Genomic DNA, 277,858 nt, shown 5'->3' on the forward strand with positions numbered 1-277,858 from the left:
GTGCGGCTTTAGTGGTACTGTGCGTTTCCCGCATACTAAGGGGTTTAGAGTTTCCAATCTCTTCTCTAGTGTGTGCACCAAACATCTACGCGCGTGAGGTGTGAGTGTAATGTTGCATGTGTCAGTCGTGCATCCTTACTTATACACTCTAAATAAACATTTCAATGTGATCTTTTCTTTGGAAGTACTTTAAGGGAACATGTGAGCTTTGCTAGCTTCAAATAAAATTCTCTCTACCATGTTCAACCAGAAAATATGCGAGTAATGGGATCATGGATTGTTATAACTAAGCTCTGCAATATAACAGGAGTTGAAACAACCTTATCCAATGTAGATACGTGTCGATAAGTAGTCAATATCAGCAAGGTCATCTCTTCATCGTCCTCATTATCAACACCACATGCATCAAGAGCATCGCCTACACAATATCCTCACATATAGGGTGGGATCTCCATGTGCCATGCACATCTAGGGTTTCATGGAGATATTGAGGGGTGACAACGGCTAGCATTTTTGAGAGGTAGATCATATGCGCCGGTAACCTCGATCCTTCTTATATAGACCCTGCTAATGGACTACCACATCGGAAGCCTATTAGAACTCTAATTCCTCTCGAATCAATATCAGCTTAATCCGTGTGTATATGGATCCAATCCAAATTGTTTATAATTGCGTCTTAGGTATACCACCAACCCTACAAGTTAAAACGTACATTGAACAATACTCCCTCCGTTCCAAAATACAAGTTATTCTGGGAATTCTATAACGGATTAACAAGAATATAAAATGATCATATTTGTTTATTACCCATATTTAGCACTACTTGATTCTTGCATGCATATGCACTTTATAAATATAAAGTACAACAAATTATTTTCTGGGATAAATTTTGAATCCTAGAATGATTTGATTTTTAGGATGAAAGGAATACATATTATTACACAGATATACAAATTCCCAAATTCTAATTTGCATTTGGCATAGCGATAGATTATTTAGGTATAACGTTTCATATTGTGTATGATAACTTGCGGAATTAGTCCAAATACAATCAAATTGAATTCATGGGAAAATAGTGATAAATCAACCACTTTTAAACTGATACAACTCGATTGGTTGGTGCGGAAACTTGCAACATTATAAGTAGAATTCAATTCACCATGTACTATACAAATGATGAAGCAGATGTTCGATCAGGATCACTTTGGATGCTCCAAAGTCTAAGCAACAACCTCCAACAGGATGGCTAACCCCACATAGGGATCTTAATTGCAGCCACCTTTTCACCTGTTCCTAGGAGCACAATACTCCATCCCCACCACGCATGCATGGTGAATCACGGTTGAAGTGAGGCGAGCGTTCCTTCCTTCGTTGTCGTCCTCATGAATAAAGCACACAATTTGTTAAAACTTAAATTACTACTAGTAAAAATATCAGCCAGGAGTTAGCGGTTCTTAATTGGAATAGTCCTTGATGCCCGGCCAAATCTTAATATTTTTCTTCTTATTTGTTCCTGTTGAACTCCTAGAAAAAAACAGTGACTTAAGCAAAAGCTACAATGTAAACACCGCAGAAAGCCTATCGTTTACCATGCATTTTTTTTCTTGTCACGAAAGATGCTCCTACTTTAAGCATCGACTTGAATAACCCAATCTCAACAGCTAAGCCTGCGCACCTTTCCTCAAATTTTATCATTTGCATCTTGTTCCTCAAGAAACGATGCAAAAGGATCGATGCTCCTAGATTCTTCCAAAGCAACGTGCTTGAGTTCTCCCTAATCCACACAAAGCTCACTTTAATCCCCCTTAAACTTCGCCACCGTTTACATCTTGTTTCCCAAGAAACAGTATCCCAGTCCTCCTATTCTCGGAAGAGTATACCGATTGGTACACTGCTTGCCTTCATGTGCGCAGACCATGCCGGCGACAAGATCCCATTTTTATTTATAAATTGAGCTGCCAAATGCAGCCATGCATGTGGCCATGTGGGGGTGCCATGCTTCGCCCAGGAAGAAGCAGCTAAGCAAACGCGTATTTGTTTTGGCAAATAAACCAGGGAGGGACTAGCAGTTTCAGAGGTTGCCCAACAAATCCGTGTGTGCTCCAGGTTTGGGAGCCGGCGGATAAAACCCGACGCCGTTCGGCGATCCAGGCCGGCCTGCGAAACCGTGGATTAGTCGCCTCTGATTCCTGGGACTGTGCGCAGGGAAAGCAGTATCGCAGCATTCTCCGTGGCAGAAGATCCAAGGCGGGGAGAAATAAACAAATGGGGGGAGGAAAAAAAAAGGTCCCCGGCGTTTTCAGGCGGACAGGATTGGGCTCCACTCCATGTGGGAATTCGGTAGATCCTGATCTTCTGCGGCCACCTGGTCCGGTTTTAGCATGTCCGTGGCTACTTATACTACAAAGGTGCTTAGACGCCGGACTCAAAAATAACTGGTACACTGGAATGTAGACTTTTCCATTGTTTGCACACCACTAGTATTCATGCTACTTTATGCTCTAATCATTCTGTAGTTGTAGCTAGATCAGGTACACTGTACTCATGAATTAACGTATTGACAGTACATACAAAATGCAAAGAAGTAGCAGCAGCTTATTTCTTCAAACTGGATAGCATAAGCCATCATGGTCCTTTACCAAAAAAAAGGGTTCTGGCCTCAGTAAAGGTGAGCATAGCCAAGGGGCCGGACACCTTGAGGACCACACGGTTGGTATAATTGCCATGTGGATGTGGACATGTCATGCCCGACATTGCATTTTTGATGGGAGACCTCAGATAGATGAGAATTTGCGAAGAGCAAAAATAAGTTGCCGTTTCTAGTCCATAATTCATTTATGCTCATTTGAAGTGGAGGATGAAATGAGATGTACGTAACAAAGATACTTTAAAGGCTAGCGGATCAGTAAACATGGTTATTCATAAGATTTTTTTTCTTTAAGCAAAACCTACGAAAACCTCACTAGCTGTACGCACTGGTGTCACGATCAAGAGGCATGCCATCTTCTGAACACTTTCATGTGCTTTTAGATAATATACTATACTTGTCTTAGCCAAGGGTCCAATGTTAAGCTAGGCCCCATTGCTAAAATTGACTCTTCGGAGATGTTGTGGCCAAGAACCGAGAGAGATAACAGTAACGTATTATTTAGTGACTTGTTCATTAAAGGAACTTGTTACACTATCCACCAACATAAATCAGAGGTCCTGAAGTGTGATATTTTTGGCTCTTTGGAGGAGCATGCACCATGGTTTGATAAGGAAGGAAGTACTACTTTATTTTTTTTACCACAATATACTTACAATTAAGGCCTACAGAATACTATATCAATTATATGAAAAATGTATAAGTAGATTTATATAAAAACATGTTCCTTGCACATATGAAGAATGTGATCTATTTTTTTCCGAACGACTATTTACTATAAAGAAAAGCCTATTCAACTAGAGTAAAGTTAAATTTTGAAAACACAACTTTCTAGAAAAGAAAGTGTAGCAACAAATAGAGTATCAGACACTAACACCAAAACAAACACTCTCAATTTCTCATCTAGTTATTCCTTACATCGAATCAAAAGAAACACTTTTGTCCAGAGTTTATGTTCTTTTACTATTTGCTCTATGCTGCTAAAAATCATGTTAGAGGAAAGAAAAAAAAAGTAAGAGATGATAATATAATGTGCATAAATCATCAAAAAGTAGAATTCTGAAACCACTTTTGATACTGGTTGACGGAGAGAAAAAAAAAACTCTGCAAACCAGATAAAGAATACGGGTTGGATCCCGAGTAGAGATCCGCCTGCAAAAAAGTAGGCGGCCTCACCTTTGCTTCCAACCCACGCAAAAACCCGGATCCGATGAACCACCTCACGGTCACCTCCCAATTATACCTCATCATTCAGCGGTAAGTGAGAAAAAAAATGCTACGGCCACCCGGGTCCATTTGCCGTCATTTTGTCAGAGCCGTGTCCCTTGAAGCATGGAAAGGCTGCCGCCGCGGTGGCTTCTCGTGTGCAAATATGGGGTGCAGATACCAAAATGGCCGCGTCAGAAACCATGGGGTCGTCATACCTTTGGCGGTTTTGAGACCGATGATGTGCCGCCTCTGTTTTTCGTGTACGAAGGTCAGAAGGTGATGGTGATTGGTGGCTAGTTTTGGGACGTTTAAATTTACCGCAGAACTGTTCTCTCACTCCCATCTTGTGTATTAAAAGAATGTATAAGTCTCAGCAACGGAGCTTTTGAGTTTAGACTAAAATTTAGAGTCATAAGCAAAATCTTCTAATCGATGATGCAAGAGCATCATATTTATAACATATGTTTATACAAGATTTCAAATTGTACTTGTCTTGTGCTGGTATTTGTTTCAAATACATTATGTCAGCTTCTTCATAAAGCGCTCTTGTTAACGAATAGTCCAAATTATTAGCGGCTCTAATTTTAATATGCTGAATGCAAAAGTTTAGCCAGAATCATTGCTTACGGATAAACTATAATTTTACAATGCCATAAATTTCAGTTATTTGACACGAATTCATATTCCGAAACCTTTGTTGATGCTCTGGCCAGCAGAAAAACTCTAAAACTCATTTTTAAACAAAAAGCCCGGCATCCGAATCTGTTCAAAGCCTCAGCTTTTTCTCCAAAAAACCCAGCAAAAAAGCCCTCCGCGTACAACCATACTCACTGGTCACTGCTGCTGCTGCACAAAGCCATCCCATCCGCTAATCATATCCTATCATACCCGCCGAGGTAAAGAAATCAATCCACAAACCGGCCTCCTCAAACCAAACCAAATGCACTACCAAAAAATTACCCTCACACCCACCATTTTAATACGAGCAAAGGGACGACGACGGTGGGAGCCGAGGCCCCACCCGCTCCCCTGCAACCCGTGTATAAATAGAGCCCCGGGGGCGGCCTCTCCACTCACCAATCCATTCCACCTCCGTTCACCCCGTCCATTTGATTTGCGTTTAGTGCGTTGCGTTTCTTGGGTTTCTCCTCGTTTGGAAGGAGCACCTCCTTCCTCTGGCACTCCTGTTCTCCTCTCGGAGAAAGGTAATGCGATCGACCTCCAGCAATGGAGGAGCTCCCGCTCTCTCTTGCTCTGTTCAGGCGTGCGTGAAACGTTGCTCTGTTCCGGCGAGCTGCCGCCGGAGTTGTAATGCTCCCCTGTTGATCATGTCCGACTGCGACGGCCGACGGCCGCGCCGTTAGCAAGTAGGAAGTAGGAACGGCACTCTGCTCGGCGTCTTGGACCCCTGATCGATGATCCAGGGGAGGTCATGCCAAAAAATTTTCCTGGGTTCTCTGAACCTGCTGCCACTCTGCAGAGGCAGGGGGAGGTGTTGCCTCTGCATGCAGTTGCTATACTTGCACCGGTAGCCGCCCCCGCCCCCGCCCCACCCCCCCTCCCCCCTCCCCACCAAAAAAAAAGATCGATTTTTACGTTTCTTGCACCAAGGGATAGCGTGAGATCCGGTGAATTATTGGGGGGTTTGAGTTCAACAACCTGGGTCAACTGCCACTTGAGGAGATCGAGTGGAGGGACCATGCTTGTCCCGCAGGAAAGATGGTGGTGCTTCTAGATCTGGGGTTTAGCTAGCATCATGCTCTGGGTTTAAGGTTGCATTATTTTTTCCACAGACCGAAGCTGGTAGAACGCTAGATCCGGCGGTGTTCTATGCTTATTTCTATTTTTTAAAGAATAGTTTTTTTTTGATGATTTTCGTATGATAAGTTGTTGGCTTTATCCGTTCCTCCACCACGCCATGCGCACCTGTCTCGGGAAAAGAGACAGACTGACAGTTCTTGGTTCTTGTGCTAATGGCCATGGTTAGCTTTTACTAATCCTGTCTTAGGAGTAATTACTTCTGTTTATCTTAATCACCTTGCCATGGCCTGCAAGGAACCCCGACCCCACGCTGATCTCGTGCTTAGAAGAGCCTAGAACTAACTGAGGTGCTCTGCCGCGTCACTCTTCGTCCTTGCCTGCTTTGGTTTCAACGGATTTTGGAGCCAGGAGCCATCGGTGCCTTTTCTTCTTGGATTCCATCGACGTGTCTTTGTTGGTTTCTCCCGTGAGATCTGTATAAAAGACGCCTCCCCCCCCCTTCACCATTCCTTGGCCTTCGGAAGCTTTCCTTCTCCTCGATTCTTGTATGACTTCTATGTGTCCTGTTGTGTTGGGTTTCCCTTATTTCTAGGATTTAGTTGAATTTTTTGTTCTTGCACCTGTTTGCGTTTTTTTCCCTTTCTTGAAGTACAAGTAGTTCCGTTGCTTTCTTGCCTAAGAATTTCTTGGTAAAGCTTCGATGATGTGGCAGAACTGGCTGTTGGTGGTTGGGTTTATGACTTCATGGGGTTTTAAGGATAACTTTTCAGTTGCTGGTTCTGAATACTTTTCTCTGTTGACTGAAGTTTTCCGTTCCCTGTGGTGCTGTGCAGGCTTGAGGACCCAAGAAGAGGATAGCAATGGGGGAAGCTGCCGGCGACCGTGTCCTGAGCCGCCTCCACAGCGTCAGGGAGCGCATCGGTGACTCCCTCTCTGCTCACCCCAATGAGCTCGTCGCCGTCTTCACCAGGTCTGCACTGAGTTTCCCTCTTCCTCAGCAAATTACTTTTAATGCACTCCAGTAAAAGAAATACTATCTATTTTTTGTTATTGTTATCGTTTTACGGAATGTGATTTTTAAGATAAACTTCGTCATATATATTGTTAGATCTAGCATGGTGTGCCCCATATGCTGAATCGCATGCATAAGATGCATATAAGATAATCTTCATCATATATATTCATTCCTGACCAAAATGTTGTAGCTATGGTGTTCCTGATAAGATGAATATTTAATTAAATGCATCAATGATTTTGTCGAAACCTAGTACTGAATACGGATACTGATGAGTGATCATACATATTTTGTACTGGTAGGACTGACTTTGAACTGTTATTAGATCTGGCCGCTTGCATATTTTTAGTTTTATATTCAATACAAAATCTGAATGGAATGATTGAAGACTGCACTTATCCAAGTGGCTGTTACTTAGGCTTCCAGAATATGGTATTTTTAATCTGTTTATATGCCTAGATCTGACATGTTCCATGCAGCATAAATGCATAAACATTTGACTAGATCTGATTTGTTGAACATTTTTGCTACGAGTTTGTGCGTGGCTCACATGTGGTCCTATATTAGCCAGTGGCTTCTGAATTCTGATCGAACGTTAAAATGTTATAGGCTGAATTGACATACTGGCATGATCTGATATTACCTGACTATGTTTTCTGTAGGCTGAAAAACCTTGGAAAGGGCATGCTGCAGCCCCACCAGATCATTGCTGAGTACAACAGCGCTATCCCTGAGGCTGAGCGCGAGAAGCTGAAGGATGGTGCCTTTGAGGACGTCCTGAGGGCAGCTCAGGTTTGCATCAGATTCAGATCTCACTAGACAGCATTGTTCCTTTTTGGCGTGTGCTCTAGCTCTGATCATTTATGTTGTGTTATCTTACAGGAAGCTATTGTTATTCCCCCATGGGTTGCACTCGCCATCCGCCCTAGGCCTGGTGTCTGGGAGTATGTGAGGGTCAATGTCAGCGAGCTCGCTGTTGAGGAGCTGAGAGTCCCTGAGTACCTGCAGTTCAAGGAACAGCTTGTGGAAGAAGGGTATAAATTTGCACCTAAACTTGGAATTTGGATATAAACTGATCATGCTTGATTTTTTTTTCAAAAAGTTTCAGATCATATATGATAGTTTATAATTCTTTTTGATTTATATATTTCAGCCCCAACAACAACTTTGTTCTTGAGCTGGACTTTGAGCCATTCAATGCATCCTTCCCCCGTCCTTCTCTGTCCAAGTCCATTGGCAATGGTGTGCAGTTCCTCAACAGGCACCTGTCGTCAAAGCTCTTCCATGACAAGGAGAGCATGTACCCCCTGCTCAACTTCCTTCGCGCCCACAACTACAAGGGGATGGTGAGCCAATATTTCATTTGTTTCCTTAAATTTAATGTTGCATATAGTTAATCAAATAGAATTTGTAAAAAGTACAAGTAAAGTAGAAATTGTGGATCATTAAAGCTGATCTGTGAGACAAGCGCTGTGAAATTGCTGTGATCCTGTGTTCTACTCTTTTTTTTTAGCAATAGGCAATAGACAGACGTCATTCCGGGGCATGCTGAGTTGCTGATGTCTAAAATGCTGATCTGTCAGTTAATAATAACAAACACTGATGATTTAATCTTTTTGAACCACAAGAAAGCCTTAAACTATTTCTTCACATATACTATTTCCTATTGTTGTAGTTGTGAAGTGGCATTGAACTTGCTGTAAATCTGAACTTCTATGATTTCTGCAGACCATGATGTTGAACGACAGAATTCGCAGCCTCAGTGCTCTGCAAGGCGCTCTGAGGAAGGCTGAGGAGCATCTGTCCAGCCTTCCAGCTGATACCCCATACTCCGACTTCCACCACAGGTACTGAATATATTTTGCATGAACACAATTCATTTTCACATACAACCACCGATGTTATGTAGTAGTAATTCCTGTGGTTTAACAACATACTTCTTCTGACTGGATAAACAGGTTCCAGGAGCTTGGTCTGGAGAAGGGTTGGGGTGACTGCTCTAAGCGTGCGCAGGAGACTATCCACCTCCTCTTGGACCTTCTTGAGGCCCCAGATCCGTCCACCCTGGAGAAGTTCCTTGGGACCATCCCCATGGTGTTCAATGTTGTTATCCTCTCACCCCATGGTTACTTCGCTCAAGCTAATGTCTTGGGTTACCCTGACACTGGAGGCCAGGTAAAATTCTTACTCAGTTTTACATGGATACGTAGTTTGAACGCTGAACTTGTTGTCATCAATTTGTCTATTATTACCTACAGGTTGTCTACATTTTGGATCAAGTCCGCGCTATGGAGAATGAAATGCTTCTGAGGATCAAGCAGTGCGGTCTTGACATCACACCAAAGATCCTTATTGTAAGTGTGATGTCTAATGTGCTAAAGCAAAACTTACCGGCCTAATCGATGCAATAACGAGCCTTCTTTGGTTTTTGCACAGGTCACCAGGTTGCTCCCTGATGCAACTGGCACCACCTGTGGCCAGCGTCTCGAGAAGGTCCTTGGCACTGAGCACTGCCACATCCTTCGTGTGCCATTCAGAACTGAGAATGGAATTGTTCGCAAGTGGATCTCGCGTTTTGAAGTCTGGCCATACCTGGAGACTTACACTGATGTAAATACCAAATGTTGACCTCTATATGATCTCTTTTTTGACAAAGATGAACATCTTGCTGACTCTTTCTTTAATTGCTGCCAGGACGTGGCTCACGAGATTGCTGGAGAGCTTCAGGCCAACCCTGACCTGATCATCGGAAACTACAGTGATGGAAACCTTGTTGCATGTTTGCTTGCGCACAAGATGGGTGTTACTCACGTATGACTCTTAACAGCTCTTCTATTGCAAGTATTTTTATTACCGCCTCCTGTTCATTGCTAATGCTGCCTTGTTCCTTGATATGCAGTGCACCATTGCCCACGCTCTTGAGAAAACTAAGTACCCCAACTCTGACCTCTACTGGAAGAAGTTTGAGGACCACTACCACTTCTCGTGCCAGTTCACCACTGACCTGATTGCTATGAACCACGCTGACTTCATCATCACCAGTACATTCCAAGAGATTGCTGGAAAGTAAGTAATAGTGATTGAAGCAAAATTTGCTGGTAAAATTTACCAGTTCCGGTCATGCTATTATAGTTCCATCGTGATCTAATGTCATTTTTTTCTGAATTTTCAGCAAGGACACCGTTGGTCAGTACGAGTCACACATGGCGTTCACAATGCCTGGTCTGTACCGTGTCGTCCATGGTATCGATGTGTTTGACCCTAAGTTCAACATTGTCTCGCCTGGTGCGGACATGTCCATCTACTTCCCTTACACCGAGTCACACAAGAGGCTGACCTCCCTCCACCCTGAGATCGAGGAGCTCCTCTACAGCCAGACCGAGAACAACGAGCACAAGTAAGAATAGGCTCATACCTAGCTTAAGCTGCATTTGTGTAGTAGGACATTTGTTGCTCGTGATCTGACTGTAATTCCTCTGTGCAGGTTCGTGCTGAACGACAGGAACAAGCCCATCATCTTCTCCATGGCTCGTCTTGACCGTGTGAAGAACTTGACTGGTCTGGTCGAGCTCTACGGCCGGAACAAGCGCCTGCAGGAGCTGGTGAACCTTGTGGTCGTCTGCGGTGACCACGGCAACCCGTCCAAGGACAAGGAGGAGCAGGCCGAGTTCAAGAAGATGTTCGACCTCATCGAGCAGTACAACCTGAACGGGCACATCCGCTGGATCTCTGCCCAGATGAACCGTGTCCGCAACGGTGAGCTCTATCGCTACATCTGCGACACCCAGGGCGCCTTCGTGCAGGTACCTAGCTAATTAACACTCTCCAGCAATGTCACGCACGGTGGTGAAAGATCCATGCTTCAGCTGCGAATCCAATTCAATCGGAACTGACCATGCGATGCCTGTTCTCTGATGCAGCCTGCTTTCTACGAGGCCTTCGGTCTGACCGTGGTCGAGGCCATGACCTGCGGCCTGCCCACGTTCGCCACCGCCTACGGTGGCCCGGCTGAGATCATCGTGCACGGCGTGTCCGGCTACCACATCGACCCCTACCAGGGCGACAAGGCATCGGCGCTGCTGGTGGACTTCTTCGAGAAGTGCAAGGAGGACTCGAGCCACTGGGACAAGATCTCGCAGGGCGGGCTCCAGCGCATCGAGGAGAAGTACGCGTCATCTTGCTACTAGCACACTGCTGATCTCTGCCTGTATCCCATCCCACGGCGATGTTTCTGATGCTGCATCACCTGCTGTGCTGATTGATCCAGGTACACCTGGAAGCTCTACTCGGAGAGGCTGATGACCCTGACCGGCGTGTACGGGTTCTGGAAGTACGTGTCGAACCTGGAGAGGCGCGAGACCCGGCGGTACCTGGAGATGCTGTACGCGCTCAAGTACCGCACCATGGCCAGCACGGTGCCGCTGGCCGTGGAGGGAGAGCCCTCCAGCAAGTGAGGCGGCCGGCGGCGCGCGGCCGGGGCCTGAATGAAAGAAGCAGGGAGCACTTGGAGTCGTGTCGTTTTTCCTGGGTTTCCTTCCTCATTTCCTCCCCTGATTCGGGGTTCGGAGGTGAAAAAAAAGGAAGAGAGGAGTTTGCTTTTCCTAGGCGGGCTTTCTTCAAGAATTAAGGTCGATCTTCTTTCCATTGATGTGGGTGCTGCAGCTAGTTTGAGTTGATTCAGTAGTTGGGGTGAGTCCGGTCGGGATGGATGGATGGGGTGTGTCAGTGTGCAGTTGGTCATGGGTGCTCCCTTGTTTCCATGTAGGGTGGATGGATGGATGTTGCTCCTTGAATAAACGCAGCGGCCTTGGCGCCGCTTCTGAAATAAGAGTAGCATGCCGTGCCGCTTGTGTGGTTCAGTTCAGTTGCAGCAGGAATTGCGTCTGCATTTGCCTCGCATTGTTGCGCCTGTACTGGTCATCACTTGTTCGCTTGGGAGGCTACTCCCATTACCAGGACATCAATCAATTCTTGGTGAGTTCCGTTCCATCCGCTGACCTCCTGCAGAGGGTCTATGCTGCTTGCTAGGAGTTCGTCAGGAACATCATATGCGATTGCCTCAGAAAGTAATCGCATAACCCCTCCACCTTCGTCGGTGGTTGCGTCGCCACCAAACTTTTGAACCTTGCAAGTATCATAAGACAAAGGATCTTACGTTTGGACTTCATGCCACAAATGCTAACATGGAGCACGAATCTAGAGAGAGCATTTAAATTTCAATCTTCGCTGCCCTGGATGTTTTGAGCCGTTCATAGCAACAGAGGCACGCGAACTCTAGCAACCAAGAGCGTGTGTGTGGACCACTTCTAGTCGCACTCAAGGATCCTGAACACTCTTTTCCTCACTTGAAGGCATTGCTCAGATGAGCACTACCTTCAGTATCCATCTTAGCTTGTTTCATCATTTAAGATTTTTTTTTGGTGTGAAGGACTCATAGTTTATCTTATCCGTGCCAATATCGGTGGACGATAAGTTGATGGGAAATAATAGAGGAAGTTTGTTATCCGTGCTGCCCTGGATGCGTTCTGACGTTCATATATAGAATAGTACTGATCTCTCACAGTGTTCAGTGTATAGCACTACAAAGCCGTGAATTCAAAAAAAAAGCACCGCAACAACTCAGTGATTCATGAAACAGCACTCCTCACTATTTCCCTTCGTTTCTACATAACTCAAAAGACTGACTTGCCCCTTATATTTCTACCAGACAGCATGTGCATGTAACCTGCCTTGATTGGCTTGAACTCTTAGTTGTATGGATCATGTATCCACCTATGCAGTCATGCATACGACTCCTAGCTTCTTTCATCATCTAGTGACCAATAAGAATAATCCCAGCATCAATTTTACCTAGAAATAGGGACACAAATGCTAGCAGTTGAGCGTGTGGATGTGGTCGGTGGTTTGAGCATGTGTGCCAAAACCCCCTAAAAGGCATGCAAATACATTGAATAATAGTGTTGTTGGAACATCTAGTTTTGCATCTGTAAACAAGACGAGAACTATGGGTATAGATGCCACGATTCTTTATCCTTCACACCATGTTTCGATCCAAGCCACTCAAGGCCCATATATAAGGTTCAAGAGTTTCTTTGATCCAGGCTATTTTCCTGGAAAAAGAAAAGCAGAGTTTGCTCTGAAAAGCAAGCTAAATGAGATAACAAGCTAGGTAAACTTCTAGATGTTTAGGTGAATGGTAAACACTAGTGGCAAACACACAAGAAGCAAGTTCGGCTGTCACACAAAAACAAAACAGTGAACTATAAATGATATGCACAAGAATTCCTTACGGAGTACGAGAATTAATTTCTTGGTTGGTGTATGCATGGATGCTTCAAATTGCACTCATGTTCCGGCCGAAACTTTGTATTTTGACAAAGGAATAATTTAGAAAAATATCCTACAATGAGCCCAGCGACATAATACAAGTAGTTTTTCGTCTCAGCACACACGGTACTTATACGTGACCTGCAGCAGCAAGTACGCACGACCACAATAGACCTCGACAGTGGTGGCAGTTAGTTGTTGACCTCACGGTTGGTAAAGCTGACGACCACCAATCAGCTCCTCCCTAGCTTCCTCTGGCATACAAAATTCCATCGCCAAGCAAACCTGCTCCTCTACTGACTTTCTGGTACCTACCTTGCACTTCATTCATGGCTATCATCTAACATCGCTCGTCTGGTATTCTAGTATCTTTCATGTCTCTGTCCCGTATAGAACCTCGCTTGACCCAGTTTACAATCCAACAAACACCGATACATACACGCCATGCCCACGGCATCTCCGGCGACGACCCTCCGTCTCCTCGCCTTGCTAGCCGCTGCCGCTGCCGTCGCAGTCGTGGCGGCCGCGGACGATGGCATGACCCACCTCCACCTCTACATCCACGAGACCATCGCGGCTGGCGCCGGCGCCAGCACGGCCTTGCTCGGGGGCAACTCCTCGTTCGGCAGCGTCGGCCCGATCGACGACGAGCTCCGCGAGGGGCCGGACCCGGCGTCGCAGTACCTCGGCCGCGCCGAGGGGATGCTCGCGCAGGCTGACCTGGGCAGCCCCGCGGCGTCGTGCACCATCCTGAACCTCGCGTTCACGGAAGGGGACTACGGCGGCAGCACGCTGGTGGTGGACGGCCGCGTCGACCTCGGCGCCGACGGCAAGGCCGTGGTGGAGCTCGCCGTGGTGGGCGGCACGGGGAGGTTCCGGCGGGCGAGGGGGTACAGCCTCATGACCAAGATCGGGAACCCCTCGCCCAGCACCGTTGTCGTCTTCGAGATGGATCTTTACGTCAAGATCAGTGGCTGAATCAGCTCTAGGCAGCTAGTTACCTACTTCGCGTTAGAGACTTGAAAGCAATGTTTTTTTTTAATTTTGTGTTGTAAACAACAGTTGAGAGTGTGAACTAATTCATTTCTGACGCGATCAACTATACGAAACCGTTTACTTTCTTCATGTCTTCGGTTTACAAGTAACTTCTTTCTGTTCCGAACGCTGCTAAGACCTAAATATGTGTTTTTTTTTTGCTAGACCAAATTAGCACTTGTGAAGTCCAAGCCATAGGAAAATTTTAGGAGAAAGGAGAACTACCAAGGGAGAAGAAAGAGGCGGCGATGGACATTGGAGGAGGAAGCAATGGCGCTGTCGTGCTCGGGGAGGAGGAGGCACTGACGTCGTCGTTCTTGGCCTCTTGGGGGAGGAGGCGGCGGCGGCATCATCCAGCTGTGAAAAAAGGAATATGAAAAAAAAAGACATATTCAAAAGTAACAGGCAACACTAATGCCCATCTCCTTTTTGGACTCAAAGGTGACGGGCTGATGGCCACAGCCCATCACGTCTTTTACGGGCCGGCGATGAGCGATGTTGTAGATTCAGGTTGCATCTTGATCCTGAAGAATGGGCGTTGTTATTACGTGTCACTTCTATGGAGATAAATGTCACTACTAATCCGGCATCACCGTTAACCCGTTTTCATATAGTGTAAGTGTCAAATCAATTTTCTTGGTTATTACTGGAGAATATTGCATTGTTGACAAGCAAAACTATCTTTTTTACTGAAGTCAAGCAAACTATTCGCACAGCAACATGCCGGCCTCTTGACAAGATTTATCGATCATTTAGTTTTGCTGTCAAATTTAGCAAGAATATTTTTTCTGGCACCATGAATTATCAAAATTTTATATCGAGATCAGATTTGGTAAATATATTTTGCTTTCATTGAAATTTGTCAAGAGTGCACGACAGCTTATAGTAGGATTACATAAGCTAGGGGCCTAATTGCCCACATGGTAGCAATTAAGCTGACTTACAAGTTAGGGTGTTTCTTGACCGCATGATGAACTTATATAAGCTGGATCAAAAAGCTAAAGTAAGCTGGATTATATAGGTTGGGATGTAAACAAACAAGCCCTGAATGACTCCAATTTTTCCTAGCTACGAAAGTAAAGTCGAAACTAAAGGGCATCACTTTCCTGTTTCACAAAGTCAAGAGCTGGCAGCATCGATACATAACATAGGTTTGGGTTTTTTATATGAGTTTCGTAGACTATCACTCACATGAAAAGTTAAATATATGTAGGAATAATCAATGCATGTCCCACAGCATAAACATCAGGTGTGCCAGCTAAACCACCGAAAGGCACGAGTGCTAGCTCAATCGAGGTTCACGTTTTGGTGCTAGAAAATAAGAAAGAGAAAAGTAGCCACGCGGCCGGCAAGTGATGAGCATGCTAGGCGTAGAGGTACCTGTCCAGAAGTTAGGCCAAGAATAACTGGCGTGGGGAAGTTCCCCCTGTCCGAAGCTTTTGCAAGATTCGACGTCCTCAAATATTCTGCGTGCCGCTATAAGATGTACATCTTCGACACCCTGCTTGGCTCACAGCCGAAGCAAATGGAAAAAAAAATCTAGCTGCATATCTTTCTTTTCTAGCTAGCTAGGCTCCTGGATAGCTCTGACAATGTCCAAGATAAGCAGCGGCGTCGTCTCCGGTCTCGTCAAGTAATTTGAATCATTTCTTCATTAGCACTTCTTCATTAGCCTATATATGTACTAACGGACTAGCAGCAGGATACTATGTTACTTCTACTACTTCTGCTCTTCTAGCAGACTAGATTTTTCTTCTTCTACTATTTCCTTTATTTTCTCGTTCTTGAGTTTATTACTTCCAATAACACCGTAATTAGTTTAATTTTAAGTTGGGTGTGGTGTATATATACGCATTATTTGGCATTAACTTTTGCGTGCTGTGCTTGTATAGGAGGAGCCAGCGAAGCTACGGCGTGTACACGAGAGCGGTGAACGTTCAGGGCTCCGCTGCCGCCGCCGTGGGGAGGGCGCCGACGGACGGCGGCGCGGCGGATGGTGGTGGGAGGGCGACGGGCAACAAGGACGTGTTCTGGATGAGGGACCCCAAGACCGGCTGCTGGATCCCGGAGAACCGGTTCCAGGAGGTCGACGCCGTCGAGCTCCGCAACCGGCTGCTCCACCACGAGTGAACAACAGTGACCGTACCGGTGCGGCATGTCGGCATATACATATCGTATATCATCTCCAAGTATTTTCGAGGCACCTGACGAAACAGAAAATGTTTGTTAGGTGGAGTATATATATACATGTATGCTCATGTAAAACAGAGTCTAGGTATATATAGTGTATTCCGGATGGGACGAGATACGATCCACCATCGTATCCATCCCACTTTGTGTGTGGGTGCGCGAGCGTGTACCATCAAAATATCGTCTTCCCAAGCAATCCAGATCGCAGTATATGCAAGTTGGTCTTAAACAACCGGATGGTATCGAATTTCATATGTTTCACTATAGAGTAAATTCTCTCAGTACTATTAAATATTTATGAAGCATAAATGAAGCATTTTCTTAGGCGGTTAGAAACCAGCAGCTAGTAGAAATTACTCCATTTCTAGTGTTGTTTCCTTATGAAAACCACCACTTGAAATTCATTTCGCAAACCCCATTTCTAGTGGCAGTATATAAGAATGTCCACTTCTAGAAAAGAAAAAACCCTAGTGCCAAAGAAAATCATTTAGTTGTGATTGGTTGGTTGCGCTAGTTCCTAGCCATGCTAGCTCTAATCCAGGCTAATCTTAATCAGGCTAAATCAATGCAAGGTGCTCGTATTTGGATGGATGGTTTAAGATAGCCAAATATGTTCTTTTTACCTTGTGCAGCCTGCATAGTGGGAACGAAACTCATTTGTGTCTCTAGGAAGCCGGGGTAGAGGGCTGCTTTGTCATTCTGGAGCCTGGAGCCTGGCTAAAGAGCTGACCAGACAATCAAACATACCTAATCTGCACTCCACTAGCTAGGGTTTATGCACCCAACCAATCACAACCTTACGTAGTAGTGGTATTTGGCGTACAAGACATCAAGCCGAAGTGAATCTTGGACTATGTATGAGGTATGTATATGATGACGATGACGAGTAGGTATAGGCTCTTGGTTGCGTTGCATGTTTCTATTGTGCATAATTATGTCCACTGCTAACCGGAAGCAGATGTAAATTAGTGATGTGTATGGTGCAGAAAACATGTTTCTTGGCTGATGATGTGCTTGTATGGATGTGACGTGATGGTCAGCGGTAAGACCTGGTGCCCATGTACCAAGGGCCGTGAAGGGCAATAGGCTTTTTACCCAAGGACTGTCCGAGTCCGGGTGAAGCCATGGGTGATCCACATCACTGTCGTGAACAAACTCTCTCTTCCAAACTCATTTTCTTTTTCTTTCCCTCAGATTTCTCAGGATTTTGTGCGGGCTTCAAGAGATAGACACGGTAGGAGTGTGAGTTTTAGAATCGATATCATCCAAGAGTGGGAGGACAAACGGCGGTTTCCAAGTCTTATAGCACGGATCTTCTTTTTGCCTAATCCATGGCCTCATTGCTTTTCAGAAATTCGTGTTCTCGTTTTGCCTGGCAGGAGGTTCGAATGTGCGATCCCGGCGGCGAACTATACGCCGTCGCAAATAATAACCGAAGTTCTTGGCACACTACTTGCACCACCAAATTTCAGTGAGCGGCCCGATAGACATTATAATAGCAGGGTTTATGTATGGGCTAAGTGTACAATATGCCTCGCATAAAAAAGTTCTTACAGAAAAAAGACGGTACGGTACAGACATTTATGACCAAATGTTGGCAGGTCCCGGGGGTATTATATAGCAAGGCAGCTTGGTCGCCGGATTCAGCACGGGAGGACGTAGAAGCCGATGGCGTCGAGGTAATCTCCGGCGCGGGCGAACATGCCGACGACGCTGCCATTGCCGAGCACGGGCAAGCTGTGGTGCGTGCTGTCCACCGCGTGGCCGAAGGGCCCGTAGGTGCCGACGTTGGTGACGAGCTTGATCGAGGTGATGCAACGCTCCACGTTCTTGAGCTTGAACGGGCCCACCGACCAGGCGACCTCCGTCACGTACTCTGAGGGGCCGAAAGTGATCTGTCCGGATGCAATAGAGACAAGATTTTTTTTGATTTGGCAGAAAAAAAGAATTTATTTTTTTTTTGAGAAAAATAGGAACAAGAACTGATGCAAGAGGATTTACAGATCGAGCCCAATTGACAAGTACTCCCCTTGCTCGACCGATCGGTACGGACACTCACCGTCTCCGTGCCCTCTCCTCTGCCGTTGCCGCCCCAGGGGCCGGCGGTGTGCGTCTTGCCGTCGCTGTCCCGGTAGGAGAAGGCGATCCAGTCGATGACCTTGCCCCAGCGAATGGTGACGCTCTCCAGCCGCTGCGGCGCCACCGTGATGTCGCAGGGGCTCCCGCCGTCGCCGCCCCACGTCCCAACCTTCACCACCGACGAGCTCTGCACACAGAGAGAAAAGGGAGAGAGAGACAGCGTGTGATTAACAACACAATGAGGCATGAGCTCGGAGTGAACGAGCGAGCTGGAGGACCAGGACGGGGAGGGACCATTTCGTGAACTCTAGCGCGACGACCGCAGCACAACTGCACAAGGCACCAATGCAAAATGCTGGGGCTCGGGTGGCCTCTTCTATATGGTTGAAGCAGGAGGGTAGTTGTTATGGGTGGACATGCGCCCTCCACGTGCTCCCACATCGGCCTCGCTCTTCAGCAAGAAACTCTTGTGTGGGTACGTAGAAATTATGAGGATTTATGCCATTCGTTCAACAGGAAATTTAGTGGCGATTTCGACCTTGTACCTAGCCGCTAGCCTCCAAATTTCAAACGGGTACCTGTGAACAGCGACGGAGAAAGGGGTAGGTGCTGACATGAGAGACGATAGGAGAGAGGTGGAGAAGACCGAGCTGACATGTGGGCTCCACTCTTACAAGATGATGTATCAAAACCATATGCCATGTCAGATCAAAACCGGAATGGTTTAGGGTGAGGGTTGTATTTCACCCGGTTTTATGGTTCGAGGGTGAAAATCGAACGAATATAATATAATAGATTAGGGTTTAAATATAGACTTTTGATATGCTTGTCTCTTTACTGCACAAAAGGTTATACACAAGGTTCTCATACATGAGAGATTTTCTGTCAGAAGTGCCACCATTTTTCTTCCGTGGATAAGTAGCCATGATAGAAGATCCCTACCTGTCATAGCTCGTGCTAGAACTGTGAAAAATTCCAAAAATCACCACTTGGACTTCGAAAAATTAGCAAAAAACTGAATTTCTTGCACTGTAGATGTCACTGCTGTTTAATAATCAATCTTATTTTTTCAGTATCTGCTCGCTGCAGCTAATTCATGCAATGTCCGAATGAACGGATAGGCGAAACTAAAGTTGGAGTATGCATCAGCCGGCACGGACGTAGACCCCGATGGCGTCGATGTAAGCCCAGTCGCGCCCGAACAGACCGACGATGCTGCCGCCGTCGAGCACGGGGACACTGAAGGGCGTCCCGTCCACATCCCCGAAAGGCCCGTGCTTCCTGAGGCTGGTGACGAAGGTGAGCGACGTCACGGCGTCCGTCGGCTGCGTGCCGACGTAGGCGAACGTCCCCGAGACCTCCGTCAGGAGCTCCGACGGCTCGAGGCGAATCTGCGATAAATTCACCCAATGACCCAACCCAACAAGAGGCGTTAGCTGTCAGGACGATGGATGTACTGAATCATCAGACCCACAACAGATAGAAGGGCATCCGGTTCGAGTTGGTCTGTGTGTACTCACGACGTAGGGGTCGCCGCCCTTCCCTCCCCACGGCCCGACGTGGTGCCGCCGGCCTTGCTCGTCCCTGTAGGCGAAGGAGATGGCGTCCACGACGGCGAGGCTGCTGCAGACGGTGATGGCTTCCAGGCGGTGCGGCCGCGGCATCGCCGCCGGGATGTCCCATTCACGGCCCCCTTCGCCGCCCCACGGCCCAATTTTCACGACGCCCTGCAGTAGCGGCACGTGTAAGCATGTGTGTCTCTAGAAATCGGAGCACCTGTACCGCTAGCAAAGTAGACAAGGAAGCAAGCGTACCATTTCCTGCAGTATTTAGCACAATCAGTTAAAGCAAGCACAGTCGCGCGCAACTGATGTGAACTGAAGGTACGATGGAGAACTGGCTATTTATAGATCCGAGGACCAATGGTGGTCAACCCTGGATGACGAGTGATTGACAATGTTGTGTGAATTTGATGTCTCTTGGCTCGTGATGCATAGGCACAGAATGCGACGTGACGGTCGTCGGATGCGGTGAAGGTTAAGCAAAAGATTCATACCGATGGACCAAGGGTGGTGAAGGATGAACGCGAGTAGGATTGGACCGAGGGATCGGAGGAGTCTGGACGGAGTTACGAGCGATCCATGTGATGCATCAAAGAGCAAGAGTACGTGGACGGATGAAGACGGCGTCGGTCGAGTCAAGCGGGATGGAGGCGTCAGAGGCCTGGCGGAGACTGGACACGTGTCGACATCAAGGTAGTCGCGTGGCGACCAAGGGAAGATGGACAGTTTGGGTGGTTTGGGTCTCAAAACCACCGTGAAAGCAGGTTTCCCAGTTTGGGCTTGAAAACCGGGGGTGCGTCCGGTGCGGCCAGATCGGTAGAGTGGAGGACACGGGGCGCTATCGCGAAGCTTGCATTGAGGCGAAGCAAAGTCGTGAAGGCGGCGTGTCCGTCCAATAGCTCTACCAAAAGTTGGACCATTTTACCCCTGCGTGGGCGTGTATCGTAGTTATTAGGTAGGGTATTTTCATTTTTTGCGAGGACCATTGATAATAGATGGGCATGGCTAGTTGCTCATTTTAACAAAAACTCTAGTTCATTTTACTTGCTTACTCTCTAATTTCGAGATTAGTGTTTGCGCTGAACTTTTTGTGGGAATGGAGGCCTTAACCTCCTGTTGTCCTCCGGGCGTCCAGATCCAAGTTGTGTGATTTTTGTGTGTCTTTTTCTGTCCCATTTTTCCCTTCCCGTTCTTGCTCAAATTCGTCGATTTGAGAAGTCTTTGGTTCGTTTTCTTTGATCTAAGATGAACTAGGACGTGAGTTGATCCTCTCCACTGAAGGAATTTTGTCTAAATCCTCATGAGTTCAGAGACCGGAGCATAAAGTTTTTGGGTGAAAACCGGTCTTCTCCACGTGATCTAAAATTCCCGTTGATTGGCTAAACTTTGAGCGATGATCTCTTAGAGATAGCTCACCTACTGCCTTGTGATTCTCTGGTTCAATTTTAGTGGCAGTTGGTTTTGATTTGGCCACAAATCGTGTGTTTCTTGTTCTCTTGTCTCTGCAGGTTGCGAAGCGCACGAAGGAGAGAGACAGCGCACAGCTGCTGGCGCCTGGGGCGCTCGCGCACGCACACGGGAGAGAGCTCAAGTTCCTCTGTGAGTCTTTTTCGGAAACGTTTTTCTGTCATCTTGGTGAATCCTTGCTTTGGCATCACTGTGGATCTTTGCTTCCGTTTGCATCGAGCTTTTCATAATCACTCCTAAGGTGAGCTCGTCACGAGTTGGCTTGTGTCATCTTGGCGGTTAGAAAAGAGATGTGTCGGGTTAATTTAGAGACATAGGTCTTGTTATTTTAGAGAATTTTTTAAAGGCTCACATTCAACTCCCCTTCTTGTCGCAATTTCGGTCCTACGAGATCACATGTCACATCACAACTCGCAGGGTATATCGTATAATTTTCCTCGTACTTTTTTTTTTATGGTGGCATATGGATTCATATGGTCAGGGTTATCTCCATTGTTCTGAAACAAGCAATCGGACAGCAATGCTGTACTGTATTAGACAGCTCTGCTTCTGCACTACACACTAGCTAGTCGACCACTCTTGAATTCTTAATCGTGCTACGTCTAAAATACAGTTAACTGTGTGATCCGCCCATGCCGCGTCCAGATCTCGCGGAGATGCTCCGCAAGACTTGGATGAGCTGTAGGGGATCCGGGGCCGCAGATGTTGACCATAATGTGCTCCGCAACAATAGTTTTCCAAGATCACATTAGCCTTGCAGGTGACCTGACGAGGACTTCAAACACAATACAACTGTACAGGCATTGTTAATCTTCAGGACACGAACTTGACGCGCGCGAAACGGAAACCAACGGCAGCCAATAATTGTTTCCGAAGGGCCCAAGTTTGGCACGCCACCTATAGAACAAGCCTGCTCTCATCATGCATGGACGCATCATACTTATTTTTTTTAATCCACGCAATAATATTGCTGAAAGTGTTGTATGCATGTTCCCTATTTAATTTCTTTGCTGCGTTTTTCAGCCTCATGGTGGCCTTGGGTTTTAAACTCAAGATGTGAAGCTCATTACCCAGACACCAGAAACCATTTGGTAAACCCTTGCGCTGCCACTGATCAACAGAGCACCAATGGAATGCAGCGCTCCGGTCGTTTCTGATGGAAGCTGAGTACAGTTGCAGCTAGTGGATGTGCGCTTTCCATGGGTCCACGTCCGCCGATTTGTGCGCATCGGTCTCGTCGGCTACTTGTAGCTGCAGCTACTCAAGATTTATGAGGATTTCTGTTCATTTGTCGACGGAAAATTCAGTGAAGATTTGGACCTTGTACCTAGCAGCTGAGCTAGCCTCCACACACAAATGGTGGTAGCTGCCGAGGGATAGCACGAACCAAATTAGCAGGTTCGTAATTAGCTCGTGCTGTGATGTGTCACCTCGGTTAGGCTTTGTTCGGTTATTCCTGAGATGGAAGGATCGGAGGGGATTGAGGGGGATCTAATCCCCAACTAACTTGTAGGGGATCTAATCCCCCTCGGTTCTCTTCAATCCCTCTCAGGGATTAAACGAACATGGCCTTGTTGACACGAGCACAACGAATTCCTTTTGTTTTCGTTGCCTTTTATATAAATATATATGTAAATCGCTCAGTTAAGGTCTGAACGCCAATTACAATTTCAGAGAAACATTCTAAAATTTACGCAACCAACTCACATCTCCTGAGGAGAAGTTCTTGCCGATTGGATGTTAATCATTGCCGGATCCTTTGAGGCAATGAATATGAAAATGACGGTCCTCAGACACTGGCAATTGTTTGGACCTCCAAGATCTGAGGCCCGCTGGTGGTGGTGGTTGCTTTGGACCATGTCGAGCAAGATTTGGCTCAGCTGAGAGAAAGAAACTTGGCCTAACAGGACCGTGTCGGCCCAGCGTGAGTGAACCCTTTCTCCTTTTTTTTCATTTTCTCTTAATTGTCTTTCTTTATTTGTATGCTATATTTTGATTGCTTTTAAATATATATTGTTCTATGCTATATTTTGAGTGTTCCGATAGAAAAGGAATCATTGTGGATGAGCTGGGAAACTATATGAACGACTAGAGCCGATTCCTTGCTCCTACAGATCGACTAGTGGCAGACCAGCACGATTTCAAACATGGTTTTATACGTGTGCGGCCGTACCATGCATGCATGAAGCTGAACTCTGTACGTCCAAGAGTAAAGCGGTTAGGAAAGCAAACAAAAAGCAGCACAAGTGCGGCTTGCCCAGTGGTACTTCGCACGTATATACAGGATTCTTCTTAAAAGAGGGGTCGCTTAGCTTGCAAGTTCGCTACTACTGTACATACTTTTGCGTATAGTAGCTGTGTTATTATCAGCGATGGGTGAGCAGGTACCTTAGCTTATTAAATGGTGTTTTTAGCAACAGTTGGTTACTGCTCTAGTTGCGTGATGGCTTTGTAATGACCGTCATGAGTACGTGAACCTGGCTGCGCGCGCGGTGCTTTAGATGTTCTAAACGGCCGGGAAGCACACAAAAAATGAACTGTAATTAGAGCAGATAGAGCGGGCATCGTCCCCTTTTTTTAGCTAAGCTAAGCTCCGGCGAGCTTTAATAGCCTCCAAGGCGAAAACACACGGTCTGGTCGAAATGAAGCTGAAAACTCACTCTGTGTGAAGTGCTTAGAAGCCGCCACCACCACCATGCACCTTTGCTCTTTTCGCCATTACCAAGGAGGAGGGCCGGGGAGGGTGGAACGAGCACACGAAGCTGGCTGCCATGCTTGTCTCACTCTCACGTCTACGTGTGGTGCCATTATTCTGATTTTGGACCTCTCTCCACGGATCCATTCAGACATCCTATGCATGCGTGCTACCTAGGTCGTCCCCGGCCTTTTCATCCCTGTGCTCGCATGCAGCAGCGCGCTTTGCTTGCAAACGCAGCATGCATGAATGAAATAAATGGGTGGGTGCGCATGCATGGGCGGATCGGATGGAGGCCGGCAGGGCCGCGACACGGCCGCTGTGGCGGGGCGTACGGCGTGATGGGCGGCGGCAGTCTCGCGCTCTCGCTCGCCGGCCGGCCGGTGAGGACCGGTCGAGGAAGGCCGGTAGACAGCGCGGCATGAGATGCAGGACCCCCATCCTTTGCATGCGAGAGAGGAAGGGAGGGCGCTGGAGAGCGACCGCATGCAACCTCGCCGGGGCGCTTTGCATCATTGCGCGATGGTGCTGCACTACTGCACGCTGCATGCGGCGTGCGACGGCGGCCGCGCGCGTGACCCAGCAGCCTCATTAGCGCGTGCATGTATGCGGTCGCGCCAATAATCGCCGGCCTGATTGGCGGAGGTGGAGATTGAGCCGGCCTCGATCATTCGTTTGTTCGTTCGGCCCATGCATCTCTCTCACACACACACTCTGTGCCCGCGCGCAGGCATGCATGGTCGTCGTTGATCGGATCGGGATCTCCCCCGGCGTGCGACGGCGTGCGGCTGCCCATGCGATGCGTTCATGCACGCTAGTCTCCCGGGCGCGCCCAATCATTACGTGGTGGCACGCAACAACCCCCCAAGATGCATGCATGACCTGCAGCCACATGTACTACCCCTACAAGGTATTTATGTATATGCCCACGCTGCTACATTCTGCCATGCATGCAGCTGCCGCATGCATGAATGCGCACCGTACACACGCTTGCATGCGTATGTATGTACAGAGTGCAGACAACGGTTAAGTATCGTATGTACAGCGTACGTACTCGTCGCTGGTGCACGTATACGTACGCGTACGTATGCATGCATGGGAGTCTTTGAACAGCAAGGTCGGTCACGTCCACAGCGCAGGTCGTCGAATTAGCACGAGCTTGCTGCTTCAGAGCCGGAGGAGATGGGCAGGCCCAGGCAGCACTGATCGACAGGTGGCAGGGACAGGGATGCCACCAATAGCTTTGACGGACGAGCAGCTCTGCAGCGGCAGCGCCACGAGTCTCATCATCAGCGCCACGAATCTGTTACAAGTTCATTCAACCTGACCGACGCTGGTCCGGTAGCCGTGTATGTACCAGCAGCGCCAGTGCGTACTGTACATGCTGCTGCTCTCCACCGCCCGGTCAAAACTACAGTGCCCCTCGCGTGAAAAATGATGCGTCAACAAGTCTGTGGCATGCATGCTCGTACCACCTACGACCACGAGTCCTGCAGCCTGCTTTGGCCAGCGGCGGCTGTACGTGTGCATGCGTGTGGGATGCAGAATCGCAGGACGTGTACGTGCACCTCTTTCCTTTTTCCTACTTTTTTTTTTTAACTACGACCGCTACTACTGAACCTGAATATAGGTTAATCCTGACCTGCACACCGTTGCTAGCTGCGGCACTGCACGTCTGCACCCTGCATCTTTCTCGGTTTCCTTGGAGCTCTGGCTCCTTGCACCTGTCGGCTTCCTTCCTTCCCCCCTGGCCCCTGGATTCATTTACCCCGCTGCTTACCAAAGTATCAGTGCGGCCAGCGATACGAGTACGAGTACATGTAGGATATAAAAGAGCTTTGTATTTTCACTTGAGAAAAGCCTGATGAAGAGCCTGTAAAAAAAAGGCTGATGAAGTGCAAATGGTAAAGCAGCATGAATGCGCCGTAGTACAGAGTACACCGTACTAACTAAACCTGCTATACTGAATACTACGAATACCTGCTACGTACTGTACTGACCTACTGCGTTACTACTACCGAAATACCGTAGGAGGATCCTAGCTCTGACCTCTGAGCAGTCCAAGTAGTACCCCTCTGCACGATGCGAGCGTTGAAAACTTCACCTGGCCGTTCAGGATCTCTGACCTCTGAGGAGCCCTCAGCAGTAGATTTTTTTTAAAAAAAACAAGTAGTGGCAATTTTAATTTTAAACAGAGCAGAGGCGCAGAGCTGCGCACGCAGACAAACGCTAGTGGTTTGTCTGGCCCGCTGCATCATGTTTACTGGAGCACGTACGTCCTCGCAGGTCGCAGCCTGCAGGGTAGCAGCGTCGCAGGGTGGGCCCCGCCCGACAGGCAGCTCTGACATTTCGCTGGATGGAAGTGAGCGTGTCCCTGCTGCTGCTGCTGCTGCGTTTGCTCCGAGTCTGACTAGTGACTACCCACCTCGAGATCTCTGCCCATAGTGCCATGCAATTGCTTCTCTTGTTTTTCCTTTTCCTTTTGCTGGAACCTAGTAGCATTTTGAGTACTTCGCGCGGATGGTCATCAATATATTTGTTTTACACGTCAATTTTGTACTTGTCCCATATGAGATCGTAGAAGTAACTATATTCTACTCTCTCCGTTTCAAATTGTAGGTTACATTAATAAATTTAGATACATAATTTTTTTAATATATATCAAAATATAATATCTATCTAGATGCATAATAAAATATATGTATCTAGATTTTTACCAAAACGAACTGCAATTTAGAACGGAGAAAATATTTTAGTATTTTAGATGATCATGTAAAACAGAACCAGATGCTTCTACTCACAGATCGTCTGCGTGGTTGATGGAAGGTAACATGGTTATCATGCAAAGTTCGCTTTTGCATTTACTTGGTACCTATAGCACGTAGGTGTTAACGTTCTATGTTTCTCTTCAGAGTTAGTCGGAGCTAATCAGAGAGAAGTTTGACCTGGAATGAAAATAAAATATCTTGCATTTTGAGACAGGGACAACATACATCAAGTAAAGTTTTACTCATATGCCAAACGCCGAGATTTGACCAGCGTTCATTTTTAATCCGTGTTTTCTCTCGGCTGTGGCAGCTGCCAAATGAACAGTTTGTTTGAGCCTTTGAGGCAGCAGTAGTGTCTAGTGTGCGCCTGTGCGGATCATGTCGCCCGTGCCTGGTAGGACGTAGTACCAGGTATACTTACATAGGGGGTAACCTATTGTATTGTATTGTATTGACCCCAGTCTGGGGTGGTAAAAATTGGACGGGGCCCCGCATCGTACTCTGTTGCTGTACGTTGCTCGCAGGCGCAGCGGCGGGGCGTGGTGTGGGCCCCATTTGACTTGCGGAAAGCAAAAGCGTGGACGCGAATGCGGCAGCGGGCATCCGGCATAGAGAGAGAGAGAGCGAGAAGATTCCCCCTACGAGACGGAGGCCATGCATGGTGCATGCAAGCAGAGAGAGAGAGAGAGAGGGGAAGTGGAAAGTGGAGGGCATCATCCAATACAAATGCAGAGGTGCCACTAATAAACATTGCAAATATAATGGTACCCTAAATCCTAATACTACTCCAGTAGAGAGAGGGGGGGAGATGAGCCGGCCGGAAAGAAAGGGACGTGGCGCCACAAGCACAGTGGCTGTTCCGTTGCTTTTGCTGTGCTGTGCACGCCCCCTATCGCTTCGCTCCCGCTTTTGCTTTACAAAGGTCAGCCATGGACGCCCACCCTATAGCTATAGCTTGTTCTCTCTCTCTCTCTCTCTCTCCCCCTCTCTTTCCTTTGACATGGATGGGCGTGGAATATCAGACTGCTGCCTGCATGTTCAGCCATGGAATGGAATATTATTCTCTCTCTTTCCTTCCTTTGTTTTTCAACCTCCCCAGCTTGCTGCGTGCTCACTATTTTCTCGTGACCACACCACTTGGATACCTTCTTGGCTACGGCCAATTCTCCCGTTCATTCCATGTTGCATTTTAGCAGCCATAGTACTCTAGTAGCTAGTAGCATTTTTTTTGTTTACACTGTTCGTTGCATGTAGTGCTGATGTAGCGAGAGACAAGCAGAGTGCGTTCGTGCCATGTTGCTGGCACGCACTCTGCAACTGTAGCGCCACTTCATCTCTCCCTTTCATCAGCTCGTCACTGCGGTGCGTGGTGCGTTCTGCTACCTACTGTTCGCAGATCTACGGCGTTCATATCGTACGGCCGCCGGGAATGTAGAACGTAAATTCGATCATTCGCACGGGCGGCGGCAGACAGCAGCACGGACCGGGCGCCCGTCCCGTTCCGATCGGACGACACCAGCCCCGTACAAAAGTCGGCGAGAGGTTAGATCGGATCAGGATGTGCCTTGCCCGGCTGGCTCTGCTTGTTTTTTACTCGTAGTGTGCCTGCCCGCCCTTGCGACGCGCGCGGCCTCGGAATTCGTCAAGATTCCTGCCTGCCTGCCTGCCTGCATGCGCCACTAATCGTACTTATAACTGCCCGCCGCTGTCATTCTTGAGAAGCAGCAGGCAGTTAAAACTCGGAACCTCACAGCGTATTAACCTGATGGCGTTCGAGGTTCGAGGCCTCCTGTGCTGTCCAAGCTACTCATCAAGGGGAAAAGCGTGCACGTCGAGCCAGCAGCGCAGGTGCACGCTCGTGACACGAGAAAAGTAGCCTTAGTTTAGTTTAGTAATCACACTCTGACGCATGCATGCATGCACTCTGCCGCCGCCCGCCGTGCACTGCCCTACCTACGAAGCCTAATAAGCGAGGGTATTTAACTATAGCAGTGGTGCAGTACTAGCTAATCACCGGATTGTTAACAATCCAAAAGCGCGCGCGCGCGCCTACCAGTAATTAGTTTACTCAAAGCTACGCACTGCGCTAAAGATTCCTGCTCAAATCAGGCTCCAGCGGCTGCGGACTGGCGCCTCGATCACGGTGTGTAACGATGGGGAGAGGGTATCGGTAGCGCAAGCAGCACCTGCTAGATGTAGGTCTGCTACGAGCCAGACGCTCGCTCCCAGTGGCTGTGCGTGGTCAACTTTGGTCCAAACACAAGACCACACCGTACATGGTATGAGCACCTAAGGCTAAGGCGTGTTTATCTGGAGGATCTCCAGGCATTGCCACACATTTTTGCAGAATTTTTATTCAATCTGCTTTTTTTTTAACGATAAGGAGTGTCTGCTTTTGAAGTCTAAACTGGGAGAGCAGCGGAGCAATCAGTTAGGAACGACCATTTTACATTCTTATTAATCACTAATAGGATTTTCAAACTATCTTATTTTTTGGATCGAGGAAGTATACATACATAAAAAAGAACAGCTTTACAGAAATAAATACATCCGTGACAAAGAAAAAAGACTAAGTTTGTGGTAAAAATAAACACTACTTTTCATAACGCCTAAAATACATGATGCATTTGGCCAAAAACCTAACCTGCCCTTATTCACAAAGTGATGCCATGGATCGTGGTATAAACAGGGTTGATGTAGTTGTGGTATAAACAGGGGCCGGGGGGCAACGTATAATTCTACGCCCGCACGCCGTCGCGGCACACTGTCGCCTGTCGGCACCATCGTCGCCGTGCTGGTACGGGTATAAATAGGGAGGCAGGAGGTGGTGGCCTCGGCTAGCCCACACTAGCTCGTCACAGACAAGCAGTCCGCCACCACCGTCCACGCTCCGGCACCACCCACGGCCAGCCTGAGAGTGGAGAGGGGTGGAGTAGCACGCGGAGAGCTCGCTTTCTCCGCATGTCAACGCAGACAAAAAGAGTAGACTCCTCACCCTTCTCACCGAGTCTCCGCCTGCCCGTCGCCTTCGCCGGCGCTCGGATATAAATCCGAGCTGCCGCACCACGCAGGTTTCCCCGGTCACATATCGAAGGGCAGCAAGAACAGTCGCCGCCACCTCTCCTCCTCCTCCAACCAACAACTCCCCCAAGGTATTGCATCTCGTCGCTGCGAGCCACTCAAGAACCAATTGGGTTCCTCCGTCACTTGGAATTCTTTCCAATTCTTACATAATCTCGAACCGGGTAACTGACTCGTTTGTTGGTCTCCTTTTGCAGAGATCTCGTAGCGCGCGCCGCCAGATGGAGCTCATCGCGATGGAGGCGCCGTCGTCGCCCAACGGTAGGAAGCGCAAGTCGTCCCCGGCCTCCTCCGGCCTGGGGGACCTCCACGACGACATGCTCGAGCGCGTCCTCGCGCGCCTCCCGCCGGCGAGCTACTTCCGCCTCCGCGCTGTCTGCCGCCGGTGGCGCGCGGCCGCGGCGTCCCCGACGTTCCTCGACGCCTGCGCCCGCGTGCCCTCCCGGGAGCCGTGGTTCCTCATGCTCTCCGAGTCCGACGGTCACCGCCCGGCCGTCGCCTTCGACGCCGCCGAGCGCGGCTGGAACCACTGCCGCGCCGCGCCGGGGTCCGTGCCCGTGGCCGCGTCGCGCGGCCTCGTCCTCTACCGCGCGCCGGCCACGGGGGCGCTCACCGTCGCCAACCCGCTCACGGGCGCGTCGCGCGCGCTCCCCTCGCCGCCGCGGCAGGGCGGGCAGCACCAGCTGCAGGCGATTGCCATGTACGGCGGCGCCCCCTACCGCGTCGCCCTCTTCACGGGAGAGCTCCCGGACCTGTCCATGACGGTGTTCGACTCGTCCAGCGACTCGTGGGAGGGCCCCGTGCCGCTCGCCCACAGGTCCGAGGAGGACTCGTGCCCCGACGCGCCGGGGCAGGGCGGCGACGACACGGTCTACTTCCTGAGCAAGTCCGGCGACGTGGTGGCCACCAACATGCAGCGCAGCGCGTCGAAGCAGTACTCCTCGGTGGTCGTGCCCTCTCGCGCGGGCGGCACCGACGCCGTGGCCTACTTCCTCAGCCACTCGGGCACCGTCGTCGCCTGCGACACGGCGCGCCGCACGTTCTGTGAGCTGCCCCGCATCCTCCCCGTCTACTTCGAGTACTCCATCGACGTCGTGGCGTGCGGCGGCGCCGCCTACGCCGTCGTGCTCTCGGAGTACCTGGACACCGCGAGCCTGCGGGTGTGGGAGTTCTCCGGGGGCGCGTGGCGGCAGGTGGCCGCCATGCCGCCCGCCATGTCGCACGGGTTCCACGGCAAGCGGGCCGACATCAACTGCGTCGGGCACGGGGACCGCCTCGTGGTGTGCGTGAGCTCCGGCGAGGCGGTCAACGGCGGCTGCTTCATGTGCGACGTGGGCAGCAACCGGTGGGAGGAGCTGCCCAGGTACGTCAACGGCGACGGGGAGGCCAGCGAGTTCCTGGCCGCCTTCTCCTTCGAGCCCAGAGTGGAGATCGCCGTCTAAGTGTTTGTGATCAGCAGTGTGTGATTACTGTGTTGATTAAGGAGCCTAGTTTTGGTTTCGCTCCTGGTTTGTGTACGTGATTGATTTCCTGATGTGTGCATGACTGCATGTACTTACCAGATTGTAGTGTCACTGTTCGTTGACACTGTATTGTTTCTCCCAGATCAAATTTCAGATTGTTCTTCCCTCAAAAAAAGATCAGTTTGTTCATGGTTAATTCTTAGGAGCTTGTCGGTTTTTGTGATTTTGTCTGCAGTGCCAAAGTGCATTGGCAATTTCATGCACGCTACTAAAACTATGTGCAAATGAAAACGCAAACATACTGCGGTTGGGAATCTGTCGTCAGACTTTACCAGACGGAAACAGCATGAAAGAAAAATTAAAGAATTGAAAAGGGAAGAGTGCCAAGGTTAACTTTGGTAACAATATCTTCTTCTTTTTTCTTGAGCACGACATTTCCCTCGCGCTATATATATATATATATATATTTGGATCGGAGGATTTAATAAAGATTGAGATTGGTGGAGCAGGGTATCTGATTCTATGCAAAGTACTTGGCTACATGGTTTTAGTGGCCACTTGATCCATCTATCGTCTTTAGTGGCCACAACATAGAGGGTTGTCGAAAACATTCAAATATCACATAAGAGAATTTTTGCACACAATTCCTCCAAGATGCTCCTTTTTAGAAGGGGGCATTTTTAGATGCTCGCCGAGAACAAGCCATTGCATAGGGTATTTTCAGATGCTCGCTAAGACAGGCCCTGCTTGGAAGGGGTATTCTAGGATCCAGAACCCCTAAGTTTTGGTACAAACTCGAACACTGTTTGTTGACATTGTTTATCTTTTTTGAAAGGAAGTTGACATTGTTTATCTCAGATAGTCAGATCACAATTTCAGATTGTTCATGTCAAGTTCTTTGGAAGTTATTCATTTTTTAGTCCAGTGCAGAGTACATTGGCAATATCATTATCATGCAAGCTTACTAAAGTTCTGTAGTATTGAGAAAGCAAATAAAAGTGCAGTTGCGACTCGTTAAACTTGGGAGGAAAAGTAGAAGCAAGTTTTCCCTGTAACTAAAAGGAGGAAGGAAAAATCGCACCAAGCAGGGAATGAAAAGAGCTTGAAGAAAGAACTGAAGAAAATGAAGAGTGTCAAGTCTTATTTTGCAAACAGTTACTTTTGTGTCCTTGAACGTGACATTTCCATTGCACTACACCTTTGGATATTGGAGGATTTTAGTAAAGATTGATTGGTGGTGCAGAGTATCTGATTCTATGCGAAGTGCTTCACTACGTGGTTTTAGCCACTTCATTCATCTCTCTTCTGCTACACATGAATCATGATACTATAAAATAGCAAAGAAAAATATAAATGGCTATCAAACATTTAACAAAAAATCAAGGATTGTTTAACATAAGAAAATTTTTACACATAATTCCTCCAAGACTTCCTCTGTAGAACAAGCCATGCTGGGGCTTTTTTTAATATTCATTCAGAAAGGGCCTGCTCGGAAAGGGGTTTTGGGATCCAAATCCCTAGCATTCTAGTGCAAAGTGGAACTACTAAATACCAAAATTTCCTAAAGCAATCCTCTTCTTCCAAACGGCCCTTGGAAAGGGGTTTCAGGATGCTCGTTCAGAGACTCAATTATTGTTTGAGAAGGGTTATTAGCAAGAAAATCTTGAGGACTGAATCCAAACAATTCAGACCTGAAAACAATAGCCATCCCACTGAAAAAGGATTAAAAAGTGAAGACCGTACACATACCCTTTCCCTTTCTCTTTTCATCGCTACTACATCTTCCCATTAAGATGTGGTTTGCACATGCCAAAGTCGCTCCTCCTGATACCCCAGAAGAGCAAAATCAGAAAAGGGACTAAAGGGAGGAAACAAGCACCAATGTGGCAAGTAAAATAGCTTTCCGGGGTCCGTCCGTCCTCTTTCCCCCCGGCGCATGCCCACGGCCCGCCCCCATGCGACGGCAAAAGTCGCCGCCGGCGCCTTTGCTTTGGAAGGAAGAAGGCCGCCCGGTGGGTGGCTTCAGGCCACTACCCAAGACATGAGAAAAGAGCCTTATCATAGCATAGAGCGCTTGGGATCGCAGGGGTAAAAAGCATCGAATTCGCGCAGCAGCAGCTGTAGGGATATCATGCGGTGCACCACTGCAAATTGTCACCCTGATGCTGTGCGTGTGCCTGAAATTTGCGAGGCTTCTGGTAACTGACCGTGGTTTTGCAGGTTGCAGGCGAGAGCTTTGAGACTGTTGGTGTATGTGCTTTGGCGTCGCTTTTGTTCTGCTTTGGCCTGTGAAAGGAGGGGATGATTCAGCTTTAGCGAGTGCAAACAAGGCTCCCAAAGTGTGCTTACCGCTTTAGCTGCAGCTCAGCGCCTCAACCTGCTGCCTCGCAGAGATTTTATTTATATATATAGTTCTACCCTTCGCTTCCATTGCATGTATGTACAGTAGTTTGCTTGGACTCAACATGCAGAACTGAAGATGCAAAGATTCATGAACGTACAGTGGCCGACAGCAGATTAAACTCCCAGACCCAGGCAAGTTTCAGCTAGCCTTAAGGTTTTTGCAACTGGATTCCACGAGGAACAAAGACAACTTTGTGATGAAGGTCGCTAGCACGGGCCATGGAGCTGTGGCGGCGGGCACCGGGCAGCAGTAGGATACTAGGATGACGGGGCCATGATATGCATGCTCGATGGCAATGGCGTGCCTGTTGGAGTGAAAAGGTAAAAGACGGCAGGGGCATGATGGCATCCGTGGATGGATGGTGCGAGGAGGAATGATGGGGCGGTTGACAATCCACCGTAAATCTGATAACCGAATTCCTCGCGATCATTAGCTGTCGGCCTCCGCGCGAAACGGAAAAGCTAGCGTTTCCTCATCTTTTTTCTCGCGTCGGTGCCAGAGTTCGCCGCTAGCTAGGCCCTCGCTGCTGCCTCTCAACATTCTGAGTGCTTCTTGCTGTCTCGCGAAGCCATGCGTTTGGCTCCGATGACGGTTCCTTTTCTTCCCCTTTTCTGAGGAAAGACCGAGAACGACTCTGATGATCCACTTGGATTTGGATCTCTGAATAATTGAACGTCGGACCGAATTACTGGGCCTAGTGGTTTTCTGAGAGGACGCTGTGTAGAGTGGTTCGTATGGAACAGCCCGGGAACATCCCGTTGCAGCAGCATTTCCATTTTATCTGCTTGACGGAACAAGGTTAATCGTAAGCTGCAGCCTGTAGCAGAACACATGCAAGTCAACGAAGCAGGCAGAGCTGGGCCGAGCAGCAGGCTCAGCTGGCTTGCACAACTTAGGGTCCATCAACCCTACGGACTATAGCAAGGGTCCGTTCGTTTCACCACTCTAAAGCCCGAAACATCTAAACTTTAGAAGCCCGGCACCGAACAGGCCTCTAATCCGGCCTCTAATAAGACCGCGATTCTTTAGAGGGAGCGAGCACTCTAAAGTTTTTAGAACCCTCTAATAGTAAATGAACACACCCTAAATCTTGGCCCGTTACTATTGTCATCAGTGAAGCACAAAAGTAAACAGTTAGTGTTACTAGTGTACGCTGCTGTCTTCTCATCAAGTAGTAAAATACTTTGGAATTTCTGCGCGTAAAAAAATTATGACTATCATAGTAAACGGAGGCCCAGCAGGCTTGTCGTCGTTGCAGCAAGGATAGAAGCACAGGGCAGATGGAACTTCCTATACATTCATATATTTTTCAAATTTTGTTCCACGTTCATACATACGAACGCTATCTACATGTTGAGTTTTGCTTTTGAGTTGAGGTCAAACACTAGAGGCGAAGCAAGCAGTGGCGGCATCAGCAAAAGCTCCGGCAAGCAAAGGCATCAGGTACAGTGATGCCGGCAGAATGGCCAACGGCCAGGAACAGCGAGTTGTTGGGGAGGACAATGCATGGCGCGTGGATCAAGTGATAATGTTTGCTGAACTCATGTCACATGTAAATTACAACGCACCTGCGCTCGTTTACGTTTATTTTTTTTCTCACCACCTGAAAACACAAACTGGTGGCATGCGTTCGAGTCTCAAGGATGTTCTTCAATGCACTTGGACCTTATGAACTTTTCAACAAAATGTGGTAACTAACTTTCATTCTCATTTGGAGAATAGAAGTATATATAGATTTGTTTTATTCATAAAGCGCACTCTGCATGGCTGGTGCTGAAAGATTAACATTGATTGTATATATACGCAGCACCACATCATATACTCCTAAGCACTGGCGGACCTCCGTGGAGGCCAAACGGGGTCATAATTATATCATGTATTATCATAATTATCCATTGGTAGATTAGCTAAGTTATCATAATTATCCGCCACTGCTCCTAAGGTCGATTCAATGCATGGCCTTCTTCAAGGAGACAACAATGACAGGGTACTTGGCCTTCCTTATCTCGAGGTATCCTGCAACCATGGAGGCAAACACCATGAACAGTTCGTCAAGTATGGCCTCACCGAAGTGTTCGATGATCAGAGGCTCCATCACTGCCCTTATGCTTTTATCGGCGACATTTCTGCTACTGCTGGCACAATCCAGCACCACATCACTGTCCGAGTCGTCAAGTGGATCCCAGTTGGACTCAAAGAGTCCGATGTGTTCGATGCCAAAGAGGTTCTCCTTATCAATCAACGCCTTTACTTCATCCACTGATGGTGCATAGTATGGAAGGTTAAAGGAGTTCAGCTTCTCCTTTTCCACCAGACCCTACACCATGAGTACACTCTTAGATTCACAATAATGATGCACTTTTCTGGGATGTGACAATAAAGCATTCTGAATTTTAATTTTTCAATTTTCTCCAGTGTAATTAAGTGTAGTTGCTGCTTGGATACACTGCCAGTTTGATCCTTGGATGCCCCTTATATTTGGAGATTTTAGATTATAGAATGCTTTAGTTCTATGACGGGTCCTAGTAATGAGTAATCATAGAAATTCCTCTTAAAAAATAGTCATAGAACTCTTTTGAAAGATTGGCATATTCTCAGAAGCTAAATTTACCTACCTTTTGGACCAAAGACTGGAGAGCTTTGGCAAGCAATTCCAACATGCTGCCCACTTCACCGTGCATCAACATCTCTTCAGTCTTTCGGCCTAGAAATGTCAGCACCATACGGCCACCACCAACAAGTTCCTTGTACCGCAATGTGAGGAACAACCTGAAGTCCTTCAGAAATTGTTCCTGGAACAACTTTACCACAGCCGGTGGAGTAGTCTTCCCAATGTAAATGTTTGCTTCATTCAGATAAGTTTCATTTGAGAGTTCCTCAGGCACCTATAGACAATCAAATAACGTACATACATAAAACATACAAAAAAATATTAATATTTTAACATGCTATCATTCTCAACTTTCATACTATTAAGAATTTTAAAGAACCCAAATTCATACTAATTCATCTAAAAATAGTCATCCATCCATTATAGGGTAAAATTTTTCTGAAATATTTATTAATAGTTACAAAAATCATAAGCACTAGCAACTGCTTTTAAATATGATCAATGGTATTATTATTCTCGCACAAAACTCACATATCATTGGATTAGTTGTTGTAACTAGCTCACATATCGATTGGATTAGTTGTTGGTCAAAGAGGGAATTTGGACAGTCGAACTATCTTACTATTATTAAGTGGAGGCTCCTTTTACCCCCCTTCACATTCATCCTTATGAGATGCACTAAAAAAGAGATAAATCCAATATAAAACAAAAAAAATCAGAAACACATGCATGGCCATCAGCTCATACAAAACAACTTTTAAAAAAATTGTGTATATAGCATGGTATTGTATTTGAAAATGGTATTCTGTTTGAAAATGAACAAATAAAAGAGGGAAGATAAGCAATTTTGATTAGCTACAGATCCTTACCCATGAAGTTCTTAAAACTGAACCGAGGGAGTAATTCTCCTATTGCAAGGGTACGCCATGGACCAGTGCTTTTCTAAAAAAAAATGAACTGAGGAAGTAGTTCCCCTATTTCAAGGGATTCAACGCCTTGTGAATTGATTGAAGTATATAGAACTAACATTATTTTTATAGCAGTTTTTCTATTCGGTTTCTTCATTATGATTGATATGGAAGAGTCTAAGCAGTTTAAATGCGTCATTGACAACCTATTTAAGATAAAGTTACAATACGCAATTTTACTACTTTTCAATATTCTTAAGTTGGCAGCATGGTGTGCCTATACTAACCCAATTTACTTTGATGTGCTTTTGTTTTTTTAAAAAAAACATCACTCCCCATAGTTAAACCCTATGTTGTGTAACTTGCGTTCGGCGTGGGATCGTACATACTAGTAAACAATGTTGGGAGGCGAGTATTTACAACTCGAGGTTGTTGCCGGTTCCAGGCTGCTGGAGTGGAAAGCAATCCACATGAAGAAGAGAGAGCGGAATAGGGCTGCCCGTGAACTCGCACAGTTAGCGAAAAGATCCAAACACTCTGCAGTTTGGAGATTCTCGGTGCCGATATGTGTAGAGCAAGTTATTGCTCAAGATTGTAATACTGTCTCTGAGCAATAGAAAAGCTCTCTTTTTCTAAAAAAAAACTCGAGGTTGTTGATTGTCCTGTTCTATGATTTGGGATAGATTTATATACCACCCACCTGTCTAGTATTATATTTCAGGCTTGATTCTCACATTATATATAGGTCATGTTTGTTTCAGCTTCTAGCCGATTTTGAAAGTTTGATTTTTGATTTTGAAAAATTCGAAAGTCAGATGACTCCTAGACTGTATTCTCAATTCTGGATTCCAGGAGACATCCAACTTTTAGATTCTCCAAAATCCAGCCTTTAAAATCGGTCAGAAGCTGAAACAAACGGAGCCATAGACATAGTATACAGTATTCTGCCACAGGTTCAACATGGACTAAATGAAACTTAGATCTGATCCTTCACCCTAACCTTTAATCTTCTATACTGGTTGAGACGTTAAGAACGTTTTTTTTTGGTGGGTCGAGGCGCGGTCCTTAATTCCATATGAAAGGATGTGATGTTAGCAAACACATCCTACATCCACACCTTAAGCACTCATTATTCACATAAGACACTACTAAAGAAAAAGAGCCATCCCTGCCTTCTTTTGCACTATTGGAGCAACTAACAATAAACCGCAGAGATAAATCATCACTGGATTCCTGAGAAAAACCAGCACAAGTACTGGACGACTACAACGAAACGGGCAGTGATAATATTGCTATCGGTTTTTGCAAACATTCTGTAGTACTAGTATATAGTAGATGTAGCACGCATACCTTGGAGCGCCACATGAGGCTGTAGGACGAGTGGAAGAGATGGACGCTTTGGCACGGGAAAAGCCTCATGTAGAAGGAACCCGGGAGCCCGGCAACGTAGCAAGGCAGCGCCACCGCCTCGTCTTCCTCCTCCGCGCCCAAGTAGTCCTGCAGCTGCTGCAGCGACCGGAAGACGAGGTTGAAGTCGTTGCCGGGCAGATCGTTCAGGAAGAACTGCACTTGCATGGCACGCCGCCGGTCGTCTGCCGCCTTCGTCTCCTCGCGGGCGCAATCCCGGAGCGTGCTCATCACCTCTTCGACGACGAGCAGCGTGTTCGGCCCCGACGAGCAGCCGAGGTCGGCGACAACCATCGTGCCCCGGCCGGAGAGCGACTTGCAGTAGAGGTCTTCTATGGCCTTCTGAAGCACCGGCTTGGTCTTGAGTAGTGCCTTCTTCTGCACCACGGCGTACATGAAACGACAGTCAGCACCAACCGTACTGCATGCAGTATTCGAGAATTCGAGATGCAGGATTGCAGTTAATGGAGGACAAACCGGGAGCCTGGAATTGGCAGCGTAGCTGTTCGCCCCGTCGCCTGTGGCCATGTGAAGGTCCTTCTCCACCTTCATGGACATAGCAGCTAGGTGTGTTCAGGGGCTCGATTGCTTGTTTGCTCCAGTGTATGTGTATGCTCGATCTGAATCTATACACGCAGTGCACTCGGGTTCTTTTATAGGGCGGGCAGGCTACCAAATCCAATCAAACAAATGCAAATGGTAATAATAAAAGCATCCAATGAGAACAGAATAGGGCCTTGCACATATAGAAAAACGTGTGCATAGACAAACAGACAAATCTGGAGAGCAGCACCTATACAAGCATCATATGTAGCATCTCCGCAACCAGTACAAGGCAAAGGAGGGATTCAGAGGAGTGTGTGTTGCACAAACTGTGTTCTCGGCAATCAAGGCGCTTTTGGGAGGGAGGGAGGGAGGGAGGGAGCGAGAGAGAGATTCCCTTAATAGTGGTATTATCAAATTTTTAGACGTGGAAGACATATCTTATAATAATAATAATAATAAATATATCAAATTATCATATAAGACCATAGAAGAATTAACAAGCCTTACATGCACTCACTTAGCATGTCATGGTGTCCTGAAGAAGTTTACATTGGTACTTGTGCCAAGAGGGAATGAAAAGGAAGCAACAGAAGGTCTACATTGGTACTTGTGCCAAGAAAAATTACAAGCGAAGTAACATTAGGTCGTACAAACGAAGTTACCGCCATGCACAAGTTAGCGTCATACAGAGGAAGTTAGCGCCATGCCTCAAAATAATAAGCTCGGCAAAGAGGATAAGAGCAGCGAAGATCTCAGCACTCTCCGCAGCAATATATAAGGAGGACATGCTTCACACAAGTATTGGAAGGAGTAGCCAGATCTTCCAAAAGCGAAGTTCCTGCGAAAGTTCCTAAAACCAATAAAATCCCTAGTACCATCCTTGTAGTAAGATAGTCACAAAGTCCATTGTAATATATCTAGTGTAAGGTAATATTTTTTCTCTTATTTGTTTAAAGAGTTTGGGAGTTCCTGAAAGGGAAAACTATATGTAAACATTTTTGTTTTAATAAAGTAGTTTTTCTTTAATTTTTCTGTATCTGCTGGTCTGATTGTGCATTCTAAGTCTCTGTGCCAAGGATCCTATAGGAGAGACCTCTTCGGTAGTTCTCATTTAAAGCCGTGTTTGGCAGTTTGAGAGGACGTTGTTGCCGTAGAGAAGTGTTTCCTTCGGCTGGAACTGTCTGGGGAGACGACACGCTTTTAGGCCGCATAGTCATAGCCGTAGATAACTAGGGATAGAAGACTGCTTATTAAATACTCACTGCGATAAATATGGTGAGTACCGAGTAGGACTTCACAACCATATAGCACACCGGCTGTCGCTTTGATTTCGCCAACCTGAAACGATCCTGCAATACATATAAAACTAATCAGCTCCTGAGCATATAAAACACTAATCACAAATATAAAATACTAATCACAAAGAACAAAAGTTAATCAACGAATAAACGAATACACAAGCCGCATATTCTAATCCAAATATTTTAAGCATATAAGACAAGCATTTCAATCTAAATATTCTAATACTAATATTAGATTCCACGTATTTGTTGAGAGAGAGAGAGGAGCATACAAGTAGACCCAAACAACCTGGGTTGATCGGCTAGGTCGATCAAGGGGGATTCGAAGTTCTGTTGACCCTGACTCCACTGCCTCCAAATCGGTACTACAGAAGACCTGATGCTGTTTAGGGTTTCTGCGACATTACATTAGTAACTACAAGATCCCATAACACATAAAGGGAAAAGCGCTACGCAGAGATCGTTGACGAGGCTCACTGGAGGAGCCCCTGCTGACCCGACCCGGCCATACAGAGGAATTGGGGCATCCCAGCTTCCCCTTAGCTTGTGTGTTGTTGGCCCTTGCGTTCCTGTGCGTTGTAGAGAGTATATAGGATCCTAATTAAATTTCTTATGAACATGTCCTATACGGCTATTCTATACAATGATGCATCTCTCCCTATATTAATTCTGCCTCGAATCAATGAAAGAGTTGTGTATCTTCTATGCTAGCTAACCTGTTTAATTAATTTGCTCGAACATGCGTGATGTGCGCCGGATTCCAATATGAGCCATATATCATATTAGCAAATATGAGATGCATGCCTCGTCCTTATTAGCACCAAGAGCTGCTTCCTTTAATAAAAAAAATAAAGTTTCTTCAGGCATTAGAGAGCACGTGGATCACACGAATATAGACAATATTTGTATATTTTGTCCTGACACAGCAATAATCTACTGATTTTATTGTATTTGCTAGACGTCATAGTATATATTACTAATTGGAGATTCCTTAAGAGTTAGTATTACTAGCCCTTGCTCTATCCCGTTCATAATTCTTTTCCCTTTGCATCGTACCTTCGTGTATGTTTCAGCCAAGTACTTCTACATGTCAAACACCCACAAAAGATAGAGCAATATATGATTACTAGGCAAATATGCCCATACATTGCTACAGGTAAAAGGTAAAGACTGTATAAGTATTGGATAAATATAGTTGTTCGTGTGTTAATTTGTATGGGTCCACGTGATCGAGTCGTGGACGGAGGGCTGATCCGACTCGCATATGGGATGGACCAAGGCCCACGTGTCGAGAACTAGAAAAAAAATTGCAAAATAGATGTGTAGGTATCATGTTGTAATATATATGAACAAATGAGAGAGAGAAGATTAGGTATTCTGATTATTACCCATGGACTATATGTATCTAGAAAATTCCAAATATAAATTATAATTTATGATGGAGAGAGTACATGATTCGGATCATATTTTGTCCACACTGTCACTGAGTTACCCCCGCAAACTCCCTCGGTGCCGTTTGTCAAAATATGACAAAACGGAATTAGTTTAGGAGACACATTTGAAGATACTTAGTCGTTAGCACAACATGTACATGTGACATGAGCTTTGATTTCAAATCTTTGTGATGTCAGAGGGCTTGATTGGCGTTGAACAATTAACCTTATATATTGATTGGTGTTGAACAATTAACCTTATATATTATCCTACTTATACATTGATTAGTGTTGCACAATTAACCTTACACGTTACCCCCTACTTATACAGTGATTGATGTTGAACAATTAACATTATACATCATCGTACTTACACTTCAATTCATCATTAGATTTAAATATTTGTCTGGCTTTGTTGCGATCAACACGTAATGCTGGACCACTATGCCCAATCTGAAATTGACTTAATGGGAAAAATATATAGACTTGGAATCTTAGTCTAATAGAGAACTGAGAGATAACTCCACCATTGAGAAGCCGGCTGGTCTGAAACCAAGGTGCTCGTAGATCATGTTATTACATTCCTAAAGGTTTCGGTACGCCTCTCTCATAATAGTTGATAAAAAGATGCTAAAGCCAATAGGTTGTGTGCTCTCCGTAGTTGAGCTTTTTATTTTTTAATTTACTTGTTTTCTTACTGTGAAGTCAGTATATGCATGTTTTGCAAACCAATTCAAGGCACTAGGAGTCCAACTAAAGTTGCCATGTGTACACGTATAGACGTACACTAAGGACCTGATTGTTTCCCACACGATAAACTTTAGTCCCATCATCATATAGGATATTTGAACATCAATTAGAAATATCAGATATAGACTAATTATAAAACCAATTGTATAAATGGAGGCTAATTCGCGAGATGAATTTATTAAGATTAATTAGTTCATGATTTGATCATGTTTTGCTACAGTAAATATATGCTGATGATGGATTAATTAGACTTAATAGATTCATCTCGTGAATTAGCACCGGTTATTAGCTTATATTTAATCTCTCTATTTGGCATCAAATATCCGATATCATCGGAACTAAAAATTAATCACCCCATCCAAACACCCCCCTTCTTCGCTAAAGTTGTCTGTACTACACAGCAGAGCTGGGCGTGCAGCAGCCTGGCGCCCTGGCCGAGACAACTTTGGGCTCATCACTTATTATTCTCTTGGCGGGCCTGGGATCCCACACTACTGATCGCCAGCAGGTTTAAGCAGACATTTTTTTTTTCTAAAAAGCTTAACAAGGACAATTTAATTTATTCATGTGTCTTTTTGAGTGTAATAAAATAATAATATGGTGTCATGTTATAGATGTTATCATACATTAATACGTAATCTTGATATAACTTGTAACAGACAACCCTTATAATAGTTGTTTTAAAGATATATCCAGATTACAACGAAAGTTTGTACAACGATAGTGGAGTTGTCTCATAATCCTACGAATTTAGCTTATGGGATGGTTTCTTCACGGAAACATCGACCCCTACTTTCATTGCTCTCCTCCAGATCATAAAAAAATTTCCAAATGACACCGGATGAGATGATCTATGAGAGCTATCCTTATTGTTTTAGACCAGGGCCAACAAGTTTAGTTCAGTGAAGCCAATCAAGATATGAATAGTACCGCGTTGGCTTCCCGATTCCGACCGTAGTATTTGTCACACCCGGTTTTAAAGACAAACCGAATGCATAACTATATGTATGCCAGGATCAAGTTCCATACATACAGTGACTTCATCAGTGAATAATCAGCAACAGTATCACGAAAAGAGAATTAAAAGACTATAAAGATCATCAGAGTTATACAGCTTATCCTGGAAACGAAGACTCCAAACTTCACAGGCAATCGACCGGGGGTTACGCAGGCCTAGAACTCAGCATCATCTTCAAAGACTTCACATCACTTTCTCCTCTGAGCAGCAATTATAACAAGCGTGAGTACACTTATGGTTGGTACTCAGCAAGTGTTGGGAATTATATGACATGAAGGCCAAAAGCAAGGAAAGGCTGACTAGCTTACTGCGATAAGCAATTTTAGTTGGTCAAATTTTATTAGCACCTGATTACTAAGGTATAAGTTCATACCAAAAACCCACATTAAAAGAGATAGAAGAGATATAGCATAAGCATAACCACAACCATATACATGGTCCACGATAACCATAACCATAAACATGGTCCACGATTTAATTCATCTTCAAGTTCAATTATCATGTGAGGGTCCAAGCCGCTCTTAACCGTGAGCACGGCTGATATATCAGTTTTCACTCTGCAGAGGTTGTACACTTTACCCACAACTCGTATCTCCCGATTTGCCCGAGGTAGCTAGCCTCTTAAACACTTCCGAGGTGAGTGGCAAGGGATTCACTACGAGGCCTTTACAAAGATTCCCTAACTCATGACAATCCGCTGAGGTTTCAAGTTAAAGCGGTCATAACTCTCCCTAATGAGGCAGACGCCTTACCCAGGACCATATCATACCCTCAAGAGGACCGAGCTATACCCCGACGATGCAACCCCTCTTGCCCTTTCGGTAAGATTATCATAAACTAGAGTCTCTAATTAATCAGCCAAGACCAGAGCCATATAGTATTGTGGTTGCACTGTTTTCCTGGGTGGTTCTCCATGTTCCAATTAAAACATATAGTCTTTTGATTAACAATACAAAGAGCATGAACATGGATAAAACAGGTGTAACATCATCATTGTTCTCATCATGGTTATAAATTATTCCTAAACCATAACCAGTTGAAGCAACTAAGCAATAGCTACCCAACAATAAAGATAAAACCCAGGTTGACAAGGAATGATCATAAAGACTAGGCATATCCTTAATTAGGATCCATCAAAATTAGGACACATGCATGCATATAAAGAAAATGTTGTATTTATTGTGATTATTAGGACAAAAGCATGATCAAGGAAACACTTGCCTTTCTTTTAGAGAATAGCTGCTCAGAGTCTTCAACTCTTGTTCTTGAAACTCTATATCTTCAAAGCTCTTGGGTCGCGCTTCTTCTAACGTCACACAAGCATCCGACCGAAGCATACAAGCAAGCAAACAAACAAGAACAACTAAGAACAAATAAAACAAACAAAAGGAAAGCTTTAAAAGAGCGAACTAAAGGATAAGGCTCGATGCTACGGTCATGAGGGCGAAAGGAACGCGGAAAACGAGCTAGGGTTGAAAAGATACAGCTATCGGGAGATTTATATTATAAAAGAATAAAAGAACGATAGGCTTTCATTTATTTTAATCCAGAAAACTAATGTAAAAGATATTCAAAAGAGAATATCCCTAATTATAATTAACTCATATTATATTTGCATTTATAAAGACGAAGTAGAACTTAGTCAAATTTTATATACAATTCTCTATGTACAAATTACACTAATTAAATAATTAATTAGAAAAGAAAACTTGTGAGAACATCTAAACGCATAACTTTATGATTCGAGTTGAACTAAATAAATTAAATTACAAACACATTTAAGTTCATATTAATTGAGTCAACATTACTTATGAAAACTGGAGAAAAGACTCAATTGGATTTTATTTCGGAAAACTAGATGAGAGGATATTATTCAAATTAAATTGATATTTAATTTTAAAAACAGGAAATACGGCACAACAACACTACTAAACGATAGCTTAGGGTTTTAGAAGACTAACGCAAAAAGAACGGATCGAAACGGATCTAAAACGCGGAAACTACGCATAAAACAGCGCTGCAGGGACCTATACGCAATTAACTATAGACTTTAGGGGTTAGCTGAAAAGAAATACAAGACACAGGAAATAGTGCTTGTAAAACAGGAAAATATTAGGGTTAGATCTGAAAAATTTCATGGTGGGGCTGGATTGAAAAGATGGAAAAGATCTAGGGGTTTTCTGCAATTTTCGCTAGACACAGAAAAATTACACGATAATTACAAGATCTTCCAGGGACCAATCTGCAAAAAGCTTGAAACAGGCAGCAATGGTGACCGGCGGGTACTGTAGCTCGAATTCCCGGCGATTTAGGGCACGAGAGGTTGCGGTAAGTGGGGGAAAAGAAAGAGGACGACGAGGGGATTCGATTCCATACCTAACTTACCCCGGGGATGCATCGTAGAGATCGAATTTCGTGGAGGAAGATGAAGGGCGGGTCTGTTCTGTTCCAGGCGGTTCGGCTCCTGTTTCCTGGCGGTTCTGCTCCTGTTCCTGGCGGCGGCCTGCAGGAGAGGGGCGGCGCTGCAGGGGGGAGAGCGGGCAGGGGTAGGGGCAGGCGCGCAGGAGGTGCGGGGCCAGGGCGTGGAGGAAAAGACGCACGGGCAGCAGCTTCAGTTCCTGGCGGCGTTCTGGTGGTGCGCTGGAAACAGGAGGGAGGCGCATAGGGGGTTGGGCGCCTGGGGGTTGGGCAAGGCCGATCCGTAGGGGCGCTGCGGCTGCAGGACTTGGGCATCAGGGGGCGACGCAGAGGCAGGGGCATGGCATCCTGGTGGCCGGCGACAGGAGAGGGCAGCTGCAGCAGCAGGGGCACGAGCAGCAGGAGTCAGGAGCGACGGCGATGGCATCTGTTCGTGGACGTGCAGGAGGAGGGAGAGCAGGGGCGCGAGGAAAAGCTAGGGCCGGCTACGAGGGCAGAAGAAAGGCGATGCGCAGGGTCTCAAGTAGGTTTTATATAGGTGCAGGGGTTAGGGCACAAGGGGAGGGCGGCGTGCAGAAGAAGCAGATCGGAACGGGGGCTCGACTCGTGGACTTTTATAGAGCGAAACATCCTGGCTTGGCATGATAGATACGCCAAGGAAAAAGGGACCGTCGTGCAGCACCTGGACTCGATCGAGCCTGGCTGGTGGGGGTGCGGGGGGTCGAGGATTTAGCGAGCAGGGGACCGATGCGAGGCCGAGGGATTCGGTTGTGGGCCAAAACAGGATCGGGTGAGAGCTGAACATGAAAACGAGCTGACTGCGCTAGTTGAACGTGAACCATTTATTCGGTAACGCGAAAAGAGGAGAAAAGGATCAGGCCGAGTCGTTGGGGCTGACGGCGATCGAACATCGTCGGAAAAACACTGAAGACGAGCCACGAGGCGTCGTTTTCGAGCATGACCTGATCGGGGAGAACTGTTAGAGGATCGGGAGCTCGATGGAACTTCTTAATGATTCGGAGAGGATAAGGTTAAAAGGATATACAACAAAGATACGGCTCGTTCTGACTGCGATGAAAATCAAAATAGAAATATTTTCCTAGAACATATTTTTTAAGTTTAAAATAAATCTAGAAAAGTCCAGATAAATATTTCAAACCAAGGAAAATATATCCGGAAGAATCTCAAAATTTTCGGAGAAAAACTCGGGAGGCAAATTTGGGTCACGAGGAATCCAAATAAAATACTTGGAATTCATGAAAAAGAATTTTAGAGCTTTCCAAATAATAAAATAAATGGATCTAGCTCTAGGATAAATAGAATAATTGCCAAAAAAATCTTTAAAATTCTCAAAAAAATCCTATTGATAGATGAACATATTGTAAAAGACATTCACATCCTAAAATTAAATATTTTAGGGTGTGACAGAACTACCCCCCTTAAACAGAATCTCGTCCCGAGATTCGCAAGGGTTGGTGGCAAAGACGAGAGCTAGGGCAAAAAGATTTCATCAAGAAGACAACAAGATTTCAAGGCGGGTATCGAGAAAGGAGAGAATTTGGATTTGGATCTTCACTTGCTTTCAGCTGGATTGAGCAGAAGGCGCTGCGAGAGATTCACAAGGCCTGGTGATTGGAAGGGGAGATAGAACATAGAGCTTGTTTTTTTTTAATAAGGGGTAAGGAGGGATGGCAAGATGGGTAACAAGGAAAGGAGGGACGATGATCGGGTATTCTTCACATGCTTCCAAGCAGATGGGGTTGACGAGAGATTTACAAAATCTTGTGGTTGCAAGGAGGTGATAAGGTAACAAGATGAGTAACAAGAAAGAGAGAAAACGAAATTAGGTCTTCTGTGCTAACTTTCGCTAGGGAGCAAGAAGACGTCATTGATGAGAGATTCGTAAAGTCTAGAGGTAGAAAGGAGATGTAAGGCAAAGAGCTTCTGACAAGGAGAAAAATGATATGACAAGATGGGTATCGAGACAAAAGGATGGAATTTGGGTTTGGGTCTTTTCTGCTGGCTTATGCTTTGGAACGTGAGGATATCGTGGTTGAGAAAACTAAGGGAGAAATGATGTCATTGCAGGCACAAGTCCCACAACACATCAACAAGCAAAAACGAGGAGTCTAAGCAATCAAGAGCAAAACAACAAACATTACAAGCACACCAAAACAAACTATCAAACACCCAAAACTAGCGTTTTACAACCGATAAGGGAACCTCTTAAGTATGGGTCATATCCTAAAGCTTCAGCATTCTTGAGTTAGGCATCTCTCTCAGCTTGTCTGGCAGAACATTGACTTCTTAAGTGTAACGCCTATGAGTCCAGTGTAGTCTTCAGTTGCTCTAGCTTGACTTCTTGTAGTAGACTGCTACTTCCATTATTCGAGGTATAAGGTCGGACAATCTAGCGTTTGTAACAAGAGGAGAGGAGAAAGAAAATAAATCCACTTGGAATAGAAGACAAGGGGATTTCCAAAGTGGCCAAACTTGAAATCAAGAAGGAGGTAAATTGGAACAAAATGGATACAAGATAACCAATGCCATTGAGGGTACAGGTAGACAAGGAGATTGTGAGATGTAAAAGCAATGAAAATGAGGGAACAAAAGAAAAGAATACAGAGTTAGATAAAAGCAGCATCAAGGGTGAGATAAATGAAGAAGGATGAGGAATAAACAACAAGAGGGTCAAGGATATGGTAAAATATGACTTTTATGTCAGAATAGATCTTAGAAAACGACCATTGCTATCTAGGCTGGCGTCCTACGGTCGACACAGCTCTGATACCACCTCTGTCACACCCGGTTTTAAAGACAAACCGAATGCATAACTATATGTATGCCAGGATCAAGTTCCATACATATAGTGACTTCATCAGTGAATAATCAGCAACAGTATCACGAAAAGAGAATTAAAAGACTATAAAGATCATCAGAGTTATACAGCTTATCCTGGAAACGAAGACTCCAAACTTCACAGGCAATCGACCGGGGGTTGCGCAGGCCTAGAACTCAGCATCATCTTCAAAGATTTCACATCACTTTCTCCTCTGAGCAGCAATTATAACAAGCGTGAGTACACTTATGGTTGGTACTCAGCAAGTGTTGGGAATTATATGACATGAAGGCCAAAAGCAAGGAAAGGCTGACTAGCTTACTGCGATAAGCAATTTTAGTTGGTCAAATTTTATTAGCACCTGATTACTAAGGTATAAGTTCATACCAAAAACCCACATTAAAAGAGATAGAAGAGATATAGCATAAGCATAACCACAACCATATACATGGTCCACGATAACCATAACCATAAACATGGTCCACGATTTAATTCATCTTCAAGTTCAATTATCATGTGAGGGTCCAAGCCGCTCTTAACCGTGAGCACGGCTGATATATCAGTTTTCACTCTGCAGAGGTTGTACACTTTACCCATAACTCGATCGAGCTTGGCTGGTGGGGGTGCGGGGGGTCGAGGATTTAGCGAGCAGGGGACCGATGCGAGGCCGAGGGATTCGGTTGTGGGCCAAAACAGGATCGGGTGAGAGCTGAACATGAAAACGAGCTGACTGCGCTAGTTGAACGTGAACCATTTATTCGGTAACGCGAAAAGAGGAGAAAAGGATCAGGCCGAGTCGTTGGGGCTGACGGCGATCGAACATCGTCGGAAAAACACTGAAGACGAGCCACGAGGCGTCGTTTTCGAGCATGACCTGATCGGGGAGAACTGTTAGAGGATCGGGAGCTCGATGGAACTTCTTAATGATTCGGAGAGGATAAGGTTAAAAGGATATACAACAAAGATACGGCTCGTTCTGACTGCGATGAAAATCAAAATAGAAATATTTTCCCAGAACATATTTTTTAAGTTTAAAATAAATCTAGAAAAGTTCAGATAAATATTTCAAACCAAGGAAAATATATCCGGAAGAATCTCAAAATTTTTGGAGAAAAACTCGGGAGGCAAATTTGGGTCACGAGGAATCCAAATAAAATACTTGGAATTCATGAAAAAGAATTTTAGAGCTTTCTAAATAATAAAATAAATGGATCTAGCTCTAGGATAAATAGAATAATTGCCAGAAAAATCTTTAAAATTCTCAAAAAAAATCCTATTGATAGATGAACATATTGTAAAAGATATTCACATCCTAAAATTAAATATTTTAGGGTGTGACAGTATTCATAACTCGTTTTATGATTTAGAAATTGGTTATCTATTTCTACTCATAAAAATAATCTTTGCGTTTGTTCTTTTTAAGAAAAAAATTACTTTACTTCCCTCACTAATTCACTTTGTCCGCTTAACCTATTGAGCAAAATTTAAGCTCAATTTATTCCTCCAAATAATTTCAATTGATCCAATCTACCCTCTTATTGATTCTCTTTTTTATTTCTTGCATACAAATTGAATTTTAAGTTAAAATTTTATGAGTGGATCCTAATGTTAAAAAATATATTAAGAATTTTTCATAGTTATTTTTATAATTTACAAAGATTTAATACGAAATTGATCATAGAGATAAAATTCTGCACGAACAATAATCATCAAAAATTTATAATGTATTTCTCTAGCATTGGGCATCATATTATAAGTCAAAGTGCAAAATTTGAAGTTGAAACTCTACTTGTACGTGGAGAAATAAAAAAGAAAAATCTCAGTAGGAGGTATATTGGACCAATTAAAATAGTTTAGAAAAGTAAATTGGTCCTACAGTTTGTTCAGGGGTTAAGCAGACAAAGTGGATTGGTGAGGGATTTTTTTCATTCTTTTTTCTTAACCTTACTTAGGTCCTTTTTGTTTCAGCTTGGAATCTGATTACTTTAAATCAGTTTGTTTCTCAAATTAAACATTTAAAGTCCTATTAGTACCTAATCACTCATAAAACTGGAAAAACATAGGACTTTGGTTTCCAAAGTTCGTTGGAATACGCCCGTGTCTTGTTCGATCTACGTGTATGATGTATATATATGAACACTATGATTAATTTCTACGTACATCAGAATTAACCCGACCAACCATGCACACACATTTACATACACGAAAGCTCGTACGTATTGATGAGTTTGCAGGTACAGACGATTAATTCACACCGTCGTCTACGCGCGCCATTACTCCATCGTCTCTTCTCCGGCGCCTTCTCCGGCGCCGGACAACCCTAAACTGACCGGCGTGCCGCTGTCCGGTATCCACTCCGCGCCGTGCAAGAAGTGCCCCACCGTGAACTGCAGCGCCCTGTCCTTGTTCATCTCGTGGAACCCCTGCATGTTCTTCCGCCCGGTGAAGTTGGCGCCGGCGCCGGAGTTGCCGAATTCGCCGAAGAAGGCCGTGCCGAGGTTCTCCTTGCCCTCCCAGGGCATGTACCCATCGCTGTGCACGAACCCCTCGATATCGGACTCCATCACCACCGTCCGCGCGAACTCCTTCCACGGCCGGCCCAGGTACACCTTGGTCGCCGCCGACCCGGCCGACTTGCTGCTGCTGCTGGCGAGCTGCTCGTCGGCGACGATCTGGCTCCGTTGGATGACGAAGCCGGTGGTCTGCTGGTGGTCCCTGCGCGCGTGCGCGGTGACCACTGCGGGCTGGCCCTTCCGCGGCTGCCGCACGAGTATGACGCAGCGCTGGAAGACGGCCGCGGCGTCGCCCATTATGAAGTCGACGGTGCCGGAGATGACGCAGCTGCGGTAGAACTGGCGGTAGGCCTGCGCGAAGAGCGTGTCCTGGTTGCCCTCGATCCGGCAGTTGAAGAAGATGGCCTTGTCGCCCTTGACGCGCAGCGCCAGGGCCTGCTGCTTCTCCACCCCCGCCGTGTTCCGAATGCCCAGGCTGATCGCCGTGAAGCTGTCGCCGTCCACCGCTGCAATCCCAGGCTTATCGTCAGCAATAATGATCCAGATCGATCAATGCAATTAATGCAAGACCACCACCGCCACCGTCCGGCCGTACCAAAAGTGGCCGTTCTCCACATCCTGGTGCCGTCGAGGATGTTCCTGCTGCCCGTGACGATGGACTTCTTGGAGCCGTCGCCGTACATGGTGACGTTGGCCATACAATTGGTGATGTTTACCATCTCCTCGTACACGCCTGCCTTGACGTAAATGAAGTACCTCCCGGTGTAGTTGCTGGGCATGGCGTCCAGCGCGGCGGAGATGTTTTTGAAGTCGCCGCTGCCGTCCTTGGCCACCGTCAGGTTGGGCGTGAGCCCGGCCTTGCCGGCGGCGGCGGCGAGCAGCTTCCGGTCCTCCCCAGACACCCACGTAGGCTCCTCCTCGAGCTCGCGGCCGCCCCTGGTCTTGTTGAGGTCCTCGGCGTGGAGGTCGATCATGGAGGCGAGGGCCGCGCCCTGCTTGATGACGGCGAGGGCGTTGCTGGATATCTCCCGCGCCTTCTCCATGGTGGTCTTGACCTCTTCGCGGACCTCCCCCTTGGGGAACATGTCGACGCAGGATCCCTGGAACGTGATGACCGCGCTGAGCCAGGCCTGGAGGTCCTGCACGGGGCCCTCGACGCCGCGCCACGCGATGCTGGAGAGCGCGCGCTCGACGTTGTCGCGGCAGCTCGCCAGAAGCATCCGGCAGTCGTGCATGGCTTCCCACACCAGGGTGTCGTTGCTCTGGCGTACGGCGTCCAGCACGGTGGAGCGGTTGAAGCCCTGCTCCAGCGCCCGCTCGACGGCGGTGATGGCGGCGGCGGCGGCGGTGTGCGGGTGCTCGGAGGGGGGCGAGTGCGACAGCGCGCCCTCCAGGGTCTCGCGGCACGTGCCCTGGTAGTCCGCCGGCGCGCAGAAGAGCTCCACGCTGCGCATCGTCTTGCTCATGTTGCGCTTGCTCACCTCCTCGTCCCAGGCCTTCTCGCTCAGGAAGAAGGCGACCGTCCCGACGACCATGGCGACGAGCATGAGCGCCGACAGGACGCCGACGACGAGCCGCTTGCGCGAAGGGTCGCCATCATCGGACGGCGGCATTGGCGCGCGCGGGCCGGATCCGGATCGGCGGTGGGCACGGCGACGTCGACGCGGGGCGGGAGTCAGCTTGGTAATAATATATGCATGGAGACCAACGTGTCCGGCGACGAGGTCGAGTGACTATGATTAGGAACGACGAATTTGATTGAGGAAGTTTGTTTTAGGGAGCGTGGGCGTGGCTGATGATGACTGTTTGGTCTGGTACGGGGTTGTGGTCTGCCCTTGTTCTCAGGAAGAGGTTGGATTTGTCCCGGCCTCCTTTTGTTTCCACGAAAGAAAACGATAAACTTTTATATATAGAGCACATTATTATTATTCTACTAGTAGGGGAAATGAGCGCAATTTGATACGTACTTAAAGTTTTGAAAAGATTTTTTCAATTTGATACTCCATCCGTTTCAAATTGTAGATTATTTTAACTTTTATATTTCATATTTATCCAGATAAATTGTAAATCTAGGCGTACTCCCTCCATCTATTTTTATAAGGCGCACACGTATATCAAGATTCAAACTTTGCAATCTTTAACCAATAATTTGACTATTAATTTTTTATTTTTATAATGTAAACTTTATATGATTGGATTCGTAATCAAATATATTTTATCATGATTATAAGATTATAACCATAAGTGATATGATATATGATAAATGAATGGTCAAAATATTATTTGGAAGACCATGCCATGTTATACTATGCCTTATTAAAATGGATGGAGGGAGTAAGTAATAATATATATGTAGAAAAGCTAAAAGCCTGTTTGGGAGGGTTTATTTTGGTTTCGGTTTCACCAGTGTTCGCCTACACGGCCGTGTAGAATGAGTACACGGCGTGTAAACATTACTCGGTAGTCATCAGTGCAGTTTAGGGTAAAAATGGTGATTATATGAGCAGCCCGTTTAAATGGTCAAATTCGATCATACACGGCCTGCACGGTTGACACGACACGACCGCAACACGGTTTTGCAAAGTGAATTGAGCGCTAAAGCAATGTTTAGGCGATGGCGAGTTGAGCGAGCTGTAGGTTGAGCCAGCAAGTAGCATGTCAATTGACCATTAATTCATGTATAGCAAATTAAATATTCAAAACTTTGTTCACCTATTGGTATGTGATTACTAATGTTCACCTTCTTAAGTTTTTAAGGTGTGATTACAGTTTTTTAGAATATATATATATATATCATTGTAGCTATTTTTTATTAATATAGTAAAAAAATGTGTAGTCCGTTTAATTCCGTGTACACAGTCAACACGCTACACGGCACCTTACCGATCGTTTAGCGTTTACCTTCTAGACTAATATTGGCTTTACCTATTTTGCGCGTACCGAGTTACTATAGCATGAAACTATTTTATAAGCCCGGACTAAAATAAATTAGAAGTTAGGTTTTCTAGCTTCACCAGCTTTAGCTTTACTGTATTTTAAGGGAAGCCGTCCAAACTGCCTAAAACAATCTAAAACTTAAAACGGAAGAATTAGGTACAAGTGCCGGACACCCCTAGTGACGACTCAGCTATGAAGAAGCCAATAAACACACTCTTGAATCCTTAAGGCCTGTTTGAGAAAGGTCGAAGGATACATACATCGAAAACTCCTGATGTCAATGGCCAAGGCGACACTGAGTCTCTAGATCAGCATGGCCATGCTCACAAGAAGGTTGATGACTCAACCCCGAAAGCTAGCACACCAAATCCTATTAACGGAGAAATTGAGTTCAAGCTTTGGATTTCAATCCAATTTGGACTGTCACGTTGGTTCGGCATGGTTGTGAAGCTAAGACCCGTTCCCGGATGCTCACGCTGTGGGCTGCTTCCAAGAGACCGATGCCAGGGGGGCTTGACTTTTTCTAGCATCCACCACATTGTGTGTAGAGGGCCTTAGCAGGCCAGCCCACTTGAAACCGCGATAGCAGGCTGCCTGCATTGTCCAACAAGGGATTTTTTTATTTTCTTTTGAAAAAAAGTCTACTTTCCCTCCCTCACCTATTGATTTTCATCCCTCGACTATAAAACTAGGTATAGAGTTCCCCCAACTATTAAAACCGTCGTTTGTTTTACCCCCTCAACGGTTTTACATAATTTTTCCATAGATTTTTCTCCCTTCTCTCTTTTTTCACTCAATTGAGGTAGCAAACATGGTTAAAAATTATAAAAATTGGCATACTGATAGAGGAGAGTACAAAGAACCCAATTTTGCAAATTTTTGAAGTTTAAATCTAAAGAAATTTGAAGGCATCAAGATAAGCTCCATCTTTGATAAAATTTGAACTGTGTGACACATATTAGAGGTATATCATTATGAAATTTTTGTGAGTAGGTTCTATAGCAAAATTTGAAGTTTATTACGAAGGGTTAAATTTAAGCCAAATTTTATCTTTTCTATTTATTTTCACATAAGTTAAAATCTACTCAAGAATTTGCATATATATAAATCAAATATGCAAGTGGTTGAGTAGATTTTAAATTCTACGAAAATAAATTAAAAGGGATCGAATTTGACTCAAATTTAACCCTTCCTAAGAAACTTAAAATTTTGATATAGAACCTCCCCCCGACCACTCCTCCGGACTCCTGTCCTCCCCACGTTTCCCCGATCCCTCCCCGCACCGGCGGTGGCCGGAGCCGCCTCACCTCGTCGGATCTGCCCCAGCTCGAGTGCGACAAGCCGGCGGCCCTCCCCTCCCCTCCGCCGCAGGCCGCACCGCGCCACCAGGTGCTTGCCGGAGCTGACCCACCTCGTGCGCGACGAGCCGGGCGGCCCTCCCCTCCGCCGCCGCACCTCGCCATCACCAGATATCCGCACGCCGCGAACTGACACCGCCGGGTCTGTGTGGTATGCGTTCTCGCCTCTTCAGTTCTTCACTATCCATTAGGAGTCAGGGTAGCAGTAGCAGGTAGTTGCTCGGATTTGTAGGGTGCAGATGATAGATGTGCAAATTGTTCAGATGTGCTAGTCAGTTTTGTTTTATCTTTGTTTGTGTGTGTAGCTTGTACCAAATAACATTTTCTTACAATTAAATGCTAGCGCACCAGGTTCAGAAATGAGTTAATTATGCTGAACTGGATGAGCTACCAGAAATGAGTTAATTATGCTGAACTGGATGAGCTACCAAAGAACTTGCATAGTGAATTGGATTACTTGTGTCCCAGCATAATTAATGCTAGCTTTTAATTGTAAGAAAATGTTCTTTGGTTGTTACTTAAATTTTAGCAGAGGCAAATAGAAACATACAGTGATTAACAGAAGTTAGATCTTCTTTGTTATATTATACATGACATTTAACTGTAGAAACTTGCTCTTTTACAGGTATCTAGTTATTTGATCCATTTCCGTAAATATGTATGACCTTGGTGTTTTTTTCTGGCTCTGCTTGCATTCACAGTTCTCCCCCCTCCCTCTGATGTATTTTTTACAGCTTGGCATAACATTCATGTGTAGGCTCGCAATTTTATGGGTATGTAGATTTTCAAACTTTTTTTTTCTTTTGAGTGGAAAAGAGCTTTCCATTAACTTAGAAACTCAGCGATATCAATGGCCACCAGGTCCTCGACATCAGTCGGTGTACTCTCCCAATGGAGTTTGTCACCATGAGGACACTTACAACCCAAAGCCGCTAGGGCATGTGCTACCTTATTTCCAAGATCTAGGGACAAAACTGATTACATATGAGATAAAGCATGACGAAATCAAACATTGTAGCTCGCAAATCAACCCTCCCGAGGACGCCAGCCTATAGGTGGAATCTGTCTCGATTATCACTCTTCCAATTCCCTTGTCCATAGCCATTTTCACCCCAGCTAGACATGCAGATGCTTCTGCTTGTAGGGCATCGAGCACGTGTGGAAGTCGCCCAGCTTCTGCTTGTCAGCATCTCTGATCACCGCACCCCACCCACCATAGCCTCTTTCTTCAGAGAAAGCACCATCAGAATTGACTTTCATCCACTCTTGCCCCGGGCGTTTAGTTATATATAGTTTGTTATAGCAGTATCACAAAATGGAATAACCTAATAAGTACCTGACTTTTGTGTTATAAATATATTTGTTTTCATAGTGCTGTGCTGATTTCAGTGCTGATTTTCAAACTTTTTAGTTATGTATAGTTTGTTATAGAAGTATCACAAAATGGAACAACCTAATAAGTACCTGACTTTTATGTTATAAATATATATTTTTTTATAGTGCTGTGCTGATTTCAGTGGATCCTGCATTGCGAAATGCTTGCCAAAGGGAGGAAGTTAGCTGGAAGGGGTGACGAAATGTCTGCACATTATGCATTTGGACCACAGGATGATGATGCGATTATTAAGCACAGGCTTCTGACGCGGACGACAACCACCAGGGGTGAACCACCACTAAAGAAGCTTCAGAAGAAGTTCATGTCCTTTGCCACTGAGATTGAGAAGGATGCAGATAACATTAGTGACTGCGAGAGACTGTACAAGGCCTTCCTACAGGAAATTAACACTTTTGAGCTGCCTCTTATGAAAAGCAAGTCTGTTGTTGATGCAAACATTAGGGAGAAGGAGAGCTTTAATGAGCTGCAGGTCGAGATTGAGCGACAGATCTTGCAATCTCAGACTGATATTGAGGATCTTAAGAAGCAACTTGAGCAGAGCAAGATCGAGAGACAGCATAAAGAGGAATGTGAAGCAATCCGGAAGCTGGTTTCCTTGCAGCCTCCACGGTCAGAAACTGAGAAACTCATTGCAGATCTTGAGAAGGAGATAGCTGATTTGGAGGCTGAGAATGTAGCATGTGTAAGGACTTTGGAACTAAGGAAGAAGCAATTCGCCCTTCTTCTTCATGTGGTGAGTTTATGCATAAGTCCTTTTTCTTTCAGCTCGTGTTTTCTCTTGTATGTTACAGTGGCACAAAGAAATAGAGAACCCTATTAATCTAGTAGCTCAAGTATCATGCTTTATTTTATAAATTTCAGGTGCTGATATTTTTATGAAGTAACTGTCAGATTAGGATTAGGATTATATGATTGATTTTGAGTTTTGCATGAGTGATCACCTAACTATGTGTGAGCATTAATTATCAACTTGCCTTTCTCATTGGACTGGCATCCAGTCATGTGTCTCATATGTCATAAATAGAAAGTTTACAGTCTTTTCCTATTAAATGGTAATTCTCGTACGGTTCTCTTTCGTTGGAAGCCTCCTTACATGTTCAGATAATATAGTTTAATACAGCCACATGTATAGTTGATTGATCTTGTAATATCTGTTCATGTGTTTGTACCTTTTACAGGTTGATGAATTGCAGATCTCGATTGAAGATGAGCAAAAGAGTATAGCATATGAGCTGAGAGCTATTGCTGAAGAGCAGAAGACGAGCATAGAAGAAGGCAGTGGCGGTGCTTCGGATGTCATGGCTGTAGACTGATCAAGATACGTTCGCATATGTTGCAAACCTTTCTTGCACAAGTGCACCATATTGTTTTTGGGCCATATTGAATCCTAACAAGTTGGTAGGATGCGTCATTTGAGTCGTATGCTGCTTCTAACTGGCTGTCTGTGTACTTCGAAGAGAAATTGAAGCACACAACAAAACTCAGTTCTCCATACTCTGTTGTGGTCTCCAATATGTTTGTGCACTATACAATGCTTTACTGTCATTCTGGTTGAAGTGGAATGGTGAATCTCGTCTGCATCTGAACAACCTTCGCGTCTTCCTTTCTTTCCTTTTTTCGAGGTTGGCTTCTTTGTTTCATGCAAAACCATCCATGGGACTTGGGTCTCTCACGGATCCATATACTGGTTATTTAATCTCTTTTTGCTCAGAATAAAGATTCTGTATAAAAAAATAATTTCATCTTAATGTTGTAATTTGGGACAAAATGCACTGTTAAATAATATTAATTAATAAAATGATAACGGGTTTGAAAAATTGTTTAAAGTATCTTTACAATCCACATCTGGATATCTATGGTATCAAAGAGACTCCCGGAGGGGAAGGATGGGGAAATATCTCATGGCCTGGTGTGGCGCCGTCCGCCCGTCCCTATTTAGCCACACCCTAGTTAGGCATACAAAGGTTATAGTGTCTTTGGAGCATTGAACTTTAAAGCATAGAATTGGAGGTGCGTAGAATCCTGAATCCTATGGAATGGAAGAACACAAAAGCACTTGTCAATTTTACCTGGTGGACGCTGCAAATATGTGACGGTGTTTTGGAGCCAAAAATCACTTTTTTTTCAAAAAGATTCTATATAGGACATATTGCAGTGTCCACCATGCAAAATCGATGAGTCTGTTCCTAGAGACCAAACAGCAATTTTTAGTGTCTGAATTGGAGTTTGTTTGCTTCTACAATGTTAACTCTGCTCAACTTCTTAATCTTCTCATTCTTTCATTTATCATAAGCTAGCTAGAGTTTTACCAAACCTTTGCTAAGTTTAGGTCTTAAATCCAGCACCAGGCAAAAATGTGCTTCAAAATCAGGGAAGAATGTCCCGCAACGTCCGCGCACAAGGTCACCAATCATCTTTCTCATTTTCTTCAACAAGCAAATGTCAAGATCAACTTTATCATGCATGAGCCCCCATTGCACAACATCTAGTGCCGGGCATGTGTCCTTTGGCACTACAGTAGACGGCTATGGCAACTATATCTATTTATGTATCCAAGCTAACAATCACTACGCCTAATGACATCGTTTGACCACTCATAGCTAGCCCCACTCTCTCAAAAGAGAAACCTCGAGTCCATTCAGGACATGGAAAGGGGCACTTGGCATCCTGGAATCCAGCCCTTTTGGCGCACCTTTGCCTTTTTTTTCTTTTCTGAAACGAACCAGGCAGGAGACCTCTGCCCTCACGCTCGCCTTGAGACTCACTCGCCGATACCATCATTGGCTACTTGGAGCATTCCTTGTTTACGGCTCACGCGTGCAGCCTTGCTGGCTCTCCTGGGGACAAGCCGCAACGTCCAATGCCGTGCCGCCCTTGGATGCATCATACTGCTAGTACTCGATTTGGTTGCACTAAAATTGTTTTTTTCTTTTTTAATAAAAAAATATTCAAACATTGGAAATTGCATGCATGGCGAGTTGGAAAAAAGAAAATTTTTTGGGGATTTCGCGGTGGAGTGATTCATTGAAGGCCACAAAAGCTGAAGATTTGGCAGCCCATTTCGGGGAGAATGTCACAAAGTTTCAGGGAAAGGCCTCTTCGGCTATCTGTTCCTCTCGATTTGAATATCCCCGACGTACATCTTATCCGGCTCGTCGAGTCGTCAGCACAATCATGTCGACACAATTCCATCTCGCTCACTTGAAAGCGAAGAAAGAGAAAAGCCATCATAGGAGATTATGTCGTGTGTACATAGAGTCAACGTCGTTTCTCTGTCAGCTAGCGCCTAATAAACCCTGTTATTCCTTTGTCATGTTGTCACACGTATAAAAGTTTTTTTTTCTAAACCGTAGGGAGACAGGGCCTAACAAATATATTATCCCTATCTCCAGCAAGATTCTAGGGAATTCAAAATTCAAATTAGCTCAAGAAAGTGACATTGCAGTTTTTTCTAATAAAGGAAATAAATGTTGCGGCCTTTTCATTTTGCAACACAAGCAACCTAGTATTTATAACTCCTTCCGTTTCAAAATGCAGTTCGTTTTGGCTTTTCTAGATTCATAGATTTTGATATGCACTTGGACATACATTATATCTAGATGCATAGCAAATCCTATAAATTTAGAAAAGCTAAAACAAACTACATTTTGAAACGGAGGGAGTACCACAAGTTATGTTTGGAGAAAAAAATAAAGCATTATATCAATCACGAAAAGGTATGTTACTAAAGGTGTGGATTTCATTGGTGGCCCGTAAACTTGTCATGCGTTCTCATCCAAGCTCACAAACTCCAGATCCAAATGAGCTCTGGCTGCCTACATAGCATGCCACCATGGCGCCTGCATGGTTTGGTGGTCCTGTAAGCCACACTGCATCTAGTATATACTTGTTGAATGCTTCGCAAATAACATTTAGAAGAACGCCCTATTTAAGGACCATTGAAAATGCTCTAACCCAAGTATTAGGGGCATCTTGTCTAACCAATCATATGAAACTAGAGTTGAACTTCCACATAGGCGTCACGATGGCGCCCCAGATATGCAGCCGGAGCTGATTTGAAGGGTTCAGACCTATAGAACAAGTTTAAGATTTCGAATATGCAATTTGAGAGTTTGTGGATTTGAGCAAGACTTAGAAATAGCTCCATGCCATAGCGTGCCACTGCATCCTCTCCACAATTCCTAGAAATGTAGGCAATAAATTTCCATGAAAAGAATATCGATAACAGTAATATGTGTGGCTTTGTCAAAAATCATATCATTTCGACAGAGCCATGCACATACCCAAACAACATCCTCATCCACCACGATACTAATCTTTGATAAATCTTTCCCCCATACCCAAAATGCTGCGTGTATTTACTGCAGCTGAACACTGAACTCAGTCACTATCTTCAAATTACCAAATGAAATCCGAGTGACCAAATGAAGCAATCAATAGGTTGATAGGATAAGAAGGCAACCCGGACTGCAAAAGTTAAAGACAGATTAGGTCAAAGGCGAAATTTTTCTGAGATACTTTGATCGTAAAACCCGTGCTTAACTGCCTGTCACTAGCAAAATCACGTTTTTTTTTCTGAAACCGGTGAAAAATCACACTTCACCCGGTATATACCGACGTTCTACGGCTCCTCTGATCCTGTGACCGGTAGAAACGCAAGTACACTAGCAAAAAGGGAAAAAGGGCGCTCACGGGCATGCCTGGAAACTGGACGGAGGCGCGCCGACGAAGAAGGCCGGCCGGCGAGACGGAACTGTTGGGCGATGGCGCAAGTTGCCGCCTTGCCGGCGCCATGTAGGCCTGGGCAAGGGACAGGGGTGGTGGGCAGTGGGCACTATAAACTCGGCGACGCCGACGTGGTTTGTAGCCTTGCGTTGCGATTATGGCGTGGTGATGGGGACGATGACGCGGCCGGCGGAACGCGAGCCTATCCGCAGCGGCATCCGCGCACACGGCACGGCACGGCGCCTTCCTCTGATGCCATCGCGTCCACGTGGTGCTTGACACGTTTCGCTGTTTGGCCAACTCCCACCTCCACTGGGGGCTCTACTACCGTCTCCGCCCGTTGTCGCCCTTGTTCAAACCATTCTGGGTTAGGTTGTGATGCCAGTACTTGGTACGGAGTACTATAATAATAGGATTTCTGTCACTTTAGTGAAGTACTTAAGGTCACTAACTGTCTTCAGTTCCTGCAAGACTCTAGAGAAAGAATTCTCTCGTTCCAAAACGTCGTGCTCAGTTCACCCCGGTCTAAACAGTAGTAACTTCTTCCTGGGCAGATCCATACAAAAACGTCGGGGAATTGTCCAGCAAACTGGTGGCCTCTACTGACATTTGATTGGCTGTGCCGGCAGAGGGACGAACGGAAACTCCTGAAACCGGGTGGCTCTCATAGGGCATCATCGTCTGCAGTCAGGTGACTGAGGATGGCGGCAGCTGGTAACTGCAGAACATGGGGTGTTGGTGTTGCTGCACTCAGATATTTGTCTGGTCGTTAACAGCAGCTGCTCTCGCGTCAAGATCGCGCCTTTCCGTGGCGGCAAGGCCGTCGCATGTGGAAACACAGTGCGGCCACTCGACAGCGAAATGCAGCACAGGCATTTCTCATTTTTCACGGCCGGGCATTGGTGAATGCTGGAACAATTTTACCTTGAGGCCATGGTAGAACAGAAACAGAGATGTGGAAGAGTAACTTGGATCCCCGCCTTGGTGGGGATGGCATGGCACCGAAACGCATCCATGAATTTTGTTTGTAGAATTCTAGCACTATATGTAGCTGTTGATTACAGATCAACAGATCCTCTGTACACTTGCTTCCTTCTTCTGATGCCTCAAATGGCCCGAGAAGACGAGGAACATGAGGAACGCGACAGGCAAGCGTCAAACAAGAAGCTTACTGCGGCTTCGCCGGCGGCGGTGACCCGCTGCTCTCGCCGCGGCCGAGCCCGGCCTCCAAGTCGCGGTCTTGCTGCTGCTGCTGCTGCTGCTGCGGTGGCGTCGGTGGGGACGGTGTCGCGCCGCCGCAGCCCAGCAGCCGGCGTAGGGCGGCTACCCTTGCCGCCTCCACGACGGCCGCGACTCCGGCGATGGGTCCTGGAATCAGCTGCGGCGCCTGCGCCGGCACCGCCTGGGGAGGTTCCACCGGCGTCGCGGCGGCGCCGCGGGTGCTGACGGCGTCCTGGGAGCCGACGAAGAGGACGTTGGTGGGGAAGTTTGGCGACTCCGGGTCGGCCTCGGGCGCCCGCGGGGCCGGCGCGGCCTCCTCGTCGACGACCGCGCAGCGGCAGAGCGGGCAGGTGGAGTGGGAGCGCAGCCACATGTCGACGCACTCGACGTGGAACGCGTGGCCGCACCGGGGCAGCACGCGGGCGGCCTCCCCCGCGGCGACCTCCGCGATGCAGACGGCGCAGTCCGCGGGCGGGTCCCCCGCGGCCACCTCCTTCCGCGGCAGCGCCGCGATGGCGGCCTCGTCCATGCCCCCGCCGCCGCCGTGGCAGCCCGCGCCCGCGAAGACGAACCGCGCGCGGCCCCCGCCCGCGCCGCTCCCTCCGCCCCCGATCGTCGGGGCGGCGCCGCGGTAGCGCTTGGCGCAGAGGAAGAGGTAGAAGCAGAGGACGAAGGTGATGAAGATGGCCGCCGCCGCCGCCAGCATCGTGGCCGCCGCCGCCGCAGAGGTCCCCGTCACCGCCATCGGGGCGCCGCCTCCAGATCCCCCTTTCTCCTCGGTCTCCTCTTCCTGCTCCCGAAAGGACCCTCTTCCCCAGCTTTCTTGGCTGCCTCCCTCTGCTCCGACGAGTTCTTGGCTGCGGCTCCGGCCGTGCGATTGCGAGATTGGGAGTGGGGGAGTGGGGGAATTTTTTGGGTTGGGGAGCGGAATTGGGTCGGATTGGAGTGGGTGCGTCTCGTATATATACGGAGTGATTGGGGGAAGGAGGAGCGTGTGTGATTTGGATGGGATTGGAGGTGATTTTGGAGGGGAAAGTGGAGAGCACTGGAGCAGTGACAGTGGCTGCCTGGCCGACTAGCGGTGACGGCGAGTAGCCGACTAGTATTGACCAGAGCTGAAAAATCTTATTTTGGAAAAGAAAAACTGAAAAATCTACGATGCTGAGCTTGACATGTCACTGCGAAGATGGCTGGGCTGGACCATCTTGGTGTCAGGCAGGTTCTTTGAAACTGGACTCCGCCGGATTATCTTCGTCTCACGAGGAGGCTTTCGGATTGGCACAATGAGCTCTATCCTGATCGCAGGAGACACGAGCTCTCGGAAAATCCTGCTCCTACTAAGCACAGACAAAGATTGAGCAGTTGCAAATTATTGGTTTGTTAAATAAAATGGGATATACTAAATAGCAGATACTCTCTCTGTGACTCTGCGTGTGTTTTTCTTCTCGGTTGTCTGACTCCTCTCCGATGAAGAAGACTTGGATATTGATAAAACTCGATCCAAACGTCGTCGGATACTCGGATGCGCGCAGCCCCCACGATGGATTGAGGATCAGAATACGATATCACCAACGGAGAAGAATCTCTCACACACGTCATCGACAGCTCCCCAGTATAATTAATTTGCAGCTGCCTGGAATACTGTTTCTTCGTCCATTTTTTTCTCATACGCGTTGCGTTGCAAAATTGGTTTGCACTATGTTATTTTCCGGACAACTATTTCCTCTATATTATTGCCCGTAACACTTGGCACAGATTAAAAAAAAAAAAGGCTAGGGGGGCATGCATTGCCAAAGTGGAGGCGCACGCAGGGAGCTTTGTCAATTTCTTGTTCTCGAGGGAAAAAAAAGTTTGTCTAAGTTTGATCATGGCATTTCTACTTTCATCCTAAGAGAAGGGGAAAAAACGGTCCAATCATTCCCAATTTGTGTGGACATGGCGAAATGTTAATACTGATTGGTGGATTTTTCAGCCCAATACGTGATCCATATACTCAACTGCAAGATCAAAAATAGCACGCTGGAGGCTTTTGGTAAAAGAGGCGCATGCGAGGACATTCTAGCCGTACAAAATCAATTCAGCCTACTCCATCCGATGGTAATTGTTAGTTGTTTTACTGTTCTTTGTCATTCAAAGTTTTTTCCTCTTTCGTTTCGACTGTGAGTGACTGTGTACAGTGAGCTAGGCATATTAACAATGCAAAGTTGATGATAATAGATTACCATACCGGTCGACCGGCTGAAACATGAAACACGCTACGCTAGACTTGACCGGAATACGGGATGCTTATCTGGCACCACCAAGCAAGTTTCCCGCCGCGACGGGCGCTGCTCGCCTGCTCCGCTCCGCTCCGCGCAGGGGGAGACGGACAGCGACGCCGAGAGCAGGCAGCGTGATCCTAATATTTCGGGGTGGGGTGGGGGTCCTGTCATCCTGTGCCCTGGGCGCGCGTCGCCGTCGTCATCGAGTCGGAATGGCGCGGGGCCTCCGCTCTAGCCGGCGCCACGGCGGAAAGGTAGGCGAGGAAAAGAAAAGCTAGCAGCAGACGGCGTTGAAAGCCGCGGGGGCCGTCCATACGCCGCCGCCGATCGCTCGCCTCACCTCACCGGAGTGGACTTGCACTTGCTCCTTTCCTGCTATAGACAGCAGTACCAGCGAAGACCAACGTCGTCGGAGACTGCCTACCCGGAAGAGAAGACTGCGGCCCTTGTTTTCGTACAAGACAAGACAAGTTGTCGCTCACTTGTGCTGCTGCTGCTGGTGCCGCCGGGTGTCAGAGTTGGGGACAAAATCCACTATACAAAGAAAGTTGGGGAGAAAAATTGAAGTGGCTGTCTACAAATTAGGGGCGTCCTATATTTTCTTTCTTCAACCTAAGATACGCGGGCGCACTGGCATGGTGGTGCTCTGAGATTTCTGCCGCACTTTTTTCCCATTCTTTTTGGCGTGTCGTTTTCCTTCTTTTCCGCACAATTCACCATTGCCCTTGCCCCCGTTACAGGAGTACCTCTACCAGCCTACTATTGAATAGTACAGAGACTCTTGAATTTTGTTTGGGCGTTAAAGATAGTAGTAAGATGCTCCTTTTCCTTGCCGAAATCCTTTATGTTGAGAATGGTTAGCTATTTTTTAAATTCTCGAAGGAGGTTCAAACCTTTTTTTTTCCCTCTCTTTTCTTTCCCCATGGTTTTTAAACCATTGTCAACATACGGATTGTCAGAACTCTCAATCGGAATTCTCAACACTAAATGAAACAAGCTTCAGCTAATTCCAGATTGCTCTTAACTGAACGCTACAGCTACTGAACACAGATTATTTTGTAACCCACCATCCTCTCTCTTTTTTTTTGACGGGAATTTTCTTTCCATTAACTCAAAGGATCAGTGACATCACTGCCCACCAGGTCCTCTACCCCTGGGGGTGTGCCGTCCCAAAGCAGGACTGCATGTTGAGGACATGTACAACCTTGCGCTGCCAATGCATGTGCCACCCTATTACATTCTCTATGACGGAAAGACACCAAACATGAATCAAAATACGTGCTTATGAAGCTTTTGATCTCAAAAACGATACTGCCCGTCACTGCGAGAGCAAAGGACGTAGTCTCCAAGGCCGACTTCACTAGCATAGAGTCTGTTTCAATGACAATTTTACTGATCCCCAATTCGGCTGCCATTTTCACTCCCATCAGACAGGCCACCGTCTCCGCATGCAAAGCATCCAGCAAGAATATGCATCGCACAGCACCTGCCTTTTATGACGCTGCCCTGGTCATCTCGGACTCGGATCACCACACCCCATACCCCTTCTCCTGTTCCTGGCGTGAAAGCCCCATCAGAGTTCACCTTCAGAAATTCACTATTTATAGCTTCACCCACCGTTTCAGACGTCGCAGCGCCTGCCTGCACCCTTCGTCGCCTATTGCCAGATATTCGTCAGACTGATGAGCGATGATTCTTGCCAATCAGATTGCCTCCCCCACTCCTTTCTCCTTCCCGAACTCTATTTCGTTCCAGCCACCAATTCCTATCTTTTTTTTTCAAGTGGAGGCTTTTCCATTTTTTTTTGGAGACGTTTTTCAGCCGAGGAACTGCCGTGACCGTGAGAGACCCCAACCTGATACCAACCTGATAGCCAGAACCAGCAGCCCGTGCAGTACTATACGGAAAGTCGGAATCTATTAATTAGCCGACAGCTCGGTGAATGCCACCAGGCCCAGTTCTGGCCTCCATTTGCTTGGGCGGCCCACCAGCTTCTTCCCGCCTTTTATAAAGTTAAGACTGGATGAAAAACTCATGACTCGCTAGCTCGCTCGACTCGGCTTATCAGTGGCTTACTTAGCTTGGCTCGTTTACAATTTCTAACGAGCTGAACCAGCATTTTAGCTCGTTAGGATAACGAGCTGGCTCGTGAGCAAAACAAGCAAAACAGTCAGGCCGGTGCAGCACTGCGAAGTAGCCCACAGAAGCTATAAGCCCAACAACATAACAGCCCAATGATACCTGCAATGACTCCGCGTCAGCTCCCCCAAACGAAACCTTACCCACTCCAGTCGTTCACGCGGTGGGCGCGCCGCTGCAGCGGAGAGTCGGACAGACGGAGACGGACGGCGGCCGCAAGCCCGCAACCTTGCTTGCCTCGCGCCGTCACGCAGTTTGCTGTGAGCCCATTAAGCCCTTGCCCGCCGCGACGTCAAGCACAGACAGGGTGGAGACCTCAGCAAAGCAACGGAGGAGGAGCTCAGAGATCTGCAGCGAGTTTCAGCGCTGCAGCCTCGACGTCTTTAGCACAAGCCTGCGTTCATGCCTCCGTGCGTTCTCGTGCAGTTCCACCTCTGCCCAAGTTGACAGGCAAGCCCCTGACCATCCGCTGTGAGCTTGTGATTGAGATTTGAATCCAATTTTTCTTTCTTTTTTTTTTTGCTGTCTCTCTCATTCTTTCTTTTACTTTTGCGGCTATGGGCATAACTCAGTCGATGAGGAGCTGCAGGGAATTGGAGGGCAAGGATCCAGTGAACCTTCAACTTGCGTTGGAATTTGTGCAGATTGAAGATTAGCAAACATTTTTTATTTGATTATTTGGCAAAGAGTGTTGTTGTTTGGATTGACAATCTACACTAGTACAAATGTACAAACGATTTTGATTTGATTCTTGCACTGTTTTTGCTAATCTTTGGGGTACCCCAGCTAGTCTTGGTGTGACTTGGAAATGTGCACTCATATGTTATCAAGCTGGCTCACGAGCCAGCTCGAGTTCGCAAACAGCCGAGCCGGATATTTTGGTGGTTAAGATAATGAGCCGAGCCGAGCCAGCTCGAGGTGAGCTGAGCTAAGCTGGCTCAATATGCATCCCTAAGTCGAGCATTTATCCACGAGTCGACAAAGAATCAAACCGAATCTTCAGGGAGCACAAGAAACCACTAGATGCATAGCATAATTTGTAAGCTCCAGGACCGAAAGCTTAAGAATTTGAGTAAACAAGGGGGAAAAACCGAGCTCCAAAGGCAGAAACACTGTTTCCCTAGCTAGGCTGACGAATGCTGCATGCAACAACAAGTTTGATCACAGAAATGACAATAACAAACAACAAAGGAAACGGAGCCATGGAACTGCATCACACACCTAGTAGCCACCATGGCTACCCCGGTTCGTTTCAACAGCTCCATGGATCGGGTTCATTTATTCAGCTCCCTCCAGCAGCAGCTAGCTTTTCAGAAGAATGGCGCCCTCGTCGGCTCTACCTGCTTGCGCCCCCGCCTGCGGAATGAGTGGTCCTGAGCTGCCGCCGGTGGCTCATCCCCTTGCTCAGCTACTTCAGGTGCAGGGTGCTCCTCCTGAGCCTCAGGCTCAGGTGCAGGTTCCTCAGAGGGTGGCTCCTCGTATGGGTTTTCGCCCAGCATATTTGTTTGAAGGCTCCTGTAGCGACGCTCGGCTTCAGGCCCGGAGAAGTCATCTTGCGACACATCCAATTCGCCCTGAGAAGAAATAAAGGATCAAGACTAATGCCTCGGACATACATACTTGCTCTATACGAAATGATGAAATTGAATAGCACTTACTTGTCATTCTTTAATACAAAAGATGGTGCAAGAGGCATAAATAGTAATACTCTCTAGAATATTAACTTTAAATTTAGCTTTAAGGTAAATAGTATAGGATGATGATAATATAAAGTAGTAGCCATGAGGAAAAAAAAAAAAACCTCGCAGGTAAGTGAGCAGAATAGGTTGGGCCAAGTGCGAAGCCAACAATCACAGGTCAAGCAGCGAGGCGTCCCTGGTTGAGGCCTGAACAACTTGGATCTATTCATGGGCCTCAAATGCACCACCTTTTGTCCATTGATAATGTACGTCTGCAAATACAACATAGTTGGAAAAGATTATATACTGAATTAAACAAGCTTAATTATTAAACATGGGATTATCTACATAATATGTCTTCGACACACATCGTGTATGCGTGGAGCTAGCGTGTGTGTCATACACACGCGTATGCATGGTTACTGTATATGTCACGGATAAAGATATATACGGTACTCATTTGATAGAAATGCTAATGCAATAATCTATATGACAACAATACCTGTATCCTTGACACATCAATCTTGAGGTCCAGCATATCCTTGGCAAGGACGACGGAGCGGTAGACGTAGCGCCGGATCTTGAGGAGGCGATGCCCGGGCATGTCGTGGGTGCAATGTGGGCAGAACACATTGTAGCAATGGAGGCAGAACATGCACTTCTCCGCACGGTTCTCAGCTGCATGCTCCATGCATGGCTCCCAAAAGTTGGTACTCAGTAGCACATTGAGCCATTCTGGCCTTTCCTCCTCGTCCTCCTCCTCATCCACTGTCACCACTGCTGGCCCATCCTCCAGTGGAGGCAGTTGCCCCTCCGCTATAGTCTGCTTCCCCTGTACCACGAACACCATAAAGATGAACAATAGTCATATGCTTGCATATGACTCAAAGCATGTGGTGACACATTAACCGTGATAACGATAACATAACGGTCGACATCGGTCTCTTAGGTTGTGTTTGGTTGGGCGAACGGATATCGTCCTGCACCAGCTCGTACTGAATCGTAGAGAGTCAACATGTTTGGTTCGCGTACTTGAACGGCTCGTCCAGGACCACTTGGTCTAGATGCTCCGAATATTCTTTGTTGATGCTGCACCAGCCCGTCCGGGAAAAAACACCGCACCACGCGGTCCAAGACAGCGATCTCAGCTTTGCTCACCTCCCCGTGAGTATTCTCACCGCAGCAGCCCGTGCTCGTTCCTCTCTCCCTCTCTCTGCTGGGAGCTCTTCTCCGCCAGATCTTCGCAAGCAGGTGCGTCCCCTCGTCCATGTCTCCCTCCCCTCGTCTCCCTCCCCTCCTCTCCCTACCTATGGGTTCTGAACCACCAGATCCGCTATGGCTACCCCAGATCCGTCATGGATCTGCCTATCCCCGTTCCCAAATCGGTGCTTTGAGTCATCCCAACCTCCTGCTCCATCTGCGCTCTCCCCAAATCCCCATCGAACCGGCGCAGTCCCCAATCTTTCTCTTTCTTTATTACCTTGGTCGGCAGCCATGCATGTTGCCGTGCATGCATGCAGAGGGTGTGCTGGTCAGCAGCCTTGCTGCAACCAATGACCAAAGGATTTAATATATATTTTTGTTCTTTTCCAGATTTTCAGAGTGTGCTAACAATGAATCAATGTTTGTTTGATGCAGGGAATTTTGGATTGAAGTTGTTTCTGTTGAAGGTATGAAAAATATGAAGGACCTCACATTCGGGTTAGTTTTCTTCTACAATTGCTGTCATATTTTCTGCTTTATAACTGCTGCTACATTCCTGAAACCTGATAGCATATATGAATTATGTGCTAGATTCATCGTGACGATGCTAAATATCTGAACTGTCCAATAGAGCACTACCATGAGATGGCAACTATTTTTGGCAATAGCTTGGCAACAGGTGCATATGCTAAGGGGGCTAGTGACCCTCTTGCCTCAGAGGTGACTGCAACAGCGAATGCATCACAAGAGACTAAAGATGGTGCTGAAACAAATGAACAAGAAGGAGGTTCACCACTTGAGGCTGATGAGATGACATTTTCAGCTAACACAAATGGTGCAGGGAGCTCTGGAACTAAACCACCACCAGCAAAGAAGCATAAAGTAGCTGCTGTTGAGAATCCAAATATTGCAATGGTCAGTATAATGAGTGAGGGTCTTGGGAACCTTGCAGCAGCCATAGAGAAGGTGGCGAAGGAAGATGATGGCATTCCTGAAGGGTTGTATGATGACATGATGAGTATTCCTGGATTTGACGAGGCACATCTAGATCACTACTATGCTTATTTGTGCGAACATCCATCACTTGCAAGACGCTTCTACAATATGCGTTTGTCATCAAAGATGGTGTGGGTTGCGAGGTACATCAAGGAGCACCTTTGAGGAGCACCTTTGTGGTCCTGATGAGTAGGTGCTAAAGTGTAGTGTATTTTGATAACCACCAAACTGTTAAAAATGGTGGCTAAAGACAAAGCACATGTGATGTTGTAGTTGTTAGGTCGTCTTGGTGATTTTGGTATATATTTTGCTAACCCACTTGTTACAATGGTGGTTGATGGCATGTAAGCATGGGTGGACATGCAATGGTAATTGTTAGGATGATGTTGCTGTAGTATATTTTGCTAACCATAAACTTGCTATAATTGTGGTTGATGGCATGTAAGCACGGGTGGTGGTTGCTATTTATGGAACTTGGTATTCTGAAATTATATTTGCAACTATTTTATGGAAATTGAGATATAAACTTTGGTGCTGTATGTGTTATCTAATTTCATAAGTTGAATTATGTGTGATTACGTAGAAGTAAAGATTTGTAGAGGTAAAGTTACCCCCTATGGTACAGGGGTGACTATACCCAGAACCATTCATTCAACCAAACAGAATCTTGTACCATCCTGTACCATTCCATCCAATGAAGCAAACAAAAAACTGAATCGTTTCATACGTGCTACCAAACAGACATTTTGAATCAAACCATCTAGGACCATTCAATCAGCTTGAACAACACATGCAGGATAGAATCTATTCATCCAACCAAACACTACCTTAGTCCACAAACCAAATGCGCATTTAAATCATAGTTATTACGAAACACTTAGACGGGTTAAGAGTTAGTTGATTTGGAGTGCATTAGGAGATAGGCAATGAATCGTAGGAAGGTACACGCGCCACGTGCATGGTGCCACTATGGCAACACACATTTTCCGAGAACTAATGAGGCATACATATTTTTCAAATTTCAAGAACTAATGTTGCGCACACATATATAGGCAACACACACCGACATAAGCGGCGATATTTGAGTAAATTTGCAAAGGGACACATGAAGTGCTTGCACAAGTCATAATTTACCGTATTTATCTTTCCATTCACTACAATCCATGTTCGCTATACCGAAATTATAAATTTGTTAGAAAGTTTTCAGAAAAAGTTTCTCTAGACATTATGCATGATTTGTTCTAAAGTTCTAAAAAAAATTTCGTAAACTTGTGAGAAAATTTATTTACTAAAATGTTTGGAAAAGTTCATCTAAAATGATTTTACAGAAACTTTTGAAAGAATTTTCTCATGAATATTTTTTATTGGAATCATCCAATCTAACATTTTAATTTATCAGTTAATTATAGTGTCTTGGGATATTCAAACACGGGAAAAAGGCATGGATTAAACCATTTTGTACCACGAAAGAGAGTGGAGGGGGGGGGGGGAGGGGGGTGCTGGCACCACAATTATATGGATTCAACCCAAACAAGAAAAAGAAGTGAATAGTGTGTGTGCTGGTTTCCCTCCTCTCTGCTTCACTCTCTTGGTCATGAACATCACCCGTTCAATCATAATCCAATGGTCTCTGAACTTCTTCATACTTCTGCTGCTTCTCTGCGTACCCGTGCCTGATGGCTCGCTCCCATCCCCAGCCTTCTTCTGTATCCTTAGTGGTATCTCCACTATTAGTGTTAGGTCCGCTCTCCGCTGTTGCTGTTGCTCTCTCTGCGCTAACTTGCCATGCAAGGATGCCCACTCCCAACCACATGCTGTCTGCCGGTCTCACTGCTGCTTCACTGCTCTCACGCGGTCATACCCAGATGCACTACAGGTCTGACCCTGGCGCCCTAAACCTTTTTTTAAACCCACGGAACCCCCAAAACCTAAAACCCTAAGAGCAACTCCAACCAACACCTTATTCAAACCCCTATCCTATTTTTGAGAGTCCAAACGTAAAAAATCATCTCCAACCGATCCCTCATCCAAACCCTGACTCTCATCCGAGCTCTCATCCATCCCCCAAACTCCTAGATGTATGAGCCACCCTGGTATGATGAGCTCCTCTACTCGAGCTCTCATCCAGCCACGGCACTAACTGCCGCAACTCGCGCCACGGCTCTGAAACCTCCCAATCGAGGCAACCACCGCGCTGCCGACTACCTCCCACGGAGCCCAGCAGCAACAACAAGAATGCCCCCATCACCGGCCATAGAATCGAGTAGGGAGAGGGAGAAGTGAGATCGAACAGCTAGATCCGCGCCACCGCTGCCGCTTGTCGCTCGCCCGTGGCTTGCTGCAGCCCAGAGCTGCCATCCGCGCTAGCGACCCCTGCCAGCTTGTGCTGTAGCATCGGGGGCGCTCTGCCCCGCGCCGCTGCTCCCAGGCGGCCACGCGCTTCCTCCTGCAGGGGCCTCCCGCCCAGCAGCTACTTGCGCCTGCAGGGGCCTCCCACCCAGCAGCTACTTGCGCCTCCAGGGGCTCCGCCCGGCCTCTCCTGCCCAAGCTAGCTTGCTGGCTTGGCGTCAGTGGCTGCTTGCCGGAGCGAGTGAGAGAGAGAGACAGGGAAGAGGGAGAGAAAGCAAGTGGACTCTAGCCTGGTTGGCTAGCTTAATGCAGAGTGAAGCTAGCAACCACGGTTCGAATCCCCGTGTATAGATTTAAACCATCTTATATGGTTACGGTTTAGAACACTATTCTTTTAGAAAAAAGAGGGAGAGAAATACTAGGAGATGGGAACGAGAAAGAGCGACTCAGCTGGATGCTGGCTTGCATATAAAATATTGTCACAAATATTACCATTTGCATATAAAATGGCTAACTTGTTAGTTACAAGATATAGATAAAATAAAGGTGTGTGTGAGAGGTAGGGAGGCAGATGAGAGATTGGTTGGAGTGCATAGAGAAGTAGGGGTCTAGAGTGTGGATGAGAGACTCTCATATGATAAATAGCGGCTCAAATTTGAGAGGTTGGTTATCGGAGATGCTCTAAGCCCCACCTCTCCAAACTACGGTGTCGCTTGAACTTCTATTTTTGTTTTCAAGCAACTCCTATATAGAAGGTGTGACCATATAAAGGGCACCAACTACTGGAGAATGGAGCCCGTAGGAGTGATCTACTTATTACTGCTACCGGTCACTGCCTGAACTAAATAGATCGACGTCAAAACCATGGACCATATCCAAAAAACTCAAGATCATGGAACTAGAGAGCTACTTGACATCGATCTGTTGGACCAAAGTACAGATCACATATGGGCAGCAGAACAAAAGAATGTAAAAGGGACGACGGCGAGGGTTCAACTCTTTGCAAAATCACTCTACTCTAACATTCATGCTCACGTTTGTGTGAACTATGCCTATGTGAATTCCATATCAGATCTGCATGGCATGCCTCCCTTGTCAACTGATAAGTCCACAATCAACTTCTAGGACATTTGTGGGACTTTTCAAAAGTAGCTAAAAGAAATTGCACGGAAAACTAGAAATACTATGCTATGGTAAAGGTTCTAGAGGCTCCAGGTTCGTATTGATCCTTAACACCAGAAACTCAAAGACGCACGAATGTGGGAGCACATATAAAGAAACAACCTAAAATAGAAGTGCAACCTAAAGAAGCTAACTCGACCTAAAAAAAAAGGAGATCATGAACTTAATATATAAGCCATGCTGAATCTGCACTTTAGATCTGAATTGAGACCCCCTATCACAAGAAGCTATTGCTTGAATTTACAGCACAAACGTGAAACTTGAATATAAACGAACTATCATAAACAGCTACCAAGAATCCAATTTTAATATAAAAAAGAAACGAGAACTATATAAAATTCACACATGCATCGGGTAGATCTTTTCATACCTTGTTGCTTGGATTGGACGAGGAACCGGAGCAAGACATGGTGCGTGCCTGCGTGGTGGAGAGTAGTCTCGCAGCTTACAAGCCCCACTCCTCTTGTAGCTCGGGTAAATAGAACAAGCATAGACACAGAGGGTCAAGCTTTGTAAATATATGGGAGAAGGTGGAAGGGGAAATGAAACTAAACAACTGTAGTGTAAAAAGAAAACAAAACAGTTTTCACACTGCAATTCCATCTCCTCCTGTTTTACTGTCTATGACAGCTGGATCCTACTATAACTCAAGATGATACACTTTTATGTAAAAACTAGAAAATATTTCCATATTTGTCGTGCCAGTTCTAGTATGTAAAGTATTATACGAAAAATACTTTGTAAGCATATTTTCAGTTTGCCCACCCGTACTCTAAGCCATCAGATTAGCACCGGAGGGTTGTGATTGAGCCATGTCACTTCAGACTTTAGGTGACATGGTTTAATCTTAGCCTCGAGTCAACATGTCATTCGTGCATATATAATATGCATTGGGTGCAAGTGCAAGACATATCTATATTCTTTTATGGAGTGAACAATCATGATCGTTGGTAAACCTTTCACCTACCAATCCAAGCGATCTCAGGCTACGTTTTCCTGCAGCCAACGGAGAGGGGAGCCTGATGACAACTCGGACAGCCAACTGGTGTGCTGGCCACCATTGCGTGCATTTTTAGGGGACACCAGCTCCGTATTTTTCCAGTCAATACGTTTCTACCATATGGTCTACTCATTCAATGTGCTTGGATGTCAGTTGATATGCAATGTTGGACGACAGCTTGAAGCAGTGCTAAACATCTGAAATAATTGCACAGCCAATGATGAAGGTGTCATTCTTATTCAAAAAAAAACGTGTCATTGTTGGATAGATATATACCAGCAACAACGGTTAGTTGGGAAATCAGCCGAGATATGCCAAATCGGCTTGAAAAAAACATTTATTATTGAAACCAGCCTGGATATACTTAATATGCATGATGCATGCAAGTTTCATTTAGCATGACAACAATTGTTTGGCCGCGTCATCTTTGATGAAAATGGTGATGGCGCCATGCATGGGAGAGCCGTTGCGCACCGGGATTACTGTTAGAAACTGTAGTTTTTCTTGGAAAAAATCTAAATTACTACCCTCAACTATAGCCAAAGTCTGGATAACCTCTAACTATCGTTTGGTTCATTTTACCCCCGAAACTATACCCTTTGGTTCAAATTACGCCCTAATATAATTTGTCCTTTTTATTTCTCCACACATAGTTGGAGTTTTAAGTTAAAATTTTACAAGATGATATTACACATCATAACACATGTTAGAAAAAATACACCATAATTTTTATCATTATTTTAATAGGTTAGGATATTTAATAATAAATTAATCATTGGAGTTCAAAATTATATGAAAAAACAATGAAAAATCATAAGAAATTTTTTAATATGCATTGTGATGTCCACTGCTACCCTGCAAATTTGAAATTAAAATTCAACTTGCGTATGGAGAAGCAAAAAAGACAAATTGTATTATAGGGTAAAATGAACTAAATGGCATAGTTTAAGGGGTAAATTGAACCAAGTTATAGTTTAAGGGATTATTCAGACTTTAACTATACTTGAAGGGAGTAAGTTGAACTTTTTCCCTATTTTCTGCAAGCTTTAAACAAATGTGTTGTTTTCTATCAGCCATGAAATTTGAAAAGGTTCAAATTCTTCATCTAGGTGGCATGACAAAATTACAGGGTGGATCTAGTTCAACATATTAATAACTGTGGATGCAAAAGATTAATCGCACTAGTACAAGACATATGCGCTATCACCTAAAAAGATCGATGGCATCGCAGGTTAATATTAGGACTTCATCCATTACGGATAGGGGTTTACCCAATTTAAAAGTTGGAGGGAGGAAAATTTGAATATTGTTAATAGTAGTGCCGAGCAGTGAGAATGCTAGAAGTGATGTCAATGCGGTTGGACATAAGTGTAGGCTGGTTGGGGCAGCATGTGATAGGAGAAAGATGAGTATATGTGAGCAATGACACAACGCCTCTAAGTTCTTGATAAAGCAATGAAACACTAGGAATTTTAGTCATCATTCTAGATCAAGTCCTCTCCATGCTGCCACTATCCATATTGACTAATATCACGGGCATTTTTATTGCTACGCGTAATATTATAATTTTGAGCACATGATATCTATGCACTCACATGGTGTCATTATGGAGAAGGAAATGGATCGGGTGACGTACTACGCTCCCCCCCCCCTTTTGCTCCCTAATCTGCAACCTAATAGCCAAGGTAGCGTTACTCGGTAACTGAAGACCAGCACCACATCCATTGCCTTTGTAGTTTTCCAGGTTATTATCGTTTTGTGAAATATTTCCATGCAATCTTATCCTAAAATTTATCTTTTATGGACTATTGCTTTAGTTTTTTTGCCGATTTTATTTTCCTTGATTAATTTATTTTTTTGTTGTTAAATTTTTTTAGCTCTACCTTAAAAAAGACTCAGATTGAAAAAATTTCATGAAAAGTTGTGTGCACGTAGTCTTTTCATAAATTACTTAGTTGAACTATTTGGAAAATCCCAATAAAATGAGAATTTTTTTCTCACCATTTTTTTTATTTATATAGAGAGGGGAAGGTGGATTGAGGTTGAGCTGGAAAGTCAAACCATCCTACATTCTGAATAATGTAAACCTTAATTTGCGTAGAAAAAGATAAAATAAGAGGACTCAAAACACGCACATCGCAATTTCGAAAAGGAAATTTGCGAGGACATTTCAAAAAGGACACTGGACACCATAGCACGTTGTAGGAGACGATGTGTCGTAGTGCCAGCTAGAATGCCATGCTAATTAGGAGGCCCCTACTCATTCCCACTAAATCCCTCGACACATCCAATTTGCCATGAAAAGATTCAAATTCTTCATCTAGGGCGGCATGAAAAAATTATAGGGTGGATCTGGTCCAACATATTAATAACTGTGGATCCAAAAGATTAATTGCAGTAGCACAAGATGTATATATTTTCCTAAAAGATAATATGCTTCTTTTCCCCAATTTGCTATGGGAAACCAAAACGGTAGGTAGTTGCACAATACGACAGATAGCAATGAAACACTAGGAATTTTAAATCATCATTCTAGAGTCCTCTCTGTGCCGCTACCATCCATCGACTAATATCACGAGCATTTATACTGCTACGCTTAAAATTATAATTTCGAGCGTGTGCTATTAATGCACTCACACTGTATCATTATGGATAGGGAAAGGGATTGTGTGCTCCCTAATTTGCAAGCTAGTAGCTAAGGTGGCGTTTCTCGGTAACTGAAGGCCAGCATCACATCCGCTGCCTTTGTGATTTCCAAAGTTATTGTCTTTTTGTGAAATATTCCATGAAATATTATCCTAAAACAATCTTTCATGGAGTTCCCCTAGATCAATTTATTTATTTTGTTGTTAAATCTTTTTAGCTTGATCTTAGAAAAAGACTCATATGAAACATTTCAAGAAAATTTGTGTGCATGTAGTCTTTTCAAAAATTACTTAGTTGAACTATTTGAAAAATCCCAATAAAATGAGAATTTTTTATCACCATTTTTTTATTTATATAAAAAAGGGGAAGGTCGACTTAGGTCGAACTAGAAAGTCATACCATCGTACATTCTGAATAATATACACTTCGCGTGGATAAAGATAAAATGAGAGATCTTAAAACACACACACATGACAATTTCAGAAAGGAAATTTGCAAGGTGGACATTTTGAAAAAGGACACTGGACACCAATTGGACGTAGTTGGAGACAGCGTGTGGTAGTGCGTGCTAGAAAGATATAATTAGGATATAATGCTATTTTTTGTGTGAGCCTCATAAGGATCTCTTTTCGGTAGCATTTATTCTTGAACTTTTATGCATGTGTCATCCACCAAACTGATTCAATTCAGATCCCCTATAGTGTTATTCTATGTTATTTTTATGCAATGACATTTTCAATTCATAATATTTATCATCATGGCATAGTTACCCATTTACCAACACTGCGAAAATTCTAGAAAAAAAACTAAGCATATGCACATGCTACTTATATGAATGTAAATGTGTACACACAGCATCACTATTTATAATTCACCTAAAACATATTATTTATAATATTGTGTTAGATCCGGACCCATGGGACTGTATGCTTATAGCGTACGTTTTACAGGATAAGAGGTGGGACATGACCCATATCCCACATTAGTTGTAACTATTTGTAACATAGTAGAACTACTCATACAGTAGTAGAGCTAGTCGGAAACAGTATGAAACTACCCGAAAAGTATTCGGGTTAGACTCCTAAGCTCGTATTTGGCTAGAATTTTCATATAACCACGCCCTCACAGACTATAAAAGGGCGGACAGGGATCCTCCTCGAACAGGAGCATGAGGGACAACTCGTGCCTCATGCAGTATCACCAGGAGATCACCCCGATCAACACCTAAGGCAATACAAACCACACAGGATGTAGGGTATTACGCTTTCGGCGGCCCAAACCTGTCTAAACTTTATGTTCCTTGCACCTTCGAGTTTCTGATCTCAGCGACACCCTACCTACAAACTCACCACCTCAGGAGTATCCCTTGGTTGGCGTGGCGGGAAACACCGATAGCTGGCGTGCCAGGTAGGGGTGTTCATCGAGCATCCACCTGAGAACTTGATGGCATCTTTTTGCTTCACCAGCACCGTGCTTGATGCGGGCACAACTTTTATCTTCAGCTCTTGGATCTGCGCCGCCACGGTTTGGATGGTTTTAACGGCCACCTAGCCAACTCCAGGAAGCCAGAGGCCTCTACACCAACTCGACGCAGCAACTTCGACGAGTTCATCGACAACCTCGACGAGTTGCTGCTCTCCGATCTAGCCGGGCATATCGAGAGGATGTCTGTTTTCGACGCGACTTCAACTCATACTGCACCAGAACTAGTCGGATCGGATTCAAACCGATCTGAGGAGGCTACACAGTCCAACTCCCTCTCCGACTTGGAGGAGGACTTGGATCGTCTTCTCAAGATTGGAGACGAGGGAGCCACCGCTTGTCGGGGGCCCCTGTTTTCGAACAACTACTCGGACTCAGATGACAACCCAGAGTCCTTTAAGGGCAGTCATCTGAGTTTGACCATAACGTCTACCGGTCTACACCGCAAGACCGATTGCTATACTGGAAGGGCTTAGAGCCCTCTGAACTACTCGAATACGAATCTCACCTTATGGTCTCCACGCAGGAACTACCTTTTCAGGAAGATAAAGGTAATGTGGATTGCATTACTCTAGCGGAATCCACCCTTCGGCGTATCAAACCCAGAGAGCCGGAAGATTTCGATTACTCCGCTCAACTTCGGCTCGCGTCACAACATCGACGCGCTGCAGCGATGATCTTGACTACTCGGCTCGCGCCGCAGTTACGACTACTTCGACAAATCGGCAACCCCAACCGGCCAACGACTATTCCGACTACTTGTCTCGACAAGAAAACTAGTCGGGAGTGGATTTCACACCGTCAACAACTAGTCCGAATAGACTCCAATGAGTCGGCTTCATCAACAAACCGTCGCAGCTCCATCGACGACAGTTGCGGCTTTGTCGACAATCATCCACGAATCAAGCTAAGTCACTTGTACCTTTTTGCGCAACACGCATTTTCTTCACCAGGGCATGTCATGCCTATTCCCGATTACCTGCACGGTCCTCCGTGCAACATGGGCAGTCGGGTTACACCCTATAAGTGCGCTCCACGAGCATTCTTTTTTTTTTGCGCAGTGCCGAACTGCTGTAGTTTTCTCTTAGCAGTTGCTACAATACCCAGGTAGCACACGCTTTTATCCGTGAAACCTCAACTCTTCTGTATGCCTATGCTCCTACGCGTGCATGCAGCCACGCTCCCTGCGTTATGGTCTACGGCTATCAGGGATCAGGTGCCTAAACGTAATAGGCTACCTACACGGGGAAATTATGTGACCCAGCAACAGCAAAATGTGAAAAAAATTATATGCATTTTACAATGCTGGGATTTGCTCCCAACATGATATAATGTATATCAGTTACAACATACTTTTGTGTTTATCTGGTAGGGGACATGACATGGACTGTACTGCCGGGCGAGTCAGATTCAACTCCGACTAGTTGGCTTCATAAACAGTCACCAACGACTACTTCGACTTCGCGAGAATGCTCGGCTACACGTCGCCGACTACAACGACTACTCGGCAAAACTTCATCTTGCATCGCCTACTACGTTGACTACTCAGAGCAACTCCTGCTCGCGCTGTCAGCATACTGATCGCTTGATTGCAATTAATCGGTTTTGGTTCCGACTAGTTGGGTTCATGAACGCCCGTCGGCGACTACTCGACTCCGTGAAGAATGCTTGGCGACACGCTAGCGACTATTTCGACTACACGTCTCGCCTATAAAACTAGTCAAAATCGACTCTGCTCGGCGACACGCTGGTGACTACTTCGACTACTCATCTCGCCTAGGAAACTAGTTGGAATCGACTCCGACTAGTCGGCTTCATCGACAGTTCAAGATCCAGCGGCAACTTGGCCAAAGCCTAGGCTCGAGTGCTGGTGCCACCGACTACTGGGTGTATCTCGTGCGACACATCTAGCTCCTAGGCTCGGAGGCTGGATGCGACACTGAACAGGCTCGGAGGCTGGATGCGACACTGAACTCAAGGAAAAGGGTTTGATTTGTTGGTAATTTAGGGCGCTTTTTGGAGAAGTTATTTGTTTAACCATTATTTTAGGGAATTCATCCCGAAAAAAGCATTTTCGAATTTCTGAATCAATTTGCCCATCTTAACCATCAAATTCTTACCATCATATATTGCATGCCACGATTCTTTAGATCCTTTATTCAAAATCTTGAGGATTTGGATTCAAGGCTAGGGGGCTGCAGGGTCACGTGTCATCGGCAACTTACTTTTCAAATATTTTGGAAGATAAGGACAAAAGACTCAAGACTAAATTGACCCTCAGACTGATTCTACGAGTCAACATAAGGCTCAGGAGCTACTCCATATGAACTGCGAGTTCAATCGCACCCCATGTAAAAGAAGATTTGACAACTACTCGGGGCATGAGCACCTCACAGCATCGATGCAGTCAAGGAAGTACTCGAAAGACACCTTCAAAGATGGAGTTCGAGATAACTCGAGGACGTCTTCAGAAGTACTCGGAAGCCTGCAGTACTCGACTACAAAGAGCTCGGTGGCTTGTCAGACCCGGGCCCAAAGGACTGTGCACATGGCGTACATTTTACAGGATAAGAGGTGAGATATAGCACACGCCCTACTAGTTGTAACTACTCGTAACATAGTAGAACTACTCATACCGTAGTAGAACTAGTCGGAAATAGTAGGGTATTACACTCTCGGTGGTCCGAACCTGTCTAAACTTTGTGTTCCTTATACCTTCGAGTTCGTGATCTCGGCGACACACTACTTACAAACTCACCACCTCGAGGGTATCCCTCGGTGGGCGTGGCGGTAAAATACCGACACATCGAAAACAAATATTTTGTATTTGTTCTCAAATACATAGGAGAGCTACTCACTTTTGTATTAATAGAAGAAAAGGGAATGTTTTAGTAAGCCAAATTCAATGGATCTAAGAAGTAGCCCAAACACCCCTTATAATGATCTACAACTCATTGAATATAAAAATTTATTAAATAGAAAAATCTGAGAATGTTGTGCAAAAATTGGAACGAAACACTACCAAATGAGGATGTAAAAAAGGGAATAAAATATATTTCATCTCATTCAATTGTCGCTAAATTATGTGTTTTCTCCTTCAACTGCAATTCTATCTATCCAAGATTTTCTATCCCTCCAGATTTTAAGATCAAAATCTAATGGTGTTGCGTGCATACTCAGGATCAAATTTAATATACACCTAACAACATTATTAGTGATATCATATTTAACTTATTACAAAATATCTAAAATAAAAGTACAACACCACTTGTTTATCCTTGCAACGTAGACTGTATCTTGCATAGAAAATAAAGGCCACAAGAGATAGAGAGAGACCACCCAAGCAACTTGATGGGCCGGTCCATAAATATTTCGAGGAACGGATCACTTTGTTCTACCCCTCAATTGGCTTGACCTGAATCACCATGTAGTGCCCATCAATAATGATCAAATATTATTAAAAAGAATGTGCCTATCAACAATACTATTATAAAAGTAAACAAATATATCCATCAAAATTAAAAATAAATGAGAAATCTGTATAATTATAAAATAAATAAGTAAAAAATAAAAATGAAACATAAAAGGAAAAAATGAAGAAGAGAAAAGAAAAAAAGGGGCCATCATATTCCGTAGCTGCTTCTAACTGGTCAAAGTCTTACTTTACACCTGGGCAATTAAAAAGAAAGAAGAAAAGAAAATAGTTGTGGGCCCCTTTTGGCCTGTCTAGAGTAGGATGCGTGGAGGAAGGTTTTAGCCTGGCCAGTATTAGCTTAGCCCGATATATATAAAAAAGGAATAAAATGAAAGGAGAAAAAACATGGGCCGTATATGTTTCTAAAGTCTCTCAGTAGGACTATGTTCTACATCCTTGCAAAAGTTCAGGTTCAAGATTGTTTTGGTTGGAGAGATAAAGAATGACAAATATCCTTTAGTGTGAATGCACCTAAAATCTATCATTTCTTTTATCTCCCCAACAAAATAAATTGTGCATAGTTTGTGTAATATGACCTCACCAACATGTCTTCAAAATTTTAGAATCTTTGAAAACTTTTAAGCTTGTTTTATGATGGATTTGTACCATTTTCAAATAATGGGTACATTTGCACTAGAGAATGGTGGTATGTTTGGTGGTATGTTTGGTCAGTTTTCTTAGCCTGCGACCCCATTTGCCGCATATTCATTGCTCGGTATGAGATCTTTCTTCCTCCGGTCACAAATTACCGTTTTGAGTGATGTTGTCAACTTGTTTAAGCTTAAATATCAATATCTCTTTGAATACATCAAGGAAAATTAGAACTTGATGACGATGATTATTATTTTACTAGGTTTTATTACATATATAGTTCCATAAAAATAATAAAACTAATACTTTGGTGACCGTGACACTATCTGAAAACACAATTATTTGTGAGTTGTGACCGATCGACCGGAGAGAATATTGTGTGCCAGCACGCTCTAATAAACGACCTTTACAATCATCCTATCCGAACCGTGCCTTTTTTTAAAAATAAAATGAAAAGGATCCTAGAAAAGTTTACATTCACAGCCACCAACTAACAAATGCATACGCTAAGTTGGAGCCTTGGAGGTGTTTCATTTCCTCATTCATTGTTGTGATTAGCCTAGTTACAATTTTCTGGTAGAACAGATTTAATTAAACCCGAATTTGCAAATAAACCACGAACAAATTTGCCGAAATTAATCCAAAAGCCTAATCAGACTGCTGTCTGGCGGATGGGCTGCGCGTCCACACCACCCTCCCGTCACCGAAGCCGCAGGCTATCCCGCTCGCCGGTCGCGCCCACGGAGGCGCTGGCGTGGCCGATGCCACCATGGCCCCCGCGTCCGCCTGCTGCCCGTCGTTGGGCAGCACGGGGCGGCGGCAGAGCGGGCACTTCGGGCGCAGCGGCAGCCACCTGCCGATGCAGTCGGCGTGGAACGCGTGGCCGCACGCCGGCAGCGCCCGCACCGCCGGCCCGGGGCCCGAGCGCCCCTCCTCCGCTCCAGCCGGCAGCTCGGACAGGCACACCGCGCACTCGCGCGACGGGGCTGGCGAAGAAACCGCCCCCGCCTCCGGCGCCACCGTGGCGCCGCTCCGCGCCTCGTCGTTGTCGAACGACGAGGAGGAGGTGAGGGCCAGAACGGCCGCCGCCGCGGCGGTCGTCGCGCAGGCGGCCACGGTAAAAGCGCCGGCGACGGCCATTGCGCCCGGCGAACGGATTCTTTGCTCTCTGGTGCTTTGCGTGCGTGCGCCTGGTGTCGGTTAACGTACGCGATGCGTGCGCGTGTATATAGCCGCGAGTCGCGAGAGACGAGGGCGACGTGGGCGCATCACCGCCAGCTCGCTCGCGCGCGAAGAGAGCGAGAAGAGGGAGGTGAGGGGAGCACATCGCACAACCGAAAGACCCCCCGACATGAAAGCGACCTTGTATCCATTCTTTCTTCGTTTTTCTTTTCTTTTCTTTTCCCGATACTTAAAGAAAGGGGATATGTATATATATGCGGGTTGTTGAAAGCCGTTTGTTACATGGCATAGATGAATGATGTCCTTGGTTGCATGATTGGGCAGGTTAATATACGTGCTGCTTGTGTCATGTGTTCCTGCACCTGCCCAATCATTCAGATTGTATATAGGGATGCACTTTGCTATAGGATCAGAGCATGTATGAGAAAGCATTGGAACAGTTTTGGCATTGACGACGACGCTGATACTTCGTGCAATCAGGAAGCATGCATGCCGCCCTCCGTTAGAAAAAAGAAAGGATGGAGGAATTTAGACCGAGTCGCTCGTCATAGCCAGGAGAGATTTATTGCCGCGTTGGTATTAATCCACATTGTCGATGTTTTACAGAACTACAGCTTGCGTTCCATCGTCGTTATGTTACTAGGCATGCATGCATTTCGCATTGGAGGATCCCTAGCTAGTTGGGCCTGGCCGCACCGCCATTGTGCATCGACGATCATCCAAGATACAGGTGGCAAGGGCCACCTGCATGTATAGCTGCATCCTCTGATATTTCCCAGGGATCGCAATAGGGTAATAGATATACTCCATATGTTTTTGTTAAATAATACTCCCTCCGTCCCAAATTACAATTTATTTTAGTTTTTCTAGATACATATATTTTGCTATACATCTAGATGTACACTATGACTATGTCTAAATATGTAGTAAAATATGTATTTCTAGAAAGACAAAACGAATTGTAATTTAGGATGGAGGAAGTACTAAACATCATTTATGCTGGGATGGAGCCATGGAGAGAGTATATATGCATATGCTTAATGAACTTTTTAAATTCCTCGTGGCGTGACCCAAGCCCCAAAGGGTTCGATTTTTTATTTAAGTAAAAATATCGAGAAATCATGCCTTCGAATTGTGAAGAAGAAAGAAAATTGTGTATCAATCAGCATACTATTTTCGTACCTTTATTTTCATATTATTTATTTAACAAACATGTTGAAATTTTACCTTAGATTTTCCCTGTAAAAGGAAAAAAACAGAGACAGAAACCCTAGCTTACTCATTGGTCAATGGCATGCTACGTACCGTTGTTGATTAATCTATCAATTTAGATTAATTTTGGGCCATCAGGGCGTGCATAAGTCTGATGGGCCTGCAATAAACTGATAGGCGGCGTTGCACACGCGGCGAGCTGGGCTAATCACCTGGGGCATTGCAGAGCCCACATGTTGCCATGTTCTTTATTTTTCCCAGTTATAATACAAGCATGAAAATACTCTCGATATTACACATGCTGCCGCCACGCAAGCTAGTACACTACACCTACACACTTACCGACTTTAAGATGCGTCTGTTATCACACATGCCTACGGGTAAATCAGTGGAAACATCCGCGTTTGAGCGTTTGAGCAATTGAGCCTGACTGCTCGAGCTCAACTGATTTCATGTGGAGTGGAGTCCTACTACGTACTGCCTCTCTAGTGTGGGTCCAATATACGGCATCTTCTTCCTTCATCTAAGCTCAACTCAGAAGCATAGGAGCACAAATTAGATGTAACTACGAGCTATTGCACCAATTTATAGCCGAATCAAGGTACACCTCGCTATCCCGGGTCCTCCGCCCCTGGCCATGCCATGTGTAGAGTGCCTTTGGTTGGGCTTTTGCACCTGCTTTTGCTTCTGCAAAAACCAAAAGCCAACCAAAAGACTTAAACGTCCCAAGTGCTTTTGCCCAAAAGCTGTTTTCACCCTAATAAAAATGCAAAAGCACCTTCCCCCTACTTCCAGTGACTTCTGGGGTAAAAAATTACCCATCTACCACTCGTTATGGAAAAAACGTTTCGCTGTTTATGTTTGCCCCGTCATCCGCTCCACCCCGCGCCGCCCGTCATCCGCCCCACCCCGCGCCGCCTCCCACCGTGCGCCCACACCCCCCTCCCCCGGCGGCGGCCCAGCACCAGCCGCAGGAGCGCCTCCTAAAGGTATGCATGGTACATCATTTTCTTCATTTTAGTTAGTTGTACTTGTATTACTTATTTTGCATCGCTTGCTTAATTTTATAGGAAAATATTATCTCGTGGATTCGGGTTATCCAAACCGAATAGGGTATCTTGCACCTTACAAAGGAAGCACATATCATATACCCGAATTTCGACATCGTACAGGCCCTCCTCAAGAAAAGTACGAGGTATTCATTTTTTGCTTTCATCCCTTCGAAATGTGATTGAAAGGTCTTTTGGAGTCTTGAAGCAGAAGTGGCGTATTTTGAAGAGTATGCCAAGTTTCTCACCTCGTACTCAAAAACATATAATCATGGTTTGTTTTGCTTTGCATAATTTTATCTGTGATAGCAATTTGCGTGATAAGGAGTTTGAGAGATGTGATGCTGATGAGCAGTACTTGGTACCATCTATAAGTGGTACGGCACAAATATAAGAAGATGGGAGTGAAGAGGTAGAGAATGAAGATACCATAAATATCATTCGTGACAAGATCGCTGATGATTTGGTCAGTGTGAGATCGGCACGGCACGGCACGATTGGCTAGCCGGGCGACCCATTCTGACCATCTATACCTATAGGCAATCTCTTTCAACTATAGCGTTAGGCCCTGTTTAGTTCCCACCCTGTAAACGCAAAAAAGCCGTAAACGCAAAATTTTCAAAGGAATCTTGCTAATTTGAAGTACTAAATGAAGCCTATTTACAAAACTTTTTGCATGGATGGGCTGTAAATCGCGAGACGAATCTAATGAGACTACTTAATCCATGATTTGCAACAGTGATGCTACAGTAACCATCCACTAATTATTGCTTAATTATGGATTAATTAGCATCATTAGATTCGTCTCGTAATTTACAACCCATCCATGCAAAAAGTTTTATAAATAGACTTCATTTAGTACTTCAAATTGATAAGATTTCTTTGCAAAATTTTTTTTACCTTTACAGGGCCTGAACTAAACAAGGCTTGCGGAACGCACACGTACCTTAGCAACAGCAAACCATTGCAAAAAAAAAACACAGAAAAACTACAGGTGTACGGATGTCAGCCTTTGCATAGAAAATGAAAAGCTAGTGTGCAAAGATCCCCTCAAAGTATTTCTAGGTCTTAGGCCAATTCACTACAAAGAGTGTTCACTTTTTCTGACAGATTTTTTTTCCCAAGTGGCCAAAAGTTTTTGGTATATTTAGGCAACTGGTATTTTCCAAGTGGCCATCGGGAATGAATTTGTTGTATTCGAATAATGTTATTGGTGATTTGATAAAACTTTTAGGAAAAAATACAAGAAGTCACTTGAAAATTTATCGGCCACGTCCTCCAAAGAAAATGATTAAAAACAACTAAAACGTTGGTCACAAAAAAAAAATAATCGCCGCATGTCTTGTAGTGACCGGTCCAGAGAAATCATGGGCGAAGCTAGACGAGCATACCACCGGGGTCGGATTCATTAGAACAGCACGGTCGAATACAGAGATCTACAATAGTTCATGTGGAATTTCACAAATTCCATCAGGGCCGCCGGACCCCGATGAGGTAAGGCAACCGAGAGCGGCATCAACTCATCAAACTTCAGGTATGGACACATCGAGAAAGAGAACAAAAGTAATTAATACACCCATGGGCACACGATCGAATTTTATTCTAGCTGATTAGGAAAACTAACACACACTACACTCATTATCATGATGGACACGCATGCACGACCGTACAAATGCATTATCATGATGGATGCATGTCTCGATCGATCGACGGCGATAGATGTCACCACGCGGTGATCTATCAGACGCGCAGGTAGACGTCGATCTCGAGTACGGCGTTTGCCCTTCCAGCTCGCCGTCTTCCAGAGCACGTACCCCGTGGCCATGCGGAACCTCCCCGTGCCGCCGACCACCGCGACGGTGCTGCCGCTGTAGCCGCCGTAGTCGGTGAGCACGACGTTCATGGAGAGCAGCATCGCCGGCTGTCCCTTCTCCAGCGACGCCGTGACGTAGGTGCCCTGCGCGCGCCCCACCGGCCGGGACCCGCGGCTCGGGCCCTCTGTCAGCACGTCGTCCATCACCACCGTGTCGCCGAACCGCACGCCGGACATCACCGGCGCGCCCGTGCCGTTCACGATCAGCACCGCCGTGGAGCGCGGGCCCGTGTACCCGTCGTGCATGAAGAAGTGCAGGTGGTGCTTGTCGCCGGCGGCGGCTGCCATGAGCTGCTGCTGCTGTAGCACAACAATGGCCATCATCAGAGCTGCGGCGGCGCAGGTGAGCCGGCCGCCGCTCCTCGTCGATCTCTTCGCCATCATGCACGCAGGGGTTCGATCGATTTGACGGATCGAGATAATAATCAAGGCAGTGTATGTAGGCAAGGTACCTTAGCTAGCTTATGGACGGACGATAAGGGTGTGTGCTCATATATATAGCAAGCAAAGTAGCACCATGGACCATTGCAGAAAGTATCTATCTATGTAGTACTAAAGGGCGAAGGACATGCAAGTATGGACTCGATCGATCAATAAGTCAGGACATGATGCATGCACAGTTAAAAGATTAAAAGGCGACGTGACGTGTATGCATGCATGTGCATGCATCAATAGTTAGCAAGCTAGATTCCGGCTTTAGTTTGAATGATGATGATGATGCGCGCGGCGGCCTTCAATCCCACTACGCCACTATCCTCCACTGCCTTAATTTGCAAAGCTCACCATTCTACAAGGAAAAAGTACAAAAGCAAACAAACAGGCCATTCTACCACTTAGGGTGCTTTTGGTTGGGCTTTTGCACCTGCTTTTGCTTCTGCAAAAGCCAAAAGCCAACTAAAGGGCCTAAACGTCCCAATTGCTTTTGCCCAAAAGCTGCTTTCACCTTAATACAAATGCAAAAGCAACTCCCCCCTGCTTGCTTCCAGTGACTTCTAGGTAAAAAAGTACCCACCTGCCACTCGTTATGGAAAAAAATATTTCGCTGTTTATGTTTGCCCCGTCATCCGCTCCACCCCGCGCCGCCCGTCATCCGCCCCACCCCGCGCCGCCTCCCACCGTGCGCCCACACCCCCCTCCCGCCCGGCGGCGGCCCAGCACCAGTCGCAGGAGCGCCTCCTAAAGGTATGCATGGTACATCATTTTCTTCATTTTAGTTAGTTGTACTTGTATTACTTATTTTGCCTCACTTGCTTACTTTAATAGGAAAATATTATCTTGTGGATTCGGGTTATCCAAACCGAATAGGGTATCTTGCACCTTACAAAGGAAGCACATATCACATACCCGAATTTCGACATCGTACAGGCCCTCCTCAAGGAAAGTACGAGATATTCAATTTTTTGCTTTCATCCCTTCGAAATGTGATTGAAAGGTCTTTTGGAGTCTTGAAGCAGAAGTGGCGTATTTTGAAGAGTATGCCAAGTTTCTCACCTCGTACTCAAAAACATATAATCATGGCTTATTTTGCTTTGCATAATTTTATCCGTGATAGCAATTTGCCTGATAAGGAGTTTGAGAGATGTGATGCTGATGAGCAGTACTTGGTACCATCTATAAGTGGCACGGCACAAATACAAGAGGATGGGAGTGAAGAGGTAGAGAATGAAGATACCGTGAATACCATTCGTGACAAGATCGCTGATGATTTGGTTAGTGCGAGAGGAGAATAGTTACGTTGATATATATCATAATTTTATGAGCTATTTACCTTGTGTAATTGCTACAGTTCTATTTATGCGGACCATATGGATGAAAAACTTAGAAAATTTAATATTTTTCTTTCCAAATTATATATTTACATGCGAAATAGTGAACGGTTTATATACGGTCCCACAAACCTTCAGGGGTATTACAGGTATTTCACCCATAGCACACAGTTTCCCACAGCCCACAGCTGCTCTAACCAAACGGTCTTCTACTTTTCCCACAGCAGCTTTTTCACAGCAGATTTTCCACGGCCTACAGCTCACAGCAGCTTTTTCAAAAGCCACGGCCCAACCAAAAGCACCCGTAACGTGTTTGTCTGCTGTCGCTCAAGCCACTTTGATGGGTCGGCATGGCGCCGTGAGGCTTTGGTGGCTGACCAACCGAACCTCAGCTGCGTGTCCTAGGTCACAGCGGCGCCACCAAACAGGTCGAGTGTGTGTCGGTGTCAGTTGGTGGCATAGCTAATCCTACTCGTTGCTCACGCGATCGGCCGGGTCCTTCGTTCTCTGCATTGCCTTGAGATCGAGGCCAGCTAGGAGCAAGCCGCCCGCCCGATCGGCGACTACGACTGGCGCGTTCCGTTGGCAAAACCACATACGTTTACAACGGAAAAGTCTGATACAATGATATGGTTAGATAGGGGTGTTATAATGGAAAGGAAGAATCGCTAAAAGCCGGGGTTTTAATTTGTTCTCTGAAAGTAGCAGTGCGAGACCAAAACAGAACTGATTAAATATCTACTGTTTGTCTCTTCGATTGGTCACGAGTGGAAAACCATTCTTTCAGTAGCATGCAGGAACTTCTCCAAGTAAAACTCGTGGACTGATCTCTGCAACAAACTTTTGTTAGTCGTCAACACAGGCCATCCTTACGCGCGCGATCGATTTGACAAAGGTCGGCTTCAGTTGGTGCCATGCATGCCATCCGTCCTGTGGATACCAAAGTCGGATCGGAGACACATGCTAGCTTAGAACAACCCTAGCAGATAGCATCAAAGCTTGCATGGTACTCCAAAACCCATGTGCCCCCCTCTTTTCTTCGGAGCTAGAGCGGCTATGAACAGTACCACTTCACGTCACCTAAACACCAAACATATGGATGATGTGCCATGCTTATCACGGTAAAAGGGATCGGAGACATGTCAGGCTATTTCGTTCAAGCACTGTCACACTGCATGATGCTGATTTCTCATTACAACTGTATTGACCTTGATCAGGGCAACGTACAAATAAATACAGCATTTGCTACATCAGTAAAAAGACAAGGGCATACAGAAAGAGAAGCTAATAAGGATACCTCGTGGAAGCAATTAATCAAGGATATTCAGATCGAGTGTAATGAGCAAGCCATGCACATAAATTCAAATCCCCAACAAACCTGAAAATCTCACAACCACCGGCAGCAGTACCCGGATCCTAATGGTTCAATGGCAGTTTGTTGGAACGTAACTATAGCATGCACCCCCTTTGTCAGAGGGTACAATAATATGTATAGATTAAGATACCACACCAAATGACCGAACTAAGTGCAGGGGTTAGAATTTATTATCCCCTCAATAATTTGTTCCGTCACGTTTCTGAACTTTGTCGGCATTTAGAAACCATGTGAAAAAAATTCTTAGCTGATAGTCAGCCTGAACCATTATATTATTAAACAACGAGGACATACTTAGATAAACTTAAGATTTTTTTTAAAAAGGAACAGTTTCCAGCCTTTGTGATTGCACACATAGCCAGCCAACAGGTCTTAGCATATTCTCAGCACCAACCATTATTACCAATTAAAAGGGAAAGATCGATCACAGAAACGAAAGGAAATTATCATAAACTGAAGATAAGACCAAGGTTAAATAGTTTAACGTCTATAACCGATGTTCCTTTTTTCAACCTTGATTAATAAAAGCTGAATGAAAACAAAATGGCTAGCAATAGCGCAAATAACGACAAACATACAGAGATCAAAGGGTAACATGTCCATGGGACGATCGAGGTTCAAGTTCAAGAACCTTTAGAATGATTGTCACATAATTTAGTTAGGACCGCTCCAAATCACAATGTCAAATGGAAAGGAAAAAGGAGGTTCAGCGACGGGTGCATTATTGGAAGCAGGTACACGTTTGATTCGAGCTAGCATGAATGGGAGGAGTGAGAAAGGCCACTAATGCCTAGCCGCTAGATTATTTGGGTTAACCAAAGAAGTAAGAGTGGTAGATGAGATGATGATAACCCACTTGGTTTCCAATTTGTCGCCTTTATGTATGGAGAATGATAAAAGAATGAACTCGTATGTGAAAAAAATGATACCGTTATTTGTGAATTCACGACTGATATCAGACTGATGTTATTTTCCAACATAGAAACTCATAGACCCCCCCTCACCCCCCCCCCCCGCGTTGCTCCCGCGTGAGTGACACGGGCGGGAGTCTCGCCGCCGCCGCCACCCCCTCCCTCCTCCCTTCCCTTCGTCCGAGTCGGTCGCCGGAAGTCCGTGCAGCCTGCAAGGAGGGCAGCGGCGGGGGCAACCCTGTTCCCTTCGCGTTCAGGCGGGCGCGGGCGTTTCGGTCACCGGAGAGGCACGGCTCGTGGTGGCGCCGGCGAGGAAGGCTGGATCCAGCACCAGCTAGTGTGGATCCGATGTTCCCGCGGCCGGATCCGCCGGCGGTGGCTGCTCCCAGGTGCGGGGGCGACGGCACGGCGCGGGATCGACGCCCGGCGATGGGTGAGTGGCGGCGGCTCCTACGCAACGGCGCAGTGGCGGCGGCTCCAGCGTAACCGCGCAGCAAGTGGTGGCTGCGCGTGGAGGCGGTGTGACGGCGTAGAGAGTGGAGGCGGCTTAGCAACGCGAGAGGCTGCACGGTGTCTGCGGGCGGCAGGGCTGACCGGGAGGCGGCCTGTCGGCCTGCCGGCCTCGCGGCAGCGCAACTGGGCTGGCCATGCACTCCGGCGGCGGCCGTGGTAAGGCAGGTATGGAGCTTGCAAGGAGCGGAGGCTGCGTGCAGGGCGTGGAGGTGGTCATGTGGCAGTAGTGTGCGGGTCGCTCGGCGATGCCCGCGTGGCAGCGGCGACGGCGGTCTGGCAGGCGAGGTTGGTGGTGGTGGCAGCCATGGTTGGCAGTGAGATGGGCTTGTGGCGGCTGCGGGCATGTGGGTGCCAGGAGAAATCCTGCTCGACGGTACGTTGAGCCGACAACGGCGATGCCTTGGGCGCCGTATTCCTGCTGAGAACGTTGTCAAGGCACCCTCCTCGCTTCGATGGTGGATTCTCCGGGTGAAAATCTTGCCCATCTCGGACGGGCGGCGTTGGCGTGGCTTAGCATCATATTCTTCCTTTGAAAGAAAAGCAGCAAGTTCCCTTTCTTTGCAGTGTGCTGGAGCCTTCACTGGTTGGTTTGACGGCAAGCGGCCATGCATAGCGTCAGCCGTGTCGATGCTAGACCCCAACCTTGGTGTATGGGGCTAGGTGGTACGGTGAGCGGACACCAAGTCATGGACTTGAGGGGCGGGTGTACGCGGTGGCAGATGGTGGCCAACCAGTGCACGTTGCCGCAGTGTTGGGAGGGCAGGATCTCTAGGATCTCTGCTTGGTGCTTGAGGGCGACGATTTGGCCGGACCGTGCGCCAGAGGTGACCATGAAGTTGGCAGAGGCCGGCGTGGTAGGAGGAGGCCGGCTGAGGTGCCTTGCCGAAGTGTCTATGCGGTGATGGTCTTTTTCTTGGTTGTCGGAGGCCCCGTGCGATATTTTTGCTTCTTCGACGTGGCGACTGGGTGGCTTGGACTCCAAAAATGTTCTATCAGTTCTTGGTGGACGTTGTGCAGCTGATGATGGATGGTCAGAGGCAGCTATTCAGGTATCAATTTGACAGCTTGCAGTGACCTATAGCAGTCAGCCCTGCTTGGCGGATGTTGGTCCGGTGTAGGGCAACTTTGTGAGGAGGCGCAAACGAACTCGATGGCCTGGTAGCTACACAGCTTGCAGCGAATCACGGTAGCTAACCCTGTATGGCAGTGACTAGTCCGGTGTGGGACATCGTCGATAACGACGGCGCTGGCGGTGATAGTGGTTTATCCTTTGAGGCCCTTCGCCCTGGTGATGGTGGTGCGTTTCTTGTACTCAAGTGATGGCGGCGTGAAGTGGTTTCGGTGGTGCGCTGCCCCAATCCAACTTTCTAGGGTTGTCTGTGTGGTGCGGTGTCGATGTACTAATCCGACCCGCCGGTTGTTAGTTATTTTTCTTTAGTTTCTCTTTTGTTTTGCCTGATTATGGCCTTCCAGGGATATAGTTTTGTATTTTTCTGCTATATCAATAGAAACGTACACGTCGTGTGCCGTTCGTTTAAAAAAATTCCAACATAGCAAAAAAGAACCGATGCCGTCACTTGTGAATTCACGACTGATATTAGAATTTGTTGTTATTTCCCAATATAGCCGGATACACTCATCTATAGTATAATCTTTTATATCTTTATTGGAAAGGTAATTAATGTTTACTTGAGAAAAATATTACAAAGGTTAAAAAAGATATAACTGCTGGCAATAAACCAATAACCTACGGAAGCTTAGACGTTGCGGTGGCTTTTTCAAAATCACTCACTTCTTTAACCTTTGTGAGAAAAGAGTTGCTCATAACGCTGTCGGCGTGGTTCACGGAAGTGGCAAAAAGGTCAGCAGGAAAGGAAAGGACTCAAGGAGGACGCACAGTGTGCTATATGCTGCTGTCGCACCATTTGGCTCTAGTTGTCACTGGCTATTCTAACTTTTTGTAAGGTCTAATGCTATGACCATGGCATGCCAAATAATATGATGGAACTTATTAGCAGATGCGTTGCAGTAAATATATATTGGATTGTCCGAAGTCCGAACTGAACTGGAGCTGAACAATTATTTTTTGGTGCATGATGATGTGAGGTGCTTTTGCTTGGACCAAGACAGTATCAGCCAGAGGCGGGCCCCGGTTGCCGTACCATGGCGGGTAGGCTAGCTATCAACCAACGTTCACCAAGGCAACAGAGAGGACGCCCTTCCACCACTGCGTTGTTGTGTAGTGTGCCCTTACGCCCATGCCATGCCATGCCATGCTGCTGGCCCGTACTGCCCGGATCCTGCTGGTGGTAGTGGTGTAACAGTCACGCGCAACTCAAGCTAAGACAACGCCACACACCGCAAAGGGCGCCTAGGCGCGTATTGCCTTCAGCGTCGGTCATTTTGCTGGCCCCAAGGGGCGTCAGGCCGGCGTGGCACGTCACTGAATGACATGATCCAGCCAAAACGGCTAGAATTGTCGTCACCATTTCCAACAGCATCCATGTGGGTGACAGTGGCAATAGGTCTCGAGGTCTCGAGCAGCTAGCACCCCGGCCTCTACTCGTAGAGCCTCTTCGTTGTAGAGGCAGGCGGATGTGTTCTAATTTTACCTACAATAAAATGTTATGGGGTTTATGGCGATTAACCAGTAAATTAAGTTGAGGTGGCACCAAACTATGTCGCTAGCTAGATGAAGAACCATATCTTATCAGGTAGGATCGCGCAAATAGAACTGCTATGATTGGAGGGACGCAAGAGAAATTCTATAGTGCATTGTACCATAACAATATAACATATAGGATGATATACTATGAGGAAGAACCATGTCTTGGTGTAGCATCGGAGAACCCGTACGAAGGCCATTTCACAAGTACCAACCTAGAGAGAATGAATTAAGTGGGTTTTTTATTAAGAAAGTAGGCATAGAAATTATTTTGATGAGAATTCAAACTTAGATGGCCTTGCGAACATCCATACTCAATGAACTAAGAAGTACTAAATGAAAAGGTAAAACGTTCCCCATCTATTTCACAACATTCCCACTTTATTCTCCTTTGGATTTATTTGTCTGAAATCATTCATATGGGGACTAAGCTAGTTCTTATTAATTACTGCAAATGCAAATTCTACGTTCCAAAGAGACCGTATTCTCTCCCTCCTATTATGATGCCTGGGTCAGGTGGCCTATAGGTCAAAACCACATTGTGGTTCAATCGTTCAAGGAGGGAGTTTTATCCTGTTCTAAGTTTTTTTTTATGCATCTCACATGGGTACAACGGCAGCATATGCTCGTACCGGTTCTAACGGTCCTAAGAGTGTGGATGTACCTTTTTTTAATAAGAGCAAGAGTTGAAGGACTGTAGTTTTTCTCCTCCAGAAAATTCAAGTGCGAGAGGAAGTGATGCTGATATTTTTAAAGGAGAAGTACTAAATGAAAAGGTAAAACGTACTTATTGGTAACTTCGTGAATAACTGTTTTCCCCCTCTTCTGCCTTACTGTTTGTGGCTCGTTGCCTCGTTGACAAGACGTATATAAATGCCCAGAGAGAGCGAGGAAAACACGGGGAGGAGGGGACACGCAGCCAGCAGGCAGAGAGAGAGAGAGAGAGAGAGAGCGAGCGAGCGAGTAGAAGTGAACAAAAGGTTGATATCTTTATTTTTTTTCCTTCACCTGCTTTCTTGGATACTCTGAGAAGAATGTGTGATGTCTCCATGGTGAAGGCAAGGAGCCAAGAACGTGTGACTGCAGAACAGCCTCGGGCATGGCTTTGGGCGCTGCTGGAGTGGCGGCGCTGCTCTTGGCCACCGTCTTCACGGGCGTCACCGGCGACACCAACTCCGATGATGGTTAGCGATTCTTGCTCCCTTTATGCTCTCATCTTCCTTCAACTGAAGCATATGTTTGGTTTAGCGTACAAAGAACACCGCTTTTGACCCCTTCGGTTTTGTCCTGACTTCTCTCTATGGTTCTTGGGCCATCAATGGATGGGGGAGAAGCACTGTTCGTGATGCTTCTTCCTCTTCAGTGTGCCGTCAGATTGCTAGAATACCAATGCAAAAGTCTGCATCCTACCATTTCGCTTGATTACAAGTGGTTTCTTCGTTTCAAGGGAGTAGCTAGCAGTGTTGCGCATAGGAATTATGCAAACATTGCTTGTTCTATTTCATTCTGCTACTATTTGTTCTCTTCCCCCTTTTTTATGGACTGGGGAAACCGCCGTAATTTAGTTATCACAGTATCTGAAATCATGGTGTGCTCTTTAGCCAATCATTTTCTTCCAGGGGCCCATGGAGGTGCCAAATTGCTGACTGTTCAGTTCTTGATGTTCTTGGCCATTCCTTTCCTTTGACTTGTCCCCTTCAGAAAGCCAAATTTCCAAATGTTTAAGTTTAATTATGCCGTGAATGATGGGGAATTTGTCCTTGGACTGATAGAATGCCATAGGTTTGGCAGAGCATTTCTCGATGAGTCATCACCGTTCTGGTAGTGTTGTTTGTACTATCCGGATAACCGGGACGAAAAAGAAGTGCAAATGGTCCTTCTTTTAGGTTTGCTCTTCTTCCTTTTATGCCTATATTTTATATAAATTACACTGGGATGCGGTCGTTCTGGTTATTTTAATCAACCTTTTTTTGTATTGGATTGCTGAAAAGTTAGGTCCTTGGTACTGCAAGTAGGACTGCTACTTTTGACTTCAGAGTCTGAGATGATGGAAAATATAAAACTAGTAATAATTCCCTTTTTTTTCTTTTCTTTTAAGAAGAAAAACACTAGTACTGTTAGCACTGTTGATAGCTGACAACTTGTTGATGAATACACAGTCATCATGATAGTTTCACTCAATCATTGTTATCACGCAATCTGAGTTGATGTTTTTGCCTACTCAGTGACTGCCCTCAACACGTTCTACACAACCTTGAACTCGCCCTCGCAGCTGACAAACTGGGTGCCCCAGAACGGCGACCCTTGTGGCCAGTCCTGGCTTGGGGTTACTTGTTCTGGTTCAAGAGTGATAACAATGTGAGGCGACACTGGGAAGTGGACATGATTCTGACATAAACTTTCTGTTCTTCTGACATGCTCATTTTCTTCAGAAAAGTACCTGGCATGGGGCTAAATGGGACCCTGGGATACAACATGAATCTCCTCACTGAACTATCTGAGCTGTTAGTGGAATCATCTCCCACATACTTTCAGTGCTTCGATGCTAAGTGTAGGCCTTTTAGCACTGTCGTTTTTGATCTGTTATGTTGTTGCAGTGACGTGAGCAACAATAATCTCGGAGGAAGCGATATCCCTTATAATCTCCCACCAAATCTTGAGAGGCTGTAAGTTGTGATTTGACTTTCACAGCTCAAGGACTGGCTCTTGTCTTTGTTGATTTATCTGTTAGTCTGACAAAAACACCTGACGTACAGAAATCTTAATAAAAACAACTTCATTGGGACCTTACCTTACTCCATTTCCCAAATGTCTACACTTCAGTATTTGTAAGTAGGTTATATTTATGTCATTTTCATAGTGAGTCTACCTTTATATGACAATGATTAGATCTCAAAATGTTATGTCACTATTTGGTTCAGAAATCTTGGTCATAATCAGCTGTCAGACATCAATGTTGTGTTCGACCAGCTCACCAACTTAACAACATTGTGAGTGCCTTTTAATTTATATCTATACAGAAGTTTGACTGGTGAGCTAGCATGTGGAGATTTTGACAGATAATAGGTAAAATTATTGTAGGGACCTCTCATATAACTCGTTTTCTGGTACTCTTCCTGAAAGCTTCAGCAACATGACAAGTTTAAGCACACTGTAAGGACATTCTCCTTTCCTTCATTATAAAATGAGAAATTGGTGTTCTTGCCTCTACTTCGCAGTGCAATTGTGATTATACCCTCGTTTTTCTTAACTTTGTGATTTTGCCCTTGCCATTCACAAGTCAACATGATTTTGCCCCAATTCAATGCAATTTTGCCCCTATTTTGACCGTGGACTAGGGGCAAAATCGCATTGACTAGTTGACTAGAGGTAAAATCACGTTGACTTGTGAATAGGAAGGGCAAAATTACAAAGTTAACAAAAATGAGGGTAAAAATCACAATTGCACTGTAAAGTAGGGGCAAGAACACAAATGCACTTTATAAAATATACTGGTAACAAATCCAAATAAGTACTGAAATTCCAGAATTGCAATGACGACATGCCGTGTCCTCAGTTATTTGCAGAACAACCAATTTACCGGCACAATAGACGTCCTCACCGATCTCCCTTTGACTGAACTGTAAGTTGCCACACTTGCAACACGCTGTATATTGCACCTGTCTTTTTACTAGTGATCCAGTTACCAATTTGACTTGCAGAAACGTTGCAAATAACCAATTCAGTGGGTCGATCCCTGATAAACTGAAGAGCATAAACAATCTCCAGTAAGTATTTTCACTACCCCTATCAGTCTATCACAGTTCCAAATTACAGGATGGATATCGTAATTCAGAATGGTTGTTGTAGGACACATGGCAACTCCTTTAGCAACAGTCCTGCACCAGCTGCAATGGAACCTCCATCAGACACTCCACCTTCGCGGCGACCATCGCCTTCTAGAACTCCAAGTAGTAGTAAAAATAACAGTAGTCCATCACAAGGAAGCGATACCGATAATGGTGGCAGTGATGGCAAAAGCTCCAAAGTAGGCGGTGCTGCGGTTGCGGGAATTGTGATATCACTTGTGGTTGTAGGTGCATTGGTTGCCTTCTTTCTGATCAAGAGGAAAGCTATGAGGCGTCAACAAGGAGGTGATCTTGAAAAGAACAAGCGCCTCAGCCCTCTTGCTTCTGGGAAAATTAATCGTAAGTGTATTGTGAGATCTTCTAGTACGAAAGTTTATTCAATACGTCATCCAGGTATTGTTTGTCATCTCTTAACAATGGTTGCTGTTTAGAGCTTAGGCCCATCCGCTCTATCTCACTCTCACGGACTGGAAAAGAACTGAAGAATAATGTCTCGATGAACTTGAAACCGCCATCAAGAATCGAGCTGCACAAGTTCTCTGACGAAAATGATCCAACCAACAAGCCTGCCACGAAGAAAGTAAACCTCTCTTCCATAAGGGCAACTGCATACACAGTGGCAGACCTGCAGGTAGCAACGGAGAGCTTCAGTGCTGACAATCTGGTCGGTGAAGGCTCTTTTGGCCGTGTTTACAGAGCACAGTTGTCTGATCAGAAGGTATGTTCAGTACCTTTGTATGACAGTTCTCTTTCCAGAGGTGAAAGAACACATTTTCGACCATCATTATCACAGAATCTGTACTCTGTGCATTCTATCGAACCCAACAGCATTGATTCTTAATGCTTACTACTTCATAATTTTATAGTATCAATTACTATATTATGCTCTTAAGCAAACCGATTATCTTAAGTTCATGTATGTAGCATATCCATATTCAAACTGGAAGTTCGCTCTCTGTACACTATGCAATTCTGTAAGCAAGACCTAATGTAGTACAAAAACTTCACATAATTGATTATTATAATACTCCCTCCGTTCCAAATTATTCGTCACTTTTGCTTTGTCTTAAGTCAAATCTCTCTAACTTTGACCATACCAAATAGATACACTATCAATACATATTTCATGGTGGATGTAATGAAACTATATTGATGTTGTGGATGTTGATACATTTTTCCTACAAACCTTGTCAAAATCAGACAAGGTTAATTTAGGATAAAGCTAAAGTGACCAATAATTTAGAATGGAGGGAGTATGATCTAGGGTTTTCAATTGCATATCTCATGATAGAGTTAGTCGATCGTTGATATTTTTCCTTTATTTTTGTTTCATATTATATCATGGTGTAGTTAAGTTTGCCTCACAATTTTGTTAAACCATTGTAGCCTCAGTTTCTGGTTTCTACTTATTCCAGGTTCTGGCTGTGAAGAAAATCAATTTCTCTGCCATCCCAGACCACCCATCTGATTTCTTCATCAAGCTGGTTGCAAACGTTGCAAAGCTAAATCATCCAAACCTCTCAGAGCTAGATGGCTACTGCTCAGAGCATGGACAGTGCTTGCTGGCATATGAATTTTACAAGAATGGATGTCTTCATGACCTCCTCCACCTGTCAGATGGAAACAGCAGATCGTTGTCGTGGAATAACCGTGTCAAGATTGCGCTAGGATCAGCGAGGGCATTAGAGTAAGTAAGGCAGACTTGCCAAATGATTTTATAATTTTTTTGAACTAACATGTGCTGCTTTTCAGGTATCTACATGAGACTTGTTCTCCATCTATCATCCACAAGAATTTCAAATCATCTAACATACTGTTGGACGATGAGCTTAACCCCCATATTTCAGATTGTGGGTTTGCAGAACTAATTCCCAACCAGGAACTCCAGGTATCTCTGCTACTCTCTGTTACAAAAAAAAGACGATTTTAGGTTCCGTTTGTGAAGTTTTCTTTTACCACTCTAATGCAAACCTTATCTAAAGATTCCCTTACAAATTGACAAATCCAGGAATCAGATGACAACTCAGGATACAGAGCTCCTGAGGCGACCATGTCTGGTCAGTACTCTCAAAAGAGCGATGTTTACAGCTTTGGAGTCGTCATGCTTGAGCTCCTGACTGGACGGAAAGCATTTGACAGGTGAGCAAGGAAACTATTGCGCTGCGATTTACCCTGATGAAAGTTGAGGCCGTGAGTTTGAACTGAATGATAACTGTTGCCTGAATCTATTTCAGCTCTCAACCAAGGTCCCAGCAATCATTAGTCCGGTGGGCCACTCCACAGCTGCACGACATCGAATTGCTAGATCAGATGGTTGATCCAGCGCTGGAGGGGCTGTACCCTGCGAAATCGCTCTCCCGGTTTGCTGACGCAATCGCTCTCTGTGTCCAGGTAAATTGTCTCAGCTCAGTTGCTATTTCCCTCTCCAAACTTCTGTAAAGTGTTGCTGATTGATCCATTGCCAACTGCAACAGCCTGAGCCAGAATTCAGGCCACCGATGTCGGAGGTCGTCCAGTCACTGGTCCGTCTTGTGCAGCGATCAAGCATGGGGGCGGGGCTTAGCAGCGAGAGGAATTCTTGCCGGTTCGATGAATCTGGTGACCACACGTTCTAGGGGGAAATGATGTATATTTACTACAGATTCTGAAGAAGAACCATAGAAGACTCAAACGTCACAGATATTGCAGCTTGGCATTGTTGTGACCTGTAAATATGACTTGTACCTCTGTCATTTTACTACGAGTCGTTACGTGTTCTGTGTATGAAAGCGATGGCAGACCTTTCTGCAGTGCTGCTGTATCTGAATCAGGGGTGAAAAGAAAGTTCGTTTTTGGCTCTAGTTCGTTTTCTAAACTGAATAGGAAAAAAAAGTAGCACCACAGGCACAGAATCAGTAATGTAATTCCATATCCAAGAAGCATCAACAGAGGACACAACACATCCACATATTCCAACCAAATTTTGCATATAAACATCTCTGTCGTGTATGCAGATATATGTACATCAGAAAGAATCCAGCTTCAACAATTCCTCCAGTTGAGTCTGATACAGTAAATAAATAATCCCTTTGCCAGTAACAGAAGCTACCCTTGGCCAATAATCCTCCAATGGTAAATAAATAAGTATTTACCACCAAGAATATCCTTAATATTAATTCGCCCTTAGTATAAGAAAAATCAAAGAATTGTTGGCGCTCTCTAGTTTCTAGCCGTTGCGTCGCAGCCTCACCACGCGGTCGCAACAAGGCCGGCCAAGCCGAGCGCTAGCACGGCGCTCCACGAGGAGGAAGCAGCCACCCTGCCGGCGGCCGACTTTCCGGTGAGCTCGTGCCGGCCGGTGTCGATCATGATCTCGAAGCGGCAGGTCCCCTGGGACGGGTCGGTGGTGACGATGGTGGAGAGGTTGTTGAAGTTGCACGCGCCCTTCTGCTGGTTGGCCGCCTGGAAGAACTGGTTGAAGGCGTAGGAGACGTTGGCGCGCGCGTCGAGGTTGCCGCAGGAGGATCCGGTGCCGAGGCTGGTGCAGTCGGAGTACTCGCAGGCGTACCCGACGGCGCCGGCGATGGCCGGGTCGGAGGGGCTGGCGTCCGGGCGGAGCACGCACCACTGCTTGGAGAGGTAGCGGACGCCCCTGGCCGGCACGATGGGGCGGCCGCTGGCGAGGTTGAGGCGGTACTTGGGGGAGCCGTCGTAGTTGAAGACGCCCCAGTGGCGCTCGAAGTTGCCGGGGTCGACGCTCTTGTTGTCCTCGTCGAGCAGCGCGAAGACGTAGACGTCGGGCATCTGCGGGCGGCGCGGGGTGCCCTTGCCGGCGATGATGCGGTCGAAGAGGCCCTGGTTGAATCGCTGCGCGTTGACGGCATTGGCGTTCTTGTCGCCGTCGGTGGGCCAGCCGATCTCGCCGACGACGACGGGGATGGCCCCCAGGCCGTGCTTCTCGAGCGCGGCGATGAGGGTGTCGTAGTTGGCGTCGAAGACGTTGGTGTAGAGCACGTTGCCGTCCTGCACGGACGCCTGGGACGGCGGCGCGCCGGGGGAGGGGAAGAAGGCGTAGTCCATGGGGAAGTTGGCGTCGGCGTAGAGGGAGAGGAACGGGTAGATGTTGATGGTGAGGACGCCGCCGTTGTCGAGGAGGAAGCGGACGAGGCTGACCATGAGGCCTGCGATGTCCGGGCGGAAGTCGCCCGACGAGGGCTTGCCGTCGAGGGACTCGTAGACGTCGGCGTTGAGCGGAACGGTGATGTGCACCTGGCGGGCGAGGCCGGCCTTGACGAGCGCGGCCTGCACGTTCTGGACGGCGGGCAGCGTGGCGGCCTCGAACTTGCCCTTGTAGGACTTGAGGAAGGGCTCGTTGCCGACGGCGACGTAGCGGATGTCGACGCCGTACTTGGAGACGTAGGTGGAGACGTTCTGCAGCACCCACTGCTCGGCAGCGTTGACGCTGGCGGCGACGGGGCCGAGCAGCTCGTTGGGGAGGCCGAGCATGACCTGGATGCCCGAGTGGCCCAGCGCCCGGAGCGCGGGCGGGTCGGCCTCGAAGAGCTTGACCTTGTCGAAGCCGTTGTCCCGGAGGAGGCGCACGGTGATGTCCCCCGGCAGCGGGTGCAGCGCGCGGGTGCCCCAGTTGGCCGCCAGCGCCTGCACGGGGCGCGCCCGGAACACCACCGGGTACGCCGCCGCCACCCACAGCAGCACCGCCAGCGCCCGCAGCGCCGCGCACGAGGCCATGTCGTCGCCGGCGAGTGCCTTTATTTTGCTGCTGGGGGTGTTGCACCGGTGATGTGCTTGTGTGTGTTGATGCGGGTGTGAACGGATGATGGCCGTGAAGATATAGGGTGGTCGTTCAGAGCAGGAGTCGGGTCAGAGGTGAGATGAGATGGGAGAGTGGGAAAAGGTTGGGAGGAAGCAAGATGTGGTGTTTGCATGGAGAAGGGAAAGCATATACAAATGGTGGTGTGTTGGAGGACTGAAATTGATGGACAAGGAAAAGAAGGGATCGGATACCCAGATGACAAGTGTAACAAGGGGTCGGTAGCGGTGTGTGGCAACAAGATACGTGTGCGCGAGTCATCGGTTCCGCCCGTGTGGTTTTTGACCTTGGAAGCTAGGAAAGCGAGGGAATCCCTTTTTGCTTGGCTCCGGATAGGATCCCGGGCCGGTGGGATCGCGTGGTGCCATTGCGCTTGGACACGAATGCGCCGTACAATACGACGACGACGGTGCAGGAGCAGCTTCTGTTTTGTCTTGTTTCTGGCCCATGTGTTATGTGGAGCACGGCCCATCTCAGAGTTGTGTTTCTGGACACCAAGGGGCTAGCTATCAGAGTCAATCAGTAGTAGTGCACTTTTTTTTTCTTCCTCCCTCCCTAAGCTAAGGCGCACCGTTTTCTGATGCCAGTAAACAGCCAAGGTTTAGTGTTGTAGAATCGATCTTAGACCCACACTACTGGTCTACTGGATTCCTCACCAGATTAAAACCAGCCCATTTTGCACGCATCGCCGGTAAATCGAAAGAGAAGGCTAACCAGCCCAGCCCGCTTAATTCCCAGCTACAGTATAACCGCCATGTTGCAAATTAAGTCTGATGACTTCACTTCAAAATTCAAACTAAGCAATAGAACACTAGATTCCAAATCTACCATGTCTATTCAGTCCAAAACCTTTTATGAACACAGCACATGAAACTGCGCAAGCAAGAGGGGAACACCACCCCAAGTGTATTAATACTCCTTAGTGTACAAGCCTGCTTCTCAGGTTACTACAAAAAAGTAGGATTCAACAGGATGAACGGAAACTGAAAACAACAAGTTACTGGAGGCCAAGGTACAGTTCAAAAATTGAGTTGCTGCCACATGTATGGTACATCACATCCTTGCAAGGGCAAAAAGAACTAGACAGCGGCTGAAAAATATGGCATTTCTTTTTTCCCCCTCCCACATGTCAACTTACAGTATCTCATGAAGTTCAGCCAATGAGGATTGCACTGTTGTGAACTCCTTCCCAGCATCTCAAGCAGTCTCTGTCCAGGCTCAATCCCTTCAACAAGTAAAAAAAGAATGTCAGTACCTGAAGTGTATAAATAGAAGACAACACCAAATACAAAATCCATGCTGACAGGAACAAAAGGCATGTTTCTAGACAACAGCAATTTCTGTTGGAAAGCTTTTCATGAGCCTACTGATCTCCACACTCTCATGCGTGAGCACAAGTCATTTTAGCACCCTCTTGTCACGCATATGATAAATTCAGATATTAAATTGTTAATGCCGAATTCTAAAGATGAACTGATTTACATGAAAAAAACACCCTATGACATAAATGTTGCTGCGAGGATTGTTTGGTATAGAGCAGGCTGATGGAAGTTTCTAGAATACAATAGCTATGACAAAACAAAGTAAATCTTGGAGCAAGCAACTGAACAGCATTAGCTCACTTTCATTTATCCCATCATTGATCATTGGGCACGGCATGTGACTTTATGCAATGGTTAACCATCATCACCACGCACCATCAACAACATGAAATTGCAGATAGCCTCGTGTCTTATACCACTTAATTAGCAAACGGGTGGACATCCAACACAACTAGCGGCAAGAAGGGAGACAAGAAACTTCTACAGCTAATGGAATGACAATGGCATACAGAAAAGCACCACAGGACTCGGTGCAATATTTGCAAGAGTCTGTATCTTACTTCTCTATATGTAGTGCCTGTGTCTATATTTACTAACTATACAACCACTATAATACTAAAAGAATTAAATTAGTGAAAATCCAATGCAACAGAAGCTGAAACCATACTGCTAGGTGCTAAAAATAAGTTACCTAAGCTGTAATCCATAACAAAATATGGATACACTCTAGTTATTAAAACATAAAAAACAATCCAAGGAAGACATTTGCAAGCCTATGGTGTTTAGATTAGTAATCTTTCTCTAAGTGTGTTGGCTTTCAATAAGTACTAATTAGAACAATCCTAGCTGACAACTGACAAAATGCAAAGCAATTAAAGCTGTGATCACAAATAAAAGTGGATGCATGTCTGTGTTGTCAACTTACCAGTATTTAATTACACCATCCCATCCGCATGTCGCAACCTTGCTAGTTTCCAATGGATGCCACTCGCATCCAATGCAAACCCCGTTGTGGCACTTCAATGTCTTAAACCTCCTGCAGCTTTTCCAATCCCAGAACCAGCAACTACCTTCACCGTCACCTGACATCACAAATCTCCCATCAGGTGAGAAGTTCACCTGACAAGCATAACCTGCTACAATGTGGCCAGCAAATCGCTTCTTCTTATTGAGCTGGAACCTCTCCTTGGTGCTGTATATCAGTATTTGATTGTCCAAGCTCTGTGCTGCCAGCCAGTTGGAGTTTGGGTGCAGTGCAATTGACGGCATTGAGTGCATGTGCGCCTCACTTATATACTTGATCACCACAGGGATGCCAAACTCCCAGACACGAAGAGATTTGTCATCACTCGACGTCACAAACCTCCTGTTGTTATCGACAAAAGTTATGGTGTTCACAGCCCCTAAATGCTGATCATATTCTTGTGTGATCTGCCCTGATTTCATATCCCATTGCACAATCTTCTTGTCGCTCATTCCAGCAAGGAGAATATGCTGTTTATCCTCATCAGGATTCAGCTTCACAACATATGGGACCTTCCCAGTTGAGAAGGTCGAGATCACCTGCCCTGTCTCAGTATCCCAGTACTGTATATTCCTGTCATACCCAGCACTCAAGAATTTGGTCCCATCATTGGAGAAGGATATATCCCTTACCGCCTTTGAGTGACCCATGTATGTGCGCATACATGTCCGCGACTCGAGCACATCCCAGATCTTAATCTTACAATCCATACTCGCAGACAGTAACAGATGCCCATACTTGGGGAAAAATCTGATGGCTGAAACCCCCTTGGTGTGCCCGACCCACTCATGCACACACCTCTTGGGAATGTAGCAGTGGTCGTTGGTGGCCTTGGCATCCTTGGGCGGCGTGATCCAGGACCGTCCCTGGTAGTCTCTCTCCTCCTTGCCGTGGAAGGTGCTCTTGACCACCACCTCTGCCCTCTCGCCCTTCCCTTCGCCGCGAGCCTCCTTCTCGGCCTTCTTGGCTGCATGAGCCTCGGCATACTGCTTCTGCTCCTCGGTGAGCTCAGCGGGCGGCGCTTCCTTCTTACCCGCCCAGGGGCTCTGCTTGTTGTGGAGGATCCACTCCTCGGATGCGGGGTTTTTGGCCTCCGGGGGCAGGGGCTCCTCCTGGTTGTCCGCCTTGGCCAGGAGGCGGCGGCGCTTGTGCTCGGAGGGGGCGAGGTTGTAGACGGTGTCGGGCTCGGGCGCCTGTGGCTGCGCGTCGCCGACGATGTGGAGACCGGAGGGATCGGAGGCGTAGCCGAACCTGTGGAAGGTGTTGTACTGCTCGTCGAAGAGGAAGGGCAGCACCGCGGCGTCCTCAACGTGGCCGAGCTTGTGGTTGCGGTTGCCGGAGGCGGAGGAGATTGGGGCGTGGGGGTGCTGGGGGCCGACGATGGGCGCCCAGAGCTGGTCGGCGGTGGGGTTGAAGGCGACGAGGTGGAGCGAGGGGTCGAGCGGGCGGGAGGCCGAGGCGGCGGCGGAGAGCGCGAGCGCGGTGTCGTCGACGGCGGGGGCGGCGGACTTGGAGGGGAGGCGGAGCGGGGAGGAGTCCGGCGAGGAAGCAGCCGCCGACTCCTCCGGCGAGGAGGCGTCGTCCGGCGCGTACGAGGACTGGAGGAGGTCCATGGTGGGCGATCTAGGGTTAGGGTTTCTGCGCCAGCTGGGAGATTTTGTATTTGGATGGTTGACGCCTGACGGCGCGGCCGCCGACCCGCCGTGACTCCTCGCGAAGACGAGAGGAGAGGGAGTTGGGCCGCTCCGAAGTGGGCTGGTTCTATAGCGCGCGCTAGCTGTCGCGGAACACGGCCCATGATGACGTAGCTTCACCTACTTTCATTGATTGGCCAGTTCTTTTCTTTCATTTTTTTTTCATTCCCTCGCAGCCAGCGATGTCCATCCGAGAGAAAGCGCTGACGTTTATAGATCCGCTGTAAATAGCACTAAAAAAACAAAGTAGTTACAAAAATGCTTATCCGAATCAAATTTCGATCTTCAAAACTAAACTGCACTTAGTTCTAATTAAATTATATTTTTTGAATATTTTATTTGTCTTAGAACATATATTCCGGAACATCTTGTCTTTTCCTTGGACATTTTGTTTTCTTAGGGATAAGTTCTACTTTTTATTTTGGCCTAACAAATACTTTTATTTTTTTATTTGCAACAATTTTTCTATGGAATATTTTATTTTGTTCAATAACAATTTATATTTCTAAGAGTGTGACGACCTTCATAACAAATTGTTCTAGCTTCGCCATTAAATTGTTTTAGTTAGAAGATTATCCAATATATTCTAGTGTGATTTAGTTTTGAAGATCTTATTATAATTAATACAATGGTGCAACTAGAATTTAATCTAAACAAGTTAATTTATTGAAAGACGGTTTTCTCTCTCTAAAGACTGCACCTGCTAGAGTGCTAATCGTACTTTACTTTTGGCAAAATAGCCAAATTCATCCCTGAACTATCGTGTCCGGCTCAAATTCGTCCTTGAACTTTCAAAAGGTCCAATTTAGTCCCTGAACTATCTCCATTGGTCCGGTTTTGTCCTGTGCCGAGCTGGCGTTGACACCGTCTACTGCCTCCTTAACTTTCCGTTACAGCAAACGCTGAAATGTCCAATTTACCCCTGTTTTTTTCTCAATACATCAGCCCTCCCTCTCCCAGGCAGCCCTCTCGTTCCCTCGCAGTCTGGCCGCCGTTGTATTGTAATCGCTGGAGGCCTATGGCTCATTTTGTAATGTAAAATGCAAGTATGAAATAATGTTGCAACAATTGTAACCATGTCTTGTTGAAATAAATAAAGTACTTGTTCATCGAAAGTGACAGAACATGCCAGTTTAAAAGTGACAGAACATGCCAAATGATACATGTGCCATGCACTGTCACTCAAACTACATGCACTGGCACTCAAACTACATGATGCTCTTCCCTGATGACATTGCGTTTTCCTAAGCTATTTCCATGACCAGTTGAAGTGGATCGAATTTTGGCTGTGCCGGTTGCTCCTGAAACATTGATGGTTGCCTTTGCATATGTCCCAGCAACCATGCCAGCACTTGTCTCGATTGTAATAGATGCAGTCCCACCAGCAGCTGCCTTTGCAGATGCTTCAGCAATGGCTGTAGAGTTTGACTTAGACACCTTTTGTTTCTTATTGCTAGACTGAGAAAAGAAGATATGGAAAGGAATTAGTTTACTAAAATTTTGTCTTCCATAATCACTGCTTTGAAATTTGCTAACCTGAATATATGATGAATTGGCAGATGAATTTGTGTGGATTGAAGGTGGTACTGGACGCTTTCCTTTACGCTGCTCGTCTGATGCAGGTACCATTGCTTGACTCGTTGCATTGGTAGTATGCTGTTGTGAAGGATTTGGTTGTGGCACTGACCTTCCCTGCAGTTAAGCACCAAAAGTTAGTGCATCTGGAAGCAGCAAATAAATGACATGATAATAACTCGAAAGGATAAACACCATCATCCTAGGGCATGTCCTGGAGTTGTGGCCATCCCTTTTGCATCGGCCACATCTGATTTTAGTACCAACTCTTGATGATTTAGTGCTTGATTTCTTTGGCTCTGAAGGATCTTTTCTTCTATTTTTCTTTGGCCGGCCTGGCATCTTTTTGACTCTAGGAGGCAATGGTTTAGGATTTGGGGACACAGGCCATGCCGACTCATGCTCTACAGGCAGGACATGCTGATATGTCCTCTTGTATGCCTCAAGAGAGAAACACCATCACTATCCTCATCATATGATGCATCATGATCTGAATCAAAGTATGCAATGCCATCACCACCTTCACTGGCTTCACCAATATTGTTTACATCACTACCACCAGGGACATCCAAATAAATTGGAGCATCCAATCCAATGTCTCCTCCCTTCCTCGCAGCCGACATAAACTCTTTGTATTTATTTCTTATCTCCCTTACTTCATCATCTTCATCAGTTGTAAATCCTGTGGCATCAAACTCGCTTCCTAATTCTTCTTTCTCATTTTCGGCATGTTGGTCACCCTTTCCATCATTTCGTTTTCGGCTTTGGTTACCTTCTTGTTCATTCAAATCCATAATGTTCTCATCTCTGAATAAGGCAAAGACGTCCTCATCTCCATATTGTGTCTCTGTGCCTTCATTGGCACTCATGTCCAACTCATTTCGTTCAGCGTATATGTCCACAACACCTGCAGATCCTATCTCATCAAGCAAATCCATGCAGGACTTATCATCTACAAGCAGCCTCATTCCACTATTTAGCTTTGCACCAACTGGTAACCAGTACATCCTAACAGATCTATGAAAGGTGGTGTGATCTAACAAATGACCATTCAGCTCTGGGATTGATAATTTGTCCTTATCTATGTGTGATACTCCCAAATCCCCATTGCAATATTGCATCTGTGACCCGTCAAGAACAAAATCCCCATTGAAATGAAATCGAACAGTCAATACCTCATCATCTCCCATGTTAATTCCACCCTACAGATCTAGTTCGTCGTCAAATTCCACCAAAAACAGAAATCAAATTTAGATCCCACGAGCAGAATGATGACTGATCTCTGGGACATCCTCTTCAGTCTTCACTGCTACTTTTTGCCCATCCTCAAACTTTCCCTGTCATTAATAATGCGTGTGTACATTAAGGAATAATATGAATTACGATCCCAATGGTAGTTTGCCAAGGTAGATAGTCCACCGTAATTTTTTTTTTATTTTTACCAAATAAACCGGGCCAAATCCACCTTCTCCAAGCTTGTTCTCCTCCGCAGACCGCAAAGTTGTCGGTGGCGCCGTGGCGGCTAGGATCGCTTCCAGATCAATCAATGGAAGATCATCAACATCCTTCTCGGAACATTTCCAGTCCTGAAACATAAGGGCGGGGTCTGCGGGCGCGCGGGGGCGGGCGCGCGGGGGCGGGGTCTGCGGGCGGCGGGGGCTGGGGCGCGGGGCCGCGGGGCCGCGGGCGGCGGGCGACGGGGGCGGGGGCGCGGGGGCGCGGGGCGGGGTCTGCGGGCGCGCGGGGGCGGGGCTGCGGGCGGCGGGGGTCTGCGGGCGCGGGGGCAGGGGCGCGGGGCGGCGGCCGGCGGCCGGCGGCGCGCGGGGGGGGGGGGGGGGTCTGCGGGCGGCGGGCGGGCGGGGGCGGGGGTGCGGGAGACTGGAAATAGCGGCGGCCAGACTGCGAGGGAGCGAGAGGGCTGCCTGGGAGAGGGAGGGCCGATGTACTGAGAAAAAAACAGGGGTAAAACGGACATTTCAGCGTTTGCTGTAAACCCAATGGATGGAAAGTTAAGGAGGCAGTAGACGGTGTCAACGCCAGCTCAGCACAGGGACGAAACCGAACCAATAGAGATAGTTCAGGGACTAAATTGGACCTTTTGAAAGTTCAAGGACGAATTTGAGCCGGACGCGATAGTTCAGGGATGAATTTGGCTATTTTGCCTTTACTTTTCGTTTCTAAGTATATAGGCCACATGTACTTAGAAGACGTTTTCTTCTTCCTCCAGAAATCCACATGTACACGCTTCACACACCCTTTTTCGCAGGGCAGGATGTCCGGATCTGAATCCCCCTGTATCCACAGGTGCACTTGTTCTTTGTTCACAAAGCTTTCAAGGATATAGCTCGAGATGATAGATCGGACACCGAGAACGGGTATAACTTTGTAGTCCTTAAATCCAGCCTCAAAGAAGATCTTCTTCCACTCCTGCTTATCGCGCTCAATCCCATTGATACTCGTGACGATGATGATAGCAGCCGGTGCCCAGTTGACTTTGAAAATTAAGAAGGAATGCTTAACGTCTAATATATATTTCAAATTTTCAAAGACGGAAGCATCACACTCTGCAGCTATGCTTGTGGTTTAAGCTAGGTGACCTCGCGCGGAAGCTCATGTTATCTTGGTCAGAATTCGAGCTAGAGAGACACCCAGATAGGCTGAGCGGCTGCGCCAGTCTCCATCAACCTGATCCTCAACCGTGATGGGCTGATGGCTGAACAAGTCTTCTATGCCCGCGCCTTCAAATTACATACAAGTCTTGTATTTTCTCTAACACGTGTGAGAGCCGCGTGTTAGGCGTGCAGATCAGCTTGTTAGCGTCCATCGGATGCCGGGTAAAGTTTAGAATCATGACCAGCACGGACAAGTTTCATCCCTTGGAACATCATCATCATCGAGCGAAATGAATTTCACAGATGGTACAAGTACAACTATTTGTTCTAGCCGAAGAGAAAACATGAGAAAAGATGTTCTAGAAGAAGAAGAGGCGTGGCAAAATGCATTCTAGTCGCATCTGCGACATGTAGCTTAGTTCGGCCGGTGCAATGTGACTGCCCCAGGACCGGCCCAACAACTGCACCATGCAACAACAACACTTTGCAAACGTCTCGATCAGATCAACCACCTTCCAAACACCCCCACAGGCTTAATATCTTGGTAATGGTAACAACGGTAACATTTAACAACAAAAAAAACTGTGACACATGTAGCTTGAACAAATGCGATGGTAATCTTTTTGCAACTATCACAGAAAGTTACAGTTCCTCAAAGGGCGATGCTGTTGCTATCCTAAAAAAGCTGCATCAGCTCCTTGCAATCTTGAGCCCCAGGTGAAACCCTTGGTGCTAGTGCGGCATTCTGCCCCCAAGTTGCTCCCAAATTCAGGTTCTGGCAGGTCCTCTACTGCAAGCAATGCTATTTGCTAATTCTGCAGTTTAAGTCGTAGCCTCTCCGTTCAGCACAGGTATGTTGTAAGTAGACTTATCACTTAGCTCTCATCTGCTTCAGGCAACCGAGTGAATCATTAGGAGATGCAGATGAACGCAAAAACAAGTAATCTAGAGATAAGACGCCTTGAAAAAAAGCATTTTGTTTTCTAGACAATGTATATCGCCTCCTGCGGTCGAAGATTTCTCTTAGTTCAGTGTGTTGAGTTTGTATTACAGATAGTAAGCAAAACTAATACAAATGAATGCCAGTTTAAAAAGATTGTGTCTATCAACAGCAATCTCATATATTGAACATGTCAGCTACAAATGGGATAATTAAACTCCACAGTTATCTTCCTTTATGGCAAAGAAATAAAGCAATAGTCTGACTATTTTATTTTATTTTATTTTATTTCAATTGGTTAAGTTCTTGTGATTCAGCAACCCATCAAATCTTGATTCTATCTGCTCTCCTGCATCTAACAAAACAATGAAACAAGAGTACTTACTTGCATCAGGATCAACATGGACGAAGAAGCTTGCACCAACAATGAGGTAGCATAAGATGAGCATAAGGCCTTTGAAATAATTTGACGTGCCTTCCTGGAAAACATATATAATAATTAAGAGTATGAAAAATATTAGAACTAAAAATGGATGGCAAAACAGCCTGCGGTAGTAACTCCATATACAATGGAAAACACAAAGGCTGTTGGTTTGTTCTGGAAGCAGACCTGTAGCATAAATGCCACCACCAGTACTGTGATAAAGAGAGTTGCTGTCTCAAACAGTTGAAAATTCAAGTCCATTTCTTGCCCCATCATCCAGCCAATTACCACGCAGAATGGGATCTGAAAATCATGAAAAAAGTACCAGATGCAATTATTAAACTACGATGATATTTACTGATTGAAAAACAATTTGGCTAATGATAGAATTTACAAAACCACAGCACAGTAGTTGTGTCTGGTTCACTAAGTATTCTTACCACAAACATGGAGATCTGAGTTGATGACCCTATTGCAACTCCCAACGTAATGTCCTGTTGTTATGGGAAAATGAGACTAAAGAAAAAGAAAACATTATGAAAATTGCAAAAGGCAATAAGAAAGCAGCAACCCTTACCAATTTATTTTTCATGGCAAACATAATGGCACTCGCATGTTCAGCAGCATTCCCCACTATAGGAAGCAGAATAACGCTAATAAATGCTACTGGCAAGTTTAATGAGTCAGACGCGCCCTGTTACAACATGTCGAAGAAGCATGGTTCAAGAAATAGAAAATTGCATAAATGTGAAATAGAGATGTCATTATGTCCTTTTCTGAAGTTATTATTATTAACAAGAGGAGTAGGCAATGGATTGAGAGAAAGGACAAAATGAAGTACAGAGGAATTTAATTATCAGCAAGATCTTCATTACCTGAATGGCATCTACCAGGTACCCTGAGAGTACTGAAATCCAAATAGTCAATATAAAAAGCCAGCAGATGGCCTCACATTGTGTTATCTCCTTTTCATCCTCCACATCTTCGATGGCTTCTTCTTCCTGATAAGGCAAGTAGGAATTTGAATCTTGAGGTATGCACATGATATAATCACCTCTGCTAACTAGCAGAGTTCCAGACAAATATAATCATTTCGTTATAGAGAGAAGTGATCCCAGGTCTTTTTGTGCACTTAATGAGTTTATATCCTTATGCATGTATTTCTTGTTTTTCAGTTTGTGATGCTTGCGGGAATTTGGTGTTAAGCTACTTACATCACCAATTGGGCTGTACATACTGCGGTGGCTCTTTAGTTGAAAAAATAGATAGCTAGCATAGGCCACAAGCATGATGCAGCTACTAAACCTTGAAAGAGCTACTTCAGATTTTCCATACTGCGCTTCTGAATGTGTGAAGTGAAGCACTGCTGGGAACATTAGGCCTAAGACAGCCATCAATAGTAGTCCGGAGTTTACAACAGCTGATGCCTGCAATGATAAATATAAGTCAATAGACATTACAAACATACACTGTAGTTCTATAACAAAAAAATATTTAGGAAAACCAGACTTTGTTTAGAAAATTACCTTATTGAAAACCTGGTCCCTGTCAGAATGGACAAGACCACCAGCAAAGAAAGCACACCCAAGAACAAGGAGCATATTTGACAATATCGAGCCTAGCAGTGACTGCTGGACAACTCGAATCATTCCATTTTTCAGTGCGTAGATTGATATAATCATTTCCGTTGCATTTCCAAATGTAGCATTAAGGAGCCCCCCAACTACAGTTAGATAGAAAAAAGGTTATATCTTTACGAAGAAAACGCTAAAGCCAAGATGGATTTGCGTTGGAAAGCTAGCACAATAAAGAATACCTGTTGGGCCAGTGTAGCAAGCAAGTTGCCTGCACAAGACAGAGTAACAACGATTAGGACATACGGAATCCAGCACGGGAGATCTTAATTAGCATAAGTAAGCGAGAACTCAGGTCACCATGTTGGTTACTGACACTTACTCAGTTGCATATCCCAGTCTCTCGGCCAGTGGTGTTATACCAATTAAGCTGAAAAGGAAAACCCATCCTTGCTGCGGAGCATTTGATGGAAGCACACAGAAAAAGGAAGGCATCAGCTTATCAGTCCTACAAGTTGTTAAAATGCAAAGGAAAAACAGAAAGTTGACGGTAAAGGCTCAAACGCGCGGCACTACGGAAAAGAACAGTGCAAGATTCGGAAACGGAGTGCGGGGCTCTTACGTGTTTCCCGCTGAGGTAGTGGAGCATGATGGCGAGCGGGCCGAAGGGGAGAAGCACGTTGATCTTGGCCTGGAAGATGACGACGCGCACGCTGGTGAGCGCCCTCCCCCACCTGCTCCCGGGCGAGAGCGACTCGGCCACCGCGGCGAGCGAGCCGATGTGCTCGAAGTCCAGCGAGTGCATCTTCCGGGGCGGCGGCGCCGGCGAGCCCGCCGGTGACGACAGCTCCAGCTCGTCCACCTCCGCGAACCCCAGGGCCGGCTTCTCCGCCCCCATCATCGGCGAGCCGCGGCCCGAAACAAAGGACAGCGCCGGCGGATCCGCGCAATGCAGAGCCGGCCGCGCTCCCTCTCCCAGGAGCGAAGGGACGCGAGCACTGGGTGGAAGGCGGATCGACCAGGCTCGCGAGGCCAAATGCTGGGAGAGGAGGAGGAGGAGGAAGAAGAGCGCGATTGGGTTGGGACTCGGACGCGCGCGTCCGAATTGGTGATCGAATCTCGCGGCCACGGAGAAATGCGCTCGGCGGAGGTGCGGGCGAGGAGGAGGAGGAGAAGAAGAAGAAGAAATGCCCGACGCGACGGTCATGGCACGACCACGAGCACGAAGCTGCCTGGGTGCTTCGGGGCGGGCCCGGGCCGTACGCCAGGTGGGCGGGCCCGGATCTCCGCGGGGCCCACGTATCGGGGCTTCTCGTGGGGTAGTGGTGGCCGACTGCCCACTGGCCAGTACGGTTTTTTCTCTCGTACCCGGAAGCGTACCCGCGCGGGCCCGGGTGCCCTGATGACGTGTCGTGGGATCCCTGTTGTAACGTAGTGGGGGTAGCTGGACAGGCCGGTGAGAAAAAGGCGCACTGTTTTTATACTAGTAGCTGTGTTCGTGATGGGGGGAGTGACGATGATTAGCAGATCTGATGGTACCCTGATCAGTTTGGTGGCGCTCCACTAAACTGAACTGCCCACCCTGTCCCCACCAAGTGAGAGCTCAAAGGGAAAAAGAAAGGCTAGTTGCCACTAGATACAGTAGTGTCATACATACTGACCCTGAGAGTATCTTTCTGCAGCACTGCATCTGCGAAACTACTGTCCAAGTGTCCAACATCTAAAATGACTATTATTTCTGAGTATTTAGATACATGGCATGTAAAGCTGACATGCAATCAAAAGTCACAACAATATGGAGAGGTTTACTATATTGGTTTAACGTGTAGGTTGCATTGTGCCAGGACACTGTTAGATGTCCAAAATGTCCCATGACTCAGCTTGAACAAAGGCAGCCACTGCTTATTGTCTAAGGGAGAAGGATTGATGGTGATGAGCAAGGGTCATCACATGGGGATGCCACACTCCCGCACATGATTGGCGGCGATGCCCTGCGCTGGGAAAAGCGGAGGAAGGGAAGCTGAAATCTAATCTCTGATATGAGATGATGATGGCGGTGACTGACAGGTAATGATAGTGTGTAACGGACGAGGATAGATCCAGGCCAGGCAAGCAGCAGAGCAAGTCGTCTCGAAAGAAAAAAAAAAACAGAGGGGGGGAGTTTGAGATCCAGGCATCCAGGGGTGCCTGTGCTCGCGTCGTGTGTCGCGCTGCTGCGTTTGACCGTACAAACAAGACGCAAGTGGGAGTGGCTACCGACGATGCATATGTCCTCTCTCTCTTTTTGAAATGAGCTCATCAGGAAGGAGGAGCAAGCAAGTGGCCGGTACGAGCTCCATCCGTATGGTATGGCGGCGCTCCAGGGTGCCGTGCTGCCGTACCGCGATGCTCTAGTTTTTCCACGGTTCGGAAATTTCAGCCTGGAACATGTGATGCTGCCACGTCTCGCATCTCTGCTACCTCCCGTGAAGTTTCAAACCCGAAACATCGAGTTTGGATTTGTAACCATATAACTACTTCATGATAAGGCCGTCGAGCTCGAGGAGATGACCCAGGGGGACGACGACGTACACGCAGCAGAAAGCAAAAGAGTAATTAGGTACCTCTGCTTTCCGCTCCCTCATTTTCCATTTTATTACAATTACCACATTTTATTATTAGAAACAGTATATAAGATTACGTGGAACGTATAAATCAGCCTTAATGACAGCTTGTAACATCCGATCCATCCACGTTCCCGGTACAAGCATATAGCGAGAGATTCCTAGTGAATAGTTTCTAGTCTTCAAGCAACGGACCATGTGAAGCTAATCCACAAATCCTTACCGACTAACTATGAACGGTCTAGTAAACAACATGGTCGCCCATATTAAATAGATATATTATTTGACGCCTCAGCAAAAACCAAATTAGTTTTCGCGTGTGCAGTTACTCTATAGGTATCAATCAACCTACTGAATAACTGCAAGGACTAGGCCCCGACGTACTTCAATGGTCAATCCAGTCCTTGAACAGAAGCATCATGTACAGGGGGACATTCAGAGCGGCAATGACAACTAGCGACTGGATGACGCGGAACAGCCGTTGGAGCACCTTCCTTACTTTCGATTTGCTAGGGCGCGCCAACTTCGCTCCATCTTCTGATGTCATCTCCGAACCCATCTCGACAAGAATAGATGAATCAGGCTCCAATTGGTGTTTTCCCGCTGTCGCCCTTGCGACAACACTTCCACTGCAATGACATTGGGAAATCATACAGTTAAAGACTGATTCGGTTCTGTCAAGTACCTATAAGCATGCATCATCCAAGAACAACATACCGTCCTATAGTTCTGGGGTCTGAGCTAGCACTTGGGGCTTTTGCAACAGCCTTTTTAACGAGGTGCATGGACCCTTCCGCATCAAAAACCATTTCATATTCACCATCTTCCTCATCATCTTTTTCTTTGGTTCTTGAGACCAGTTCAGCACCTACCGACCTCATGAAGCTTACAAATGTATTCATATAAGGAAGAGAGCTCAGACCATTGGTTGGCCAAAAGACTAGCAGAAGGATGGTCATTGCAAACTGGCAGATATACCTGTATAACAACAAAATGTAAATATAGTTCCACTGTAAATTGGTCATTAAACAAATATAATAAGCAGGTGTGTTATAACCATTACCAGATATAAATATGGGTTTGTTTAGGCAGAAAACAAAGGTTCGTCATGACCTCATGTTTCAGATCAGTTGAATTCTGTGACAGCTTGGGCCCAGCAGATAGCAGCATAAATGATGGATAGAGATTTCCTTGCTGCCAACTTATTGTCCCCAGCGTATGCTGCAGCATTAAAAGTTCCATTAGATGCAAAACTTGGAATATGTGGTGCCAGAAAGATGCAATTATTTTACCTCTGTTACTGGCCCAAAAGGAGTGGAGTGGACGACTGTGCATTGGTCATGGTCATGACCTGAGAGCACAAGGACCTATAGCGGGATTAACCAGATTAAAGGATATGGACAAGATAATATAAATCTCTTCAACAGCAAAAGAAGCTTACTGGTTGCAATAAGCTTAGCAAAAGGTCAGAAGTCTCTTTAGTTAGATAATTCTGGTAGCTGCAACAAAAAGGTTGTCTTATGTCAATCATTATGGCTTTGCCAACATTGCAACAAGTTCTGAAAGTCAATAGTTGTTTTTGAACTGGTATGACCAGAAGTAATTTTACAGAAAGTGCATCAGGAAAACCAGACTGTGAAAATAATAGACATCACTAATCACATAAGCAATTCTTGTACAGCAAGGAAGATAGGCAAGTGGAGCCCAAAACTAAATTAAAAACCAAACCAACGATCATAATTTTCCAAGTAGAGTGTGAACTTGAAAGTAATAAAACAGTAGAGTGTGAGGAAGGACATACGTGATTCCTTGGTCGAAGGCAGCATAGGATACCCTCTGCAACAGAATAAAACAATCAGAAAACTGTTCATGTGGTTATTGAATTGCTTATGTCACAAATTGCATAGTATTATATACAAAATCTGGAGCAATGTGCTACATATGAAAAATAAGATTTATTTCGGCAATTATAATGTGAAAGGTATGATGTAAGCCTTATGGCCAAAAGGGGCATATTCTAGGAATTTCTTTTAACAGCACAGAATAAGCACATTTAGCAGTAACAAGATAATACCTGATTTATAACAGGTGAAGAACGATGTGGGCCACAAGGAGTGTTATCAGGTCGGTAGAGTGGAATATGTGTTAGTAGAACCTTTGGATTCGATGTGTTACCTTAAAGAGAAGAAACAATAGTCAAGAGGGAGAAGAAGAAATAGCAATTGTAGATAGTATGTAACATCTGTATAATACCATACCTGGGGATAGAGTTTTAATGAACTCCCAAGAGGAGGACCTTTCTTTGCTCTTTCTAGCTCCTGCTAAACAAATAGTAACAGGTCTTTAGCTATAGAAATCAGAAGCATCAGAGGGAAACAGTGTACAGAGATCATTAGTCATGAATAAATAAACCATACATATAGATTCTAAAGTATGAATGTTTGTGAATAGTGTGGATTTCCTTAATTCTGTATTTCATAGGTGGAGTAGGAGAAACATACCATCAAGTGTTTGAGCATCAATGACAACAAAGTCAACCTTCCCAGCAGAAAATTGGTAGTTTCTTGATCCAAATTCTTTTTCATACCGACTAAGCACCTACATGGAAAAAAACAAATATGAATATTTGTCTTCTCGTGAACTCTACGCAATTAAAGAAATGCTACAATGATAACTAGGACTTTTGGTGGATAGTGCTGTGCACTAATTTTGTTAAGGTCTAGATGATTCCAATTATAGTAGGACAACTCAAATTTGAGAAATGGCTAAACTTCAGATTTAATGAGAACATTGTTAAATATCTAAAACGCCTCTAAGTAATATGGAAAAGCCATGAAGGGCATGCCAGCTAAGAGAAAAAATAGGGACAGGGTGGAGCAGGGTGTTACAGCTGTTCACGACGATTAGAAACATAGGCATTACTTGCAGCAATTAACAAAGCTAGGCGCACAACATGTTGCAAACTTCAGTTCTGGGTCTCCTGTTCTTGGTGAGAAGTACAAATTTATGTAATGGACGTCACCAAGAGTTGGAGCAACAGGGACCGAGTCCAGAAGGATGTTGGGCCCAAAGATGAGAAGAAATTAATGAGAATCTTAATCACAAAGGCAGCCTAGTTTTGTCTAGAGGTGTATGCCAGCTAAAATACCTTTTAGAAAACAGTAACATGAGATTAAAGAAAGTACTAAAATGATAGTTCGGGAAAAAAACACAACTGTAGTTAATCACCTCAGGATGAGCAGAGAAAAATGCTGAATAACCAACATCATGATTTCCTGACAGGTAGTAGATTGGGATATGTGGCTTTCTTCTCTGTTCATTCAGGCTGAATATATGCTTAAATCGAAACATTGATTCCTGCCACCTGAAAGGTTTGGAATAGAGATAAGGGGGTGAATACAAAGTGAAATGTAGAATGGTTTGATCATTCTGGGAAGAATATGCTCGAAGTAACAAACTGTAAATTGCTGCAAAAACTAATGAAGAAAAATAACAAAACAAATAGAAAGACTATGAAGTAACAACAAGGTCATTACATGGAGAAAACATTATATCGCACAAAAAAAAGTAATTCAGGGAGCTTTGAGCAATTGACAAATGAACGGGGGGACAAAACAGAATTGAGGATGGAGACAAGAAACGAGCAAAATTTCTGGGGTTTATTCGAGAAGCATGGCTGCTAAAAAGCAGAATGCACAATCAGTACTGCTACTTGACAATATTTTTTTTCTCAACTGTTGCTATAGGATAGAATGGTTCCTACCATGAAGATGACACCACATTATTCATTATCAAGTCCAAGTCCATTGTTAGGTTAACCTCATGACACATCAGGAATCATGGTTATTAGTGTCTTGGGTTTTCCAATGCATCAGAATGTTGTTGCTTAAATACTACCTATACCTGTGAACTGTGCGTAGGAAGTTAATAACACATCTAGTTGCTGGTAAGACTCAAATAGGTTATGTGTATACATTATGCACTATAATTGATTGTAAGCACTATATATTCCAGTTAAATCACTTTAAATTGTATCACCATCTTTTCAAGCATGCACAATAGTTCCACACTTCATAGTACAACATAGTACTAATGTTGACAAGTGAACTTCTTGTAACAATTGAAAGGTGAATTAGATTTCAGTATCCGTGCCTTACTCTTCATCGGACATGTATGGGCCTCCATCAAAGTGATCACCAAGAAATAAGACCATATCAGGTTCGAATGGCAGTATGGCAGACTGAAAGGACCTTCTCATGTTCAAATCTGTGTAAAACTCAGCAGCTTGGAGAGCAATTGAGCTTGACGGAAGACCAAGGGAGGTGCTGTCCATAAGCTGCAAAGGAAAACCTTTTTCACGAAGGAGCAACACACATTCAAACAACTTTTGTGTACTACTACTGAGTTAACGGCACAATTGCACGAAACAATGGAAGTACCTGTGGATCAGCAACAACAGCAATCTTCACATGGTTATTCTGTCCAAGAGAAGTTCAAGGGAGAAATATGATAGTAAGATAACAATGACATCGCACAGAATTGGTACTTGCTGGTCGATGAAATTTAGTTTTAAGGAAGTAATATGGTCATGAAATAACAAAGATTTCATGCAAAATTTCAGACTTCATGATAAAAAAAAAAATAAAAACGTCATCCTCAGCCCCTCTACTACTGTGTGTCCAATGGATTGTTAAGGGTTGGCAATAAAAATGATGGAATGCACCCAAAAGGAAAAATTACATTATGCCTTATCAAATTTAACAAGCCGGTAAAATCTAATTGTTGCACAGGGTCAATCGGGGCGATGCCTAAGCAAAGGATGACAACTCCTACGAAACCCTAGCTTAATTTTTGGATCCAGACCAACAATTCGAAATCCCAAGTAAACCCACAGCTAGAACCCCACGCCGCGCCCAAATCAGCGGCGTCTCACGTACTCACCGGCGGCGAGGGCCACGAGCACGCGAGGTAGGAGGCCCAGTAGGCGCCCATCTCGCCGTAGAGCACCGTGGCCGCCCACGCCGCGCACAGCAGCAGCGTCAGCCGCGTGGAGCTCTGCATCTCCGCCTCACCCCCAATCTCACCGCTCCGCTGCCGGGGCAGGAGGCCGGTGCGGGGCGGGCGGCGGGATCCCGGCCTCGCGCGTCGATCCCGCGCTGGACTGGGGTTTCGCCGGAGGGAGGAGTTGAACGCAAGCAAAGCGCCGGCGGAGTGAGATCTGCTGGTCCAATCCGCTTGATCGCTCGTGCGAGTCGTGGTGGAGAGGCAGAGTCGAGTCGGCGGCCAGCGCCGGAACCGAGGCGAGGCTCGAGACCACCGTCCACGTGCGCGATCAGAGAGATATTCAGATCCAGGCCGTTCCCCTTCCAATAGCAGATTAACAGCAACTTCCAATAGGTTTCTTCAAAAAAAAAACAGTAACTTCCAATCGAATTTTTCTTCAAAGACTCGTAAAAAAGTGGGATTTTCATAGCTTGCTCAAAACTTCATCATGATACTTGCTGAAACCTCTTTTCGAATCTCCTCTGAAACTGGCAATTCAAAACATTTTTTTGATTGAATTGCATGAAAAACTTATCTAATAAGCATGATATCAAGAAAGTAGCTTTCAAGGAAATTTTACACATATGTTTTTTTAATGTTTCTAAAGTCTAAACTATTGGCAGGTAAAATGTTCCAACAATTTGCATATGTGGTGCGAGTCAATCTGGCCATCTCTCCACCTTGATTACTGACTTGGAGCTCTCATCCCGACCGCCGAGAGACCGGGGAAGTTCGAGGATGAATGTGGATCATAACGGATGGACTTTTTTTAGTGTTTTCATTGATTGTCATGCAGGGCCAACAGCAATATGAACACCAAGTTTTCAAAAGATGGGCGACACAGACACCACGTAGATGTGAAGTAGGCACATCAACACAGAACAGAGGCGCTTGGACCTTGAGTCCCTCGAACAAGTTTAGGATTCATTCATTTTACTCAGAATACATCATCTAAATGATAAAGCAAAGATAGATTGAGCAGAAGCCTGTAAGGCAGTAAACTGTGTCAAGTAACCGTGTAAATACTATGACATTGATGATATAAACACGTAAGCTACATTTGCCAAGAAAAATTGAAGATGATTGGTAGGGACCAGAGATATGGATCAGGCCGTTTCTCATTTCATAAGTCATACTCAAGGTCTTTCTGAGTCGCTCATAAGTTAACAAAGATGGTTTGCATCACCAGTGCCACTGCACGCCTCAGCCATCCTGCTCTTCAAAGTATGCTGTTATGGCTTTCAGCTTTCCATTGAGGAAGTTCTTCTCGACCTGTGCAGAGAAAGAAAGAGAGAGACCATTGTGACATGTTTTGGAAAAGTCAGTTTGGCACAAAAACAGAAAGAAAAAGGACTTGCCTCGACCGCCCACGGGGGATCGACTGACAATGAAATGTCAGCCAATTGGTTTAGGTCAACATTGCGAGGAAGAAACATCACTACCCTTGACGCTATCATAGTACCAAGTTTAAAGAGGGAGTACCTGAAGAGTTCACCGATGATATAGTCCATCAAAGAGAAAAAATAAGTTAACATCTGTATGCGCAAATGGAAAGAAACTACTCTCTTCAAACTAGAAACAAGGAACTAACCCATCACAAGGTTTAAGCATGCCTTTCATATCATAAACATCAACTTTGGCATAGTCAGGTCCACCCCAAGGAGGCGACATGAAAGCAGTTTCTCCCTACAGGAAACAGTTTGCTTAAGGAGGATAATCAATTAGTCCAATAATGACACCAGAAGATATTCAGACTTCCTCCCCTTTATAAGATGCAGCTACAAAGGCGAATGCTAAATAAATTATAAGATGCATTTTCAAGAAATAAGACATTACCTTCAGCTGAGGAGCTATATTGATAAAATCACCTACAATAAAATCTATGTGGTCATTTACTCCATAAATGGATGCATTATGATGCGCGCAATCAATCCTTTGTGGATCAATATCAACTGCAATAACATGCTTGCACCTGAAAAAAGGATTTGATATCGTTAATGTGGAAGAATATAATTTTATTACTGCAGAAGAAACGTTGATACCATAAAAGAAAATCTACAATATAGTAATAGTCTAGTTCTACTCAATTGGCATGATGATCATGCTCAAAATATCCACAATAAGACCTCCATTGTTTTTTTTTACGCCAATAAGACCTCCATTGTTAAGTAATAGTCTATTCATCTAAAAAAATGTATTAAGTATCAGTAAAACTAGGAAGATATCTGTGACATATAACCATGTGGCAAAAACGTTCCTATGCAATAGAGTATTCAAGCTAATAATATAATTCACCATCACAAGACTTGATAAGATAGCAGTGACGCACTTTGTGGCAAACTGGATAGCATTTCCGCCAACTCCTGTGAAACAATCAATCATTACCCCCGCACCAACACGAGATGCATGATGCTTTGCAATCGGCTCTGGCGTGACTGAAAACCACCCTTCTTCATCCATCTTTATACCACTATCAAAAAGAGAGAAAAGTGAGTACCGCTGAGTCCAGTACTTGATGATATCATTGGAGATGTTCCCTGCCATGTCTGGGCATGAATGATCTGTAGAACAATTAAAGTGGTTATTCACAAAGATGTAGCAGAAGCACAAGAAAGGAAAAAAAATTACTCAAGTCTCACTAAGCCATAGCTACCAAGCTAATTTTCTAGAAGACCTAGTTACCTAGACAAAAGTAGGCACTAGGTAGCAGTCAGCACAAAATTGCATTTGCGCAAAGAAACCTAGAAACTATTGTGTAAAAGTAAAACCTAAAATTGTAACAGGAACAAACTACTAGAAAGCAGATTGTGAATATTATCGTCTTACACGACTGAGATCTCCTTACTCTCTTTTTCTTTTTGGTACTAGCAACTTCCTGGCCCATCTCTAACACATCAGTCATTGAATCATTGTGCTTATTCTCAGTGTGTTCCCCTTCGTGAATGGTAGTTATCATACTGCACAAAAGAACAAATATTAACAAAAAAGTATGCCAATAACTTGGCAAACATTGTTTAGTATATGATGTCATCTACCTATGATTTATTGGCTCTTCATCAGGAATCTTAGACAAATAGTGTAATTTGCTGCAATGATCTTGTTCCTGTGCATCCAGATGCTTGTCATCAGCAGCCTGATCTGTGATGACGAGATATATAAAAAAATGCATGATGTCACTTAAACAGCAGCAGCAGCAGCAACAAAGCCTTTAGTCCCAAACAAGGTTGGGTAGGCCAGAAATCACACCCAAATAAGTGTTATAACTCAGACAATGAAAAGGCCAACACATGAGTAAATAGGAGACAAAAATAATGATAAAATCCTACAAATGATCCCAGGAAGCACATTTGCGTTCAGGTATGGATTTGTATTGCACCTACTAGCAAGAACTTGATGGTAAATTGGCAAAAATCAGTGTTAAAGACACTAACAATTAAGTTTATTGTGATTTTGAACCCAAAATATATACTGCAGGATATGCCCTTCAGCTTTCATACTGCAAAACTCAATACTGCATCGGCAAGGGACTTGACTACCTTATTAAATGTTTACTTTCCATTGTCACATGTTCTCAAGTATTTAGAATGTTTTATCATAATATGTACAACTATTCATAATACTAACTTATCCACAAAATGTAGGGTTCTTACTGTTCTCTTGAACTGCTATGCTTGTATACTGAGATCCCAGTTCGACCAGCTCTTTAGTTGCATCTATGCTACAATATGATGCAAAATCCTCCAATCCTTCAGGGGGGTACCATGTTGATTCTTGTGTCTGGATGTTGTAAAAGTAATATCGACTGTAGAATGGATCCCAGACAATCCTCCAATCACCATATTCATAGCAAAAGTTGCTGGCGGAACTTTCAGCATGCTCATCAACAGAAGATGTTTCTGCCAAACTTAGACAAGCTTCTTGGCCAACACCATTATTATCATGGGGTACCGACAAAGTTTCTGCAGATATTTGATCTTCCTTTGTAGACAATCTTTCTTCCTGACAAATGTTGACGCAGGAACGAGCAGATTCACCATCAAGAGAGTCATGCCTCGCCATCTCCTCAGACTCCAGCAACACACTGTCAGCAGCTTGATTTTCATGAATAGGATATTCTTCTTTTGCTGTGTTGCCCAAGTTATCAGGAGGCTCACAAGTCCCAAGTTCACATTGATTTTCAGCTTCATAGCCACGGGCTTTTTCAGCAGAGTAGATGGTGCTACAGCCAGACTCTTGTTCTTCAGCATAAGGTCTGCCTTCCTTCAGCATCTTGTCAGTATCATGGCAGGATTTGTTGTAACCAATAGCAGTCCCAGATGAATTGCACAAGTTCGTGTGCTCCAAAACGGCCATCAATTGAACATCACTTTCTCTATCTTCAGTATTGGCGCATATCCTCACAGCATCATCGATTTGAGTGTTTCCTGCTTCACATTGTATTTTTCTTCCTTTTTTCTTTCCCTTGTTGCATGTGTTCTTGTTCTGTAATGCATAAAGGAATTAAGCAACAGATTAACCAGCAAGGAAACTGTACTTGGTGTTGCATGATGTGAGCACTGACCACTTTACTTGTGCTGAATGAAACAGGAAGCCCTAAAGAACCCATGAGATTGGCCAATTCCAAATCTTCAACCAATGAATGACCTATTGATAAACAGAAATACCATGAAGTATATAGTAAGAAATCAGTTCACATATAAGGGAAAAGGAGAAATAATATACTGTTTTTTGGTGCCAGACATTATGTGTCGGCAACAGAGGATTTATAGCATGAGGCATGAACAGATGATGCAATAATGGCTTAAAGAACTAAGGATTAAACAACTACTCAATTTATCAACATCAGCTTTCCCTCTCTACGGCGATTCCATGGTGATTGCCCTCCCATTTGGTCCACATTATGTCACCAGGAACGTGGAACCATGCCGCATTCCTCATCCTGGGAACTCTGTCCCCAATTCAGGAATGCACTAACAATCTTGTCCCAGCCTTGTCAAAACCTTTGCAAGTAGAATACCGCATTCCTTAGTTGCATCAACCCAGGCAATTAGGTGCGTGATCCCCAACCTTAACACCAGTCCCCCACCTCCTCCAAAGACCTCACTAGCACTACTAGACCACGAGGGGACAGCCCTTTAATAGTACTAAAGGTATATTGTGACTTTGGTTAAAGATTTGGTCCTGGGTGGTTGCTTGTTCATAAGGTACATCTCCTTCCTTTTGTTTTCACCAGTGCTAGTGAAGTCAGCAATGAACATAGATCTGAAGTCCATCCAGGCCACACATCAGGCAATTAACAAAACCTATTGATTCAAGCATAAAAAAAAACTATAGAGGTCCCTAAAAAGAAGCCTCACTTAATCCAACAAAAAGACACAGTGGTCTGGAAGCTAGCAGTATGGATGCATGCCAAGATTCCGATTCTCAAGACTCTTCAGGTGACATGAGTTTTTTTCTTTTTTCTCAATATGGGTCTTTTCCACAAAAAATAAGGGGCGTTGTAATGTCCTCTATATCAAAATTGTGACTAAAGAAGTTAACAGAATGCAATGAAACTGCATCTAACCTTCATCGGTGTCTTTGAACACTTTATTGCGTGGTTTATTTGCATGGAATTCCTGAAAAGTTGAAGGATGTCAAATTGCTTTCTAGACCATAAGCCTCATAGGACTCTGGAGGGCACATAACAAACTTGACATAGTCTGCCAAGGAGCTAAATTTATTGACCTGTTCACAACAAATGAATTTCTCATGAGACTAAAAATGATCTTGAAATCACTGAAGAACCTTTAAAAGTGTTCCAATAAGACAATGCTGTTGGTCCAGACATCATTTAGTTCACACTTTGACAGGTTGTCCTCTAAAAGGGAAATTGAGGTGTAAAGAAAACTTATCTGTTTGATCAACCATAAATTGCTATATCAGAATTGAAAAGAGGAGTTCAGTTAGCATAGTTCACCAATCACCACTAAATCCATAATTTGGAAAGATACAACTTAATTTCCAAATAGTTGTCCGTAACACAAGGTGCTACAAGGTAGTGTGATGTAGCAAGTTTCCATGTCATCAATCTGCTTTCCAGAAAATAGGTTATTATGGTTCTAGCCCGAAAAAATTGAATCTAGGTTCAGGTTTATTTCCTGGTAGAACTAGGATAAATAGTCTTGCACTTACCGGTCCTCTATTATGGATGCAGTGCATGCTATTTGCTGTGGTGAACTATTCTCGGGCTATTTTTTCATAACAAACCTATCTTTCAAGGGCATGTGGCGTAGAACATTTTGCACAAATTATTTTTGGGGGGAGAATGCACAAGCCACTATTTCAGCGCAATGCTAAAACCACAACAGAAAAGAAATTCCTTGTGCTAAGCTACACTCTTAGGCAAGCTTGAAATTACGTGACGGACTCTTGCTCCATAATTTCAGATTCCAACAAATTAGTAGCTCGACGAAGTTAGTCAGATGGTTCTAGGGGAAAGCAGAAGCCTCCCCCAGCTGAGAAAGCTTAAAGCGTGCTACAGCAAAGGGGGAGAGCAGAGCGAAGATCGTACCGCGGGAGCAGCCTCCGCCGAGCGCCAGTGCTTCTGGCCATCGCTGGCTCCGGCGGCAAATGAATCGTCCCTGCAGCGAGCGAGTCGTTAGAGAAGATGGGCGGCATCCCGAAAACCCTATGCTACGGGCAGGGGGCTTACCAGAGGTGTACCTCGGTGAGGCGGAAGAGCCTCCCCAGCATCTGTATCGCCGGGGAGTCCGCCTCCGCCGCCGGCATCGCCTGCAGGGAGCGGCGGCAGCCCTCGAGGAAGTGCGGGGAAGCTGGAGGGGACGGCGGCTGGGGGGAGTCGGGATTAGTAGAAGGGTTTTAGCCGTGTCGTTTGGTTAGGGGGTGGGAATTGGGATTGGGAATGCGAATCGGTCTGTGGGAATAGACTTTCACCATTCAAGCTTGAACTAGATCTTGCGACTAGCCGAATAGACTTCAAATGGATATTATCCACAACTAAACGTTGGACTTGGAGAAATTTTTCACCTTTTAAACCTGAAAGCATAGCTTTGAACTCGGAAAAAAATAAACACAAAGATGTAATCATCTGTAAGATTTGAACGTTTTGCTAAGTATGAGCATTCATACTATGAGAGCAACTACACGCTTGGAAATTATACTTGATATCGGTAGGGCTGGGGCTATGAATTTTCTTTTGCAGTTTTCCTTATTTATCTCTTACTTCGGTAGTGCCGTAGTGGTTGATAGAAAATGCTAGAGTTGCTCACATATTAATCGAAACTTTAAAAGGCACGCATAGATAGAGACAATGAAAATGTCAATAAAAAATGACTGTCCGAGTAGAGTTTGTCTATTTGAAATAATTCAAGACTGATTGATCGAGAGTTATATTCTACGCTGGCATCGCACATCTTAAAACTCACTTTCTCCATTTCTCGCAATCATGCTAATTTAATTTAAGCTTCGGAAGGTTGATGACCCCAAAAATGGGTCATCTATTTCTTGCATTTTTAAGATACATTCATTATAGTTATTGCTTACTAACTCTGTATTAACCTTTAAGTGGACAAGATTTCTTGTGACTGTGAAATCGACAAACAATGAAACGTGAGAAGAATCAGTTGCATATATGCAAGACCTCGCGAAATGGAAGCCAACCACATAAAGATCAGCATCAAACCAAATTTTGAGAAGGTTTGGAGGGGTACCGTATGGGTAGTACAGGTTACACGTATGGATGCAAGTTATATTTATTTTAGATCAATTAATTTAGGAGGAGAAATCAATTAATTTAGGAGGAGAAATGAATTAGGATGGCATGCCATCGTATAATTATTTAGTTGATCCATAAAACACTATTGGATACCACTTGCATCCCTAGTTATACGGGTACCATTAGCATCTCCTCACCGAACAAGCAACTTTCACGAAGGCTCAGCGGCATGATTTGATTCAGAAGAGATGCAAAGCCCCAATCTTCGTGGATCCTTATAATGTGGATTGTGTTATTATTTCTATATTTTCAAAATTAATCAGCTAATTATGGTTTAAAATTGTATTATTTAAGTTGTTTTGTTTTTCACCTCACCTATAGAATTCTCTCTCTCTCTCTCTCTCTCTCTCTCTCTCTCTCGTTTTGAACACGCAAAGCATCATTCCATTTAACCATTGCATCCATATTGTTAGCCCGGGAGACCAACAAGTTAGATACCAAGTGTGGGACTCAGCGGCCCATCTACACTGAATAAACTCTTAACAGCAGACGAACTTCTGCTTAGCTCTACTGTCAGTCTGACGCTTCAGCTAGCAGACTTGCAGGGCACTTGCTGGCCGGGAGACCAACAATTGCCGTTGTGCCGTGGGATCGCTGCTAGCAGATCTCCTTTTCTTCACTTGGGCAAGAGATGACTAAACTACTATTTCTTCAGTCGTTGCGATTATGCTAATATCCCGAGTAGATTAATAGAGCTTTGGGCTTTTGCTTTGGCATATTCTTGCTGTGATGTCCATGGTGTTGCATATATGCATCGTTTTGCTGTACTATCAGGTAAAGATCTTAGAATAAACTCCAAAGCAAATGTTTGCATTCCAAGACAAAACCATTCCTGCCACATCCTCAGCTGCATTCTGTCACCACATTTCCGACCAACCATTCATTCATACTCTGATTGAGAGCAGAGAGAAGGCCCAGTGGTTGAGCCTGCTGTTTCCGCCGTGGTTGGGAGCATCAAGGACCTTGCTGTCCAGGAGACCACGCTGCTGTGCGGAGTCATTGGTGAAGCCGGGTTCTTGAAGGATGAGCTGCAGCGGCTGCAGGGTTTACTCAAAGATGCCGACACCAAGCGGAGATCGGGGAATGCAAATGCCACTATCTGCGTTATGCAGATCAGGGATGCTACATATGAAGCTGAGAATGTCCTCGAAGTCGTGGACTACATGGAGAAGATAAACAGGATCAAGAAGGGTTTTATCGATGCTGTTTCAAGGTATGCCCGCTTGCCATGTGACTTGATTACCCTGCATAAAGTTGGCACTGAAATTCAACGTATAAGAAGGAAGGTTAGCGAGATATTTGAAAGTGCAAACCGTTCAAAGATTATTCTTGATTTGGGTAGTACTGAGCTAGATAGTGGTCATGTTGAGGATGAGTCTCTACAAGATCATGGCCATGTGCTCCAAAATTTTGACGAAGTTACTGTTGTTGGTTTTTAGGATGAGCAAAAAGAAAGAGTTGAAAAATTAATTGAAAAGGTTAACAAGCTTAGTGTTGTCTCCATAGTTGGCATGGGTGGAGCAGGAAAAACTACACTTGCTAGGAAAATCTGTACTTCAGATAAAATCAAACAATACTTTGACACTATTGCTTGGGTGACTGTATCTCAAAAGTTTAAGGGTGTTGATTTATTGAAGGATATTATGAAACAAATAACGGGGGACAGAGATAAGGATAGAGAAATTGATCAGATGCAAGAGTATGATCTGGGAAAGAAGATACAAGCCTTCCTTACAGAAAAAATGATATTTAGTTGTACTTGATGATGTGTGGACAACAGATACATGGAACCAAATTAATAGAAAGGTCAAAGTATTTCCATATACAAATAATGGCAGTAGAGTAATGTTAACTACTCGAAAGATTGATGTTGCTAATCATATTGAAATGCCAACCAAGGTTCACGAACTGAAGCCCTTGGACGATGAAAAAAGTTGGGAACTTTTTAGTGGCAAAGCTTTACCATCATATAAAAGGTCCCTGATACAGAACATAGATGAGTTTGAAGAAGTAGGGAAAAAGTTTGCAAGGAAATGTAATGGGTTACCACTTGCACTTGCTGTTTTGGGGGGCTATCTATCAAAGAATTTAAACCTAGAAGCATGGTCGGATGTACTACAGGGTTGGGTATCAACTGAAGATGGTCAGATGATGGGAGACATACTAGCTCGAAGTTACAATGACTTGCCAAATCATCATTTGAAGTCTTTGCTTCCTCTATCTTGCTGTCTTCCCTGAGGATTACTCCATATCCGTATTGGATCTTATCGAATTATGGATAGCAGAAGGCTTCATTCCAAATTCAACAAAGCACAAGCGCAGGAACAAATAGCACGTAGGTATGCAAGTGAGCTGGCTCAGAGAAGTTTGGTTCAAGTTGTTAGCAAAAGCAAGGCGCAAGGATGGATTGAAGAAATAAGGGTCCATGATATTTTACGTGATTGGTGCGTCGAAGAAGCAAGATATGCCGGTTTCGTTGATGTCATCGACAGCAATTCAGGTCAGGCTTCCTGTCCACACTTTGTGTATATAGTTGTCTCATTTTTGAATGTACTTTTGGCTACTTGCTGAGATGTTATGTATCATGAAAATTGCAGGGCATGTTGGTGAATCATCATCCAATACCATGATATCCTATCGCTCTTCTTTTCAAAACCACCGTGATGGTACAATAATGACCCTAGGAACAGCACCTAATCTCCGGACTCTCGTTGGCTTTCGTCTTTCATCATTCTCCCTACCTAATAAGCTGGAGATTCCTCAGAGTTCTCCACGTCAAAAACTCAAGGCTAATTAATCTTGGCAGCGCAATTAGTGGGTGTATTCACCTAAGATACATCTCAGGTTGAGCAGGTGTTGGCATGCCATCACACTTCCTTCTTCAATTGTCGACAATTGCTTTACCTGCAAACTATAGACTTGAGGGACACGAAACTGGAATCAGTGGTACCAAACTCTATATGGGACATCCCTACCCTAAGGCATGTTTACCTCCGTAGGGGATTTTCTGCACCGAGGAATTGCCCGCCAAAAGAGATCCAATGCTTGTATGTTAGAACTGAACAAGCCGATCAGCCTACTCACGAGCTCTCTCCTCTCTAAACTCTAATCTCTTAACTGTACGGTGTTTACATAAATATAAGCACACTCTTTGCTAGCTTCTCTCGTTAGATGAAAAACACAAGGTAGAAAATGAACACAGAGATACACAGAGAGAAATACACATGAAAATTTTTCAGCACTGCACACCAGCACCTTTTACTTTCTCTTCTGCAGGCTTCCACAGACCTAAACTGTAAAATTACCCGGGCGGCGGGATGGCAGCCGACGAGGCCGTGCCTCCACCGGCTCGCCGCCAACTCCGTCGCCGTACATCCCTGCGAACGAGCGCGTCCATCCGCGCCCACGCCGCCCAGGCCCAGCTCGTTTCCTTCATCCCCATGCGCCGTCCTCCTCTGCTCCAGTTGTCCGGGACACCCTCGCGCGCGGACGGCGCCCACCACGGCGAGGCGCTCGGAAGCGATGCGGCGCCCCCGGTTTCGACAAGTAGGCCGATACCGCCAACATACTCACCACCGCGCTTGCCCCTGAGGGCCACCTCTCAGTTGCCTACCGCAAGATCACGCGCCTCGTCTCGCTTCACGCCGAGGCCGGGCACGTCTGCGCCGCGCGCCTCGGCCTCCAACACGTCGACGGCGACGATGACGAAGACGCGCCTACCGGCGTCCAAACCGACCACGACGCGCCGTGGAAGCGGTGGATGGACCTCCGGGAGGCCGCCGTCCGTCACGCCCACGACGCGCTGCTCTGGTTGAGCTCCGCCGCGTCGGCAGCCGCCGTGGCCGATGACTTCCTCCGGTGGCGCTCCAACGAGTCCCCGCGCTGGGAAGGGTGGCGGTCGGCGGCGAGGCAGCTCGTGCAGGACGCCAGGCGCAGCCTCGGCGAGGCCAAGGACGCGGCGAGGCTGGTGCGCGACGCCGTGCTGTGTGAGTTCTTCGAGACCTGGATGATTCTGAAGCTCGCGTAACTGCAGGCTGCCTCTGATGGCTTCCTGCTTGTGCTGTGCATTACCAGGCTACCCAAACTTTGCTTAGCTTTGTTGGTGCCGGGGAATTTCAGATTCGATTTTTTGTGTGTGAATATGAACATATGATTCGTTGATCAGCCAAGGTGAAAATGGAGTGATCAACATTTGCCAGTAAGCTGTTTGAGATGACATGTATGATCATCTTTCAAAATAGGATTTAGTTCCAAACTAATTCGAGTCATCACTACCGTTTTACTACCATAATAATTGGAAATCAATGGCTATTACAGGCCAATCCCTCATGTGAGTGCGTTAACCTCTGACCTTTGGTGGTTCGTGTGGTACCATAGTTATAACCAAGTCGAAACACGATAAGAAAAGAAATTGTACTTATGACATGGTCACTTATATAATTCTATATTCTTGATACCTCTGAACATCCACAATATATTAAAAAATATAGCATTAAATAATAAAAAATATTTTCTTATATATTGCTTCCTTGGTCCTAAATTATTAATTGTTTTTAGCTTTTCTATATGCATAGAATTTTATTTTGCACCTAGATATATGTTATGTCAAGGTGCATATAGCAGATCTAGGATTTAAATCTAGAGGACTTATTTTCTCTTCTTCTTCCTCCCTCCTCTCTTTTTTTTCTTCTTCCTCCTTTTCTTCTTCCTCTTTTCATTCATTGTTGAAAATAGTTGGGGAGGGGGGAGGGCTCTGGGGCCTCCATGGGCTACATAAGGGTAGGGGGGCTCCAAACGCCCCCACCCCAGATCCGCTCTGAGTAAAATCTATGTATAGAGAAAAATCAAAACAACTACTCTCTGTAGGTCGTTTTGATAAATTTAGCTATATAATTTTTATTATGTATTTAGCTATAGTATTTATCTAGATCAATAATAAAAATTATATATCTAGATTTGCTAAACTGAATAGAGAAGTAATAATTTAGAATGGAGGAAGTCATTTTAGCTTAATGTTATTCTATTGCTCGTCCTTTCTAGCAACAAATACCAACTGATACCTTTTAGTTACGGTTGGACCATACATTACCCTTAACCTTATACCTTGTTTGTAGCGGAAAAAAGTAACACTACTGTAGTTTTTGGTTGATCTTCCACAGTTTTTATGGACGACCAAATCAAAAGCAAAATTCAGCGTAAAGATACTCCCGCGCGGCGCGGCGGCGTGCGCCGTGGGCGTATGCCACACCCACATTGCCACGCCTACCAATGCCCTCGTCCGCGCTCCCGCGCGGCGGGCACGCCCTCATCGTCACCTCCGGCCACCTCCGCCACCTCGACCCGCACCTCCAGGTGCCCCCTCTCCTCCTCGCCAACTCCCTCATCGCCGCCTTCTCCCGCGCCGCCGCCCCGCGCCTCGCGTTCCCGCTCCTCCGCCGCCTCCTCGCCGGCGCCTACCCGCTCCGACCCGACGGCTTCACCTTCCCGCCGCTCTTCCGCGCCGCCCCGGGCCCGGCCTCCGCCGCGCAGCTCCACGCCTGCGCGCTCCGCCTGGGGCTCCTCCACCCCAGCGTCTTCGCCTCGGGCTCCCTCGTCCACGCCTACCTCCGCTTCGGCCGCGTCGCGGAGGCGTGCAGGGTGTTCGACGAAATGCCCGAGCGGGACGTGCCCGCGTGGAACGCGATGCTGTCCGGGCTGTGCCGCAACGCGCGGGCGGCGGACGCGGTGGCGCTGTTCGGGAGGATGGTCGGCGAGGGCCTCGCCGGGGACGCAGTGACGCTCTCGAGCGTGCTGCCGATGTGCGTCCTGCTGGGGGACCGAGCGCTGGCTCTTGCCATGCATGTGTACGCGGTGAAGCATGGACTGGACGGTGAGCTATTTGTGTGTAACGCCTTGATCGACGTGTACGGGAAGCTGGGGATGCTGGAGGAGGCGCGGTGGGTGTTTGATGTCATGGCATTGCGGGATCTGGTCACGTGGAATTCGATCATTTCAGCAAATGAGCAAGGTGGGAAGGTTGCTGCTGCCGTCGAACTGTTCCATGGTATGAGGGAAAGTGGGGTTTCCCCTGACGTGCTGACACTTGTCAGCCTGGCATCTGCTGTTGGTCAGTGCGGGGATGAACGTGGTGCAAAGTCAGTGCATTGCTATGTGATGAAGATGGGGTGGGATGCGGGTGACATCATTGCTGGAAATGCTATGGTTGATATGTATGCCAAGCTATCGAAGATTGAAGCTGCCCAGAGGGTTTTTGATAATTTGCCTGCTCGAGATGTGGTGTCCTGGAACACGTTGATCACAGGGTATATGCAGAATGGACTTGCCAATGAGGCAATCAGGACATACAATAATATGCAGAGGCATGAGGGTCTGAAGCCAGTTCAAGGGACGTTTGTCAGTGTTTTGCCTGCATACTCGAACCTTGGTGCATTGCAGCAGGGACTGCGAATGCATGCACTATCTATTAAGACTGGATTAAATCTTGATTTGTACGTCAATACTTGTCTGATAGACTTGTATGCTAAATGTGGGAAGCTGGCGGAAGCAATGCTTTTGTTTGAGGATATGCCTAGAAGGAGCACAGCTCCTTGGAATGCCATCATAGCTGGGCTCGGGGTTCATGGGCATGGTGCAAAGGCACTCAATCTCTTCTCACAAATGCAACAACAAGGGATTAAGCCTGACCAGGTCACGTTTGTTTCATTATTGGCTGCCTGTAGCCATGCTGGCTTAGTTGATCAAGGTCGGAGTTTCTTTGATTCAATGCAAAATGTGTATGGAGTCGTGCCCATTGAAAAACACTATGCGTGCATGGTAGATATGCTTGGCAGGGCTGGTCAGTTGGATGAAGCTTATGAGTTCATACAAGGTATGCCAATTAAACCTGACTCTGCTGTTTGGGGCGCTTTGCTTGGTGCCTGCAGGATTCATGGGAATGTTGAAATGGGTAAAGTGATCTCACAAAAACTATTTGAACTTGATCCCGAGAATGTCGGATATTATGTTCTGATGTCAAATATGTATGCAAAGATTGGGAAATGGGATGGAGTTGATGCAGTAAGGTCTTTAGTCAGGCGCCAGAATTTGCAAAAGACCCCTGGATGGAGTTCAATGGAGGTGAAAGGATCAGTTAACGTATTTTACAGTGGCACCCAGACAGAACCCCACCCTCAGCATGAAGAAATCCAGAGAGAGCTGCAGGACCTTTTGGCCAAGATGAAAAGTCTAGGCTATGTTCCTGACTACAGTTTTGTGCTACAAGATGTAGAGCAGGATGAAAAGGAACAGATCTTGAATAATCATAGTGAGAGATTAGCCATTGCCTTTGGCATTATAAATACTCCTCCAAGAACTCCTCTCCACGTGTACAAGAATTTGCGGGTCTGTGGGGATTGTCACAATGCTACCAAATATATATCAAAAATTACCGAGAGAGAGATCATTGTCCGGGATTCAAACCGGTTCCACCACTTTAAAGATGGACACTGCTCTTGTGGAGACTTTTGGTAACAGTAAAACATAATATATATTTTCTCTGTGCAACATTTTCTCTCCCTGAGTTCACCTGACCATTAACTGTAACTTGATGTGTTGATGAGGTTAAGCACTGTACTTAAGTATTTTGCTGATGCCAAAAGATAGAATCTTTTAGTTCTTTATCTTGCAAAAGTACAGCTGCCAGATATCCTTTGACCTGGCAGTGAATAACTTCAGTTGAAAATGTGTCATAGCTTTTCTTACCAGAGTTAGGCCTTTTGTTGTCCTGGGTCTTCTGGTGTTGAACTTGAATCTAAATAGAGTTAGATATTAGTAGGCAGTTTTCCCCTGCTGCCTTCCTTATTGTTTTGGCACTTCATCATATTCTAATAAGATGCCGTAAAGGTGATTTGAGATATTAGAAGCATCAAACTTTTGTAAATTTGAGATATACTTCTGCATACGGTATGTTTCGGGTGAAGTATCTTGTACAGTTTCTGCATAGCTTAACAGACTTAATCACAGAATTTACTTCTCAAACTTGGAACGCCACTACTCTGGAAAAAAGAGAAAAGACAACAGTTTCTCTTCCTGAATTTACCTGGCCATTAGCATTAAGTGTGACTTGATGTGTTGATGAGGTTTAGCACTGTAATGAAGTATTTTGCTGATGCTGAATGATAGAATGGTTTAGTTCTTTGTCTTGCAAAAGTAAAGCTGCCATATATCCTTGATCTGGCAGTGAACAACTTCAATTGAAGTCATCGCTTTTCTTACCAGTGTTGGGCCTTTTGTTGTCCTGGGACTTCTTCCATTTATCCTTTTGTTGTCAGTTGAAAATGAGCGGTTTCCTTAGAGTCGGATACTAGTAGGCAGTTCTTGTTCTGCTGCCTTCCTTGTTGTTTTGGCACTTTGTCATATTTTAATAACATATCGTAGGTGATTGGAGAGGATGGAAGCATCTAACTTCTGTAAAATTAGAGCCATACTTCTGCATACAGTCTGTTTATAGTGAAGTACCTAATACAGTTTTTGCATAACCTAACAAACTTAATCTCAGAAATTAATTGTCAGACTTGGAAGGCTACTCTGGAGAAAGAGAAAAACAAAAAGACTCGGAAAGACACTTTGTGAGTAAAGCCGGTTGCTGTTTTGGAAACATATTGTCTGTGAAGACTTCAGTCTGAGCTTCGCATTTAAGTTTCATCGTTCTTTACAGTTTCATGTTTACAAAGTGTTTTATGAATATCTCAATGAAGGACATACTAAGGACTATCTCAATCTACAATACTCCAAACAGGAGGAGTTTTCCTTTTGAAGAACTGCCCAACTCTTCCCAACAAAATTGTGCAGACTGCAAAGGAGGGAAGCAAAATAGAGCATTCCGTGATACTGGGTGAAGATTTGCCACATGGTCAACATGGACTGGTTGAGTAATTATTCATTAAACAAGGCATCTTTTGCGTTAAAGCATAAACTCCTATGAATTTTGCAGACGTCCAAATGGTAAACTGTTGCCGAGGCCCACCTGGCTGTCTTATTATACATGGTTTCGTGATGTGACCTGGTATGCAGAGCTCTAGCGGTGGCAGAAGACAAGCCCAAATGGAGGTGCTTCTTGCTGGGTGGCACTGATGGCAGTATGGTACACTGCTGCTTGAGCTAGCTGCCACTTTCGTCTTTCAGTGTGGAGCTTAGCTTTGCAATTGGGGTACGTCAGAAGCATGTTAGACGTTTGGGAGCTCGTATTGTATATTTGTATTTGCTCAACAGTACCTTACTCTGCAATGCAACATGGCTGCTGGGTCTAAAAACAGACGACCCTGATAGCAGCAGTTTGTTTTGATTAGTTGTGTGTGTGCGGATTAGTACTCTCCATGAGACAGAGTAGTTCCTCGTTCTCTTCCAGCTTTTGGGTCGAGATACACTTGCCCCCTATCACGAGACAGGAGGACAGCCATGTGCGATGGAGTAGTGTGCTGTCCAGGTGAAGGCTACGAGAGCCGAGTGGTACTACAGTTCTGCTACGGCCGCGGCAGCCCATGTACGCTGCCGGCTGAGGTCGCGGCAGGTCTACTGTGGCGGTGGCAGATGCATGCCCTGCTCGCGTCTGACCAGATGCACTGGAACTGTTGGGGGAGCACGGCGTTGCCGTTGCCGGACGGGCGACTGGGCGACGGAGGAGGCGCTTGGGGACTGGCGGCTGTGCTGCCGAGTCCCGTGCCGTGTGTTTCCACAGATGGCTTCGATTCTGAAGTTCCCTGACCGTCGATTCATGTCACCCTGTTGTTTGTTGTCTGGTTTTCCAACATGCAGCAACGTGTGCGATAGCGATGTGTTCTGCTCGACTGATCCCCAGAATTCTTCATTGATTCACTCTTTAACATATCTACATGTACTACAGGGTAGATCTACGGAAACCATACTAGTACAAGGCACATGCTGCTTGTGCTTGGCCTGTGCGCAACTATGCTCACGTACAAGCACACTTGCACGCGCGTACTAGATCACAGGGAGCACAGAGCTACGGTTCTAAACTAAAAATGCAAAGAAAAATGATTTTTTTTCGCCCCGACTCTCAAGATGGCCTCGGGGGTTTCGCTTTGCCGCGGGACGCGACCGCCCGCGACACGGCCTCGGCGAGCCTCCCCACCCGCGCGGCCACGTCCGGCGGCAGCGCCGCCGCCGCCCGCCGGGCCTTCCTCGGCGCCAGCAGCGCGCCCAGCATCTCCACCACCTCTTCCGCGGGCCACCCTCCCCTCCGCAGCTCCCCGCAGCACCGGTCCACCGTCAGCGCCAGAGCCAGCACCTCGCCACCGTCGGGACCGCCCGCCGTCATCTCATCCACCTCGGCAGCGGCCCACCCGCCGCGCGCCAGCGCGGAGCCCGCCCTCTCCAGGTTCGGCAGCAGCCACTCCGGCGCCGCGGCGCCGGCGGCGCTGCCCCGGGCGCCGCCCGTGGGGACCTCCAGGAAGCGGTCCCCGGCGGCCGCGGCGTCCGTCCAGAACTCGATCCAGCGCGGGGCCCTGCCGGTGACGGAGTCCAGGCTCCGGCGCGCCGTGGACGGCGGCGCGGGGGACGGGGACGCCGCCGGCGGGGCCGGCGCGGAGAGCTGGCGCCGGAGCGGCGCGCCGGGGGGCGGCTCGGCGGCGAACGCGCGGAGGAGGAAGTCGGCCGCGTTGGCGCCCGCGAACGTCACGCCGGAGTCGGACACGTGGAACACCGGGTTCCCCGCGAGGCAGGGCGTCGCCGGCACGTAATGGCGGCCGCACAGCGGGACGAGGGGCGGCGGCGCCGCGCGCCCCGGGCGTCGGCCCGGGGCGAGGGGCAGCGCGGCGGCGACGGCGGCCGGGACCTCCTGCGCGGCGAAGCGGAGGAGGCGGAGCCCGGCCGGGGACCGGTAGTCCGGGAAGCCGTCCCCCGAGGGCACGCCCAGGGCGAGCAGCTCGCGGAGGTCCGGCGGGAGCTGGACGCCGCCGAGCGCGGCCTCCGCGAGGGCGAGCTCGGTGTCGGAGAGGCCAGGGAGGACGGACACTCCAGCCGCGGCGAGGTGAGCGAGAACCGCGGAGGGTGAGGGGGCGGGGCCCGCCGCGGCGGAGGGGGACGGGGGAGCCGGCGCGCGCGGGGTGCTGGGTGCCGAGGCGCGGGTGGACAGGCGCCGGAGGCCAGCGGAGTGGGACGGCGGGCGCGGGAGGCCGTGCGGGAGCGACGGCCGGCGGTCGACGTCGACCATTTCTGGGTCGCCGGCGAATTCGGTGCGGCAAGATCAGAGCAGAGGGAGTGGTGTTCGGATGCGCAAGGGAGGCCTGTTGCGGCCTGGGTGTTATACGGGGTTTGGCGTGGGTCCCGCTGGGATCGGCGATCTGAGGGGCTTTGGCCGTTTTGAGTGGGCCCATTTAGACGCTTATCTGTTCCCGGTCCGCTGAAATTTGCTTGAATATGGTTGCATAATCATCACCTTTGGGGAAAAACAACTGGAAGAAATCAACGTCAACCATTTGAAAATTTGCCAAGACTACGGAAGTATTTTCTACAAATTTCATAGAAACTTTTGCCCGCCCACAATACAGCACTTTGTTGGTTGCCTATGTTTTTGAATCATTTGCATCGTACTCCCTCCATCTTTAAAAGAATACCTCTCTCGCTTTTCGAGGAGTCAAACGATTTCAAATTTAAGCAAATCTATACAAAAAATTACTAACATGGAAGCTTTCTCTACAAAGCTGAACTCACAAGTTTTGGATGAATACCTAAGAAGATACAATGTTTAGGAGGAGAATCCAACATACTAGTAGGCAACTGCACTATATTGCCTATATGCCCTCAATCATCTGGATTTTTTCACAAGAAATAAAATCGTGCGTGCTACTCCCTCCATCCAAAAAAAAATCATCCTAGAAATTCTAGGACAAATTAACAAGAATGTAAAATGACTATATTTGCCCCTATTTTTACCCATATTTGGAACTAATTGATTCTTGCATGTACATGCATTTTCTAAATAAGGTAAGATGACTTGTTTTTTCGGATAAATTTTGAATCCTAAAATAACTTGTTTTTTGGGATGGAGGAAGTACATATGTAGGCACCGAATGATCAATGCTGGATCGAGGCCACACAATTTCTTTATCTTGTGGCAGTTACCTTCCGTGGAAATTCATCCGCGTCTTCCAACTTTTTTTTATCCTATATATACCGATGATATTGGCATATTTCTCCCGTGAAGAATACAATTGTAATCTTGAACATTACATGGACATTGTTGTGGGAGCACACATGCCCTTCCTCATTGTATTTTTCCCCTCAAATTGCCGCGATCGTGATGCCGCGGGAGCTAAGCTTCGTGGTCTACATAGAAGTACGTAGTAGGAGTACAAGGTTTCCTGGTTTCTTTAGACCAAGTAGACGTACTACAAGGATTCCTTCTTGTCTGGTCGGTGGTGCGGTTTGCCGGCGGTTACCGTTACCACGCGGCGACACTGCTGACCTGCTGGGCTGCTGGTACGTGGAGAAAAACAAGGGGCCGCAAACAAAATGCAGCTTTCGATGCGCCCGAGCCGGGTGTCTGCTAGCCGGTAGCCCTGCCAGGGGGCTTTACTTACCGATAGCCGCGTCCGGTAGTCCATGACCCCATGCGTAATGGCTGCATTGACGTCCGCGACGGATTCCTTGCTTGGAACTCCGTGAAAAAAAGCCTTTGTCAGTGCCCTGCTGTTTGCTGCCGATGCAGCAATGCTCTCTAGTCTCGTTGAAGGTCCAAGGCTGCCAGGGTCCACACTTTCTGGGAGCTAAAGCACGTAGGGAGGTGCAGAGACGACGACTAGATTAGTCTGATCTGGTCGTCGCAGTGTTTTTTTTTTCCAACTGTGCCATTTATATGTGCCTAACCACTATTTTAGGACGCATAAAATCTTGGCCACTTGTCTAATATCTTTTCTCTTTTCCAATTAACCTACATCCTTTTTTGTTTTGCTAGTGCTGCAAAACCAAAAAGGAGAAGAAAGGTTTTGCCCGCATCATCCCGGAGATTTTGCCACCCATGTGTGGAACCAAGTGATCAGGGCATCATCGGGGAACTCTGCAAGTGGTGAAGTAATAGCAAGAGGATCATGAGCCAATGATTCCAGTATTTCTTGAGCTTGTTGATGTGCCGGCCGGGACCACTCTCTTGAGATCAACGGCCCCAACTCCCAACGAGGGGTACTCCAATTAACTAGGGGATCATGATAGATGGTCCGAATGTACAGGAGTGGCTGGAAGAAATAAACAAGTAGATTCTCAAGAAAAAGGACGAATCGGATAATCTATACTATAAACATCGAAAACTTTTGAGCCCATGTTTTATCGCTGAAAATTAACAATACCCTTCCCTTCACAATGATCCCACCTGCATGTCGCCGTGCATCACCTCCCCGTGCATCTCGCCTCCGGCTCCGGCCCTACATGTCGCCGCAGCCGAGAACGAGCAGGTTATGGCGCCGCCAGGGACCGGTTTGGGGCTGCTGCGCGCCGCCACCCGCCGTGCCTTCTCGATGCCCCACCGCCATTCTTCCCAAGGTCCCTCTGATGATCGGCTGCACCAAGCATATGCTTAGGAATGGCCTCACCTCCACTACAAGGTACTGCTTCTGTTCCCCCATGCTGAGAATAATCCATCTAATTGTTCTGTCCATGTGCTCGTTGGGTTGATTGGTCGCCATTTTCTTTCGTGCTTTCTAGTTCAGTGTTTATGCCGCACATGCTTGGGATGCAAACCATGTGCTCGATGGTTTGTCTCCGCGAGACAAACTAACTGAAGTGAATTAGGAGAATTGAGAAAAATTTGCGTTTAGTTTGTTCAGGCATTTGTTTTGATAAGCATCAAGTGGCTTCTCATTACCAAGGGCTGATGTTCATGACCTGAAAAGGGGTGGAATTTCAGGCACCAGAAACTTGATCATACGTTAGTTTTTTCAGTATATGCTGATTTCAAGAATCGGTGTGTCCATGCCAGAGAATTTGCATTTTCTAATGGTCATATCTATCCGAATGTAGGTTGCCATTTTGCAATAGCTATTGGTATTAGTAGCTGTGCAATTGCAATTAGCCATATATAAATATAAATTGCACCCCTTTTAGTAAGGTAAATTTCATGCATGTGCATCTAACCCGGAAGAGGTGAAATGCCTGCATGGTAGTAAGGCCAAGAAAAAGGTTTGTTTCCCTCACATTTGATTGCTAGCCTGCTAATCTACTGTTAAACATTAATTTGAAGTTTAGAAGTTCAAGTGATGTTTTGCTAAACGTTAACTCACTGCTGCTGTCTTTTGGAGTTTAATCGAAATAGGGTGTAAGCAAAAGAACCCAGCCTCTCATCGGAGCCCTTTTCTTGTTGGCATTGTTCCGCGCAGAAAGTTTGTCGATCTTGTTACTTTGATGCACATAAGATCGTTAGGAGACATACAACGATCTGTGACCTACTTTCGAGGTAAATTCAGTTATTTAATCATGTTATTTACTTAATCTCATAAATGACAGAAAGATTTAAGTTCAGCCATGTAAACTTGTATCAACATTTAACCTTGTTGTTTGGTTCAGTTAAGCTTTCCGTGAACAGATTCAGAGCTTTCCTTCTTTAATTAAGTAATACCCAACAAAGCTCTATGTAGCTTTTTATAGAAGTCCATGTAACTGAATCAATGTCAAATATAATTATTTGGTAAAGTCATTGCAAATAGCAATAATAAAGGCTATTTGGAGGCCATTTTTATGTCTAATTAAGATGGCAAAAGGAAGCAAAATACCTGGTACACAATTAAGAATAGTGTTATGGTTCAGTCTTTTAGTGAAGTAAAACCCATTCCATTACTGCTAAACATTAATCTCATTGCATTGAAATTTGGTAAAAAAGAAGAGATTTTTTTTTTGCATATATGTAGCCCGTTCATAAGAAAGATTATATATGAAGGGCCAGCAGGTGGCTGAACAACATCTGCGTCAGCATGGCGCAGCGCAAAGAGGTCATCCGCCACACCAGTAGTTGTGAAGCCCCTGCCGGACGTGCTGCCAGAGAAGCCCAACGCCAACGGGCCTCAATGTTAACTTAAGGTGTGTTTCAATTTTAAATATATTTGCCGATTTGGGAATAATTTCCTCCTTGTGGTTGTGATCTTTTAAATTTTGGCATGGAGATAAGAATCATGTCAATGATGAAGAATCGAAGCATAGCTGGTAGCTTTCTCATATTAGATTTTTCTTTTAGCATGGTCGGGCCTTCTCCCAGAGATATGACAATAAGTTGTTTCTGAGCCTTCACTAGCAGGAATTTGCCGCCATCTGGGAAGGTACTCCCTTCAATTAAATACTTCTCAATAGAATTTAACCAAGCATAGCCTGATGCATATTAGTTTAGATTTGTTGAGGGTTATGTGATGATGACTCTTTGTGGTGGTTTTTAGGTGCCTCGTTCTCTTCGATTCTCTTTCTTCGAGAGGAGACACCTTGATGCAGGGACTATCCCCGAGATCATTTTGTTCACTATGTAATGCTTAACAGTTGAGACCGATTTGGAGTTTGGAACACATCTATAAGTTGATAGCTATTTTTTCCATGAAAATGTAAATGCAGAGTTTTATGGTGCTGGATTTTGGATCTGTGTGATGTATTTGAGAGACGAAGTGATAAAACGAAACACACGAAATGATAAAATTGTTTCTTTTTTATGTGCTTACAATCTTTTGGGGTTCTTGATGCGTGGCACCAAGGAGTTACTATCAAATGGTACGATGAGCCACACGACTTCCGTTAATATGACGGATTTCATCTAAATAATACCATTATTGGCTATAGGCTATAGCAATGCCTTGTGTTTGTTTTGTAGAGAATAAATATATAATTTGGAGGATCTAGACAAAATAATCAAACCAGTAGGTGTAAGTAATAAGCAGGTAGTGCTGAGACTCAGACATAGTGTTGTGAACAAGCATTCCAATATTCCTAGACGGACTAACTACACTTCATCTGGTAGGATCGCCTTTTCAATTAAGAGAATTTTTCAAACGTTTTGATGCATATGTTGATCTAGGCTGTAAAACTATAAATACAATATTATTAATAATCTTAATTATTACGATATCAAACGAACAAATGACGTAGAGACAAAGGCCTCTCAAAATCTCAACTCCCAGCTTGCCTGCCTACAATATGCATGCATGCACTTGACCCTTTATCACGAACTCGAGGCCAAAATTTCTAGGTACTCTTTTCTTCTTTTGGCGAAAAGGGTAGGAGCTCTGCCAAACATATTAAAGCAGAGAAAAACAATTCTAGCAGAGACTTACATGCTTGAGCTTTTTTTTTCTGGCAAAGGTACGTACGTTGTAATACAAATGTAAAGTGAGTGAGTTTGATTGTGTGCTGCTGTGATTTTCTCGGGCAACAAACGAATGAAGCGAAGAAATCTTTGGCAGATGCTTCTTTTTTTTGCTCGAAGCCTGCAGACTGAAACAAGTACTCCAGAGAACAAGCCCCTAATCCTTTTTCAGAGTCCAAAGTGTACGGCGCGTGAGTACTTTTTAGTTTGAAGAGCCAGCAGAGTACAAAAAGCACCTTAATAAGCACGCCAAGGAGAAAGAAAAGGTGACATGGAAAAGACATAAGATGTACCTCTTGGAGATTTGTTGTCGTGCTACGCTTTCGCTTTGAAATGTTTGATTTGCTGTCCATGGATGGAAAGCATCTATGCCAACTCCCAAACCGAAAAGAAAGTGACCAATCAGTAGAAAAGAAGTTGCAAAGCTGGTCCAAAAAGATAACAACTAGTACATCTGAAGACAAAAATGTCGAGCGCTATCTAATACAGATAACAAGAACATGAATAGCCTCCCAGATGAATCCAAGCTAAAGTGAGAGAAATAAAGAAATAAAATTCATTTATTGTGAATAATGCAAGATAGAGTGTTGCTCTTATTTTCAAGTTGATTGGAGTACATGTACTACACAAACATTTTAACAATGCAGTAACAAATCGTACCATTTAACCTCGTTATCACTCCTCGATTAGTCGATTGCATGGAATCAGTGAATCATATCTCAATAAAACTTAGTGCATCCATAGTTCATTTACACCTTTACAAAAAAATGCGTTGGTGACAGGAGACAGAATGCATCGTTGTCACGTGCCTGGGTGTTTCCCTGGAGCCAGGCACGTGCCACCGTGCAAGTTGCGCCGCTACACAAGGATCAACTCGCGCGCGCATCGGCACACGTGTGCGACGGCCCGGATGGATAGTAACCAGTCACGAGCGGCAATCCACACGACTACACGAGAGAAGTGGCCGCAGCAGCACCGAACAAGGGAGGGCCGGCATCCACGGCAGGAGGCCGTTGGGTCCTCACGTGCGTGCGCCACTGAAGAGAGATGCTGAGATTCTTCAGCAGACCAGGAGCTCACTTTAAACAAAGATTCGCTCGGCAAGAAAGATTAGCTAGCTAGCTAGCTACCGCACTCTAGGTCAGGTGCTCTAGAACTAGTGGCCATGGTAGCACATGTTGTCAGCCCAGGTCTTGGCATTTATCCAGTGTCAGGAAGATAACACATTTTAGGTAGTTTTACGTTCCAATCGAGTCAGGCTACGTTTGGATCCAAGGGGCAAATAGCAAAAGGGCAAATGGTAAAATTTTTACTCCTATCACATCAGATGTTTGGACGCTAATTAGAAGTATTAAATATAATTTAATTAAAAAACTAATTACATAGATGAGGACTAAATGACGAGACGAATCTATTAAGCCTAATTAATCCATAATTAGCAAAATTACGGTAGCATTTGTCCTTTTGCACTTTGGGGTGTTTGGATCCAAAAGTGCAAAAAAAATGCAAAAGAGCAAAAGTTTTGCTCTATCTCTTTCTCTTTCCATTGGATCCAAACAGACCCTCATTCACACGTTACAGGAAAGGTACGGAAGTTGGGAGTTTAGTGCTATTCACCTGTTAGTGGCTTGTACCAACATATTGCTAAACTGCCGAGTTCATGCATGACAATTGACAAATTCTCCGATCTTTAACTGTCCGCTATGAAGAAAAGGCTAAACATGCTATATTACTCGACCCAAAGGTAAGCCACAGAAAATGACGGCAAGTAATAAACTTTTCTCAAGCTCAAGACAACGAATTAACCGTTCTTCACGTAAAAACAAACTGCATTGCAGTTTATTTAGCTGATAACAGCGCAACCCCGAATCCATTCATACAGTACACTCAACTATAATAATAATACTAAAAGGGCGAACAAGGAAGCTTCACATGGTTACACATTGACAGGGCATGGAAAGGTAAAAGCTAAATAAAACTAAAACAAGGTAAGACTACAATGGAGGGCACTTCATCAGCAGAGCTGGGAATCTGGGATGTTTTCAGTGTCTAGACCTGCTTCGGTACCTGCAGCGCCGTCACTATATCAGCTTTTATCCGATGATGACTAGTGTAGATGATCCATTCTCAGCTCTAGTTAAACTTGCATCGACAAATTACCTTGGTGAGCGAGAGGGTGACCGGGAACTGGAGCGTGAGCGAGAATGGTACCTTCTTGGGCTTCTGCTCCTACTAGGGCTTCTGCTATATCGTCGCCTTCTGCACAAGGAGATTATGATATTTCAGTGCACACAGCAGATGTTCATTGAACTAGTCAACATAAACCATAATTTGTTAACAAAAATATTTTTTATGGTAGTGATCTACAAATGAAAATATGATTTTGGAAGAAAAAAAATCATGAATGAAGCAACCACTTGCATAACAAAGAAAACAAAATGGCTTCAATTAAGTCAACTAATCCGTATACTTAGCACAATTCTCCAATGCTAAAAGGAAAAGAAAACATTACGCTGAAATAACAAAGATTGATTTAAGTACCTTGGTGGAGATCGGCTAAGACTTCTACTACGGCTACGACGCCTGCATCGACCCACTTCTGCAAGCTTCTCCTGCCTTTGCCGTTCCTGTTCTCGTTTCTTTGCAATCTCAGCAGCTGTGTCCTTTCGAACTGTTGACACAAATTAAAGATTAGCATGCTTACACACATTAGCATCAACCAAGGTCCAATACAGGTAGAATGTAGAAATAAGCACATACTTTGCTTGTTAAGCTGTTTGCTCATTATCCTCTTAAGTCGTTCTTGTGGTGTTTCTTTCTTTTCAGTCTGGGGAGTTTTACCAGTTACTCCAGAAGCACCCTTACTTAGTTTGGCTAGTGCTGCTGATGTACTGTTAACATAAATGACATCTTAGTAATGATGAAAAATACTGAGATAATGTTCCACTAACAGAGATGCTCAAGTTAAGACAGCATTTCATGCCCGTCAAATAGAGTGAAGGGTTCTAGACAAATACGGGATATCAATCGCAAGCAACTTGGATGCACATACAGCTGCTCTCTCTTCATAACATTGTAATCATGATGACAAACCTGGGGAGGGGTTTCAAAAGTTTTGCACTTCTTTCCTGTTCCACAGACAAAGAAGATGCAGGATCACTGTGAAGTGCCTCAAGAATTTGACCACCTGACGACCTGCAAGGATATGGAACATTATAGGCATAATAATTCGCAGGAGAAAAGAAACACAGGTCATGAACTCAATAGCTGATTGTAGATGTATGTTAAATCTTCTTCCTGCTCAGCAGAACACATACGAAATCATATAATGCATGCCTATCTACAAATTGACTTATTTTTTACATCATAGATAACATCATGAATACCAGGACCAAGGTAATAGGCTCCAGCAGAGAAAAGTTCGCCAATGCATATTTGCGAATATTAAAAGTCGAGTTTCCCGACCGGTTAGGTATGTCAATTCGTATTGGAGACGAAGGCGGAGAGATCCCTGAAACTTTTGGTTCACTGCTGTCATCTGAACCTCCAAATTCAGTAATGTACTCTACCCTTGGAGCCTTTGGCTTGCTTCGATAACTGCTTTCAGCATGTATGCTACGGCCATGACGTCTAGAATAGGAGGGTGAACGAGATCTTGATCGTGACCTTGATCTGTCAACATGAAATATTTATGCAGACTAAGTAAAGCAAATACTTTTATCAAAACAAAACTAGAGCGAACATGGAATTTACCTTCTGCCCCTCGAATACGCTTCATATGATGGGCTTTTCCGTTGTTCCCTGTATTGTTATACATTAAGGTGTCAGGCCTAAGGGCAATTAACCTTGTCATAAAAATGATCGCACTCTGCTACTTCTATCATCTTTATTAGAAGAATGATAGGTAATGTTACCTATAAGGATCACGATAAGATACCCTTCCGACAGAACGTGCTGCCTCCCGCTCTTTCTCTCTCTCAATTTGAGAAGCTTTTCTTCTTTCTCTACGGCTCAACTTTTTCTGTATAACTTTATCATATCAATACGTGATAGAAGCAAGTAGGTAGACCATACTGTAAATGTTAAAGTACTCACGATGGAAGGATCGCCTTTAATAATTTCTTTCTGCCGCTTCTCTTCTTCTTTAGCCTTTTTGTCCATGTAAACAAGCCAGTTATATCTTTTTACCCCAAATTCCTTGGCTATACTTTCCATCCGCTCATCATTGCTATCATCACTACTGAAGTCCTTGTCATCGTCATCATCTTCTTCCTCTTCATCGTCATCATCACTGTTTAGATCTTCAGGTTCCTCATTTCCATCACCTTTATATGAGTATCCAACCTGTGAATATGCACCTTTGCTAGCAGGAGGCTGTGAGGATTGAGGTCTGCCAGAAACAAGAATAAACCATAACAAAGAGTAAAATCATAAGAACATAGGATCTGATAAAAAAACAAAGGCTAACTAAAACATTTTAGCATTTAATAGCAGAGATGGACAAGTCATACCAAATGGTAAAAGTAAACTTAGCTAAGTCCAGGTACCAAGTACAATGTTATGTGCCTCATTATCTAAAGCTGGTTTACCTCTGGAACATTCAGCACAAAGGAAAATTTGTTATCTATTTCCATGCATGTATTCGGTTGGTCCCAAGTCTGTGGACCTACTGGTTCACAGAATTTAGAATGTCCAACTAAAAGCTTCCTGGTTGTTCAAAGCTTTGGCTCCTAGTAGTGCACAAATGAGCTATATTATTTGTAAAATCTACCCCACTCCCAAACAATAGCTTCCTTAACGCTCGCTCCCTCCCTCTCCATAAGCCTATGCGAAATTGCACACCCCAGAAATCAAACAATTATAACTGTCATTTAGAAGAATAAATGTTTCTGTCTAATTGTCATTTAAGAGAAACAAATGCTCCCAAGGCCCTAGCTTTAACTTTTTTGCTCATAAACAGAGCATTGCAAGCCAATCTTGCTAGGAAATTAGCAGATCACGCAAACAGCAGATATTGGCAATGACATGCATATCTGCACAAAACAGTGCCAAGTTTACTAACTTGTGTAACTTAACTGAAAATATTGTTTTCAGGTAAACATGAATACTGAATGACAATCAGGCAATTACAAGTTCACCTCGAGCCTACGTAAATATTTTTTGGAGTCCATTATAATCATTTCCTAGTAACAGTTCCATTTTTTTCCTTAGTGGGAAATAGTAGGGGAGGGTCTTACTGAACCAATAAGGGGAAAAAAGTCATGTACCGATGTAACAGAAGCGAAATCAGCCAGATTTAGAGTGTTAAAATATAAAAACATAACTTTTAGCCACACTAAATCTGCAAGTCCACTTCTGTGCTTGTTAAGATGAATAATGTTGCACATGTAGTTTGTCATTTGCAGCAAAAAATGTAACAGACCAAAGTAGATTCTCTGGAAAATAGCTTCCTTTCACCAACAACCAGATATTGTTCTAGCAGCCAACAACATAGGAAATACAAAGTATTCAAGTGGATAACTTATCATTTTCCAGCACGCTTGACTGAATCAACATTGGAAAAATTGATAAAACCAATCTGGTGACACATGATGATTTTCTATCAGACTTGTAGCATCCCGATTATGCAAAATGGAAATACTTAAACATGTAACGGTGATAGCCAGCCATAGGTGGATACACGTGTTAAAGCAATAAATCCTCTGACAGATAAAAATAGTCAAATAAGAACCTTATAAGGCTATACCATTTACTCCACCAGAAAGTGTCAATAACAAAAGAAAATACAATACTCTAATGTCAGTTGTCAGTTTAGCTTCCCAGAGCAACAACAAAATACAAATAACCTTGCGAAACTTGATTGATGTACTTTACTGATTCAGAACTTGGATTAAATCAATTTTCATTTGGTAGAGCAGCAACGAAACTCGAAAGAATGGGGTGTGTCTGAAGAACTGTCTTTAGATAGGTGTGTGAAAAATACCGAACCACATGCCAGAGCAGTGGCATAGGAAACGTGTTCCTTTCACTACTATTGTCATTATTAGCTCTATATTCATATTTTATATCTTGGGCTCTTGTAGGGCCGAGTCTTTAGGCTACCCCGAACTGCTCCAGACTGAAGGATTTGGTGGTGGTGGTGTCAATTAGTAAAAGCAAAGAAATACTGCAGTCATTCCTTAAACATTTCACAGCATTATTCTGTACATAAATGTAAGTTGCAAGAGCAAAAGTGGAAATAGATGAAATCAAACTAAGAGCAGGCATACTTCTCAAAGCTAAAAGGAAGAACAGCTTTGGCCTCCAACTCTTGCACAACATGCTGCAAACCTGCCTCATCAGAAACTGCAAGAAGAAACTAGGTAAATCTTCAGTTCACCAGCGCTAGGAATCGAGAAATAGCATCCTTTCTGTTATAATTTAGGAAGAAACAAAATATGTGCCAGGAGAATCCCTCAGAGTGACAAATGGAAGCAAGACATGAAATTTGTACTACAGCGATGGAAGAGAGAAACCAAAAAGGTACCGACATCCTCTACGACGATGCTTAATCAAATCCCGATAACGTTCAAAATTAACAAATTCCTCTAACTCTTCCTCTTCTTCCGACTTTTCTTGGACTCGAAAAGGACGAGAGCTCGGGTCTCGGATGAAATCAAGTAGAGCACGGCCATCAAATCTGCTCATTAAGACAAAGGGTATCAATTTCATTTTCATGTTTTTACAAAGAATATATTATAATCAGGAAAAGTTGGTTACCTGTCAATCAAAACATCTTGCTTTCCATTCCATGGTATCCTACAAGAAAGCATAGTCAGTCAGTATTTCAGCCAAGCCATGCCAACAAACTATCCTTCTGCACCATCACTATATTGATTAACCGACAATGCCATGGTTTCAAGGTTCATGAATCCACGACTGCTATGCATGACTCAAATCAAACATCCACACTAAGTACACAGAACTAATCAGGCCATCCATGAATCAGTAAACACAAGGCAAGGCGACGCAATCTGCATCAGTTACACTGAACTTTCAATCCGTCAGAGGCCGTCCAGTAAGATCAATCCAGCCTCCGCTACGACCAAGCATCACACGCCACCGAGGGAAAGGGGGAGAGAGAGCGGGGCACGCACAATCCCTGCTGGTCCTCGGTGGCCTGGTACAGGGCATCGTCGCGGTAGACGCGGCACCGCGTGCCGGAGACCTGGAGCGCCTGCTGCGGGTCGCCGCGGCGGCGGGCGAGGTAGGCGGCGCGGCGCTGCGCCCGGCGGCGGGCCGCGTCCATGAGGTCGTGGACCTTCCTCTCCGACCGCCGCGCCTCGTGCCACATCGCGCCCGCCCTTCCGGAAGGTTCTGGAAGCGAAGACGGAGGACCTAACCCTAGAGGAAGGTGCTAGATACCACGGGGGGAGCGATATGCGTGAGAAAGGAGACGACGACGGGACCGGGCGCGGGTACCTTCGACAGTGCGCCTCCAGAACTCTCAAAGAGCAGGGGGCCCACGTGCCAGAATGATCTCCTTGGATGCCAACTCTGTCCGTGGGAAAAAAACTTCTGGAGTAAAAAAAATACTTCTTTACGTAAGTTCATATTTAACCATACAACTATCACCTCGGTTTGATTTTGACCATCCGTAAAACTATAAATCTTTAGCCACCTACTTTTAAAACTATTTATATTCAGCCATCGGATAATTTTAGTGGTGATTTTGCTGACGTAGACGCCACATGCAAGTGGAACCCACTTGTCATCCCTCCTCTCTTACTCTCCCTCTCCCTCTTCTCTTCTCTCACCCTGCGCCGGCCGCCGCCCTCCCCCGCGCCTCTCCACCTCGCGTTGGCCGCCCGTGCTGGTCCGCGGCGGAGCTGCAGCTTGCCCAGTCGGTGGTGCTGGCTCGCAGCGGAGCTCCAGCTCGTCCGGGCGGCTGCGCTGTCCGACGATAGAGCTTCTCCGTCCTCGACGCCGCCACCGATGAGTAGCACCGCATGCGGTCCTTCTTCACGTACCCGTCGGCCCGGTCCTTCATCGCGTACCCACCAACGTACCCGCCTCGAGCAGCGCCGCTCAGGAGAAGGAAGATGACATAGGTGCCATCTTGACGTCCATGGAGACTGTGTCCCGGGCTTTGCTCTGCTTCTTGGCGTTCCTCACCGGCGGCGAGAGGTGCTGCAGGAGAGAGGTGCTCCCGATGCGACAGGATCTCGCAGCCGGCACCCTTGCCCCGGTGTGATTCGGCCCGATTCGACGAGGACGCTGAATCTCGATACTTCCTTAGCGGAGGAACTTGTGGATAGTTCGACAGGTGGGAGAGCGTCGGGGAGGAGGAGCAGGAGTGCTGGGCTGGCGCCACCGTCGGAGCTTACGGAGGTCGGTAGGTGAGAGCTGGAGCTGGCGGCGGTGAAGATACGAAGAAAGGTGTGGAGGTGGAGCAGCTGGAGCGAGAAAGAGAGAGAGGAGCTGACACGTGGGTCCATCGTCACGTGGTATCCACGTCACCAAAACCACCTAGCAAAATCGGTCATGGCAGAATATGAACGGTTTTAATAGTGGAGTGGCCAAAAATTTCTGGTTTTGCAGTTCGATGGTCAAAATCAAACTAAAGTGATAATTGGATGGTCAAAAATGGACTTCTTCCTATTTCTAAAGTACGTAATATTTCCATCTTAATTTTTAGTTTGATCCAACTTCTATCATGTTACGTGAGTCTTGGTCCATTCCGTATGTGAGTCGGATTAGCGCTCCATCCATAACTCGATCACGTAAAGCAATTAACGCACGAGCAACTATATGCATATATTATTTATACAGTCTTTTTTTTCCATAGCAACGCACAGATATATTAACCTAGCCCCTATCTCTATCTCTATTTCTACTAAAAAGCAAACAATTGCGCGCCACCTCCATATAAGCGGACACAACCATGCGAGTCAGTACCAACCAAGCCTCGTCGTGTGTGTATGTGTATATATATATGTATATGTATGGAACCGGTGAAACGGAATATGCTTCAAAGCTGGCATGCGAGCAGTGGATGGTAATTGGTGCTTAGTGATGCACGAGAACTTCGAGGTATCTTATGCTCGTGAGGGGGTAGTCACGCCTTGTGCGATAATAGATAATATTGTTCTTCAGCCGTTAAAAAGTAAATTTTCCATCAAAGTTTATAAATCATGTGACATGAAAAAATATTAATCACATATATATTTTTGCGCATCGTGCGAAAATAAAAAAATTGTCCAAACTATGCCTTTTGCAATTTGTATCTTTCGTTTCTACTTCCATAATGATGGGAATATTTTTTTTACAGAGAAATTTAGTGTGAGTAGATTTACGGAAAATTAATCTTGTTGAGTACGTCGAGGTAGAAAAATCAATTGAACTTGCAAAAATTTATGATGATGACTTTTGTGGCTATGTTTGTGTAATCCTAAAGGACCAACTTTCCGCGTTCATTGTTGATGTCACAGGTGGTGATGATTTCTCAAGTTGTAATGATCTTGGAAACTTGCATTGGATATGATTAATACAAAAGCGGAAAACAAAATGGGTAATGATTGGATAAAATATTCGTAATATGCTATACTAGCGAAAGATAGTTGTGTCCATAAAAGACGAAAGCATTTTGGAGCGTTTTTAAGCCATTGGTAACTGAATGATGAATTTAACCGGAAACAAAATAAGTTGTATCATCCATGTCCCTTAATTTAACATACATACAAGTAATATCTTGTATATGTGAGCTACTATAATACTTTTAACATCTCCATGCAGATGGTTGCCAAAATGGCATAGCTATGCAATGTCGTCATTACGTTTTGATGGATAAGATCTTCCTCCTCGTAGTGGCAGTGGCAGCGGACGCTGTTCGGCCGCCGCACAGCCCACACGGGATCCGCCAGTGGCCAGTGCGGCCGGTCCGGTGGGCGCCCGTGCATCCACGTAGCCATCCATCCGCCCGTCCGTCCGACCATCAGATATATCCGCCAGGTGTCGCCCGGCGCGGGGGGCGCCCACGTGGAAAAGCGGCCCTGCCACGCAGGATAAAGGGCGCCCCGGGCCCAGCCGCTCCCCTCCGCCCACTCCCTCCCCGTCGCCAGCAACGGCTTGCCGCCTGCGTCCGTCGACGCGAGGGTTCGCCCTCGCCGAATCCCCATCCCCCTCCTCCTCCTCCTCGCCGTGCTCACGCTCGCGTTCCTGTGCAGGGCTGCTGATCCCGTCGGGCGCGCGGGAGGGTGCGGGATGATCGATGGGGGAGAGGTCGACCACCGATCCGCAGCGCTTTGGGGTGGGCAATCTAGTCGAATCCCTGCTCCTCGCCTCTCCTTTCTCTTTCGATTTCCAATCGAGGGGTCCGGCTCCGGTCCTTCCGGTTCCAGGCCGACTTCGAAATGTTTCTCTCGCTTCGGTTGCTCGGAGTCTCGGACCATATATGGCCCTGCGCGTGCGACGTAACCACACCAGCTAGATTCGGCTCTGTTCCGGCAGCACACGAGGCCTGCTAGCTACCACCTTTACTCCCTTCCGAGAACGGGCGGGCGTTGCTTCCACCCTCGTCTTGTTTGTTCCACGACCACGCACTTGATTCGGTTTGGTTCGGGACTCGGGAGTGCGCGGTGCAGATAGAATCAACTGCAGACAGAGAAACGGAAGATGCACGATAGAGGTAGGGAGGTTCCGGACGGTGATCGTTACAAGGATTGTTCATGGCTGTGCCCGAAACTCCGCATCCAAAAGCGGAATGTTGTTGCTGCCTGAATGTAGCTTATTGCCTGCCTGCCTGCCTGTGCCTGCGTTTTTGAGCCTTTCAGGCGTTACCATGTTAGCCGTTATCGATTTCTGAGGGCAAATTCGTGTACTTGTCTCACTGATTACTGTAACCAGGGCCAAGTTACTGTTGAACGTAGCTCAGGTTAGAAATTAGTTTTGCATTAGGTTTTGTTGCAAATGTTAGGTCAATTTTTGGCAGGAACTCTCGAAACTAACGTAGGGTAACGGTTGGTTTCATGTGGGCTTGCCGATGAAACCAAGGGGCTGTAAAAGCGTAGGGACGAGTCTGAGATGAAGACTGTATTGGCTTACTGATATTGGTTTGATCCATGTTTGCTACTTGAAACCTGACACAGAAATCATTACGGGATAAGTACAAGGAGTGCTGGGCTGCAGTTGGATAATAAAGGGGGAAACGGATACCATTACAAATCAGGCAACTGAAAACCAGATTACTAGACCTGTCCAGGCCGGTATGATTGGTAACCAGTCGTAGCGGGCAGTTACCCGTACTGTTCTGGTCTATTCTGGTTAGCTATATTAAATTTTATTTGTTCTTACACGTTGCCTCCTCAAATTGTTACCTTTCTTTGGTATTTAACTAACATTAACACTAAGGATCAAAATTGGTATCTCATCTTGTACCGAGTCACCACCCCCCTGATGCAAATGGAATATACTATGTAACAGCTAATAACAGATGGGGCAAGTAAACTCAGAGCTTTTGTCGAAGAGTGAAAGAAGTGTTTTACCTTTTCTTTTGTTTGGAGGAAGAGATCTTTTACTTGAATGTAAGTTTGATAGATATGCTTCATCATTTCCAATTGTTCGATTCCAAAATGATATGACAGCTTGCTTGTTGCCGTGCAATTTAGTGATGTCATGTTGTGCTTGAGTAGAATAATCACCATCTAAAGTTGCTTATAATTTATTGTTTAGATATAGTTCTCTGCTACCTTTGCTTATAGATAAGTTTAGATTTATTTTGCTGTTAATAGTGCATCTTAGTTGGATGTGTTGTTTTGTACTTTTGTCGATCCGACACCTGATAGTTGTTCCATATTCCACTCATATAGTTTCGGTAGTCCTTTTTAGTTATTTTTGTGGGTACTCACTGGAATAGCAGCCTCTGTCGTTTGGTTGTGGACTGTGACAAAGCGTCAGTTCAAGGATAGGTCCAACTGAGAACAGTGACCGAGTTAACCTGTCTGAGTTGTCCAGCATTTAGTAAGGTTTATTAGGAAATAAGAAGGCAATGTTGGCATGTAACGTAACTGCTCAATTTGGTCACCTTATGCAAACCACACAGAAGCGGTTTGGATTTTGGAGCAGAACATTTCATGGCTCCAGATGTAGAATGACTGCTAAAGCAACGTCAACTTTGACAATCCTGGATTCCAGGGTCTTTATTATACCGCACGAGGCCAAAACTTTGTGTCAAATATATTATATACTCACATTTAATTAGTATTTCATTTCAATACTTGAATGGTGGGAGGAATTCTTAATGTTCAGATCTTCTAACTGGACCTCAATGCTGTTTGCTAAATATCTGAGTTCCCTGTATTACATCGGATAATTGAAGGATGCCATTGAGTTTAATAGGTTTACTTTATTCTCTTATACCAGGACATGTCGAATATAGGTTCATCGACTGGTTGGACAGATGAGAAGCACATGCTCTACATTACCTCATTGGAGGAATCGTTTGTTAATCAATTGTACAGTAGTAATGGGGAAATCAATTCTTTAGAGTCGTTCCATCGGACTTCAGGTGTATGGCAAAACACTTGTTATAGTGGAGATGGTAGAAACACAAAATATGATCAGGTATTGGCAACAAATTCTCGTTACTCTATCATATATGGAGCCTTATCAAGGGTGTTCTGTTCTCTGTGTAAAACTGCCATCCTGTTCTGTAACAAAATTTCAGGGCCAAGGATATTGGGGAATGATCGGGGTTGACGAAGCTGAATCGAGATTATCAGAGGTTGGGTATATTGGTTCACCTTGTTCTAGGGGTTCATCCTATCATATGGATGATGCATCAACTAATGGTCCAAAACAAGATAGAACTAGTTACCACGCAAGACAAAGAACTTCTAGAGGGTCTGCTGCTTTCCGTTCGCGGCAGCATGGCCCTTCCTTTTATTGGAAAACAGGTAGGTGGCCTATTCATGTTATGTTTTATTGTGGACTAATACAACATGTATTGCTGCTTTTTACTTGTTTACTATTTAAAAACTGCCTGCTTTTTCAGAGTCATCAGACCAGAACTTTGATGGGGAGGCTGAAGGTAGCAGGAAACAAGGCCGAGGGAGCAAAAACCAGCAAAAACTTGCTAGTACAGCTGAGGTTTAGATTCTGAGTTTTTATTTCCATCCTGTTTATACTCTTCACGCGTCAACATGTTCAAATCCATCCATGTTTTTTATTAGGTCGGCCCATCTGGAGGTATAGGTTTACATTAGCAGGTCTTTCATGGTTCAGGACCCCTTCATCGTCGTGGGAAGCTTGGGATCAGAGCGATGGTCCATGTAAACTAGCTGCAAGTTTGTAAGAAAAAAGTAGCGATGAAGTTTGTTGTACAGATATAAGTCTGCTCATCTCTAGGTAGTGAGATGATAAGGTAGTCTCGTGTATTACATCTGGTACAGAGAAAGCTGTAGTTTTTAACTGCTTCCTGCAAGACCATCCAGTATTGCCAGGAAGCCAGGAAGGTTCGAGTCCAGAGATTTTAACTGGAGCAGCTGGGTGCTGTCCATTAACTGCTGTTGTGCTCCGTTGTGTAAAGATGTTCGGCAAAGTTCATTTGGCCTCCTGATGACACGAGTTTTCTTTTTTATGTAGTGATAGTGAGCAGGTTGCCAAATTCTCTCCTTCTTAGGGCCAGTTTATGGTGGTTGGGTTGTGTTGTGCTGTGGATCTAACCTGTTGCAGATCCTAAAAAGTTGTTCTTTACGACATTTGATTTGCATTTCAGGAATTTACAAGCCTGTCCGGAAGGCATTTAAAATGCAAGAGAGATAAAAACACAGTTCAACATGATTTCAATCCGACATTCTACAGCGACCTTAGATTTTAGCATCAAAATTCAAGGAACAGAGATGCATGTTTCGATAAGATGGCACCAAATTGGATTATCAACACATCCCACGATACATTTCCTCGCCCCCCAGGCTGTCCAGGCCACTTAGCCGGCCAACAAATAATAATAAACAATAGTTATCCTGACATCACACACCAGTGACTTACACGGGCAGCCGATTCCATCGGCTGCAAAATTTATCCAGGCATGACATGGTATCGCCTCAAACGTTTTCGGCACTGCAACAGCACCCTTTTTTTCTTCTATGTGAAAACGAACCCAAAACATACACAACCAGCACATGGCATAATCACCAAATAAGCCACAATAGACAGACACGAAGCGAAAATATGTTTCGCATGTATCTGATGCCAAGGGCGATTTGAGCTCTACTGCGTGAAGCAGGCTCAGTGAAGGGCAGCAACTGCTCTAGCCTGATGGGGCATGGCCACTTGTAGCTGAGGGCTTGGCGACGTAGATCTGCTTCATCCTACCAGTGCCTGGGCCCCTGTCAGAACCAGAACCTTGATTCCTCCCCTGGTATCCTGATCGCCGCTGCCACTCGTTGCTAGTACCAGTCTTTTGGGTCGCACGGGCCCTGCGATCCTGATTGTTAACTGGATGATGGTACTGCTGGTCTGATGACAATGACGATTGATGGGTCTTGGAAGGCATGTTGGTGACCTGGCACCCGTTGGGGTTGCTAGCCACCCCTGCTACAGTCCCAGGGTTTACTTTCAATGGGGTCGCTCTAACCATGACTTTGGCACTGGTTGAGACTTCATTGCTGATCACGCCTGCCTGGCCAAATGAAGAAGGCTGAACAGTTTGGGAGCTTGAATTACTGGAGGTTGGTTGTTCGACAAGACCCAACCCATCTGTGAACTGAGCAGCAGCTGCATTTGGGAAGGTCTTGCTGCCATCTGATGGCGCGGTAGAAGCAGAGGGCTCCTGGAATCGGTTATTTGTACTAGCCTTGTTGTCTACTGGAACAGTATGAACAAACTGCTGTGCGGCTGTACCCTCTACTGGATGCTGCTGAAGTGGCACTGATAATGGAACAGAGTGTAGAGGCGGTACAGGCATATGTGGCCAACATGTTTGCATCTGTATGTCTGTGGACGCCTGGAAAAACAGAGTGAGCAGAGTTAGTTACATCGCAAATGGAGGTGAAAACATCATAACATAAAAATTCAACGTTGGCATGAATCTAGGACTACTAGTGCATACCTGGAAAGGAGCAATGTCAAACATGGTCAGTGGAGATGGGATTGGCATGATAGAAGTTGGGCGTAGATGCTGCACTGGAGTAGGAACACTGGGAGGGTTGACTTGACCAGACACCATATTTTGGTTGTTTGGATCACTCTGGCTTACACCAACAACAGGTGTTCCTTGGTTTTGCTTCCAATCAGGCTGCTTGTCACCAGGGATATACGTGGCTCCCATGAAACCAAGGCCCATTTGACCAAACTGCCCCACTGGAGCGAAGTGGTTATAGACCACCATATGTGGAGGACCTTGCACACCTGGGATTCCTCCTGGAGTAATGAAAGGTCCGGCAAACCCAGTTGGTGGACGGTAGAAAGAGTCTACCCCAGAATGGCATTGCGGCCAAGCTCCCAATGGTGCTGAAGGCACGGCATTGCTTCTTTGAGGGTGCTGACCCTGAGAGCCAGCAGATTCATCACTCGGCCCAAATGCAAAAATGTGCCCTCCTAAAATCGTATTCATATCAAAGCAGGAAAAGTGGGATGGCTGTGCACCAGGAAACTGAGAAAGCATTGGCCCTGATGCTTGTGGACTGGCTAGAGGAGGCCAAAGGGACATGGATGGAGTATCAACTGATAAGTCTGCAGGAAGAGCAACTGAGAGCGGCTCTTCCGTGGATGATTGACTGGCTTGGCCTGTTATTGCCCCTGCTTCAGTTGTCCATAGAGAATATAAATATAGCTGCATAGACATATGTTAATGTTTTAATTAAAGTAATTGAACAATGTCAAGACCATACCTCCTGATGTTAACCCACTAAGATCCTTGCTGCTAAAGCTCTTGTTGTCTGGAGCAGATGCTGTAGTTGCATCAGCTGGAGACCCATCATCAGTACAAATAGCTGCCACAGCCACAGCAGAAGCAGCTGCTTCAGCTTCTGCTTCCACATCCTCTGTATTGGGACATAATTCCTTAGAATTCACCTTATCAGGACCACTGTTCTCACTAGGCAAGCCTCGATCAATCTTCATATCAGGCCTAGATGAACCTGGAGCTCCAAGACCACTTGAAACAGTTCGGCTGACTGTGGGTAGCATGGTTGGTGACGTTACTGCCCCTGAGCATTATTGTTATTCATTGTAAGTCAAGTCACGAGTGACATCATACAGTACTGATGAGAAGTGCTTACCAAATTGAATTTTCTCGCCAGCCAGAAGGGAGTTAATAGGACTAGCAGATGAAGGGAACGCCTTTTCTGTGGTTACTGTTGGAGGCAATGCATTGTTGGACTCCAAAGAAAAGCTGGAACCAGCCTGCTGTTCAAATTTAGCTGGTCTCATAGCTTCTTCAAGTTGTGTTTGAGTTAATGGCATAACCTGACATAAGAACAAGTTGCCAAAAAATTTATAAAGACCAGAGAGTTAAGAGAAGCATAGTTCAGTGACTAGATATGCAAGACAGTAAAAAACAAGTAGCTGCCTGAAAATCCAAAAGAAATGTACAATTTTATTCAATCTGCGCATTCCATTACGAAATGTGTTTGAGCTTCACTGTGAGACAGAAAAGCACAACAATTTTGTTCATAAGGAGTTAAGGACCAGAACCACTCCAGTTTACAATACGAACTACTTAAACTGCACGCTGCCATCAAAGAAATATTAGACCTTCAAAAGGTCACATTTAGTCTAGGATTGTTGATCTATCTTCTTTTACTTAAACAATAGCTACTTGAACTGCATCCTTGTAAAGGAGCATATGGAATAACAATCCATATGCGCAGACAATGACTTAGGTTATCAATCTCCTTGCTATATTGCCACTAATACCTTTTTTTTTAAAAAATATACCTACTTTGGTGGCAGCTCTAGTTGGGTTTCATCTCTAGCTCACCCCAACTTAGAAGGCTTTGTTGGTGTTGTCTATTTATAGTCTAGGATTTCAGAGAGCATTTTCACCAGCATCTTCATTTAAGACAGCACCATATAAGGAAAAGACAACAAAAATGAAACTCGTCGAAAAATGGTTATTTAGCATTGTAGTCTCGTGATGTTTATCATGAGACTGCTGGTCTTTCCTATTCTAGTGTTTTCATTAATGATTTTGTACAAATTAAGGATAAAATAGTCCCTGAATCATGCGAGTATACTAGGGCATAATAACTGTTTTAAATGTTTATAATTTGCCTAAAAATAGCAAGATATCTGGTTTGGGTCCATGTAAAACAAAATACACCCTCCGTCCCATGAAGAGTGCAATTCTAGTTTTTTCCAGACAGATTAGTGGTGGTGTTAAATGACCTCCATGCCCTCATTTATTGACTGCATGCAACTAACCAGACTTCCTAAAATCATAGACGAATTTAATTTTGGCATGCAAATCAAATCAGACCACTAAATTAGGCAGTAGTTGTTGACTTGTTGTCCCATTCCTTGGATTGCACTCTTTGTGGGATGTTTTCAAAATGCTAAGATTGCACTTTCATGGGACGGAGGGAGTACAAATACACCAAGATGCATTGGGACTGAATATATATGTACAATTCATTCGCACAAATAATTCTAACATCAAAAGTCAATAACAGATATTGAATACAAAATTTGCTTTAGAGAATATCCAACTTGCCCCATTGGAACACAAATAACCTTGAGAAAAGCAATCTACCTGCTGGTTCATTTGTGAATTATCCCAGGAAACCATGTTAAATGGAGTATTGATGGATGTCCCTTTATTGTTGTCTTCCGATAAGCCACTCACAAGCTTTGCAGAAGGACTGGAGGTGACCAAGTCAGAGGATGCCTGGATTTGGATAGTCCTGTAAAAGCTTTTGTGAGTGAAACCTTAATGAATATTCTTAATTAATAAAGAAAACTTGACAATGATTAAGCTACATACTGATTGGTGTAGCAGTTTGTATGAGTTTCTGCGCTGGTTGAAGGTGGCCCAATGGGGTTCATAGAATTGTTAGCAACTGTTGATTCAGTATAGTCAGCAATCCTTCCTTCTATTGTGATGGCAGAATCCAAAGAAACTTTCTTTGCAACTTCTCCACCCAAAGTAGCAGTCCGTTTATTCACGTTAGGAGCAACCGAACTCTGTAGAGAATTATGCTGTTTGCGGGGAGCCTGAATTAACAAACATCAAAGAATTAATTAACTGAAAGAAGGAAAAAAATAAGACAGAAATTTAAGCATATGAAACATGATAGACAGGCACCTTTGTCATCCTCATTTTGGATCTATTTTCCTTCTCCCTCTGTTCTCGCCTGACACTCATGATGTGCCTCTTGGACCTTACTTCAATGAAGCCATCTGCGTCAACAGGGACCTCAATACCTTGCTGCTTAACAACACGCACAGCTCCAGCTTGCAACAAGGTAGTATCTCCTTCAGGAATAGCACCTGTTCTGGATTTCTTGTTCCCACCATGTGATCTTTCATAAGGAGCCTTGTGTGTGCTTCTAAATGAGGCACTATGATCATTTCCTTCATTTATCCTGGATGACTTATTTGTATCAAGTTCCTTTCTGTTAGCATTTCTCACTGGAAAATCTCTTGCTGTTCCGTTGGAGTATGGCCTCTCATCCTGTTCACCATGGGCAAATGACTCAGAAGCTTCGCTTTGGTTCTTCTCGACGTTTTCCCGAACTCTAAACTCAGTTCTTCTTACATTCCTACGAGTCCGCCTCTGGAATCCTCCTCTGGGATCTTTATGAGAAGGGTCAACAACTGAACCAGTTGATCTCATGTTAATGTCTTTAACAGCATATCCATATCTCCTCCCCCTTCCAGCAGAGACAGCACCTGGAGCCTTTGGACCATTCAAGACTCTCCCCTCCAAACCGAACTGAGAAGATTCTATGTTGTCGGAGGTAGGTTTGCAATTCCTGTTCAAAGAGAGATCCTGATCCCTCTCACTGGGAGTTGTACCTCCAATAGGCTGGCTGTCCACCTGGCCATGAGATCCCTCCGCAGCAGCTGTCTGGTTGTTTGCAGAAGTGCTGAGATACTGAGAATTTGAATCGCCCATTACAAGTGGAAGCTTGGCTGTAGGTGCTGCTGATTTATTGATAAAGGTAGATGAGACTCCCTGATTTGGAACATTCTGGTGTGTATCTTGATCCATTAACTCAGGTAGAACACTGGAAGCATTCTGATTCAATGTATGCTGAGCTGGTACAGAAGAATATGCAGGTGGGATGGCCTGAGAATGTGCACTTGGAGCAATAGGGCGGCCATACCTCAACTGGCCAAACTGATATAAAGGGGTTGTTGAAGGGCGTATATGGGCCAGGGATGGGTTAATCTGGTTGTGGAGATGGATTGGCATCTGTATGGAACCAATCTGGATGGCTGGAACCGGAGTTGGTATTAGAGGAGGCCCTGTAAACAAACCAAACTGGAGGCTAACAGGTACTTCATTCTGCCCAACTACTGCTGAAGCTGACGACATAATAGCAGCTGCTGAAGATGCCTGAGGTAACTGGGAACTTGAAGCAGGTGTCACTAAGCTACTGGATCGCTTTCCATTACTGTCTTCTGTCAGGGCATTTACACGATCAAGAGTCAATGCCTGCAGTGTTTTCTCTGCTTCAGTAACAGGGTCAGAATGGACAACTGAACCACTGGCATCATCTTGCTCTGCAACACCTGAGCTTAAATGTACCCCAATTGTCCTTTCAGCGCTCCTCATAGAAGCTAGTTCAAGTTCGCTATTTGAGGGAATTTCAACCTGCACACCCTCATCAAATCCAAGTATAACTGGTTCCAGTTCTACGGGTGTATTCTGCTCCTCCAAGAACTCATCGTCCAAGTCTAGGTTCTCACCATCAGCTTCGTTGATTTCATCTTCCTGGTAGCTCTCATCGTCTTCATCGTATTCATCCTGTTTTTGCCTAACATCATTGTTTTCACTTGACCATTCATCATCCTCCAAGTGGGACACTCCTAATGCAGCGATTCTGCTTGCACTGGCTGCGTCTAGAGTCAGCACTGCATGGTCATTGTCAGATAGCATTGTTCGTTCACCATCAGCAGAAGTCGGCAATGCAGGCGAATCGCCAGATACATCCATCTCGTCATGTGAAACATGTGGAGGTGAGCTAGGAGGGCTTGAAACAGAAAGAGAAGATTGTGAACCCAATACAGGGCTTTTTCTATCCTCGATTTGGTGTTCATTAATGTGGTCAGGTCGTATCCCACGATGGCGAGATGCCTCTTGGTATGCACTTCCATACTGACCCTGCATAATTTGCTCATCATCTCTACCAGAATTCTCTCCCATCCCACCATCCATGAAGGATGAATTGAGACGTTGAGCAGAAGCACCGACTGAACTTCTGTTCACTGAGGTCACAGTTGGTGGTGGGGGAACATGTGGTTGTCGCATAGAGTAACGGGGTCTGGTAAAAGCAGAGAATTCATTAAAATCAGGACTCTGAAACATCCTATCTCCTTGTTGAGCATTGGGGCTTTCATGAGAACTACTAGGCAGCCAAGCCGCATCTCCAAACCTGTCACTGTTAAAAAGCTCAGTGTCAAAGTCAGATTGCTTGTCAAAACGGTCAATCTCCCTAGTTCCATCCCACCGTGGAACCTTTTCATGACGGAAGTCTTCCATTGCCCAAGGAGAGTCAGTTGTTCGACCTCTTGAAGATGGCCTAACCGACACATTCCCAAATCCATCATTAAGATCTTTCTTAGGGAAATTTCCCCTCCTTGCAGCAAAAGGGTCACGCCGTGGACTGTGATGAGCATTCTCTTGTTCTGGAAAAGCAGCCCTTGAACCATAGTATGCATTTTCTCTGTCAATAAGTGAAGAGTGTCCATCCAGAGTGTGCACCCTTGGAACTGTCTCATTGTACCTGTTGACACTAGAGGACTCCAGTGGAGCCGAGGTATTGATGTGTTCGCTTATTCTGTCGATATCCTTTCTGCCACCAAAGTTAGCAGAGCATGGCAAATCCCTATCCTTGAAGTCTCCAGGAGTCAATTCATCATTGACAGTAAGTTGCCCGCCTCTTGCACTACCAATGTTTGATTCCGCTTGCCTCCTAGCTATTCTTGCCTCTAACTCTAGGAGTTTTTTATGTGCTGCCTCCCTACGCCGCTCCTCCTCCAAGGCAATTCTCTTCTTTTCCTCCTCCCTGGCGATTCTTTGCTCCTCAGCTCTTCTGGCAGCTTCCAGCCTCTCTTGCTCAGCCTGCCAAGCAGCCTGCTTTGCCTGTTCCTCCACCAGACGCTGCCTCTCCTCCTCTTCTCTTATCAGCCTCTCCCGCTCCTCCTCTTGCTTCCGGGCAATTTCTCTGGCCCTTGCCTGTTCTTCCATTACCCGTTGTCTTTCCTGCTCCTGTACCCTCAATATCCTATCAAGCTCTGCCTCAAACGACTCCCTTACTGGGTCATGAAAATCAGCTGGTTTGGCTGCTTCTTTTTTCTTCTTTATTGCAGTCAAACTAACGGCAGAAATGCTATCAAAACCACCATCTTCTATTAAAGGTTTAACAGGGGAACCAGTGTGCCGCTTCTCCCTACCAAACTTTGCCACCGGATCATTAATTAAAGGCCCTTTATTAGTAGCAAAAGGCTGCGCCTTCGAACCAACATTGTTCTGGAAAGAATTCAACCTAGGCCAATTATTTGAACTGTCACCAAAACGGTCACTGGCAGTTTCCCCAACACGTGTGGTTCCAAATTGTTCGACCCCATTCTGTCCATTGGCACGCATAGGAGGCTCCCTATTATTATTCCACATATCCTTGGAGCCTCCGGCAGCTATGCTTTCCCGATACAATTGTACACTGCTTCCTCTGCCTCCACTATATGGTCGGCCGTCTGTTCGATCTCTATCGTGTTGATTTGACATAGGAGATCGCCACAACCCGTCCTGGACAGCCTCTTTATTTGTTGCAGCCACATCTCTCCCAAATGGCTCCTTTTTGAAGGGCTCCCTCACTGCCCCGTAAAGGTCGCGTCCTGGAACCATGGCCTCAGTCCTGCCAAATCCCCTCTCCCTGCTGTCCCGCTCTGGAAGGCTGAGCCCTGTGTCACGCTCGTCATCAGCCCACTCAGAATCATACCTGAGCCGGACCATCGGAAGCGGCCCCAGATCAGGCTTCTGCAGCCTCTCCGCAGAAGCACGTCCACCAGCTCCCAATCCGCCAGCAGAGGCCAGTGGCTCAGTGGCGCGCGAGGGCGTTCCCTGCGGCCGCATCGCAAGGGACCCAGGCCGCGCCTCAGGTGTGGCAAGCCGTGCCCCATCAGTGTCCTTCTGCCGCTGCGCAGGCTGCGGAGGTGTTGGCGGAGCGACAGCTGCTTTCAAGGACGGGAAGTCCTCCCCTCGCAAGACGACTGTTTTCTCCACGAAGCCATAGGATGGTGGCCTGGCGGCCCCGCCGGGGAGCGCCGCGGAGCCTGGAGGCTTCTCAGACGCCGGGGCCGGCTTGGTCCAACCGGCGGCAGGTCCGCCGGATCGGGGCGGAGCCGAGGCGACCCCGCCCCCCGCCGCGGCACCTGCGCCGTCGAAGCGCTCGTGCTCCTTGCGTAGCGACGGGAGGTTCAGCGGCGGCGGGACGGAGAGCTTTGGCGGCTGCGGCTTGGCGAGGGAGGAGCCGCCCCCGCGCGGGCGGGAGAGCACCACCATGCCCCCGCCGTGGCCGCCGCCGGCGACGGCGGGGCGGGAGGGGCGGCCGCCGCCGCCATGGTGGGAGGAGGGGGCGGGCTGGCCGTAGGATCGGTTGAGGTTGACGGAGACGAACTTGCCGGGGTGCGACATCGGCGGCCGGCGCGGCGCATGAAACCCTAAGCCGCGACCCCCCGACGCGCCGCCCGGGGCTCTGACGCGCGGGGCGGGGCCCACCGGAGGACCGGATGGGGTGGGTAGGAGACGGCGTGCCCTCGCCGCCGGCCGATGAGGAGGCGGCGGCGGGGGTGCGTGTGGAGGCGATGGGGAAGGTTGGTGGCGTCGGGTCGGCGTACGGTACGGGGAGGGGGAGGCAGCCCTAGCGGCTTGAGGGGAGGAGAGGAAGGTGACGGCGATGGCGTCGATGGGCCGGGAGGCTGCGCGGCTGCACGAATCTTGAGGCAGACGCTGGCTTTGCCGCGTCGGCTGTGGCCTGTAGTGAGGCGTGGGCTGTTGCTGGGGCCCGCTGCCAAGTTGAGGAGATTTTTCTTTTCTTTTTTTAAGGAAGTTGTCCGCCGCATGGCAATGGCAGCGCGGCGTGGGCCCGTCATGTCAAAATGATTTTTGTTTTTGTAACATCCGATGCGTCGTATACGGTAATAACAGGCTATGCTACCCAGTTCGTGTAAGTACAAGCCTGCTTGGATGCTAAAATATTGGCATGCTAAAATATAGACATATAAAAAATGGGCATGCTAAAACTTTTTACCAAAATCTTAGCAAGTTTAGAATAACACTTGATTACGTAGGCTGCTCTTTTGCCTCCAACCAAATAACTGCCAAATTTATGAATTTGCTCATATTTTGGCATGCCAATATTTTAGCAGCGAATTTACATGATTACAATTTTAAAAAATACACAATTATAGCTTTTGTGACGTAGAGTGGACCGTTGAGGTAAGGTGGATACCCATATATTGCTTTATTAGCATGATGATTGGTGAAGTTGAGATAACTCTTATTGATGGCTTTCGGATACTTGAAAATAGAAAGACGAAGATGCATTATATAATTATCCATATCCATATGACCTTTCTAGAAATAAGACCAATATACAAGTAGCTAAACCTATGTTAAGTAATATCTGTGTTACCTTTGTTGCTGTAGCTATTCTTATAGCATGAGGTTTTCCTACCTCAATCTACATAGTTTTTTTTCCTTTTTAATTCTTTAACCTCCAAATCCAGCTTGGTTGATGAAGCGTAGATCCTTTACTTTTCGATTTGCTTTTCGACAAGTGAGGATTTCCGATGAGTCTTCAATGCACTGTTGCAAAGGGACTACCCCTACTCATGTGTGGGTCTAAGTGCAATCGGACCTAAATGTGAATTTGATGTAGTGAAGGAAGGATGTGGAATTTCCTATTGCCAAACACATGTCTGCCTAACAGCATATAAATGTCCATTTATGCTGAATTAGCTGGAACCAAAATATCATTTTTCTTGTATTTTGTGTTCGAGAGCTAAGTATAGGTTTGGACTCAAAAAAATAGACAAAGGAAGACCCATGTCAAAAAAAAGGATGCTTCCTATTTATTTTGTGTTGGAGAACCAAGTCAATGCACAGGTTAAGCGTAAACAGATAGAGTAGTATGTGTCCAACCAAGTCCAAAACAGATGTATAACTTTTATTAAGGTGATATAGGTCCTATTTGTTTCAGCTTTTGGCCGATTTTGAAGGCTCGATTTTAGGAAATCTAAAAGTCAGATGACTTCGAGAATCTAGAATTTCTCGGAGTCATCTGACTTTTAGATTTCTCAAAATCGAACCTTCAAAACCAGCAATAAGCTACCAACAGGGCCATAAATCTCAAACTAGCAAAAAAAAAATTTCATTGCTATTATCCGTCCTTATATTTATACTCCCCAATTTTCGCTTAGAACTGTAGGGCTCTCCAACTTCCTTTATTAGAATCTATCCGCAAAGTCATCTGAAAACAATGAAAACGAAAGTGGAAATTATAAACTGTACAGTGTAATTTGAAATTTTTTGGCAGAGGCAATATTGAAAACAACCAAGGGGGTGCAGAGAAAAACAGGTTCACGGAGTCAACTTTTTAATGAGGTCGGTAAAGGACAATGGTACCATGGTTGCTTGGTACATAGTTTTACTACGGGTCACCACCTGGCACCATGACAAAATGAACGGTTTCTATTTGGATAGGCATCTGGTCTTCTTGGTCCAATTAACTTGACCAAAACTTAGGACAATGGAGGCAAGAAAGAGTTGTAGTTATGCGATCCACTGACGAAGAACTAGTGGACAGAGAGGGTGTTGTAAAGATTTAAATCTAGAAAAAATCATAAAGGAGACCTCAATTACTACCCATTAGCTGCAAAATATTAAAAAGAATCACAGGATGAATACTAAAGTTATAGCAATCTACAAATTGTTAGTGTTAAAAATTAATATAAGAAAAACAACACAAGCCTGAACAACTTGTTTTTTTAAAGAAATAAGGTTTAGAAAAGCTATAAGCATCATTAGAGAGGGCGCAATGCTAGATATGGTTTCCATTGTTAAAGCGATGCATTTTGAGTTGGATTACTTGGCATGTTGGGAGGTTAAGAACTTTATCGCTCATTAACACTTCATAATCATACACCTTCCCATGTCGCTAATTAAATCGTAATACAAAGGAGCAATCATATCACCACCACCCTAGGTCTTAGGCTGCGACCCTGAATTCTCTTCATGGCGCTACAATAATCAAGCAACTATTTCTTCTTAATAAAAGAATTATCAGACTACATTCGAAACGAATTTGAGTTTTCTCTGTCTAGGATTATGCGCCTCTACACGAAGAAAAAGCTAATTCGGAGTATGAAGGCGCCCATGAGTGGTGCGCCGGAGAACCGACGTGGACGTGCTGGAGTACACGGAGCGATGCGGCTTCCAAACGAGCCCGACGACTCCGTCGGCGAGGCGTCACACTCACCTACTAATCCCGAACCCGTCAGCCTTCTCCTTTCGCAAAGCCAACGCCGCCCGTTTCTAGAAACTCCCGCATGCTCCGATCCCGTTAGGAGCATTTCAGCAAAAAAAGGATTCTCCAAGGGTATATTTAGTTGCCCAATCCTTCCAAGTTTCGAACACAGAGTAGTCTCCACTCCCAAAACAACAAAAGCACGAGGGTTTTTTCAGAAAAAAGGGCGCCACGTAGCCTAATCCCCCGCCCCCCTGCTTATCGCTAATCCCGAGCCGCGCTGAGGCTGAGCTGGGCGGAGGTCCCCCGGCGAGGCGACGACGAGTGCGCGGTGACGCGAGCGCAAAAGTACAAAGCTTTGACACGCACCCGCTCCTACTCCCTCCCCGCAAAGAACACCGCGCACACAGCACAGCAAGCCACAGAGGAAAAGGAGGGGCGGACGCAGAGAGGCGAGGAGACCCGGGGAAAGAGTCGCCGGCCGGGGCCAGGAGCGGAGCGGAACGGAGACGAGGACCCCAACTGGCGGAGGAAAAGGAAGGCTCTCCTCCGGTCGCTTCGCCCGCAAGGCATCCCGTCCCGCCGGCCAGCCACCGGGTAAAAAGCTCGTCCCTTTTCGCTGCGATTTCTGAGCTTAATTTTGATCTGGTGGAGCTCCTGTAGCTGGGCTTTGGCGTGTTTGACGGGGTTCTTTGGCTTGCGACCGTTTATGTTTCTCGATCATGCAGGCGAGGTGCCAGGGTTCGGAGGGTTTTGCTGTTCCTCAGTTCTTGCGGGGGGATTATTTGGTTGCGGGTTTGACCTCTCTTGGTTTGGAGTTGGTAGCAGCGAAGTGGTGGCTCTTCCTGTCTAATGTCGTCTGATGCAAACGTTGGTTTGGTAGGCATGGTGTGGTGAATGTATCCTCGATACATGGTATTCGCTGAAGGAAACTTGAGCTCCTCTGCTCCTAGTACTACACGTCCTGGATTTAGAGGTGAGGAATTCGCAAGCTCACTGCTTCTCTGCTAAACATCCAGTGCTACACTTAGCTGTGGTCAACAACAGTTCTTGCCGAGTTCATCTGTCATGCTAATATAGCTTCGATGAATGGTTCAGCAATTAAGTCTTTCCCATGTGCTACCCGCGGACAAGCACATAATAATTCCAAGCGTTTGATGCCCAGAATTTTGACAGTTTTTGAGGGAGAGAACCTAGAAAATTCATGGAGTCCAGTGATTCCATGGTTTTGAGATGATGGCATAACACAAACTTGAGCTAGCAGGCCCAACTGCAATCATCATCTTGTTTGATCATGATGATTTTACTTTGCTTTAGATTTAGAAAGCAAAAGTTTTGTAGACAATTGTTGCTTGCTATCTGTTGGAAAGAATATTTGACCGTCAGGAAAAAATGGTTAGGTGCAAGTGTGTAACAGAGGCTGAATAATTGCAGAGCTGGTGAGTTCATGTCAATTGGTGGCAATAATTAGTGCATATAGCACCAGATCATACTTCTCCTTTGTTGCCTGTTATCATCTTTACTGCATCTTTGCATGATATATACACATGAAATGGGATGATTCATAACAAAAAAAAAAGAAAAAGAAAATGCGGCACTCTACTGTTTGTTTCAAGGAAAAATGGGATAATTCATAATTATAATGATAATATTCATAAAGCTATCTCACATGGCAAACGAGGTGCAGGATAAGAACATATTCTGCTTAATTTACCTGTAGTATCAGCTCACATTCAATAAGCTGATTCCCCCCCTTTTTTTCTGTTTTGTTTAGGACAAAAGCTCTGTGAACACTAAGCTTGAGAATGGAGTTGGCAAATTCTGTTGAATAAACTAGCCAAATAGTCTTCTTTATATTCATCTTCGTCAATAAAAGAAAGAATTTTTTACTGCCATCTTTCCTGCTTCGATGGAAGTTCTTGGTAGTAATGGTCACAGCGAAACAAGAATACAGGATGCTGAAAATCCAGGACCAGTTTCTGTTAAGAGTCCAGATATGTCCTTGGAAATCCAAGAAAAGTTACCTCACACTTTGACAGAGCGCCAAGAAGAATTGGGGTCCCCTGTAGGCCACACTGTGAGTTCGTCATTCGAAATGCTATCCCACATAGGACCAGCTCGGGCATCTGATGATTCGTCAAAGGAGGAGGGAGATCATGCTTCTTTAACAAATAAGACTGAAGTGAAAAACATATCTGAAAATGGTTTTACCAGAGCAAATACAACGCCAACAGCTGAAGTTAAATCTAAAGAAGACAATACGAATTATCACAAGAACAATGCCGTCGCCCAAGACAATATAGTAAAATCAGAAAAGGGATCTGAAGGCTCATACAGAAGTCTTGTTGACACTACTGCACCGTTTGAGTCTGTTAAAGAAGCTGTCACCAAATTTGGAGGAATTGTTGATTGGAAAGCCTACAGGGCTCAATCGTTAGAGGTAATGTCTCTTATTTCACACTGAATATGGATCCTAGTCGGACAAATGATTATCTTGTTCTATTCATTTCCATCCATGTACAGATACAGTTCTTTATTTTTGAGGAACGACTTCCATCACAAAGTAAATTTATTTTTTTTATGCAGAGACGCAGGGTCATGCAACTTGAACTTGAAAAGGTTCAGCAGGAGATTCCACAATTCAAAGAAGACTGGGAAACTGCTGAGGTGGCCAAATCAAACGTGATGGAGGAGCTAGACAGAACTAACAGGCTTGTCGAGGAGCTGAAGCATAAGCTGGAGAGGGCACAGCTTGAAGTGGACCAAGCAAAGCAAGATTCTGAACTCGCCCTGCTTAGGGCACAAGAGATGGAACAGGGGATTGAAGATGAAGCTAGTGTAATAGCCCAAACACAGTTGACAGTTGCCAAAGGAAGACATGAAAAGGCTGTTGAGGAACTGAAATTGCTGAAAGAGGAGTTGATATCAATGCATGAACAATATGCTGACTTAGCAACTGAAAGGGATGTAGCAATAAAAAGGGCTAAGGAAGTTGTTTCTGCTGCGAAGGATGCTGAGAAGCAAGTCGAGGAGCTCACTTTAGAACTTATTGCATCCAAAGAGTTTCTTGAGTTAGCCCATGGTTCGCACCACGAAGCTGAAGAGCATAGACTTGGAGCAGCTTTGGCGAAAGAGCAGGATTGCCTGGCTTGGGAGAAAGAGCTGCAGCAGGCACAAGAGGAGCTGGACCAGCTCAATAAACAAATTATGTCCAAAACTAATTTGGAGGCCGAAGTTGATGAAAATAAGCGCAAACTGCTTAGCCTCAAAAGTGAGCTAGCTGCCTACATGGGTCATAAATTGAACGAAGTAGCAGGAGTGGTCCAGGAGCAAGGTTCTGACGAAGCAAAAGAAATCAGTAGGTCAATCAAGCAAGCTCTGGTTTCAAAAAGAAAGGAGCTTGATGAATACAGAAAGAAGTTAGAAAATGCAAAAAATGAAGCCAACTTAATAAGAGTTATTGCAGAATCACTCAGATCAGAGCTTGATAGGGAGAAAGCTTCACTTGCTACATTGCAGCAGAGTGAGGGTATGGCATCCATCACAGTTTCTTCTCTAGAAGCTGAGCTCGAGAGAACGAAACAACAGATAGAAATGGTACGCAAGAAAGAAGCAGAAACCCGGGAAAAAATGGCAGAGCTTCCGAGGATGTTGCAGCAAGCAGCCCAGGACGCAGATGATGCCAAGATGGTAGCGCATTTGGCACAAGAAGAACTAAGGAAGGCCAAGGAAGAAGCTGAACAAACCAAGGCTGCTGCGACAACTGCAGATATCAGGTTACGTGCAGTTTTGAAAGAAATAGAGGCGTCGAAAGCATCTGAGAGGCTAGCTGTAGTGGCAGCTCAAGCAATGCAGGAGAGTGAGGAGACAGGAAGTTTTGGTGATTCTCCTAGAGGAGTAACACTTCCTATAAATGAATATCATGCTCTGAGCAAGAGGGTTCATGAAGCTGAAGAGGTTGCAAATGAGAGGGTAGCAGCAGCTTTGGCACAGATAGAGTTGGCAAAAGAGTCTGAATCAAGGAGCCTAGAGAAGCTAGGTGAAGCATTGAAGGTGATTGATGAAAAGAAGAGTGATCTTCAAATCGCGTTGGAGAGGGCTGAGAAGGCAAATGAAGGGAAACTTGGCGCTGAGCAGGAGCTGAGAAGATGGAGAGCTGAACATGTGCAACGTCGGAAAGCCCATGAAGCTACAAAACATGCAGATAGTCCTGTGAGCACTCCATCGAGGATGTTTGTCGAGCACAAGGGCTATTACCAGGAGGAAGATGAATTTCTCACAGATCCAAAGTTGCACAAGTCAACTGGTAGTGTGGATCAATTTGTTTCGGATGAGAAGTTACGGAAAAAGAAGTCATTCCTCCCTCAGATGTCCACACTTTTGTCTAGAAAGACACAGACACAAACATAAATTGATTGCGGAAAAAAGTTAAACCTTTGTGAAATGTACATGGTGTAAAGTTAAGTTTATTGTCTATAACCTGTAAATTGTTTGACACTTAAATATTGTATGTCTTTGTATGATGTTTTTGGAGAGTATGTTACTCAAATCTTGCTTTGGTTTATGCCCTTCCCGACCAAATCATATTATTTTTCTGCTTTACATCGAAAACCTCAATTTGTGTCCATTTATCAAGTTGCTTATGAAATATTTTGTGACTGTCAACAATAAATATATTGAAATCTGAATTAATGATAACACAAGAATAACAGACAGGTCAGCTGTCTTCAGTTAATATTTATAAACAAGTTGGGCCATTCTACGCCGTCTTAGGCCTGGCTCTTGATAGCATTTGGCAGAACAGAGTCAAGATTCAGCAGATTGTGAAATTTTTTTTGACAGTAAGTGACTTATAACTGCTGAGAGCTTGAGATGGCTGGCACATTCACCTTATAGACAAGGAATCTGGGAAAGTTTCCTTGTTTCTCTTTGCCAGGTCAAGATACAGGTGCCAAATTACAATCAGAAACCTTAAATTATACTCTATTCAAATTCAGAAACAACATTTCAAGTACAATGGGAAGCAAAACTTCCAGAGAAAGAGAAACAAGTATTTGTTAGAAAACTGTAGTACAATGGTACAACTGCAGAACTATGGTGCAAATACAAAAAAAAAATGCTAGTCAGCGCAATGGGCCTCATGACTATACACATGGCAAAGAATTAAAAAGGAAAAGAAAATCCACATTGTGAGATGATGAATAATTGAGAAAGCCTCACATGTGTCTGTGAGTCTGGAAAAGCTTTGCTTTCTATGGTCACTCATCAATCAGCGTGACCTGTTAAAAAAAAACTACATGGGGACTAAATGGGGTTCGATGACTGGTATTCACAAATGGACAAGTCGCGCAGACTTGATATCAATGGCAGAAAGCGGCACACCTTAAGGCCACCGGTTCATTGCAACCTAGAGGTCAGTTGTGGTCTCTCCAAATATAGACTGATAAGCTCAGACTTGAACTTTCTACAGAACAATTTGGTGCTTCACATAAATGACACCATAATTTCTTTATCATCTGTATGGGCTGCCATTTTCATAGGATTATAGTAGTGAAAGTTCTTGAGTCTATCTTGATTGATGAATAAGATGAAACTGAAGAGTCTACTTTATTTGCTAGAGCTGTTGTTAGTGGTAGTTAGTGTGTATGAACCAATGTATATAAACCATCAGGAAGGACTACTTAGGCACAGGCTGGACAGCAGATTGAGAATCTGGCGGAAAAGGAGAGTAAATTAGGGTTCAGTACGTTTATTGTCCTGTGTAAAAAAAAGTTATAGGCTCTGAGTAAAGACATCCGTACTTCTCGAATGTAGTTTCCCTTCCATGGCTTCCTTTTTCACTTGACAAGAGGAACAGAGAAAGGGACCGCCCCAGGGGTCGACTCTTGAATGCTTTGGCATGATACCATGAACAGAGATGCCCTCACCAGGTTTCATCTCCAATTGGCAGACAGCACAATCATGAAGTTTGAACATATTTCCTGCTGGATAATTTATATTCAACCTGTGGACCAGATAAAAGGGTTTAGGCCAAATTTCACATGCATTTGTATAGTCCCTGTTCAGATATTTTGATGATGATTAATGCATCATCTATTGCCCAAAACTGTGATGCAGATGTTTTGCTCCCACTACATATCCTTTATTACTAGAAGTAAACAATGTATCCAATGCACAAAAACAAAGAAACGCTGACCTTTGAGCAAGCATTGCAGAGCCCTCCTCATATATTTCCTCCACAACATCAGGTTCTAAACACCCTCTATCCATCTGATCTTCAGACATTTCGTCAGAGGGCCTCCGACGGAACAAAGCTTTAATGCCTCCTTTTCCATGCCTCTTTAATGGAGGGCTTAACTTTTCTGGAGGTAGTATGTCAACTACTATGCAAGTAGTATCATCTCGTAGTCCCTTTGAAGTCACAGCTTCCTAAACAAGACATACAGATAAATCATAAAGTATGTCTCATCGGCACAACTGCACAAGATACACCGAGGATGAAAATAGATATCAATACCTTAACAATTCGATTAGCAGCAGCTTCAGCTGGCACACCCCTTGTGTAGTTCAGAGCTTCTTGAAAGTGCAGTGCATCCCAGACACCATCACTAGCAATGACAAGCCGCCCTCCGGCATTGGACAACTGCAATAATGTTAGGCATTGAACCTCAGATCTATTTGTTTAGACTAGCTACCTTAAGATGAGATACCATTGCACTTTATGATCGGTGTCAGCTACTATCTAATAAAATGAAATAATCTTTTCCACTACTGCACTCTGACTGATATAAAAGTTTGTATGGATTATGCACCTTTACTTGCTTCACATGTGGGACAGGGACTATAAATTCCCCATTGCACTTTATGATTGGTGTGAGCTACTATCTAATAAAATGAAATAATCTTTTCCACCACTGCACTCTGACTGATATAAAAGTTTGTATGGATTATGCACCTTTACTTGCTTCACATGTGGGACAGGGACTATAAATTCCCCAACGTCAGTATCACCAATTGACCTTGATAGGCACAATCCACCCGGCCAGCATCTGAGTGGACCGATCTGAATAATGATTGCAGAGAGAGAAAACAGAAAAGTCAATTCAAAATGTCCTTAAAATTAGCATCTGTTCGCTCACATGAATACAGTATTGTTAGTCAGGCTGGGGGATCTGAATGATCAACTTGGTAGCTGGCAAACATACATAAAGAAAAGCAACATACCCCAGCACCCCCCGCAATGTTTATTCTCCCAACTTCACCACCACTTGCTGTTACACGCTCCACCCTGCAGTTATGGAGCTTAGGTCAATCGTAAGTCTGAGGATATTGTAGTCATAGAACTAAGGTTGGATGTATCGACATACTCCTCTTCATTAGCATCCAGCCGGTGATCTGCTGATAAAAAATATACCGTGCCTTCAGCAGACTCTAGAATACAGCGTGAATCACCAACTGATGCTACAGTGACAACCCATCCGTCTATAATAACAAAAGTCACAGTGGTCCCTGAACGTGCAGCTGAAAACATTGTAACAGTCAGTTTATACTGGACTGAGGATCCCATGACAGAAGCAGCCAAAACCATGCTATACTCATAAACAGCAATGTAGTACGCTTTTGTAAACATTATACTGACACTGAGAAATACTTTGCTTTTGATGGATAAAGATAGGCATAGCCGACATCCCATTTCTAATACCTTTTGTCTGGAAGTCTTTATCTGTTTTTACAAAACCAGCAACAAGTGCCCTTGGCAATGCAGCTGTCCACTCCTCACTTGTGAGATTTGGAGGAATAGCAGCCAGCACATTGTTTATTAGATTCTCCCGGGTGTATATGGCAGCTGCAGATCCATTGTGTCCATCAAAAATCTGAGGCAAGAAACCAGAATGAATAGTTCGAGTGAGATTGGCAACTACTTTAGTTGCTATAAGGAAAAAAGTTTTAATGGAAAATTTAAAATTGGAGATAAACTAGTCTTGATTCATAGTTTAGAACTGAACTATCACAGGAGTATTCCATTATTGGCTTGAGTTTTGCTATACACTGCTTGTTTCGTGTCAAAAGCGCATCTTCGACTGATAGATGAAAATTTCTAGGACCAACTCATATTGCCAACTGCTAGAAGCCTGAAAGATCCCAAAACAATAAGACCTTGTTTGAATATTCCCAAACCAGTGGTCTTCTGACCACCGAAATGATAGAATCAAGACAGCTAGGGGCAGTAATATATTAGCTGACATATGTCCCCATGTGCCTTGGTGCCAACTCACCGCAATATCAGGCCTTTCAATCATGCTACTCTATGCAAGAGACAAATATCAAACCAAGACAACTTAGTAAGCACTAAGCTTCATGCTTCATGATGGAAAACACCACCAAAGCTTAACGAAGAAAATTGCATGGATCAAAAGAAAAGAAAATTAGACAAGGTCAAGAAATGATGCTTTTACATTAAACACATTCTAGCTGTGAATGATGAGGCCACCACAAAATCCATGCTTCAGACGCATCAGTGCTAGCCCTAGTTAAGTGCTATGACAACCGAGATTCCTACAGGACTTTTGGACCAAATCCACATGACCAATCACTGCAGCAATTATTCGACAAACTGCACATGGCACTGAAATGCGAAACTAATGCAATTGTTAACTCAGGAAAAAACAAGAACAGAATCAGTGAACCATTACCGCAAACACGGAGATGGTGTCGTCGTCGCCCGCATTCTGGCCGCCGCCGCCGCCGCCGGCGGCGCCCTCGCCCGGGCGGCGGTGGCACTTGGCCATGAGCAGCGTGAAGTCCTCCCCTTTCTTGCTCTTGTTGGCCTCCCCGAAGAGGATGTCCGGCTTCTCCACCTTCTGGTTGCACAGCTCCCGCTTGAGGAGCACGGCCAGGGGCACGCCGGACCCATCTACGTCGGCGTGCACCTCCATCAGGAGTCGCGCCGCCAAAGCCCCTCCTCCCCCGATCCGCCAATTCCCCCAAAGAAGCGGGCGGGGAGACGGATCTGGGGCGAGGCAAGAAAACGCGTGGAAAAAGGCTCTAGAGCATACAGCGGGCGCCTTTGTAACGGATCAACCAAGAGCTTCGGCCAATCCGACGAAAGAATTCTTTTTTCCCCCCCGCCGCAACAGAATTCCCCGACCGAGAAACCGAGAAATCCCCCGGACAAGGACGGCGAATCTCGATGCCCCTACTGCCGCTCGCCTAACGCGGCATGGATCCCAATCTCAGCGGCGTCTCCAAGAAACCGCAGGAGCATTGGCCAAACCGGACCGGATGGATTCTGCTCTCCCCCGCAACCGCAAAACCTGTGGCAAGGAAACCGCCGGCTACTTATTCTGGAGGGCGGAGTGGGGGGCCGCGAACGCGATCAAGCTGGAGCTGGAGGGCAAGGTGGAGATCGGGAGCTTTGGGGCGGGCGGATTCGAGAGGGGAGGGAGGGAGGTACAGGCAGGCTAGCTGGATCGGGGTGGGGGGGGGGGGGGGGAGGGGAGGAATTAGTTAAAAGCCGTTATGGGAGGGCAGAAGCGCCTCAACGTGCGCGCCAGGAAGGAAGGGCGTCGAGCTGTCAACCCGTCTCTTGATTACGCGGGACAGGGATTATCCGCTACCTAATCTCTGTTTGCTTTAAAAAAAATTCAGAATACAGATAGGTGCATCTTGTTAGGGAAAATATATAAATTGGTGTATAGATAGATGTCGGGATCATTGTACATCTCATCAAATTATTGTGTTATTATTTCTATTTTTGCGTGGGAACATGTCAATGAAATATGTAAGGATTTTTCTTAACTGTTTTAATGTTTTCTACTGAAATGGAAAAAAGTATGGTTTGTGTAATCTCGGTTCAACTAGATCTTTGGCACCAAAGGAATTTGTAGGACTAGGACTAGTAAAGCAATCTTCTGAAGTTTCTATCCGATGAATTCAATGGAGCCATACTTAAAGGAAACTTGCAAATACGGATCGGCCATATTTATATGTGTTGCTTATTCGATGAGAATTGATTCTGAGCTCGGGACAATACTTGTAGCAAAGTTAGTGGCAACATGGCCTATATCTAAGTGTGCATAAAATCTATAGACCAGGTTTTTCTGCACATTAAAGACACCTTAAAAACTTCTATCCTTGTTCATTGATAACCATTTCCATAGTTGAAATTTGCTCTAATTTTATAGTTACCAACTTCATAACAGAGCAAAATGGGCCGCACTGCACATATCCAACATTTGAGCAATCTCTTTCCTATTTCAAGAAAGGAGCACAATCCTAAACAACCTTTAAAAAGCGATGTACTACATTTGTGTTAAATTTTCCATAGATTTGAACCTTTGTGTTGCATTACAAGGTTGTTCTACATTGAAATTGGCTGAATCAGCCGAGTAAATATAGTATTTATTTCATAGATTTGAATCTTGGCACTACTAGCATGTAGCATTGCTTGGAGATTTGGACTGGACCTGGACTGCCTAAAGAAAAAAAAAGGTAGGGACTGTTTGGATCTCCGGATTAAACTTTAGTCCCCGTCATATTGGATGTTCGAACCTCAATTAGGAGTATTAAATATAGGTTAATTACCAAATCAATTGTATAAATGGAGGCTAATTCGTGAGACGAATCCAGTTCATAATTTGGTAATGTTGTGCTACAGTAAAATTATGTAATAGATTAATTAGATTTAATAGATTCGTCTCGTGAATTAATTTCTATTTATGCAAGCTTTATAGTTTTATAGTTCTAAGGCTATCCCCAGCAGCTACCGGCTCCCGATAGGGAAACACCGCACGAACCGAGGTGGGGCCTAGCTGTTCTGCATTCTTCTCCGCATCATGCTCCCAGCAGCTTCCCCGTCGGACGCCGCAGCCGCCTCCCGACGCGAGGCGGCCGTTGCTTCCCGCGCCGGCGCTGATCCCCCACAGGCTGCGTGCTGCCGGCGGTGTCATGGTGGCGTGCGGCATTCCTGCTCTTCGGAAGACCTCGCTGCAGCCTCCGACCAAGGTATTCTCCTTTCAATCTTGGTCTTCTTCGTATTTCCCTCTTCCCTTGCTGATTTCCATTTTGTCCGGGGTCTGGCTCCGCCCCTGCTCGCCGCCGCAGCCAGCCGAACGGAGCCGAAATCTACAAGGGGAAGGGGAGGAGGAGGGGAGGGGAGGAGAAAGGAGGGGGAACTTCATACCGTGGACGGGCGCGGCGAGTCGGGGACGCGGCAAAGGCGCTGAACAGGCGACCAGCGTGCCGGAGATCTGGCACCTTCGGCTCTTGCAGCAGGGGAGAGTTCGAATGGGAGCAGGCGAGAGCGAGGTGGGGAAGAACGAAGAGATAGAGAGAGCAGGCGCGACAATTGCGATGGGAGCAAGAGAGAGAAGGTGTTGTCAGACAGCATCGTCCCGCTCAGCTACCTCGCGTTCCCGTCGCCTCGAGTCGAGGACTGACCGGACGTCGCACCCCTCATTGATCTTCTGGCGAAGGTCCGGTTGTTGACGTGGGCGGTTGGGCTGCCTCGGGTTGTTCGCCGGAGGTGGCTGCCGCCTCCCTCCGGTGACCTGACTCCCACCCGCACCATCGTTGTTATTGCTGCGTTGGGGTCGCGGGCGATCGCCCGTTGGTCGACTTGGGGCCTAGCTCCGGCTATCTCCGACGCGCTCGTCCCTGACGAGTGATGCCGGGGCCTGCTGGTCCAGCTGGATCCATGTCCGTTGGGCGTAGCGGAGCGCTTGTTGAACGTTGGGATCTTTGCTTCGCTCGAGTAGCGCTGTTACCCGAGCGATGTTGGCCACAGGAGTCCTGAAGCCTCGTTAATTTGCGGCGGCAAATTCAGCGTCGAGTTCGCGCTGTGCAGAACGTATGCACTCGTTGGCCCACCTTCTACGAACCGCACGAGCTCTGTTCCTGGCTCGCCGCGCGTCGCGCTCGGCATCGTTCTCGTCGACAGCATCGGCAGTGTCTTCGTCTTCTGATATCCCGTCAAGTGCGCCGATGGGGATGAGGGCATCGTCGTCCCCTCCTCCGCCATCAGCACCTGGCAGGTTGCGAGTTCTTCAGAGGAGGTTTCGACTAGTTGAGTCGAGCCCTCGGTGATGGTAGCCAACGCCCTGCCCTGCTGAAAAGGCAAAGGTTCAAGGTGCGCTACCAAGCGGTCTTCATGTCCGAGTAGATCGGACAGATCCATCCCCTTCCAATGAACGATTCGTCCTTCGGAGGTGGTGGTGATTTGGATTCAAGGCTCAGGGGCTGTGAGACACGTGGCATCGACTACTTATTTTTCGAAAGTACGCGAAAGATAAGAAGAAAAGACTCAAGATTAGTTTGACCCTCAGCTTGATTCTTTGATTTAACCTAAGGCTAGGGGGCTACTCCATATGGAGTGCGATTATTCATCGCACCCCATACAAAAGAAAGAATTCGGGGCATGAGCACCTCATAGCTTCGATGCAGTCAGAAGAGTACTCGAAGAGAAATTTCAAGACGGAACTTCGAAAGAAGTCGAAGACTGCTTCAGAATTACTCGATGAGCCTGCAGTACTCAGCTACAAAGAGCTCGGGGGCTTGTCAGACCCGGGGCCACGGGGCTGTGTACATCAAGGAGTCCGTATTGGGCTAGGGGATAGGACGTGTCCTGTACCTTATTTATGTTGTTTTCTACCCGCATGCGGAGTAGATCTAGTCGATACAGAAGGAAACTACTCAAGTTGTACTTGAGTACGATTCCTAAACTACTATCAGGCTGGGATTCATGTAACCCTGTCCCTCGGATATATAAGAGCGGTCAGGGACCCCCTCAAAACCAAGATCACCAGATCAACATCAAGGCAATACAAAACCATTATACAGGACGTAGGGTATTACGCATATTGCGGTCTGAACCTGTCTAAATCTTGTGTTGTCTGCACCTTCGAGTTCCTGATCTCGGCGCACCCCAACTTAAAACCTACCACTTTGGGTATACCCCTCGGTGGGCAGCCGGATAAAATCCGACAGGTGTGGAAAAGGGAGTCAGAGGAGGGGGCTCGGTTTTTGGGGTGGCCGATGAGAATGTTGGTGGGTGAGTCTGCGGTACAACAACATGTAAGTAAATTCTGGATGAGGTGCCGGACGGGAGGCTCGCTGCGGATAGCCTAATTAGATGTCACCCGAAAAAATTAGTCCCTACGTGCAAGCAGCCCCGTAAGCGCCTGGCAAAGGCGTAAAGACAGCTCGTAGAGAGTTTTATTGCGGTCAGACGCTGTGTCACTGTCACCGGAGGTTGTGCAACGGATAACCCGCCCGGCCGCCTCTTAAACCCATGCCGCTCGTCGTCGCCGCCGCTGCCTCGGCGGTCGCGCCGCCTCCATCCCGACGATTGGCTCCGCTCACCTCCATCCGCACCCCCAGGACTAGATCCCTAGCCCTAACTGTCGCCCGCTGCTCTCCCTCCCCTTCGGTCCCGGCAGCTGCGGAGGCGCCTGCGCCGCCGCAGGAGGCGAAGCCGAAGCCGCGGCGGTACCCGAAGCAGTACCCCGGCGAGGCGGTGGGCGTCGCCGAGGAGATGCGGTTCGTCGCCATGCGGCTCCGCAACCCCAAGCGCACCACCATCAAGGACGAGCCGGGGGCGGAGGACGCGGACGCGGGGGCGGGGACGGAGGCCTCGGATGCGTCGGACGACGACGACGACGATGGCGGCGTGAAGGAGGAGCACGAGAAGGAGGAGGAGGGCGAACTCCAGGAAGGGGAGTGGATGCCGAGCATGGAGGGGTTCGTGCGGTACCTGGTGGACAGCAAGCTTGTCTTCGACACCATCGAGCGGGTCGTCGCCGAGTCCACCGATGTCGCCTGTGAGTCACAAAGTTTCTTCCTCGTTCTTTGCTGCTAGTTCAATTTTTGACAATCCGTGTTCTGGGGAGGGACTGCGTGATATCCTCGATTGGAATTTCTGTCACGGAGTGGATTTGTAGTTGTGACGCTGATTTGGGGTATGTGTTGCTTGCACTTGTATGTTTACGCGTACATTCACATTTATGCGATGATAAGATTGTGGCATTATCTACTCCGCGAAATACTGCTCGTCAAATATATGTTCTTTTTAGAATGAATTCAGAGCAGATGCAAATGGGTATCTCTCATCCCATATCTTATCTCACTTGTTTTTGCTCTGTACTGGAATCGGATATAACAGTGTGGCATACAAATAGTGAAATACGAATGCTGACAGTCTCGATCACAAATACAGAGGTAAAATACATGATGATTATAATTCAAATGATAGTCTCCATCACTAACGTGGATCATCTCAACCATAAATACTCACTCGAATATTGAGTGAAAACAACAACCATATATATCACTATGTGATGATCATTCAAACATCCCACATGTTGGAATTTAACTACATTATAATTTGAACAGGCAATATAGGGCGAGTAGTTCGCAATAGCGCCATATTTTTTTAAAAACAAGACTTGGAAGTTCTATAAACTGTCAACTGAACGATTTAATATTATTTTTTAGAGGAAAGTATTACCATTCCAAAATGTAGTTGTCCACACCTTTATACAAGTTAGAGCCACACCATTGCCTATGGGTGCTGGGGGAGTTGCTAGGTTGTTGGCACATGGACTGGATAGTATTCAGATTCTATGTGAAGTATTTCCAGTATATCTCTGGTCTTGTGCCTTTCCCTTTGTCCAATCTTATAGTTTTTTCTTTGGGGGGGGGGGGGACTATCTGACTTCTATTCTGGTATCCGAGATAAATGTCGAATATTCGTTTTTTTCTTTTGCTCTGATTCTATCTGAGCCCCTTCGTTTGAACAGATGGTTGGGAACTATCTGTTCCATTCACACTCCTAGTTGTATTAGATCTTTACCATACCATTTCTGTTTTCGCAAGTGGAATGTAACAAGATACATTTGGGGTGGCAAGCAGACATTGATGATAGGAATACCTTTTGTACTGCCAAATTAGAGATGTGCTGCAAACTATGTAACATGCTGGCTTATCCCAGGGTTCAGTTTGTAGCCCTTTGTGGTATTCCAATCCAAACTTGTGATACGACAGCATTATTAATAAGTTAGGATGGTTAAGCAAGACATGATACTGATACAGCTCTGGAAATGTATACATTTCTATGTTGGCATGTGCACTGGCAAAGATGCATTCTGAGGTCTGAGCAATGAGATGAGATATGCTCTGGAGTTCTGCCCTCTGGCTGTGTAGTGACTTCCATGAAGTTTGCTCTTTCTTTTCAAGTTTTGTAGTGTCCTCAGAAAGATATGAATTTCATAGGCTGCTCTGAAATGGATATGACAGACCATAACGGTAAAGATCATGTTGAGGGCGTTAGCATGTAGGTAATCTTGTGCATCTCCACCAAGATATCTGCACATGTTGTAGTCAATTTTCTTGTTTGCATGCCAAAAAAAAAGTAAATATCGTTTGAAACGAACCAACAAATATGCTGCGTTGTCTGTCAAACACACTCAATTAAATGCTTCAAAACTGCATAATTTGTATATTGATCTTACAAACTTTATAGTGTCTAAGTTGAAAGCTCATTGCTTACAGTCTTGCAAAGTGGCTCTAGCTCCTGAGGGAAAAATGTCAAATTGTTCCTGTTTGACACAGCTCCAGCTCCAAGAATTTTTGGAGCTAATCATCCCTAGCTTTAGAAATTCTTGGAGCTAGAGCTGTGGCCTGTGGGCACAATAATGGTATTTGGTTGAGCAAATTTGTTCCCATTTGGTAAACCACTTTATTTTACCTTGCAAACTCTGAATCCTGCAGGGATCTCAGAGTTGGAGCTATGCCAATCAAGCCTCTAATAAGACAGAAGTGACAGTTAATTACTCACATATATTTAATTTAATGTTTGTTCAGATGTTTACTTCAGGAAAAGTGGTTTGGAGCGTTCAGCCTGCATTTCAAAAGATTTGGAGTGGTTCAAAGAACAAGGGATTGCAATTCCAGAGCCGAGTACTGTAGGATCAACTTATGCAACTTATCTGACTGAACTGGCTGAGAGCAATGCCCCTGCATTCCTCTCACATTATTACAATATATATTTTGCACATATAACTGGAGGTGTGGCAATAGGCAACAAGGTAACACGCTTCTCGCACCTGATAAATCTCCATTACCATTGCTTTCAAATTTAATGTGACTTATCCATGACATTGCCAATATACTAAAATGTAAGGATTGCAGTAATACATTTCTTATCCAGATATGAGAGGATTAGGTTCCACTAATTTTCAGTTATATGAGATTATTTAGGTATTTTACCCTCACGATGTAGTTGAACTGTTAGAATTGCAACGAAACCTGTGATCTCTGCGGCATTTGGCACGCTAGTAAGTGGTCACTATGGTTGATGTTTTCACCTAGAGGTGAGACTGCGAATCTAGGATAGTGCAAAAGACCTAACTGGGCCGTGTGAACCTGGGGGCACCTGCGTCCCTGCATCTATATGGAGGCAGGCCCGAGTTTGGGTGGGCCAGTTGCTGGTAAGGGTATACATAGCCAAGAAGTTAATGATTTTGGTACGTTGTATGTACCTGATGTGCAATTTAACAAAGTATGGGGCTTCTGGTGTCCGGAATTCCCCATTAAGTTCCACCCATTACCAATTACCATTTGTCTTGTACAGCTCTTCTTGCTCTGCAAGCATACAGTGTCTTAGGATTAGGAAGTCTCTGAACAGAAAAATACATTGATTTGTAATAGATCAGCAAGAAAATTCTGGAAGGAAGGGAGCTGGAGTTCTACAAATGGGACACTGATGCTGAGCTTCTGCTGAAAGATGCTAGGGATAAGCTTAATGAACTTAGCAAGGTACGTGCTACATAACAATTTTCCTGCTTTCTTTGAAATTTTGTCTGAGTAGCCCATGTGCTTCTGCTGTGCAGCACTGGACTCGGAAGGATAGAAACTTGTGCTTGAAAGAAGCTGCTAAATGCTTCCAGTACCTGGGAAAGATGGTCCGGTTAATCATCTCATGAGCCATTATGTCTGGTGGATAAGCCTACTTAGTCTAATCTCACTGCATGCATTAGCGGGTGTACTCTAGAAGTCAGGAAAAGCTAGAGATCTTAGTATCAGCGGAGGCTTAGCGCACTTACTTTTGAGAAGGATAACATGTCAGAAGTCTGAAGGATCCTTCGGCGCTAGATATGGAAGCTGGTCAGTGAGCACTATATGATGGACGTCCAAAATCCAAATGGCAGGCCACCCTGGTTTCTTTTTCGGCGTGCATGGTAGGGTTGCTCGTTTGACCAGTGAGACGTCCTTCCTACCGCACCTAAGGTTTGTGCAAAGTTGAAAAGGATTTTCCGTTGTGCGTCGTCAGGGTTGCCTGGGGCCTGGGCAGGCAGTATGCTGGATCATGCCATCCACGCAGTGATCGAGCAACGGACTGCCATGCATGTTAGTTCTTGGGGGCTGTCGAAGCTTTGTCTCAGCTCCCCGGATGTTGCGCCTGGATTACCGTAGCTTCTTAAACTGCTAACAACGATTCATCAGTGTGGGATGTATAGCTAGCTGTAAACGACATCCTTGTGTGTCAGCTGTCAAAATGAGGACTGGAGGATTTCTCGTTGAGATATGCGCATTTTGATATGCCAACGTTCAAAACGATCTCCTTTTTTCTTTTTTTGCTTCTCTGTTTTGCCAATTCAAATGTTTTCCAAGGCATTGAAACTGGACGCGTGGTGCTGCCCCCACGGTCCATGCTCCTGGCGAGCCGCGGCAGGCTTGAGCACTGAGCAGAGCCTGCAGCCTGCAGCCTGCAGCCTGCTCCATGGGCGGTCGGGTCCCAGGGACCATGTGGATGAACGGGCTGGTCCAGGCTGCTGCTCCCAACACCGGCGGCAGCCGTGGCAGCGGAGTGCGTCGTCAATCATCATCTGCAAGGACGGCAGCAAGCATGGCAACCCAGCTCTTTTATGGCCCTGCCGAGTTCCAGAGTACGATTACTTGCGTGCTTTACAGGAGCTTAAACACGTGCGAGAGAGTGGTTCCAGAACATATTGTGGAGTTTCTATCACCTCCACATTACCAGTATCCTTTTTTAGGCCGGTCTCATGATACTTTTGCCACGGGCGAAAGGAAGCTTTCGATGACGGCACCTTTGCGCTAGTAATGGGGAGTTGTGGATATAAGAAACAAGAGAAGCTTTCGGTCGAGTGGCATTCAACTCTCCTTGGCCAGTACGCAAAGCCGTGGAGAAAAGGAGCCGTGGCATCATATCACGCCAAATGATATCGCGAGTTGTAGCCTGCGGAGACCAACGCATACTCTCCGATCCAACGGAAGAACGGCGACGTTAAGATCTGATCTGATCGTGACCCTTCCGCGAGGACGAACGTTGGGGTTTGGTGAGGTGCGGCAGCACTACGGATCGGAGCTAGCCAGCTAGGCGGGTAGGTCAGCCCGCACCGGTGCGTCGCTGCCCAGCAGTCAGCGCTCGGCAGCCGATCTAGTTAGTAGCTAGTGCGTGCGTGTTCTCCGTCGTCCCACGGACCACACCGCGCTGAACGAAGACCAATGGCCATGTGGGCACATGTGAGCGTGGCAGCAGTCAGACGCTCAGTGGCTGTGTGGGTAACGGATCCACCACGTTCAGGCGAGGCGCAGCGGATGGGCGTTTCCATTTTGGGCCGTAGCCGCTGACCTACGCAACGAGAGAGCGCGCAGCCACGCATTTCACGCCACAATTTTGGCGGCCAAATCGGCCGTCGCACCTTAGACGCGGTGTGGCACGTAAGGCAGATATCCAAACAGTCCTCTAGTTCCCGGCACTCGGCAGTGCACCTTTGGCGAACCGATCAGACAGTGCCGCTGATGCTTGGAGTAGAAAACACAACACGGACGCGCCGCGCGTGCTAGCCACCGGGACCCGGGAGATGTTCGCGCCCGGGGACACAGCTCACAGCTGAGGAGGAGAGCCCAGCCGTATCATCGTATATTTATTTTATTTCAGAATACAATAAAAGGCATGTGTTTGTCGGTCAATAATAACACGATCGAGATGGTAACCTGAGCCTGCGGTGTCTGACACCGCTAGCTAGCACGCACCTGAAACTTAAACTACTCCTAGGAATACTCTGGCCTGGCGTGCCGTTTACTCCAGCTAGGACACGATCTCGATCGGCTTCTGTCCACTCCTATTGTTGTCATCTCGCAGCCTAAACGACCACCACGAACCCCCTGTACCTGTACCGCGAGTGCCACCTGACGCGACGAGCAGCAACAACGGGTGTCTTTTTCGTGGACCGGAAGAAGTTGGCAGGTACATGGGCACGCACGTACGGCATCGAGCGCGTTCGGCCACTTGTGCGCTCCTCGACCGGCCGGTCTCTCTGCTGCCGAAATCCTGCACTTCATTAACTGTTACGAGAGCTTGGACTCGCTCAAACTCTCGGAAAGCTAAGGTTAGTGGTGAAAACAGACACGACACCTAACCTCAGGAATATATGCGCGCTTTTCAATCGGCCTCTAGTCTAAACACGAGGAAACTCGTACGGACTTTCGGTGGTGGTGCTGCGTCCCGTTTTGGATCTTGCTTCTTCCGCGTCGATGGATTTCGGTCTCGTGACGGCGGAGCTCTTCTTCTTCTTCACCGGTGAGGACGTCGCCGGTGGACTTTTAACGGCCTCATGTGCGTCACATCCAAGGGTTGGGGCCTCTTCGTCGGTTGGGAAGGGGTCTTTTTCTCTCCGTTTTCTGCGTTCTATTCTTCATGCCTCCGATGCGGCGGCGGGGGGGATCGGAAGCTTCAGGTGACGGTGCTCCTCCCTCCGTCCTCCGTGCGGTGGCCGCGAGCCCGACAGGTCCAGGTTCCGACGACCGACGGGCGGGCGCCGTGCACATCACGCACGTCTCGACGGCTCGTACGGCGTCCTCGAGTGGAGCGGCGTCACCTCACCGTGCGGATCGATCCGAGAGAGAGAACGGCGGTGGGGAAACGTACGCGGCGTGATGAATCGGTGGTTGCTTGGCGGGTTATTGCTTGTATATATGTGAACGTTGGTGTACTCGTCTTGCGATTTCCACCAAGACAACACCTAGTTCTCGTGCATATAGCAATGAAGTAAATCGCACGGTACATCACATAGAAAGGTGTTTCTGGGCCGCAGGCGCAACATCTCATCAAACATAGGCTCCGTGGCTGCAGCTTCTCCTAAAATAACTCCTAAAGTACTTCTCTGGTAAACCTGGTGAAACAACTTTTTTCTATTTCTATGGAAGCCGGTCAAAGCCACGTTTCATGGCTCCATCCCGTCAGTGGAAAGCTTCATGGATGGCTTCACGCCTAAAGCCAATTCAAAAATACCTGTTTGGTACAGTTTCGAGTGAAGCTAAACCTATGCCAAAGAAATCCTAACCGTTTCGAGTGAGTGATGCCATTCAAGAAACTATGCCAAAGGAACCCTAAAAGAGTAACGAGTAAATAAACTAGAGAACTATTCTGAAAGGGCTGAATCATTGGTTATGAGCGCATCAGCTGCCAACTTGATGCCTTTCACCCGCATGCCGTCTCAATGAATGAACCGAAATGTCATGTTGTTATTTTCAAATAAGAAATCAGGGAGACGATGCATCTAAATGTACCATCCCACCAAAATTATATACAACCACGCATTTAACCCCTTTTCTTGTAGCAAAATAATCGTTCAAGAGTAGTATATACTAGTATATGATTTGCGGACTGGAACGGGCCCATTCAATAACGGCGTGTCAGGAAACGGTTCTCCAAAAGCGGGAAATTTCCGTTTCGCCGATGCCGTCCAAAACGCCGAGCGCCGCACCGAGACCTCTAGAGAAGAGGCTCAAAAAATAAAGTCAGAACTCAGACGCGCACACGCCAGAGCACAGCTCACCCCTGCCCTGCCGGCTGCCGCCCTCGCTCCCCCCGCCACCTGCGTCGCGCTGCGCCAGAGAGCCGGCGCGCGCCTGCTGCCGCTCCGACGGACCCGGGCGGCACCGGCCTCCCGCGCTGCGCGGCGGCGGGGGCGGGAGTCAGTTAATGCGCCCGTGAGCCGGCGGCGGCGAGCGACTCCTAGGCCGCCAGCAGGAGGGCGGCGGCGGGTTAATTAAGGCGGCGGCGTCACTCGGGGCGGCGCGAGGGGAGGGGGGCCGAGGGAGGTAGAAGAAGAGGCGATGGGGGGCGCCAAGGGGGAGGAGAAGCCCGGCGGCGCCGACGACTGGTGCTACCAGTTTGGAAACAAGGTTCGATTTCCTCGCTTTCCTGCGGGATTTTGGGCGGCGTTCTGGGGTTCCGCCTCCCCTCGGCGTCGAGGTTGGGGGTATTGGCCAAGGGAAATTGAGCGGAGTACCTCAGGCGTCGCATTTCGGATCATTCCCTTCGGTTTGTTCCCCAATCCGCGCGCTCGTTTCCCCGAGCTTCCCCTCAGGAGTCGTCGCTTTGCGACTAACATTCCTGATTCTCGCGTCCCTGATCTGAAACGTTCACCTTGCTTTAATCATTCCCCATTTCTCTCTCTGTCAGTTTGTACTGGTTCAAAGTTCAGACTTCGGAAGCCGTAACAGACGGGATTGATTTCCTCAATCTCCTTTCTCCTTTTCCTTCCTTTTCAGAATAAAAACTTTCTTCTTTGTGTTCTTTTATGCATAATTATTAGGGCTACTTGTTTGGTTCAGTCGTTTCTGTTGCCGGAGAAGTTAGGAATCTGTCCTTCTCCGGTTCCATTTTTGGGTTCAAACCGAATAGGAGGCAACTTGATGTAGCCAACTTGATTCTTCTCAGCTCATATGTAGTATCATATTGATGGTTTTTCGGCTGGCTAGGTGAACCTTATGCATCTCGGGTCGCATTTGTCTCTCTCCTTAGTGCTACCAGCATTTTCGGTCATCAGCTCTGTCGTTTCTACCTTGAGGAGAATGAGAAGTTAACTACTGATAGTTGGGAGTAGATTCATTTATTAAGGCTGTTCGGGAAGAGAATATCTGCGAGTGGTACTTCACGGAAAAGGGCCTTTTCATACCTTGTCCTGTCTTCCATATTGGTAAATATAAAAGCTAGCTGATTGAGCAGTACATGGGCCATTTTCCCTCTCTCCGGGAAACACAAGCTGTTTCAGGAAGAAGGACCAGATAGATCTTGAAGTTTTCTCTCTATTTATTTTTGTATAGTTCCACTTATATATATCTAGCCAAAACGGATGCTTCTCAACTCAGCCCGTTCTGACTTGGAAATATTCATGTTTGTACTATCTTCTGTAAGATCTGCTGTACACCTGCTGATTCCATTTGTACTGCTCGGAATCTGTTTGCAGAATACATTTGACTTGAAGGCCCCAAAGAAGTCACCCCTCGCATTGAGAATGTTTGTCTTTGCTATGACTATGTTATGCGGGATATCTATTTGCTCAATGTGTATGAAGCAACTAGGGAGTGATGGCTGGTCAAGAATTGTGAAGATCGAAGCTGTGGAACCACCATGTAACAAGTCCACTGTTCCTCCTTCCGAAGTTCAGTTTGTGCATTATCCTCAACCAATAACTTACAGCAGGTGAGATTTGCCCTACAGCAAGGTTGAGCCATCTATACTTGGTTTCTGTGATGCCTAAGATCATTTTAATTTCTAGGGAGGAATGCAAGTGTAACCCTGTCCGGTTCTTTGCAATTATCTCGTCACAACGATCTGGAAGCGGCTGGTTCGAAACCCTTCTTAACAGCCACATAAATGTTAGCTCCAATGGTGAAATTTTCTCTACAAAAGAAAGGAGAAGTAACATTTCCTCTATAATAAAAACCTTGGATAAAGTGTACAATTTGGACTGGAACAGTAGTGCTTCCAAGAATGAGTGCACTGCTGCTGTTGGCTTCAAGTGGATGCTTAATCAGGTGAGGACAAAAACATGCAATCTAGATTATTTATTTGGATGATCCTTTCCATTTATTATTCATTTACTTCCAGTACGTTTCAATTATTGAATGTGTAAGCTCCTAAGGATATATCATGTTCTCAACTAGCTAGACAAGACTGCACCAAACTTTGCCCCCCACTATATGATTGTTTTTGGAAATCCTCTCCATGAAACTGTGGTGTAGCTTGTTTTGTTTTCTGACTTGCTGTCAGAAACACCTCCGCAGTCCGCACCCAGGGGCCAGGGCTGGGTGGGCTAAATAATCTGGTGCCTTGTGGCTCGGCAACAATCTTAGATATGTGCTAATTTTATCATGAGTTTTATAGATCTAAGTAGGTTAGCTATCTGTGTTTTTAGTGTGGACCTAGAAAGTTGTGGGCTCTCACTTCAGCTGAACTGCTGAATGCTTGAACTATCTGTTATAAATTCTTCTTTTTTTAGCCTCTTGAGTAATTAGAAAAGGGATTGTTTCTAACTAGACCTTGAAGTCTTGAACATGACATGATTGTCTTGCATCCTGTGTAGTCCTATTCTTTTGTGGTTTTGTGCTAATTTCATCATTTGAAAGATTTAAATATTCTGCCTCCAGATCCTCCATGTTTAGACAATAAAAGAGACTTAGTGCAAATGCAGATTTTTTATAGTTTTAGTAGAATGACCATGTAGTCCAATTATAATTTCCATGGCGAGCATGTTTCTTTGAGGGCTTTGATCTAATTTGTCTGTAAACTTTCTTTTTCCTGGTAGACAGTTTGATTGGTAAATCATGAATATTAGCCAAGCGTAGAGAATGGAACGAAAAAACATTCTTCTGACAGTATATGTTTTCAGGGTCTTGTGGCAAATCATGTGGATGTAGTTGACTACTTCAATCAAAGAGGAGTCTCTGCAATATTTCTCTTCAGAAGGAATCTGCTTCGTCAGTTGGTATCACAACTAGCAAATAATCATGACAGATATCTTAAGCAATTAAATGGAACACATAAGGCACATGTTCACACAAAGCATGAGGTAATGCTCTATTGCTCATGTTTCAACTCGGCCTCAATAACGCCTGCAGTCTCTAAGTTGATCTCTATGTTTGGTCTACTATTGATCCTTCACAGGCCAGAATACTTGCAAAATATAAGCCCAGGCTCAACACAACATCACTAATTTGGCAACTGAAACAAGCAGATGAATACACTCGTGGTGCTCTTGAAAACCTAAAGAGCACCCGCCACATCACAATCTATTATGAGGATCTCATTCTCAACAGAACAGTGAGTTCTAATTGTTGCTATATTTGTTGGCATGTCTAGTTTCCTTTCTTCTATTGCTTACAAGCATACCATTGGCTTGCACTTGCAGAAGCTCTTTGATGTCCTGGATTTCCTCAAAGTGCCGAGGATGAAACTAGTAAGCCGGCATGTGAAAATACACACGAAGCCTCTGTCGGAGTACATTGAAAACTGGAATGAAGTCTACAGTACTCTCAACGGTACCCAGTACGAGAGCTTCCTGACATCAGACTACATAATCTGACACCACGCTTCTCCACGTTACTTGCGTAGATGTAGATATAGCCCCCTTTGTGTGCGTGTTATTCTTTCGTTCTTGTTTTTAAGTAGCTGGCCCTGACGTGCCTGGCGAAAATTTTGATGCGGGGAAGGCGGTTTGCCATGGCTGCGTTCGAGTTCCTTGGTAGCCTCACTAATTGTATACCTGCTCTCCTGATGTTCCTGTAACTGATCCTCAAGCTTCTCTGTTCTTTGGTGCTCCACTTGTAATGGTTGATTATTCCTGGAAGCATGATGCTTCTACTATTGCTGTTTCACATGCCCTTGTGTGCTGCTGTCGTTGGTCCAATCATTCAGAAACAAAACTCGGTACTTGTTGCCAAGAAAGTTCAGGGTGTTGATGCTGAATGAATGGAATCAGTAGTAGCATGCAATATTTGGGCGACACAAACACACTATCCCAGTTGCCCTTATTCAGATAGCGGGCTTATTGCACAGATGTCATAGGCAGGTTCCGGAAACCGGAAAGACTCGCCGTGTGCAGAAATTCCAGAGATCTGGAACTGTTTGGATGTAATTGAGTGACTTCGGACAAAAAGGTCCCTTTCATGTTGAAGCGATCCCATGCTGATTTAGATGGTCAGGTTCGTACTTTTCGTGGCTTCTCTCGTTGCCGTCTGGCACCAGTCAATGACAAGGATATGTCTATATCGATGTCCTTTCGGACAGACTTGGAAGTTACTTTTGGCGTCAACGGTTCTCTCGAGTCTCTCGACAAGGGCGAAGCTAATACATACATGTTTTTTTTTTGAGAAAAGCTAATATATACATGTTGATACAGGCCCAGAACACATGTAGGCCCAAGAGCCATATTATGTTTATGGGCCGAGCCAAAAAAAAGATGAAGCCCAGCATTGATGAGCAGGAGTAATTTTAAGCAAACCATCCAATCCAAAAAAAGTCCCATTCATATTCATAGGCATTGGAGCAGACAATTTTAAGCTAATTTCCTAAATTTGGGGACTCTCCATTTAAGCCTAAATGGAAAAGCCTGAAGACTCTTCCAGTTAATTTTTTTTGAGCTTTGGCGTTTTTGCCCCTATTTTGAGTGCCAATGGTGATTTTGCCTCTCCTTTTTACTTTGTGCGATCTTGCCCTCGCTTTTTGAAAACGAAGTTTCAGTTTGCCTCTATTCTATTAGAAGGAGTTAATAGTGTTAAATATGTAGCAGAAAGTCATATATACCCTACGTGATTTTGCCCTTCGTTTTGACATCAAGCACTCCTACACTCTTACACCCTAGAATCTGACCAGCGGGCTCTACCGATCAGAGGAGGCCTGGCCGGCCAAAACCGAGCCATGGCCGGCGGCGGGACGGGGTGGCCCATGGCCCGTGTGCCTAGGGGAGGCCGCGGCACAGGGCCTCGCGGGGGCAGCCGTAACGAGCGCGACGGCGGCGGCTCGGCCGGCACTGGCGGTGCGAGGAGCAGTCAGGGAACAGGCTGGGGAGGATGAGAACTCACCGGTGGTCCCATTGTTCGGGTTGAGTGGTGAGAAGGACCGGTGGAGCGGGTCGACGTGCGGGGCGCGCGGAGCTCGACCGGCGTCATGGGCGGCCGGGTGGTGGCGGGGCCGATTTCGGCCGAGGAAGGCTCAGTCGGCGGCAGGACGGGGCTGCCGTGGCCAGCGCGCCCAGGGGAGGCCGCAACCCAGGGCCTTGCGGGGGCGGCCCGCGACAAGCGCGCGACGGCGGTGGCGCGGCCCTGTTCCGGCGCCGACGGCGCGAGGGGCGGTGAGGGAACGGATCGGGAGGAGCGGATCGACGGCCAGAGATGGCCGGAGCGGCGGCGGCAGTTCGGCTCGGTCCAGCCCGAGCAAGAAGAAAGCTTAGGGGTACTATAATCTTTGCCTATTGCTCTGAATATTTTTCGAATTCGTTTTTTTAGTGGGCATCCAACTAGCAGGGTTAAAAACAGAGCGGGGTAAAATCGCAGATTCGAAGAAATGAGAGTAAAATTACCATTTAACTTCAAAACAGGAGCAAGGGCAAGAACGCTAAAAATCCTTTTTTTATGTAGGGAGCTCTGGAAAAGGTATGCGTTTTATTTTTTCTTGAGGTGAGTTCTGCCCATAGCTAGTTTTTGGTTTCTTTTAGCAGAGTTTTTGGTGTTTTTGTTCACGCGACAAACGCGCGTCGCGCTGCAGAGTAAAAGAGAAGACATCGATAGCCGGCACAGCCTCACAGGCCCATCCGTCCATATGGACCAAGATATCTGGTTGTTTATTGAGAGAGCCCAAATCCGTTCTGCCATAAATGGGCCAAGCTCGTCCTACAACATAGGCCCAGCATCATAAAGTGTGTGCTGTTCCGATCTTTTAAGGCATCCGGCATGCATACAAGGATTTGAACAAAGTGGAAACAGTACCATTGTTGGAAGAAATTCTTTGTCTACAGTATTCTGAATAGAGAACGTTACACGCAACATTCAATTTGCAATTGCAATTTCAATGGCCAATGTTTATTTGGCGTGTCAGACCTAAATTAGAATTAATACACAATGACTTTTCCCCTGTTATAAGTTGCTAACAAAATTTTCTTTATAAAATACTGTATTGAAAACCCGTTTTTAAGAGAGGATAAAAGACCTTTTTGCTCTCATGAATATATATATATATATATATATATATAAAATACCAATTAGCAGCTGTGGATATACGTTTTCTAGTTACAGAAAATGATGAGCTACCTAAGGAATTTCCATAAAAGTTCACTATAAACTGTGATAGATTAATAGTTAATTGACCCCTGTTTACCTTTAACCTGATACTGTAGATGTCGTAGTGTGAAAAGCTACAACCTACAACGTACCAAATCGGGCTTAGATTTTCCTCATTCATTCCTATGAGTATGACTGAACACTGTAGTGCTGTATACTCTGATTTGGCAGTAAACTCAAACTATCAATTAACATAACCTACAACTGCATGCAACAAGTACCAAAAATATGAAGAACCGGTAGAAGAAAGAGGACACATGCACGTAAATGAAAAAATCCAGTTGGATTGCCATTAAGATGATGAGGCAATAAATTCGTTGCGAAAACCGAAGGAAAGACACTGGATTTTCCTCCATCATCAAGGAAAAAGAAAAAGAAGAAACAAAGAATAGGAAGAATGAATCTAAGTGACTAACTAGTTCACACCAAGCAACTTCCTCCCAACCCCATTGTTGGTGGCGGCATGGCCGGCACCAGGGCTGTGTCCGGGGTCCGTTGCTCGGGTGTCCTCCCCGAGGACGCCGCCGCCGCCGGCTGCGCCATTCCCGGTGCCATCGGGCGAGATCGTGCCTCTGGTCACCGTCGCCCTGGTGGCCTCATCGGAATGTGACAGCAAGTTAAACCGCCTATGCATCATTGCGAGGGGTTCTCCTTGAGAGTGCATGACATGGTTAGAGGAGAGGAGGATCGCGACGAGCACTAGGATGAGGGATACTCTCCTGAGCTTAGAGAAGATCATGGTGTAAAGCTAGCTGGGCTAAGAAGCTGGGCCAACAAGAAGTACCCGGTGATGAAGTCCTGGAGTGAGCTAAGGGATGGTGGACACTGCTGGTGTGTGTTTGATGTATATGTGAGCTCATCGTCCTTTGCTATTTATAACGTCGTACTAAATACCTTGATGGCAGATGTCGACTGGAGTTGCAATAGAAAACACGTACGAGAGGAATCTTTCGGAGGTTTGCATATGCATGGTGGGCAAAAAGTGTCACGGAACTTAATCAAATAACATTGAACAGTAAATCCTCTCTTTTGCATGCACTGAGGCATGGAAAGGGAGGTGAAGGACCACAAGTAAAACATCAGCAGTACGTGCCCGTGCACTATGCAACATGGCTGTTTTAAAGTGCCTTGCAAATTAATTCCTAACTGTCATATGGTATGGGGGCTACATATAAAAACATGAGATCCTAGGAATTAACGTTGTGTGATGACCAAAGCGCGGCTAGACCTAGATCCAGCTTGATGACCGGAGTTAGACAATTGGCATTTATCAATTATATCCATGGATTTGTTTAGTCGTCAATCATTCTTCTACTTTGCAAAGTACGACGACATGGGGAATCCTAAGCTTGATACGCCATTTATGTTTGTCGTTAGCCTTAACATTATGCTCGTCCTTAGGATATATATGTTAAAGACTAATTTATACCTGTTAATAATTAAAACCCAAACTCAAAAGCATACACAAGCCAGACCCACCACATCTTTTCAGCTAGCTAGATTACCCGACAAACCTGCCTTGCAGCACTCATCAGTTAGATATATGCACAATAACGACGGCATAGAGATATAAGGACTCAATCATATAAAAGACCTCAATGGGCATTGGTTAACTAGAGAAAAAGCACACATTATCATAGAATTTCTCAAGGTAAAGCACCATTTGTGATAATCGTTCTCATTGCAGATGGAGCACTATAGAGTACAAATTAATGGACCATTATTTCTCATTTTATGTACTTAGTTATTGGTAGTAAGATAAGGGTGAATTTTATTTCTATATCAGCACAGTCTTGGTTGTTGCGTCTTATTTTCTATAAGGGTGTGGTTTTTAGAGTGTAGAACAAGTACAAGAGATAGGGCGACCATGCGATGGGCGGTAGGGCGACCATGCCCCCGATCGAGTGGCGAGAAACATGGAGGGCTCCGGAAAGGGAGGCTCTGAAGAGGGACCGCCAAGGCCTCTAGGGCTAGCTAGTCCTAATGCAAATTAGTGATCCAACAACTCCTAGCTGCCGTGATGTAGATTGGACGGCCATAATCCCAGAATCTTGGTGAACACTGTTCTAGGCAGCTATGATCGATTCATTGACATCACACTTTAGGGTTCAGAGGTAGAAGGATGCGAGCCCTATTACTTTAACTAGAACCATTGTGAATAATAGTCTTAGCCCTATAGGGCAATGTGCCCTATCGTGCAGTATAAATACACAAGTCTTCTTGGCCTCTCACTGCACTTTTATCTGAGGCGAATAACTTTTCGCCCCCAACAAATTTGGATCCGAATTTCTAAGGGATAGGATTTGCAGGAGGATAGGTGCTAAGGAATAATGGACTGATAAAGACCGTCATGGGGCCGAATTTATAAGGGATAGGGTTGTTTGGTACAGCTCCATCTGATTTTGATTCTCTATATGAGCTGATTCTCTGTGACTGGAAGTGATTCTCTAGCATGAACTCTTCAACTTCACAGAATCAGGAGAGTCTACTTTTTTCCGCTCCCAGCCTGTTAGTTCATTTCACAGAATCACTTCACAGAATCAGTAGAGAATCACTTTTCTCTGAAAAACTATTTGACAGAGCTCCTGCTGGATTCAACAGAGAATCAGTTCTGGATCTCTGCCAAAAGTATCCTAAGACTGATCTGAAATCCACTTTTGCATGATGGCAACACATACGTGTGCCACTCAATAGAGCTAAGTGACCGAACCAGAAGCTGTTTCTTCTTCAGAAGGAACTAGCAAGTAATCGCTGTAAAGGGACGATGATGCTGTTCTCTGACCACAAGAATGTTAATTCCTAGCTAATATCTAGCTAGGGTTTTGTAGTTAGTACTACCATGATTTTTTTATCTACTTATATAGTACTTGTTAGTGCTGTACATATGGCTGCAAGAGGAATAGCTGGCATATATAGTGTACGACTTAAACCTAATGAATCAACTGAAAGGAAGCTATAGCTTAATTAGGGTAATTGTATGTCGGCGCGGCTGAATATTCTCGGAGGGACGGCGACGGCGTGCATATTCTAGCTAGTGAAGTGCTGCTAGGCATGCTGAGCTATAGGCCATGCATTTGCATGTGACTCTCTGCTGGCATTCCTTCTTCCTGCTGCATGCTCATGCCTATGCATGCACGGCAATGGCTCCTCGAGTGAGCTAGGGTCGTCTCACGGTGTGTGCCAGGCATGCAATAACGACAGTGTGTGTCATTTTGATTGGACCATCCGAGTACAAAATCACACATAAGTACACCAAAGTACTTAAACAACTAATCCTAAACTGTCAGTATATGTTCACCTCGAGAGTCGAGACTGGATCCTAGATGTCTTGTCTAGACATGCATGGCTGGCATACATTTTTACCTAAAAAGAGAGCTCTAGCACATGAAGGAGCATGCAAAGGCAAGGATATTCTACGTCTGATCCGGGACCTAGCTATCAGCAGCAACAATAATCCTTTTCTAATGAGTTCCAAGGCCAACGGAGAACGGAGCTCTAAGCGACAATTTTTCCTGTCAGATGTGTATATATAGTTGCAAAAGCTGATGCACTCGTACTACGCGCGCATGCTCCTCTCCACTACGCGCGATTAGCTGGCTTGGATCTGGAGGACACGCTAACCAACCCCAGCTACACATAACCAATTCAGTTCCAGTTGGACTGTTGCTGCTTGAAGCTGATTGATTGAGCATACATAACTGCTTTGCAATTTTAATTTTAGAAAAGCTGCTTTTTAAGTACGGGTTCACCCTATCTGCTAGTATCTTAATTGTGACGAGAACATATAGGACCAGTACTGACTGTTTTTTTAATTGTTTAGTATAGTCAAACCAAAGAAAGAAAATATAATATCTATTTTCCTAATGGAGCACCAGATTAAATATGATGTCAATCTTAGTCGCAAAAAAATGCTACCAATCTATCATCAGGGCTTCAAGATGATAAAATTTAACATACAGATCATTGCATCCATACCACCAATGCTAGGTTGGTTTTCAATTAACAGTGACTTTTTTTTTTATGACATAGACATGGAAACAACCAGCCCAAAGATGGTGGCATTCATGCAGTTTTCCAACATCATGTGCGCATTCATGTAAATCAATATGTAATTCATATGATCATATAGTTAGTTATCACTACATCTCAAGTACTCATGGCATTTGACGAGTGTTTTGAAGCTTACACCTGTTGAAAGTAAATAATAACAATGTGATATTCTTCAAGTGCTTGAAACAAATTTAGTACAATATCATCTAAGGCATTGGATCAACATCCAACTACTTACGGGTTGAGGTGGCTGGTGTCAACACAAGGGCCCAAGCTAGAGTGATAATTGAAAAATAAGTTGGTTTCAAGCACTAGTAACCAAAATCATCACAAAATCCGGTCTATTCTCACTACTTTAATTAACTTGTGGTTGTTGCTTTGTACGACGTACAACATCAGGTTTAATGAAGAAGAACAAATGGGTGGGGTTGGGCACATGCGATGTCGTTGCCGCTGCCTTGTGAAGTAGTGTTGCAAGCTAATATAAGTTTGTCAGCAGTTATGAAGTTTGGAAGTAGTAGAGTTAGCTGTGCGTGTACAACATATTGACAATTTCATATGTATGATGCCACCTTCTTGCAGACTGCCATGTATGTTAGTACTATTGTCTTGGCAGCGTTATATCGAATAATGAACTTTTTTTTTGAAGGTACCGATCGACTTTCGGTATTTGGGGTATCAGTTTTTCACACCTAGGTACCAAATAGTTCATGGTACCTTTTGATGGACCATAAAAAGACAACGTAAATGCGCACACTTGTATGACGTGGGCAGTCGTTGTATCATGCATGCATGCATATAACTGCGGCACACCGATCAGAACCATGTACAAGTTTAAAATAAAGGAGCTGGTAAATGTTTTTTTTAGAACAAAGGAAGAATAATGGGTCAACGGTCTCATTCCAAACAAAGCCCATGCATAACGCTAGTCCTCATGTACGAGTTACTTCGTATATATAGCAAGACATAACTGTAACCGGCATGATATATGTATGTTCTCATTTTGCATACAATGGCGTATGCGAGCTGTTTCATCGATCTAGCTAGCAGTAGCAAAGAGAAGACATGCATGCATGTAATAAATAAGAAATTAAATTACATATTTTTTCCTTTTTTTAAATACAGAGGCTTGGAATCAACAAATTCCAATAATCATAAAGCTACCAAGTTACTAAAAAAAAAGAAAGAGCAAAGAACAAAAAAAGGAAGAGGAATAAAGGTGGGACTGATCACCAAGCTGATCAGAAGGACTTGCTTGCTGCTGTTCTTCGAGGCACTTATCACCATTGACTTACTGTAAGCAGCTTCCTCCCGATTTTGTTGTTGGTGAATGCATGGCCGATCCCGGGGCTGTGGGACGGGTTAGTGGGCCTAACATCTTCTGTCGACCCTTGGTTGCCTCCGCCTTCCGTGGGAGTGATCGTGCCCTCGATCATCCCTGTCGAAGAAGTGGAAGTGATCGTGCCCTCTGCCTTCGCAAGCAGCTTCCTCCCAATCTTGTTGTTGGTGAATGCATGCCCGATACCGGGGCTGTGGCTAGGGTTCGTGGGGCGAACGTCCTCTGTCGCCGCCGGAACACCACCTTCTGTGGGATTGACCGTGCCCTCGATCATCCCTTTAGCGGTGGAAGCAGTGATTTGAGAGGCAAGAAGTAGGACTGCTACCATTAGAGCAGCTGTGCTCATGTTGTTAGATGACTTGTTAATGGCCATTTCTCTAGAAGAAAGGGTTGATCCTGCTGGCTAACCAAAGAGCTAATAAGATGCAGTTACTTCAAGCTACCTATCGCTTGCTGATGGGATGGCTGCAACCTCCTAAGCTAGGGCATGCCTATTTATAGGAAACTGAAGACCTACCTGCCATCAACGGAATATACCTAGTAAGAAATATGTATGCACAGTACTCCAAAGGGCATGTGCAATAATATATAAGTCAGCACTGCAGTATGTCTAGCACATGATGGAAGGAAAATGAAAATTTTCACATATGTCTCATACTTAATTTTCTTTAATTTGCAAATTTTAAACAGACATGCATGGCGCCGTCGTTGGACCACGTACACGATAGTAATAGTACAGTTTCTTAGAGCATATATCCTTCCTTTTCTATCTGACCGGTGCATAGTATGTGGTTCTATGTCTTGCTTAAGGACAGAGTAGCTTAATGCTAGATCTCTCCATATAGTGAAAGTGGCCCTAGCTAGATTGTTGTACATTCCAACATTTAAAACACCGACTGCTACCGAACCTCAAAGAGTGTATTGTGATTTTGTCCTATCAAAATGAACAACATTATCAAATTAACCACTACTGAATTGAAATTACTTCTGCATCATTAATTATTATGACATGCCATTATCAAAGGTCATATTGTACGTGCTCATCACGTCCTGAGTACAAGTAATATACCAGGTGCATGCAGCAGTATACACGGCTGACCAGTTTGACCAGATTGTACGTTACATGGAGTGAAATAAATTAAACTTAGTTTTGGCACCACGCACGCATCAGAAAAAACTTGCTTATGTTCTTGGATATTCAAGAACAATTCCCTGAACAAAAGGCAGGCATGTTATTAAACACTTCAATTTTTTACGTGCATCATGTCCTAGCTAGCTCCACTAGCCAAATATTGGGGAATCCAGCACTGGCCTGTGCCAAAACCACAAATTGTGGTAAAGGTATGGATCCTCACAGGAACTAGCGGTATTATGAATTTGATCACTCCTAGTTTTTGTTGCAAAGCGTGGGAGTTAGTTGGAGCCACCAACCAGCTGCTGTGGTGTTCGTTGGCTCTTCTCAACCGGTGTAGGTTATGACCAACGGTAGTGATCGTACATATAGGCATGCATCACTACTAGCTAGCTTCACCTGGAGCATATTTCTTTACCAAAATTGGCTGGCGGAGTTATATCATTAACCATATACTAGTATTGCAATCCTTGGAAAAATAAAAGTGATTCGAACAGAGAATGAGACTACTTGTTTACATGCATGAAGCCACATACAATACGACGTACGATTGGGTCAATCTTATAAGGAAAGCACAGCCGCCGCCGCCGCCGCCGCCGCCATCTTGTTTAATGAGGGCGGGAATCATACATGACATCGTCGGTGCCCTGCATGATGAATCCAGACGAAATGCATGCATGCATGTCGACCCGACCGGCTAGCTTGAAGAATCTACCGTGCACAAGCTAGCTAGCTAGGCACAGTAGCACCGAGCAAGGAATATTCCACCTCGACCGTCGTACGTGCCACGTGGCCTCTCACATGCGTGCCATGAAGTTCCAAAGTGGCGGCGGAGTGCGAGCGAGCGTGCGCGTGCATGCAGGTCGCCTAGCTACATGCATGGCCACATGCATTTTCGCCAGCTTAATCATGCACGCGCAGGCGTCCAAGTACTTAGCTAGATCCATGCTCCATCGACCTATGTAGCAGGCTGATGATATTATATTGTACACTTGTACTTGAGTAACATTCATGCACGCTGCCCATGGTCTTGCATCCATGACCTTGCTAGACAGCTACGACAGTTTATCTAGTCAATCTAAACAGTCAAAGAGGTCAAGTTCAAGTACAATCAGATCTCTGCCACAAACTAATTTTCAAACGGATCAAAGTACACTTAGCTTGTAAAAAAAACTATTGCAGCCAGTAGTATGCATGCTCTCTGTTCAAAGCAAAAGTTCCATCTTCACATGCATGGGGGAGGATCAATTAGATAGCCGCCACTAGCTTGTGTCCAAACAATCTGACCATCTGAATATATACGCATCCAGATGGCGTGGTTGTTGCCCACCGACGACAGCATCAAGCCACCGGCCTCTGCCATTTAGCTAGCCTGCAGGCCTTGTCCGCCCCAAATGACGGCCCTAAGTACACTCTAAAAGCCAGTTGAGCCGCCATTAATTAGCTAGCTTAATTTAGTCTTAATTAAATCTAGTGCAGCTTTAATTCCAGGCTCAAGAGTGGCACTAGAGGAGCATGAAGAGCAAAAGCGACATTAATTAGTTTACAGATCGAGTTCATATGAAATTAAGCATGCATATATACAAATAAACGATATGATGTGTACTGTGACCAGTTGTTGGCTCAGCTCGCTCGTTGCATGCCACTTGATGGTGCCGATGGTCGATGGAGTGCCTGCTGTCGTTAACTCGCATGGCAGTACTGGCCAGTATGGAGAATCTACAAGCAAGATTCACCTCGAGAGCCTCCACTTTCATTAGGATCGGAATCAAGGAGATTCCAAACTGCATGCATCTTGACCGCAAGGTTCCTTTCACCACTGAGGCACTACTGACGATACATGTTGGATTATACAGTAGTTGGTTGTCTTTCATGTGCGTGGTACCATGCATGCAAATAGCTAGCTAGTCTTGCATCTTTCCAGCTGCTACATGCACACATTTTCAAAACTGCACGCTGCCCAGCAGCATATAGTGTACGAGAGAGACTTAAACATAAGGACTCATCAACTGAAAAAATGCCATATATAGTTAGCTATAGGGTAATTAATCAATTGTTATTGTTCTATTTGCGCTTGAGATCTATGCTGTCCTGGCGGCGGCAAACGACGGCGAACTGACGATCGACGACCGAGGTGTCACGTGCGCGCATGGGATATATGCCGATGCCATGAATAACGTCCCCCGACGAGAGAGTTGGCGGTCGCATACGTACGTCGCTTAATAACTTTAGCTTCGCGTTCGTCGCCAGCTCAGGGCTTTGCTAATATATAGGTCATGCATCCATCTGCATGTGACATGCTGCTGGCTGCTGCATGTTTGATGCCTATAATAGATGCATGGCTCTCCGAGAGGCAGGGTCGTCCTCTCGTCAGTGTCGTGTACTCCCTCCATTATAAATTATAAGTTATAGCGTATATTTAAATATATATATAGCAAAACTAATAAATTTAGAAAATCTAAAACATGACCTGTAATTTCGAGCGGAGGGAATACAAGCTAAGTACCCCATGTACTTACTTCAAACAATAATCCCAAACAAGCAAGTACATCAGGAGATGTCTTGACGTGCATTGATGGCATGCATTTTAACCTAGAAATTAAAGAGAGGTATCAGATTAGCAGCCCACATGAGCAAAGGCGCGACGGCAGGGATATTCGGCGTCTGATTCGGCCCCCGTTAATTTTATAATGAGTTCCCAAGACGAAGGGAGATCGAAGCTCTAGGCCACACAGCAGCAAAAGCTGCTGACATGATGCACGTACGTACGCGCGCATGCGTCTCTCCACTACATGCGACGACGACGATAGATTAGGTGGCTTCAATCTGGAGCTAGCACATAACAAATTCAGTTCCAGTTGGACGGTTGCTGCTTAATTGCAGCAGCAGATTAAATAAGGTCGGACATAACTGCCTTGCCACATTATTTTTTACATGCATAAAAAAGCTGCTTTTCGACCAAGTTCATATATAGTATATGCCAGTAGTTACGGCCGGGCACCCTTGCAGTACTATCTTAATTTATCTTGTGAAAAATTAGATATATAGGCCACTCAACTTTCTTTGAGGAAATATATATAGAGAAAGAAATGAGACGTCTTTAATTAAATGGCTTGTGGAGCACTTACGAAACTATGTTATCATAAGGGGTTCATTTATCATGAGCGTATAGTACATACAAGTGTCTGAAGATTTAATTAGATCTACGCTGAAACTAAATTCATGATATATATAATTAAAAAGAGGGGCAGGCAACAATGCAGAACAATATATATACATAAAGTAAACCTAGCTAGAATATTAGACTTTGTTTAGAGTAAATCTAATTGATTTGGCGGTTTCAGTTAGCCCTTTTCTTTGAAGTATTTATTTGTAGCGATAATGGTCAACTCGCTCCATTTGGTTATCAAATTAAAAGCATCACAGTATCATCATTGTACCACGCACTAGTGAAGTGCAAGTAGGTGGCGAGCGGATGCCTTATTGTGAGTCTGCTTCAAATAATGTGAAAGTGAAGTGCTGCTGCACCATGAAAACGAAGGACATTTACAGGGTCGCATTGTATCAGTATGCTGTATCAGGTACAGTATCAGTAGTCATGATAGGAGAGTGATTCTCATATTTGATCCATACACAACCAGAGGCGGATCCAGCGGTGGGTCTGAGGGGCTCGAGCCCCTTCTACCCTGAGAAATCCCATGCCCCCCTCCCCCCTCCCAAAGCCTCTCCTACAAATTTGAGGAGGAAGGAGGGAAGGGGAAACAGGAGGAGGAGGAAGAAGAACAAGAACAGAAGAGCTCCCCCTGAGCTCAATCGTGCATCCGCCACTGTATACAACGGAAAAAAACAACCTAAATCTCTGAATAAATGGCTAGTGGGGGTGGCTATATATATACATCGACCTACATATATAGTGCACGTTTCATGTGAGTTTGCATACAAGCAATGTGCAGTTCAACTACTGTGCAAGCGCCCATGTACGTATATATGTACGTGCCTTGCATACATTGTGGCACATCACATGCATGCAACTCAGAACCAGAAGTAAGCAGAGGAATTTGCAAAGAGAGGACAGGGAAATGGCATAAACGACATACATTTTTTTTCACTTTTTTTGATACAGATGATTGGTTGACAAATCTCTACAAATTCTGATAAGCATATAGAGCTACTAATAAATTATTACAAAAGTAACACAAACAAGGTACAATGAAAACTTCACATTCGTCGCTGGTGTTAGTACCGGCTAAAGGTACCAACCGGTACTAACACAGGTCCGCCAACAACGGCCAAATTCTCTGGAGGCAATTTAGTACCGGCTCATGGCTCCACCCGGTACTAAATCGCATAGATTGAACTTAGTATCGGTTGGTGGCTACAGCCGGTACTAAATTGCATCATTTAGTACCGGCTGGAAATACCAGCTAGTACTAAATACCGTGAGCCATAAAAAGGCCATAGCTTCTTCCTCCCTGAGCTCGAGCAGTTCATTTGTCTCACCAGCTCTTTGTTCATCCATGGCGCCGTACCGGGGTGCCGCCAGATTTCTCCAATTTTTCTTGGAGATTTCACTCATCCAAGTATTCTCAAGGTTAGCAACTTCATTCTTCCTTCTCTCATTGTTAGTATGCTATGTTTTATGCTTTGTAGGTAGAGAAATTTGTGATTTCTTTGAATGAGGTAGAATAGGAAGATTTTTTTATTTATACATGCATTTTCTTAGGGATTTCATGGTTAGTTTGTTAGTTGTTATGCTTTGTAGCTAGAGATATTTATGATTTTTGTAATGAAGGAGAATGGAGAGATTTTATATTTAGACATGTATTATAGATAAAATTTTAGAGAGGATATTTTTGGATAGATTGCCACATCCTATATTTCAAACTTTATTTATGGTTAGTTTTAATATGTATTCAAATATGTGTGAAGTATGTATTCAAATTTGTGTGAGGACTAATTAATATATACTTGATATTTATTTTGTATTATGAATGAATTACTTTGACACTCTAATGATGTATTTATTCAGGCTCACATTGAAACCATCAAGAAGTAAAAAAAAAAATCTTTATTTCGGAATATGTATGTGTTGTTAGCCTTGACCACGCGGTGATGATACTATCATTCGGGGCCAACATGATATTCGCGATACGGTGCGGTATAAGAACGTGATGAAGGAGTACGGCCTTGGTCCCAATGAAGAAATTCTCACTTTTGAGCGAGGTGAGGATACCACCATTCGGACCAAGGCCGACCAAGCCCGTACTCCTTCATCACTTTCTTGTATCGCACCATGTCGTGGATATCAATGTTGGCCCTGAATGGTAGTGTCATCACCGTAGGGTCAAGGTTAACGACGAAAACATGTTCCAAAACAAAGATTTTTTTCTTCTCAATGGTTTTTGCATATAGAGCCTGAATAAATATTTTGAATCTTGATTGCATCCCATATGTCGTGGGATGATAAATGTTCGCCTCAAACTGAAGAGTGTCAAAATAATTAGGGTTTAGAAATAGTGAATGTGAAATGTCAAGTTGAATGTGAATGCAAAGATGTAATTTGAATATAGCCAGTGAGTATGAGTATATTTTCATTGTAATTCTAAAAATTTATTCTTCTTTTACATTTTTGATAAGTGTAGTGAAATTAGTTTTACTTTTAAAAATACTGTAGTTTAGCGCTTCACCCAACATGATGAGTAATTAATGTTTAATTTGTAGAAATAGCTTTGCAACATGATGCATTGGAGCGCCGTGCTTTCGCTTGGGCATCGGTACGCAATCATTTGAGGCGCACCGGCTATTCCTTTGAGTTCCACCCTGAAGAGTGTCTTGAACTTGTTAGCGGTCGTATTCGTCGTTGGATTAAGAAAGTATTTGATTGCCCCGCGCTATGTAATACAAGGCGCAAAGTTGAGCATGAATTAGATGTCGAGTTGCATGGTACGGATGACGATCGCGAGTTGATGGCTCGACGTAATGCACGACGCGAAGCATCAGGATGGTACAGATTGACCATTGGGTGTTGAGAGTTCGCAAGGCGGTTCACGAGGTATCGATCAATAGGTCTTATGAGTAGTTTGTATTAGCATATAGCTTATTCCGAATTTTGGATCTTTTAATTAATCATGTTGTGTAATGGATAATGTGTGATGATAATGTAGACCTTTTAATTAGTCATGGTGTGTGATGGATATTTGGACCTTCTAATACTAGACCTCTTAATTTATTATTCATGTTGTGCGATGGATACTTCAGACCTTTTAATTATTCTTGTTATTGTAATAATAAAAAAATGCATCTTTGATTATAGTTTTTTATTAAAATTAGTGTGACCGGTGCACCATGGTGTGGACAATATGATTGCAGATGGACCGACAATAAATGTACGGCGACTGATGCACCATGGCGTGGATTAAGGGCCTAGCGTATTTTCTCGATGCGGCTGAGGCCCACAAGTCATTGAAAGTTTTCTTGTGTTGTCCATGCTGCATTTGCAGAAATAATAAGTAATTCTTTAGAAGAAGCACTCTACACGTCCACCTTATTGAAAGGGGTTTCATGGATAACTATACTCTTTGGACCAAGTATGGGGAACCTGGAGTTCCGATGGAAGACGATGAAGATGCTGATGATAATAACAACATTTCAGACTTGGCTTACTTAGATGAAGCGGGTGCCTTTGATGATGAACCAATGGACGAGGCTGAAGAAAATTTCTTAGAAGAGCAACCATATGACGAACTAGGTTAGGTGTTGCTAGATGCACAGAAAGACAGTGAAACTGTGAAGGAGTCAAAGAAGTTTCAGAAGATGTCGGAGGATCATAAAAAGTTGTTGTATCCAGATTGCAAACAGGGTCATAAAAAGTTAGGTATCATACTGGAATTGCTGCAGTGGAAGGCAGCAAATGGTATTACCGATAAGGGATTTGAGGAGCTACTGGGAATCGTAAAGAACATGTTTCCTGAGGGTAACGAACTGCCCTCAACAACATACGAAGAAAAAAAAAGTTGTTTGCCCTCTTGGATTGGAAGTATAGAAGATTCGCACTTGTTCTAATGGCTGTATTCTCTATCACGGCGATGAATACGAGAAACTAGATGTTTATCCTATTTGCGGCGCAAAGCGGTATAAGATCAGACAAAATGATATCGATGATGTCGACGGGGAGCCTTCCAAGAAAAGTTTACCCACTAAAATTATGTGGTATTTCCCTATAATACCACCTTTGAAGCGTCCGTTAAAAAACAAGGCACATGCTAAGTTGATGTGGTGGCACAAATAAGAGCGTAATCAGGATCAGATGCTAAGACACCCTGCGGATGGATCGCAACGGAAAAACGTGGCACAAAGATAGCGATTTACATTAGGGGCTAGCTGACTTATGGATCGATTTTGAGAATCTTTGGTTTCTATACCATCAGGACGCCCTGGACAAGTCCCTCATCAGTGCATTTGTTATGTAAGTATTTCCTCTCATTTCTATATTATAGCTCAACTACTTATGTGCTTTCTCATCTTCTTTTTTGTTTCGTATCGTGTAGGATGAAGGTGAAAGAATGCCGAAGAAGGGGTACTATCACATCGGGTTCATGGACCCCGGATATTATAAACGCGAATAGTGTAATCAAATGGTCAAATCGGACCGAGAATAATGTATTCATGACCTTGGATAGACAACATACTTGTACGTTCATTCTGTTGCCGTACAACTTCCAGTGAGTACTTCGACTCTGTTTTCATCCCTTCAATTTGATAACTTAAATAAGTTTATCCAACATTTAATCTGTATATGTGTATCAACAGTTTTCACTGGATCTTGCTTAGTATCGAGATTGATCGAGCCCGAATTGTGGTGTTCGACGAAAAGAGGACGCCAATAACACAATATCAAAACTTCATAGACATCCTCCAGAAGGCATGGGCTTGCTTCATCAGAAAGCACGTAGGAGTCGTAGACAAGCCGTGTGATCTTTGTATCAAGACAGACTTTCCGGTACGAATACAATTCGCACACCTAGTGTCATTTCTTTAAACACCATGAATATTTCATAACCCATCTATATATGTAGTGTATGAGACAGGCGTAAGAAAATAACTTATGTGGCTATTACATATGTGAGTGGATCAACAACTTTATCGGTCCAAAGAAAATGACGCAAAAAGATTTCGATGTGCGTATCAAATTAATAATAATTTCTTGCATTTAATTATGTAACTTATAAATTTAAAATAATGATGTTTGTATGTGACAGATTTGGAAAATGAAAGAAGACCTCATCGAACCGGAAAGCGTCAGGGCAATTCAAGAATCACTCTATGGATTCCTGCTGGATGAGGTTATAAATCCTGCCGGTGAATTTCATGCCGATCATAGGATAAGCGTGGGTCTAATAGATGAAAATAAAGACGATGATGAACAAGAGTAATATTTGAAGTACTTGTTATGAAACAACTTATCTGTCTACTTATAATATTTAATCCCAAGTGTAATATTTAAAGTATATATAAACTATATATATAATTAATATATGCGTAGTCTTTGCTATACGAGATACGAATATGAATATGAATACTAGCTATACGCAAAGGATATGGATATAATTCGAATAAAGATACGAATTAAAACTAAAAAGGAAAACGAATGAAAAATAAGCAAACAATAAAACAATAAAAACTGTTACTAACCTGCCGTAACAGCTGCCCTACGTGGCAAGCAGCATAGTACCGGGCAACACGATCGGTACTAAATGCAAGCCAATTTAGTACCCACCAGTGGTTACCGGGTGGGAAACCGGTAGAACTGGGGTTTTCCGCTTGGTACTACTGCTCATATCTGTAGCAGTGAATAGAGAGACGAAATTAAGGGGAACAAAGCTAAGATCGGAGGACTAATCAACAAGAGAACTGCTGTTCTCTGAGGCACACTCTTCAATTTTCATCATTGACTGATCATGAGCAGCTTCCTCCCAATCTTGTTGTGGTGAATGCATGATCGATGCCGGGGCTGTGGCTCGGTTAGTGGGCCCACTGTAACGCCCTGAAAATTTACCCAAGTAAACCACGCACTAGAGTGTTCCGATTAAAAACCACTCGTTGCCGAAACCCTAGCCCTAACCCTCCTAACCGACACTAAAACCCTATGCCGTCTTATCCCGCGCCGCTCGGAGGCCTGCCACCTGTGCGCGTTCATCCGCCGCGAATAACGCCGGCACAATCCTTTTCTCGCGCAACGAGCGAATCCCGCGCGCGCGTGGCCGATCGGCCGCGGCTGCGGCCGCGATTGGCGCCGACGCGTTTCCTTTTCCCCTCGCCGTTCCCCTCGCGCCGCACGCTTCCCCGCGTGGCCGACCGGCCGCGGTCACCGCCGCGACCGGCGCCGGCCCTTCCCCCTCTCTCTTTTTCTTTTCCTCCTTTCCCTTTATTTCTTTTTCCCCTTTTTCCTTTTCTCTCCTTTTCCTTTCTTTTCTTCCTCCTCCCTTCCTTCCTGTTTTTCCCCTGCTCCCGACCACGGCACGGCCGTGCGCCGGCCTTGGGCGCCGCGCCCGCGCTGCCCCGGCCGCGCCGCGTGCACGCGCCCGCCCTGCGTGCCCGCGTGCCCCGCATGCCCCGCGTGACCGCGCCCCGCGCCGCGCCGCTCGTCGCCGCGCCCTCGCCCCGGACCCGCAGCTCGCCGCGCCGCACGCGCCCTGCACCCGCGCGTGCCGCGCCGCCCGTCGCTGCCCCGCCCCGCCGCGCGCGCGCCGCCCCACGTGCCCGCGTCCCGTCGCCTCAACCTCGCCGCACCGGTGCTCGGCGACACGCACGACGCGACACGGCCGCCATTAATGGCGCCCGCACCGCCCGCCGGCCGCCCCATCCCAATCCCACCCGCCGCCGCCGTTCCCCGCCTATAAATAGGCCCTCGCGCAGCCCCTCGCCTTCCCACACCTCCCACCGCCGCCTCCTGCCCCTCCCCGCGCCCCCACCGCCGCCGTGCCGAGCCGCCGTGAGCCGCCGCCGCCGCCCCCGTGGGCGCGCCCCCTCGCCCCACCCCGGCCCGAGGTGAGGCCGGGGACCGGTTCCCCTCACCCCCCCCTTCCTTTTCCCCCTACCCAGGGCCGCCCGTGGGCCCTGGCCGGCCGGCGCCACCCGCCGCCGGCGCCCCTGCCCCCCTCCTCTGTTTCAGTCACGGGGAGGAGAGGTGGAAGAAGGGATTTTTGCCCAAAACCCCCCCCCCTCTTCCACTTTATTGCGTATAGAACCTTTTTTCGTCTTAATTACTTCCTTTTGCTAAAAGGACCCTGCCCTTCTCGTTAATTCAAACCAAACCCTCCGTAACATAGACCCAAGACATACTCTACAGCATGCCCCGAGTATTCTGAGAATTACAAAAAGATCCCTGCTATTTCCAGATACTTACGAATAAACCCCTAGAGCCCTGTTTAAGCCCTGAAACCACCTTTAGCGCGTCATTTTATGTGCGAAACGACCTCCGGTTGACCCGAAACTTTACCACGTCCTTTCTGGTATAGTTTTAGCCATGCCATTAAGAAACCACCCAGAGATATTGCCCCTAACTCCGTAACTAGATTATTTCCGATTCAAGCCTATCGGAGAAAGCTTTTAGTTCTTTCGCTTGATTGTGTGTCTGTTTGTTTGCGTCGTAGGACACGGAGTGAACGACGAGGTTCCCGACCGCGACCAAGCAACTGAGGACCAGTACTGCGACCCCGAACCCGAAGGACAGTGCTTCGATCAGGACTTCCCGCAAGGGTTTGACGATGGCAAGTTCAATTCCGCCCTTTGATGCATGTTTCTGTCCTAGTTTTTATAAACACAACCCAGTGGCCTGTTTTATAAAATTGCATTGTTTTGCGTGATGAAAACATGGTAGGATAGCCACCCTTGCCGTGATAGACATACCTTGAATACCTGATTTTATAAAGAAAAATGCGTGTGTGTGGGAAAGGGTAAAGTGTGGATTTGAGAAACGAGTTAGACGGGATGGATGGCATTTCTGTGTGAATTGCCGTTGGTGTGCTCGTACCTGTGTGGTTGAGCGAGGAAGGGAGATATCCATCCTGTCACCCCTAAGGACCGAGTTGATGTGACATCTCACCTAGCTTTTTGTCGTGCGAACCACTTGACCGTTGTATGGGCAACGGCTTAGCTTAAATCCCACTAGTTAGCTTGATAGCCATCAGGAGAGCTGAGAGCAACGGGTGATCAAGGAAACGGGATAAGCTCTGTGTGACTTATGCCCCGGTTAAACCTCGGAGATAGGTCGAATGACCCCTTGATGGATCCCGTGATGGCTAGTCAGGTCTAGCTAAGGTGGGTAATGGCTTTGTTGGGATCTGCACCGGCACTAAGGTGTTCGTGCTGTGGTACCCCACCTGTGGGCAAAGTTGCACACCTCTGCAGAGTTGAAAATCTATTCGAATAGCCGTGCCCACGGTATTGGGCAAGTTATGGTGTGGTCACATAACTAGTGTTTCTCTCTGGGAATGGATGGGCTGGTGTGAGTTGTTTGGAAAGTGTCCGGCAGTTGTGCCGTATGCTACGGCGGACGGGGAGTCCGGTAGCAGTTTAAAACTTGGATCCTGTGTGGATCAAAATCGTGTGCTCCTTGGTATTTGGAAAACTTGTTGTGAAAATGTTTTCAAAACGAACCCTTGCATACAGTTGAGTTTTTCACAAAAGAACCATAACCTATCCTTGGATTATCCTGTGCATATGATTACTGTTATACCCCCCCTCCGTGGGTGTGATTGGACTTGCTGAGTACGTTTGTACTCACCCCTCTCTTACTTTTACAGTGGAAGACCCAGACTACATCCCCGAAGACAACGAGTAGGGTTTCGTCCTGCACCCAGCCTTGCCTGTGGTTGAGGCCACCGTTGGATTCCGCATGGCGCAAGACTCTGATGATCCTTTGTTCGTCGCTAGTGTAGTTGTGTGGGTTCTGGTTGTAATCCTCGCGATAGTGGCGCTTCACTGCCCATTACCGCGTAGAGTTGTACGGTGATGTACCATCTGATGTAATAAAAGTGTTATCAGCCTCCTGGGACTGATAAATCAACACTTTTAAGTCTTCCCTGATGGGGGGACGCTTCACCCACGTCCTCTGTCGCCGCCGGAACACCACCTTCTGTGGGAGTGACCGTGCCCTCGATCATCCCTTTCATGGTGGAAGCAGTACTGGTAGCTGACCGCAACAGGTAGCTTCTGTTTACTAACAGAGGAGTGCCATGAGATGGCATTACTTGGGAAGCTACAAGTAGTAGGAGTACAATTAGAGCAACATTGCTCATATTGTTGGATGACTTTTTAACAGCCATCTCTCAACAAAAGGGGAAAATGATGAAACTAGCTAAGGAGCAAGAAAGAGCTGATGGGGTGAGGTTCCTTCAAGTTATCTTGCCTCTGCTTGATCGATGGCTACAACCTCCTAGACGCTCCACACTGTCTTTTATAGGAAAAAGGATCAGAAGACACATAGTACTTGTAAGAAACATGGTCTCATAGGCTATAATTGTGATTTTGGTGATTGTGTGCTAACATAGTTAATCGGACTAACAAGTTTGTAAGCTCAAATTTGTAAGATTTCTAGGTCCCATAAATGGAATCCAATCCATATACGAGATGGTCCAAATCGCTGTCAAGATGTTCAAGTTTTAGGGGTATCCAAATGATAGCCGAGATGTTTTGGACAAGGTTTAGCATGATTACATACGTCGGTTAAACCGACGGCATGAACTTATACCGGATCGGTGCTTTGGTGAGTTGATATGGTGATCAAGTGAAGAAACCATAGTAGCACCGGTTGAACCGACTCTATAAAAATAGAGGCGTCGGTGCAATAAGGAGATGACATGGCAATCAAGAGAAGAAACCATAGTAGCACCGGTTGAACCGACTCTATAAAAATAGAGGCGTCGGTGCAATAAGGAGATGACATGGCAATCAAGAGAAGAAATGACAGAGGCACCGGTTAAACCGATGGTGCAAAAGAAGGTGTCGGTGCAAGCGTGCTGTGGTTACTCAGTACGCATGTTTTAATTTTAGAAGGGTTCCCAAGCAAAGTCTTCAGCACTGGTTGAACCGATGGGCGTTGGTGCAAGGCTTCGGTGTAATGACGTCAGCAGAAGATGACAGTTGGAGTTCAATGGCTAGTGGGCGGGCTGTGTGTGACCGGTTAAACCGACGGTGGCGCCGATTTAACCGACACTTTATACTTTTCAGGGAAAAAGAATGTAACGGTTAGGAGTGGATCTCTAGCCTATATAAAAGCTCACCTCGGGTCATTTGAGGTTGCTGGAGTTTGTGAGAAGCTAGCCACGCTCTGAAGAAGTTCTCCAAACTATCTAAGAGCTCATTGATCACATCCTTAGATTTAGCACAGGCTTTGAGAGTGTTAGTGCTAGGATTAGCTCTAGAGAGAGTGAGAGAGCAAGGCGTTGCTACCTTGTGTGCTGGTTCTTGAGTGAACCAAAAGTTGTATCTCGGTGTGCCGGTCTTTTGGAGTCTTGGTGGCTCGCCGGCAAGTCATCGACCCTTCGGCTTGGTGTGGAGCGGCAACGACGGCTTTGTGCGGGGGATGTGGAGAGCTCCATCCTTCGTGGAGAAGCTTCTTAGTGGAGAAGCCTTGGTGGCGAGTTAAGAAGAGTCTTGGAAGAGACTCAGTGATCGGGAAGCAATACTCTTAATGAGTGCTTTAACAACGTGGACTAGGGGTGGCCTTGTGCCTACCGATACCACGGGATAAATCTTCGTGTCGAGAGTCTGCTTTCCCTTATCCCCTTGCTTTAATCTTCCGCATTTCTTATTGCCATCTTGTGTGCCTTGACAGTCTTAACATAGTATCTTGTTAGGATTGGCTATAGGTTGCAAAATTCTTTGGGATGGGGTTTTCACACTAGTTGATCCCTAGTTGCACATCTAGATTATATGTTTTAGATTATATTTTATGCTAACTAGTTTGAGCCATAGGTTAAGGTTTTAGAATTGCTTAATTCATCCCTCCTCTTTTAGGCTACGAGCACCGATTTTTCTCAGTACTTAAGAGGGTACGTAGATGTACAATATTATGTAAGTTGCATTGCAGTCTGTCTTGCACATGGAGGGACAATAGAAAATTAAATAGAAAGAGTACTGTTTTGTCGTGTAAATAGATATGCAATGAGAAGGGATTTCTTTTAATTTCGTTTTCCATATGAAATGCAAGAATTTATGGCCGACACAGCTGCGCATGCGTACTTATTAAATGTTGAAGATAGTCACTCTGTTTCGATTAGGACTATACTGCACAGTCCTCATCATTATGCCTTGTCAGTAAACATATTTTTCATATATTGTCTTCCGTAAGATGATATATATAAGATAATATGAAGAAATATGTATACATTACTGCTAGTCTTATTAATCATTTTATATACATCACTTGTCATGTGTGTGTTTGGGGCTATCTTCATATCCTACATGTCCAGTGAATCAGCAAGTCTTTAGCGTGTCACATTGAAGAGACCAATTTGTCACTTTAATTGATTATAAGTTTATAACAGTATAATTTAACTGTCAAACAGGATGATATATAAGTTCATGCATCTACACAAATGCTGTTGTACCTGCATCTAATCTAAGCCAAGCGTTTGCTAAGAAACAAACAAAAATGAATCTGAAACTAAACCATATGAATGTTTTTTTTGAGAAAACCAGACGCGAATGTTGGAAAAGACAAAGTGCTCATGACAAAGAATAAAAGAAAATGATATCACAAGACAAAGTATAAGACAAGATGTAATAAATGTTGTATACAGGTACAGTAGTCAAGCACTACGTGCAGATGCTTGACCAGTTTGACCATACTGTACTTTACTGGAATGAATTTAATTTAGTCACGGTAGCACACACAGAAAAGATTACTTATTTTAATCCTCTTCTGTGTTCAAAGTTTGATCCCCTACTTTAGGTCCTTTTAAATTGATGCACTGCACGAAAAAGGACATGCATGCTTAAAGACAATGATACGTCCTCACATCTAAATTATCCTAGAGAAAGCAACAAGTTGATTCAAATTAATACTTTAGTGTGTTACATGCATGTCCCATCTCCACTATCTCATTTGATTATTTGCAATACAAGTCAGTTGTGAAGTATTTTATGCAACTACATTTGGGACTTTGTTACTAAGCATTCGCGCTTTAAAAAAGCAGTACTTTTTAGATTTTTATTACCCCATAAACTTGATTTTTTTATTCACTCCCATGATTATACCCCGCAGAGGCTTCCGAAGGAAAAACCAGTGTTAAGCATTACTATTGCTTCTAGATTGTATCTTTAATTTGGAATGACAAAAGAGAGAAAAAAGCTTCTCATCTATTTGTTTATTTTTTTCCTTGGTATATATATACATGCCATGCTCTGTATTCTGTAATTACACACACACACACACATGCAAGAAGCCGTCTAAAGCTAGCTGGACACAACAAAATACAAATATGGATTCATTTGGCATAATTTAGTGGCAAGTTGAGAGAATCATGGCGGGGGACATGGACATATATAACAGCAGTGCCTGCATGAGGAATCCAGATGAACTGTCGACCGGGAGAATCTATCCAACATAAGCGCACAAGTACGTAGTGTACGTGTACAGTAGCTACATGCACAGAAAGTAGGAATATGGATCCCGTCTCAGACTCGTGCCATGAGACATCTAATAGCTAGGGGAAAAAAAATTAAAGATGGAACTGGCTCTGAGTTCAAACACCATCACCTATAGCACGGTATATTCTTATGGATACAAACATACTATGCTGCGACTCCATGTCCTATTCTGTTCTCTTTTCATTAGAAAAAATAGTTACTGTTTGAACATGAAAAGCGACATCATAACTCTCTCAGTATAAGATAGATAGGAGGTGATGACATAGTCGCATCACTAATTGGAGATAATAAAGTAGCGATATCATACTAAATTGTCGCTTTAGTATTGTCCCTAACAGGGATCAGCAGAGGCAGCATAATGTTTTTTCACAAGTTTGCTAAAAATATATGCACGCATGCTAGATCATCGCCATATAGAGCTGTTGCTACTATACAGCACTAATGATGAGTCTGTGACAACATAATGTTTGCTCTCTTCGCAGCTCTCCTACGTATGCACGAAAAATACAACAAACATAACGTTTGCTACCAATAAGTACAGATACAAATGACATGCTGGGTATCGCGGTTTATTAAATCGGAATTGCCGAGGACACTTCATTTCCAATCAGATCTCTGCCACACTGCACAAACCCAACTTTTAACCGGCCAAAGTAAAATCCTAAGGAAAAAAACACTATTGAAATTTGTTTTCACATGCATGGGCATGGGATTAGTCGCCAGTCGCATGGGCTAGATTGTATCTGACTGGCGCAGCCATTTTATCTGTGTACGTATATTCCGTGTGCAGTTGGTCGCATTCAGCTCCAACGACAGGATCGATCGAGCCAATGGCCCTGCCGTTTCGCCTGCAGCCTTGTCTCCTCCAAATGATGGCCCCAAGTACATTCGAAGAGCCACTGTAGCCGCCATTACATTTTGCTTTTAGCCCTATACAATATGCGACTTGAGAGCCAACATTGGCACTTGGTGAACATGAAGGGCAGTAGCAAAAGCCACAGAGCTCAAAAGGCATATGATCTTGTGTATATATAAAATCAACTGTCAGGGAGAGTACAAAACTCATCCCTCCTGTATAGTTAAATCCCATGGGAGAGAATCTTCAAGATTCACCTTGGGCCTCCGCGCTGGGTGGAGATTCCAAGTGCATCACATCTCAAGATTCTTTTCACAACTGAGGCATGGTTTGGTATATCCGTCCTTCATGCACTGTGTACACATGTGGTGCCTTTCCAGCTGCATGCTCCTTTTTCCTTTTGCTAGGAGCCAACAATTACATGCCCTTCACTACATATGTTTGGATCAGCCAGTCTGTGATGATGACCACATATTAGGTGTAGTAATTTAGTTTAAACATGATAGGACCAGCATGCAGGCTCCAGAGTCTACATACCTACAAATGTAGCGGATGGTCAAGATTCTCTTGGTCATTCCAGGTGGTGCTGATTCGCACTTTCGCAGTGATGCCATGCCTGCATTAAATGTCCTAGAAACATATTGCCAACTCACTCAGCCATGCATGCATGCATGCTCCACTCACAGGACTTCTGTACTGAAGGATATATGTAGATTCCTAGTTCAACATATCGGGCTACTACACACCTGATTTTATCATCATTAATTAGATTAATTTAGTTAGCCCTACACTTTGATCATTTGATGGACACAAATCATGCGGTTATAACTGGTAATTTTTTTTCTTCTAGCTTAACTTGATCGTATGCTAGCTGAGCAAGTGACTGTACACTCTATTAATTTGGTTGGTTATTATGAACTAATTGTCCTGGTGTCCTTCGCATTTGGTCCCGGACTGGTTAATTATAACTTATAAAGAATGGTATTGGCAAGTTCAAGCATCAATTTAGAATAGCCCCCAAGATTTTCCCGATCCCGACAGAAACATAATTTAACTAAAGGAAGTCTATTGTAAATTTCAGTTGGTCAAAAGATCAAAGGAGGACCATGCACATGGCCTTCACACAACTGTGTATTTTCTCTCTAGCTACTTGATGTCTTGCTATATCTATAAAATATATGTGATGAATATATTTTATATTACTACCAGTAATATTTACTATCACAGGCACACAAAAGTTCTAGTGACCAAAACTTGTAAAAGCTTGTTTTGCTTTTCCTCTATATATCAGAGTATCGCAATAACGCTTTGATGCTTACGAATTTTGGAGAAACCATATAGTGTTCTATATGTTGTGGAAAAATCATGGGAAATGCTCCAAGCCTAATTAACTCACATCAAGTATTAGTTAGAAAGTAATTAATAATGGGAGCTCGCTCTGAATATGTGCCACCATATATAAAAGGTTATATATATATATATTGAGAAAGAGAGAGAGAGAGAGAGAGTATATGATGTCCAATATGTATATATGACACTATATGTAAACCGTATTTTCTCCAAAGTGTAGCGCCAATATAGTTTGTTATAGAAGCATTTCCCAACAACTATATGCACTCATGCATTGTACAATATGAGCTGCTATGGCCGGTGTAAGGCGGCTCTGTTAAAAGCCCCTATGAGGAGCATGAAGTGCATCAACCAAAACCTAAGCTGATCTCTCTCGATCTAGCTCATTTCTTCTCCGTGTAGTACGTAGGCTTTCCAAACATAGCTGCAAGCCACACATATCGATCTAGCCTATAGCTAGGAGCAAGTTGTGAAATGGCACTGAGCAAGAACACTAACACTGGCACCAGTTCTCTGCTGCTTCTTGCCCTACTAGTTATATTCCTCTCAACTTTGCTTCCCAAGGGAGGCCTTTGCCCGCTGGCAGCTACATCACTACCGTGAGAGGGAGAAACCTGTTATCGCATGGCAGTGATTCTGTGCCCAAGGGGATGGTGGAGGGAACCATGTCTCCTTCATCAGAGATCCACGGTGACAAAGGAAGCATGGTTGATGCCGATGATGTCCGTCCCTCGACTCCGGGACACAGCCCTGGCATCGGGCATGCCTTCATCAACCAGAATGGACCCGGGAGGAAGCTCTGATCGTCGAGCTGTATGCGCAGCACATTAGCCGCCACCTGTGTTATCGCATGTATGTATTGTGTTGTAGCTTGTGTTGTTTTGGTTCTTGATCTTCCCAATCGATATTATTTGTATCATTTTGTTTATCCTTTTTGGGATTTAATAATTTCGTGTTAATTAATGTGTGTCTACGGTGTACTTTTAAGTCCTGTACACCATTTGAATTCATTGTTCTAATTATATATATGTTTCCAAATTTTATACTCGTTATTACATTGAAATAGTGAAGCACAGAAAAAAATAAGCTTAAAGGTAATCTCGTACTAGCACTAATTTTTCAGTGCAAACAATCAAATTAGCTTCCTTGATTAGTAGCTATCTATATATCTCAAAGTGCATGTGCATGCCTACCTAGCAGGTAACTAGCTAGGTTCACTGAACGTGGACAGCTAGCTCCTGGACGTAGCCCGAATCTGCACAGTTTCAGCGTGTGTGTAGAATGATAACTTTTTTCTTGCCCCCTGCATACATCTCCATGTGTGAAAAGATGGCAAGATCTCCATGCATGTGTGAAAAGATGGCAAGCGTTGGTTGTATTCATAAATCCACTTTGAGATCGATCTATTCGTAAATTTCTGAGGAAAAACGTGGAGCGCGCGTTACCGCGAGACAACGAAATGAAGCACCTACGTATATAGAAAACAAAGTATGTATAAGTCTATAACGTGAGATTTTCTTTTAACAATACACAAATTAAAATTGTTCTACGTTGAAATACTATGTTCGCTATATAGGTTTACAGCGCCACCAAAATTATACGCCACACGCTATTAACGTCATTGCTAGAGTCATCCTTGCTTATTACTCCCTCCATTGCTGGCTTTTCTAGGTATATAGTTTTTATGTGCACGTAGATATATGATATGACTATATATCTAGAAAATCAAAATGATGGAGAGTAGTTTATTGGATGTTGATGCATCAATTTGTATATATAAGGTTTGTTGTTGAAGCAGGCCTCCACTAGGTTTTTACACATAGAAGCATGCATGAAAATTGAGGGGGTAAAGAATGAGGTGGGATCCACCTATGGTGTGAACGTTGGAAATAATTTGCCCCCTGGAAAGTAAAGAAAACGTATCAAGTGCTGCAGTACGAGCGTACCAACCGTGAGGACAACATGACGACACCATACTTAGTTAAATCTCGCGAGTCACCCACCTGTCAGTGACTCGAGCACGGTGTTTATAGATCATGCACACGTATGTGGTCCACGGTCCAAACACCATGCTTCCCTTTCGAGCGTATCATGGCACGACGTGCTCTGCCTTTTTCCAAAAGGAACGCCACTACAATCGCAAGTGTGAGTTCTCGGGGCAGCTAGTTGGCGATTGTGCGCTGGGACTAAGGCTGGACATTGAGTCGGCTCATTAAGAAATCGAGAGCCCGGCTCATTTGCCAGCTCGAGCTGGCTCGTTTAGCTTGTGAGCCAGATCGAAAATAAGAAAGCAGCCATGGTTTCAGGGAGGAGGATCCGGGGCCGTAGGCGGTTTAGGCATGGGGCGGTGCGCGGCGGGGAGCGTAGCGCTCGCTGGCCGGCCGGGGAGAGTTGCAGGCGAAGAAGGGAAGGGCTGGGAGGTCGGGAAGCGAGGCGATTGTGCGGCTCCGGTGGGGGCGGGCGGCCGTGCGGCATCGGCGTGAGGCGGGCGTTCGGGTGCCCTGGCGGCCGTGCGGCGCTGGCAGAGGGTGGGGCCCGGGCGGCGTCGGCGAGGTACGTGGGGCTAAGCGCCCAGGTGACCGTGCGGCGCCGGCATGGGTGGAGGCCGGGCAAGCGGCCATGCGGCATCGCCGGGGGCCGCGCGGCTGTGCGGGCGTGCGGCGCCGTCGAGGGGGCGCGCGGCCGTGCTGCTTGCGGCGCCGTCGGGGGACGCGCGTCCGTGCGGGCGTCCAGCCCGTGCAGTTGTCGGGGGAGTCGGGGAGGGAGAGGACAGGGGAGGGGGCCGGGACTGGCAGGGTCATGTACGACCAATCTAAGGGTCCGACGTATTGGTGTGGAGAGGCGGAGTGAGCTTGTTGTTCTGGGCCGAAGATGGTTGGACTTCGACTGCAAACTTCAGATCGTTTGGCTCGCGAGCCAGCCCGAGCTGGCTCGTTATTGTAACGAGCTAAAATACTAGCTTGGCTCCTTGGAAAATATAAACGAGCCGAGCCGAGCCGAGCCGAGCTACTAACAAGTCAAGTCGAGCGAGCTAACGAGTCACTAGTTTTCCATCCAAGCCTAGCTGGGACGAGTTGGCGACGAACGCGTGTTGCAAACTACTATTGGCGCGCGAGCACAGCAATTAGCCAACGACGCACGCGAAGAAATTAGTTGGCCGCGCGTGCCTAGGCAACAGCTGGCGTTCCTGTTTTCCCTGTCTATAAATTTTGCAACGCTTCGATTCTTGTTTCTCCTATCTATATGAGGTGGTACATTTATTGGTTGCAGAGGGACTAGTTGAAAAATCATGCGACCCTAATAGGAGCATTGAAGATGTTGGACGTGATTACATCAATCAGCTGATGTCTGGATCCTTCTTTCAACCAGTTTATGAAGGGAAGGAGATAGATACTTATGCCTATACTATGCATGATCTCCTCCATGATTTGGCAGAGTCACTCTCTAGAGAAGATTGTTTCAGACTGGACGATGACAAGGCAGAAATACCACTCACAGTTCGGCATCTGTCTGTGCGTGTTAAGAGTATGATACAACATAAGCAAAGTATATGCAAGCTGCGTCATCTACGTACAATAATTTGCCCTCGACCCACTGGTTGATGATGTGAGTGATCTTTTTCATGTGTTACTGCTGAATTTGAATAAGTTGCGTGTACTGCATCTGCGTTTTTACAATAGAAGCAAGTTGCCCGAATCTGTTTCCGAGTTGAAGCACCTTAGGTATTTGAACCTCTCAGGAACCTCAATTTCCGAATTGCCTGAATCATTGTGCACTCTATTCCACTTACAGTTTATTTCTTCACGCATCAAAGGAAAAGATTTGCCTGGCCAGTTCTGCAATTTAAGAAAGCTGCGACGTCTAGATATTTATGGAGAAGGGGGAACACCGTCAATACCAAACATTGGCAGGTTAACATCAGTCCAAGGGCTTGATACGTTTTGTGTGAAAAAGCAAAAGGGATATGAGCTGCATCAGCTAAGGAACATGAACGAGCTTCGTGGCAGTTTACTTGTTACAAATCTCGAAGCTATCACGGGAAAGGAGGAAGCCTTGGGGGCAGCGCTTCATCAGAAAAAACACCTGGGAAGATTGAAGCTTGTCTGGACTGAAGAGAATGGCTCCCGAGAAAAGGACACTACACATTTGGAGATCCTGGAATGCTTGATGCCACCACCTGAGCTGAAAACACTCAAAATTGAAGGTTACAAATCCTCCTCATATCCGAGCTGGTTATTTGACGGTTCTTATTTTGAGAGTTTGGAATCTTTTGAGCTTAATAATTGCGCTGTGTTAGAAGGCCTACCAGTGAATAGCGGGCTTCTTAGGCATTGCCGCAATCTGAAGCTTTCTAAAGCTCCAAATCTGAAGATCTTACCTTGTCTCGCAGAAAGCCTTCAAACATTAGAAATTAGACAGTGCCCACTGCTTATGTTTATCAGCAATGAAGAGTTGCAAGAGCATGGTCAGAGGGAAAACACGATGAGGAGAGACCACTTTGCATCACAACTCGCATTGCTCTGGGAGGTGGATTCAGGATCTACCATTAGGAGAGTGCTGTCAGATGAGCATTCATCTATGAAGCAGCAGTTGATGGCGTTGATGGATGATGATGTATCAGAACATCTCCAAACCATCGAAAACACTGTTGAAGAGGGAAGAGATAAAGTATTGACGAAAGAAAATATCATCAATGCATGGCTATGTTGCCATGAGCAGAGGATAGGACTCATCTATGGACAGCGTATCGGGCTGCCGCTGGTTCTACCGTCAGGACTTTCTGAACTTGATCTTTCTTCATGCAGTATTACAGATGGAGCTTTGGCCAGTTGCCTTGGTGGACTCACTTCACTGCGCAGTTTGTCACTGAAAAAGATTATGAATTTAACTGCATTCCCGTCAGATGAGGTCTTTCAACATTTGACAGCGCTTAAATCTGTGTCTATTAAGGATTGCTGGTGCCTCAGATCATTAGGTGGCTTACGAGTTGCTGTCTCTGTCTCATCTCTTGGGCTCCGTTCATGCCCTTCTTTAGAGCTGGCACAAGGAGCAGATTATATGCCTTTGTCCCTTAGTTATCTCTACATAGGCAGCTGCATTCTTGCTGCTGATTCATTGGGTGTTAGCTTGCCACACCTGAAAGATCTTTCCATTTATCACTGCAGGAGCTTTGCTTTCCTTATCAATTGGTCATCTAACGTCCCTTGAATCGCTATCAATTCTTGGTATCCAGGACCTGTGTTTCCTGAAAGGCTTGTCTTCCCTGCAATTTCTCGAGGTTTATTCGAGAGATGTTCCGAAGCTCACTGCAGAGTGCATCTCAGAGTTTCGTGTCCAAAGGGCTCTCAGTATTGGCAGCTCCGTATTGCTCAGCCATATGCTCTCGTCCGAAATTTTACAGTCCCGGCGGATCTCACTCTACAATGCTGGAAGGAGCAATCCTTTTTTTTCGAAGAATCTGCGAAGTTCACGTCTGTCGAGGAGCTATCATTGATTGAATGCGAGATGAAGTCCCTGCCAAGAAATCTGAATTGCCTCTCGAGTTTGAAGAGACTCTACATCAGCTGCTGCCCCAACATATCATCTTTACCAGATCTGCCATGCTCCCTCCAGCACATAAGCATACGCGATTGTGAGCTCTTGACGGAGAGCTGCCGAGCACCTGATGGAGAAAGCTGGCCAAAGATTGCCCATATCCGCTGGAAGCAAGTCCGTTGAAAGTGCTTCAGATTCGCGGCCAGAGATAAGTAGAGGTAAAGGTTCCACACTCTTTCAAGGGTTCACTTTCTGCCAAAAAAAGAGAAATCATTTCGGCCCGTCCTGATCTTTCAAATACGTGTTTCCAGCAGCTGCTCTGAGATCACTCCCCTGAAGCGACGTCGTCTCCACCCAATGTTATCAGGTGGAGACGTGGATTGTCCTAAGCTTACGCACCAGGTCAACTCTCTATCCTCGGTTGCCACATTGTGCTTCCAACCTGCACGGCCTCCATTGTCTCCTCTATTCTAGCACTCCTGCCCGTTGGTTTCTCAAACTGTTTGCTTCTATTATTTGTCATCTAAATTTGGATGTTGCTCCATTGGTTTGTCGTTCAGTTCTGTTGGTACCTGTACTGGTTGTAAGTTGTAACTGCTACTTGTTAAGTTCATACCGTGTATGACTAGGAAATAGTCAGGGTACTTGATTTCGTAGTTGACAGAATGTGCTATCTCCATTCTTGTTGCAACTTTTGGCATTGCGGTTTCTTGGTTTGTGTTGTTGCGAGTAGTGAGTATTTCGTGGACATGATAGTTCTTTTTAACTGGTACTAGCCTTTAATATCACCATTAGCGTCTGCGATACTCTTAGCGTTTGCAATACCCCTGCAAGGTGCCCAGTTAGGCATCCGATTCTTGGGGCCTGACTCTGGCTGTGGTCGACTAGAAATGCATCCGGTAACCTCTAAATGAACCCCTCCTAAGGTACTTAGATTAAACTCTGAAGGAATTATCATGTGCCTACTTTCTGGATTTATTTTCCAATCACGAGGTTGAACAAAATGTTCAAGAGCTGTACGGATATATGTGGATTGCTTTAAGTGTCATGATCTTTTCATCACGAATCAATTTATTATCATGCCCAAAAGAAGTACTAATTATGATGCATGCAGTATCCTACGGCAATGGCGTCAGGGACACAAGAAAACGCGCACTGGTACGAGCGCGCTTGCGGTTGGGTGGGCAGTGGGCTGGAGGGGGGCGGGGGGGGGGGGGGGGGGGGAGGGGGCGGCGACAAGAGCATCAGAACAAGGCGCGCACCGCCGCACGGACCACCGGTTTTGAGTTGAGACCTAAAAACACCCAATCGACACTGAAAAGCTGGCCAAGTAGACAAACGGAGTACTGCATCTCTGCTTGGGAAATTGACAGCTAGGATTGCCACATATGATTGTACCTTCAGCAAGGATCCAACGATGTTGCTGTGTATTATTTAGTCAACAAAAAACTCACACAGTTATTCTTTCCTTCTGTACTGTGTATTATTGCAGAACAAGAGCACGCATAATTCAGGCTGGTATCCAAATTTCTAAAACCAGCATCACCCCAATGTTGTTCAGTCCCTTTACCAATTCAACTGAAAGAAATATAATCCAAGAACGATACGCTCGGATCTATGGACAAGCGGATTCACGCTCAAGCTCAACTCCAGTCTCCAGCTACTCCGGTCCGTTCAGGTCCAGGAAAGCTGGGTTGTGTTTTTTTTTATTTTGCTAATCCTGCAGCCACTTCTAGTCCGATCGCAATGGTGCGGTGGCCGGTCGGCGACGAAGGAGAAGGGTCCCGACTAGCGCCCCCCGGAGCAGACGCCAAGTGCGCGCCTGCCGTTGCCGTCGTCAGCTTCCTTCTTCAAGCACCTACCGCGGTAACGGAGTGGGCTGAGCTGATTGGGCCGATCGCTATCGGCCCATGTAACACTCCCCCGTCACCTTCGTCAGATCCCATCCGCCGTTTATTTTAGATGCAACGGTCAAGATATCCTTACTCTGGACGGTAAGTGAAATACTGTCCACCACCAATCAGACGCCTCGACATGGCTGCCGCGCCTCCTTCCGCAGCCGCGGTCGACGGCGGTCGGGATAGCGTCAGTATGTGCTTGGGGGCAAGGAGAGGCACCAGAACTAGGCGGGACAGAAGTGGAGCGCGCCGAGTGGGGCAAGTGCGGCCGATGTGCGTGCGTGATCAGGCTGTCGCGACACGGCGGCGACGGCGTCCGGCGGCTAGATCGTCGCGGGAGATAACGCCGCCCCGCACTGCGCGTCGCCTCTTCTCCCCACACCTCAATCCGCCGTCCGCACCACCGGCCGGCAAAATGGAGCCAAGTCGCGGAGCGTTCTGGATGGGACTGCGAGGAAAATCCGGCTCGATGCGTCGCCGGGCGGGCGACGATGCAGCTGCAATGGATGTGAGAACAACAGAGAATGCAGATGCAAAGCCCAACAATTTACATGGCTATGTCAGCATATAAAAATGTTGAAGTTTATGGTGTTGGTGTTCGCTACTATTCGGTAAACAAATTCTTGATACCGGAGCCCCACGAAAATTTACATTTTCCAAGTACGAATCTCCTTTATAAGCAAGCACAAAGAAGATTTTCCGTTGGTATCCTTCTTGGGAGATCGCTGCAGGATAAATTCAGAGCAGGCAAATATACCAGGGACCTCAAGCTGCCATGAATTAGGCCTGATAGAGTGATAGATTGTTCCTTGAGAGATCAAGTGACACAAAGGTTTAGACGGTCACCATTCCAAATTCATCAAGAATACTTCCCCAATGCAGTTTCTGAAAGAACCTTTGATTTCTGGGACGCTCATCCCACGAAAGTCACTTTGGCTCAGGTTCAGGTACACCAAATTGGTCAAACCAGTCAAAGATGGGTTGATTTTCCGGGAAGGTAGGTCATTGCAGACCCAATTTAATTTCTCCAAACTGTAGAAAGTGTTTGCAAGTAATCAGGAAAGTAAAAACTTATGATTAGATTTGTATTGTATTGTATTGTATTTTGCATGTATACTATAGCTAAAACTAGCATAAAAGTCATGGATAGTTCAGCAACGCTTTCATAAAACTGCTGACTGAATTTCGCTTAGGACTGCTGTTGGCTGAAATGAGTAAGGCTCATTCTGATGTGGCATCAAGCAACTCGTCACTTATCAGAATTCGGAGTAAAGCGTCCTGTCAGTTTTGTTCAGTCTTGAGTTTACAACAGCATCAAGACACGATGAAAATTTCTGATCATACGATGCGTTGCATCGCCATGGTCTAAAACCTAGTTCGTTTTTTTTTTTTAAAAAAAATGGGTGTACAAGCTGGCTGCTATTCATTGCGGCTGTTTTCTTTTTACAGAAAACGAATAAAGTAATTCGTATTATACCACTCATAATTCAGAGTACAGAGCTCTGGCAGCTCATTGTTTCCGTGGAATTAATTCTTGAACTGACACGCCTAGTGAGTGACCATGGCTAATCGGTTATCGGTGACATGTCATCCTGGCTGTTGTGGGAGACGGAGAGGTCTCCATGCGCTCTCGGACCGCCGGCTGCTGGCTTGGCAGTGGCGGGGGCTCAGGCGGCTCGAGTTCGATGGTGGAGCCGAAGCGCGGGGAAGGTAGACGATGCAGCTTGTCATGCCACCTTCGAACTTCGAGTGGTGGTGGCGGAGGCAGGCGGCGCACTGGGGAAGAAGCTGAGAGGTCGGCGGCGTACTGGAGAAGAAGCTGGGAGACCGGCGGCCGCCTGGAGTTTTTTCTTCAAACAACCCCTCAGTATTTTTCTATAAAACCTTCTAATTTGGATCACGATTAATATTTTACAAAAACACCCTTTCACTTTACAAATCAGCCCTGGCGACCTCGTCTCCAGGCGGAGCGCCTCAAGCTCATCTCCCCGTTCAATTCCCTCTCCTCCTCGCTCGCCGGCGCCACCATCGTCCCGCGCTTCGTCCAGGCGTACCACCTCGACTGCCCGCTCAACCGCCCCCTTCAGTCGTATGTCCCGGCCACCATCGAGATCCGCGCCGCGTCCAACTCCTCCGCGTCGTCCGCCGCCGCCATCGCGCATCGCGTGCAGACCTTCATCACCGCCATGGACGCTGTCAACCTCAACATGGTCGCAAATGACCAGGTCCGCCCGCTGCTGCAGGACGTCGCCACTTCCATGGCCAGGCACGGCCCCTTGCTCCCATCCGACTTTTATGCTCTCCAAAATTGGTGTGTTCCAAGAAATATCTTCATCCAGACGGTGTAATTTGTGAACCCAATTCGATGGACAATCACGTTGCCCAATTGCAATTCTCAACTGTCAAGGATATCCTGCAAAAGAAAAACCGGTATTGTAATCTGGGTCACGGCGTTCAGATCTGGAAGGGTGACCGTGATACAAAAGCATGACAGGCTAGTACTGGTGATGAAAAAAAAGGAAGAAAGGTAACTTTACCTGCCCTCTTATTTACTCGACCGATTTACTCGTTGATAGTCGATTGATGTTTTGCTTTTTCTACGCAATCATTGGTGTTAGTTTGATGTGCTAGAATCATTTCTACCACGGTCACGTCGGTCAGGGACAGTTCCAGACTCCTGCACAGCTGCACTACGCTGATGAACACTGAAACTTCGGTTAACGCAAATTGGACTGGGTCTCGTCGTGCGGAGCCCACAACTCTACTATTTGGTGAGTGGTTATACTTTAAGGCAATAAACTATGCTAAGCGAACCATCATTTATTTCCGTGGAGTGCAACTTGGTCTAAAACAATCATTTCGATCATCGACCACCTAGCTATCAACGATGGTAAGTCTTCAGCACGCCTGGCTCAGCCAAACATCAAAAACACATTCACTCATTTTCTGCTCCCAGAAGGAAACAAGAGTTGGTGACGCGGCTTGCATATTTTGCTAATCCCTCTGTTCGTCCTACCGCTGGGTCAGATCCGTTTGCTGAGTCCTCCGTTTCATTTCCAGATTTCCTCAGCGCTTGCTCCAGAGGCCAGTCCCACTGCTCCGGCAGCCTCGCATCCGTCATCGTCGCCGGCTCCGGATGTCTGTTTCCGGCGCCCTTCAGTTCTTTCATCCGTGTAAGCTCTCAAATCTCAACTCTTCCTTCTGCCTATTAATAACTATTAGACAAAATAGCCATTTTGGTCCTTCAACTTTATTGCAAGGGTCAAATTCATCCCTCAACTTTCAAATTGGCCAATATAGTCCCTCAACTTTCTTTTTAAGGTCATACTCATCCTTATGCTGACATTATACTCCATAATAATATGAGATAAATGCAAAAAATCATTTTTACCCTTGGCTTCTTCTTCCCCTTCTTTATTTCCATTCTTTATGCGCCCGCAATACAATACGATACATCAATGAATAAAATCTATGTTCCAAATTTGACACTTGTGATGTTCAGCTCCTAACTGCATTGATGCTCATACACTACATTGATTTGCTTGCAGTGCTGAGTTCTTTTAGTAATAATAAACTGTTGAAGAATTTAGAAGAGGAAGGAGAAAAGGGTAAAAAGAACATTTTGCATAAATATCATATTATTATGGAGCAGGGTTTTGAATTTCGTTTGTCAAAAAATTTCGGACATGGCCGAAATCACCGAATTTCGCGAAATTTCGGCCGAAATTCATTTTTAGACTATTTTTAAAAATACTTTTAAATATATTTAAATTATTATTTCTGAAATTTTCAAATTTCAGAGGGGGCGAAATCACCGAATTTCGCGAAATTTCGCTGAAATTTTGAACACTGTTATGGAGTATAATATGGCTTAAGGATAAGTTTGACCCAAAAATAAAAGTTGAGAGACTATATTGGCCTATTTGAAAGTTGGGGGATGAACTTGACCCTCAAGTCAAAGTTGAGGGACCAAAATGCCTATTTTTACCTAACTATTAGTTAGCTATTTCCCTAATCTTCTTCCGTGGGTCCATTCACACATGGGAAAGGAAAGATAATTAGCTCGTTGGTTCTGTTTATTATCTAGGCTGCTATCACCAATTAATCCCTCCTTCCTGACTGTGGCAGGTTTCTTCTCCAACATTCCCCCTGCATAGCATAAGCACTTCCATTGCTCGTCTCTACACTCATTGATCCTTCCATAATCCAAAAATCAGGAAAAAAAAAAGAAACAGTCTTTCTCCTCATTATTTGCCTGTTAATCCATTTCTTGCCTCTACTCTTCCATTTTGTCCTATATTTTGCTCCCTCCAGATACACTCGCACATTACACCATCACTTCCTTCTGTTCATTTAATCCCTAAGAAAAAAATGTTTGTTTTGCTTGTTTCCCATCATTTCCCTGCTTAGATCCATGCAAATATCCCAATTCTGAATACCTCCCGCTATTTCAAATCATTTGTTCTCTTCCTTTCATCTGGAAACGCTTTCGCCCAAGATCTCTTCACCTGCAAAAGCCGTGGAGACACAAACTAGTGCAGTTCCATGGCGGACGTGGCACTGGCTGGCTTACGGTGGGCAGCTTCGCCTATTATCGACAAGCTCCTCGCTGACGCTTCGACCTACCTGGGCGTGGACATGGCACGGGAGCTCCAAGAACTGGAGACCACCGTCCTGCCACACTTCGACCTGGTGATCGAGGCCGCCGAGAAGAGTCCCCACAAGGATAAGCTGAGGCATGGCTCCAGCAGCTCAAAGACGCCTTCTACGATGCCGAGGACCTGCTGGACGAGCACGAGTACAACCTCCTCAAACGCAAGGCAAAGAGCGGGGATGATTCCTCGGTGGGAGATGATGATGATGATGCCTCCTCCATTAAATCAACTATTCTGAAGCCTTTTCGTGCCACAGCAAGCAGGACACGTAACCTGCTCCCTGAAAACAGGAGGCTAATTCGCAAGCTGAATGAGCTGAAGGACATCCTGCTGAAAGCCAAGGACTTCTTGGCTTACCGGGTGGTAACAATTGTGCAGCTGGCCCCGTTGTAGAAGCAGCAATCGTTCCTCCGACCACATCACTGCAGCCTCCTAAAGTGTTTGGCCGCGATAGGGATCGCGATCGTATAATTGATCTTCTTACCAAGAGGACTGCAGCCGGGGCTAGCTCAACAAACTACTCAGGTGTGGCTATCGTTAAACATGGAGGTGCTGGAAAATCCACTTTGGCACAGCATGTCTACAATGATGGCAGGGTAAAGGATCACTTTGATGTCAGGATGTGGGTTTGCATCTCTCGCAAGCTTGATGTTCATCGTCACACACGGGAGCTGATCGAGTCTGCAACAAATGGGGAATGCCCACGTGTTGAAAACATCGATACCCTCCAGTGTAGACTCAGGGACACACTACAAGATTCCTGCTCGTCTTGGATGATGTCTGGTTTGAAGGATCCAGCAATGAGAGGGAATGGGACCTACTGTTGGAACCTCTGGTTTCTCAGGGGGAGGGAAGCAAAGTTTTGGTAACTTCTCGACGGGATACATTTCCTGCTGCTCTTCACTGCAAAGAAGTGGTTCATTTGGAAGACCTGGAAAATGCTGAGTTCTTGGCACTCTTCAAACACCATGCTTTCGCTGGGGCGGAAATCGGCGATCAAAAGTTGAAAGTGCAGCTAGAAGAGATTGGAGAAAAGATAGCGAAACGTCTTGGACAATCACCTTTGGCAGCCAAAGTTGTGGGCTCGAACTTGAGTAGAAAAAAGGATATCTCCTCATGGAGAGATGCTTTGGGAATTGAAAACTTAAGCGAACCTGCGAGAGAACCGTCCAATTTAACATTATTTTAAGCGAAACCGTCAGTTCTTATCACGAAGATGAGAGTTAACTCACGCTCGCACCAATAGCCACTACACCACGGATGACATTTAGCAACTGATACTAACTATTAGCTGTTGGTTGTTAAAAGGTTAGGACGGAAAGTTGGTAGCTAAAAGCCGTTTTAGTAATAGTCGATCAGTTGCTAAAACTGTACGATTATATCAACAGGCGATCGGTTGGTAAATATGTTATATCGAGACCGACAGTCGGTAGCTAAAGGTTTAGGCGGGCAGAGTCCCGCGCGCCCAAACTACGCGCGAAAATTTTAGTTGAATTTGCAGCCCAAATCGAACAAGTGGCCCAACAAACGGCTGCGCCCCCCCCCCCAACCCCTCCCCAACCCTAAGTGCCTCACGCTCCTGCCTGCACAGCTGCGCCCCCGCCGCCGGCCGGCGTCCGCACGCCCGCCACCGGCCGCCGGCCGCCGGCCGCCGCCCGCCGCCGCCCGCGCGCCCCCCGCGCCCCCTGCGGGCCCGCCGCCGCCCGCGCGCCCCCCGCCCGCGCGCCTGCGCGCTCGCCGCCGCCCGCACGCCTGCGTGCCTGCTGCCACCCGCCGCCCGCGCGCCCACCGCGGCCTGCGCGCCCGCCTCCGCCCTGCCGCACTGCTCCCTCCCGCTGGTCGCTCTGCTCTCTCCCTCCCAAGTTCGATCTGCTCTGGACTTATTGCTTGCCCGCATTACTGAAGACATTCGCGCTGCTCCCTCCCGCTGGCCGCTCTGCTCCCTCTCTCCCGCAGTAGGGAATTATTATTTCGTAAACACAGTGTACAAATCTTGCAGCTACTGATTGGTACTGCTACTTCTTGTCTTTGCAGGTACTGATTTCAGCTGGAGCAAAGCGTTTCTCATTGGAAGGCGGTTGACATTAACCTTATCAAACCTCGGCTCACACAAAGGGTAATTTTGCATACCCATTCATTAATTTTCTCTGTGTGCCTCTGAGTTCTTTTCATACCTTGCGTATGCATGTACATTACAAAAATATGCAACTATGTTTTGATGCTTGTTATCTGTTTTTAGATTCTATATTTGAAAGTTGTTTCGTATCTCACATAAAGGTGCATGGATAAATCGTGGATCACCAATGAGGCTAGGTACCGAACAACTTGTTCATAATAACTGAAATTGTTTGCTGCTGTAGTTATATTTATTTTTAACATAGGAATTGCATATAGGGAAATGGAGGCCTATGAAAAAGGGTTGAATGGTTTTCTAGCTTTTGCGTTTAGAAATTCAGCAGTAGGGAACAAGATATTATGCCCTTGTCGAAAGTGTGTTAACTCATTTTGGAGAGAGGCAAGTGAAGTACGAGAACACGTGATATGTGATGGTTTTCTAAAAGGTACCAAACATGGACCTTACATGGAGAAGTTTCTTCGTCTTCTGTGAATGAAGACGATATAGCTGAGTTTATTGAGCAACGCAGCGAAGATGATGATATAGATGAGTTGATTAGGGACTTAGCTTGTGGTTTAGATGATGGAGGGTGTATGGAGCATGATGAATCTTTTGAGCCACCATTATTAAATAATTGTTCCTAATGTTAACAGCTGAAGGTTACAAACAAGGCACCAGCTGGTTCAGGTATATATTGTGGTTGACAAATGCACCAGCCTTCTCATAAGTTGCTGGTAACTACTTTTATTTTTTCTTAGGATAGAGACAGAACTATATATGCAACAGCCAGCAACCTACTTGTTATTGGAACTACTTTTGTTTGTTCTTAGGATAGCTGTTGTTAGTTGCAAGTAGCGCATATGACAGAAATTAAAAAAATGACAATGTTCAATGTTTGTTCTTAGGATAGCTGTTGTTAGTTGCAAGTAGCGCATATGACAGAAATTAAAAAAATGACAAAGTTCAACCTGCTGGGTGATTAAAGCATTAAGACAGCCAACTCAACCTGTTGTTAGTTGCAAGTAGCACTTTTTTTTATCATCGTTGCTTTCACTTGATAACTGACTAATTTTTTCCTCTTAGTGTCCAGGAAGGGATAAGCTGAAGAATTGATAATTGCAGGACTGTTAGGATCTTAGTGTAGGCTGAAGAATTCTGGGTGCCAGAAGCTTGTGCAGAACTGTTTCAAGTACATGGCATGGAAGTCTTTTGTGACAGATTTTGTAAACATGCAAACATTATGCTGTAAACTAATTGCAAGTGTGGTTGCTTTTGTGACAAAACTAGCTAGTTAGGCCTCATTAGTTGGATCATTTGGAAAGATGATGGTAACTTATGACCATGTGAAGGACTGCTTAATGAAGTCAATTAACTTGATATAAGTCATTTGTGATGATTTCTTGCTTGTTTACTCAGTCATCATGTGAAGGACTGCCTGTTTACTTATGACTATGTGATTGCTTGTTTACTGTAACTGGTTTACAGCATAAATAGCTCTGAATTAACATTACTTATTTAGATTATATCAGTCTCCATAACTTACTGTTGGTTGCTAAATGTGTTGTACATTCGGTTGGTAAAGGTATACAACAGCTATGGAGGGTCGGTTGCTAAAGAAGTGGACGGTTGCTAAAGCCTTTAGCAACCCCACTTACAGCGACGGACCGCGTCGGTTACTAAAACCCTATAGCAACTGATCGCAAGTTGTTGCAAGCGCTTTTAGCAACTGATCGCAAGTTACCATAAGCCAACCGTGGTGTAGTGAGCGTGCCACGGGTTAACCCATATCTAAACTATCAAGGATCAACTTAACTTTTCGCTGAAAATAATATTAAACCCGGTAGTCCCAGTATGTGCTCCACATATGTCCAAGATCATGCACATGCATGTACCATCACAAGCTCATCCATCACCAATGATCCACAAAGAGCAAGTTTTAATACAAAGTTAAGCAACTAATCATTACAACATTAATTTAAGGAAAGGTTCCGAATCTTAAATTTAAGGTTCAAATAAGGGATACAAGCCTCGGGCTCACAAATAACATAGAAGAGATAAAAAACCATAGTGTTTAATGTTTAACATGATGATCCCAAGTACGATACGCAGCGGGATAAATAATAATGGCGTCTTGCTCAAGGACACCATTGACCATATTGGCCTATTCCTCGCCCGTGCCGGATTCGGCGGGTAGAAATGGCCAAACACCACTTCCAGCTCACCTGCAACTTAGTATAACAAAGCAATATGAGTACAAAGGTACTCGCAAGATTTACGCGAATAATTAAATCAAGGAATATGCATATGAAGGCTCACAAAAAGGCTTTAGGGCTAAGTAAATTAAATAAGCATGAGCTCCCTGTAAGCATCTAGGCCCTTAAGGTATGTTTCGGTGATTAATGACAACCATTATTGTGACTAATGAGTTTGTGCAGCTTTATAGATCATTATTGCTCATTTGGTTATATGTCAAAAGAGGCCCCTAATTTTCATTATTCAAAAAGGCGATCTCGGCATTCAACTCTATAATGTGTCAAGACTAAGGATCTTTCTAGTCCTAAGTGTCATAAGGTTGAGAAGGACACTTAGGTCAGTATAGGTTTTATAGTTTTGTAGTGATCGCACTATTAAGAGGGGTTTAGGCTTAGTAACTTGAGCATGGACATGGTCATTTGAAAATGGATGCACACAATGGTCACTCAGGTTTCTAGAAGCTCAAATAAGTGGTTCTCAACTTATATCTCAAGAATATTTGGATTTCATTCAAGACTCAAGTCAGAAAAGGCAAATTCAGAAAAATCCTTATCACCGGATTAACCGACGTCTAAAGTTTTCTATACGTCGGTTAAACGAGGTCACCATGTTGGGACAAGTCAATACACCGGTTAAACCGACGTTATTTGAAATTGGACGTCGGTGCAGTTGTCCAGAGACTCGGTTTTCAGTTGATCAGTGGACAAATAGACTCACCGGTTAAACCGACGCTATTTGAAATTTGACGTCGGTGCAGTTGTCCAGTGACTTGGTTTTTCAGTTGTTCAATGGATGATTACACTCACCGGTTAAACCGATGCAACGACGGTAGATCTGCCCAAGCTGTAACGGCTAGTTTTCAGAAGTGACAGTTTACATACACCGGTTAAACCGATGATGACTATTGGAGGGACGTCGGATTAACCGGCGCTACGCAGTTTTTCTGGCAGCTTTTTCTCCAACGGCTCTATTCGTGTGAGCTGCCTATATATACCCCTCCAATGGGTCATTCTACTACTCTTGACACCAGCCAACATCCAAACACACATACTATAGTCAAGAGCCACCTTGAGCTTCAACATTTCATACACTTGTTCATTCAATCATTCAAGAAGCAAGATTAAGGACTTGAGTAGAGAGAAGCTTGTGTGCATCCATTCTTTGTGATTGGTTCTTGCTCAAGTGAAGGCCTTAGCTTGTTACTCTTGGTGATTGGCATCACCTAGGCGATCTTGGTGATCGAGGTGATTCTCGCGGAGCTTGCCAAGGATTGTGGAAGCCCGGAGAAGAGATTTGTACGTGGCTTGATCTCCACCACACCGGGATGGTAAACGGAGACTCTTAGTGAGCGCCCTCGTCTTGGTGACTTGGGAGGTGACAATACTCTTTGTGAGTGTCACAACGTGGATTAGGGGTGTGTGCCAACACATCGATACCACGGGAAAAAAATCCGGTTGTCCCTTGTCCACTTTTCTTTTTCAAGCATTATCTTTCATGCAATTCATTCATGTGCTTGATTTAGGAATCACTAGTTAGCTCTACCTTGCTGGGCTTTATCTCTTTTCATCTTAACTAGCTTGTGTAGCTTGTTTAGTTATCCGGTTGGTGAATTGGAGCCTTTCTAGTTTTTGCATAGGTTAAGGTTGTTTTATCTTGTTTTAGAAATTGAAAAAGGCCCAATTCACCCCCCCTCTTGGTCCATCGATCCTTTCACTCCCTAATTCCACCATCTAACCTCCTAGCATTTTAGTTAACTTGCCCAACCCACCTTAAGTTTTAGTTAATTAGATAACTCAATTTCTAAGTATCAACAAGAGGTAATATGAAACTAATCACTTGACCAAAACTTCTACGAAGATTTCGTAGGATAAAGAGCTTGCTTATAACCGAGAGCGCGGCAATTCGAATTGATTCATTAACCTTGCAAGGGTGTACATCTTTATCCACACGACACAAGGACCATGCGACTCACCCAACCGATTACGTTGGGCAAGGGGGTACTCGCATTAACCTTTCCCGACAAGTCGTAACCGTTGAACATCACGCCTAGCTTGCGCGGAGAGTTACCTAGGTCTACCGGGGACACCCCTAAGCCTCTCTACAAAACCCTATGGCCATGCATCTAGGGCCGTGCATCAACGATTAGAACTAGAGGGTAATCGGTTTATCCACCCCATGAATGGATATGTGGTAGTACGATAAGTGCTCAATTTCCGAGGTCATCCACGGACGGTCCTTAACCAATTCGAGCGGACTATACCTCCGAGACTCCTTTCCCTAAGCCCTACCTTCCACTCGAATTAAGACATAACCATCACGCTAACCCCTTTTCCGAACTTCCGACAACAATGGATAAGCACAAATACACTAAGAGTGGTGTAGTGAGTAAAGTGATCCTTATTCCGATGTTTCTTGCAAACTAAGACCAAGTCTAAGCATGACTAAGCTTTTGCTAGGTTATTTAGTTGCTACTACACGTGACAAGGATATGGATCGAAAACAAGGAAAGTCATGACAACTAAATAGAATTGACAATGCAATAATTAAACATATAGAAAATACATATATACCCATTGAGATAACTAAATCTAATCAAGTTAAAGAGGGTCAAGGGATCATGCTTAGCTGCTTGCCTTGGTTCTCTTCTTGTTCAACAACACACTCGGCTCCCGGCTCGGTCTCAACGATCTAGGTGGGCTCAACGGGTGCGTCCTCCGGCATCTCGGTCACTAAAATGCATGAATGAGATGTGTGCATTAGGATGATGCTAATGATATGAAAAGAGTTGGCATGATATGAAATGGAAATGAAGTACCACTCAACACAAAGGAGGCACGCAAGCAATGTACACGAAGCTCGATCAATAAATTAAATTCTAAGCCTGAAAGCGAACTTGCTCACACAACAAATAGCAAGAGTAAATCATGATTTTATTTCTGCACATAGGGAATCTCAAGAGAAAATCATGAGAGTTGAAATTGCAGCCCAATTAGTTTTGTGGAATCACTTATGTTATTTACAATTTTAAGCTACTAGAATCAAGTTAAATCTTAAAAGCTATGCAAAACATTTTCAAAAATCCTAAGAAAATTACCAGGGGTACAAGACATGATAACAAAGATAAAAGAAGTGGTTTTGTCATTTTATCATTTTTCAAACAAAGGTTATCCATTTTACAATCTTGCAGGCCGCAAAACCAAAAATGCATTAAAACCCTATCAAACAGCCTAGGAACATTTACACAAGCTGCACCATGAGATAAAGCATTTCACAAGGAACACAAAAATATTTAGTTTGACATTTTTAGGGCCTTAAATAAAAATATAAACAATTATCTCACTTTATAAAAGGAAATTCATAAATGTATGTACAGGATTTTAACATGCTTGAAAGTAATTTTTATAAGTAGATCTTTTACAGAGGAGTCAAACAAATCAAATATCATAATTTTTGGAGACCTACAACATTTTCTATGCGCTTTACAAGATTACAGCACAAATGAACAAAATAAAACGCGCTTAAACAGCTAGGGCCACCCGGGCCGGCACCCTTCAGGCGCTGATAGGTGGGCCCGGGGGAGGGGAACGGGGCCGAGTCAAGGCCAGCCACGGCCTTGACTCGCCGCGGACGCGGCCAGGGCGCGCCGTGGCGTGGCCCGCCCGCGAACGCGCGCGCATGACGTCGCGGCGGCCGGCATAGGGCCGCAGCCTAAGGGCGCGCGCGCGCACGGGCGGAGCGCGCGCGGGCAGCACAGCGCGGAGGAGGTGCTCACCCGCAGCGCGGACGAGCGAGGCGGGGCGGCGGATGGTAGGACGGTGGAGAGCGGCGGCGGCGGACGGGGGCGCGTGTCGGGAGGCTCGGGCGGCGAAGGGGGAAGGTCGGGGAGAGCTTGAATCGGGCGAGGGGATGGAGGAGGTGCTTCGCGCGCGGGGAATCGGGCGGAGGTGAAGCAACAGCGGCGGATTGCGGCGGCGAGCGGCTTGGACGGGAAGGGAGCGGCGGCTAGGGTTTAGGCCGAGGAAGGAGAAGGAGCGGCGGTTTGAAATGGGGAGCGGGGGAGGGGAAAGCGAAGTGGTGTGGGAGGTGAAGCGCTGGGCGGCCACGCTGGACAAGCCCGCGGCCACCGGCGTGCCCCGCCGCGCGGGCGCCCAACGGGCGGGCACGGAAGGCCGGGGGATGCGGAGGGGGTGGCTGACGCGCGGGCCCAGGGCGCGGGGAGAGACTGGCAAGTGGGGCTGGGTGGAGGGGAAAAGAAAGGCAACGGTTCAACTTGCAAATTAAAAAACATGCATTTCCCGGGCTCCAAAATTCACCAAATTTTTACTGAAGCAATATTAAACCATCAGAACACAATGCAACCACTAGAGCTCAAAAATCTATTATGGATTGCTCATAAAAATTCAAACAACATTGCAGTTTTCAATATTTTCAAGAATTTTATAGCTCGGATTAAACATCCAAAAATTAAATAAACATATTTAGAAATCATCATTTGAAATCTAGTATTTGAATAAAATATTTGGGGGCACAGCCACATAGCAAATTTTGAACTTTCTTCACAAGCTACACTCAACAATAACAAGAAAAATTAAGTAACTCAAGTCAAAACATGCACATGATGCTTGATTATGCTTGGATGATGCTCATGATGATGTTTTAAATTTTTAATCATGTGGTTTTAATTTTTGGGTCGTGACAGAACCCATCAGGGCTCTTTTGTGGAGTTATGAGAAATTAGACCCACGTCTTCAAAGGTGCTTTTTATATTGCAGCTTATTTCCAAAAGGCCACCGGTACGATGTTGATGAGGTGGTACACTTTTGGGTTGCAGAGGGACTAGTCGAAAAATCATGCCACCCTAATAGGAGCATTGAAGATGTTGGACACGATTACATCAATGAGCTGATCTCTGGATCCTTCTTTCAACCGGTTTATGCAGGGAAGGAGATAAATAGTTATGTCTATACTGTGCATGATCTCCTTCATGATTTGGCAGAGTCACTCTTTAGAGAAGATTGTTTCAGACTTGACGATGACTCGGCAGAAATACCACTCACAGTTCGGCATCTGTCTGTTCGTGTTAAGAGTATGATACAACATAAGCAAAGTATATGCAAGCTGCGTCATCTAATAATTTGCCTTGACCCAGTGGTCGATGATGTAAGTGATCTTTTTCATGTGTTACTGCGGAATTTGAATAAGTTGCGTGTACTGCGTCTGCGTTTTTACAATAGAAGCAAGTTGCCCGAATCTGTTTCCGAGTTGAAGCACCTTAGGTATTTGGACCTCTCAGGAACCTCAATTTCCGAATTGCCGGATCATTGTGCACTCTATTCCACTTACAGTTTATTTCTTCACGCATCAAAGAAAAAGATTTTCCTGGCCAGTTCTGCAATTTAAGAAAGCTGCGACATCTAGAAATTTATGGAGAGGAAGGAGGTACACCTTCAACACCAAACATTGGCAGGTAAACGTCAGCCCAAGTACTTGATACGTTTTGTGTGAAAAAGCAGAAGGGATATGAGCTGCATCAGCTCAGGAACATGAACGAGCTTCGTGGCAGTTTATGTATTGCAAATCTCGAAGCTGTCACGGGAAAGGAGGAAGCCTTGGGGGCAGCGCTTCATCATAAAAAACACCTTAATGGATTGCAGCTTGTCTGGACTGAAGATAATGGCTCCCGAGAAGGGGACACTACACATTTGGAGATCCTGGAAGGCTTGATGCCACCACCTGAGCTGAAACGACTCACAATTAAAGGTTACAAATCCTCCTCGTATCCGAGTTGGGCACTTACGGTTCCTATTTCGAGAGTTTGGAATCTTTTGAGCTTAATAATTGCGCTGTGTTAGAATGCCTACCACTGAATACCGGGCTTCTTAGGCATTTCCGTTATCTGGAGCTTTGGAATGTCCCGAATCTGAAGATCTTACCTTGTCTTCCAGGAGGCCTTGAATCATTATTAATTAGATGGTGCCCACTGCTTATGTTTATCACCAATGACGAGTTGCAGCAGCATGGTCAGACGGAAATCACGATGAGGACAGACCGCTTGGCACCAAAACTCGCTTTGCTCTGGGAGGTGGATTCAGGATCTACCATTAGGAGAGTGCTGTCAGACGAGCATTCATCTATGAAGCAGCAGTTGATGGCGTTGATGGATGATGATGTATCAGAACATCTTCAATCCATCGAAAGCGCTGTAGAAGACGGAAGAAACAAGGTATTTACGAAAGAAAATACCACCAATGCATGGCTATGTTGCCATGAGCAGAGGATAAGACTCATCTATCGACAGCGTATCGGGCTGCCACTGATTCCACCATCAGGACTTTCTGAACTTGTTCTTTCTTCATGCAGTATTACAGATGGAGCTTTGGCCAGTGGCCTTGGTGGACTCACTTCACTGCGCAGTTTGTCACTGCAACAGATTATGAATTTAACCGCATTCCCGTCAGATGAGGTCTTTCAACATTTGACAGCGCTTGAATACGTATCTATTAATGATTGCTGGTGCCTCAGATCATTAGGCGGCTTACGAGCTGCTGTCTCAGTTTATTATTTTTGGCTCTGTTCCTGCCCTTCTTTAGAGCTGGCTCGTGGAGCAGAATATATGCCTTTGTCACTGAGGACGCTCCGCATGCGCAACTGCATTCTTGCTGCTGATTCATTGGGTGTTAGCTTGCCACAGCTGAAAGATCTTTCTATTGATGACTGCAGGAGCTCGGCTTCCTTATCTATTGGTCATCAAACGTCCCTTGAATCGCTATCAATTTGTGGTATCCTGGACCTGTGTTTCCTGGAAGGCTTGTCTTCCCTGCAATTTCTCCATGTTTGGTTGAGAGATGTCCCGAAGCTCACCGCTGAGTGCATCTCGCAGTTTCGTGTCCAAAGGGCACTCAGTATTGGCAGCTCTGTATTGCTCAACCATATGCTCTCATCCGAAAACTTTACAGTCCTGGCGGATCTCACTCTAAAATGCTGGAAGGAGCAATCCTTTTCTTTTGAAGAATCTGCGAAGTTCTCGTCTGTCGAGGAGCTATCATTGATTGCATGCGAGATGAAGTCCCTGCCAAGAAATCTGAATTTCCTCTCGAGTTTGAAGAAACTCAACATCGACCAATGCCCCAACATATCATCTTTACCAGATCTGCCAAGCACCCTCCAGCACATACGGATATACAAGTGTGAGCTCTTGACGGACAGCTGCCGAGCACCTGATGGAGAAAGCTGGCCAAAGATTGTCCATATCCGCTGGAAGTATATACGTTGAATGTGCTTCAGATTCGCTACCAGAGATAAATAGAGGTAAAAGGTTCCATCAACTCATTTTCAAGGGCTAACTTTCTGCCAAAAAAAAAGAAATCATTTCAGACCGTCCTGATCTTTCGTATATGAGTTTCCAGCAGCTGCTCTGAGATCACTCCCCTGCAGCGACCTCCCCACCGAATGTTATCACGTGGAGTGTCCCAGGCTCATGCACCAGGTCAACTCTCTATCCTCCATTGCCGGCTTGCCGCATTGTGCTTCCAACCTGCACGGCCCCTATTGTCTCCTCTCCTCTAGCACTTGGACTCCGAGTGTTGGTTCTCCGTTGGTTTCTAAAACCGTTTCCCTTCCCTCATCTGTTTGTTGCTCTATTGTTTTGTCGTTCAATGCTTTTGGTTGGTATTGGTACTGGTTGTAAATGCTATCTCTCTCTTCTGTGTACTTCTGAAGTCAAGCTCCATACAGTTATCGGAAAATGTGTACCTTGTCCAATGATGTATTCATACCGTGTATGACTAGGCAAGAGTCCCCACCTGATATTTCTGTGATCCGTGATAGGTGCATGCTTGGCCTATATATGTGTACTAGTGTCTTGCAAGGGTTAGAGATTATTCTACCCAATTATACAATCTTTCATACCTGAACTTGAAATTTCTTTTGGGTAGAAGATCCAGAGGTCTTGATCCTGTAGTCTGATGAAAATTTGTAATGTATAGAGTAACAGAATGTGCTATGCCCGTTCTTGTTTCGACTTTCGACAATGTGGTTCCTGGTTTTAGTTTTCTTATTAACTGGTACTAAACCTTTAATATCACCATCAGAGTTTGCAGTACTCTGTAAGGTGCCACAGTTAGGCATCCGATTCTGGGGGCCTGACTCAAGCTGTGGTCGCCGCCTCTGTACATTGTACCATGCAGGAACTATCTATCTAAATCCCAAAAGAAGATTGTTGAAGAGCGAGTGCGGGCCATCCAATCCAAAGTTCCCATTTGTGTAGCAGTAATGAAGAACAACAATGTTGGTGATGCTCAGAAGTGGATGCTGGTAAGTTTAACTCTTGTTGTGGTATTTAATTTTTTTTTCAAGGCGGTTCCGGTAACCTGAACTCACTTTTTTTTTAAGCTGCAGGCTTGTCGATCATCTGAATGCAACAATTCATTCTCCTTCATTTCAGCAAATTATTTGCAGTTATTTCATATCATGTTTTTGTCGTACCAATCAGACATCAGCCATATAGAATCAACATATATAAACCCTATAAATTTTCTTGTTTAGTAACAAAGTTATGCGGGCTGCTATTGGAATGTGTTGCTAATAACTTTGTATCCATAACAAACCAGGAATTAGGTGTTCGGTATGCTGCTGTACATCTTCCAGCTAGTGGGCAAGCTGTGGCGCTGGAGTGCATGGGGAAGACATGGAAAACGCAGATGGTGATTCACAATGGTAGAAGGTGGTTTCTTAATGGAGGTTGGGCCAAATTTGCTCGCGACAATGGTCTGCGAGTCGGTGACATCTGTCTGTTCGATCTGAAGAAGTACCCGAGGGAGCTTACCATGAATGTCCATATCATCTCCAGGGAGCAGCTTAGTTTGAAGTAGAAGAAAAATAGCGTTCATGATTGTTCAAATATTTGTACAGGTGTTGTAACTTCGAGAATTCTTAGATTCTTTGGTTTGAAATAGGCATATATAGGCTATGGTATTGGTTGTGCTACATGAAGGGTTAGGATTCCCCCCTCTCCTACGTCACCCACCACCACCGTCACCTCCTAATTTTCACAATGCACCTCCACAACCTCTCGTTGATTTCCATTTCCACCTCCATTATCGAGCTCGTTGGCCTCGAGGTGGTGGCGATGGCAACAAAGTTCATGGCGGGTTTGCAGTTGAGGGGTGTCGCTGGTACTACGAACTATGGTAGAGTAGAGCTGTAGAGGTGACATGAGCCAAAGTGCCAAACGGATTTGATATGGCGAGATACATTGTGGAAGGTACGTAATTGGCCATTGATCTCTTGTTGCTTTTGTAAAGAAAGAACACCTATATTGTTGCCTTTTTGGCAAGCACGTGCTTGGAGAGGAGATTCGGTCAGTATTTTCGGACCCGTATGATTCCCGTGGATGACTGGATTTGGGGCTCGTGTTTTTTACACTCTCGTTTGTGCATTTGTGCTTTCCGTCTTTATCCCATGTCTTGCAGTATGTTTTATGACATGAATAAAATTTTAGTAAAGACTTTACTGTTTATATCTTGTCATATTAGAAATTTACATGATGTTTGTATAGATCGCATAATATGTATAGGATTTGTTAAAATTTTTAGTATTTATCTCCTATCTCTAAAAAATTTACGTAGTATAGCTTGCTCAGCAACCCTCATATTTCAATCCTGGCTCCGTCCCTGGTGAAAAGATAATATACAAATAGATACGATAAATTCCAAATAAAATAGTAATATAGAAAAACTATATTACAAGAGTGCGAGTACATGATGGATTCAAATAGTAGTATTAACATATAGTGAAATGATAATATATATGTTCTGGCAAGGACGAAAGGTTAGCAATATGCTATATGCTCGTGGAACCACACCACAAGTGCGCTGCGCTTTAAGCAAATTGTAGGACAAGATGTTACAGATAATCATATAGCAAAAACCCTGAGCAAATGTGCGTGTCTGGACTATGGAGTACTCTCTCCGTTCCACAAAAAAAATTATTCTAGAATTTATAATTGGGATCCCTTTAAATTTTTCCTACAAAGAAAGTTATTCTAGGATTTAGACCAGCCTAAAAAATTAAATCAAAGCACGGTCTTCATTATGCATGATATTATGCACCTACTATTATATAAATAGCATATACTATGCTAATTAAAATGCACTAGCCTCTCAACCCGTGCTCCCGCACGGGCTAATAATTAGAACTAATCTATACCAATTTCTAAAGCGAGTAAAGATTTCCACTTAAATTTTTAGTTTGGTCCGTTTTATGTCGTTGACTGGTGGGCCTTAGTCTATCATGTATGCGAGTCAGACCACAACCCTCCGTCCATAACTCGATCACGTAGATTCCTATACAAAATAACATACGGGCAACTATATGTATCCGATATTTATACCAACTTTATCCATAGCAAAGCATGGGTATATTTGCCTATATAAAAATAAAGCTTATAGCTAATAATTATAATTATCTATCTTTCCCTCTTTCATCTATTAAATATTCTAACACATGCTCTAAAATATATATTTATCATTATCTATTTTGCATCACACTTCCATGTATGTTTGATATATATTTAATTGAACCATTTGTTTATGAATTAGTATTCTTATCTCTTCCATCATACATGAATATATAGAACACATATCGTGGGTAGTATTTTATATAAATAATATATTAATAATGATAGAAATAGTAATTTAGAATTTTCTATTGGTGCACTTTAATATTTTATTATAACTATATAATTTTGATTCAGATTTAGGAGTTACTTTATAATAATGATATAATTGGATAATTTATATGCAAATTAGGTGGTTATTTGCATTATTTTTATAACAGCATAGGTGGGTAATTTACACGAAGATTAGGGGGTTACTTTAGATTTTTTTTATAATGGCAGATGTGGATAATTTACATACATATTTAGGGGGTTACTTTATTCTATTTTCATAATGGCAGATGTAAGTAATTTATTTGGATAGATAATAGATCCAATGGCTATTATGATTAGAGTTGTCGAATTGATGATAGGATGTTTCTTATTTTTGTGAGAATTTCTAGGGTTTCTCTATTTTTGTAGGGTGTCCACCTAGGATCCTTGGTGGCTTCATGTGGAGGCTTGAAAGGAGCTTCTAATTAGTAATAGTAAGATATGTTAAGTACTTGCTAGCACAAATACTGACAATATTAAGTACTGTGTTTTATTAAGTACTGATTAAGTTAAGTATGAAGGTTCTTTTTTATATTCTTATGATTGTGTTATATTCTTCTAGTAACATGGTACCTGCAATATCAAGTTGTTGTGTGGGGTCAGTGGAGACAGAATTTAAGTGTCAGCTATTGTTAAGACCCTTTTCCAGATCCTGTAGAGACTCAATGGCGATAGCTCTTTGCTAAACTTTGTTGCCTTTTTCCTTATCCCACGCGACGGTCACCCTAAGGAGCTGCTACCCTAGTAAAGATCAATGGTGGCGATGTTGGAGACCACCATTGCCACTGCTGTGCCTTTGATGACAGTCGGATACCTGTCACCAAAGACCATTTCACTGGTGACGTAAAAATGGCGATGGGCGCCGGACCTGTCGCTCTTAAGGGTTTAACGGCCATCGCTATTGGTGATTTCTGTAGTAGTGCCAGGTATTGATTCGCTTGGTTAATGAAATTGTGATCAGTCCCTCCTCTAGGAATGACATAGCGTGAAAACAATGGTATTCTCCGCCAAGAAGTGGCGGCAGGTTGTGGAACAAGGTTGAAATCCCAAGTGAAGTCATGAAGATGTAAGATGTTGAACGTGTAAATCTCAGCATGTCTTTAACCGTATAACCAATGGCGACCATACAAAAACAAGCGTGGGCGTGATTAAAATAAAATGAAGTCTGGGTATATCCTATTTTGCTACCTCATTTCCTCCATTTTTTTGGCACACATATTCTCATTCTCTTCCTTTTTCCGATTGTTTGCTTCCATTGGAAGCTAAGGAAAGCAGATGACGTTATGTGCCGGAGGGACGTCACAGCACGTTGGGGCAACGAAAAGAATAGAGTCGACGTGAAGGCATCACTTTGAACAGAGCAGGCTAAGGAAACGAGGAATCCACATACAGGAACGACTACAATCATCACTAGTTTTTTAGACCCTGCTTGTTTCGGCTTGTAAATTGTAGATTGCAGCATGCAGAGTCTGTCAATCTACATCAAGTCCTAGATGGTAACAATCTAGTATATATTGTTACAATGCATCAATCTGCTCTACCCCAGCTTGTAGATTACTATAATCTGCAAGCTGTAATCCACAAGTTACAGGCTGAAACAAATAGGGCCCTGATGGGTTGAGATAGAGATAAATGGAAGGCAATCCCAGCTGGAGTTTGCACGGCAAAAATTTTCTCTGATTCCCTCTGATTCCTTGTAGAACATGACTGCACGCGAGGACAGTCACCAATTCTTTACTTTGCTAGGCTTTATCAAAGCTGAATTGTAATCTGTTATCTGCGAAATCTTTTTGATAAAGCATAAAGAGAATCTCGTCTTTGTAAAAGACTTCTTTTTTCCTCCGAGAGTGACAGCTTTTTCCGAGGTGCCAAGATCAAGAAAGGGGAACCGGAGAAAGTTTGTCTTAGCGGGGCTAACTGAGAACTGAATTAACCATGCAGTTGGGGCCTGGGAGTTCTGAGATTCTGAAGGCAAAAAAATAGAAGTTGCAAAAAGAAAAGAAACGGCGCTTACTAAGCTAATGTGATTGTTTTGCTCCAACATCAATATTTTGAGTCTATCTGAATAATAAATTCTGGAAAAATATAAAGATATTAAGTTGTAGTCCAATGACTATCATTTGATTTTTGTATACACAACACAGAACCCATCTCATGTATATACACAGCAGAAAAGATCCCAACTATTCTGATGAAAGCATGATAGGTCTGTTCTAGGGATGTGTCAACGTCAGATCCCAGCAGGCCGTAGAACAATACGTTAACCTTTTCTTTCTTTATTTTCTTTTGTGGGGATACAGCAAAGCGACTTGGTCAGCCTGAGTGTACTAGGGTCATCTCTAGTACAAGTCCACTTAGATTTCCTCTCCTTTTAAGAAAATAGTACATCTCCACGTATGCATCTGCGTTTTTGGCATGCAAAGAAGGAAAAATGGAAAAAGAAAAAGGTAGATGGCTGAATGGAATGGGATGTTTCTTTCATGAAAGATTCGTTTGTGAGCGTGGTGAGTGAGATAGCTAGAAAAGGTATATGAGAGTACAAGGTGTTCTCATGAAAGAGCCTCCTGTTCTACAATGGGCTCCAAGAAAAAAGATTAATTATAAATGGGTAGAGGGCAAAGTGAAAGGGAAAAAGGAAAAAAAAAGAGAATCCATATTGTATTAGAGTCAAAATGTTGTGGATGTTATCTTTTAAATTGTAATACAGTTCGCTATAGAAGAAGAGAGTTGTCATGTTTATAAGGAAAACTAGGCTAGAAAACCTCATAGATATACAGTGAAGACTGAACGCGGCTCATCACCACACAACACAGATGACAACCTGGCACAAGTTATCGTTACCAAGCTTATCGCTATAGCGACAAAGCAACCCTGACTTCTGACAAAGGCGCCAGCCTATGCCTCAAATGCACTCACCTATAGTTAAGAACAACACAACCCAAGAGAAGAGCGCACTACATGTTATCGTTGCCAAACTTCATCACACACCAAATGCCGTAACAGCTCCAACTCCATGACAGCACTATCTCTTGTGCCTATTAGCCTCCCTCGTGAAGCGTAGCACTGAGGCAAGATCTTCACCGTCACCTAAGGCAAGCCATCGCCACTGCACTTCGCGTCAGTCCCAACTAGTGTTGTGTAGGGAACTTCAAGGCAATGCCTCCATGGAGGACACGACATCGATGACGCCGCCATTGCCTGATCACAGAAAAGATCAGGGTTTTCATCCAGAGGATCCTATTGTTGGGGGGGGGGGGGGGGGGGGGCGGACAATCCACAACGACACCTCCAAAGGAGCGAAACAGCGCCCAAGGGCGTTGCTGTCGTTCGCACCGGTATAAAACTGAGCAAGGCTTTCACCTGAACCCCAACGAACAACCTTACACTCCACTTGAAACCGTAGCCCGGATGATGCCACCATGTCTTCATTGGGTGCTCTGTGCCACCGTCATGGCCTCCATGGCCCTGCAACAAGCCATATATATTTCACGTGGTGAATCTAAAATTATAAATCTTACGTTGTTCAACTATAAATACTTCTTATCAGTTGAAGTTAGAAAAGTTCGGCTTAGAACACAAATAGAATGGCATCTAAAGTGAAATAGACAGATTAGCCTCGAGTCACTTTGCCTCAAAGCTGTTGATGACCCACAACTATCGGCCCTCCTCAAAAAGAAACAGAAATGCAGCTTTGTGAACTGTCAATGGGAAATTCTTCGTCCTCGTTCCTCGTATCAAATTCCTTCGGTGGGAAGGTATGTGCATGCGTGGTACAGCAGCACTGTAGATAGCAAAGTGGGTTTCCTCAGCACCAACCTCGCGCTTCCCGTAATAAAGCATGCATGATTCTTGGGACATGCGCATACCAGTTTGTGCATACGACCACCAACATGGTATTTTTGCTCTCCTGCACACATCACCATCAGATGGGCTGTAAGATTGGTGCGTAGCAAAAATCTGATAAAATCGTTATGTGTTCTCTGTGTACGAAATTGAGAATAGATCTGAGAATCACATGTACAAAAGCCTGTGCTACTAAGAGCAGAAAAGTGTTTCCCAATAATGGCCCACATGGTTTGAGGATAGGGATGGAAACAGATTGGATGCGACTGAATTGAACTATTTTTTTATATTTTTGGTTGGATATAAATGGAAATCCGAATATTCCTTAATACGAATACGAACGGATAGATCAAATATGAATATATATTCTGATATATAGTGAACTTGGTTTTTGGAACAACAAAATTATCATACGGATCATATTAAATATTTCTCATTTAAAATTACATATTTTATCAATAAATATTTTAATAATTAAATATGTAAATAGACAATTCTATAAATAAATGATTAGACAATTCTATAAATAAATGATTCAACAAATATATAAATATATATGAACCAGTAAATAAAGTAAATCTTACTATTACTAATTGGAGGCTCCTTTCAAGTCTCCACATGAAGCCACCTAGGATTCTAGGTGGACACCCTACAAAAATAGAGAAATCCTAGAAATTCTCACAAAAATTAGAAACATCCGGTCATCAATCCGACAACTCTAATCATAATAGCCATTAGATCTATTATCTATCCAAATAAATTACCCACATCTGCCATTATGAAAATAGAATAAAGTAACCCCCTAAACATGTATCTAAATTACCCACCTCTACTATTATAAAAAAATCTAAAGTAACCCTCTAATCTTCATGTAAATTACCCAGCTATGCCGTTATAAAAATAATACAAATAACCACCTAATTTGCATATAAATTATCCAATTATATCATTATTATAAAGTAACTCCTAAATCTAAATCAAAATTATATAGTTATAATAAAATATTAAAGTGCACCAATAGAAAATTCTAAATTACTATTTCTATCATTATTAATATATTATTTATGTTATTATTTATATAAAATACTACCCACGATATGTGTTATCATATATTCATGTATGATGGAAGAGATAAGAATACTAATTTATAAATAAATGGTTCAATTAAATATATATCAAATATACATGGAACTATGATGCAAAATAAAATTTATTGCAACTAGATAATGATAAATATGTATTTTAGAGTATGTGTGAGAATATTTAATAGATGAAAGAGGGAAAGATAGATAATTATAATTATTATCTATAAGTTTTATTTTTATGTAGGCAAATATGCCCGTGCATTGCTACGGATAAAGTTGGTATAAATATCGGATACGTATAGTTGCCCGTATGTTATTTTGTATAGGGATCTACGTGATCGAGTCATGGATGGAGAGCTGTGGTCTGACTTGCATACAGGATGGAGTAAGGCCCACCTGTTAACGACATAAAATGGACCAAATCAAAAATTTAAGTGGAAACCTTTACTCGCTTTAGAAATTGGTATAGATTAGTTCTAATTATTAGCCTGTGCGGGAGCACGAGTTGAGAGGCTAGTAAAAATAATTTAGATCAAAAAATAAACTAAAGTATTTAAAAATAATTTATATAAATAAATATATTAGTTACAAACTAAATCCAAATAGTATAATTATTGCATGGTTTAGAGAAGTGCTTTATGAATTTCGGATATCCATTCATATCTACATTTTATTTTGGATATGGATCAATCCCGGCTAACAAGAAAACGAATCTGAAGCATCCATTTCAGTATCTATTTTACGAAACACATGGGGATGCAGGTATTTATATTCACGTTTTAGTAGATACGGATATAGATTTAGAGATGAAGCACTACTACAGAATCGATTTTTATAAGCCCCTCTCGCGACAAATTACAGACGGCCCGTATAGGTAGTGCAAGGATTTAGGCAGGCCTAGCCTCAAGGTCTGCCTATTTAAACCATTCTATACAAGCGGTTCCTAACATGGACCGCCTGTGTAAATAAACACAATTTTAGATGTGGGGAAGCTGCATTATGCAGTGGCGGCCTTTTGACTTAGGGCAGCCTATGTTAATTGGGCGTGGTTACTGTGGCGGCCATCACTAGTTAGCGCCTATGTGTTGAGCGGGGAACACAGGCGGCAACTGTCCAAATGCCAAGCGCTGCACACACACTGGGCACCGAAATTGGCACGCGCGTTCGCTGGGTTTAAATCCTCCTCCACCCCTCCACTCCATACACAACAACTTCCCAGTGATCATAGTGTACAACGAGCAATATATTTCTATGAATTTATGAATTATGTATGCTTCTATATGTGAATGTGGGTGTGATCGTACGTGGGTAATGGTGTGCTGATGTAGGACTACATAAGCAACCAGAGGCGGTTACCTCACATCAACAGCCTCTGGAAACGCAACTTAGGAGGCGGTCCTACAGGAGGACTGCCAATGAAAAAAGATTTATAGAAACGGTGAGAACTGACAGCCGCTTGTGCTAAGTTTCTTTCACAGGCGATCGTCCTCCAAAAACCGCCTCTAGAAATCATTTACACATGAGGTGGAAAAATCACCTGTGAAAATGAATGATTTTTACGGACCCATGAGCAGAGGCAGTTCGATTAATGTCTGTTGTTTTATCCGTTGTACATGGTCTTTTATAGTAGTGAAATAGACATGGGGCGCTCCTTCCATTTAATTTTTCAGTCCCTGTATCCGTTCAGGCTTATTCATATTCTATATATGCAGTAGGTTAAAGGGAATGGTAAAATTTGCAAAACATCCCAGCCAATAGAGGGTTTTCACTTGTCCCCTACAAAAATTTGCATTGCATTCATCCGCTGCAAGCTTAATTCTTTTCACTTGTCCCCTAAGAGCCGCCTAATCAGCTTTAAAGATTTGAGGTGGCAAAAAAAGTGAGACACATGTCAGGAATTATCTCGAACAACATTGCCGGTCTTAAAACTCTTCTACTCGGCTTGCATTAGTGGCTTGATCAGCTTGGCTACAAGTTAGTCAGCTACAATATTTTTGCCGATCGAATCGCTAATCCAAGGCGGTCCAGCAAGTTTTAAGTCCAAGCCGATTCAAGAGAACAGAGTTAACATGCTGTCTCAGCTGATCCTTGATATGTAGCCACATGAAGCAGTGTAAGCTGATTGTTATGCCCTAAGGGTCAGTAAAAATAATAAAAACTTGCAGGAAGTAAATGCAATATAAGTATTTACGGGGGTAAGTGAAAACCCCCTGAGTTGTAGGGGGATTTTTGCGATTTTTCAAAAAAGCTCTGTCGAATCTAAACAACGATAGAGAAAGGGAAACACGGCTTTGTGCCCATCAACTTAAAAGTCGTTGTCCCTATGTTATATTCTTTCAGTGCGAAGGCATCTGTCGACAGTAGAAAGCAGCGCAGGTTACCTCAACACTAACCTCGCTTCATGGGAGTGGAGTGCTTCACACTTGCTGCCTACCGTACATCTGTTAGCGGGCGATAGGCCGACGGAGGTTTCTCTTCTTCTTCTTCTTCTTCTTCTTCTTCTTCTTCTTCTTCTTCTTCTTCTAGAGAAAATTACAAAATAACCTTACATTTCATTTTAAGTTTGACATTGCATCTCATAAGTCATTTTGTACCAAATCCTTGGTTTTTGTTGGAAAAACCACCCAGTGCTCATGTAGTTAACCAACTCAGTGTGCTTTCATAAGTTTTAAGATGGTAGTATATTTCTTTATCGAGGTTAGATGCTTGTATGAGTATAATATTGACACTTGTTTAGGATTTTACTAATCAAAAGAATCGCCAAAGAGGAGCTAAATGTTGGGTACTGAGTTTTGGTATTTTCAAAAATAATTTTAATGCAGTATGATGAATAATCTTAATCTAAATACATAAACATACTTGACTCAGCTGGCTTAGCCTGTCATGGCTCGATCTTACCGAAAATGGGCCGAATCGGATTAAACATGCCTGCAAGATGGTTTTTCCAACAGAAATGCATAGATGGGTTGGTATTGCAACAAAATGACTGAGAGAGGCAATGTCAAACTTTAAGTAACTTATGGGAAGGTTTAAATACTTTTTGTAGTAGCGAAACAATCGATGATCAGTGAAAAAAGAGATCTGCACGGTTTGGAGGCCATCAAACTGTGGAACGGTGAGCATTGATAATGGGATGGTTATCTCAGATCAGTCAGAAATCAGTGAATACTATTTCCAAATAGCATTTGGTTGCCAAAGAAGATTTTAAAAAAATAGTTGTGAAACTATTTATTGGATTCTTTAAGATGCTAGGACTCCGTCTTGTTTTTCCTCGCAATACTCATAGTGCTTTATATATGTATATTTTTTACGTATTACCTCACTCATTGTGCATACTAGTAGTGATAGGTTTACGACAGGTGGATTTTACACGCGTTTGAACTTGCATGGACTCGGAAACCTTTTGCTTGGAGTCACTTTGTCACAACGCTGTCAGCCTGCAATCTTGGGCCATCGTACATACTCCCAAAGAAGACTGAAATAAAAGCAGCTTTGCCTAGATGCCCGTCAACCTGAAAGTCGTCTCGTAGATTGCCATTTTATTTCTTCCATGGGTGGGAAGGCATGTGCTGGTACGCATGCATGGGACGGCAGCACAGTGAAAGGTAGAGGGGCCCTTTTTCCTCTGATAGAGCATCTTCAATAGTGCCTAAAACACGTTTCCAATAATTTTGTTTTGGGAACAAAGCTAAGGCTATGTTTGGAATGCAGGATTTCAAATATATATAGAGCAATAAGGAAAAATGCAGGAATGAGAAAAACACAGGAATATGATTGTGTGGAAAACTACAGTATTTGAAAACAGAGGAATAGAGCATTTGAGTTGTTTGGAATTCAGGAATGGAAAATGTAGGAATCCAAAACCATACGGTAATTTAAAGTAACATATAATGAAGTGGTTATCTTAATTTTAGTAGTGTAACCAACAGCAGTCACGCTAAATATAGCGAAATAAGAATCAGTTAGCTACTGGAAAAAAGAAAAAAAATTCATCATTATCTCTTTTTCCAACAGCGCACACACAGCACCCTTACACCCTTTGAGGCTTATCTCTTAATACGGATCCGGCACCAAAAGGTGGCCGGACAGCGTGAACGTCGCGGCCTCGCCCCGGCCGTCGGATCGGGCGGGCGGACGACCTAGATCGTGCGATTCCTGGTCATTTTGCAAAAAAAACTCTTGAACTTTAGCGAAATCAAGTTACAGTCCAACTTTCCCGCTCTCCTGCAGGAAGCCCCGCACGAGCCGCAGCAGATCCAGCACCGAAGAGAGGGATCAGGAAGATGAGCAAGGAAGCAAAGCCAATCACACACGGCAACACTTTGGCGGTGGCAACGATGCTCCGATTTGCAGACCATGGGGGAGAGGGGCAAGCCACTGAGATGGCTCAATTCAAACGGCGTGGACTTGATCTGAGGTAGGAACTTAGATATGAGGGCGAAGCAGCTCGATTCAGCGAAGAAAGAGCTCAATTTCTGCTATTCTGACTCAATTTGGTGATATCTCTAGCGCCGGTGACAAAATCGATTGCAATGTCGACGTCTATTATTGACTCCATTCATGTTCGATTTGACGGTTCAAGTAACAGGAAATAAGCTCTTAGAGTAACAGGGGATGAGCCCCATCCAGCAAGCGGCCATAGCTGCTGCAGGGCGCCCACATCATGTGTGCTTGATGAAGGACGACAGAACAGTGGCGCGCCGGCGCGCCGGCGACCACCGAGGAACGGGACGACGGGAGAAAAAAAATAGTGTTGGACCCACAAAACGCTGACATGGCACGAATTTGGTTATTTTGGGAACTAACTTTTAGGAATTGTTGGAGTAGAGAGTATTTTTCTATTCCCAAAAGCTTTTGGGAACACCCTAAAACATAATTATTGGGAATAATTTTTTGGGCATTCTTGGATATGCGCTAAGGAGCATGTCCTGCATACATGACCAATGAATTTGCTATGAGGTTTATATCGGTGTTTAACCGGCTGCTTACCGAGAGATATACTCAAGGTGGTAAGTTTTGGGTGAGGGGACGCCGAGATCAGGAACTCGAAGGTGCAAGAAACACAAAGCTTAGACAGGTTCGGGCCGCAAGATGCGTAACACCCTACGTCCTGTATGGTAGTTTGTATTGCCTTTGGTGTAGAATGACCTAGAGATCTTCTGTTTTAAGAGGGGTCCCTAACCTCCCTTATATATCCGAGAGGTCAGGGTTATAAAGATACTAACCAATACCAGCTGAGGAATCGTACCAGAACATATCTTGAGTAGATTCCCTCTGTACCGGTTAGCTCTATCTCCTATTTAAACGGGATAAATAAGAGATAAACGAGATGAATAAGAGATAAGACGGACTTAATCTCTTAGACCTCTCTAAACTACGTTACATACCCAGTCCCGTGGCCCCGGGTCTGACAAGCCCCCGAGCTCTTCGTAGCTGAGTACTGCAGGCTTATCGAGTATTTTCGAAGTAGTCTTTGACTTCTTCTGAAGCTTCGCCTTGAAGTCCTTCTTCGAGTACTTGCTCGGCTGCATCGAAGCTATGAGGTGCTCATGCCCCGAATTTTTGTTGTGGTGTGCGATTTAAAAATCGCACTCCATATGGAGTAGCCCCCGAGCCTTAGGTTGAATCGGAGAATCAGGCTGAGGGTTCCGTTAATCTGTAATCCTTCTTATCCTTCAAAGAAATTTAAAAAATAAGTAGTTGATGCCACGTATCCCGCAGCCCCCGAGCCTTGAATCCAAATCCCACAATTTTGGAGATAAGGATCCGAAAACCGTGACATGCAGGTTAAAAAACGATGATTTGAGAAATTACCAAAATGATGATACAAATGATGGACATTAGATCATGAATCCGGAAAATCCCTTTTTTCGGGCTAATTAGCCCTGAAAAAATGATTAATCAAATATTTAATCCAAACAGTCCACCAAATGACCTCTCATCTTCAGAACAGTAACTTTTTTCCCACTTCGCTGGTTATATAATCCCGCGACAACAGTGGGAAAAAACTGTGATTTCAATCTGCCTTTTGCCAAGAACCGCCGAAAACCCCAATCAGAGCCAAACGCCGCCGCCATCCCCCCAAAGAAATCCTCCCGCTCCGACCTTCCCGCCCCTCTCCCTGCAGCCCCCGAGCATCTCGTGGCCAGCGAATCGGAGATGGCGCCCAAGAAGACAGAGATCGAGGGGAAGAAGAAAGAGGCGTAGTCTTCGACCGCGGAATGGACACACAGTAAGTGCTCCCTCAACCATCTGAACAACCTAGTTTCCGAGGGGTTGCTGCAAGAAAAGAACCTTGTCAACTGGCGCCCCTCTTACCGTGAACCTTTCCCCATGGAAAATGTTGACGAAATCATCACATTCCTCCATTTTGCCGAACGGGGATTGGCCCTCCCCTCTTGTTTCTTCTTCCGAGGCCTTCTGTATTACTACGGGCTTGGGCTTCATCATCTCAACCCAAATTCAATATGCCATATTTCAATTTTCATCTATTTCTGCGAGGCTTTCCTCGGAATCGAACCCCACTGGGATCTTTTCCGCTTCCTCTTCCGCATCAAACCACAGCCCACATCCAAGAATCTTTCCGTTGTGGGGGGCGCCGGCATCCAACTGCGTCAGCAGGCCGGCGACAAATATCTTACCTACAAATTCCCCTCCAACCTTCCCGGATGGAAGATCCATTGGTTTTATATCGAGAACCATGCTCCCCACCTCCCAACGAAGTCAAACAGACCACCTGTAGTGAGGGGAGAGTGGAATCTCGAACCCTCCGGCGGGGAGATGGATCAGGTCAAAGAGCTGCTGGACATCATAGAGGCACAGAAGAAGAAAGGGGTGACCGGTGCCTCCGTCATGTTCGCATTTTACAATTGCCGCGTCCAACCAATCCAGCAGCGCCATCGCTTGGGATTCGAGTACACCGGCCCCGCTGATCCCTCTCGCATGTGCGCAGAGGAGTTGTCCGATGAAGCCGCGCTCCAGCGAGTTCAGCGGGTGCTGCTGGACGTGGACGCCGTGCCATACGTGCCAACATTATTCTCCGCACGAAATCCGCCCAAACCAGAGAGTATTCGACTTCTTTTTTGTTGAAAATATCCTCATTTACTCCAGTACTTAGCCGAAGAACCTTCTGCAGGGACATACAGAGCTGTACCGCAGCTATCCACTGCGCCCCGACATCCCCCGGCCAGAGCACCTCCTCCCAGTGCCGCTGTAGAAGCAAAGAGGGCCCGCGTTGCTGCAGCTCAACGCCGCAGCGGGTCCACCGAGGACGTGAGCTCTCAGGTGGGGGAAGGAGCCGAAGGAGAAACGCGCCGGGACAACTCCTCCGAGCAAAGCGTGGAGTTGACCGGCGCTTTGCCGCTAGTACCACAAGGTCATCGGCTGGTGCGCAAACGAAAGGCGTAGGAACTCGAATCCACCGGGTAAGAGCCTACTGGTTTGTTGTAATGCGGTACCTTGATGTTGAGTCGTACTTATAACATCCTCTTGTAGTCCTGCCACGTTCTCCTCTCGGGCCGAGCCCGAAGAAGAATGGACGAGCCCGGCGGCCACCGCAGCCGTCACCATCGCCGTGGCGGCGACCACGCCGCAAGCTGGTGAAACCCCACCGCCAGCAACGGGGACGCCTCGTGAGGCCGTATGGATGAAGAGAGCCATTAAGAAGAAATCTGTACTGTAAGTCTGCCTCTGGTTGCACAGCAAATATTTTGATCTTTCGACTTATGTGTTGACCAACTTCGGCTTCATTAGTGCTGCAAGTGCCGTGGACCTCCAGCTGGAGCCAGCTTCGACTACCCCAGCTCCCGGGTCTTCGACCCGAGAGGAATCCTCAAGCGCTGGGCCAGTCGCAGCTCTGTCGGCCCCCGAGCCATCGGCCCCAGAGGGGTCAGCACCCGCGGAGCCAGCCCCCAGGGCCGACACCACGCTGCCTGACCTGCCGCCTCCCGAGCTCCAACAAGTCGAGGCCGGGGCCATTGGCGAGAAACAGGTCGAGGCCCCTAGCGCCGCTCCAACGGATGGCGCAGGTGAGCATCTGACCGCCCCGGCTAGCTACCGGGATCCGCATGCTGCATGTTGAGATCATTTGTGATTGCAGGTGCGCGGCAGCTAACTACTGAAGAAGTCATGGGAACCTCCGGGAGACCCGAGGAGCTGCTGCTGGCCGGGTCAGGTTGTCAGGATGCCGTCGCCGCCGACCTGGCGGGTGACCAGCTGCTGACCGATGGCAATATAGAGAATCTCGAGAAGGCGCATGACTTTATCATGGTAAGACCTGAACAATTTTCTGCCAGTAACTATATCGAGTTGCCAATCTTGACTTCCCTTTTTTATGCAGAGTGTGATCGCCCACTCCCGGAAGCAGGCAGAAGAATTGAAGACCCTTGCCCGCGACCGCAAGGAACTCGCTGCCCTGAGGAGGCGCATCGACGATGAGAAGACAGAGATCGTGCATCTTGAGAAGGTCAACGCCGAGCTCCAGCGACAACTCGAGGAACAGAAGAAGGAGCTCGAGGCGCGTGAGCAGGAGCACCAGGAGCAGCTCAAGGAGCAAAAGAAAGCGCACCAAGGTAAACCATTGCTTCCCTCGGGTACTTGCACTGTATGACTCAAGCTGGATTCTGAAAAGCTTTCCACCACAGAACTTAGGAGAATCTTAATGAGTAAAGAAGAGCTACTTACTGACATGAAGAACCTGCTCTATCGCCGTACAGATGACATCGAGAGACTGCAGAAGGTGATCGGCGACACTGAGCGACAGTTCGTCGACAGCCTTCAGCGAATCAAGACGTTGGGCGAAGAACTTGAAGACCTCAGGGGGGCCGCCCGGGAGCTGGTGGACATGGTGGATCCACCAGAAGAAAGCGAAGCAAACCCCCGGCCCCTACTAGAGCGTCTCCGCGAGGCCCCGAAGAAAGTAATGAAATACCTATCCGAGGCACCTGTCACGTGTGTCAACAACGCCCTCGCTGTTGTGAAGTCCTTCCTGCCAAACGCGAAGCTGGAAATATTTGCTCAAGGCATGGCGGCGGAATGCACCGAGGAGCAATTTGACAGATACCTCCTGGAAGCCCAACCTGTATCAGAACGCATAGTTCAAAGCGTAATGCAGGATTAGAGTACTAAAAACAAGTATTCACTTCCTTGTATATATTGTTTCTTTTGATGTCTCTACTTGGGAGTGTGCCTAGGCTGAATTGGAATCCAGGCTTACAAGGCTGAAGTAGTAGACATTATCATGGGTGCAACGACCCTAAAGGTAGCCATAGCTCCATGTAGGAACTTATCTAACAAGTTATCCACAACCCGAACTCGTGGGTCTAGAACCGTTAGAAAAGAACACGAGCAACGTCGCGCGAATGCCAGGCTTAGGGCAAAACTACCCCGAGTGCATCGACTCGGGACGTAGCCAGGGTCGCTCCTTGTATGAGCGCGCTCTGCAAGTTAGATAGGACCCGGACGGACGGATCAGACTTGCTCGGAGCGAATGCGGGCGTCGCCGCAGGTATGCCGTGCTCTTGGCAGGGACGAGACTACTCTGGTGCAACCACGCAGGATGTAGTCGAGGCAACTCTTTGTACGAGCTCATCCAACAAACTGGGAATAAAACCAGTCGAACAGATCGATTATGTTGGGAAAATGCGACTGCTGTCTCGTGCGACCATCCAAGGTCGTGGCGGAAATCGATATGTAGAGGTTTTGGACTTGTTCCAATCCAGTGTGCCGTAACATTCACGACAGGAAGTCGATTTTATATAAGTGTTTGCACGTTGAAAGGCCCTTGTTTGGTTTTGGTAATTGATGGACAACTTAGGTGGACTAATAAGTGTTTATGTTGAGATACACAGGAGATTAGTCCACACAAAGACACTAGTATGAGCAACATGTGCCATGGAGGAGAAATGGCTAAGGGTTGATGCTATGCTCATATAGTGTGAGCGAGGAGCTCATTGCATATGAGACATAACATGGAGTTATGTGACCAAAATGGAGAAGATCAAGACAAGGCTTGGCTTGATGGACCGGTTGCAATGGAGAAGGGCAAGTCAAGGCTTTGAAGCGAGGGACCGCGAGGCGATGAAGCTTGAGCAAGATTTGGCGCCGATGGACCGAGGCAACGGTGAAGAGCGAGCAAGGTCAAGATCGATGGACCAAAGAGGTCATGTGATGATATGGAGTGGATCATATCATTCAAGGAAGATCAAGCCAAGTGTTGACTTATGAAGATGATCAAAAGGCTTGATGGAATTTGGTGCTTGTGTGGCATCAACATTTGGGAAAATGAAATGAAATGCGCAAGGCAAAGGTATGACTTGTAGGGCATTTCATTTCACCGGTCAAAGGTTGTGTAGAGAAGTGCATGACCGGATTTAGGATAGATGGCCGTACTATCAAGAGGGGCAAACTTGTTTGCATATCGATCATCTAGTGCCACTTGAGTGATCTAACATTGCGATGTTGCTAGGATCGAGTGGCGTGGTGAGATCAAGTGAAAATCCTTTGAAAATGATTGTGAAATGCTAACACACATGCACATGGTGTTGTTCACGTGGTGGTGTTGGCACTTTTGCAAAGGAGAAAGAGTTGGAGTTGATGTTGATCAACTTTGGGAAGCAAGAAAGGTTTTTCGGTTTTCTCCGAAAATTAGGTTGTCTCTTGGAGTGGAATACTGCTTTGATCCATTGTGTTTTGGACCAAGTATTCAGTTCGGGTGTGTAGCCCTCTGAATTAGCTTTCCATAGAGTCCAAGATCACCTAATTTGGACATCGGAGCTAAGAGTTATGGCCGTTTTACCGAGGTACATTTCTGCTGGAAATAGACCTGCGGACGGTCCGCCCATGGGGGGCGGACGGTCCGCCGTTATCCCGGATGAGCTCTAATAGAGCCATTTTTGGCTCTGTTGGTGGTCCAAAATAAACTGCGGACCGTCCGGTCCATGGGGGCGGACGGTCCGCCCTTAAAAGCTGAAACGGGCGCAGATTCTTGGTAGTTCTATCTTGGGTGTCCAAAATGAACTGCGGACCGTCCGTTCCTTGGGGACGGACGGTCCGCCTCCTACTGAAAATTCTAGGACAGAAACACTACGGTTTCTGTGTGTGCTCACTTTTTAAACTGCGGACAGTCCGCCCATGGGGTGCGGACAGTCCGCCGGTCACTTCCAGATTTAGTCAGAGACGTTTGCAAATCGGTTGGTTCGAAGTTTTGAACCGCGGACAGTCCGCCCGGGGCTCTAACGGTCAACTCTGACACATAATAATTGCTGTTCTAGCCGTTGGTTTTGAATGGCGGACGGTCCGGTTTCTGTGAGGCGGACAGTCCGCGAAATCTCTGTTTTCTCGGGATTTGAGTGTAACGGCTAGTTTGGGGCCTCCCTCTATAAATAGAGGGTGTGGCCGGCCATTTGAGTGGGCTGAGCACCTTGGGGACTTGGTGTCCATGTGTGAGAGTGCTTGAGAGCCCTCTACTCACTCTAACTTGATAGTGATCATCCAATTGAGTGAGAGAGCGATTCTAGTGCGATTGCTTTGAGAGATTGCATCGAGTGGCACTAGGTGATCGTGTTGCAAGCCGGTGTGCTTGTTACTCTTAGAGGTTGCCACCTCCTAGACGGTTTGGTGGGAAGAGGCTCCGTTGAAGCCCGCAAGAAGATTGTGTGGTGCTCCAGAGAAGAGATTGTGAGGGGTATTGTGCTCACACCACGGGAGCCGCGAAGAGCAACTCTAGTTGAGCGAGACGTGAAGAGCAACAAGTGGTTCGTCCGGATCATGTGCTAGAGCTCGGTGTGAGCACTCCACGTGGGAGAGTGTGACTTGAGAGTCACCACTAGCAAGAGGATCGGCGGCAACCTTGGAGCTTGTCTCAACGGGGATTAGCTTGGTGGCAACCAAGTGAACCTCGGGATAAAAATCACCGTGTCAATCTTGTCTACTCTTCTCGGTGGTTTGCATTCTCCAAATCACAAGCCTTGTATTTACATTCATATATATCTTGTGCTTGTGTAGTTGCTCTCTAGTGTTTAGTTAGTTTGTGTAGCTTGCTAATCATCTTCTTGCTTGTGTAGCTAGAAGTAGAGATCATAGTGTAACTAGTTAGCTTGTGTAGTTTAATTAGTTGCTCTTGCTTAGATTGTGTAGCTAAGCAAGTTGAGCTCTTGAGTTTTGTATTGTGTATCCTTATCCTTGAGCATCTAGTGAGCTTAGGTTTAGCTTTGTGCTATTGCCCATTAGAATTGTGTAGGAGCTCCCCTTATTTGTAAAGTACTAGTGCTTAGACTTGTGTGGCTTGGCATTAGAATTGTTAGGAGAGCTCTTACTAGCTTGGCACTCCATTTACTTTGTGTAGGATCTTTTTGAAAGTGCCTTAGAGTCATAGTTAGAGGGGTGAAGTCTTGGCTAAGCGAATAGTTTCAATTCCGCATAAGTTTCGGTTAGCCGGCGCAATTAGTTTTAGAAAGGACTATTCACCCCCCCTCTAGTCCGCCATCTCGATCCTACACACGTGACTGCGGCCATCGTGCACTTATGAAGGAATGTACGACCCGAATCTTATGGCACACGGCCTCCAAATTGATTCGAGGGATAGGAATCTTCTGAGCCCCCGGGGATTCGACTATCACCGGGCATCTTCTTATGGGTAGAACTTGCGTAGGTTCTGAATGTTACAGGAGTTCGGAACATCCTGACCCTCGGGATATCGTAGCCGATATGACCCGGGCCGTGTAACCTACTTGACGACGAACGGGCCCTCCCACCTTGAATTGAGCTTGTGTAGGCCGGATTCGTCCTGAATGCGACGCAAGACCAAATCACCAGCACTAAATGACCGCTCCCTGACGTTGCGATCATGATATCATCAGATCCCCTGCAGGTATCGGACTGACTGAACAAGAGCAGTGCAACGCGCTTCTTTCACAGAATCGAGCTCTAACTGCCTCGCCTCGTCCGCCTCGCCCTCATTGTACATTTTGACCCTTGGGGACTTCCACATGATATCGGCTGGTAAAATAGCTTCAGACCCGTATACGAGAAAGAAAGGCGTTTGTCCTGTGGCTTTGGACGGTTGAGTCCGATGCCCCCAGACGACATGTGGCAGCTCATGCACCCACTTGCCTCCCTTCGTGCTGTTTTCATCATAAAGTCTCTTCTTGAGGCCGTCAATTATCAAGCCGTTCGCCCTTTCGACTTGTCCGTTGGCCCTTGGGTGTGCGACCGAGACATATTTAACTTCGATGCAAGCATTCTCGCAGAACTCCCAGAACTGGTTGGCCGTGAAATTTGATCCCAAGTCCATGATGATGGTGTTGGGGAAGCCGAAACGGTGCAAAATATCCGAGATGAAGTCGACAACCCGATCTGGTGTGAGCTTGGCTATCGGTTTGTATTCAATACACTTGGCAAACTTGTCAATAGCCACCAGGACATGGGTGAAACCGTCCGGCGCTGTTGTGAAGGGCCCAATCATGTCGAGGCTCCAACAAGCAAAAGGTTAGGATGGCGGTATAGTGATGAGGCTATCGGCTGGAACATGAGTCTGTTTGCCGAAGAATTGACAATTTTGGCACCTGCGCACGAGATCCTCCGCATCGGTCACTGCAGTGGGCCACCAGAAACCGGCCCTGTATGCTTTTCCCACCAGCGTTCTTGAAGCTGCATGGTTTCCGCAGACGCCCTCGTGGATCTCCCGCAGTATGTCGTAACCATCTTCCTTTGTGACGCACTTCATGAGAACTCCTGACCGAGCGCTGCGCCGGTAGAGCTTGCTGCCGACCAGGACAAAACCCTTGCTTCGACGCAGGACGCGCGCCGCCTCTACGCTCCTGACGTCAATTCCCGCTGGTAGCCTTTGATCTCGAATGATGTCAATAAAAGCCTCTCGCTAGTCCTCCCCTATCACCATAACCTCTCGATCGGGTTGTTGGGGACCTGCATCGATGGTTACTTGCGGAGAGGACTTGATGGATGGCTGTTTGAGCTCCTGGATGAAAACTCCCGGCGGGACCTGGGCACGTGTGGACCCCAATTTGGACAGGAGATCCGCGCCAACATTGTGCTCCCGCAATACATGGTGAACCTCCAAGCCGGAGAATTTGCTCTCCAACTTGCGCACTTCTTCTACATAAGCATCCATCGTCTCCTTGTTGCAGTCCCATTCTTTGTTGACCTGTTGAACGACAAGAAGAGAATCACCATACACAAGTAGTCGCTTGATCCCGTGAAGCAAGGCTTAATACTCGGCTTCATTGTTGGGTACCGCCCACAGGATCTGAAGGACATATTTCAATTGTTCACCTCGTGGAGAAATAAGCAGAACACCAGCGCCGCTGCCGTCGAGCTTGAGGGACCCATCAAAGTACATGGTCCAGTGCTCTGGCTTGTCTGCTGGAGTTGGAACTTGATTCTCCCTCCATTCAGCCATGAAGTCGACTAGAGCCTGTGACTTGATTGCAGTGCGTGGCTTGAAGTCGATTGACAAAGCCCCCAGTTCCACTGCCCACTTGGATATGCGCCCCGTGGCATCTTGATTATGAAGAATATCTGCCAACGGGAAGTCCGTGAACACGGTGATCTTGTACTCGTCGAAGTAATGGCGTAGCTTTTTTGATGTGATTAAGATTGCATATAAAAGCTTTTGAACAGCTGGATACCGTACCTTGGATTCGGAGAGGACCTCGCTGACGAAGTAGACGGGCCTCTGCACTCCGAACGCATGGCCTTCCTCGCCTCGCTCGACTACAATAGCACTGCTGACAACATGAGTTGTTGCCGCGATGTTAAGTAGTAGATCCTCCCCTGGCAACGGTGCTGTAAGGATCGGAGGTGACTGAAGATGATGTTTCAGATCCTGCAGGGCCCGCTCGGCCTCCTCCGTCCATTGGAACTTATCTTGACGTTTCAGGAGCTTAAAGAAGGGTAGTCCTCTCTCCCCTAGTCGGGAGATGAACCTGTTTAGATCCGCCATACAACCTGTTAACTTCTGCAAATCCTTGATTGTGGCCGGAGCCTCCATATCAGTGATGGCCATGATCTTTATAGGGTTGGCTTCGATGCCCCGGTTACTGACGATGAACCCGAGCAATTTCCCTGAAGGCACTCCAAAAACGCACTTGGTGGGATTCAGTTTCCACCGAAATCTGCGCAGACTGCTAAATGTTTCCTCCAAATCTGCAATCAAGTCGCTGGACTCCCTAGTCTTGATGACCACGTCGTCCACATAAGCTTCAACATTCTGGTGCAGCTGATGTGCGAAGCACATCTGGATCGCACGCTGATAGGTCGCTCCTGCATTCTTCAACCTGAATGACATGGTTTTGTAGGCATATGTCCCATATGGGGTGATGAATGCGGTCTTGATTTGGTCCTCCTCCTTGAGCGCGATCTGATGATACCCTGAGTAACAAACTAACAATCAAGAAAACAAAGAAGGACACAACCAGCCGTCGAATCGACAACTTGGTCAATGCGCGGCAGCCCAAAATGGTCGTTTGGGCAGTGCTTGTTGAGATCAGTGTAGTCGACACACATCCTCCATTCATTGTTCTTTTTCTTTACAAGAACGGGATTCGCTACCCACTCTGGATGGATTACTTCTTTAATGAATCCAGCCGCGAGAAGTTTAGCAATCTCCCGCTTAACGGCCTCACGCTTATCGTGGGCAAACCTTCACAAGCGTTGCTTTTTAGGCGTAGCCTTCGGGTGTACATTCAAAGCATGCTCGATCAACTCTCTGGGCACCCCTGGCATATCCGCTGGTTTCCACGCGAATATGTCTCGGTTAGCCTGAAGAAAGCTGACGAGCGCGAGTTCCTATTTGTCACCTAATCCCGCGCCGATGACAGCGGTCTTAGATGAATCTTCCTCCTGAAGCTGGATCGTCTTGAGGGCCACGTCATCAGTCGACTGGATGCTCGACTTGCTGGCCTTCTTGGAGGGAATCTCCAGCCCGGACTGGGAGAGCTGCTGCGCGGCCGCGAGTACTTCTCCCGAAGCATCTGGCACGCGAGTAGTCGATGCATACTGGATCGCCTCCTGATTGCAGTCGTACGACTTCTTCAAGTCGCCACGGAGAGTGAGTACTCCACTGAGTCCTGGCATCTTAAGAAGCAGATAGACATAATGCGGTACTGCCATGAACTTGGCGAGTGCCGGACGACCCAATATTTCATGGTAGGAAGATTCGAAGTTGGCCACTTCGAACTTGATAAACTCAGTACGATAATTCTCCCGCGTGCCGAAGGTGACTGGGAGGACTACCGTACCAAGCGGGTGTGCCGCGTTACCTGGGACGATGCCGTAAAAGGGGGACTTGCTGGGAACCAGCATCTCCTTGAAATCCAGGCCCATTTTCTTCAGAGTGCTGACGAAGATGAGATTGAGCCCGCTTCCGCCATCGATGAGGACCTTGGTGAGCTTGACCTCCGCCACCACAGGATCCAGAACCAAGGGGAACTTACCGGGCTCCGAAAAGCTCGTCCACTGATCGTCGCGAGTGAACGAGATGGGGACCTCCGACCAACGGAGTGGTCGTGGTACCGCCGGCTCGATGGACAAAATCTCCCGGAGAAGCCGCTTCTGGTCCCGCCTGGAACAAAAATCTTCATCTCCCCCGAAGATGACGTTGACAACCTTCGAAGCGTCTTGAAACTTCAGGTTGCGCCCGTGGTCCTCTTGATCGTCGTCCTCGAGTTCTTTGTCCACAGGCTTCTTGTTCTTCTTTACACCACCGGAGTTGCTGAACGTCCTCCGAAGGTGGTAGTAGTCAATGGCGGCATGGTTGGCCCCCGGATGCCATGGGCACTTTTTCTGCAGGAGTTTCTCGAACTCCTCCTGCGTCGTCAACTTCTTGCCCCGGGAAGGACGATCGATAGCCGCGATGATATCATCTGGCTTTCGTTTCCAGGGTGTACCCGAAAAGTCCCGCTGGCTTTTGTCGTTGCGGTTGTCATTTGGGCGCCGTAGATTGCTATCTTGACGCCGCGGGAACCGCTCCCGCATCTTCTCCTCCTGTTCGGACCAATCGTGCATCATATCACGAAGGCCCGCAACAGTCTTTGGCCTGTTCCGCCTGAAATCCCTGTAGATGCCCGGGTCGGTGATGCCGTTGTAGAAACAATCGATGATGTCGTCCTCCGAGATGTTCGCGATGGTGGTGCGCACGTCAAAGAAGCGACGCGTGTAGGACCGCAGAAGCTCGTTACGTTCTTGCTTACACTGAGCAAGATCATGACGAGTACCTGCACGAGCAATCGCTCCCTGAAAGTTGTCGATGAAGACCTTCTTGAGGCGCTCCCAGGAGTCGATTGAGTTGTTGCTGAGACTTTCCAACCAAGTGAGCGGCGCAGGGTCCAAAGCCATCGGGAAGTAGACGACTTTGGTGATATTCGAACCCCCTGCGACCTCAATGGCCGTGGAGTAGCAACGGAGCCACTGCTGAGGGCTTGCTTGCCATCGTACTTGGTGATGCCGATCGGTTTGAAGCCCTCCGGGTACTTGTAGCTGCTGAAACGTGCAAAAAAAGCAGGGAATCGGTCGCTACAGTCAGTACCTTCAGTTTCGACTTCTTCGCAGGCCTTGCGCCTGGAGGAGATCACAGTCTGCGCGTCGCGACCTTCATTGATATGCTGGCGCAGGTCCTCTGGAGGAAGTCGATGATTGGCTGCCGCGGATGACCCCCTTGTGGTGGCTGCTGCCTCCCGCCAAGGGCCTAGCTCCCGCGAGCGTTGTCGTTGCTGAGCTGATGTCGAGGGCGACCGCCAGCTGTTCGGCTATGAGCCTGGCTCCGACTCTCACCCACGCGCTCCTCCCTGATGGTGGACGCCGGGTTGTGCTGATCCAACTGGATCCAAGCCCTCTGCGCGTAAAGGAGTGCTTGACGCACTTCCGGATCATGGCTGCGCTCAAGGATGGCCGTTACCCTGGCGATGTTGGCCACCGGAGTCCTGAAACCCCGTTCACTTACGGCGGCGAACTCAGGGTCAAGCTCGCGATGCATAGACCGCCTGCGCTCGTTGGCCCTCCTCCGCCGGATTGTGCGGGCCCTGTTCCTGGCCCTCCGCGCCTCACGATCGGTGTCGTTCTCGTCGCCGGCGTTGGCCGTGATCTCATCTTCGGAGATCGCTTCGAAGTTGACGAGGGGAGGATCCCCATCGTCCTCGCCTTCTTCGGCCATTAGCACCTAGCGGGAGGAAAGCTCGTGAAAGCTCTTGTCGACTAGTTCAATCGACCCCTCCGCTGTGGTAGCCAATGGCCTGCCCTCTTGAAAGGGTAAGGGCTCGAGGTGAGCCACAAGTCGACCCTCTGCCTCGAGTAGATCGGAGAGCACCATGCCCTTCCAATGCATGATGCGCCCCTCCGGCAAAGAGGTGATCACCAGATCACCGGTGCGAGAACAACCCGAAGCCCCCCGACACGCGGTGGCTTCAGGCATTCCGTCCTGGAGCAGAAAGTCCAGGTCCTTCTCCACCATGAAGAGGGACCTAGAGACGTTGGCCTCCTGAAGATCAGTGGCCGGCTTGCATGAGCCACATTGGGACCGGCTATGCAGATCCCTAGATTGAAACAAGTCCAACCCAGGGGAAGTTGCCGCAACACTAGAAGAAGTCGAGTCTGGAGCAGACTCCATCTTGATCTGCGTTGCGGAAGCATGGAGTGGCAAGTTGCCGAGCCCGTCGATGAACTTGTCGAGGTTGCTGCAGGAATCCGCAGCGGAGGTCTTTGGCTTCATGTCGACGAGGAATCGCCGAAAGTTGCCCACACCATCTGCGATGCAGACCCACGAGCCAAAAACGAATGTCGTACGCTGGGAGGGAACTGACCTGATGAATTTGAAAGATGCCATCGAGCTCGCCGGTGGATCTTCGACGCGTTCCCCTACCTGGCGCGCCAGCTGTCGGTGTTTAACCGGCTGCCCACCGAGGGATATACCCAAGGTGGTAAGTTTTGGGTGAGGGGACGCCGAGATCAGAAACTCGAAAGTGCAAGGAACACAAAGCTTAGACAGGTTCGGGCCGCAAGATGCGTAACACCCTACGTCCTGTATGGTAGTTTGTATTGCCTTTGGTGTAGAATGACCTAAACATCTTCTGTTTTGAGAGGGGTCCCTGACCTCCCTTATATATCCGAGAGGCCAGGGTTACAAAGATACTAACTAATACCAGCTGAGGAATCGTATCAGAACATATTATGAGTAGATTCCCTCTGTACCGGTTAGCTCTATCTTTTATTTAAACGGGATAAATAAGAGATAAACGAGATGAATAAGAGATAAGACGGATTTAATCTCTTAGACCTCTCTAAACTACGTTACATACCCAGTCCCGTGGCCCCGGGTCTGACAGTTTATGCACTACAGAAAATAGACAAAGAATCTTTATATTTCTCATCCTATGTAAGAATCCCAGAGCAGATGCGATATGATGGTGATATATGCAGAAGTATATGTTCCTAAGGCCATTCTCAGTGCACAGTTTTATTGCACTACTACCAAGACTGAGAATTTGATAACTGTGCCTGCTGGATTTCATGGGAATAAAACTCCTCTCTCATTTGAAGAGACTCCTTCTCATCTCTCCTCGTAATAGCCTTGCCAAGTCATCAAAATTGCTGATGTGATATAGAATTTAATGCTCATACAACTCTGCATGAAACTGGCCTAAGAGCGGAAAAAGCATGTCCGAGCGGCATGGGTTTTTTTCCCCTCCTCAGCCACCATAAATAAAGCATCGCATTCTCCATCGGATTCCAGAGCTGATCGATACGCATCACATTTACATATATGCACTTGCGTATCGACGAGGCAGCTGAGCTAGAGCTAGAGCTAGAGTCAGAGCTTGAGCTTGAGCTTGAGATGGAGAACGGCGACGTGAAGCCTGCTCGCAGCTCGGTGGCGGCGAGCGCCATGGCGGCCTCGTACAACGACCAGATTCGGCCGCTGCTGGACGCCGTGGACCGGCTGCGGCAGCTGAACGTGAGCCAGGAGGGCATCCAGCTCCCGACCATCGTCGTGGTGGGCGACCAGTCCAGCGGCAAGTCGAGCGTGCTGGAGTCGCTGGCCGGCATCAGCCTCCCGCGCGGGCAGGGCATCTGCACCCGCGTGCCGCTCGTCATGCGGCTGCAGGACGGCGACGACCCCCGGATGCAGGTGGAGTACGGCAACGGCACCGTGGTGCCCGTCGCCTCCGAGGCGGAGGTCGCCGACGCAATCGAAGCCGCCACGGCCGAGATCGCCGGCTCCGGGAAGGGCATCTCCGAGGCGCCCATCACCCTCCTGGTGCGGAAGAAGGGCGTGCCGGACCTCACCCTGGTGGACCTGCCGGGCATCACCCGCGTGCCCGTGCTGGGCCAGCCGGAGGACATCTACGACCA

The 277,858-nt window shown here is 45.7% G+C and overlaps 30 protein-coding genes, 1 long non-coding RNA gene and 4 pseudogenes across 47 annotated transcripts in view; 18 read left to right on the plus strand and 17 right to left on the minus strand.

Annotated features, from left to right (window-relative positions):
* The first annotated feature begins 4,912 nt into the window (after positions 1–4,912).
* On the plus strand, positions 4,913–11,234 carry LOC112875082 (sucrose synthase 2). Its single transcript, XM_025938782.1, has 15 exons — positions 4,913–5,061; positions 6,451–6,587; positions 7,295–7,424; positions 7,515–7,666; positions 7,786–7,978; positions 8,361–8,479; positions 8,591–8,807; positions 8,891–8,986; positions 9,069–9,242; positions 9,327–9,443; positions 9,532–9,698; positions 9,805–10,029; positions 10,117–10,435; positions 10,553–10,797; positions 10,900–11,234. The coding sequence occupies exons 2-15, from the start codon at positions 6,478–6,480 to the stop codon at positions 11,084–11,086; spliced, it is 2,451 nt and encodes an 816-aa protein (XP_025794567.1). The 5' UTR covers positions 4,913–5,061; positions 6,451–6,477; the 3' UTR covers positions 11,087–11,234.
* A 1,818-nt stretch (positions 11,235–13,052) lies between these two features.
* LOC112877833 (dirigent protein 1-like) lies at positions 13,053–14,058 on the plus strand. The gene has a single exon (XM_025942204.1). It carries the CDS (start codon positions 13,404–13,406, stop codon positions 13,935–13,937), a length of 534 nt encoding a protein of 177 aa, XP_025797989.1. The 5' UTR covers positions 13,053–13,403; the 3' UTR covers positions 13,938–14,058.
* A 1,435-nt stretch (positions 14,059–15,493) lies between these two features.
* Positions 15,494–16,450, plus strand: LOC112875637 (protein SENESCENCE-ASSOCIATED GENE 21, mitochondrial-like). Its single transcript, XM_025939561.1, has 2 exons — positions 15,494–15,627; positions 15,887–16,450. Exons 1-2 carry the CDS (start codon positions 15,587–15,589, stop codon positions 16,122–16,124), a joined length of 279 nt encoding a protein of 92 aa, XP_025795346.1. The 5' UTR covers positions 15,494–15,586; the 3' UTR covers positions 16,125–16,450.
* A 1,218-nt stretch (positions 16,451–17,668) lies between these two features.
* LOC112876226 (protein GOS9-like) lies at positions 17,669–18,704 on the minus strand. The gene is made up of 3 exons (XM_025940282.1): positions 18,558–18,704; positions 18,244–18,450; positions 17,669–18,079 (listed from the first exon to the last, which is right to left on the minus strand). Exons 1-3 carry the CDS (start codon positions 18,702–18,704, stop codon positions 17,828–17,830), a joined length of 606 nt encoding a protein of 201 aa, XP_025796067.1. The 3' UTR covers positions 17,669–17,827.
* A 390-nt stretch (positions 18,705–19,094) lies between these two features.
* Positions 19,095–20,125, minus strand: LOC112877997 (horcolin-like). The gene is made up of 3 exons (XM_025942372.1): positions 20,078–20,125; positions 19,784–19,990; positions 19,095–19,654 (listed from the first exon to the last, which is right to left on the minus strand). The coding sequence occupies exons 1-3, from the start codon at positions 20,078–20,080 to the stop codon at positions 19,409–19,411; spliced, it is 456 nt and encodes a 151-aa protein (XP_025798157.1). The 5' UTR covers positions 20,081–20,125; the 3' UTR covers positions 19,095–19,408.
* Positions 20,126–29,610: 9,485 nt separating this feature from the next.
* Positions 29,611–31,461, plus strand: LOC112877051 (F-box only protein 13-like). Its single transcript, XM_025941254.1, has 3 exons — positions 29,611–29,737; positions 29,827–29,907; positions 30,034–31,461. Exons 1-3 carry the CDS (start codon positions 29,717–29,719, stop codon positions 31,276–31,278), a joined length of 1,347 nt encoding a protein of 448 aa, XP_025797039.1. The 5' UTR covers positions 29,611–29,716; the 3' UTR covers positions 31,279–31,461.
* Positions 31,462–35,468: 4,007 nt separating this feature from the next.
* On the minus strand, positions 35,469–39,227 carry LOC112877436 (anthranilate O-methyltransferase 2-like). Its single transcript, XM_025941749.1, has 4 exons — positions 39,107–39,227; positions 38,573–39,007; positions 36,319–36,588; positions 35,469–36,020 (listed from the first exon to the last, which is right to left on the minus strand). Exons 1-4 carry the CDS (start codon positions 39,185–39,187, stop codon positions 35,652–35,654), a joined length of 1,155 nt encoding a protein of 384 aa, XP_025797534.1. The 5' UTR covers positions 39,188–39,227; the 3' UTR covers positions 35,469–35,651.
* Positions 39,228–51,108: 11,881 nt separating this feature from the next.
* LOC112877383 (pectinesterase-like) lies at positions 51,109–53,310 on the minus strand. The gene is made up of 2 exons (XM_025941680.1): positions 52,043–53,310; positions 51,109–51,953 (listed from the first exon to the last, which is right to left on the minus strand). Exons 1-2 carry the CDS (start codon positions 53,058–53,060, stop codon positions 51,208–51,210), a joined length of 1,764 nt encoding a protein of 587 aa, XP_025797465.1. The 5' UTR covers positions 53,061–53,310; the 3' UTR covers positions 51,109–51,207.
* A 2,299-nt stretch (positions 53,311–55,609) lies between these two features.
* On the plus strand, positions 55,610–58,724 carry LOC112874081 (THO complex subunit 7B-like). Of its 2 annotated transcripts, none has more exons than XM_025937253.1 (3): positions 55,610–55,893; positions 57,243–57,871; positions 58,317–58,724. In XM_025937253.1, the coding sequence occupies exons 2-3, from the start codon at positions 57,278–57,280 to the stop codon at positions 58,449–58,451; spliced, it is 729 nt and encodes a 242-aa protein (XP_025793038.1). In that variant the 5' UTR covers positions 55,610–55,893; positions 57,243–57,277; the 3' UTR covers positions 58,452–58,724. The 2 variants fall into 2 exon arrangements, with proteins under 2 accessions (XP_025793038.1, XP_025793037.1); XM_025937252.1 differs by having other exon boundaries at positions 55,611–55,893; positions 57,260–57,871.
* Positions 58,725–60,814: 2,090 nt separating this feature from the next.
* Positions 60,815–64,431, minus strand: LOC112874080 (E3 ubiquitin-protein ligase EL5-like). 2 transcript variants are annotated; one of them, XM_025937251.1, is made up of 2 exons: positions 61,831–64,431; positions 60,815–60,977 (listed from the first exon to the last, which is right to left on the minus strand). In XM_025937251.1, exon 1 carries the CDS (start codon positions 63,827–63,829, stop codon positions 63,032–63,034), a length of 798 nt encoding a protein of 265 aa, XP_025793036.1. In that variant the 5' UTR covers positions 63,830–64,431; the 3' UTR covers positions 60,815–60,977; positions 61,831–63,031. The 2 variants fall into 2 exon arrangements, with proteins under 2 accessions (XP_025793036.1, XP_025793035.1); XM_025937250.1 differs by lacking the exon at positions 60,815–60,977 and adding an exon at positions 61,270–61,605.
* A 4,363-nt stretch (positions 64,432–68,794) lies between these two features.
* On the minus strand, positions 68,795–70,101 carry LOC112873263. The gene is made up of 4 exons (XM_025936261.1): positions 70,093–70,101; positions 69,666–69,995; positions 69,286–69,435; positions 68,795–69,058 (listed from the first exon to the last, which is right to left on the minus strand). The coding sequence occupies exons 1-4, from the start codon at positions 70,099–70,101 to the stop codon at positions 68,795–68,797; spliced, it is 753 nt and encodes a 250-aa protein (XP_025792046.1).
* Positions 70,102–84,735: 14,634 nt separating this feature from the next.
* On the minus strand, positions 84,736–85,227 carry LOC112873264 (E3 ubiquitin-protein ligase ATL4-like). The gene has a single exon (XM_025936262.1). It carries the CDS (start codon positions 85,225–85,227, stop codon positions 84,736–84,738), a length of 492 nt encoding a protein of 163 aa, XP_025792047.1.
* A 3,904-nt stretch (positions 85,228–89,131) lies between these two features.
* On the minus strand, positions 89,132–89,860 carry LOC112877378 (annotated as a pseudogene).
* Positions 89,861–97,537: 7,677 nt separating this feature from the next.
* Positions 97,538–103,321, plus strand: LOC112874375 (protein STRUBBELIG-RECEPTOR FAMILY 7-like). Of its 2 annotated transcripts, XM_025937661.1 has the most exons (17): positions 97,538–97,613; positions 97,692–97,817; positions 98,859–98,991; positions 99,066–99,137; positions 99,231–99,299; positions 99,390–99,461; positions 99,555–99,623; positions 99,715–99,786; positions 100,190–100,255; positions 100,335–100,400; positions 100,483–100,820; positions 100,913–101,199; positions 101,897–102,168; positions 102,234–102,369; positions 102,490–102,620; positions 102,716–102,872; positions 102,956–103,321. In XM_025937661.1, the coding sequence occupies exons 2-17, from the start codon at positions 97,733–97,735 to the stop codon at positions 103,094–103,096; spliced, it is 2,166 nt and encodes a 721-aa protein (XP_025793446.1). In that variant the 5' UTR covers positions 97,538–97,613; positions 97,692–97,732; the 3' UTR covers positions 103,097–103,321. The 2 variants fall into 2 exon arrangements, with proteins under 2 accessions (XP_025793446.1, XP_025793447.1); XM_025937662.1 differs by having other exon boundaries at positions 97,551–97,817.
* A 134-nt stretch (positions 103,322–103,455) lies between these two features.
* Positions 103,456–105,394, minus strand: LOC112874377 (glucan endo-1,3-beta-glucosidase 5-like). Its single transcript, XM_025937664.1, has one exon. The coding sequence runs from the start codon at positions 105,207–105,209 to the stop codon at positions 103,707–103,709; it is 1,503 nt and encodes a 500-aa protein (XP_025793449.1). The 5' UTR covers positions 105,210–105,394; the 3' UTR covers positions 103,456–103,706.
* Positions 105,395–106,141: 747 nt separating this feature from the next.
* LOC112874376 (pre-mRNA-processing factor 17) lies at positions 106,142–109,335 on the minus strand. The gene is made up of 2 exons (XM_025937663.1): positions 107,539–109,335; positions 106,142–106,516 (listed from the first exon to the last, which is right to left on the minus strand). The coding sequence occupies exons 1-2, from the start codon at positions 109,248–109,250 to the stop codon at positions 106,510–106,512; spliced, it is 1,719 nt and encodes a 572-aa protein (XP_025793448.1). The 5' UTR covers positions 109,251–109,335; the 3' UTR covers positions 106,142–106,509.
* A 4,684-nt stretch (positions 109,336–114,019) lies between these two features.
* On the minus strand, positions 114,020–117,623 carry LOC112874322 (vacuolar cation/proton exchanger 2). Of its 2 annotated transcripts, none has more exons than XM_025937584.1 (11): positions 117,079–117,623; positions 116,839–116,909; positions 116,699–116,727; positions 116,409–116,605; positions 116,097–116,309; positions 115,758–115,883; positions 115,460–115,576; positions 115,323–115,376; positions 115,069–115,185; positions 114,844–114,937; positions 114,020–114,407 (listed from the first exon to the last, which is right to left on the minus strand). In XM_025937584.1, the coding sequence occupies exons 1-11, from the start codon at positions 117,355–117,357 to the stop codon at positions 114,394–114,396; spliced, it is 1,311 nt and encodes a 436-aa protein (XP_025793369.1). In that variant the 5' UTR covers positions 117,358–117,623; the 3' UTR covers positions 114,020–114,393. The 2 variants fall into 2 exon arrangements, with proteins under 2 accessions (XP_025793369.1, XP_025793370.1); XM_025937585.1 differs by having other exon boundaries at positions 114,020–114,404; positions 117,079–117,620.
* A 1,681-nt stretch (positions 117,624–119,304) lies between these two features.
* Positions 119,305–124,371, minus strand: LOC112874321 (uncharacterized protein C630.12). 2 transcript variants are annotated; one of them, XM_025937582.1, is made up of 13 exons: positions 124,001–124,371; positions 123,499–123,537; positions 123,217–123,395; positions 122,288–122,423; positions 121,561–121,657; positions 121,318–121,380; positions 121,134–121,234; positions 120,861–120,895; positions 120,501–120,558; positions 120,352–120,426; positions 120,123–120,280; positions 119,777–120,037; positions 119,305–119,688 (listed from the first exon to the last, which is right to left on the minus strand). In XM_025937582.1, exons 1-13 carry the CDS (start codon positions 124,118–124,120, stop codon positions 119,445–119,447), a joined length of 1,566 nt encoding a protein of 521 aa, XP_025793367.1. In that variant the 5' UTR covers positions 124,121–124,371; the 3' UTR covers positions 119,305–119,444. The 2 variants fall into 2 exon arrangements, with proteins under 2 accessions (XP_025793367.1, XP_025793368.1); XM_025937583.1 differs by having other exon boundaries at positions 119,371–119,688; positions 121,318–121,377.
* A 610-nt stretch (positions 124,372–124,981) lies between these two features.
* LOC112874323 lies at positions 124,982–130,980 on the minus strand. Of its 3 annotated transcripts, none has more exons than XM_025937589.1 (12): positions 130,808–130,980; positions 130,656–130,725; positions 129,669–129,720; positions 128,664–128,746; positions 127,753–128,584; positions 127,138–127,240; positions 126,929–127,059; positions 126,432–126,663; positions 125,939–126,074; positions 125,694–125,788; positions 125,461–125,584; positions 124,982–125,374 (listed from the first exon to the last, which is right to left on the minus strand). In XM_025937589.1, exons 4-12 carry the CDS (start codon positions 128,706–128,708, stop codon positions 125,306–125,308), a joined length of 1,767 nt encoding a protein of 588 aa, XP_025793374.1. In that variant the 5' UTR covers positions 128,709–128,746; positions 129,669–129,720; positions 130,656–130,725; positions 130,808–130,980; the 3' UTR covers positions 124,982–125,305. The 3 variants fall into 3 exon arrangements, with proteins under 3 accessions (XP_025793374.1, XP_025793372.1, XP_025793373.1); XM_025937587.1 differs by having other exon boundaries at positions 130,797–130,980; XM_025937588.1 differs by having other exon boundaries at positions 129,669–129,829; positions 130,797–130,863.
* A 1,628-nt stretch (positions 130,981–132,608) lies between these two features.
* Positions 132,609–135,920, plus strand: LOC112873265 (annotated as a pseudogene).
* Positions 135,921–137,102: 1,182 nt separating this feature from the next.
* Positions 137,103–139,537, plus strand: LOC112874162 (pentatricopeptide repeat-containing protein At4g33990). Its single transcript, XM_025937348.1, has one exon. It carries the CDS (start codon positions 137,148–137,150, stop codon positions 139,386–139,388), a length of 2,241 nt encoding a protein of 746 aa, XP_025793133.1. The 5' UTR covers positions 137,103–137,147; the 3' UTR covers positions 139,389–139,537.
* Positions 139,538–141,717: 2,180 nt separating this feature from the next.
* Positions 141,718–143,100, minus strand: LOC112874165 (sal-like protein 3). Its single transcript, XM_025937355.1, has one exon. It carries the CDS (start codon positions 143,086–143,088, stop codon positions 141,934–141,936), a length of 1,155 nt encoding a protein of 384 aa, XP_025793140.1. The 5' UTR covers positions 143,089–143,100; the 3' UTR covers positions 141,718–141,933.
* A 3,722-nt stretch (positions 143,101–146,822) lies between these two features.
* Positions 146,823–147,439, plus strand: LOC112874170. Its single transcript, XR_003224910.1, has 3 exons — positions 146,823–146,942; positions 147,097–147,178; positions 147,293–147,439. It is a non-coding gene; the product is annotated as an uncharacterized LOC112874170 (long non-coding RNA).
* Positions 147,440–149,994: 2,555 nt separating this feature from the next.
* On the minus strand, positions 149,995–155,666 carry LOC112874163 (CLK4-associating serine/arginine rich protein). 4 transcript variants are annotated; one of them, XM_025937351.1, is made up of 13 exons: positions 155,343–155,666; positions 154,966–155,004; positions 154,737–154,885; positions 154,476–154,551; positions 152,302–152,596; positions 152,121–152,227; positions 151,960–152,007; positions 151,672–151,878; positions 151,300–151,401; positions 150,967–151,097; positions 150,748–150,877; positions 150,367–150,462; positions 149,995–150,287 (listed from the first exon to the last, which is right to left on the minus strand). In XM_025937351.1, exons 1-13 carry the CDS (start codon positions 155,537–155,539, stop codon positions 150,221–150,223), a joined length of 1,644 nt encoding a protein of 547 aa, XP_025793136.1. In that variant the 5' UTR covers positions 155,540–155,666; the 3' UTR covers positions 149,995–150,220. The 4 variants fall into 4 exon arrangements, with proteins under 4 accessions (XP_025793136.1, XP_025793138.1, XP_025793134.1 ...); XM_025937353.1 differs by having other exon boundaries at positions 149,995–150,273; positions 155,343–155,665; XM_025937349.1 differs by having other exon boundaries at positions 150,367–150,465; positions 155,343–155,664.
* Positions 155,667–158,216: 2,550 nt separating this feature from the next.
* On the plus strand, positions 158,217–161,855 carry LOC112874168. Of its 3 annotated transcripts, none has more exons than XM_025937358.1 (6): positions 158,217–158,340; positions 158,412–158,494; positions 160,606–160,806; positions 160,910–161,138; positions 161,237–161,331; positions 161,415–161,855. In XM_025937358.1, the coding sequence occupies exons 2-6, from the start codon at positions 158,456–158,458 to the stop codon at positions 161,445–161,447; spliced, it is 597 nt and encodes a 198-aa protein (XP_025793143.1). In that variant the 5' UTR covers positions 158,217–158,340; positions 158,412–158,455; the 3' UTR covers positions 161,448–161,855. The 3 variants fall into 3 exon arrangements, with proteins under 3 accessions (XP_025793143.1, XP_025793144.1, XP_025793145.1); XM_025937360.1 differs by lacking the exon at positions 158,217–158,340 and adding an exon at positions 159,667–159,767 and having other exon boundaries at positions 158,376–158,494; XM_025937359.1 differs by lacking the exon at positions 158,217–158,340 and having other exon boundaries at positions 158,351–158,494.
* Positions 161,856–162,090: 235 nt separating this feature from the next.
* On the minus strand, positions 162,091–171,314 carry LOC112874160. Of its 4 annotated transcripts, none has more exons than XM_025937342.1 (7): positions 166,490–171,314; positions 166,169–166,398; positions 165,938–166,097; positions 164,466–164,652; positions 164,076–164,393; positions 163,295–163,986; positions 162,091–163,189 (listed from the first exon to the last, which is right to left on the minus strand). In XM_025937342.1, the coding sequence occupies exons 1-7, from the start codon at positions 171,044–171,046 to the stop codon at positions 162,494–162,496; spliced, it is 6,840 nt and encodes a 2,279-aa protein (XP_025793127.1). In that variant the 5' UTR covers positions 171,047–171,314; the 3' UTR covers positions 162,091–162,493. The 4 variants fall into 4 exon arrangements, with proteins under 4 accessions (XP_025793127.1, XP_025793130.1, XP_025793128.1 ...); XM_025937345.1 differs by having other exon boundaries at positions 165,938–166,088; positions 166,490–171,313; XM_025937343.1 differs by having other exon boundaries at positions 163,295–163,983; positions 166,490–171,312.
* Positions 171,315–174,137: 2,823 nt separating this feature from the next.
* On the plus strand, positions 174,138–178,443 carry LOC112874161 (protein WEAK CHLOROPLAST MOVEMENT UNDER BLUE LIGHT 1-like). Of its 2 annotated transcripts, none has more exons than XM_025937347.1 (4): positions 174,138–174,476; positions 174,608–174,855; positions 175,654–176,319; positions 176,466–178,443. In XM_025937347.1, the coding sequence occupies exons 3-4, from the start codon at positions 175,789–175,791 to the stop codon at positions 178,287–178,289; spliced, it is 2,355 nt and encodes a 784-aa protein (XP_025793132.1). In that variant the 5' UTR covers positions 174,138–174,476; positions 174,608–174,855; positions 175,654–175,788; the 3' UTR covers positions 178,290–178,443. The 2 variants fall into 2 exon arrangements, with proteins under 2 accessions (XP_025793132.1, XP_025793131.1); XM_025937346.1 differs by having other exon boundaries at positions 174,763–174,855.
* A 309-nt stretch (positions 178,444–178,752) lies between these two features.
* Positions 178,753–183,353, minus strand: LOC112874164 (probable protein phosphatase 2C 12). Its single transcript, XM_025937354.1, has 9 exons — positions 182,573–183,353; positions 181,582–181,753; positions 181,247–181,400; positions 181,104–181,167; positions 180,835–180,942; positions 180,397–180,522; positions 180,076–180,308; positions 179,681–179,883; positions 178,753–179,591 (listed from the first exon to the last, which is right to left on the minus strand). The coding sequence occupies exons 1-9, from the start codon at positions 182,813–182,815 to the stop codon at positions 179,557–179,559; spliced, it is 1,338 nt and encodes a 445-aa protein (XP_025793139.1). The 5' UTR covers positions 182,816–183,353; the 3' UTR covers positions 178,753–179,556.
* Positions 183,354–187,167: 3,814 nt separating this feature from the next.
* Positions 187,168–191,492, plus strand: LOC112874167 (probable inactive heme oxygenase 2, chloroplastic). Its single transcript, XM_025937357.1, has 4 exons — positions 187,168–187,696; positions 189,738–189,961; positions 190,584–190,691; positions 190,766–191,492. Exons 1-4 carry the CDS (start codon positions 187,168–187,170, stop codon positions 190,856–190,858), a joined length of 954 nt encoding a protein of 317 aa, XP_025793142.1. The 3' UTR covers positions 190,859–191,492.
* Positions 191,493–194,674: 3,182 nt separating this feature from the next.
* On the plus strand, positions 194,675–198,563 carry LOC112874166. The gene is made up of 6 exons (XM_025937356.1): positions 194,675–195,086; positions 196,154–196,389; positions 196,466–196,724; positions 197,579–197,758; positions 197,854–198,009; positions 198,098–198,563. Exons 1-6 carry the CDS (start codon positions 195,018–195,020, stop codon positions 198,269–198,271), a joined length of 1,074 nt encoding a protein of 357 aa, XP_025793141.1. The 5' UTR covers positions 194,675–195,017; the 3' UTR covers positions 198,272–198,563.
* Positions 198,564–199,533: 970 nt separating this feature from the next.
* On the plus strand, positions 199,534–200,601 carry LOC112873266. The gene is made up of 3 exons (XM_025936263.1): positions 199,534–200,139; positions 200,325–200,363; positions 200,452–200,601. Exons 1-3 carry the CDS (start codon positions 199,855–199,857, stop codon positions 200,599–200,601), a joined length of 474 nt encoding a protein of 157 aa, XP_025792048.1. The 5' UTR covers positions 199,534–199,854.
* A 27,099-nt stretch (positions 200,602–227,700) lies between these two features.
* On the plus strand, positions 227,701–230,311 carry LOC112873267 (annotated as a pseudogene).
* Positions 230,312–234,762: 4,451 nt separating this feature from the next.
* Positions 234,763–235,272, plus strand: LOC112873269 (vacuolar protein sorting-associated protein 28 homolog 1-like; the record flags this gene model as incomplete). The annotated part of the gene is made up of 1 exon (XM_025936264.1): positions 234,763–235,272. A coding segment is annotated over one exon (423 nt), but the record flags the coding sequence as incomplete, so codon positions are not given.
* A 215-nt stretch (positions 235,273–235,487) lies between these two features.
* On the plus strand, positions 235,488–238,681 carry LOC112873270 (annotated as a pseudogene).
* A 38,573-nt stretch (positions 238,682–277,254) lies between these two features.
* LOC112873722 (dynamin-related protein 4C-like) overlaps positions 277,255–277,858 on the plus strand; it is a 2,320-nt gene continuing 1,716 nt past the window's right edge. The window contains exon 1 of the mRNA XM_025936746.1: positions 277,255–277,858. This exon is cut by the window's right edge and continues 1,716 nt beyond it. Within this exon, the coding sequence (XP_025792531.1) occupies positions 277,269–277,858 (590 nt within the window). The 5' untranslated portion in view covers positions 277,255–277,268.

Source organism: Panicum hallii, chromosome 9, assembly GCF_002211085.1.
Source record: "Panicum hallii strain FIL2 chromosome 9, PHallii_v3.1, whole genome shotgun sequence".
Taxonomy (NCBI): domain Eukaryota; kingdom Viridiplantae; phylum Streptophyta; class Magnoliopsida; order Poales; family Poaceae; genus Panicum; species Panicum hallii.

Bases quoted from the DNA above. Each gene is read 5' to 3' on its own strand.
- LOC112875082 (XM_025938782.1), top strand. From the start codon at position 6,478: ATGGGGGAAGCTGCCGGCGACCGTGTCCTGAGCCGCCTCCACAGCGTC. The intron at 7,979-8,360 runs GTGAGCCAATAT...TGATTTCTGCAG, and splicing joins CCCACAACTACAAGGGGATG to ACCATGATGTTGAACGACAG. The intron at 9,699-9,804 runs GTAAGTAATAGT...CTGAATTTTCAG, and splicing joins TTCCAAGAGATTGCTGGAAA to CAAGGACACCGTTGGTCAGT.
- LOC112877833 (XM_025942204.1), top strand. From the start codon at position 13,404: ATGCCCACGGCATCTCCGGCGACGACCCTCCGTCTCCTCGCCTTGCTA.
- LOC112875637 (XM_025939561.1), top strand. From the start codon at position 15,587: ATGTCCAAGATAAGCAGCGGCGTCGTCTCCGGTCTCGTCAA. The intron at 15,628-15,886 runs GTAATTTGAATC...GTGCTTGTATAG, and splicing joins GTCGTCTCCGGTCTCGTCAA to GAGGAGCCAGCGAAGCTACG.
- LOC112876226 (XM_025940282.1), bottom strand. From the start codon at position 18,704: ATGTGGGAGCACGTGGAGGGCGCATGTCCACCCATAACAACTACCCTC. The intron at 18,451-18,557 runs GTCCCTCCCCGT...CTCTGTGTGCAG, and splicing joins GCGCTAGAGTTCACGAAATG to AGCTCGTCGGTGGTGAAGGT. The intron at 18,080-18,243 runs GTGAGTGTCCGT...GCATCCGGACAG, and splicing joins GAGGAGAGGGCACGGAGACG to ATCACTTTCGGCCCCTCAGA.
- LOC112877997 (XM_025942372.1), bottom strand. The intron at 19,655-19,783 runs GTGAGTACACAC...AATTTATCGCAG, and splicing joins AGGGCGGCGACCCCTACGTC to ATTCGCCTCGAGCCGTCGGA.
- LOC112877051 (XM_025941254.1), top strand. From the start codon at position 29,717: ATGTCAACGCAGACAAAAAGA. The intron at 29,738-29,826 runs GTAGACTCCTCA...CGCACCACGCAG, and splicing joins TGTCAACGCAGACAAAAAGA to GTTTCCCCGGTCACATATCG. The intron at 29,908-30,033 runs GTATTGCATCTC...CTCCTTTTGCAG, and splicing joins CAACCAACAACTCCCCCAAG to AGATCTCGTAGCGCGCGCCG.
- LOC112877436 (XM_025941749.1), bottom strand. From the start codon at position 39,187: ATGTCCATGAAGGTGGAGAAGGACCTTCACATGGCCACAGGCGACGGG. The intron at 36,589-38,572 runs GTATGCGTGCTA...GATTGTCTATAG, and splicing joins GCCTCATGTGGCGCTCCAAG to GTGCCTGAGGAACTCTCAAA. The intron at 36,021-36,318 runs GTAGGTAAATTT...CTCATGGTGTAG, and splicing joins TCCAGTCTTTGGTCCAAAAG to GGTCTGGTGGAAAAGGAGAA.
- LOC112877383 (XM_025941680.1), bottom strand. From the start codon at position 53,060: ATGCCGCCGTCCGATGATGGCGACCCTTCGCGCAAGCGGCTCGTCGTC. The intron at 51,954-52,042 runs GTACGGCCGGAC...CTGGGATTGCAG, and splicing joins GTGGAGAACGGCCACTTTTG to CGGTGGACGGCGACAGCTTC.
- LOC112874081 (XM_025937253.1), top strand. From the start codon at position 57,278: ATGCTTGCCAAAGGGAGGAAGTTAGCTGGAAGGGGTGACGAAATGTCT. The intron at 57,872-58,316 runs GTGAGTTTATGC...TACCTTTTACAG, and splicing joins TCGCCCTTCTTCTTCATGTG to GTTGATGAATTGCAGATCTC.
- LOC112874080 (XM_025937251.1), bottom strand. From the start codon at position 63,829: ATGGCGGTGACGGGGACCTCTGCGGCGGCGGCGGCCACGATGCTGGCG.
- LOC112873263 (XM_025936261.1), bottom strand. The intron at 69,436-69,665 runs GTATTGTTGTCA...TTGTATTTGCAG, and splicing joins TTGATGTGTCAAGGATACAG to ACGTACATTATCAATGGACA. The intron at 69,059-69,285 runs GTTTTTTTTTTT...ATTTCTTCTCAG, and splicing joins TCTGCTCACTTACCTGCGAG to GGCGAATTGGATGTGTCGCA.
- LOC112873264 (XM_025936262.1), bottom strand. From the start codon at position 85,227: ATGGCCGTCGCCGGCGCTTTTACCGTGGCCGCCTGCGCGACGACCGCC.
- LOC112874375 (XM_025937661.1), top strand. From the start codon at position 97,733: ATGGCTTTGGGCGCTGCTGGAGTGGCGGCGCTGCTCTTGGCCACCGTC. The intron at 102,621-102,715 runs GTGAGCAAGGAA...AATCTATTTCAG, and splicing joins GGACGGAAAGCATTTGACAG to CTCTCAACCAAGGTCCCAGC. The intron at 102,873-102,955 runs GTAAATTGTCTC...CAACTGCAACAG, and splicing joins CAATCGCTCTCTGTGTCCAG to CCTGAGCCAGAATTCAGGCC.
- LOC112874377 (XM_025937664.1), bottom strand. From the start codon at position 105,209: ATGGCCTCGTGCGCGGCGCTGCGGGCGCTGGCGGTGCTGCTGTGGGTG.
- LOC112874376 (XM_025937663.1), bottom strand. From the start codon at position 109,250: ATGGACCTCCTCCAGTCCTCGTACGCGCCGGACGACGCCTCCTCGCCG.
- LOC112874322 (XM_025937584.1), bottom strand. From the start codon at position 117,357: ATGATGGGGGCGGAGAAGCCGGCCCTGGGGTTCGCGGAGGTGGACGAG. The intron at 116,910-117,078 runs GTAAGAGCCCCG...AATGCTCCGCAG, and splicing joins ACTACCTCAGCGGGAAACAC to CAAGGATGGGTTTTCCTTTT. The intron at 116,728-116,838 runs GTAAGTGTCAGT...TGTCTTGTGCAG, and splicing joins AGACTGGGATATGCAACTGA to GCAACTTGCTTGCTACACTG.
- LOC112874321 (XM_025937582.1), bottom strand. From the start codon at position 124,120: ATGCAGAGCTCCACGCGGCTGACGCTGCTGCTGTGCGCGGCGTGGGCG. The intron at 123,538-124,000 runs GTGAGTACGTGA...TCTCTTGGACAG, and splicing joins GCTCGTGGCCCTCGCCGCCG to AATAACCATGTGAAGATTGC. The intron at 120,281-120,351 runs GTAAAATAATTG...TTAATGCTGCAG, and splicing joins CTTTTGGGCCAGTAACAGAG to CATACGCTGGGGACAATAAG.
- LOC112874323 (XM_025937587.1), bottom strand. From the start codon at position 130,873: ATGCCGGCGGCGGAGGCGGACTCCCCGGCGATACAGATGCTGGGGAGG. The intron at 128,747-129,668 runs GTTAGATGCAGT...GTTTATCAATAG, and splicing joins GTTCAAAGACACCGATGAAG to GTCATTCATTGGTTGAAGAT. The intron at 126,075-126,431 runs GTGCGTCACTGC...TCCTTTTTTCAG, and splicing joins GCTATCCAGTTTGCCACAAA to GTGCAAGCATGTTATTGCAG.
- LOC112874162 (XM_025937348.1), top strand. From the start codon at position 137,148: ATGCCCTCGTCCGCGCTCCCGCGCGGCGGGCACGCCCTCATCGTCACC.
- LOC112874165 (XM_025937355.1), bottom strand. From the start codon at position 143,088: ATGGTCGACGTCGACCGCCGGCCGTCGCTCCCGCACGGCCTCCCGCGC.
- LOC112874163 (XM_025937349.1), bottom strand. From the start codon at position 155,539: ATGTGGCACGAGGCGCGGCGGTCGGAGAGGAAGGTCCACGACCTCATG. The intron at 151,879-151,959 runs GTAAATTCCATG...TCATGTTGACAG, and splicing joins GCGTATTCGAGGGGCAGAAG to ATCAAGGTCACGATCAAGAT. The intron at 151,402-151,671 runs GTCGGGAAACTC...ATATCCTTGCAG, and splicing joins CGAATTGACATACCTAACCG to GTCGTCAGGTGGTCAAATTC.
- LOC112874168 (XM_025937358.1), top strand. From the start codon at position 158,456: ATGGGGGAGAGGTCGACCACCGATCCGCAGCGCTTTGGG. The intron at 158,495-160,605 runs GTGGGCAATCTA...CTCTTATACCAG, and splicing joins CCGATCCGCAGCGCTTTGGG to GACATGTCGAATATAGGTTC. The intron at 160,807-160,909 runs GTATTGGCAACA...ACAAAATTTCAG, and splicing joins GAAACACAAAATATGATCAG to GGCCAAGGATATTGGGGAAT.
- LOC112874160 (XM_025937342.1), bottom strand. From the start codon at position 171,046: ATGTCGCACCCCGGCAAGTTCGTCTCCGTCAACCTCAACCGATCCTAC. The intron at 166,098-166,168 runs GTATGTAGCTTA...CACTCACAAAAG, and splicing joins ACAAACTGCTACACCAATCA to CTTTTACAGGACTATCCAAA. The intron at 164,394-164,465 runs GTAAGCACTTCT...AATAATGCTCAG, and splicing joins TGGCGAGAAAATTCAATTTG to GGGCAGTAACGTCACCAACC.
- LOC112874161 (XM_025937347.1), top strand. From the start codon at position 175,789: ATGGAAGTTCTTGGTAGTAATGGTCACAGCGAAACAAGAATACAGGAT. The intron at 176,320-176,465 runs GTAATGTCTCTT...TTTTTTATGCAG, and splicing joins ACAGGGCTCAATCGTTAGAG to AGACGCAGGGTCATGCAACT.
- LOC112874164 (XM_025937354.1), bottom strand. From the start codon at position 182,815: ATGGAGGTGCACGCCGACGTAGATGGGTCCGGCGTGCCCCTGGCCGTG. The intron at 181,754-182,572 runs GTAATGGTTCAC...TTCTTGCCTCAG, and splicing joins ACACCATCTCCGTGTTTGCG to ATTTTTGATGGACACAATGG. The intron at 180,523-180,834 runs GTGCATAATCCA...ACATTATTGCAG, and splicing joins CACATGTGAAGCAAGTAAAG to TTGTCCAATGCCGGAGGGCG.
- LOC112874167 (XM_025937357.1), top strand. From the start codon at position 187,168: ATGCCGCTCGTCGTCGCCGCCGCTGCCTCGGCGGTCGCGCCGCCTCCA. The intron at 187,697-189,737 runs GTGAGTCACAAA...ATGTTTGTTCAG, and splicing joins CGAGTCCACCGATGTCGCCT to ATGTTTACTTCAGGAAAAGT. The intron at 190,692-190,765 runs GTACGTGCTACA...TCTGCTGTGCAG, and splicing joins AGCTTAATGAACTTAGCAAG to CACTGGACTCGGAAGGATAG.
- LOC112874166 (XM_025937356.1), top strand. From the start codon at position 195,018: ATGGGGGGCGCCAAGGGGGAGGAGAAGCCCGGCGGCGCCGACGACTGG. The intron at 195,087-196,153 runs GTTCGATTTCCT...ATCTGTTTGCAG, and splicing joins GCTACCAGTTTGGAAACAAG to AATACATTTGACTTGAAGGC. The intron at 198,010-198,097 runs GTGAGTTCTAAT...TTGCACTTGCAG, and splicing joins ATCTCATTCTCAACAGAACA to AAGCTCTTTGATGTCCTGGA.
- LOC112873266 (XM_025936263.1), top strand. From the start codon at position 199,855: ATGGGCGGCCGGGTGGTGGCGGGGCCGATTTCGGCCGAGGAAGGCTCA. The intron at 200,140-200,324 runs GTACTATAATCT...TTTTTTATGTAG, and splicing joins AGCAAGAAGAAAGCTTAGGG to GGAGCTCTGGAAAAGGTATG. The intron at 200,364-200,451 runs GTGAGTTCTGCC...GTCGCGCTGCAG, and splicing joins GCGTTTTATTTTTTCTTGAG to AGTAAAAGAGAAGACATCGA.